The sequence below is a fragment of the Camelus dromedarius genome, chromosome 4 (genome assembly GCF_036321535.1).
Source record: "Camelus dromedarius isolate mCamDro1 chromosome 4, mCamDro1.pat, whole genome shotgun sequence".
Taxonomy (NCBI): domain Eukaryota; kingdom Metazoa; phylum Chordata; class Mammalia; order Artiodactyla; family Camelidae; genus Camelus; species Camelus dromedarius.
Window position 1 is genome coordinate 62373623 of NC_087439.1, and position 288358 is coordinate 62661980.

Here is a 288358-nt window from a genome sequence, read left to right on the forward strand (position 1 = left end):
GTTTAAATAATAAAAGTGAATTAATTATAATAAAGTTCTCATTCCTTGCAATAAAAAACTCTCCATCCAACTTGCAACATGGATTTACCAATAAAATGTTAATTCTTATATAGCTAAATGAGAGATGTGAACTGAGTGGAAAGGAGATAAATTAACAATTCTGGCAACTCCTGAAATATATTGCTCCTAGAGAATTCTACTGTAGAACAATCTTTTAAGTGAAAACATAAAGATTTAACAGGCTAGAATTCTGCATTACTATTAAGTGGTAGCATATACATGTGATTTTACTCTCAATTTAATGTCCAAAGTAATTTCTTCATTTTCACTCAAATGAAAATTGAGTTTGTCAATTTCACTGAGAAATGAAAATACTAGAATTACATAAAAGAAAAACAAATAAAAATAAAGATTAAAAATTAAAAGTTCACCATGTTCTCCTGCTTGAGTTAAAAGAAATTGAGAATAGGTAACAGGTGTTTCTGAAAGCTAGACTTTAATCCTAGTTTTAGTTCTGTGATCATACTGAAGTCATATACTATTTTAAGACATAAGCTCACTTTTTTAAAGTACATAATATGAATACAGTATTCTAAATGGACACCAATGTTTGAGGTGTACACTGATAACTGAAATAATATGATAATATAACTTCTAACAAAGAGGACTAAAAACACTTAAGAGACAGGCTTTTTATAAACACTGTAAAGATTCAGGAGAAACCAGAGATGTCTATTTAATAACTGCAAAGAGCAATGATAGCTTGATTCATTTAGCCAGGTTCAAAGGCCTAAAGTTTTTTAAAAGGCATAGATATTTGAAAATAGAAAAATAAAAAGGAAATTGCATTAAAAGGGCTTTTTAATGAATGAATGGCTAGGCAGCATTGGAATATTTTATAATATTTTATTGATGAAGGAGTCCATCTCTATGATTTTTTTTATTAACAAAGATAGTACCAAATGTGTGCAAATCACTGTACTGAAAAATAAGGATGTTAAAAAAAATGACCCAGTCTTTCTCTAAGATGACTCTAAAATAGTAAGGGAGATAAGATACACATGCGTGAAAAATTATATTTTCTTGTGAATTAAATAAAATTATTGATATAGACAGTAGATGCTAAGTTAACCTAAATGAAATTAAAAAACACGTATTTATAAGGTAGCAGCATAGATCAGGGGCACAAATACAAAGTGTGGTTTAATGATTCAGTAGAACTAAAACTGTTTATGAATAAAATGTGATAGATTATGTTGTCTTTCATATGGAAAGATTTTTTTGTCAACAGTTTTTTTGTAGCTTTAACTTCATTAAAAGTGTTTAAGTCAAAATTTTCCATTTTAAAGACTCCCAACAAGAGTAAAGAAACAACAACTGATAGTTTTTTCTCTTTGCGGGAGATACTTAAATTTGGAAATCGTCATAAACTTTGCATCCCTGACATAAGCATGGGTTAGTTTAGCTGTTTGTTGCTAGATGAGGTTTTTCTAGGCAATCACACACAGATGCTCTAATTTTTAGTTGGCTGAGGTCCATACTAAAAAAATCTGAATTTGACCTTATTTTATTCGGAGGATTACATTTTGAAGAGCAAGAATGAGATACGAGTATTCTGATCCACATGGCAGAGAATATGTTTATTTTTCTGATTCTTCTTTTACTAAAATGGAAAGAGATAAAAATGTTGGGAAGGAAATCAATAGAAACAAAGTATGGAGCAATGGTCAGCTTTTATGTCACTAAAATAATTTACTGTACTAGCTGCAATCACATTGATTTAAGGATGTCCTTTGCAAAACTATCATTCAGAATATTTGCCTGCTTTATTAAGAAACACAATACAACCTTTATCAGGAAGATGTTCTCAGCTTTGATTTGATCAGTTACTAATATTACCTCATCTAATCCTTATTTAAAAAATAAACTTATGAGTTAAGTTGTATTATTAACTATCCATTTTTTAACAGATAAGGAAACAGATTAAGAAACTTGTCCAATTGTTAAGTAACACAGTAAGTGTAGAGCTGGGATTTGACCTAGGCCTTCTGGATTGAAAGCTGTTGGTCATTGAACCACAAATGACAGACACTTTTGTCAGTATCACCTGGGTCAAATTCCTCTTGAGCCTTGAGCTGGGGAATTCTGTGCGTAGGTTTGGGTTGGTGATCTCACAGCTTCCTAGACAGTCAGAGCTATGTAACCTGTAGTGCATTTCCTCTTTTGCCTGGTTGTTAAGAGTTCAGAAGTAAACTGTGTTCAATTGCAGCTTTTTTGTAAACAGAATTTCTTGATGCTTTTTCTTTCCCCTTTGCTTTCTTTTTGTTATATATCATCTTATTGTTCTGTGATTTACTTGCATTTGAATTCTCTTAGGAGGTTGTCAGCCGAGGGAGTCTGAACAGGGATTCCAGGAGGTGAGCTGCCCAACTGGAAGAAGGCACGAGGAGCCAACATGGAGCAAAACAGCACTTTACTGCAGTACAAGCACGTGGCGTGCGCCTCAGGTGTACGCACTTGTTCCTTTATATCGCTAGTGGCGCATGCGTAGTGTTCATAATGCTGACTCATGCTACTAGCGCATGCGTACATTTACTTCTTAACACGTGCAAGTTATTATGGACTTTGGCCTGGGTCACATGGCCTACTCACTTAAGGCTGCTGACAGAGGTATCAATCAATAATCAATTTTTAACAGTATCCAGATATCTGTCTTTTTTTCTTTTTTAATGTCTATTTTCTCAGTTCTTATGTTCTTTTTTCTGGGGGGTAATTTGTTTTATTTATTTATTTTTAAAGGTGGTACCAGGGTGCTAACCCAGGACCTTGGACATGCTAAGCACATGCTCTATGACTTGAGCTATACCCTGACCCCCAAAGAAATCAGTCTTGAACAGAACTTCTGTTTTTCAATTTATAAATCAAAGAACTACAAGAAGACCAGATGTGGTTACTATCAATCATTTAAGATAAGGCATGGCTAAACTAAACTGAAAGTTCACCTGAAACCAGTGATCTTAACTTCTTTTAACATTTAATAATAAATACATACATGTTTAGTTAATTTTGTCCTTTTCAAAGCACTCATTCTTTCCTTCAGCAGCTCTGGAAGAACCACTGGTGACTAGGCCCACTTCACATGGTAAAGATGAGGTTAATAGTGATCTCCTGACTTTATCTTCCTATATAAAATGCCTCTTTTTATCTTTCATCAAAGGCAGAGTTAAATGGTAGAAAACGAAAGACTGATTCTAGATGACTTGTCTCTATCTAGCTATCTTGCTAGCTATCTTGCGTCTATCTAGAGTTCTACCACTAACTAGCTAGTTAACACTGAGAAATCAAATATTTAAGTTCTATGGGTTGAGTATTATATGATTAAAACACATCTTCATTGCATAATTCCACTTCTTCTTTTCCCTGGATACTTTGATCACTCACTGGAATTATCCTTTCATTTCATATATGAAGAAGCCAAGATCAGAGAAATGAGTGAATCAATCAGAGAAAAACAGTACAAAGGTCTCCTGAATTCTGGAATTTCGTTTATTAAAAAAATCAAACATTGCAGATACACTCCATGTTTCTCCCTCTCAACCCAGAGGTTATTGCTATTCTGAAAGTGATGTCTTTCTTTTCCTTTTTATTATACTTTTACTGCATATATTTATGTAAGTAAACTATACATAATATTGTTTCCAATGTTTTTAAGAACTAATGTAAGAATCCTTTTATAATTGGCTCATTTCACCCAACACATTTTGGATTTTATCCATGTTGATATATGTAGTAGTATATAAATGCTATATAATGTTTCAATGAAATGATACACCTCATTTTGATTTATTTTCTTGAACAGTAGCTTTCTCCCTTCTTTTGACTATGCAATCCACTGGGGGTAAAATACATTTTCAGTGGTGAGCCAGTAGATAAATATGTGTTATCTGTGTAATTAGCTAACCTTTTAATTAATCCCTGTTATATGTGATTTCTATTCATTTCCATTCTATTTCATTTTTTTAAATGCTGGTTATGATCCTCTAAATATATGGCCTGACATTTTAAAGAAACTTATAGGAAATATTTTTCAAATTGCTACAACACTTGCAATACTCTGATATTCCTCTAGGATGGCGTGGGAAGCTAAGGGGACAGGGTGAGCCCAACTTAGGATTTTCTCAGGCAATGAAAAGACGTTAACTAAAAAGGAATATATTAAACACGTGGATGGCTCGGAGATAGAAAACAAGTTTGTGAATCACAGTTTTAGGCAGTGAGGCTGACTTCTTATCATGAGGTAATTCAGAAAACTGTGTATAGATTTTTTAATCAATGATTCATATTTTAAATGGATGCTGCCAGCTTACTACTTTAAGGACTTCTATGGACAGTCTATTTGTAAATTGGAATGAATATTTTTAGAAAGTGAATTTAAAAAACACTCATTTTAAGTTACATATTTATGTATCATGATGACTGAAGAATGTCTATCGCTCAGGGAAATGGCTTTATCTATATTTCCATAAGCTATATCGACAAGCTTTATGCCTCAGTTGTATTACCATATATTATTTGCAGACTTAAATACAAATGACCTTACGGACTTAAAGGTCTCCTATGAAGATGTTGTCATGGGGATTTCTGTATTTAGTGAAAGTGGGACTGTTTCTTTCTTTTTTTTTCTTTTTAAAAGAATTTTCAGTTCCATTTTGGTTACATGTTACATTGGTCTTTGAAGGTGCATTTTAGCCTATGGCTGTGACTAGAGACATGAGAATATTTTGCTTTTAGCAAGGTTGTTAATTTCTGCTTGCTTTTTGGTGTTGTCGTCTGACTTAAGTCCTCTAATGCTTTCATCATCAGCTCTCAGTGTACAATGCTTGGCAAAATCTAGTGACTTCGATGAACAAACCAGCCTTCAAACGATCCAGAAGTCTTAAGCTGCCTTGTTTTCTTACCCTGATTTTGCAGGAAGTAATGGAGTTGAGTTGGCAGAGAGAAAGCTGAATCTGCCAAAGCTCCAGGGAAAGAACGCTCAAAACGTAAGTGCAAGTGTTAGGAGTTATCATCCCAATTAGGAGCCATTTTATGGCGATAATCTGCAGGAACTTGGATATTGTTAAATGTTTATAGAGGCCTTTTACTTGAAACTTTCACCTTGTAATATAGTAACTGCTACACTCTTTGACCACAAAATAAAGGTATAAATAATAACAGGCATATTTAACCTCTCAAGGTCTGGTTGTCCATCTGATTCCAGATTAAAGGTGTCAGAAAGTTGGTAAGATTGAAATAGAAAGGAGCTCCAGCTGAGGTCAGCTCATCTCTTTTGTACTTTCAATTCAAATACTACTCGGACTCCTCTCCTCTGATTCAATATCCCACTGCTCCATCCCCACCCGAACCTTTCTTACTGTGATCCTTGGAACTCTTCCCTCAAGCAAAACAACCAACCAACCAAACAAGCAAATCCATACAACATTTTCTCACATATTAAAAAAAAAAAAGATTTATTTCCTAAATGAAAGAGATTTCCCTTGGGGCCTGCTGCTCCCCTTTAAGCCAGGGTGAACATGTTACTTAACACAGACACTAGGGCACTTTTAAGAGTAAAAGATGGCACTGGTAATAATGGTGTCAGGACCACAGGTGTAAGTCAGGGTTGTTACTGGCAAACCAGATGATACGGTCACCCTAATTATAGTCCTCTCAAGTGAAGGCCATGCATTTTCCTACTATTCACCCAGCCCAGGATTAGAAAATCGGGTCAAAATCCACCATACAATCCAAAGCCATCTTTTCAGAATATTTACACTTCTGTATGAAACTCCAGGTCCTCTGATGCTCCTTTTTTTCCTGCTACTTTTCCACTACCCTTCCTCCTTGCTATAATTTATCAGCCACCTCTCAGGGACTCAGTCTTCAAAGACTTTGGCACCTTGCTCAGTGTCTGCCTCTATTCTCCAAGGCCCAAGATAATCTCCTGATCATTATCCTATCACTTTTCTGATAATCCAACTCCCAGGGGCCATAACTTCTCCACTTCTAGTCTGGATCCTGGTGCCTTGTTCTCCAGCAGAGATATCAATTTTTTATTCACAGACCTCTATACTTACATCTCTCACTCAGCATTCCCTCATATACAAGTTCTTCAATCTCACTGGGATCCAAGGTCTCTCTATCACTCTACTTTGTCCTGTTTGTCAAGTACCCGATCCGTCAGTATCCTTCCCAGTGTAGCTTATTCAATTATTCACTGATACAACTTCTTTCCTTAAATTAAACTCAATTTCTTTGATCCAGTGTCTTCCAGCTCCCCACCTGGTGAAATTTCTACACTGGATACACGTTGTGCTTCCTTTTTTTCCCTCCAAGATTATGCCTCCACTGGGAGCTCAGCTCTAGTTATCACATGGAGCATGTTGCTGGCTGATTTGTGGTCACCAACCTCAACTGGTTCCTCTATTCTGCCCATCAATTTTTTCCATACTTTTTAAGGTTATCCTCTCCCACATTTTTCATAGCAACTATTTCAAGCTTATTCACTCTTTTAAAACTTTGAATCCAGTCACTTTTCCCTTCACTCTCAGTAACACTGATATCTTCTTCAAACCCTCCCCAACTTCCCACCATGTCAACTAATGAACTTACCTGCATCTGCACCCATCGTTTCTTGCTTCTCTTAAGTACAAGAGGTTATCTCCTCCCTACCTGGAGCTAATTATTTCACTTGTGCTCTACATAATTTTTTCCTGTTCCCCCAGGGAACTCACTTCACCAGTTTTCTCTCTTCAGTCTCTAAATTGCTATTGACACCTTCTCATCAGCATTAAGGAATGCTGAAGTCTTACATACAAAACAAAACTTCCCTCAACTCCACGTACTCCTCCAGCTACTAGCCTCTGCCTTTCCTTTGATAGCCAAACTCACAGACATTTTTGCTCCACATGCATTGCCTCTACTGCCTTGCTTCTTATTCTCTCAACTCTGATCTGTTTTTTGCTGTCATCAGTATGGGCAGCATTTGTTGCTGTTAATCTCTTTCTCTTACTTTCTTAGATCTCCTGGTTTCCATCTCAGATCTCGGAATGGTTCCTTTTAGACAGCTTATCTCAAAAATGCTGCTGTCCCTCATGAACCTCCTTAGGCAGGCTGGCTTGACTCAGTCGGAATAATCCATTGAAGTCCTAAAGGGAGCAAAAGGCTGAGTCCATGATATTCCCAAGGGTGAGGAGAGCAGTCTGGCCAGAGGACGAGGGTCATGTGCAGGATCACATGACCTTCGTGAGCGTCACTGTTCAGGTCTGGCCTTCAGCCTTGTGAGGCTACAGAAATTTGACTTCATATGTGTACTATTGTTCTTTGAAAGAATAAATAAAAATGTTCAAACTTGTAAGACATGGCTGTACAAATCCCAGAAACATCATTTATTTTTAAAGAAAAATATAATTGCCAAGTCTATTTCCTCCACACAGGAAAATGACATGGAGAGTGAAAATATTACAAAGCTGCTAATGTTGGGTTTGGGATTGATCAAGGGGTTCTGTGTATGATAAACTGCCTAGTGGTTCCAAGTCTTACAGCCTGCAGTGTCCACCTCCACATCAGGAATGATCTCTGAAGGCAATATTCCCAAAGATTAGAGAGTTCTCTAATTCATGTTACATTGTGAAGAAAGATGATTCCTAAATATTTAACTAGTCTTCTGTTAAGCATTCATTCTCTAATATAAATATTAGGAAATTATTTTAAGAACATACTATGAACATACCAGACCCTTTGTTCATTTCATTTCTTGGCTATTTCATGACATTTTGGGAAGCTCTTCTGAATTAGAACAGGTTATTCAAAAATACCCTAAAGCAAATTTCCCCCAATAAAAGTATTTTTTCTTTTTTTTGGGGGGGGGAGGAGGGGGAAACTCTGCTATTGAGAGAATACATATGTCACTTGTATACTTATGCAAACAGGGATGGAAAATAACTAATTAAAATAATATAGCTTTATTCATCTACTTCAATATTCACTGTATTTGTAAATTAAAACTGAGATAAAAATTCTAATCTCACAGGCTTCACTTAATGGATCCTAGCAAATGTCCAAATTGACCTCTACTATAAACTGAGAACTGCTCTCCACTTAAGAAAAAAATGTTTCTTGATATCCAAAATGTCATTTAAGAACACCATAGCTATTTAAAATCACCATGTTCACCACAGAAAGTCAGTCATTCATTCTTTGCACACACAGGTGAAGTGAGTCTACAAAAGGGAGGAGTTTGATGCTATGTTTCTTGGAGCAATGAATCAGAAATGACCCCCTTTGAGAGAAAATGTACAAATATGCTTGGTGACCCAGAATTTAAAGTTAAGTTCTTGTTTATATCTCTTTACTCAATTCTTTATAGGGTAGTTAACTTTTAATCCACCCTCAGTGGTTCTCTCATCAGTCACTTGTTCAGAAGAGCTCAGGGTAGGTACAGATGAATATCTGATGTTAAAATATTAGATGTGAAATACAGCATGTTGCACACACAAATAGGCTCTGGATTTGGTAGAGTTCTATGCTGATACCACATTTGAGTAACCTCTTAAGAACACCGTGGACATTTAGTTTTCCTTTCAAGCGGCTCAGTGTTGGACACTATGTTACTCAAAGGGCTGGATTTAACTACATCAAGAGGTCTGTATGATTGATAACATATTTGGCTGTTTAAGAGACTGTGTAGCCTGATGGTTATTCCCATGGGCTTTCTAGAACTTAAAACATACCTTTGAGTCCAGCTCTGACAATGTGGGATGCTTGACCAGATAATAATGTCTCTAAGCTTTAATTTCTTCATATGAAAAATGGAGATAATATTACTTCTCTTGAAAATGACTGTGGGCTTAAATGAGATAATACATGTAATGTGCTTATCATGATGCCTGGCATAAAATAAATGCCTATGGGGATGATAATAATATATATGGCTTTCCTAGTCCCACTGCTACTCCAACTTCATTGAAATCAGTTGTATCATTAAAGTCTTATACATTCTGTCTGAGGATTTATTTCTCAAAAATAGTATACTTGCAAGACTATAGTCTTCCAATGAAGCAGTTTCTGGAATAGAGTTTATAGGAGTCCTGATGATATCCTTAGTCTACTAGGTGGGACTTTCCCTGGTGTCTGGTACCTCACCGTGACGTCAAGTTTTTAGTACCTTTTTGCAGCTTGAACATCGCTACTGGGGGAGAGATCCTGATGGTGTTATTCTCACCTTCCTATATCATGTCTCGGGACAGTTCAGAATGCCACACTAACCTCTATTTTAAGCTAACCTTTCTCTAAACCACAAGTCATGAAAATTGGGGGAGGTGACATATGACTTTACTACCTGTCAGTGACCTTTCTTTGATTCATTTCCCTCCCTCCATACCACATGCCCTCTTTCAGAGTCATCAAGCAGGAAATGGCTCCCCATTTCTATCCCTGTATGGCTTTTATTCCCTAGGTTGCCACCATCTGGCTATAAAAAGGAGAAAGGTTGAATCCCTGGATTCTTTCCTTCGCTTTCTGTTGTTAATGAGTTCTACTTTCTTTGGTCTATATAGGATGGTTTATCCATGTGATTAGACTTTGCTGGGCTGCGAAAGAATTTTGGTTTATAAAGAGTTGAGGCTTCTCACAAACACTGGGCATGTAATTCCATGAGTTTTTCACAGGATTAAAAAAAAAAAAAAAACAGGCTGATACTCCTTGGTTTAACTACCAAATATTTCCACTGATACAACCTGCCATCAGTCTACTTTAGGCTCTACTTCCAGCAGAATTCAACCATTGGGATTATAGATCTTAAGGCTAGTCAGCCATAAGATCACATCCCAATTCCAAAGTCAAATGATGATTTTTGGTTTTCCTTCTATTTTGAGAGGGTGTTTATTATTCTCTTATCTAAATTAGTGCTCACAAGACAATTTGCTCTCTTTTTACAGTTATCCTTTTATTTGTGAACTGTGTCTTCAAAAAGTTGAATCATATTTTTCTTTTCTCATCCTAACACTTTCCAATAACCTCATTATACTTTTTGTGTTTGATGATTTTAGAGTTTCTTAGAAGAATCTTCTCCATGCCTCTTAGAGTTTTTTTTTTTTTTTGAGCATCATATATCTGCGCGTGACCCAGCTCAACGTTCCTTCATTTTTGCATTAATGGAACTCCTTTTCTCAAATGTTGAACACATTTTTAAGCAACTATGGAAGATTTTACTGACATCTTTGAAAATGTGTGCTTTGATTTTTTTTTTTTTTTCAGAAACCTCTCCAGTCTTCACCACCTTGGTCTAAGTTAACTCCCACAATTTATAATTCTCATTTGGGATAAAGATAGCTTATCATCTGCTCCACATCTTTCTGGAAGAAATCTGATATTATTCTATCAAAGTGTGAATTTAAGTCATAATGTTACTTCTTCTAGGGACTTGGGTATTTGCACAAGAGCCTTATCTAATTGCAAAGTGACACTCTTAAGAACTGTTAAAAGACATTATTGTTCAAGGTGGATGGAATGAGAAGACCCTTACCATGTGGGACTCCCACGCCAGCTGGATAGACCCCACACTCTCAATGTAGTTACAGAGGCAAAGTTGGGAGGTATTACTACATCTTACTCTTGAAATGGATTTGGCATCTTGGGATGTTTTCTTTGAAACTATGGTTCCATTTATGGCTTCCCTGCTTCTCCATAGCGCCAATCTAGGTCGACAGGAGAAAGTGAGACCATTGTTCCATATCCTGCTTAAAAAGAAACACCACTTCAAAGGGAACACCACCACCTGACAAAAATAAAACCAGTAATTGGTTTTCAAACATTTTGCCTATGTGTGCTTGGTAAATTTAACTTTTTCAGAGATTCACGTTATTTTAGGGCATCTACTCTGGTTGATTATGTTCTATACCTAGCACAATACAGCCATCAAGATAAAAAAATCAATATGTAATTCATTTCCAAAAATTTCTTCGATATTAGGAAAATATTGCAATGTTTCAAACTGTCCCTTCCTACTCTCTGCTAAAAACAAACTTAAGAACATAAAGTTAATTCCTTGAATAAACAAAAGTGGACTTTTATTCAAATTCCTTTAAAGGATACAAGGGCTTTTAAATCTAAAATAGATAAAATAAAGCATCTGAAGAAAATAAAAGTAATACTTCATAATATACCTTTTAGCTACACTGCCTTTTAAAACTTTTTGTTAATTGCACTTGCTGGTTATAGAATTAACTCTGTTGCTTGCTTTGATAGTCAGCCTGGTTCATGAATTATCAGGTATTAACATGAAATAATTTGTTTATGAAACAGAGGGGTCACATAAATGTATTATACTCAAAATTATTTTAACCATCTTTACTACTTAACACTTGCAAAACTTAGACTTAAGACCTTACTTCACTTTCTTCACATGGGTCGTAAGACAGAACTGACCTGGTTAGGTTATTTGTAGCCAAGATTGACTAAATTCTTCTGAGAATTAGAGTGAATCTTTGATGTCCTACCCTTTTTGGCCTTTGAAATAGGAGTTTAGCACAGTGAGTGTGTGACTAGCTCTGTGTTCATCCATTCAGTAAATGTTTATTGAGAACCACCTTGGGCTGAATACTGTGTTAGTTCTGAGAAAATAATACTTAGCAGGACAGACATAATTCCTGCCCTTAAAAAGACGACCTTCCAGTGGCGGGGACAGATTTTCTTTTAAAAACTCCACAAATGAATAACATATTTACAAGCTGTCTGATGAAGGAAACGTACAAGTGCTAAGATACGGGTTGGTGCTGGGAAGGTGCAGTGTCTGTAGAATTGGGTCGGAAAGGAGGAGGAACCAGCTCTGTGATAAAAGATTAGGGTGGGATATGTTTTCATCCTACCTCCTCACCCCACCCCCAAAGTGAATATTTAACTATCCCTGGATACTGTAGCCAAAGAATATGCTACTGCACTTTCTGGGGATACATTTTTCTGCACGGTATAACTATGAATGTACTTTAAAAATGTGTACAGTTATGGCAAAGGCTGGAAATACAGATATACTCTAACTGCTATAAAAATACTGTTGAGAAAAACCGAGAACAAAGTGAATGACTACAGTTTATACAAAGGTTCCTTCCCAAAAGTGGACTTGTGAGTTTCAGAGCCAGGATAATTCGACTCCAGACGAGAACTAGAACCCCTAGTCTTAGTATGTAAACATAATCTTGACTTCTTTGGGGTCAGGTGGATACATCATGATCTGCAAATGAGAGAGGAACATATGATGTTAAGAGGGGAATGTTTGCCAAATTGTCTAATTCTGGCAAATGGTCATGAGATCTTTACCATTCTCAAATTTGGGAGACATTACCCCCTGCCCAAATCTCCCATTCTTGGGGAGTCAAGGCCACTAAATGCCAAGTGTCTGAATACTTAGCCACTAGAGGGAGAGAGTGTGCCTCTGGTGATTAGCGAGCCAATGAAAGTAACTCACCAGAAGGATAGGCTTTCAAGGGAGCTAAATTAAGCTCTAATGAGGCAAAGACTACATCTACTGTGGTAGCTTTGGGGAACTTGCGGATGATTCCTTAAGACTTCACAATGAATCCTCTTCTATTAGAGAATTAAATTCCTTGAACTATCCAGATATTTCATCTTAATTTTGAATATGTTGTAATTCATCTTTTCTAAGGACATTCATAAACTTGCAGACACTTAATAAAAACAGTTAATTTTTAAGAGGGCAGTTTATGGCAATTTAGAAAAGTTTTGTTACCCTTTGTATATGGGGAATTTATATACTATGAGTAACAATGCAATTTTCTGTGCTAATTTAAGATTAAAATCTCTGCTATCTATTGAGATGGTTAAAATGATTTGTGGAGTTCTATGTTTGTTGTTTCCCGAATATGATTTTAAGAAAATTACTTTTAGTTAGGTAATTGACAGATAGGTTAAAAAATATGCCGCTTTACAACATATAACTCACAGGTGTTCTTAAAATCATCATAAAGTTGTTGCCAGCCTGAACCCAAATGATTTGCTCTCCAATGAAAACTGGTTTTTAAATTTTGTTTGTGGCACGGCACCAAATATCATTTTCCATAATTAAAAAAAAAACGAGCCTATTGATACAACTGTTGTTTAATAAATACAAGATATAAAATAAACTTTTAAAACATAATTCATTAAAAAATTTAAATACAGCATGATACAAGTCAGATAGCATCCATTATTTAGTGGGTTCCTTCCCCAACCCAAAATCTAAAGAAAAGACGTTATCCCAAATTTCCCAGACGTACAGAGTTGTTCCTAAGAAATAGTTGATGATTTTATTTTCAGTGTATCATTTCTGTTTCCTCAGCAGAAAAAAAACCTCAGCAACGATTTCTGGGATTCTTGAAAGGAGTAGGAGTACACTGCCTGCTTCTACTCTTTCAGCAATGGTTTTCTTCACAATCTGCGATATGGTTTCTCAGAAATGACGTTTGGCAGTCCTGATAATTCCATGTGTTTTCAAACTTAAGCCACCCAGACTACACAGTTCAGTATTTTCAGCTCCTTTCATTTTCCTTTTCCCTTTAATTATACTAGTCTCTATTCCCTCTTTTTGCAAGTGTGGTCAACAAAGATGCTAAATGCTACTATCTGTCGAAAGAACATACATTTGTTTTTCTCATGACGATCCATGTAAGTTCTTCCCAAATACAAAAGCTGTGCTACCACTAACTGATGGGCAACACTTTACTCCTAACAACTTTTTGGACCCTCGCCCTTTCCTTTGACTTTGGTGTATGTGGCACATGCCTGGTGGAGAAAAAGCAAGTAAACACTCTAATTTTAAACTTGCACTGTAAAGCACTTTCAAAATAGTAATAGTTGAACTTCATCTCAGACCTGACTTTCCTTCTCGATCCATTCCCGAGGACCCCTCTATCCAGATTCGTGTCCTGGTCTACCGGGTGCCGTTTTCTGGAATCGCACCGCACAGTTTATTGCGAAGCTGAGTGGGTGGGTCCACGCGCACACCCAGACTCCGGCCAGGACGCCGATCCCGGAGCTCCGCGCCGCGCGCCTGGATCGCGGTCCCGCTCCCTTCGCCCGGCCTCACCACAAATCCCAGTTTGAAAGAAAACTTCACGAGGCCGAAATGAACCTCCCTTCGCCGTTGCAATTCTTCCTTCCGAGCCGGCAGAAAACGTGAGATTTACTGTGACTCGGGGGGGAGTGGATGGGGGCTGCGGAGGCGCTCTCGGAAGCGGGTTACCTGCTCCCTCTTTGGGGGCGGGCTCCGCCGTCCGGGGGCGCCGGGCCAGGGGCAACGCGGCGGGGCGCGCGGGTGGGCACGAGGGAGTGCGCGCGTCGCGGAGCCGCCGGGGCAGCACTTGTCCTGTAATCGATTGCCGAGCGCGCCGAGCGGCCCAGCGCGCAGACACGCGCACACGCGCCCTCGCCAGCCCGCGCGCACACACACACACACACGCACACGCACACACACACACACACACACTCACAGGCGCCCAGGCCCCGCACACACGCACACACGCGCGCGCGCGCACGTCCGCCCGCCCGCGCCCTGGGCCCGGCCGCCCGCCGCCGCCGCGGCCGCCGCCACCGCCAGCCCGCCCTCCGCCCGCGGGCGTCTGCGCGAGCCCGGCCGGCGGGGGAGATGTGCTCGGGCTCCGGCGGATCGGTTTCTCGGGGTTTGACCAGCTGTCCCGGGCTAACCCTGCTCCTCGCTGAAGATGGAGGAAGTAAAAACAGGATTACCCTTAGCTACAGCTCCACTGCCTTAGTTTCCACCACCAACTGCAGTGCACAAACACACGTTAGGCACAGGAAAGAAAGAAAGAGAGAGGACACACTAACAGTAAACACAAACAAAAGGGTGATGGGATTATTTTACTGCATGCACTGCTGAGGTAAATCTCCGCTTGGCTTTTGCGTGGTGAAGAACAGCTCTTGTTTTATTTGTCTTCTGATTCATAGATTATATATAAATATGTGTATCTGATTTGCAAAGGGGGGGAGTGTTTTCAAAGTTAAGTGTAATTATATATCATCTCGTTTTGCACTGTGATATGATCAAATGACTTGTTGCTGTTAACCAGTAATGATAATAATACTATAGATATTTTTCTCTGGGAGGGATGGGTTGTGGTTATGATTAGGATAATGATTTCTGTAAAGGACGCTTAGGGAATCTGGTTGAAGATGATGTCTTCTGTTTTAATTTATCGTCCCCTCCTTATAATCTTTTTCTGGGATGTTAATCGATTAATCAGTTCTCATTTCTATAGCTGTCATGGATTTGGGCTTGTTTTGCTTTGTTTTAACTTGAATTCCAAGAAAGATTGGGTAGACTGGAATAAATTGCAGCTGTCCAGACAGAAGGTAATATCCAGATCCTGTTGGAATTAAAAAAAAAAAAAACAACCAACAACAAAAATCTGGTATGACACGTAAAAAGGCAGCAGTTAAATCACTTTGACAGTTCTGGTATGGGAGAAAGATGAAATTAAGATTTAATTTTTTTCTTTCTTTCTTTTTTGGCCAAGGGCGAAAAACAGTCCTGTGAAGTTGGCCTAGGTTCTTTGCTGGGTTCTCCCTGACTGTCCCTCCCCACTCCCCCCCCTCCCCTTTTCTTTCAGTTTTCTTGTCTTAGCTTTTGGTCGATTCTTAAGGAACCGGTGGATCAAGTTTTTTCTGTTCTTGTTAATCGCATTGCTGTAGCACTGACTGACCTCTCTCTGTGTGTGTCTTTTTTTTACCCCTTCTTTCCTGAAAGTACGTGGTGCCATTCCTGAGTGACTTTTCCTACTAGACCATCCCAAAGGGACGAGGGGGAGGGGTGAGACGAGGAGGAGGAGAAGGGGGGTGTTCCTTCTCTCTCACTTCTTGGTTTTGTTTATCAGCCGATCTGTTTGCTGGATTTGGGCTCGGAATGACCCACCTGTAAAGTGGTTTTCCTTCCTCCTCGCCTTGAACTCTGCAGGGGGCTTGGCTTGGAGGGGGCAAGGGAGGGAAAGAGAGAAGGGGGAAACACAAAAAACTTCTTTCTTTCTCTCTCCGTTTATCTTCAGCCCGACATTGTCACCTCCTCTTTGAGGGGTTAGAAGAAGCTGAGATCTCCCGACAGAGCTGGAAATGGTGATGAATCTTTTTTAATCAAAGGACAATTTCTTTTGTATGTACATTTTGTTTCTCTTTCTCCTTTCCTTTCTTTCCTTCTCTGACGGTTAATAACCATTTCACTGATGGGGCAGACTTCTTTCGCTTCTCCCTGACGTTTCTTTTTTAATATGTGTTAAACGTGTACATTTTTAAAGAGATAAAACTCATTTGTAAAATATCCGAATGAAACTGCTCCTGCTCCCCTTTGAAACTTTACGGATGCCTTTCTTTAAAGCCTTATGTAATCATAATTTGAAAGAATTTGATAACAGTACAGCAGGTTGAAATTTAAGTGCTATGTAGTGACTGAGTTGGGAATTTGATCTGATTATTCCATAAAGAAAGAAAGAAAAGTTTTTTGGGGGGGTAGGGAGAGTGGTGGTGAAGGAGGGGAGGGGAGGGAGAAGGGAAGTGGTTTTGGAGACAAGAAGTGAAGCTGCCTGTTTTCCAGTAAGTAATGGAGAAATTCCAGGAGCCAGGGCTAAATATACTTGGCGATCAATACAGAAATGGCTCATTGTGAATAATTTAGCTGCTGGTGCAGTGAGAGTTTTGAAACTAAAGGCAAAAAGGACCAGGGCCAAAGGGAAAAAAGATAAGTAAAAATCTTCTCAGGACATGTCAATTCTTTAAACTTTCTTCTTCAAAGAATATGGTTAGCTTATCGATCTTTTCATTATGTGAAATCAAAGCTAGGGGGTGTCATCTCATACCACTTACTTTTGTTTCTGAGAATTAAGCTCTTGTTTTGTGTCATTGGTGCATGAAGATAATTCCCCAAACTTTAAAAAAGTGATGCCTTTCCCTGCAGCAAAAAAGTTTATGAATTTTTCAAAATCAGAATGCATTAAGTAGGCTCGGCATTAGTATCCAACCACGGTCTGGCAGGGAATTAAGGTTACATTGAACAGGTGCTTGCACAGAACTTGGGGTTGGCTAAAATGTCAATACAAGCCCAGGAGTTGGGTAACTGCTGCAGAAACCTTCGAGACATACTTGGGCACTAAGTGTTTTTGTTTTGTTTTGTTTTCTTATGTTTGTTTGTCCTCCCCCCATCCCTATTAGAACATGATGAACCAACTTGCAACAATTGTGAATAGAGCTATCTGTATACTCGGGAAGTCCTCAAACTGCAGCTTGATTGTGGGAAGTAGTGAATGGTAAAATACTCCAATCCCAGTTAAAGCTGGCACATTTGAGGTGTACCCCCTTCCTATTTTTTTCTTAAAAACCAAGTGAATTCTGATGAAAAGAGTCATTCCTTTTTTTGCCACAGCCCATCTCACAGCACCCTTATCTTTCCTATCCTATCTCCAGCAGGAATCAGATCATTTGCAGAAAGAGTTCAGTGACTTGCAAATGAGCACATACAGTTCACCGTAGTATGTTTCTTGGGCACACATTGCAGCGGCAGCAACATGGGCTAACTGCTTGGAGCTTCAAATAAGTTAAGCATTTAATGGCAGATTCTGAAAGGAATCATTGTGTTAAGGGTATAATCTTTTGTATTGCAGCGCTGCACTTTGACTATGGAAACAGAGGCTATCGATGGCTATATAACGTGTAAGTATTCATTTTCATGAGTCTGTTATTGGTAATAAAATTATGTTTGTGTTACCTGTATTTTAACTTCTGTATTTGAAGTTTTCATCAAGAATTGTGTACTCTTGTTTTTTATCTGTTCACAATTTCACCTTTTAAGTGAGTTGGAGAAAATAGCACAGAAGTGAAATAACAAGGAAATATAGGTATATACTTGCTCTGTTAAGGATATTATTTAAATCAGTAGTAGCTTAGCAGATCAGCACTTTCCTACTTGATTTTTTTTTTCGTTTACTTACTTTAAGTTTAGAACAGGTCAGATTACATATATGTCTACTAATGTGGAGTGTGCTAAATATTTACTACTCTGTAACCTAATTTTTCAGACACACAATGTGTAAGAGAATTCGCTTCCTTAAGTTGACATTTTTTTAGCCAACTCTCTTTTCAGACATCCAACTCTCTGATAGCCAGCATTGTGGAAATGCTCATTATAAATACTGTCTGCTTAATGATTAGATTAGATGTTAAAAGAAAACTTTTTTTCCCCAACTGAAACTACTTTAGAAATCAACTACTCTGCTCGCCTTTATTATACAGTTAAGATCATTGTGATAATGAAATTTTGTCATTTTTTTTTTTTTTATTGTGGGTTGGTTGTGGCTTCTCGTCATTTCATTCGTTCCCTATGTATTTCTAAATGATATTTCCTTGTAGTTTCTTTTCAGGGAACAATGTATTTCATTAAAATGTCTAGGCTAGGCATGCCTCTGTCTCTCTGATTACAAAGTTAGTAATTAGATTTGAGATGACAATGAGCAGAGACCAAAAGATTTTATTTTGTGAAAGCAGGTGACAATGAGCTTTCACCTGAAAGGGAGCACTCCAACATGGCTATTGACCTCACCTCAAGCACACCCAATGGACAGCATGCCTCACCAAGTCACATGACAAGCAGTAAGTCTTCATTTTATGATTTTTTTTCCCTATTTCTCTAGCGATAGACTTGAATTTGTGAGGTCTGTAGGGTCCTCTCACATTGTGGTGTAGCTGCTGCTATAGATTTTGTTAAAGAAAGAACCACACAGATTTATTCCTGTTCATTCTAGTGTCATAAAACATGAGTCTGCTTACTAGTCTGAACTACCCCAAGGTGGCATTTGGGAGCTGGTGCTTACCTGTATCAGGTAAGAAACGTGAGGCTTTGCTGGTGATTGTTTTGTCTTCAGGTTTATGACGATTTGTTTTTGTTGTTGGATAAAAAAATATGGAAACACGTCACTTCCAAAGGACTCTTCATAGTAAAAAAAAAAAAAGGAAGAAATAATTTTATATTGCCTTGGCAGAAAGCAGTGGTAGAATTGCAGTGTTACTTGCTTTTTTATTTACTTATTTTTTTAAACATGTGAAAGTTTCTTTTCCAAAGCATTGGAAGTAAAGTGTAATTGGTGGAGCTTGTTTATATCCATTTCTCTGACAAAGTGAAAGTGTTTTGTTTTAGACTGTCCAGAGAAAAACTGAGAAAATTTGGAAGGATGTTTTGAACTTGCAGGAACAGACAGTTTTGGCTGCTATTTTTGATAAAGGGTCATTCATTGATGTAGTAAACATTGCTTTTGAGTAATAAAACAGCAACTTACATGCTGTCAGTGACAGAGACAAAATATTAAAAATACGGTTTGTTTTCTCTTAATTATGTCTTAAAAGTTACAAGTGCAAATGTTCTGTTACTCTTACTTAAACATAATTTGAAATCTTGTGTTTTCCTTATACTTTGATATGTGTTATATTCTTATATAAAAAGGACATCTGACTTACATGTAAATATTAATACATTTATAATTTATATGTACATTATAAATAAATTTAATTTAGAAGTTTTCTATTTGGGTGATGTGTGAAAGAAAGGCATTTTCTTTCCTTTTTAAACAAAGATTTAATAACCAAAAAATCTGAATCATCTAGTGAATTATGAGCAAATTCTGATTATCCTGAGAGAACAAATTTTTCTTTCCACTTTCCTCTTATAATTTTCAGAACTGGACGTTCTTATAAAGCTACTGGCTTTGTGAGTAGTTAAGACTTCTGAATTACAAGCAAGAGTATATAGAGTACTAGTGAACACATTTTGCAGTTTATTAACTTTGAGTGATTCTATCTATTATCTTGAAATTTGGATTGAACTATGAATTTGCTTTCCTTACTCAAAAGTTTTTTTTTTTTTTTTTAATTTTTATTAATGGGCAGCACTTCCTAGGAAGATTTCATTCTAGAAGCAGTCTGAAATTCCTTGGTCATGGAGAAAGAAGAATGAATAGTTAGGGAATGTATATTAAATTATAGTGCTAATCTCTTGTAAGGGATCTTGTAGCATTAATTTATTTTTTGCTGGTTGGGTATTGCTTTGATGAAAGCTATACTACTCTTGCGACATAAGGAGTACAATTTTTATATTTTAACATTTAGTGTTACTAGGTCCTTAGTAGAATAGATTTTTATTTCTCAGATAATTTTCATTTAATTTCCTAGAGAGTTAAGATAGATTGATACGCAATTTCTGTTAGCTTACTATTTAGCTATTGGCTCTAGAAACATTGAGTATATGGGGTGGATAATAGTGGTTAATCAGACTTTGTCTTCCCCAGCCGCCACTTGAATATCAGCAGGAAAATGCTTGTTAATGGGTTAATTAGCTCCTTTATTTGTCAACTTGATTTTGGTTTTGCAAGTACTCCTTTCCAAAAGGCAGTTCACTCATTTATTTTAAATAAACATTGCAGAGTTGTAGGCATGATCAGCTTGAACCAATAAGAACTGTACTTTTGCCATCTGAGTTTTTCTCACCCAACAGCAGTAAAATTATGTTTGGTAAAGAGGATTTGTTTGTTTTGTTTTGCTTTTTAACTTACTAGCCTGCAGCAATTTCACGTTAGTATAGTTTTCGGCTAAGCTGCACGTGTTTTCATGTTCTTTCCCAAAGAGTTGCAGGTTAAATATTTTGGCTCTCACTTCAGAGCTGTCTGTTGTATCCTTTATGTAGCCTCTATTTACAGTATCTAGGTTACCCACTTAGGTGTTAGATGGAGAAGATACCCATTTTTCTTCTCTGTTAGATTTAGGAGCACACCAGCATTTTAGATGGCCAAAGCAAATAGTGCTGGAGAGGGACTCTTGTCTGTTAATTAGAACAAGAGACCTAGAATCGGTCACTCAGATGTTTTTTCTGTGACTTGGAATAATTTTTTGTGCGTGTGTGACTTGTCAAATCACTTGTGTCTGAGATCACGAGTTGTCCTAAATCCCTTTGTATGCATTGTTGACTTTATTATATGAAAAGAATTATGTATTTTCTACATTTGTTATATCTTCAAATAGTCTTCCTAAAGGGCTGTTACTTCCAAAAACAGAATTGCAATTTTGATTGAAAGTATTAGAGCCAAAGGTAAATATGAAAACCTTTATGATGGAAAAAGGTAGCCTTCGTAGCAGCAAGGAGAGGACAGGAACATATGTGTAAGAGGGAGAAAGTTATTTTGAAACAGTTTAGGAAAAATAAAAGAATTAAAACCTTTGATTTTTATAAGATAGCTATCATTCTAGCAGTGAAGTATCAGTGCATGGGATAGCCCACTTATTTTGGCTTTAAGAAAGTGGTCAGTTTTACTGTGAGGTCCTAGTCATTTGTTTAGGTTATTTGATGACTGTTCTAAGATGAAGAGCATCTGTACAACTTGCTGCCAGCCATTGTATGAAAAATAATGACAGCAGCTATCATTGTTTGACAGTGCTAGAAGGGAGCACTGGTGACTTGGGAGAGAACTAAAAATGTTACGATGCCTGACAGTTTTTGGTTTTAAAAAAAATTCGGCAGGTAAGATCATCTTCAAAAGAACTAAGAGGTATTAGTGATCTGAACATTTTGTAATGACTACTTCCTATGTTTCCGAGTGAATTCTCTTAGAGAACTTTAGACTGTTTCTTCTGGAATAAGGCTGTCTTTGATAAGAAGATGGGCATTTTTGCCTGAGATCATTAGTGTACATATTGAGTCTGCTGACAATCTTTGGTGTCAGGGATGACAGTATATGCCTTGATGGCTACTGGAAATACACAGTGTTAAGTGATTTTAAAAATAGAACCTGGAAGTTAAGAATCTGAGACAGACAACTCAGACAGGACAATATAAAAATAATCTGTATTGTATTTCAGCCCATCAGATGAGACTTATTTTGTGATTCCTTCGGTTTCTGGGTTAGCTTATTTCCAATTCTTGTATAGTTGCCTGAGTATCAGTTTCAAATTGTTCTGTACCTGCTGCTCACTCTTTTGAAAAATTTTTAAGTTTCAAAAAATTGTAATTAATCTTATTTTTCTTATTATCATCTACTTTTATGATGCCAGTAGGTAAATTTTCTTTGGAGATAGCTAATGATGTGAAAATACATTGTGACACAAATTTTGTTTCTATTACTTTAATACCTTTACATGGATCAACTTTGCAGTCAATACCATTTATCAGTCAGTTTGATGGCCAGGTGGCATGTATGGAATTAGACGAAGTAGTAATTCTAGTTTTACAAGACTCTGACCAATAATCAGGTCAGGGAATCTAGTTTATTCTTTTCAGAGTACTTCACATTCATTTTTTTTCCTTAGCTAGCTTCCATTTTTAGAACCTAGTGAAGCATAAGTATGTTATGATTTCTATATTTCTTGTGTGGAAATGGAGGCTTGAAGGAATCAGTTGACCTCTTAGGTACCTTAGCAGAGGGATAAAGTTGTCAGGATTGGAACATGAAACTTATATTACCTTGTGGGTGAATTAGATCACTTCACTAATATCTCTCTATGGCGTCATAATCCCAGGGTGCCCACCATGTCCAGTACTGACCCATGTTTTAGTGACAAAAACAGTATTACAGAAGTACAATAGGATTATTAAGAGGGTGGAGTGATAACAGATAATCTCGTTAAGCAGATGCTCTAATGCACTTTTAAAAATATAGCTTATGTTACGGGACTCACCAGCTTTCTGAGTTGTCGTCTGTAGCTTGGTTTGGCAGTCACCCTTGGTTGGATTTCCATGGGACACACCCTAATATAACACCAGATGGGCTTGATGTAAAAGCTCATTCTGTTTTGAACTGTAGTGCTTCAGTTTGTGTATATACCCCACATACCTTACATTTAGGTTTTACTTGTTAGGAAAATTCTTTAAAAAGTTTGATTTGATTTCTTTACTCCTATCAAAGGTAAGTGTCACGGCCATGTACCAAAAGAAAAGAAAAAAGGCACTGAAGGAAGTATGTGTGAGCAGGGAAGTAACAGCAAAATTGCTGTGTTTTTTCCTTTGTGCCTCATTCTGCACTGCCCCCCACACCCGCCCCCGCATCTTTTTAGGCTGCTTCGGAGAGTAAATGTCTGCCTGGGAAAAACAAAACAACTTACTGTAGAAGTGTTATTTTTATTGCCTCTATCTTTGTACAAATTTGTCTTCTCCACTGGAAATACATTAAAAACGGATGTAACATGATTTGTTAGGTTCTACTGGGAGTCTTCCTTCAAGCCGTAATGAATTGAGATCTCTGGGTCCCATGTTCTTCTCTCCTAACTTGGAATATGGATATATTTTGATTTTATAATGTTCTGAAAGATCAATAGCAGGGTCACAGTCGGACAATGAGGTAGACTGCTTGTTTTTCTTTGCTTTTTTCCCTTTATATCTGTTTATATAAAATATATTTATTGATTGGGTAGTATTTTCCTTTTGTGAATTAATCAAGACACAGAATATCTCTGCTTTGAAATCGGTAGTGTATTTTGGAACTATTTCCCTTATTATAAATGTTTAATCAGCACTGGAGTGAGAGAAAGAAGAGGGGCATAATTTATTGAGTATATAAAGGATGCCCAGCACTATGCTAGATGCATCCATATTATTTCACTCAGTCTCCTCCGCCACAGCTCTGTGAAGGAAGTAGTTACTCTGTTTTACAATACAGAAAACTCAGAAGCAGTAGATTGCAAGTGGTTAAAGATATGGGCTTTGGAGTTATGCAGGCATGTGTTAGTTCTTGCTTTGCCAGCAACTTGCTGTGTGACTTTAGGCATGTTACTTCACAGTGCTGAGCTCCAGTTTCCTTATCTGTAGAATGGGGATAAACAATACCCATCTCAGTGGACTGTTGTGAAGGTTAAATGAGGCAATACATGCAAAAAAAAAAAAAAAACAAAAACCAAAAAACTTAGCACAGTTCCTGACACATGCAATTATCCAGTAAATAATCACTGCTGCTATCACTCAGAGCAGTCAAGATGCTTTTACATCAACCCATGACTCATAAAAGTGTTTTTCCCCACCAAATCCATATCTGTTTGAAATTCAAGTCTCTTTGCTCTTTCCATTTTACTACATAGGTTCATGGAATGGAGAAAGGCATTTCTAATAATTTAGAGTAAAAGTTGAAGGAAAAAAACCCCTCTATTATTTGAAGCATCTATGAAGATTTTGGTTAAGAAAGAAGTAGAATTCATCTATATGCTAGAAATTTTTTGTATTGGGTTTCAGCCTTCCTGAGCCTAGTTTTATGTTTTTGGCTATATGCAGAGAAAATTACTTTTCATTGGTGCTCCAAAGGCACCAGTCATTAAGAATGAAAAAAGAAATAGTCCTCTTAATAGAGTAACCTATGCATATCTAGAATCAGTTCTTCTTTTTGAAAACCTCTGTCTAAAATTTCACCTTATTGGATGCTGCTAGTAGTACCATAAATTCTCATTTGATGATACCTAATCAAGTAGTAAGCCTGATTGTTGCTCATTGTGCATTTGGGAGGGTAATAGTTTAGGTGTTTTAAATTTGAAGTAAGCTTAAAATATAATTATTACTTTCAGGCATTTGACATGTTGCTGTATTGTTCTACTTGATTAATTCAACAAATATTTATGTGCCATCTTTTATGTGTCAGGCACTGTAAGGTGAATCCAGAGGTGAATAATACACTGTCCTTATCCTCCTGGAGCTCACGCTCTGGTTTGAAAGAGACGTCTAAACAGGGCATTATTGTATGATAAGCCCGGTGTTCTAATTATTATGGGGAGTGAGGGGCGCTACTAGTTTGGGAAGACTTCTTAGAGGGAGAGGCTGCTTAAGCTGAGACTTATTCAGTGAATAGGATTTAGGAGAGAAGGAGAAGGCTTGCTCACCAGATGCACCCACAATGGGAGCTGAGAAGTTACATGATATGTTTTGGGAAATACAAGCAGATTGGTATTTCTGGAGTGTAAAGTTGGAGTCTTGGAATTTGAGGCCAGAGATGACTCTGGAGAATTAACCAGGGCAAGATGGTAGAGTATCTTGTATACGAGGAAACCTGGATTTCATTTTCAGGGGAGCATAGAGTTTGAACAAAGCAGATGACTTCAGCCTTTTTATTGACATGGGATTGTGGATGGGGACCAATCTGGAGGCTTCTTTAACAGGCTGTGGTAATGACAGAGTGAGAAGTCATAACAGCTGGTGGTGGTGGAGATTATAAGGAAGAGAAGGATTTGGGTAATACTTAATAGTTTTAAGTGGACAGGACTTGGAGGATAATTAGGGTTAAGGAGAGGAAAAAGTTCATGACGATGATCCCTAGATGTCAGTAGGTTCCATCAAGGAAGATATAAAATACTGAAACAGGTTTCCAGGAAAAGATTTGGTTCAGTTGAAGTCTGTATACAGAGTTTGAAGCACCTGTGGAATTTGGGAGAGGATAACAATCAGGCAGGAGGATAGAGTAGACAGAAGTGTGAATTTTCCTAATTAGTGAAATCTAATATGTCGCTTGTGGTCTAGTTACTTTCCCTCCCGTATTACTTTAACAATAGTTTAGGATTTCCTAAAAAAATTCTTCCCTGAGTAGTTCTCAGCATTTGATCAGTGACCTTGTTTCCGCAATTGCCCCATTAAATCAAAATTCTGTCTTGAAATGTATGAGCACAGGTTTTAATGAACTGTCTTTGCTTAATGTTCTTTTATGCTCATCTCAGAAGTTGGATTAGTTGATTGATTGACTCACTGATTTTTATACATGCCAGCCCTTCTCTGTAAAATTTTGTGGTATATTTAATATCATAAGTTTTATGGTTATATTTTAAAAAAAAACACAAGGCTCATGTATATCATACAGACCCATGCCTCTACTGTAATGATTTGTCTTTATTCTATGACCTAATTCTTATAATATAAATATATAATTTAAAATATATGAAGAATAATTTATTCTCTAAGTATTATCCAGTTCTATTACATTAATAACCTAAGTATTTAATGATTTCATTCAAAGCCTTTTTGAAAACTTGGAGATAAATATACAATATGATATATATTATTTGAAAATTATTTGGCATGTACTCAGTTTATTTTAAAGTTTATAATATTGTGCCCCTAGGGACGAAAATAACCTAGAGGGAAAAGTGCTATAGAAAGCATCTTAGTTAACACATCTATTTCCTCAAAATATCTACTATAGAACTCCATTTTAGAAATGTAAGATCTGACACCCCAAGACACCATGAAATTCCGAATGAATGTTAATGATGGAAATGACTTTATCTGAGATTTCCTGTATGTGGAGATTCAGCACTCACTATAGAGAGATTTTTCATCTTTCAATTATTGAACCAGCAAACATTTATTAAGCACTTACTTTGTGTGATGCGTGGATAATGCTTGGGCACAAAAGTTATGTTAGGGTATTTCTTTTGGAGAGGATGTTATCTTTCAAGGTCCAAATGAATTCATAATTTATTTGAGATATTTAGAAGCAAAGAAGAATGATGTATTCACCATGATTTATAGCCATTGTAGATAAATGAACTGCTTCTCACCTTTTACCTATGAGAGTTCTTCAAAAGTGTATAATTTTGAAGGAGCACAATGAAACAGAGATGAAAATACGACTGATTCCTAAAATTGGTTTCCACAGGATAACGTTTTCCCAAGACATTCTTTTATGTGCAGGATTTGGCTCTCAGCCCTGTAAGTTCTGAAACTTGGTTAGCAGCACATTTAGAGTGGTTCCATATCTCAGGATTGACTCACACTGAACAAGCTTACAAAACTGATATTTAAAATTGGAATGCCAATTTATGTCTATACTTTGATTGAAAATAAAACAAACAAAGAAAATCCCAACCACCTAACACAGGATACGAATCGAGTTGACTTGACCACATTATTTTGTTCTTGTGAACTGACCTATATAAAGTAAAGTAGCAAAGGTCATTTGGTTAGCAGGGCATCTGAGCAGAGGGAGTTAGTTATATCATTCAGATGTGTGATGGCATCAGACTAAGCGAGCCTGATATGTTCAGCATCACAATAGAGATAGCATTGCCATTGGATCATTATGGTTGAAGTCTTTTGTTCAATTCCTTCTTCCCTGAAGGACACGGATTTAGATTCCCTAGATATAGGCTCGGCCAAAACACTTCTGAGAGTCACATTTTCCCCCCTTTGCCTTCTTTGGCTAAATCCCCTAGATTCAGTTTTTACCTCATACTAATATATATATAATGAGGTCATAACCAAGTCTTACCTGCCTAGGATCCATTCATTTTCTTCAATATAATTTTACACTTCTGCTTTAGATTTGTTAACTGTTGATTTTATAGCTTAATTCTATGACAGCAATCTTAAAATGCCTGCAAAGGATACCCCAACTTCTATTACCACAGATTCAAGCTTCCATTCACAGAAATGTTGATGGGTAATGTGGTCAGCAGTTTAAGGGGCCTTAATTTTGCTTTTTGGTGAAGATGGAAGACAGCACTGCCACCCGAGAAAGACACCTGACGTTAGCGGGGGGACCTGGAAGAGCTTCTAGTTTATAGGTCAGGAGGAACAAACATCACACCAGTTTCATGAAATCACTGGAGTAGTCTGAATACAGCAAATGAGATTTTATAGAAATTATAGTACTTTCGGTTAGTTAATAGGGACGGCTCTCTCATATTCTCTTAAATATGAATTTAAGAATATTTTTCAAAGCACCCAACTGTATTTTGCGGCCACACATTGATTACAAAGAAGTTGACTGGAGATTTTCCAGACGGGCATCTTGGAAGAAAATGATTATGCTTTAATTGTTTCTTCACCCCAGTATAGAATATCATACTGGGTCATTGTAGGACCGTAGTAATTGCTTGTTGGCTGAATTAAGGAACTACTTGTGATTAGTGTATTGCATATGTGTATTTATATAGTGTGCTTCTGGCCTATTTGAGGAAATTTGGAAAGTTGATTTCTTAGATGTTGAAATAATTCTGAAATCCCATTTTATTTGTGATTTTTCTTTGTTAGGATTATGTATTTATTTTTACCATGTCTCACTCTCGAAAGGACTTTGTAATCTTCAGATAAGCCCCCAAAAGATAATTGTCAAGCTTCTAAACAGCTCCTCAGTTTTCTGATTCTGTACAGTCACGTTCAGTGGAATCCAAGTTAATGTAACTGTTTCCATGAATATTTCATGGTCGTCATCATCATCTTTATTACTAATATCTTTATAAGGCACATTTAGAGTTTACAGATTTAACTTTACGTCCTTATAATTTTCAAATGAATTCTCTATCACTCATTTAAAACTGCTTTTAGTAGCATGTACAAAATGGAATGCTTCAATTAACTTTTCTTATGCTCTCCAGATATTTTAAGGAGCATGTAATTAATCAGTGTAAAGTCACGTTCTAATAAATTAACATTCTGGGTGTCTACACCTTTGACATTTTTGTCATTGCTCTCTTGTTATCCTGGAAGCTGTAGCTCTCCTTACAGCTGACAGTGTCAACTTTACCTACTACTTGCTAAAGCATCAGTATGCAGGGCTTGGCCATATTTTGAAATGCTGAGGAACTACATTGCTCTGTTTCTCTTGATTTCACTTTAAGAATTTCCAACTGAGTTCTAAGGAGGAATGATTTCTTCTACAACTATATAAAACATTTCCTGTTATTGTCATTTTCATGAAGAGCCTTATTTTGTTTTTGTTGTTTAAAACAAATATTTTAGCAAGTAATAGTTACATATGGAAATATATTTCTTTTATGAGACATGCCTTTCAAGTCTTTTAATCAGACTTAACTGATTTTTTATTTTTATTTTTATTATCCAGGTGGTCTGAGGTAGATGTCCTTATTTTCAATGTATGTGTTAACTTTTTGACTGAAAAGTAGCATTTATGTACCTTTTAGGGCTGAGGATTTATGTTTAAATCCTGATTGTAATAAGTTCACTAATTTTTAATGGAAATGATTATTTATGTTGTCCATGTATCATTTACAGCTTGGAAACTAAGCTGTTTAAGAATTTTTAGGTACTGAAAATAGGTTAGTTGGACCTAATCATTTTTAGGTACTGCTTTAAAGTTATAAACACTGTAAGAACACTAATGATAATATAGTATTTTGAAATGTAAAATTAATTATATTGCTGAGTGTTTGCAAAATGTTTGAAAGTGGTAATAGATTTTGTTTGACAGTAACTGAGAAGTAGAGAAAGAAATATGAGATATTTTCTGCGAGGCTGTTTTTAAACTCTCGAAATATGAATTGCACATTGCCGTCTGTCTGAACTATGACAAATTAACGACCTAATGATAGTTTTGGGATTCAGTCTTTTGGAAACAAAAACAAAAAAGAAACCCTTGTTTCCCAAGAAAACACAATTTAGAAGAAATTATTTTAAAATCAATTGTTCTTACGGTAAAGCTGTTTGCATGAAAATTTTTTGATGAATTTGAGTAGTTTTAGTTGGTCCCAAGGTTTGTGTACAATAACTAGTAACAAATTTGATGATATATATATATCTTAAGTAAATCAGAGAAATTATAGTTAACTGAACAATTGCTTTTGTACAACTATATGTGCAGGAGAGAGCCATTTGTGTTTGTGTGTGTATGTGTGTGTGCGTGTGTGCATGTGTGAATGCAAAGAAAAGGAAGGACAAGAAGGAAACATCAGACAATTGGTAGAGTTCACTTTGGGGTATGTGAGGGTAAACAAGGTCTTTTATCGTCTAAAGAGTTCTGCATTATTTGGGTCTTTTAGAAAAGATCTTTTACTTGTATAATTAAAAAAAAAAACCTAATTCAGTCAACCATCTTCTCAAAGAAAGTACAGAGCTATTTTGTAAGAGAACCAGTGATATCTCTGATTAGATACATGTAACCTTGAAATTTCTGTGATATTACGGACTATGGATTATTGCCATTGATAATAAATACTGAAGTCGGGGTAGTCGCATGTGTAAATGCTGTCTATAGACTTATGAATATTATTATAGATTTCATCTGAATATAAGGTATTTTCTTTTTTCTTTAAAAATTTTTATTTTTCTATTTTTTTAAAATTGAAGTATAATTGATTTACCATGTGTTAGTTTCTGGTGTACAACATAGTGATTCAGTTATATATGTATATTCTTTTTCATTATAGATAATTACAAGATATTGAATATAGTTATAGTTCCCTGTGTTATACAGTAGGGCCTTGTTTATCTATTTTATCTGTAGTAGTGTGTATCTGCTAATCCCAAATTCCTAATCCCCCCTCCCCCTTTGGTAACCATAAATTTATCTTCTATGTCTGTGAGTCTGTTTTGTAAATAAGTTATTCTGTATCATTTTTTTGGATTCCACATGTAAGTGATATTGTAGGATATTTGTCTTTCTCTGTGGCATTTTCTTAATTGCTTTAATACAGTGGAATTTCCAAGCAAAGTTGTATACTCTGATTGTTTTTAAGTAATATTAGATACTGCAAAGTAAATCATGTACATAAAAGTGTCCTTCTGGCAATGGTAAGGAGACATGTAGCATTTTGTTGCCAAAAGAAATCTGAGTGGAATAAGTTAAAACCTATCCTAAGATATTCTCTTCTACTTTGTATGTGATAATCAGGTTTACTTTTTAAAAAAGCCTTTAGTCTCTTTTTTGTGTTCATCAATTGAAAATTCCATTGAGTGTTGCTAACCGAAAGGAAAGAGCATGGTTGTGACGTATGGAGAATAGAGAAGAGAGCTAACTCGAGGAGAAAGAAAAAGAATGGCGAATCCAGAAGTGAGGGACCAGCCACGGCTTCCGCTCGAGTTAGGGGATTTGCTAAGAGAGGAATAGGGCAAATGAAATACGGGATCTTTCTCTCCCTTTTCACTTCTTTCAAAAAGCATAAATACAGAAAAAATCTGAATGTATAAAGTAGTTGAAGAAGCTACCTGCTTGAATGATGAGGAGTGTGGTAATATGGAGACTGGAGTGGTTTTTGTTAGAAGATAAATGATAAATATTGCTATTCATTAGAAACAAGTGAGCTTCTTCAGATATCGGAGAGCCAGGGAGTGAAAAATACGGTTGGACTAGTTAGAAGAACTGGAGTTCCAGGGGTTTCAGCCTAGAGAGATTGGGAGATTGAAACAGTGGAGAAGTTGGCGGTACCTAGGATAGATTGCTGGCTGTTGTAAACCAGTGGTGTGACTGATGGCCCCCTTAGGCTAATCTATTGCTTGTATCTTTTGCAAAAGTGACTGTAACATATACTGTGTCTGAAGATATCCTAACTGGTTATGTTCCTAAGTTATCCCTGAACCAGTAAACCTTGGTCTCATCTCTCAATTGCCTTTTTACTTCATTTCAGTGGGAAAGGTCACTGGGGAGTTAAGGAGACCATAAGCCTGCCAGAAACAATAAGGATTTTCTCTGCTTTTTTTTTTTTTCCCCTTTTTTTTCCCTCTTGTGAGGCGGCAATGAAGAAGGAACTTGATATTGAGCAGATGAGATGGGGTTTGCATCCAGTTTTTGTTCTCTGATCTCTTGTTTTTCCATTTTCCTCCTGAAGTATCTAAGACACAAGCACCGAGTGTTTCAAAAGAATTTCTTGAGATCATACCCTGTCAGAGAGTTAGAATTCTCAGGTTGGCTGTTACCCACTGGAATACTCCTCTGAAATTAACCTTGTGATAATACTGCAGTGAAATTTTATCAGACATGAGATGAAGTTTACACTGTATTATTGTTGAAGAAAAGGTTTGCTAAGCCCATAAATAATAAAAACAAGATCAGGGTTTATGTTTAATTTGCTTAAGAAGAAACAAACTGTGTTAAGCCTATTAAAAGTAACGTTTTACTTGTAAAATATTTTATACTTTTTGAAATGCTTTCACATCTAACATACACAATGTGCTCATTAAAACTTGAACTTAATGTTTATTTAAGCAGTCTCAGAGGAATCTACTCTTCCTGGCACTACTTAAGCATTTTATGTATTACTAGAAAATAATAAGCATATATTTTTAAAAATTACACAACTGAATGAATTTTTTGTCTTCCCCTCCCTCTGTAGTATAAAACAGTGAGCCCTAGTAGATAGATATCAGATGTGTGACTTCTAGACAGATGTTTTATCTTTTAGAGTCTCAGTTTGTAAAACGGGGTTATTAATAATCTCCCTTGTCAGAGGAGTGGCAAGCGTTAGATATAATATATGTCAAGTCTCCAGAATGGTGGTTGGCAGATGGTAAGTTAACCAGAAAGGTAGCTATTATTTTAGATAGAAAGAGTATGAGAAAAAACTTGAATCAAATAACCAAGAAAAAGATCCCACGTACATGTTACATCAGATCGCCTTCTAGGAAGGACGTGCTTTTAGTCTGCTTGTAATCAACGACTTAAAAAAAGTGGTCCAAAGCATTGCTGGTAAAACACAAGCTATCTGCATCACCGACTGGATATTTTTGCTCTTCATCTGTCTGAGTGCTGTCAGATCGTCCTTGTTTGAGAAGAAATGTGTGTGCAGATATGAGGCAATTATTAATGCTGTTGTATTCAAATCAATTACTAAAGAAATGAAACTAAAATTACCTAATTAAAGCGAATCACAAATAAACAGGCTCCGTTTGTAAGGGATGTAATTGGAATGGTAATTATGCGGTGGGAACGCACTTCGTTTGAGGATGGCAGTTCAGAAGATGTGTTTGGTGGCAGAATTTGACTGCACGGCGTACCTCCCTCCTGATCTGGCCCAGAGCGATGTGTTAGCAGGGTCTTGTTTACTTACTTACTAGGTATGTTGGTGAGTGAATTCCCAGTAAGGTCCTGAAATTTCATGAATTTCCATACTCATGGCGCTGTATGCCCTGCATCACAGTACATCTCTCTGTTGTATGTCTGGAATTCTCAGAACTATATATCAGACCCCGGTAGTGTCTATTTCCCCCCTCTTATCCTGTGAACAATCAAGGATAAAAGTGGATTTTCTTTTAAAAAGATTTTAGAGCTGGGTACAGATAAACAGACTACTCATAGATCATTCGGTTAAAGGATGCAGAAATCTTTGTAAGTCCTAATGAGATCATTTAAAGATACACATTTGCTTTTCATGAGGTTTAACTTTTCCTGAGTCTGGGTTACTGTAAGCATAGTGACAGTGCAAGCAGTTCTTAAAACCAAATGATCCTTTTTATCCAGGAGTAGTTTCCTTTCTAAAAACTAGGAAGCCTTTATCGCTTCCTATCTTGTTTTACCATTACTCCATTGCTTGTGTACATCTTATCTCCCCTGTAGGACTGGCATCTCCTTGAAGGCAGGGAAAATGACTAATCTCTGCAGCCTGAGGATAGCAGTCAGAGCCTGACTTTAGAGCTAATCAGACTTGGATTCATATCTTGGCTGTTCTAGGTATTAGTCTTCATTTCCTTGTTTGTCAAATAGGGAGAGTTAGTGCTTGTCTCTTGTTGCTGTTGTGACAATATTATAACTTTAGTAAAGCTTCTATCACAGTGCCTAATGCGTTTCAAGAAATAATTCAAGAAATATTAACTTCTCTTTTCCACAGAAGCTAGCTAAGCACAGTGCCTTATACATATTAGTCTCTCAGTTAAGAAGGTTGCCTATTAATTTTTAACTACATTAGGGGTTAATATGAATTGCTTATCTGACTGGACACATTAGAGGTGTAACTCAGTTATTCCTGTAAGTTATTGCTTGGATTAACCCCGCAGGTTTGGTCACTTCAGCCCTGCGTGTCTTGAGGATATCAGAGACCAAATCACCCAGCTGGTCTTTTTACCCACAAGGCAGTTTTAAAATAAATGGTCTAAAGTTAGCACTAGCTTAGACTCTTAACTCTCTTCTCAACACTCATTCAAGCAGAACACTGTGTGAGACTAAAAGCTTCAAGTGCTTAGAAACCTCACATGGCTTCATAAAAATGCATCTTTTTAGGCCAGTGTCGCTCTACAATAGAGATAGATTTTATAAAGACTCTAAAAGACCTGTAGAGAATCTTGATTTTATATATATATAATAAATGTATTATATGTGACTATATAAATATATTTATACATAAATATAAATTAACCCCAAGACATTTTAGTTATTTATTAAGTAGTATGAGGTAAGAGATAACTTTTCAGAATATTTATAGTTTTAACATTATTATTATTATTATTTTATCTAATGAAGGTTTCTAATGTCCATGATCCAAGATCTCTCAAATCATCACCTAGCCATTTAATAGACACATGTGAAAATGGGAGTAATACTGCTTTTGTTTTTAGTCAACTCTTACCAAGTAGCTAAATGAGACAGATTATTTAAAAACCCATGAATCAGATGGCTCTTCCTTGAAACTGTACATAGTTCTGTTTATGCTAGAATGTGAGGCCAGACCTCATTTTCCTTACAGTAAATGTGATTTTTATATGTGTTATAATTATTATAACAGTACCTAGGATCAGATGCACAACCTTTATGAAAGTTTTTTTTTTTCCAGCTTTTATCTGAATCCTTTTGTGAAATAATTGTTTAAATGTGTCCAAGCAATTTTAGATGAGCAATCAGTTGTTACACAATTTTACAAACATTTGTTTGTAATCATTCCTATAGCTACAAAAAAGCAGGCAGTGTATTTAATAGCTTGGAGAATACTAAGTCGTCTCATTGTTTACACTGTAACGTCATCTTCTTAAGAAATAATCATTTTATTGCTTCTCTACCTTTGATTTTTCTTTTTCTTTTCTTTTTTTATTGTTACAACAAAAGTGTCTGTTATTTGGAAGCTCATGAAATGTAGTTCACTTGGTATAATTTCTGTAAATTAAGCCGATAATATTTAACTGGCATATATAGGAAAGCAACATACTTAATCCTAATTAAACTGAAAGTACTTGTATCTGTGTGATAGCAATTTAAGGTAACAGGTCATCTGCATTTTCATGCTGAAAAGAACTCTTCGTGGTAATCAATCTGTAATTTTCTGTGTGCCATCTTTTTCTTTATGTAGGCTGTTGGAGTTGGATTACTGTAAAATACTTTTAGCTGCTAGCAAGGTTGTTTTTAATCAGTTAAAGTGCATTGTTACCTACTTGGGTGGCTTTTCATGATGGTGGGGAGCTTCACCCCATCACTCCCCCAAATGCTTGATTTTCAAGTGGGGAGTTCATGGACCTTTTGGGTACTAATCTATTTCCAGAGTCCTGTATCTGGATGGCCCAACTCTGGTGATTAATGCCTATTAGTTGTGTTTATCATTTTATAATAAAGCGTTTTATTGTTTTAAAATGCTCTCCTGCTTTGAATTTGGTGTTTTACTTCTTTGCTGCCTAAGAGAGACCCTGGGCTTGGTAATTAGTATTTATTTCCAAGTTTCTATTTTGACTATGTGTTTTGAGTTTTTAGGTTACTGGCTATTGAGAGAAAGAAAATGGTCCAGTTAGTTGAAATCAGAAAACTAGAAGCTTTTGATAGAAAAGTGAGAAGCCGCTACTGCCCAAGTCTGAGAGAAAGAAATAGAGAGGGAGTGACATCATTAGAAATGTCATCATCAGTGGTAGCCAGTTACTCAGAAAACATCTGGTCCCCACCTTCGTCTCTTAGCAGTCCTTATGTTTCCATCTGCAGGTCTTCTCTTTCTTAGTTTATTTCTAAAGATACCACCAATGCTTTGACTTTTAAATCCGTATCTAGTACTGTTCCTTTCCTCAAACTCTACAAGTCCATCAGAAACCCTATTGGCTCCACTTCTAAAATACACCTTGAATTTCCGTAATTCTCACCATGTTCACTCTTACAGCTTTAGTCTGAGCTACCATCACTTCCTAGTCCTCTACGCCTAAAACTTTGCAAAACTTTATAGCTGGTCTTTCTACCTCCACTCTTTTGCCTTTATGCCCCATAATCAACCCCACAGTCAGAACCACACTTTCTAAAGCCTAAATCAGTTTATAACAATTCATTGCTTTAAATGTAAAACTTTTCTATTGAAAATAGAATAAAGTTGAAGTTCCTTTCCAAAGTCTACAGGATCCTGCCTCTACCCCAGCTCCTAGCTCTACCCCGACTCTTCTTCCTCCATTCTCCTATTCACTGAACTCTCAAGGTACCTCCCCTCTCTCTTCTCCTTGGACGTGACAACTTCATTCCCGTTTGAGGGTTTGGAACATTCTTCCATTATTAACTTTGAGGAAGCCACCTTCTTTTCTGCTCTTAACTGTTGCCTTCATGGAGAGGCTTTTTCTGAGCACCTTGGATAAGTAAGCCCCTCTCAGGCATTCTGTGATATTACCCTATTGTATTTTGTTATACTTAATTGTATCTAGAATTCTCTAATTTATTTATTTCTCCATTCTCCCAACACATACTTGAGGAATGTTTGTCTTGGTCACTGATGTAAACCCAGCACTCAGCATTGGGCCAGGAACATAGTGGATGATAAACACAGGCTCATAGATGGACCAAATTCCTCGTTTTTCCCTTCCACAAATAGAATTTTGTGTGTGTGGGTGTGCGTGTGCATGTGTGTGCATGTGCGTGCACCTGTACAGGTAACACAGTATTTTATATTGTAACATCAATTCCAAAGCCTATATTTTAGAATCTGTGCAGTGAGGCTCAGGGTCCCATGGGGAGAGAGTAGTAGAACAGTGGTTTAAAACCTTGTGTCCTTGCTCTTGGTCTGGCGTTTCTTCCTTTACCTAATGTGCTCATTTCTTCTTTTTCATTCTTTGCCACTCACTCCCTTTACGATAAATGAAGGGTGTTTGCTCTGGGACGCAGCAGTCCCTGTGGGGGCTGCTGTTCTTAAGTTCGGGGATGGGGCCCCGTGGAAGTGGTTAAGACTGTCAGGTTACCTAGGCCTGGGGTCAAGTCCTGGCTTTGCTCCTTTTACTTTAAGGTTAAATTTTAGGGAATTGGTGATTTTCCGTTGTTTTTCAACTATATGATCTTGGGGATGTTGCTCGGATTTTCTACATTCAGTTTCCTCAGCTAGAAATAATAATATGTGTCATAAAGTTTTAAGAAATAAATGCAATAACTTACATAAAGCACTTCACTCTTTTTCTGGCCCAGTTCACTGTTGTGGTTTGTAGATTATAAATATTTGCGTGTGATTTTTATACTTATTAGATATGGTTCCTAAGATGTTACTTGAAATGTAAATAATAGCAATTCAGTCTAAAGTTATCTCTTGTCTTTTAGAGAATATGTTTATTTTTCTGACTTGTTATAATATTGAGAATAATCTTTTCCATTAAACAAACAAAAAGATAAATTTGCCATCTACAAATTTCACTGTTTCACAAATCCTTTGTGGTGCTCACAGATCCATTTTATTTTACTATGGTAACTTTATTTAGCTTTTCTATTTGATTTTATATTATACTTAATAGTATTTTAATTATTATGGTTGATTATCATGGTAATTTAATAGTTTCTTAGTACTTAGGAAAGGGAATCCTTTAATAAAAACAAAGAAATCTCATTTCTTTAATTCTTAGGATGTTTTGGAAATACATTTTTTTTTAAGTTAGTTAATTGGGTGGAAAAATTATATGTTATAATTTTTTAGAAAAGAAAATTGATACGTCTAACCCAAAATTCTGATGATACATTAGAATCTAAAAAGGAAATGACAAGTATACCATTGATTGCAAATTACTTTTATTTGGGTTGGACTAATTGTCTTCCTTCTATGACTCTGTACAGAATACAGGCCAATAAGGTGTTCAGAATGGGATTAACTATCTAGCAGGAAGTGGTGTTACGTAAACCCTACAGCTGGAAAAAAAGAAAATTAGAAACTTAATTGATTAATACTGGATCACATAGCAGCTATCCAGTGGTTGAAGACTGCTAGGTAGAACTGACATGACAGGGTTTTCTTTTCGGAAAATAATATTTTAATTGTCATGGTGTTCCACTTGGTGTTTAGTAGAAGTGTAATTCACTGAGAACAGACTCAGGGTTTAGAAAGAGTGAGAACACACTTAGGGTTTAGAAAAAGACCTAACCTCTGCCGCTTAATGGTTTGGCGCTTCAGATGCAGATTTGGGGAGAGGTTTGAAATTAGGATGTAAAATCAGAACAGCATGACTTCAGCTAATGTACTGTTTGCCCTTGACCCTCTTCTCCACAAACTGCCAGTAACGATAGGCCTTTGACAAGTATAACTGCCTTATGCCCGTTTTATTTACAGTTTTCATAACTAATGAATAAGAAAAATGTCCACCAGGACCTGATTGTTTACCTCTCTAATAGCAATTTACAGAGGGTGCACGTTGTGGCTGTTACAAGCCGTGTCCTATAATAGCATTTGATGTAAGTATCTGCTCACCATTCTGTATTGTGGTTGGAGCTAGAGAAATAGAAAATTGGTCATTTCCCGGCAGATAGCAGTAAGTTTCAATTCAGTCAGAATGCTGTATGTACTGTGATAGGTTTATAATTATTACCCAAAGATTGATGGTTTTTTTGGTGAGTGTAAATTTGTGCAGCAGTAATCCATTAAGAAATCAATAATCATTCCATTCTGGTGTGTAGTTCCTATTCACTGTTATAAATGTGTACCCGGAGCTGAAACCAATGCCTTTTTTTTTTTTTTTTTTTTTTGAAATTGTAGTTGACACTATTGGAAATGAGGGAATTATTGTAAGCTTTTTTTTTTTTCTTCAATCAGATTCCTTTTTCTTTGCTTGTGTTCTCTCTCCCCATATGGAATACCTAATGAAAGGCTGTGTATTTTCATACCGTTTAAAAATTTATTTAAATCTCTTTTAATGGTTCGGTCTCCTTTTCTCCATCTTTTACTTTGTTGTTTAACAATGGCAAATGATAACTTTAAAGTACCTCAGCATTTCTTCTGAAATGTGGAGGTGATTTATCACCAAATATACATGATCAGGGAAGTGGGGTAGATTCCTCCCTTTAAAATGAAATTTCAACCTCAAAGCTATCATCTCGTAAAAAGCAAATCTAAGGTTTATTTATTACACATACCTGTTAAGCACTGTACTGGACGCCCTTGTGCGAAGCAGGGATTAAAACAACATTGACCCGGCTTTCAGAAGAGCTTGTATTTTAGGGAAAGAGAGGCCCAAATCAGCACAAATAACATAAGGATGTGAAGAAAGAAGGAAAGTGGTGGGGGAAATGTCAGCTCTGAAACCATCCATTATGTAAGTTCCGAACTGGAACTTTGGTGTTATGATATGATAGTGCTGGGGTGATGGGGTGTGGGTAGTAAGCTTCATCCCACAGGGGATGTGGCCAGTGTTACAAAATTCTGCCATGGCCTGGGGCTGAGGAGTAGTCTAAATAAAGGTTCTAAATGAAAGTGACATGGGAGCAGCATACAAAGTTAAAACAGTAGAAAAAGTTAATAAAATGAGAAGTAAAAGCCCCACTACTCGGGTAATCGCAGCCCTCAGTTCTCGTGTTACCAATTTCTTAGTTATCCTTCCATAATTTTTTAGCATATTCTAGCAGGTTCAGTATAGTGCTAGTTCAGCTAGAATATAGATGATCACATCTGTGTGATTATTTTCTTTTCTTTTAAGACAAATGGGATTACACTGTGCATACTGGCTTATGGCTTGATTTTTTTCATTTAGGAATTTCTTTTTTCACATCACCACTTTGTTCTTGGCAGCATATGATTCTACTATACACTGAGGATACGCTGTGATTTACTTAGATAGTCCTTGACTGATGAGCATTTAGTCTGTTTCTAGGTGTTTGCTATTACATAAACAGTGTTACAGCCAATGGCCTGTCTGCTTACCTTTGCAGGCATCCTTAGGATAACGTGGGTGTAGATATACTATGTCATGAGGTCAGTGCAGTGACCATTCTGGTGGATAAAATAATGTCAGATTGCCCTTTGAAAAGGTTACTATCTTCACTGCAAGTAGTTTGCGAGTTCCTGTTTTGTCACCTTTGACAACACATTTTATTAATTTTGATTAATCTGATAAGGGGAAATAGGGGTATCTGATACTTCTTAATTATGGTTACTTAAACATAATTTCATGTTTGTTGGTAGAAATGTCTGTGTTTCATTCCTGTCCCTGAAGAGAATTTCTGCTTCAGTATCCTGGAGAAATTATAATTAAAAACTCTGTTAAGAGCTAGGAGCAAGGAAGGAAAAAGATTTTAATTGGGGTCCATGTTTTGAGGCAGATATAATAAGATACTAATCATTTGATGTTAAATAAAAACTTCCAGAAGTTAAATACTCTACAGTAGAAAATGTGACTTTTATTCCTGTACCTGCGTTAGTCTCACTGGTTCATTTTGGTAAATCACATAAGAAACTCTTCCAAGGTATTTAGTATAGCGTTTCAATAAAGTTCGAAGGTTAAGGAAATCTTAAGGATTATACGATGAATCCTGGCTGTCCATGTAGCAGCAGTTCTTTTAGGAGAAAAAAGTGCGTATGTAAAAAACAGTAGAAGTAGCAAGTAGAGAATAGAGAAAGAAAAATAGGGTGTCACTTAAAAATTATTTGATTAGTTATATTGAAGGTGCTAGCTTAGGAAGAAGAGGATGGATGCTTTATATCAGGTTACGTAAGGGGATCAGGAGCTGCCTGTGTAGGACCCGATTTCTCCTTCTTTCCTATTTCAAGACTGGTGGAGATCTCTGAGTCTGTCAGTTGATAAGCAAGTTGAATTGTCTGAAAACTCAGCCTACTCCTGAAAAAGACTTAAGTCTGGTATTTTTTGTTTCTTTGTTTCCTTGTACACTTTTCCAGAAAACTACTAGGTTTTTCTCACACAGGAAACTGAAATATGCTTGAGAGCAGAGAAAGTTCATTTCACGGCACCTATGTTTTTTATGAGCAATTATACATCCAGATGTGCTGTGTAGTTTTGTAGCTCCCAGTCTATCCCAAGGACCAGACCGATGGCAGCCTGTTAAAGAATATGCTCGAGGTCACCAAGGAGCTGGGCTTGTTCTTTGTCCCACAGGGAATCCTGACCTAGAACAGGCTTACACCCTTTCCCCTTTCTCCCTTCTGCAGAATGGTGGTTTGAGGATGTTGCTGATTCAACCTCTGCTTTTGGCCTGTAGAATCACATTTTAAAATATCAGGTTTCTAAGTTCTCTTCTGGGGCTGTGTGTGTGTATGTGTGTACACTCATGTTATTTATCTCACCACTGAAAATTACCTTCGTGAATCAAACACTTACTTGGAAGTGACCCCAGAGGTCACTTAGAACAACTTCCTGAACAAAGCAAGGATATCTTTGACAGCACGTGTGACAGGTGGTCTCTGGGACTGTGCTCGACTGCGTCTAGTGCCAGAGGAAGGAAGGTCACTGCTGCATTGTAGTCAGCTCTGATTCTTAGAAAGCCCTTCTTTATATTGAGCCCTCATTTACCACTCTGGAATGTCAGTGCTTTTGACTAATACACAAACTAAGTGTCTCCAGGGAATCTTAGATGCTTTGTTCTGTATTAGTGCTTGTCGAACTAGGTTTTCATGTTGGTTTTTAGAGTTTTGCGTTGGCCCTGTGTTTGAAAGAATATCATAATTTATTCTGAGGAATAATGCCATAGTTAGCATATACTTCCTGTCTCTTTCCATCTTCACCCAAACAGCTTCAAGTAACCTGTCTAAGTATGGTTAAGTAACAAACAAAAAGCAAAACAAAAACCCCTGACTGTATTTTCAGTAAGTTACATCTTAATAATTACTTATAGTTATTTTACCCTTAAATAAGTTTTAAGTCTTTTGACAGTCTGGATTAAATTATAGTGAAGCCAATATTTTGCCTAAAAACTGTGCATGTTTTGAAGACAGAAATTCACTATGTTTCCATTTCAAATGGAATGCAAACTTTTGACTTTGTGCTTAGATGTTTTAGCAGTTACTATTTACCCTAAAACTTGATGCTTTCAAAAGACTTAAAAGGGAGGAGGCATAGAGAGAGATGTTGCAAAATTCATATAAAGAAAATGGGATCATCTTTCAGAGATTCATTCAGTTTAGGCTGTGGAAACTTACCAAAATTTTCCAGTCGCAATTCCTTATGAAAGGTTCCTAGATGAAAAAGATAAGATCGAGCTTCCTGATGGGGTTTCTAGTGTCCACCTAGGTTCCTCCAAGGGCATTAGCCATATTTGAATTGGCTTATGACTTCGTGTTTCTTCCCTGCGTGAGTGGCAGTTTTACTGTGCCTTTATTGGATTTACTATTGTAATTGGATATGGAATTGTGCCGGGAAGCATATATTTCAATATGTGCACCTTAGCAATCTAAATTGTTAGGATGGTGACTCACTCACATTTAACAGGGAAATGAGTTGGCTTTGTCTGTGTGTGAACATTTGGGGAGGAGCTGACCATAGCTTTAGAGATCTACCAGTATTCCCGATCATTTGTGGCAAAGCCTAGCCCTATCGAGGGTGGGAATGTCTCTTGATTAGCCAGGCTAGGCTGTGTCAGACGGGTCTTTGCTTTATTTTGGAGTATTATCTAATTAGGGGATTCCCTGGCTGAGAAATGATTGGATATATGTTTAGGAAATATGTTAGCCCGTTTGATTATGTCACTGCAGATTTGGCACATAGTGCCCTTGGGTCTCCTGTCACGGCAAGGGACATTATGAAATTCTTGGGAAAGGATAATCCTCATACCCAAGTTATTTTAAAAATAGTTGTGTCACATAGCCTTGTTTCCCAAACTTGCTTGATCGTAAGAATCATCTAGGTTGCTGGTAAAAATAGCCCCACACCTCACTCCAGGTGTACTGACTCTGAATCGTCAAGAAGGGAACCTGCGACTCTGTAATTCTGATAAATCATGCAAGTTGAGGAAATACAATCAAACAATATATATGCAGGAAATTGGAAAGGATTGCTTCAGAAAGAAGACAGTGGTAGCTCCAAGGAGCTAGGGGATTACATACAGCGTGTGACTATCAAACACCAAAATGTCCCTTACTTCTCTGTGATGATACAAGAATATAACTGAACTGTATCCTTAGGGTTTTCAGGTGATGGGGAGAAGGTGCAGGTTGCCCTTTTTGAGAAAAAGCTAAACATATAAAGATATATAGTACATTGTTTTATTGCAGTAGGCAAAAGGTCTTTATTTTTGCTCTCTTGTTTTTTTCCTATTTTTTTTTAACCTGTCTCTGGTCATTTTGCTTTTTCTTGGCCTTCCAGGTTGTTTTGTTTGGGTCATTTAATAAAACCATGTGCAGCATTTTCACACTGCATTTTATGAGACTGACTGTTTTCTTTCTCCACTTCTCTGTCCGTTGTTTTCCTTCAGCCTGTTTACAAAAAACAGACATGTTCCTGTTTCAGCTAGGGTGCTTGTGCATCTGTTGACACTTCAGAAATAATCAGTTTAGATTTCAACAGCTGATTAGTGCTCAGTTCTGACCAAACTGAGCAGGAACTCTTAAGAATGCTTAACAGATATTATTATACTTAGTTGTCTGTACAAAAAAAATGTAATAAGGATTATTTGAAAGCAATCTTGTGGTTATAAAAGGCCTTTGCAACAGTTATATTTTGCTTTATTGTACCTCCATGGAGCTGACGGGTCTGCTTGGAACAGTTATTCCAAGAGTAATCACAAAAATTTCATTAGGGTTTTTTTACTTATAGCAACTCTGAATGTTAGAAAAAAATATTGGTGGAATTCCAGGAATATCCTATGTGGTCTGCTAAGCAGTTTCACAGAGACTCCAACTTTCACATTGAATTACTACTGAATGTAAGAAATATAGCTAATGGTATCAGCATGGCACCCAAGTACTGATTTGCCTAAGATAGGAAGCCATATCCCCAGGAGCTACGGCCAAAAGGAAAGAGGAGATGCATGCTTTAAATGTACTTGTGTGAACACTTACCTAGTTGACCTTATACATACAGACTGTTGGAGAATAGTCTGTAGAAATAGAATCAGAGAACATAAGAGATGAAAATATTGGAAAAGGTAAAAATAAAGTCAGGAAGGATAAAACTGATTTAGAGAACAGAGCCTATAGGATAATTATTTTGCATCTTAATCAATTAGTGAACATTCAATAAATTGAATACCTATTTTATGAAAAACACTGTGTATAGGACAGAGAAGAAGAATGCATTCTTCCTTTAAAAAGAATGGAATTTAGCAGATAGAAATCATGAAGAAACAAAAAAATTAAATATCAGTTGAGTATTTTAGCTGTGAGTTTGAGACATTCAGCAAACATAACAGTTTCCCAATTATATCCATGTAATTAAGGCAGAGGATACACTGATTTTTGGGGGAAGAATTGGCGGTCATCTGCCTTCTAGTTCAGTTCATAGATTTAATCTTTTTCTTTCTGTAGCCTTGTCACCTATTTCTGTAGTACATATCTGTTTATCATTCCCCTTCCTAAAAACCTTCAGGACTCCCCTTACCTAGGGGGTATTATAAAGAGTCCTATTTCCTATAAAGAACTAATAAGCTTTTCAGTATTTTATACAACATAATCTTTTTATCTTCATTTCCTGAAATTCCCTTTCACATAAACCATGATTCAAGCACAGACACTTGCCACGTCTGTCTTGAACATAAGAAGTTCTTTCAGATTGCCTTCTCTTTGCATAAGCCCTTCCCCTTTCCTTGAATTTCTGTCCCTTTTGTTGACCAGGCAAACCCCAGTCCTCAAAGAGCAAACGTCACTACTTCTTTAAAACTGTAGTCATTTCTCTGTGATCCTGCAGCACTGAGTATGAACATATCTCTGTCATAGTATTTACTGCCTTCTGTTGCTGTTGTTTTATGTCTGTCTCCCACATTAGCCTTTGAGATCCTCCAGCGCAGAGACTGTGTCTTGTTCATTTCTGTACCTGTAATCTTGCCGCTGTTGCAGGCACAGGGTCGTTGCACCCCTCTCCAGTGTTTTATGAACAAATGACTAATGGAGAGTGAGTGGGATTCCAGGATGTGGATGGAGTGGGGGCTGCCCTTAAGGGAAGACAGATGGAGTCCCCTTTAGCAGGGGATGGGGAGCAAGTAGTAAAGGCCAATTTTGATCTGACTTCACTTGTCACTATGTGATTAGGATGCCGTAGGAATCCATATACGATGGTGACTTGTGAACCTAGATCTGTAGGGATAGTCTTATGCTGAGCACTCAGGCCTGTTGAGTCCTTGCTTCCTGCTTACTCCTGGAATTTGGAGCTAGCCAGTATGGCTGCGTCTGTAGCTGGGCCTCACAGTACACTAGAGTATTAATAAGCAAAATTCCTATGGACTTCCTTCTATGTGTCATCTGTAACAGAATAATAACAGTGGTACACCCTTTCTTCTTTGTCCTTCTCATATTTCTTCTCTCCCACACTTGCCTCTCTCCTGCTTGTGCTGGCTCATGGTTTTAGACTTCTAATGAAACTTCCTCTGGCTAAACCTAGGGGAATTTGTTTTAGCTCAGGCATCTGCCCTTTGTCAAGCTGACCTATTTCATTAAAAAAAAAAAAAAAATTAGGTTGTGGTGGACCGAGGACTTAGAACGCAGGAAGGGGCATGCCACCCGCGCCCCAGCAAAGGTTGTGTAGATAAGACTAGCTTTAGTGAAGCAGATGAATTGTCTTTGGGCCTTTTGCTGTTCTTTCTTTTTTCTTAGCACTCCTTTTAGAAACCCACTTCCCTTGTGGTACTTTCTTGGTGCTTTGCTGTCCCACTCAGTCCTGGCTCCCTTTCAGGGTGGCATGATTCTGACATGTGTCTCACAGTCCCTCTTCATCCAAATCAAAACCTGTCTATGGCTGTAGGAATCCTTTTCTCAGCTTTCTGTTCTGTCACAGGACAATTCATTAAACTCACGCAAGCTGAGATTTTAGAGTCTGACGTGGTGAATGGATTACTCTTTGTCTTATAGTAGCATGGTATGCTTTAGTAGAGGTTTTTCTAGAAATGTGGTCTCAAGTCTTATAAGAAATTTTTAATAATGGGAATTTCAGGCACCAGATCATACTGGAGGATATAGAGGAGAAGTTTGGGGCCTATGGAGATTCTTCTTTTGTTTTCTATCAAATTAATGACATTAAACTTTTCCCGACCCAGAGGTGGAACTAGAGCGTGTGGGGACTTTTTTTCGTGAGTACAGAGCACCAGCGCTGAAGACTTTGTGGTTCGAAGAGTGTTCGAGATTATCAGGGTCTGCGAGGGACTCCTTGGCCATGCTTTGAGCCTGTGCCAAGTAATTTTTGAGGGTGGAAGTCTTGGGTGGTATCTGCTAAGCCCAATGAGAACTTGAGCTAATAAGGTTTGAAACTACCTTTCCCAGTTTGTTGGAGTTGGTGCTGTTTACTTTTGCTTTGTTTCAATATAAGGAACTTCTGGCTATAGTTTTATAAATACAGGACACATTTATAAGTGTCTTTGAATACTGCATAAATAGGCACTTGATAATCTTACACCAGGGACCTCTGCCTAGCCCTTCTCTGTGGATAAGCAGGGCTCTGTTATATGTAGTTTGGAAAAGGTGTACTTAATAATTTCCACATTTGTCAAAACACTGACATGGAAAAGAATTGCAACTGTTTTGGTAAAGCCTCCATAAAACCACAGCTCTTAAATCTCTGTAAAGATGAAAATGCCACAGGTATAAAAATACATTTTGCAAAAATATACTTAAGTTCTCTATTTTGGTATCCAATCCATTTTTCCTAGGAAAGAGGGAAAACCTAGTCAGTTAGTTTAGGAATGCCTTTAATTCTGTTTATAAACCATTTTTCTTTTTTATTAAGAATGTATTTTTGTTCCATATCCTGATTATGGTGGTGGTGATGTGAGTCAATACATATTGTAGAACTGGATACTAAAAGAAAAAAAAAAAAACCTCAATTTTTTTTTTGTTTGATAATTTAAAAACAAAATGATGGAATCAAAGTATGCACTTATCATTTGAAACCAAGGTAAAACGGTGTTAAATTTCCGGAATACCCAATGAAAAAGCTTAATGTGACATTTGTCTGATCATTAGTATTATGCAAACTAACTATTTATGAGGGAATACATTTCAACTCACAGATCAGAACTTGAGGAATACATTTCTCCCTGTGTAGTCAGGAATTCTGGCGGTAGTGGTGGAAAAAATGGGGTTATAGAGACTGCGGTGCTAGAGGGGCCCAGACTGAGAGCTGGAAGGGGATTGACTGAGAGTAATTATTCAAGACCCTGGCCTTAGCAGAGCAAGAGTATTGACTGCTGGGAAATCATCAGTTCTTTGGTGTGTAATATTTTGTACTTAGCAGATGCTCAGCTAGTGACTAGATGCTAGGGCTGAGGGTCTGCCTAGGTTGAAATCCTGTCTCCACTTATGAGCTGTGCAACCTTCGGTAAGTTACTTAACCTCTCTGTGCTTCATCGCCCTCTGTCCTAAAGAATGTGAAGAACACTTCTCTCATAAGGCTGTTGGAAGGATTAAATGAGATGAAGCATGAAGCTGTTAGCAGGGTTTGGGGCACCTAGTAACTGATGCCATGCATATGAAATGCAATTATTAAATAACTGTTGGATGAATGGCTGTGGCTCCTGTGGCTTTCTGTGTTGGGGAGGCAGTGTTGAGTGAAGATGGCTTGTTGATTAAGGTCAGGAGGTTTTGTGAAATTCATTTCTTTCATACTACAGCACAGAATACTCAGATGTCTAAAATTTTAATGTTTTTTTCTTCTCTTTCCTATGTACCTTTAATTCTGAACTTTTTTTCTTAATGAACTTTACTTTAAATGTCATTGAGTAAAAATTATTAGGTGTACTAGTTCTGTGAAGGATTTATAATATGGATTAGTTTTCCTGGATTGTGGTTATTAGACGTGAAAATCATGATTTTAATATAGGATATTTTAATGATATGTATTTTATTGGGAATATTTTAATAGAATGAATGAAGTTTACTTAGGGAGAAAAAGAAAGTATGCATAAGTAAAAAAAGGGGGTGGCGCACTCATAATCTCACAATCAGAACCAATTACTGTGCAAAGTAATAATAGCAGAAATTCTTATATAGCATTCACTGTGTATCAAGCACCATTCTAGGTGCTTTGCATGTAATTTATTTAACAACTCAAAGTGTATCTATCCAGGTCATTTTCTATGCCTGTGTAAATAGAAATGGCTGGGATCATATAATTAAAATTGTTTATTGTAAAATTGTTTTTCCCTCAACAGTATGCATTCTAAACACTGTTTCATGTTACTAAGCGTACGCACACACAGACACACACATAATGATCTTTAGCAGCTACTGAGTATTTCATTCTGCTGTGGTTATGAACCTACTGGTGCATCATTTTTGTGCTCCTATAACGAGGGGAGTTTACCACAAAAGATATTGATGAGATGACTTTGTTTTTCCTCCAATAAGTATTATTAACCAGCAAATCAATAAAGTATCATATGTTATTCTTAGTAAAAGAGGTTCAGGTAGTACTTTGGTGTATCTGAGAGTTTCACCCTGTTTTTTGTGTGCAAAGTAAGAAAGCTCTGATGTTACTGAGCTTTTTTTTTTTTTTTTTCTGCCATCCACCCAGTGTGATTCTGAGATAGCTATTTGTTTCTAAAATGTTTTAAATTTAAATAAGACCTAAGTATTTATTATGCCATGTAAGTAATTACACTTTCTGGGTTTACTGACTTTTGGCACATTTCTATTATCTTTTGGTTTTTATTGGAAAACTTGTTCTAATGCCTGTTATGACTATTCCATGATAGTAAATGGGACCTCTTTGTTGAGATCCACATGGTTGGAGTTACGCAGTGCCTTCACCTATCCCTTTAATTTATTTTTAAGGCAGGAGATGAGAGTGATGGATTGGTTTCAGGGTGTGAACACTAGTCTCTGATTGTAATTCGGGAGATATGTGGATCTGAAGTTGATGGGCAGGCTGCCTGGTTAGCCAGGGGAGCTTCCATTATCTCAAGAACTTGTACTGATTCGTCTGCTATCATTTTGAGAGACCTCACTATGAAAACAGACATTTTCCCAGGGTGGTGGAGAAATAAAAGGAAATATTCCATCTGAGTTTAATTCTTCCATTGTTTGAAGACCATAGAATTTCATCTGACTAGTAGGATAGCATGTATTTTCAGGAGGGTACTAATGTCTCTCTTTCCTCTCCTGTCACTGTTTCCCTTCCTCCTACCTCAAATTAAGACTAGTTCATCTGTAAGTCATACAAATGTACACTTTTATTTTTCTAGGCCAGTGCCTTGTGTAAACTGGAAGTTCAATATACTTATTGAATACTGAATGAAGGAAATCAGTTTAAGAGCTGTATAGCAATGTGAAATATGATTTATTATAATGTATATAACTATATATATATATTTATCCTCCAATTTTTTCGCAGCTACAGTGCCCTGGTATTACCTCATTTAGCTGTGATTTTAGTGCCCAATGGAATCTGCTGTTTTGCAGCTTTTAAGAGTTAATATGCATTTGCTTTAACTCTGGAAAGCTTTCCCTAAGAGGGCTTATGCTTTTGTTTTTTCAGAAATTTATACTTTGATCAAAGTCATATTAAATCAGATGCCATGGAGGATCAGATCCTTACACCTTTCAGGAGACTTTTTGAGGAATCTCTTACCTTGATTTTCACCTTGTTTTTCATATACTTTACTTTGTGAAGGTTCATACGTTTGATTCATAGGATGCACATCACATAGTCAGTTAATATGATCACTGATAATTACATCTCTGAAGTCCACCCAATCAAGGGGTAAAAGACGAAAGGCAAAAAACAAACAAACAAACAAACAAAAGTCCATCCTTACTTAATATTTTATTTAATTAAAATACTTTAAAAATTTTCTGTAGCAATTTACATTTGGGATCTATCAATTTAAAATGATCAGAGTACTTGTCAGAGAAAAAAAAAAAAACAAATCCCCTTTCCCTACAACACACACGCATACGTATACACTTTTATTTTATTTTACAGAAAGATTAAATTTTAGATTTCTCTGAAGATGGTAACATTGTTTCAAGAAACCCTGTTGTCATCATTAGCAAATATGAGCACTGAGAATATGTTGAAAAATTTCAGTCAGCTGTTATTTGAAGCTAAATGTTGGAGTTGAGTATTAATGTTAAAGGAATTCAGGAAGACATTTAAGGACAGAGAGCAAGGCTCCAGGAGATGTTTTGGGCAGGACTGATTGTTACAGGCATATTGGGAAGAGGGTGGTGCTGCATTTTCAGTAGGAGATAGGTGTTCTGCCAGCCTGCTAGCAATTGTCGTCCTTGTGATAAGTATAAAAATATCCATTTACCTTTATTTCTTTCAGACTTGGGTACCCCTTGCCCCTCCTTGCTGAATAGATGCCAAATTTAAGAACACAGTTCCAGGCAGATTTAAGGACATGCTAAGACTCAGTCAAACAAATGCTTCCCTTCACCCTTCCACCCAATTAGGAAAAAAATGTGTACAATTGGGAAAAAAGAGAATAGAAAAAAACAAAACTTTTCACTTTAGACGTTAACTTTCAAACATGACTTACTCTTTGTTTTGTTGAGGATTTAGAGAGTATAGTTAGAGGGTTTCTTGAGATTGTACTTGAAATTAATATAGTATATTTATCAGAAGTGGCCTATATATTAATATCATCCGATATGTATAATGGTCAAATTCCAGAAAGTTGATGGAAAAGTGAAATTCGGTCTGATAAATACTTATTTTCCATCGGCTTCAAAGTTCACTTTGGAGAGGTCCAGGAATGCTGGGAGTTGAGGAGGAAATAAAATGACTCTTCTAGGCTAGATTTAAGATGGTTTTACACTTAAATACTGTAAAGATCAGGGTATTCTTGGCCTACCATTTCAGACCTGGTTAGAGTTTCAGACCATCATATATCTATCTCCTGAATTGTCCCTTACTACAGCCTTGCTGAAAGCCAGCATGGGTGTGTATTAGTCTTGGTGGGTAAAATGGAAAGACTCATATTTTTCCATTATTGTGAGAATTACCACTGGATACCCACACCCTTTCATACAGATGCTTACTGTATCCGTATCTCCACTTCATTTTGAATCCCCTAAGTGGTAGCGTATAGATCTGGAGAAAGGAGGGGAATATTGATTCCTACCAACTCTCTTAGTGCCACCACTTTTTCCAGTATGAGTTTTGGGTAAGAGACATTGAACTCATGGATTTCAGGAACTCAGTCACCAAGTTCCTTACGACATGCCTGTAATTATGTTGAAGGTCCCCTTACCTCCTTTACTACTCAACCAGAAGTAGTAGTTAGGGGATAGGCAATAAACCAGAAAGTTCTTTTAAGTGTTTTTAACATAGCATAGAAGTCTTTCTTTATCAGGTCTATGGATTTGAAAAGACTGTGTCTACCAGAGATATTTATATGTTACTGAGACTTAATGCTTATTTAATACAACAAATATTTGTTGATTATCTCCAAGGCCTTGGAAGGGAAGATACAGTCTAGATGAGACATTTAGATCATATTGGCATGTTCATCATTATTTGTAATAGATCTTAGAAAGTCTGTATTTTTAATGATTTTTCCTCAGTTTCTACATTTTAGGGATGCTATTTTTCTTTTGGCAACTGTAGGGTTAAGGGAAATATTTATCACACCAGTCAGATGTATTATTGAAACATGCATTTAGAAGTATTAACTAATTTAATCTCTGTAAAACCCTATGAGGTAGATACTATTGCCCTTGTTTTAAAGGTTAGACATGCAGCTACAATTAAGTCATTAAGAGGCAGAACTGTGATTCATACCTAAGGTGTCTCACCCCAGAATCCATGTTCTTAGCTCGTATGACAATATTTCCAAAACTAAAGATTGCAGTTTATTAATAGGTAACAAAATCAATAAGTCTATTACAACTAGCAGTTTAATAAAAATGATATGGAATAAAAAAGAAAAGAATATAAGATACAATTGTGTGTAATAAAAGTACATTATGTGTAGTAAGTATAAACATTGTTGTATGAAACTATTTTTCATAATCATGTGCATATATATTTAGACACACAGCTATACGTATATATTGAGTTGCAATAAACAATGTATGTCTTATTGTGTATCTTTGTCAAAAACTGTTTACAAACCACTGAACCACACTATAGAGCCAGTCAGTGCCTTGAAAATAGTAGGTATTCAGTAAATCTTTATTAAGTTGAATTAATGTATTGTTACATTTTAAAAACTCAAATACAGTGTTCGGCTAAAAGGCTTCTGCTGACAGTATAATTTCCCTGAGGAGTAGGACTGAAAATGTTAGTCCCACAGTTCCTAACCAATGGACCTGCCCAATATAATCAGTTAGTTTATGTACAGTCCCAAATCTAAATTCAAGTCCTCCTCCCCAAATCTTTCCGGTTGGTATAGTTAGCTCTATAGACACGGAAAAGACATATGGCAAAGGTTAATAGCTAGCAACTATTCTTTATACTCAATAAAATAGGATTGAAAGGAGACTTCTTCAATATGATAAATATATTTATATCAGCCCCAAAGTCATGACGATTGATAGGAAACATATGAAGCATGCTTACTAATGTCAGAAGCAAGAAAAAATTTGGTCCACTCTCTTACTAGTATTTAATATTGTGTTGTAGGAAACTGCCAATGCAGTTAGAGAAAAGAAAGAAAATAGGGTATAAAAATTAGAAAGGAAAAGGTAATACAATAGCTATTTACAGATCATAAGATTTATACTCACAAACCTCAGAGAATCAGTCAAAAAATGATCACAAACAATAACTCTGTAATAGGGAAGTTCAAAATTAATATACATTTTATTTAATTGCATAATATTTATATTAAAGAACATGAAAAAGAATACTTAAAAGTGGGAAGAGCTACTTTATTCTTTGACAGGTACATCATCCAGTCCATATCTCATACTGAATATCAGGATAAGCACTGAATTGGAACAAAGATTTAAATGTGAACGATGAAACCATAAAAGTAGTGTAAGAAAATAAGAATTTCATGGTCTGGAGAAGACCTTTACAATAAGGTTCAAAAATCTAAAAGTCAATTAAAAATATATTTGAATTTATAAAAATTAAAAATTTATACATGGCAAAAAAATCAGCAAAACCATAAAAACAGGTTGGAGGTAAAATTACAACTCATTATAAATGAAGATCTAATATCCCTATTACACAGCAGCTCCTAATAATTGACAAAGAAGACCTAATGGAAATCTTGTCAAATCCTAACACATAGGTCAAAGGAAAATACCAGTGACTTTCATACATATAAAGAGGTTCTCAACTTCATTCAAAATAGAAGAAATCTAAAACTACACGACAGCATTTTTAATCCAGTACATTAGCAAAAATCCCAAAGTGTAACAGCATACTCTGTTGCCAAGTCTACTAGGAAATAAGGACTCTTACACATTTTTGGTGGGTGTGTAAGTTGGTGTGAATGTAAAGTAGAACAAATGCATATGAAGTTTGATTTAGTATTTCTATTTCTACAAATTAATCTTATGATATATTTATAAATGTAAAATGTACTAATTTATACATTACAGCGTTGTTTTTAATAGTGCAGATGGGAAACATTTTGCAAATAATGTCCATCAGTAGAGTACTGGTTAAATAAATTGGGTACATCAACAATGGGATACTATGTAAGTGTACAAAATGAGAAATTTTGTGAATATGGAAAGACGTCCAAAATATATTGCTAAGTTAAAAAAAAAGCAAGAGCAGAATAAAATAAGCTATATTTGTACACAAAAAAGAGAAATTGCTGGTTGTTATATAAAAATATTGGAAAAGATATATGAGAAGGCAAAAAAAAAGTGTTCCAAGGGCATTTTGGTAGATGATTGAAGGTTGAGAGCTGAACAGATAGAAGACTGGATTGGAGGCAAGACTCATCACTATATACTGGGCTAAAGCCAAACTTTTCATTTCGTACCTTAAAAAACTTTCTGAACCATGCAAATATGTGTGTGTGTGTGTGTGTGTGTGTGTGTGTGTGTGTGTATAAATATATTTTCAACAGAAGAAGAAAGAAAAGATAAAAACTAAAAATAACAAATAACCTCACCACTCAATGTTAGTTCCTTGAGAATGTAATTTTCCTCTGAAGTGGGACTGAAAATATCATCTTCAAGTTTCCATGCTTGTGGACCTGTAAGAGACTAACATAATTCATTAATTTGCTTTCCCTTCACCCAACTGATATGCAAGTTTCTCACACTCAGATCATTTGTTGATAGTTTTATTTCTTCTGTACATTAAATAATTTTAATTGTATTTTGTTTTGGTTTCTTAAACTTTAATACCATCAAGCAATTATCCAAAAATATGTGTAAGTAGTAGTTTAAAAAACTAATTAAACAAAAATCAAGGCTGGAATTCATCTTAAGAATTCCTGGACCTTGTTACACAACATGCAGCTCTGAAAATTACAATATTATTAGCAATCTCTGAATATATTTTATCTTGTTTATGCTTATCTCCTTGAAATATAACATTGTCACATTGCCATGTTGTCACATGATGGTAATAGTGTTAGTTTAAGAGTTTGTTTTCGTTAGTGTTAAAATAAAGTTAATAAATATGAATATAGAGGGCATAAATGTAAATGAGAGTATCAAACTTGTATTTAGTATGGGATTGAAAAGCTACATCTTAGGTTTTGGGAGGATTTGTTTATGAGCTGTGCGAATTATTTAACCTTTCAGAAAGTTGGTTTCTTAATTTGTCAAAAAGATACCAGTGTGTACTTACCTCATAGGGTTGTGGTCAAAATTAGAATGAATGTCTTTGAAAAAGAGTTAGCATAGTAGATCCTGAATGTAAGCATTTATTGGTTTTGTGGTTATGTTAATCATGTTGTGCAGCCCCAGAATTCCAGGGTGAATGTTAACAAGACATTATGCACAGTTTGCCCCTCCCTATAATATTTGACTTATTTGAATAAAAAAGGAGGGTTGATTACAAAAATTTTTACTGTTATAAATTTGTGTCTAATTGCATTTTTCATTTACTGAAAGTTTAATAGCGTCAACTATTAAAATCACTTAAAGTCATCTCAAAAAATATGAAAACGAGTATATGTATGACTGGGACACTCTGTACACCAGAAATTGACACATTGTAATTGACTGTACTTCAATTTAAAAAATCATCTCCTCAAATAGAGTATTTAATATGGAGAATTAGCTGTTCCACTTAAATTCTTTGAAATGTTTTAAATAATGGTTGATTGTTTAAAAAAACAGCATATCCACTGGATAGAAAAAGATGCAGCTGTTAAAAATCATGTGCTATAAAGATAATTATGGCATAGGAATAGGAACGTTTCAAAATACAGAAATTTAAAAGGCTGCATAAAGTTTGTTTAGTAGGCTCTCAAATTTGTAAATAAAAACCCACTTATATCTGAACGTATGTATGTTTTCTAGAGAAAAGATAGGAAGAATATACATCGAATGTTAATAGTGGTCATCTTTGAGTGCTGGAATTGTGGTATTTATTCTATATTCTTTTCTAGATTTCTAAATTTTCTACAATAAATAAGTATTATATATATATAATATTTAAAAAGCAGTGTGTTTTTATACCTACTTTGAGAACGGACTTCAGGATGAGTAGAATCCAAATATACATACCTCCTTAAGAAAAACAGCTTTATTAACTTTGTTAGTGGACTCTTATTCCAGAAGAGTAGAAGTTGGCAGCTGGAAGCTCTCTTGGCAGGTTTTCGTATTGAGGAGGGGTTTATTTTGGTAAAGTAACACTACCACTATAGCCTGATGGCTACTGAAGTGAGATCAGATCTCAGGTCATATCAGTTCAGTAGCTCAGCATGTAGCTCAGCTCTCTGCAATTGTGGGCCACAAGAAGGGTTTTTTAGAAGGTGATCCCTATGTTTTCATGTATCTAAATCAGCTTATGGAGACCAAATACAGATCATGGGACATTAAGGATGGTAAAAGTAATACCTTAAGCTAATGTAAGGAAAGTAGTTTTGTTCTGTGTGAATGCAGGTAATATTTAAAAGAAATATGTAAAGTTCTACCAGAATGCTGCTTAATTTAAACAAGTCCAATGAAATAATTCCACATCTTATAAAGTCTTCATTGTTTCATTTCTTACCAGCTATGAGGCATAACACTCATTTGGGAAATATTCAGTGAGCTCTAAATGAAAATATTGTCTTGTGGGTTTCTGTTTAGTAATTTCAATCATTTTTCTTCAATTTGTATTCACTCCATCCTTCTGACAATTCATTTTGGTGTCCCTGTTGTCTTTATGTTACCTTTTGCCTAATTTAGGATCATGTCTCTGAGTTTTTTCATTTCATTTAATCATAGATTTTGAGAGAGAGTCCAATCCTCTTCATTTTAAAGATTGTGCAAACTGAGACACAGAAAAGTTACTGAATTGTCCAAGGCTGCAGTTAGTAAATAGATAAACTTCACATCTTTTGATTTCTAATTCAGTGTGTATTATGCTCTACCATGTTCCAGTTATTTTCAAAACTTCTCAAAAATACTGTCAAGAAAAGCCTAGGATTTTTATGATATCTCTCCAAGGAGTCAGAAATATATATATGTGTGAAGTATGTTTAATTGTTTTTTCTTTCCCTAAGTATTCCTGAGAAAGATAGTGGTGTGTGTGTGTGTGTGTGTGTGTGTGTGTGTGTGTGTGTGTGTGTGTGTGTGTGTATCATGGCAAATTATCTAAATTATCACTGAAAACTCTGGCACATGAAAGTAGGAATATAGTTCTCGTAATAACTGAACTTGAGTCACAATTCACTTATGTTACCTATTGAGTTCTAGTCAGGTTCTCACTACAGGTGACCAAGTCTGCTCTTTCTATAGTGAGAGAAATCTTTAGAGACAATTCTACAGTTAAAATTTTGAGATTCTGTTGGAAATAGGAAAAATGACATACGTACTTGAAATGAAGCATGCTATTTGTCTGGGGTTCAAAGATTTCCCTCCCTCAAAAGCTACACTCTTGAAGCTCTGAGACCTTATAATTATCATCTCTCAAAATAAATGTAATAAATCTCACCCAAGTAAGAAGTAGTTTTTCATTTTTTTTTGCCTTGCTAAGTCTTAGAGTTCTCAAGGGCAAGGTATTACAAAGTTACCTTCAGAGGACTATTATTTCTGTTGTCTTTTATTAACAGTGTTTTGTGGTGGCCCTCTTTCCATATGTATCTGAGAGAACCCTAAGTATTTCTGAATCTTGGCAGGCTAATTTGGCCCTCCATCTGATATAATTAATTTCTGAATTCATGCTGTTTTTTCCCATTAATCGACAGCATAATAGATCTCTTCTTTATCATGTGATGACTTAATGGGTGCAATGATAGGGATATTTTGAATGAAAATTGTATTAAAATTAAAAAAGTCTTTTAGCTGAAAAGCATTTAAAAATTGGAGAGACAATTTTTAATACTGTTGTCCAAGTATATATTAATCACATATTAAGTACATGCATTATTTGATGTGTTCATCTTTGTACTAAATATGAACAAGATATGTGAGAGGAGACTTGAGATGCTTTACTTTTAGATTTTCCAAGTGGCAAAGGGCTTTTAGATATTAGGTATCAGAATGGAACACCTACTAAAAACAAATATTTATTTTAAGAGTAGTTAGACCATCTTTTCATTTAGAAAGAGTTTGGTTCCCTCTTTCTGTAATTATTTAGAAACCACAGAATTCATTTTTAAAATAGGATCAATGTAAAAATATTTAAATACTAATTATCTGATTCATTATTTTTAGTTGTTATAGTAGTATGCCTTTTTTAAAGAAGTACTCATTGATGGAGTTTAACAAGTTAAAGTAAGTTTAGGTAAATTTATATCTTTAAAAGGAAAAATTGAATCTCTTAATTCTTATCAGTGTATTTCTGCTTATGAAAATATATAGATTGGAGAAAATGTTCTCAAACCGATTATACATTTATCTTTTACCCTGGAGATGTTTTATTTCAAGTAGGCAAAAATTAAATATTGTAAAAGAAGTTGTTTCAAAACTCTGAAATCTTAATGCCAACATTATAATGAAATAAAAGATTTTCTGTTGAGAGTTTGGTTAAACCATAAACTACAGCAAGCATTCTTACAACAGAGATTTTTGAACGTGATGCCAATCTATCAATAGTTTTTGGTGAAGAAATTTTTTTTCTTTCTTTCCAAAATTCTGATTTTCAATGTTTGATAGGAGGTAAAAAGGATCTTTGTACTTCTGCCTTTTGATTTTGGTCACATTTTTATCACTTGAGAAGCTTTTCTGTAAATTGTGTCATTTTTGTTAGGGAAATACATAACACACACACATTGCACACACTGCACTTTTTAAATGTTTTAGATAAAATCATTTCGTCCAGTGATTTGGGAAAGTTTGAGTTTATCAGAGGTGATATGTTGTGTATAAACAAAACTTTCAGATAAGAGAAAAACCAGTTCAAGAATTAGAATATCATTCCTTCATCGTGTGTGTGTGTGTGTGTGTGTGTGTGTGTGTATGTGTTTTCCCTCTTTCAGTGGCATCCTCCCCTGTCCTTCCCAAAGCTCTTGTGTGTATTCATCCACTAATAGTGATGTCAGGTTCTTTAGGGAGCCGTTGGAAGGGAAAACAGCAGGGGAGAGGAGGATTGGATCTTTGGGGAGTGATTGGGAGGGAAGACCGTTGGGGACTCGGTTTCTATGGGTAGCTCATGAGAGAGAGCTCTGCACTAGGAGAGGAGTCAAATCTTTAGGGAGGTTCAGGGGAAGAAAGGGTCAGGAATTGGACACTTCAGGGAGTCCTTGGAATGGAAAGAAACAGCGATGAAGGAATTCTTTTGGATACTCCTCAAAGGAGAACAGTGAGGGAAAGCAGTGAGCTCCTCTGAGAAAATTCTGGGATGGAGAGCAGGGAGGGCAGAGGAATGAGTCTCTCCTCTACTTCTGTTGTTGGCTCCGCTCAGGTCCCTGGTGTGAGGGAGGATCTAGATAGTGGTGGTTGCAAATTGGTTGGCCCTGTAAATCTATTTGCTTTCCTGAATGTTGTTCTGATTTCCTCTTCTTATCTGAGTCTGGGAATGGCTGAAGGCTTTATTGCTATCTCTATGTCGCATGCAATGTGGATCTTTTAAGGCGTGACCTTATCAAAGTTGGCATCTAAATGCAAAGGAAAATGCAGGGCAAGCTTGTTCTAGTTGGGGTTCCTGTCCCCAGACCACGGCAGTGTGGAACAATGGATACATTCCTTGAATTCACTGGGTGCGAGCTGGGTCCCTGCTTCCATCCCTGTCCTTATCAGTGTTTAAAATAGTGCCCGGTACTATGAGTACTATCTATAAAGAGAACACCTCCTTCCCATTCTCTCTTGTTCCCTATCCTTTGTGCATATTTTAGGGGGGAAGGCTTTTGTTTGAGTAGTTAGAAAATGTGGAAAAACAAGATTACAAGGTCGGGGTGAAAGTAGTACAAGATTGGAAGAATGAAGCTCTTTTTCTTCACTCAGAGTAAAATGATACTCTTGGCCCCAGGCCAGAGAAACATAGGAGTTGGGATGGTGCAGACAGGACTGGCAACAAGTTTGTTAAGGCATGGGCTGAGGGAGCCTCATCCCTGCCCCGTGGTTTTACTGTTGTAGTTGAGTTTTAACTCTTTGGTTTTTGTCCGTTAGAAGCAGTGGTAGAGAGTTACCCTCAGGTTCAAAACCACAGCAAAACAAAGCTTTAAAACACTTTCGGGGGAGCCTAAGAGATAGGCTAACAGGTTCTGTTTTAACTGTGCTGATAATTTTTTTTCCCTGAGGGTTTTGCAGGGCATGGAATAGTTAACCCTCTTTTTCTCCTTCCCCTTTATCTATATTGCAAACAGAATCTTAAGTGTGTGAGCATTAAAATGAAGGAAACAACACAATTTCAGGCAGAAAATAGATTCATATTCTCAATGTGCCATTTATAGGACATAATTAGCATTCTTTTTTTCAGTACATTTCAAAATAGGCAATTTTTTTATAATTTTGACTTTTTCCTTATAAATCTGATCACTTTATTTATGATTAATGAAGAATTTTACAGTGTGTTTTTCTGTGTTAATTGTTCTCAGTTATAACAACATCTTTAGCAAATCTATATATACCTTAAAATAGTTCATTTTTAAGTTCCCTTCAAACATTGTATTAATTATCCAAAGTTTACAAAACAAACATTTATTAAAGATCAAGATGTAATTTGATTTAAAGAAGACATTTTCTTTCAAGGAATGAAGGTAGCAATAAGAAAGGTTGAAGAGAGTTCCTGTTCTTTCCTTTTAAAAAAAAAAGCCTGTTCATCTTTTGTCCCCTTGTACTCATTCCTTTATTCTTTTGTTCATTGCATGTTAAGTGCCCGCCAAACTTATATTAAGCCTCTCCTTTTCAGTCTGTTGATTTGCTAAATCAGGTTACCTTTTGTTAGCATTAGTAAGATCCCTTTATTAAGTTGTCAGTCCAGGCTCTGGAGACAGTCATAGGTTAAAATCCAAGTGCTTCTGTTAGCTGTGATAAACACGTATACATGTCTGTCACTAATCAGAGTCTGTCATCGTTTACCCCACTGAGTGAGCTTGTGTGAGTAAATCAGTATCTGAGTCTCAGTTGCTATACCTGTGTAAGAAGTAGTAATACTTAGATTTGTTGACATTGTCAGAATTAGATGAGGTGTGTATTATAGTCTTTGCAATAGCATAGGGCTCAGTTACTTGGTATTGTTATTGTTTATATTATCATTATAGGGACTACTCTGTGGACTTGAGCCTCCAATTATTTTAGTCCCTCCTTGCCATCATATGCTCTTATTTTTTCATTACTGCCTACTCCACAATATTCTAGAATAAAAAAGAACTGTTTTCAGCTGCCCTGTTGGTCTCTCTTGCTTCCATCTTGATGCCTTCATGGGAGCTGTTGTAGAGGAGCAGAGTGATGCTGAGGAAGCCCAGTTTTTTTTTTTCCCCCTTACTCTGGTACAGCTGGGAATGTGACAGAAAAAGTGACATATTTCATTATTAGTAAAATGAACTGTATATTTTTCTATAAACTCAATATAACCGAGACCTCCATCTTTTAAATATTATATATAGTCTTATCCAAATTCTTTTATGTATTTATTTCTTATTGAAGTATAGTTGATTTACAATGTCATGTTACTTTCTGTTGTACAGCATAGTGATTCATTTATACACACACATATATAAAGGACTATTATATATCTAGGACTACTATATATATGTATATGTATATATATAGTCCTTTCTATAATTTTCTTTATAGGCCATTACAAGGTATTGAATACAGTTCCCTGTGTTACACAGTAGGACCTTATTGTTTATGTGTTTTATATAGCAGTTAATATCTATAAATCCAGAACTCCCAATTTATCCTTCCCTATTCCCTCTCCCTGCTGGTAACCATAAGTTTGTTTTCTCTAGTCTTATCAAGACTCTTTTTGCTGTATGCTCTGGGTCTTTAAGCTTTCTTTTTGTTTGTTTCTGATAATGAGTTATTGGAATCTTAAGAGATCGACATCTTGTTTCTCTTTAAAATGTGGTTATTTCTTATACGTCGGTAACAAAGAAGAGGTGCCAAACAACCTCCAGACTTGTCTTGGTGAATTGTGAACTTCTCTGGTTTATTTTGGTTTGAACTGCATTTTATGGTCAAGTACTGTACTGCATTGTGCATTTTAATTCAGCATTGAAAATTCAACCTGCAAATTTTGTCTTTTTCCACTTTCTCTTTATGCTTCAAGAGCTTATTACCTTTGCTCCAGCTGGAGAAAAGTTGGGCAAACAGATACCTTGATGACTGTTAACAGTACCATGTCTTGGCTTTCCTGGGTACAGAAAATAGTTATTTCTGAGATTATCCCATCTGAAAGATGCCATATAAATTCCACTTAAAATATATCATAATTGAAAAAATGAAAATCACCACAACTTTAAAAATATGTGTTGTATGTGCCTCATTCTTGGTTTTACCAAAAACGTTAAAAATCTATGCAGCAGATTCAGGTTTATAGCCTGGAATTTACTTCCTGTTAGCTTACATGGTAACACTGTTCTTCTAAGTGCCAATTTTGAAGACTCGTAACTGGTTATGGATCAGTTATGTGAAATGGCAGGTTTATTTGTTAAAGGAGGAATGACTTTATTTCCTGTCCTTTAGACAGAGCTGAAGTGAGAATAAAGTGGTAAGAATGTTCCTTTGCACTTTAAGTGTGAATGTACTATCATTCGTGCTACTGATTTCATTGCCACAGCTACTATCATTAGCATCTTGGACCAAACATGGAACAAGCTGTCCTCTATTCCACATGTGATGGAATACGCAGACTGATTAGAAGTGCTCTGAAACAGGCACTGGAGTATTTTTCTGATAGCTGATTGTGGCTTTATACACGGGGGTCTTAAAGTTATTTTCACTTGTGGATATTAAACAGTTTTAATCATTGCTTTTTGAAATGGAATATAAATTTAATTTGGATCTAGGAAAGGCTTCTCTCCAATTCAAACTCTTGTTTTTGTAATCTCGGAATCATCTTCTTAGTAGGTAGTGTCAGTCAACAGAAAAACCTCCACGTGAAGAAAGCTAATATATCATGAGTCCTTTTCCTAGGGCATTCATCAGGCAGGTTGGATTGAAGGCATCTATTCCATTCCATCTCTGGTGCCTTTTCTGGACTACCTTATGTAAGGAAACTTTTAGTTTGACATCTGAAAGAGTTTTTGTTGAAATAATGAGTAATGCTGGTTTAGAGACTACTTCTTCCTTCCTTTCCAATCCCAATTACTATATAGTGTTTTAAATAACCAATGAAGGTGGCTCTGTTGTTAAATGGATAGAGCATTCGACTTCTAAATAACCAATGAAAACATTTCATGTTTTCTGAGTTTTTTCTTAGGTGAGCTTGAAAGCTATGAAGTGATTTACTGATAAACTAAACTTTATCATTAGATACAAGAATGTTTTTCACTCCATCTCATGTTGTTTAATTGTATTATTCTCTGCTTAGAAATAGAGGTATGAGAGATTTTGCTTATATATGTATATAAAGTATATAGGTACACACACACATGTATATATAAATAAAAGGTTAGCCCTAATAGAGTTCAACTGTATAGGTAGAGTCTGTATTATTAAGCTATTTGCATTAATGCTAAAACTGATAAAAGGTTGTGCTGAAACCATAAAGAAGAGAAAAGAAAATACATAATTAGCAGTGTATATTCTACAAGAAAAATTTAAACATTTTAGTGTATTATTGACTTTATTGGCTTTATACTATGGGGGTTTCTCCTTAACTCTGTATAGGTACATAGCACTTTTATTTTTTCAGTGCTATTTGGAGTAGCAACAAATTCTGTTAAAGTTGCCAAGTGTTCCAAAATATGTTGTAGTTACATTAGTGTGAGGAATGTCATTTAATAATTTACAAGGAAACTTGTGAGGTTACTCTTATTGGTTGCTTATCATATTTATTTAGTGATTATTCTACAGTATAGAAGTAATTATATACTGCTCTGTACTAAATCAATGTTAAGCTAAAATCCAGTTTTTCCATTCAACAGCCTTTTAAGATAGTAAAGTAAATATAGTTTTTTAATGAAGTGCTCAAAACGGTATTCTGGCTATTTTACCATATTTTTAATATCTAAATTCAATTATTGAGAGAGATCGATGTAAATGAAACATCAGTAATAAGAGGAGGATTTGTAGTTTTTAATTTTTGTTTTATTATATACAGTCCTTATCCATCATTAAAATATATAAATTTTAGAAATTTTATATACATTAAGTTTAAATGTGTAAATATAGAAATTAAGTGTTTAATACTTTTATTAACAGATTGATAGAAAAATAAAAGTTTGGAGCTTATATTTTATATTTTTCAAATTTTACTTTTATTGTATTAAACAAAGGTATTTGTCTGTGACAAACTGGAAATTTTTAAAAAATGTGGTCCTTCACAGATTTTTTGACAAGCACTGCTCTGGAGGGCATAAGGGCAGTCATCTATGTGCTCAGTGTCAGTCACCTTAAATGCTATACATTATAATATAAACATACCCTAACCCCAACTTAATATTGCTAACCTGCTTATGTAGATAACTACATAATTCTTTATAAATGAAACTAAAATGAAAATGAAAGCCAACTCTTCGTTGTATCTAAAGCAGCAGAGCCTTTACTGATAAATATCATTTATTAAGGGCTTACAATGTGCCAAGTTAGGGTTTCTTTTATGTCACTTAATGCTATACAGTCACAGTGGGGTGGGTTTCATCTTACCCTTATTTTAAAGATGAGGATTGGTGGGGAGGGTTGTTAAACACACACGTTTATAGGTTAGGAAAGGAGATAGATGATGTTTTCTAATTTATATCCCAGATTTTTAGGACATTCTTTTTTAGTAATGGAGGAAAGAAATTATGCTGTTTTAGTCGGTTGTAATATTTTTATGTATATTTTCGAAAGGCATCCCTACTTTTCATGTGGACACAGTTACTCAGCTCTCAGGAAGCATGTGTGTGATATTTGCATCTCATAAAGTAATACTTAAGATGTTTTGGAGGCAAATAGGGTAGGAGAGAAGGAAGGATGACTTTCATCATTTAGCGTCCTCGACCAAATAAGCCTTTGGATCTTCATCAGTGATGGGTAAACTCAGTTGGTTTTCTAGAAGCTTTTTGTCTCTAAAACTCTCCATAATCTAACTAGCTAGTATTACATTTTGTCTTCATTTGGTTCATTCTACTACTTATCATTCATGTGTCTATCTGCCTAACAATCTTTGGACAGTGTTTAAAGATTGAGGCTAAAACTCTCAAGGACAAGACTGGAAGGGGCGGCTGACCCCTGATTCTCTGCCGCCCTTAAAGTCACTGGATAATGAAGAGACAAGTGCCTGCATGTGTTGGATTTTGTCAGTTGGATCCAGCTCCAGCAAAGAGATGACCCAAGTCACGTCAGTGCCTTGGAAGGCTGGGAAGCTGGAAGTGGAACAGCTGAGCCAGTCCCTGACAAACAGGTTTTAACCAGGACGGAGAGTGCTTTGCTTTGGAGACTCTTTGCCCATCACCTGAGGCAGTGATTCTGTTCACGTTTTACTCTCTGTTCATTTTTGTGTAGAATAGATTAGTATGAAGACATTTTTTCTTACATAGCAAAAAGTAGTTGTTAATTTTTATGTTAGATTTTAAAGTTTTTTTTTTTTTTTCCTTTAAAGGGAAAGGGAATACTAGTTCTGTGATTAGGTAGTGTGATGGAAAGATCATTTATGGCGATAGTAAGAATGACTGGTGACCATAAGCATTTTGTGTAGGATTGAATGCAAATTAAATGTGGTCCCTGCCTCAATAATGTGTTTAAATATTTTCAGGTTATGTAATATCAGACACCCAAATCTCTTTTTGACTCTAGAGTGAGATTTTTCTTACAATTCCTAGAAATCTGAAAGATTTGGATTCTTAGGCTCAGCTTTTCAGTGGCTTTCTTTGCAGGTCACTTTACTCTTCTGTTAATTGAATGCCTTTTAAGTTGAGATCAGTGATTCTCAACTCTGGCCGAACATTAGAATCATCTGGGGCTGTTTAAAAAACACACATGCATTAGCCCCACCCCAGGCCAATTTAATCTATATATTCGGGGGCGGGCTCAGGCATCTGTAGTGATTCTTTAATTTCTTTGGGCAATTCTGATGCACAGTGAAGGTCTAGAAACACCGGTATAGAATGATATAGCTGACCTAACTTCTGGGATCTTCTGAAGTTAATTACTGTATATTAACTGTTTTAATCAGTATAATTCATAGTGTCTTTTGTTTTCCAATATTGAGTTAGAAAAGGATCCTTTGATATGATCCTGGCAGATTACACTCAGCATTAGTAGGGTATGAAGATATTTGGTGATGCAGTATGTAATTGTATCATATTTCATCACACATTTAATTACACATAAACAATTGATTTGTCAGCAGGTGTATACTGATAGATGGAAGGTGGGAGAGCAAGGAGTGAAGGGAAGGGATTAACATTTATTGAACATCTCTGTGCACCATGTGCCAAGCTCTGGAATACAGTACTGTCTAGTATAGGAATCACTATTTCCCCTTGTTCATGAATAAATCAGAAAGAATTTGTTAATTACATTTAATTATATCTTATTAAGTCATAGAATCTCATGGATATGATTGATCCTAAAAGTCACCTATGTAACTCATGCACTGCACAGAAAGGCTAAATGTGGAGGTTTCTGGGTACTTTAAAAGTATTAAACCAGCTATGAGCCTTGGGATTTAAAACGTCTGGGGACAAAAGTAAATATGACTTTTAAAGTCCTGACAGAGAGTTGGTATTATATTATACAAAATTTATAGTATAACTATTTGCTTAACTGTGCAGAGTTTTATTTTTTTCTCATCTATTTGGTAATTATAGCAGAGATGGGATTTTATTTCAGTTTTTTTTGATATGATTATTCATTAATGAAATGTTTTAAAATATTGCATATCAATTTATATTACAAGTCTGATTATTTCCAACTACTGAATATTTCTAGAACTCCCATATTTACCTTGAACATTTAAAATGATTCCACAGTTATATTAAATTAGCACAATAACCATCTTATTATAAAGTATACCATCATCTGTGATTTTACGCATATTCAGTGTATCATCTCAGTTTTAAATTATAAAGACAATAATACTTCAGTCTCTCAGTGGCTGATATTAAATTGGCACTTTTCAAAATATTTTTTAATCTCATGAGTTAATAGCTTGTATGACAAACATCCTTATAATGTTTTAAAAATAAGAAAAAGAAATATTTATCCCTATTTGCAAGCATGAAATACACATTAAAAATGAAATACCATGGTTCACCCATGATTTTAAAAAAAGATTAAAATTACTGAGGTTATTTGACATTGATAATGTTATGTTGGTTTTCTTGACAATATTATTGGTAACATTGATGTTTTCACACAGTACTCATACTCAGAGAAGAATAATTTAATGCCTCATTTTGAGAGGACATTTTGTAGTATAAATCAGGACCCTTATAATGTCCATTCTGGTTTTTGACCTGCTAGTGCCTCTGTTAATACTCTAATATTAAGAAAGTAATCAGAAATACAGATAGAAGTTTATGCATAAATATGGTCACTGAAGCATTATTATTGGAAATTGTTTTTGGAAACAATGGTTAAGTAAATTATGGTTTCTCCATAAAAGGAAGTATTATGTAAATTAGAAAATCATATTAAAGATTTTCTTAATGAGATGGGAAATGATTAGGCTATTTTAGAGGCATAAATGACATATAACACATATTATATATGTATATAATTTATTTATATGTAGTCTTGACTCCTTGAAAAGAATAATAATACATAATTTATCTGTTTATCCATTTGTAGTCTCAGCTCTCTTTGAAAAGAAACAACAGAGACATCCTGAAATATTGAAAGTAAGGTAGATTTATGAAAATTGGTTTATCTATCTATCTCTGTATATACTAATTTTATATAATAAGGACTTGTTGCTTTGTTAATCAATGAGGAAAAAACCCCAAAGTTTACATATAATTATCAGCAGCTTTATTTGGTGGGGGCAGGCTTGAGTCACAATTCTTAGGGACATTTTTAGATGTTCTTAGGCATTTTTAGGGTTGGTCTTTTAGCAATTAAGTTTGTGAAATTTGTATCAAGTTTAGAGTATAATGCTTTCTTTATCATGTATCTTATCCTCAGAGAATGGGTGCTGTTTTCTGAGATTTCAACTATACGTTCTTCTCCAGTGCCTTCTGTAGGCCATTCTGGGCAGGTTATTTCAGGTTATTTTCTCATAGCCTCCATGATATTCAGTAGTCATTGTAACGCAGGGATGGGTTACTTGTGAATATCAAGTGTTGTTAAGGAAACTGCAAATGGGACTCTTTTACTCCAAGTCATAGTGTTTACATTCTACTTCATAATTCTCTCATTAGTAAATGGAAACAGTATCCTTAGATGAGCTAGAAATACTAAATTCAGAACTTTTCCTGAGTTGTTTCTGCTGAAATACAGGCAATAACTTTATTTACTTTGATTTAGCGAGACAGCAAAGTGTACTTCTTAGCCCAAATGGAAATGTCAGCTTGTTCTTCAGACTTTCACAGACATTTCCGTCATAAGAAACTTCAGCAAAACTAGATAAAAAGCAATCTCAAGGATATATTAATTTTAAATAAAATATTTTTAAAGAGTTAATCTTTAAAATGTTTATTGTGGACCATTGAATCATTAAAGAGTTCACCGTATAGTAAAATGAGTAATATATGCATGATTTTTAATTTTTGACTCTTCAATATTTAAAACCTTTTTATTATCTAGATAAATCTTTATTATTGTATATCTCTTCACTGAAGAGTTTTTGTTTTTAAGGGGGGGTAGGTAATTAATTTTATTGATTTACTTATTTTTTAAGGAAGATACTGGGGATTGAACCCAAGACCTTGTGCATGCTAAGCATGCACTGTACCACTGAGTTATACTCTTCCCTCAAGAGTATTTTCTATTTTCTCAGCTTGTGATATTTTGCTTTATATATGTTCCCCCACAAGATCATTTTATGCAGTCATGCATATATATACTTTTTGCACTTTTTTTTTTTTTTGGTGCTTATTGAAACTTGCTTTGTGACTCTTTACATTGTGAATAGTTGATTTGTTTTTTTTTTTTTTTTACAAATGATCCAGTGTGCGTGGTAATTGGAAATATATAATCTAATTGTTATAGGTAGAGCATATAAAGTTTATTATCTCATTTAAATCTCCTATATCCTTACCTTCTTTGAGTTCTCTCTTTGAGAAGAACTTGTCAGTTTCTTTTTGTAATTCTGTTGGATTGTGCTGTATACATCTTGAGGCTACATTGCTAGGTACATAATGGTCAGGACTAGTTCAATGGTTTACCATTATGTAATGCTCTTTGTCATAAAACCTATTTCTAGGTTTATTTCTTTATAATATAGTTATACCAGTTTTTCCGTCAGTGCATCAGTCTTGTGTTTTTTTTAATGAAATTTTACACATATATACATACAGTTAAAAATGAATCACCCAATTCGAGAGGCAACTACTTTGATTCTCCTAGCTATTTCTTCTAGTTACCTCTGTGTTTCTCAATAATATCGTTATATTGTTATTTCTTAAGTTTTACTTGTTATTTATTTATTTTTTTCTTCTATGGGAGCTATTTACAAATTGATGAAACTTTGCTATGGTCTGTAACCAAAATACGTACAGAAAGATTTCCTATCACATTTGAAGCAGTGTACGGGAAGGCTTTGCCAAATTCCTCGTACTAGATAAAAGAAATTTAAAAGGAAAGAGAAGTCCATGTAACAGATTAATGTACTGATCAGCACCATCATTAAAGCAACTTTTGACGGTTTAATTTTCAGTGTTGTTTTCTTCCCAGTGCTATGTAAATAAAACAAAGATGCATCCTAGCAATAGTACTGTAGAGTCAGTGAATTATCTTTCACTGTTTTTCACAGTTAATGACTATTTACCATCATTTTAACCAATTTCTCTGTTTACCAGCCTTTCTGTATCCCATTTCTTCCTTTTGGGTTCACCTCCCTTCTTCCTGAAAGACATCCTTTAGTCTACTTCCTTCAGTGATGGAGTTCAAACGGTAAAAACTCTTAGTCATTATTAGTCTGGAAATTTCTTAATTTTGACTCTGCTCCTCAACAGTGATGGTGGTGGAATTGTAGGATAGCAAATTACCTTAGAACACTAAAAATATTAATCCAGCTGTCTTCTGGCATCTATTATTGCTGATGAGAAATCTACTGCCGGTCTCACTGGTGTTCCATTATAGGTTCCTATTAAAATCTTCACTTTGCCATTGGTGTCTTGATCTTTCATTGAGATGTGCATTGATATGATTTTCTTTTTTGAGAGAGGATTATGCTTCTAACACATAACGACTTATCTTTCACAACTGTGAAAAACACTGCCAACCGTCATCATTTTGAATACTCTCTCCCTTTCTTTCTAGTTTCTACTAGTAGAATGCCTATTAAAATATACGTTGTAATGTTTCATTTTACTGTCTCTGAAACTAAATTATCCTGTCATATTTTTCTTTTTAGCTCTGTGTAGTGTGTTCTGGATACTCTCCTCAGCTCTATCTTAGTTTGCTAATTCTTTCTTTAGTGCTATCAAATCTGCTATTTAACTCATCTGCTGAAATTTTCTTTTCAATGACTGTTCTTCATTTCTAGAAGTTCTCTTTCTTTTAAGCAGCATCTTGTTCTTTTCACAGATTTGATACCTTCACATATGTCTTTAATCATTTTAATATTTTAATTTTAGAATATCCATCAGATTGTACGATGGTCTAAAGTTCTTGGGAGCCTTGTTATGTTTGCTGATTCTAACTCATGGTGGATTTCATTACCATTGTTATAAAATTTTGAGTGGTGAGCACATCTTTGGTTGGGCTGTATCTTTGGGAATTCTGTGTAGAACAGGTTGATGCAGACCCTACAAGAAATATCACCATCATCCTGAGATCAATCTTTAAGTTGATTTCCAAACTTGTACATTCATACTTATAGGGGAGCATACAAATCAGACTTTCAACACTCTCAAAGCACTGGCCCAAGTTCCTTGCAGAGACAGTCTTCCTTATTGACCTCTTGAGGAAGCAAATACTAGTACTTTTTTTTTTTTCTCTAGTACTCCTTTCATTGAGGTACTTCTTAGTAATAGATATAATATTTAGAAACCCCCAGGGTTTATATATACTTCTCATTCATTTATATGTCTGTTCATTTAACAAAAATGTTAAAGAGTGTTTACTGTGTGCTGGATACTTTTTTCCACAGGTCACAGATCTTCCTAGTAAAATATTTCAGTTAAGTTAGTTGGGTGACTAAATTAGTTATAGTTATTTTTGCAGTCTTTGAATATTATTTAATTCAGTGGTTCTGATTTAATTGGCTAAGTATCAGTGTATTAGTCTGCTCAGGCTGCCATAACAAAATACTTTGGGCTGGGTGGCTTAAACAACAGAAATTTACTTTTTTGCATTTCTGGAGGCTGGAATTCTGAGATCAGGGTACTAGCATAGTTGGGTCTGGTGGTGAGGAAATCTTCCCAGCCTGCACATAGCATCCATTTCACTGTGCCATCACACGGCAGAGAGGTAGAGGTAGAGGTAGATGTAGAGGTAGAGAGAGAAAGAGAGAGAGAAAGAAAGGGGGAGAGAGAGAGAGGGAGAGAAAGGGAGAGAGAGGGAGAGAGATACAGAGAGAGAGCACCCTCTAGCGTCTCTTCTTAGAAGGGCACTAATCCCAATATGAGGGCCCCACCCTCATGACCTAATCTAAACAAAATAATTTTACAAAGGCCCCATTTCTAAATGCCTTCAAATTGAAGATTAGAATTTCAGTGTCTGAATTTTGTTGAGGGGTGGGGGTGGGATGTAATTTAGTCCATAGCAATCAGTTTATTTAAATGATTTACCTAAATGATTCTGGTATGCCTTCTGGATTAAAGATCACTGTTTTAAATGAATGTTGGGTTTATTGAATGACTTATTTAATGCTTGTGTAACACCCTAATTTTTATGTTTTTTGGTTGTTGTTAATGGAGGTACTAGTGATTGGACCCAGGATTGTGTGCATGCTAAGCATGAGCTCTACCACTGAGCTATATCCTCCCTAATTTTTAATTTAGTGGTATAGTTTGGTTGATTTTAATTTACTTTATTCTAAAAGCTGTCTATATGTCTCTCTATTAATCTTTCTTTTAATATTCAGTTACCTAAAGAGCTTATCTAGCTCTTAGTTTTTCTCAAAGTCTTAAATTTTAAGTTCAGGTCTGAATTTAAGATTAATATTTCTGGCTACATTTAGGATCTTTAGAAATAACTGTAAATAACATGTTAAGCTCAACATTCTAAAAACCCAGAGTTCTCATATAACACTTCAGTCAAATTCATTTTCTTTCCAAAATATCTTATCTCTATCATTAATATAACCTTCTATTCCATATGGTTCTTAAAGCTTGAAATATTGTAGTCATTGATTACTAAATGTTGTTTCTCATACCTAGCCTGTCCTCTGGTTTCTTATTTTTTTTCCTTTGAGATTTCTTTTGTTTGATTCTGACCTCTCTCATCCTACTGCTCCTTGTCTCAGTCTAAGCTTTCTTTACTTGGGGCTGATATTCATCCAGCACTCAGGTACAGTTAGGCTGGTTGCTAAAATATTGAAACACTTTTATACAGGTTTGACAAATAGCTTTTAGGCACAAGTCGCATGAATTTCTAAACTCTACCATGAAGACAGCTTCATGAGTACCCTGTTGGCTAGTATGCTATCAGCTAGCCAGCCAGCCTGTCTCAGCTTATGCATTGCAGCCTCTGTCTTCCTGTGAAACTCCTCTCCCAGGCCAGTGGGGACACAGACTGCCTCAAGAAAGATGGTACCCATGGTGGCAGTGCTGGTAAGCCAACCCCCACCCCCAGCAAATGCCAACTATCCATCTTGGCCCCTGAAGCTATGGTGGTCCCTTGCCGGCTTGCTCCTGTTAATGCTTGTGGGAACTGCAGCCTCCCTGCAGTGTACCAATGTGCATAATTGTTAGATATGTAGAGCATCACTCTGTTCTTTGCTTCATAATTATTACCATAGGTTAGTAGCCTCTTACTGCCCCTTTATCTTTTAGCTATTTTTCCCTTCAACATATTCATCACAGGAAGATGACTCTAATTTCATCACTCCTCTGACCAAGAGATGGAAATTAGAGCTCAGTTCAAACCCTTTATCAATTGACCTTATCATTTCTGCTCAACTTGTTATTTCATGCCTCTCTAAGAAGAAATCAGATTGATCTTCTCATACAAGATGTTCTCATTTCCCTTTTCTGTTTCCCTTTGTTCATTCTCCACCTCTGAAATTCGCTGTCTTGTGCCATTCCAAGTCAAACATTTCCTTTAAGTTCTGTGTCCTTTCTATCTCAGGTAATTCCTCTTTGAGCCTTCTACTCACTTCTTGATTTATAATGCCCTTCACGTCTTATAATCCATTTGGCCTGTATCTTCCATATATCTAGTTTTACGAAGCTTTAGTTCTAGAACTAGAAAGGGTTCATGTAGTTGACATTTCCTTTGAACTCAGCAATCCTTTCCGGAAAACCTTTGATGTCCAACAAAGATGTTTTCCAAGACTGCAAAGCTGGTGGTTCTGTTATTGGGTACCTCTAGTTATTATTCAATTACTTAATGAAATATTTCCTGCTGTTTACTATGTGCCAGGCACTGAACTTACTGTGTAGTAATGAGCAGAACAAACATGGCTGTGTCCTTACAGAACTTACACTCCAATATGGGAGAAGGCATTAAAAATGTAAGCTCACTCAGAAATGTCTAATAATGGTTTATGAGAGGTTCTGTGGAAAAAAAAAAAAAAAGGAGGCCAAGGGGGGGAAAAAAAGTAGGGCCTTAGTTTGTATTGAATAATTAGAAGAGGTGAAATTTTAGCTGAAAAGTAGGTAAGCAGGGGACACTCACAGAGCAGTAGAGTATGGGGGACTAGTGTATATATGTGTGCAAGGCCTAAGAAAGGAGAGAGTGCTTTTGTTCATCAAAGCAAAGAAAGAAGGCAGTTGGGCCTAATATTTGCAAGTGAGATAAAGAATGGGACCTTTTGTGGCTGGAGAGGTAAGAAGGAGCCATATGCCAAATACTTTCTTGAAGATTATGGGAGGAAGCTTGGATTTTTCTCCTCCTGCAAATGTGTGGCTATGGAAGATTTTGAACACTGAGTTGGCAGGATTAGAGTTATGGGTGTTTTTTTGGGGGGGGGGGTGGCAGGTTTTTAAATTTAGAAAGGCTGATTTTCTGTATTACACAAACGACTTTCTTAGTTAAACAAATGTAGAGCAAGAATGCAGCCATTGTCTTAGAGCAAAAAGCTTCCTATATTAATAAAAGGCTGCCACTCCCTGAGAATGCAGGTGTGTTCTGCTCTGTAAAGCTGGTTCCTGGGGAGGAGGATGTCAATTTACGTAAGATGCTCAGGGCTTTCTGGGAGAGAAAGAACTAATACCTGGTCTCTGTTAGGATAGAGCTCCGTGGCCCTGACCAGGACCTAGTCTCAGGAAAGGGCAATGAGAATGGTAAAATAAAATTACCTTGAGGAAAAATTTACTTGAGGACAGAAAGGAAGAACCTAGGCTGGGAAGCCACAGTCTGAAGAGCTTTTGAGCTCATGGAGCTGATGCTGGAAAGTTGTATAGATGTCATCAGGGTAGCTTGTGTGCTGAGGAAGAGCATCTGATAATGGTAAATGTAAATCACAGAGGTAGAGCCTCCACAACTGAGCTGGGCACGAAGGGAAACCAGATCATCAAGTCACTGTGACTTGAACAGGGAGCCCAGATGGGTACCATGACAGATGGGACCAGCAATAATAGTTAAGTAAAATATAATATTAATTAGAACTAGAGTAAAAGTGGTGGATGGAAGTGAAATATTCTTTCTCTTATTAAGATGTCAGCTTTTTTCCTGCAAGAACTTCATTGCTCCTATATCTTCCATATATCTAGTATTGAGCTTTCTTATCTTACCTTCCCTTATCCATTATCTCCTGGTTAAACATCCCTAATTCCTTCAGTGATTCCTCAGTTAGATGATTTCTGGAATCCAGACTCAGCCATTCAGAGGATCAGGAATTCTCCTGTCACGCACAAGTTTGACAAACGTGCAACTTTGCAAAAGTTTGACAACCAGATTCTTTTCAATCTGTTTAAAGTAGCCCTGTGGCATACAACTTGAGACTTCTCTTCAAGTTAATATCTTTTCATTAATCAACATTCTTTGGATGTGGTTGTTCAACTTGTTACGAACGTACCTAACTTATTATTTTCTGCATATTTCTCTACTTTGACCTCAAGAATATTGTGAGAGTTTTCTTCAAATGTGTATGTTGAATCAACAATAAACATGGTATTCTTATTGAACCCACATTGGAACCTTTTTAAAAGTTTATACACTAACATTTGGCTCCTAATTTTAATGGGTTCATCATAAGCTTACTTATCTGGTTTGCAGAATTCACATGCTTTGCCTTTAAAAGTTATAAAATTACCCCACCTGCGGTGCTTTGGCATTTTTCTTCTCCCCTACAGTCTTTCAAGAGGTTCTTGCAGAAGTTTCTTGATCACTTCTGCATCTCCGTGAAGTCCGTGAAATATACCTTGTCTGAGCTTGTATTAATTTCTTAAGGCTCCTGTAACAAAGTACCACACAGTGGGTGACCTAAACAATAGAAATTTATTCACAGTCTGCAGACCAGAAGTCAAAGTATATTAGCACTGCTGGTTCTTTCTGAGGTCTGCGACAGAAAAATTGGTTCCATGCCTCTCTTCTGGCTTCAGGTGGTTTGTGGACAATCTTCGGCTTTCCTTGGCTTGTATATACACCACCCTGGCCTTTGCCTTCATGTTCACGTGGAATTCTCCCTGTGTGTATGTCTGTTCAAAGTTCTTCTCTTTGTAATGATCCCAGTCATACTTTATCTTAACTAATTACATCTGTGCTTTAAAAAAAAACTTTAATTTTTTAATTGGTTTAATTTCTTGGTGAAAATGAAGTATGATATAAAATCATTTCATTGTATAATTCTCTCTGTGTATGGCCAGAGCATCAAATAAAAGTGAGAGTGCCAAAGAAAATGAGTCTGGACATAGGGACACGTTTGTTTAATCTCCACTAGAAAGCTTTAAAAATAAAAGAAAACAACTGTACTGTACCTACAGGCAGAGTCTAAATTTTACAGATATTACCAGATATGTGACTTCCACATAAAGACACATATACTGTAGTGAGCAGATTAAGGTGGCTTGGGATCCCCAGTGCCAGCCCCACTTGCCTGGTTCATGGCAGTTGGCCTTCTGCATAGTGTTCCTAGTTGCCAGTTACCTGTGGGTGTCCACTGTCGTTTCACAGATATGTGGAAATCATATTCTCAGCTGTCACTACCATAGACTTCCTGCCATTCCTCCTCTGATTCTCATATGTCCTCAAATGCCCACATCTACAACACAAGAAGTTCATTGACAAAGACCTATTGTTGTCACTACTGATAAGGAGAAAGCCATGTGTTTACATCAAGGATGCCATACATGGCTGGTGAGATTTTTTTGTAGGAGCCCTCTCCCCAGCTCTGTAACATACTGTGTCATCTGGGCCTTGAACAAAATCTGCTAGTATCCACAATCTCAGCAAGTGCCTCTTGATCAGTTTCTGGTCATAATCTCTTTTCCAAAATTTTATTTCTCATGAAACAGAATTCCACTAGTTTTGGCCCTTTTTCTTCTACTCTAAGCATTTAATCTCAGGCCAGGAGTCATATGGGGAACAAGTATTAGGCTGTACTTTGTCCTCTATACTTCTCTGTTACCAACCCTTAATTCAATTTCCTCCCTCTTCTGCTCTTTACAGAAGGAAGGTTTTCATGTACATGAATGGTTACAAACAAAATTGGGGCAGGAGAGTGGAGATTACTTTTTGGGCCCCAGATCTGTCAGGCAAAAATGTTCTACTACATAAAGCATTAGATTTACTGAATTAAGATGTGTTAGGGTTATTCTTGAGAATTATAAAACTTTGCATATTTAGTGTATTTGAGGAATAGCAAGACCAGTGTGGTTATAATGGTGTAAGTGAGGAGAAGAAAAGTAGGGGGGTCATACATATTTCAAAAAGGCCATTCTGGGTACTCTGTGGAGAGTGGACAAAGGAGTAGTAGTGCAAACAAGGTGATGTTAAGGAGGCCTGGGGGAAAGTGATTCCTGTGGAAGATGGTTGTGGACCTAGTTGGGCAGGAGCCATGGACGTGACGGGAAGTGGTCAGATGTATCTTGTACGTAGAAACTCGCAGACTTGCTGATGGATTGAAAGTGGCATATGAGGGGAAAAGAGGCATCAAGAATGACTACTAGCTTTAATCTAACTGACCTGTTGAATAGTAATACCATTTACTGATAGGGGAGGACGGGGAGAAGGATTGGATCTGGGGGCTAAATGAAGAGCTGCTTTGAATAGGTGAAGTTTGAGATTCGTTTCTATTAAGACATGAAGATAGAAGTCTTACTCTTGGACAAAGGGTCTTATCCAAAGGATTGGAGAGCCAGATTGTTCTTGCAAGTTGGTGCAATTATGAAACTCCTTACAGTGTAATCGAGGTCCAGAGCTGCCAGACATTGGAACGTCGTGTATGACTTTCCTGCCGACATATATGGTGGATCTTTTATGGGTAGTAGACCCTTACTGGTTTTCTATCTTTATATGTTTTTCTTCTTTCCATATCTTTGCTCTCCAAGATTTTGCTGCTTACTAATTATAAGATTTGCCTCAGGTTACTTAATTTTTTTAAGACTTGGTGTCCTCATCTGTAAATGGGGATAATATTACTTATCTGATTGGGTTGTTTTGATGATTACATGAGATAATGTTGATGAAGGTCTCACTACCATGCCTGGAATATAATTAGTAGACATAAATAGCTTCAGTTATTGTTTTGATTTTTGACAAAAGGAGTGTTTTTCAAGCTGATTTTAAATATTTTGGAATGAGATAGGGCATGAATGAATGAATAATGAGGGGTGTTTATTATACATATGTAGATAAAAGAAGTCTTTTCTTATTTACATTAGTTGCATTTTTGTATCTCTTAGAACTGCCAAATGCTAAAATCAGTGTTTTGAATTTTATAAGCACATGTGGGGTTTTTCTGAATTGGAAATATGGTCAGTGATGTGAGTTGGTATTTGTTGCGTCATAAGGTTTGGTATACCTTTATGCAAATCAAAATTCGCACAGAAATAATGAGTCAGATACAGCAGCAGGCTTAATATTTAGATCACTTTTTTTTTTTTTTTTGCTGCTCTTTTAGGGTTAATCTCACAGTAAGTTGTGGATCAAGACTTTTGATTTGCTCTAGGTTTTCCATTCATTTGATTTCCTCTAACCTTTGTTTTAAACTTAAGATTGCTGCTTTAAGTGTATTAGTATTATGGAAGTTTGTTGTTGTTGTTGTTTTTTCCACAACAGAGTAAATGTATTCTACATTAACAGAGAGATCTTTAAGGAGCAAAGGCTAGACCACTTAATAAAACCACAGTCTCTTCTTCGGCAATCGTGTTGAATCTAGAAGAAAGCCAGACGTGGCCAGGATAAGGTTAGATTCCATTCCATCAGCATAATAGTTAATAATAGTTGACTGACAGGGATGTGAAGGGTACCCTCTTTTCTTCCCCTCTCCACCCCCATTCCAGGCTAACCTCTCTAGGGAATATGCCATTCCTTTCCCCATTCCTAAAATTCTTTGCTCAAGCATAGCCAGGGGCTGCTGGGCTGGTGCCTGATCGCATAAGGGGTTGGGGTGTCTCTCTGAAAGAGTTGTTAAGTCCCTGTAGTTCTTGCTGAGGAAGTCCAGAAATCACCAAACATCTGTAGGGATCTGGAAGAAAGGTGAGCTACCCCTGCTGTGGCTAGTGTTTATGTGTGAAAAATAAGGCGACTCCTGTCACTCACCTGAACCAACTTAATACCACATCGAGATCACTTCTGCTTCTCTGCAACCACAGGTGACATTCTTGTCTCTGGAAAATTAGGCCTGTTTTAGTCTGTTTTTTTGTGAATTGTACTTCCTATCCTCTATTACTTTTCACCATTAAAACTATATTTTCAGGGAGTTTAGTAGTAGTAAATTAGTAACATTTGCTACTTTCTTCCAGCCTTTTTTTTTTTTTTTTTTTTTTTTTTTTTCTGTTTGGATACAGGTATTTGCAGGATAGTAACTATTCAAACAGTTACAGCATTCCAGAGATTCTTTCCCTGGATTCTACTTGCTTACATTCAGAGTTATACTTAAATACTGAGGAGTCCTGCTGAGTACTGCAGAATTGTAAGATGTATTAGGATAGTGTTTAGGTGAAACTTCTGAAGTTTTCTCTAAGGCCAGGTAATTCCTGTTCTTAATGGGGTTGTGATTCCTATCCTAAGCAGTCTTGAGATCTGTAATTCAGTGAAGTTAATATTTGGTGTTGCCTGCAGTTTGGGTTAGCAATTATTCTTCACTCTACATCTCACCACTACAGAGCCACTTGCTAGCTTTTAATCACCACCTTCTCAAGTTTAAGAGCTTGGCCAGAGTGATCCCGGAAAGTCTCAACATTTTCCAGTGAGTAAAGTCCATCTCTTTTGGAGATCTTGACACCTATCATTAACAAGGTGCAACCTCCTTAAGGCTAATTGAGAATAGAGCCCTGCTCTTATGCATGCATAGCAAACCATAAAGAGGCTGTGCATCAGGGTAAGATGGTTCTTAAACAGAGTGCATTGTATTGACCGGCAGGCCATCGTGTTGCCTCCTTCATTCTACAGATTATGTTGTGGGTTTCAAATGTTTTTCTCAGGTCAGTTTCCCTATCATTAATGCTGCAACACCTTTGCCGAGTAGATATCCACTCTCTCATTCTTTTATTACACCACAGTGAAACCAGCACACTAACTCTCATGGGTTAATGAATAAATTCCAGTTTTACTGGCTTTTGTCAATAAGCTGTAAAAATAGTTCCTAGAATCAGAATATGGCGAATAAAGTTCTTAATCAGATTTTTTAAATAAGCCTCATTTAAATCAAATCACACTGAAATATACTAATATTTGATATAAATATGTCAATATACATGCCGTTCATCCTCTAAGATGTCGATGGTGTCACCTTACTGGCAAATTTGGCTGGTAACATGCCTATGCGTCCAAAAGCCTTTCTATTTGGTAGTATACATAATCCAGAAAATATTTAGTAGTTTTTTTTTAGCACCTTTTAATAAAAGTAGGAGTTCAACTTCTTGTTTAAAAAAGGCTTACTAAAAATGGCTTTAATCATCTGTTTCTAAGTGTCTTTGTAACATCAGAAAGGGTTGGGAAAGGATTCAATTTGACTCAGTAAACATTTTCTGCATGTTAGAATGTGCCAGCCACCGTGTTAAGTGCCCGGAATGCAGAGGTGAATAAGATTGTTCTCAGGTCAGGGTTTAAAAGGAGAGACAGTTAAATCATATCACTCCCCTTGCAGTCAGGCTATAGATTCACGATTCTGATAGTGGACGTTAATTTTGCCAGAATTGGTCAGAAAGGGATATTCTCTCAGGAAATAACACTAGGGCTGTACCTGGAATGATGAAAGCAGGAAAATGAGGACAAACAAGGCCATCCAATGAAAAGGAGTATTACGTGAGCAAAGAGCGTTATACAACCAGTGTGTGGTGAGGAAACCAGGAAGAGCTGTGAAAGTTGCAAAATACGGCTTCCACAAAGGTTCATGTTATTGCTGTTTTTCAGATTAGGGAAGTCATAACAATATTTTTTCATGTACAAAATGTTCCAGTAATTCCCATCTCAACAAGATCTTAGGACTTTGCAGCAACTTAGAAAATACTTAAAGAAGATGACAGTTTGGGGACCTGTTTTTCTCAAATGCTATAAACTGCAGAGGTTTTCAAATGAGTAACAAAGAGAATTTACTGAGATTGAATCCCCTTAGTTTTTGATAGAAAAGAGAATTATTATGTCATTTACACGTTCATTTATCTGTTCATTTATGTGTACAACATTATTAACAGACTGTCTGCTACATATTTAAGAATTGTCCTTGGTGATGAGAACACATCGGGGGATTAAGATAAATGTGATACCTACCAGCATAGAACTTTCAGGTTAGGAGAAATCACAGTTTTTCTCTTTTCAAGTATATTCCTGTTTTAGAGTGACTGTTAACTTTTTATTCCTACCTTTTATCATTTTATGATTGTTTCAAGAATATTTCTGAATACTGTTACTTTTACAAGATCTCATATGTGTTCATTTTCATGTCCCAAACAATCATAAAGATAATCACTAAGCGCTTTTCTAACACAGACTATAGGAACCAAACGAATGTTGTGTGAGCAAGTAGTAGTTCAGAAGAATCATTTGGAGAAGGAGAGGAACAGGGAACTAGCATGTATCGAGTACCGCTGTGTGTGAGGCCCTGTGTGAGATGGTTTCATATACTTTGTAAAATTAAATCCTGAAAGTATCTCTGGGAAGTAGCTGTCCTTATCGCAATGTTTTAAATCAGGGAAGTATTCTAGGGGAGGGAAACAGGCCAACTAACTTGCTCTCTGATACACAGCTGGTAAAGTGACAGCTTTGGGATTTGGAATCAAGATGGTTCGAGTCCACAGCACGTGCTCAGTTTACTATGGCTTAGGCGGGGGTACTTGAGTAAGTGGTAAATGATGAGCAACATTTGCAGATTTAAACCGAGGCCTGACTGATTCCAAATTTTTTCTTTCCACTAGAGCTTATGCAGGTTACTTAAACATCAAACATTGTAAAAGCAGTGTTCTCATTACTTAATTTTAATATTTCTTGCTTTCTGTGCTATAGTTTTTGATACTGTTTCACTTAGATGAAAATTTATTATCTTGTATAAAAAGTATAAAATTACCATCAGATAAACTGCGAAATGAGTTTATAAGGAAGGAAAACAAGTATAAAATGCTTTTTGGGGACTTAAATGAATTGCTAATAACCCTGCAAAGCAAAACCCCTCCTTTGAAATTATATTTTGCAAACATATTTCAGAACGAAAAAGGAAAATTTGAACAAAGCTAGGGAAAATGTCCCCAGGTTTTATAAATATAGTAAGTTAATTTGTTAATCCCATCCGAAACAGTTGTCACTAAAATGTATGAGTCTTTTAAGTATTTGTATAAAGTTGAGAGGAAATATTTCTTATTCATTTAATCATCAAACTTTGAATAAGGACATTTTTATCTCTTGCTTCATAAGAGGTAAGTTTACGTGGTCTAAATACTCCTTCACATCCCGCATACTGAGGGCTTTGAGTAATTTGAATGATGTGGGATACTGACTGTGAATAGAAGATCCAAACCCTGTAGACTTGGTGTTTCATAACTGACTTGGTCAGAGGATTTGCTTCATTGCCATCACTAGCACTATTCCGTAACGGGCTTTTGCCACTTTTATCAGTTTACTTCCTGTTGTAAATCTCATCACTTCTGTCATGAACATCACAGGATAAACTAGAGAGAAAGTACATTGGTAAATAAAAGAAAGCACTTTGACACTTGTTGTACATTGTAGACTTGTTCGTATATTTAGGTAGCTGTTTTGTTTTCTTAATTTGGCTGTAAGATTCTTGAGTGTAAGGATTATTGTTTATTGTTACTTTTTATTCCCCAAACTTAGCACAATAATTTTTACATAGCAAACCTTCATTATATATTTATCGCTGCTGGAGTTCATGGCAAATTGTTTCAACATGTGGTGCACAACACTGAGTAGAACAGAACTAGAAAATGAATTTCCATCTCATGTTACCAAAAGTCTTAATTATTGGAGAACTTGTAGTCAGCTTCACTTACCTTTAACTTGATCTTTTCACTGCTTCTTTAGAGATCCTTATTAGGTCTGCAGTTTAATTCTAGTTTAGTTCTTATTAAAATATATTTAATTGCTCTGCCTGACTTTGCAGGCTGCCTTCTGACCTTAGCAGCTGAATATCCTTAACAGACTCAGATTCTGGACCCTAACCAGGAAGGACATTAGGGGCTGTGTGGTGGCTCACTAGCTGAGTGCAGAATTACATTTGATGTTAGTCTTGGTTTGACCTTGGTACCTCAGTTCCTTAGGTCCTGGGTTTGCTTCCAGGGTTTTGAGTTTTCTTGCCTTTAAACCCCTCTTTCCCCATGGCTAGTTTCAGACCACCAGTTGTTGGCAGTCCATTTTTTCATACTCTGCTGCATTCATACATGTTATATCCTGTGCCTGGATGTCCTCCCATACAGTTTGATTAGCAGACTTCATGTCTTAAGATGAAGTGTTGTCTTTTTCTTTGGGAAGCCTTCCTTACCCACCCAAACTTCTTTGGTCATCCCCTCCTTTACCCTTCCTTCTGTATGTATATCAGTCCGCTCATCTGTTTGCACTCATCACACCATATTTCATTTTTGTTGACTTTCTGTCTCTACTAGACTTTGAGCTCATTGTAGTTCAGTAAATATTTAAAAGAATGAATGACTTATGCTACTTCATTTTGGATCATTGCCAGTACCTCTCTTGCATCTGCTTCCAGAGTATTACAGATACTGGGGTGGAATTGAATCTAATAATGATATACTCATATATTTGTCCTTTTTCCTTTCTATTCTGGCTAATATCTTGGTTCAAGTGTACCTTTGGGCCATGTTCCAGTTTGCTGATTGCTAGGGTAACCACTGGCCAGCTCTCTGTGTTGTGAGTCTTCCTGAACTGCCCCTTATGCTCTTTCCAGATCTGATATGTCTGCCCTTGAGTTTCATGGGCAATTGTTCTGCCTTATTCATCTTTCTCGCCTCTGGGCTTATGACTTTTTATAAAAGTGATTTTTAATGATTACAGCTAATTTAAGAGTAGGTCAAGACTGTGCCAAACATTTAATCTCCTATTAAATTTAGGATTCTGGAGAGAACTTAGTAAGTAGCCTTATCCCTACCCCCACCCCCCCCCAATGTATGTTGCAATTATCAAGGTAATCAGAATTAGTTAGGACTGCAAGTCAGTAATATACATCATACAGTTTTTGTTAAATTATCATCAAACCATTTCTTACCATGGCTAATCTAGATAATTCATCTTAAATTTGTCATTATTTTGAAAATTAATGTTGGTCCTTTAGAAGTATTCATCAGGTCTATGAAAATGTACTAGATTTAAGAAATTCTTTGAAATTATTTTCTGAACATTGAGTTCCTCTCATTTATTTTACACATAGTTTTAATCATTTGCATTTTACCTAAATCTCTCTTGTCATACATTGTTAAATTTTTTTCCCTTTTTGATCACTTATTTTCTATTCTGACTATTTTTAAGGTTCTGAATAAAATTTTCTTGCTGTATTTTTGTAATTGTTGTCCCTGGATTGATTGATCAACTGATTGATTTCTCACCTATTTTCTCTTTACATTTCATAGATAGTCTTTTTTTAATTTAATTTTATTTTTTTTAGCTATATCACAGATTATCTTAAAACAAAACTTCAACTTCTTTGGAAGTTTAGAATAAAATGTTTGTAAATTACTGGGTAGGCAAAAAAGACTCTACCTGTTACCACATCAGAACTGAATATACCAGATATTTTTATATAGTTGTATATCAGAACTGAACATACCAGATATATCGATATTTTATATATACCTCAGGGTATACCTCAGGGTATAGCTCAGGCTTGGTGCTTTTCTTTCTCTTGAGTATCTTTATTCCTTTTGTTCCTTTGAACTTTCTAGTTATAAATTACAGGAAGTGGAATTGGGGTATAATTTTTTAAGCATTAATCAAGTTTTTTGCTATAAATAGTTCATCAGTTTATCAAGTTAGGTAATTTGTTTCTTCAAAGCTTTTGGCAGGCCTCCAGGGAGTGGAGGAAAGGATAGGTGAATTTTAATTGGGGAAGGTGATAGGAAAACATGTACAGAGTGTTGCTCATTTAGGATGTGTGTGGAAAGGACAAACTGGACATCAAAATGGAGGGCGGGTAAGTGTATGGGCACTAATTAGATGCCTTAAAGTCCCTAGTACTTTGGGAAAAATGGAAGTGACTGTCAAAGAAACTAAAACTTTGCCTATTTTATTCATATTTTACATAGTTTTATTTGGACTGGCCAGCATATCCTGCCCAATTGTGCTGGGACAATATGAACTTCCATTCCTGGTAATATGCAAGAAATTTATGATAGTAGTTTATGGATGGAGCCTATTGCTCATAGATATTCCTTTACCTCACCCCTGAAAATAAAATTAAAGAAAACAAAAAACAACAAATGCAATAATATTAGTTTTTTCCAATAGATTTAACCTCATGATGATGGACTAGTCCTTTTATATCAACCTGAAAAATCAGAAGTTAGAACTCACTGTCCAGATTTTGTCCTTCATAGATCTGGAAACAGAAAACTCTTAGAGAATACAGTTTGGCTATGAGGTTGACATGGGAGAGAAGGATGACCTTGGTTTAGCAGGAAATTACATTAAGAGTTCCATTTTGTTTGGAGGGTTTTCCATCTGGTCCATGCTTACGTCAACTTAAAAAAAATAAGATAGCTAGTTATCTCACCAGCAAAATGAGTTTATTCAGGAATAGCCATAGGAATTGCAGTTTGGGTAATGCAAGCTGTGGCAAGCTGTGGGCAAATTCAGAGAACAATTGACAAGAGCTTGCTTTCATAAGGAAGAGGTGAAGCTGGAAGGGCCTGTTCTAAATGCAAGTTCTTTGGAGAAAAGTAAGAGTTCACTGTGGTGATGGCTTCTCATTGGCTGAGCTGTGGCATTTTCTATTGGCTGGGCTTGTACTCAGACAAGGAGAAAATCTTCCTTCCTCCTGCTGGGGTAGTAAAGTAGAGGCCCTTTCCTGTTGGAGATGGAAGGTGCATCTCTTCCTGTTTGGGGTAACTGATGATGAGCTGTAGGGGATGAGAGCCCCTCCCCCCTGACAGTCTTCCTGACTCTGATTTTAGTTGAGGCTTTCTTTTAATTTCACATGCCCCACTTTTGATCAAGAACTTTTCTTGAAAGCATTGTTGGTCAAGTGTTGGGGTCTCCACGTCTAGTGGTTTGTCCCAGTGTGCCAGAAAGGACTTTTCCTGCTTGTCATGTCCCACATTGGAGGGGAAGTGTGTGGACTGGAAACTGCTTGAGGCCACATTTCAATAACAAGGAAAGGTAATAGGGAGAACTCTCAGGCATTTCTTATCCAAAGTCTATATTTTGTCAAGGTCATAAGTGTTGAAAATCATGTCAAAGTGCTAAACTGGCATCACTTTTTTAGGCATGTCATTTTTACAAAGGTTCATCAAACAGCAGGTACAGAACTTAACAAGTAAGCAGAACAGGATTAAAAACAAAATAACAAACCTAGTTTGTATGATGGTTCCAAATCAGGAGCCTTGATCTGAAGGTAACAAGCTAAATAGATCAAAAGACCTTGAGGTTTAATGGGATGGACCAGTGGGAGACTTCTATTTTGTTATGGAGAGAGAATGGAATAATAAATAGAGCAAGGGCACACTGTCGCTTTATCCTCCAGCTGTCAAGGCAACGAGTTGTCCAAGCATAAAGGCCGTTACCAAAACTTCCACATTTAAAGATGCAGCCAGAAGGTGTGTGTAAGTGACAGCATCTCTGGACCCATTCATTGGTATAGAGACACTAGCATCATTCAACCAAGACTCAGACATTATATTATTACACATCAAAAGGCTGCCTATATATATAGGTGTGTCACCAAGCTTGCAAATAGCCCAGTTCACATTGACTGTCCCACAGAGTTTTCTGTATAGTTATTTGAGAGATCTTATTTTTCCATCCCAGGTTTGAGTTAGTTTGAAGAAGGAAGGAATGAGGTTAGTGGGCTTATTACCCTCACTTTCTGAAATGGGCCTGGGGGACAATTCAAACATACAGTGGCATTTGGAATTCCAGGGAATTACTTATAGGGTCATTGCCGTCTTGGAGAGATCAAGGCTTTTGATGACAGATCCCACAATCAGAGAGTTTTCCCTTTTGCAGTAGGCTGAGAAATGCAAATAAGGGAATTATCTTGCAGGAGGTGGGGAGGGAGAGGGAAAGAGGGAAAGATGGGGGAAACAGAAGAGAGAGAAAGAAAGAGAAGCAAGAGCGAGCATATATAAAAATATGTGAAGGTCTGGGCCAGACACCTTAGGAAAGCTGTCTCTGCCAAGTGTCATCTGCTTCAGTTCCTGTAATTATTTCTTTTCTTTTCTTTTTTTTGTAATTATTTATTTTCAAGTCATCAGTTGATTGCAGGTTCAGTCGGGGTCTGGTGTTTACTTTAGGTGCAATATATAAATACAGGAGTCTACTCTCTGGAGTTTGGAGGCATGAGGTTTAGTCAGCAGTGCCTGACAGGGGCCCTCCCAGCAAGGCTGGAGGCTGTCATTTTGGAAGTGTCTTTTCCAGTCAACAAAATCTCCAGGTTGCAGAGTGTGGTGTTTGGGGTCTTCGTCTTCTGGAAGTACACTGTTAGCAGGATTGTTCCACTAAAGTGTGATTATTTTTAATGGAAGCAATTAGGCCTTTACAATGTTGAATTATATAGTACCTTTTATCAGCTGTGCATCGCAGGAAGCAGGCACTAGGTGCATTAGGCACCCTGTTACAGGGAGAAGAACAGACTCCCATCGAATCTACATGAATACATATTGTTGTGAAAAACAAGAACATTTAATAAGAGTTTCAGAACCTTTGAGGGATCATTTCAGGAGAAAAGGATTAATGTTTCAACCTTTGTTGCAAAGATACACTTTACCAAATTGCTGTAAGTTACAGATAGCTTAAGGAAGAGGAGAAAAGGGGGCCTTTTACATCTGGAAAATAAACCATTAAAACAGTTGGTTTTCCATTAGAGTTTAAGAAATTCTTACCCAGTTCAGTATTATGATCTTAAACTTAACAGAATCCTGTATTCGAGTGTACCTATCAAAGTCCTTTCCATGAATTTTTCTGAAGATGAAACCCATTTGCAGAAGCATCAAAGTAAAGCATAACTGTTTGTAAATGAAGACAGACTTAAAATACCCATTATTAAAGATCTGATGAGAGTTCATTATAATGGAATTGACAGTAGAATCTACATTTTAAAATTATGGCTGATAACACTTTTCAGGATGTCCTAGAATTTCAGAAATTTCATACAATTCTGAAACAGTTATATTAATATGTGCTAATACAGATAGAAAGTAAAATGTTTAGTATTTCTTCTTATTTGACAAGCTTCCCATGTAATTGAGCATATCAAATATGCTTGATTAGTTTAGAGTTTTACCAGGTGGGACAAATTCTTTGAGATTTTTCTGGGGCCCCCTGAAAGAGCCCAAAGTTAGTTGAAAGTCAGAAGGACTTCATTTAAAATTTGATTTGGGGGAAGTTTGTCAAAAATATCAAAAGATTTTGGACATTTGACAAAATAGTATCACAGATTATTATGAAATGATAAATATCTATGTCACCAAAGTAACAGTGAAAGATTTCAGAGACAGATGCAAAAGGTTATATAGTTGTAAGCAAAACTTAGCTCTTTCAATGTTGAGAAGATTCAAATTTCTTAAGTAATCAGAGACCTGATTAAGACATCATGAAGCATGGGGGATAATTTTGATAAAATACAAATCTTGTTTTCTAAACAGATTACTTAAAATTAATAAAGGAAGAACTATTCACAATGTCTTTCCTATCAGGAGCAGACAAAATTACTTACTTTTTCTCAACAAAATGCATTTCCATGTCTTATAATTTTTCTTACCAAAAAAACAAACAAACAAAAAAAAACAACCCTAAACAAAAAAAAAAAAACCACATCCCACTTTCCTTGCATACAGAATTGTTTCCCTAATTATTTCTAACTTTAAATAGTCATAAATGGTCTATTACTGGAAAATTTTATAAATACATTTCATAATTCCTAAAAGTATATTTTTCTCATAGTAAATTCTCTAATGGGGCACAAAATATATTTACCACAACAAACTATCTATACTTCATTTGAAAAGGGAGGCAAAAATGGATGAACCTATTTTCAGTAGTGTTTCAGAATTTAACTTATTTGGAAATGATTTAGATACTTAATAACTAACCATTATTTAATTTAACTTAACAAACCTGTAAGATTTCAGGTTACCAAAAAGATTTGGGGGGAAGCTCTTTAAAAGATTCATTTGGAAACTTTCATCTCCCTTAAGTCTCCTTAATTTATTTGCTTTCAACAAATATGTTTAGATTACTTATGAAAGTTTTATTATACCAACTTATTTTTCTTGCTGACAAATTTTGTAATGGAGACAACATGAATTCACTTGACCACTAAATTAAGGCAGAATGAAAGTTGAATGTCTGCATTATTTTCAGCATTGATAACTCTTAAAAGAAAAAAAAGCCTGTTTTATTAATTAAACCAACAACTTTAAGCTAGGTTTTACTTACTAAAATTTATCCCAGGTCATGTAAGCACAAAAAACATTTGGGCAAGTCTCTGTTACATTTTAGTTCATATAAGCACAGGTTCATTTTTATGCCAATTAAGTAGAATTATTTTACAAATTAATTCTAGCAGCACCATTTAGCAGTACCATTCAGGAAAGGGGAAGAAATACCACACATATACAACAAACACACACACACACACACACACATACACATGCATACATGCATACGTACATACATACACACACACGTGAAAATACAGACAAATGCAGACAGGGACCTTATAGTTTTGTTTTAAATTTTAACCATGTCTCAGGTACAAAACTCAGTGCAATTGTTGGATCCAAATTATGTTCCTGGCATATGGACCAAGTTAAGGATACTTGCTCAGATGTCCAAAGTGTTTTGTTTTGTTTTTTCCTTCACACTAAGGATCCCTTTAGAGCTGTTTTGGAGCCAATTTGTCTTTTAGAGACTTCTGCATGCAAATCAGAGAGTACATTCTATTGTCTTCGGGAGAGGTTTGGAAACCTCTCTTTAATGGTGCTCCTTAAGGTAGACTTTTCTAAAACAAGTGCTTCCTCCTTTTGAGCAGGTGAATGACTTATCAAGAAGCTTCAAAAATAGTAACAGGAAGCAAGTTTTCTCCTAGGAGTTTCAGAATATATTTGTCTATTATCAAAAATTTAGGGTAATGGCTATTTAAATTTTTCCTTCTAGTTGTTTACTTGCTCCAGTTAACTTAGAAACAATGATTAGGGATTTAGCACATGAAATCTCAGAAGGTCTGATTTTAAAGGGGGAGGTTTTTGCAGAAGAGAAGAGAGGAAGAAGACACCAGGGACAGGGCCTGAGCATAGATGGCTACCACCCACCCAGGGGCAAAGAAGATGGGGAAAAGGAAAAGGAAGGCTCAGGAGCTATTTTGTCTTCCCTCAATTTTTTGCCATGGTTAATTTAGAAATGGTATTTTGCAAAGAGGTTATTTTGGGGTCTTAGATACGTTTGGAATCTTTCAGGTAGCAATTAAAGTAGACAGTCCATTAGTTTGCTTTATTTTAGAGCTGTGGCTTTCTATTTAGTTCTAAGAAACTCGAGTTTGAGGAGGTTGAAAGTTCTTCATAATGGCCTATGGAGTTCTAGATTACTCTTGGTCAGGTTGCTCCATTTAGTTAAAAATGTGCACATGGAGGGCTTCTAGTTCTTAAACATAAATTTAGTCAGGGTCCCTGAAGGAAGGCTACCATTAGAGCATTTAGGTGATTGGGATCTCATTTCTCAAATTTTCTCAAAAACAAAAGAAAATTCCTAGCTCACTTGACTCCAAGAGGAACTGTGTCAAAGCACTACCATACTTTTGAAAGAAAATAATTGAGTACTCACCAAGGATAAAGCCTTGACACCAGGACAAAGCCTTTCACTATCCTGAATAAAGTTGGAGCACTCAAAGTGCACAGAGAGTAGAGCTTGGAATCAGAGAGGAAGAGTTACCAAACTGAGAGTAGGCAGTTACTCATGGAAACAATGAGCACAAATGGCTCAATGTGGATACTTTGCTCAATTCTAGGGTTTGTTGTTTCTGGTGGGGGAAGAAGGAGGGGCGTCTTCTTATCCCACTTCTGACACCAAGTAATGCCAACTGTAAGATAGCTAGTTATCTCACCAACAAAATGAGTTTATTCAGGAATAGCTAAGGAATTGCAATTTTGGAAATCCAAGCTATTGTGAACCAGAGGCAATCCAGAGAACAAAAGAGGGGAGCTTGCTTTCATAAGGAAAAGAGGGAGTAGGCAGGGGGTCTTCAAAATAAAGTTCAATGGAGGAAAGTAAGAGTTCAGGGTGGTGATGGCTTCTTATCAGCTGAGCTATGATATTTCTCATTGGTTGAGTTTATTACTGGACAAGAAGAAAATCTTCCTCCTGCTAGTAGTAAAGTAGAGGTCCCTTCCTGTTGGAGATGCAAGGTGCGTCTCTTCCTGTTTGGGGTAACTGATGTTGAGTGGTAGGGCATGAGAGCTCCCTCTACATGTCTTCCTGACTCTAATTTTAGTTGAGATTTCCTTTATTAATTTTCATACTTAAGAGGCAAATAGTTGACTTAATGGTCAAAATTAAGTAGCAACTCAATTTATTTCACCAAAATGTAAAATTTCCTTTCTGGCCTCACTTTTCAAAGGAAGAAAAAGCACAGTATTTTGATCAAAAACAAAGAAGCAAACAAAATATGAAAAACTAACAAAATCTAACCTCTGGCTCTTCAACTTAGTTTGTGATTTTACTCAAGTCAGTTGAGTTTTGTGGGATTCAATTTCCTTATGTGTGTATTGGAAATGCTTATACCTCATATTGTAGTCTGAAGATCTAAGGAGATGGCAGATTTGAAAATATTGTGTGAACTATATGGAATTATCTAAGTATGAGTTCCAATATAATGTAAATAGACAAAATAGTCTCATGATCTGTACAAGACAGATTGTGTTTGTGAAAAGAACATAATTCTTGATATGGACCAAAGACCTAATGTACATAAAGAAGGAAAATTCCCCCTCCTTTTCTTTTAAAGTGTGTTTTTCTTTAAACATTTTAAGCTTTAAACATCTACAGAAGGTAGAATATGACTATACATATTTTTAAATTTTCTTAACAATTTCAGTCCTGTTTCTACCCTAAAATTCACATAACTAAGCATAAATTCATGTGTTTATGAATTGTCTTTTTCCCAAAGGATACATGGGTAACCTGTTTACAGTCAAAGATTTGAGGATACAACAATATGGAGATTTATCAGTGGGATATATCATGGGATCATAAAGTGTTAAAGCTGGAAAGGAATATAAGATCTACAAATCTAACACACGGGTATTATAGATTTAAAAATGAAAACAAAATCTAGATTTCCAAGAGAAATAAAGATATAATTCCATCATTCAAACTACTGTGAACATGATTTTTTAAAATATAAATACACAGAATAAAGTCACAACTAGAAGCCTAAGGGTCAGTTAAAAAAAAAAAAAGCTGATAGACTAAAGATGTTAGACTGGTTTCCATTTTTGTCATTCATATTCATTTGCTATTTTCATTCATTTTGTCTGGTAGCATTCACTGTAGATAAGAAGTAGTTAATAGCAGTGATTTAATATAAATTCTTACAAAGAATTTAAATGTCAGAAGTTCTAGAAATTGACTTTCTGTGATGGGAAAAGACCAGCATTATTTTACTTTATTGATAGAATACTACAACTAAGCATATTAAACACTTGTGCTTTTCAAGAGTACATTTTAAGAACTACTAATATAAACAAATAACAAATTAGTGTATAGATTTGTCCTCCATTCTGATACTCACTTGCTGTTAGAATTCTGGAAATGGAGAATTAAATCACTAGGGAATTATTAAAATAAGCCTTCTCTTATACCAGATTTGGTGAATCTCACATAGTGTAAGATGTTATGTAGCCTGCATAGAGATGTTTGAGTTCTTTTGGTAAATTCCTGCTAATATATAACCATCTTTTATTGTAAGGTAACCAGGGTTTTCCTTGAAATGATTTTTATTTTAGTTATTTGTCTCCTGATTCAGAAAATTTATATGCTTGATTTTTTATAGTAAATTGTAGAATTTTGTTATAGAAGTGGTACCTATCCTCAGGCTTATCCTAATTTAAATAACATATAGACATTTTCCCGAACATTTGAAAATAAATAACCATTCCATACTATTGAGGAAAAGAAATGACAGTATTCCATTTATCCCTATTTATATATTAAATATTTAATTCCAAAAATGTCACAACTATAGTTAATATATTTATCTTTAGAGATAAAAGGCACTTCACATACATCCTCTCACTTGATTTAAAGACAGTACAAGTTCTGAATAGATCAGTAGATACTATACAACTAAATTGCAAACTATTATATTTAATTTTCATGTTAGCATTATGTACCTAATATACATTATTTATCTCCAAATAGTTCTGTCTTATTTGTATCTTATGTATATCTTGTATTTAGGAATTTTATTATTATCTTAGAAATGACATTACACAGTAGGAACCCTTTCCTGTTTCAGTGTTTTGGAACAAATGAAACATCTACACGCAGTTTTTTTTTATGTAAGTGAAGAACTCTTTGGTAATCCATAGACACTTTCATCCCTAGAAGAATTTTAAGTTTTGTAATGGGGTTTTATGATACTTAATTAATTTTTTTCTCCCAATTAATTTTTTTCTCCCAATTAATTTTTTTCTCCCTATTTACAAAAAAATCTAGTTTTAGTTTAAATGTTTTCATGTGTTGAAAAGGGTTGGGGAAAAATCTGTATCATTTTTTAGAAATAGCAAGTAAAAAAGTCATAGTTATTAGTGTGTCTGTGTGATTTAAAATATGTATTTAAATCGCCGTGATGCCACATCCACTGTGCCTTTTGCTGTGTGCCGTTAACCCAAATTTGGTAAACTCCAGTGCCTGGCTGGTGGTGTATTTTTAGTGTTTGCTTTTAATTATTTTATGCCCATGAGTCCTTTGACAATTTTCATCCCAGGTAAAGAAAGATCATAATTCTTTTTTCCACATTCCTTAGGTTGTATTTCAGTTCTTGAATTATACCAAGATAGAAGTCCTATGAAAATGTTTATCTGCATTTTTCACCTAAGAGAGGATAATTAAAATATGTTTAGTGTTTTTAATATAAACCACCTAGTGGGTAGTATGTTATAACTGTTGTATATCATACTATATATCAATTAGTGAAAAATTAGTCAAATATTTCCTTTGAGGATACTAGTTTCATTTTTAAAGAAGGTTTTTAATACTACCTGAGAAAGGCAATATTTGTACTAGAATTCTCAAGTGACAGTTGATAAATAATATGTATTTAGGTGAAATCCAGAGCAAATTGTGTCACATTAAAAAAAAATAATAAACTTCTACTGATGACATCATCATAGCATCTGCATTTGAATTCACACAGGGCATAAAATGCATATTTTCTATTGAGTGTAACCCAAAAGTACTTGGCCTTTTTATTTATTTCTTGGTTAATTTTAAATATTATTGCTGATATGCTAATTTTAAGTATTTAAATGACCATTTTGCTAATGAACATAAACACATACAGCAGGTACCAATAGATTGTTGAACTAATGCATGGTGTAACTTTTAGAAAACTTTTCCCAATGAGATTTACTATCTTATATTTAATGTTAAAGAATGGGAATGAAACATATTAAGATACTGATAAGGCTGTATTAAACCAGCAGAATAAAATAAAACTTTTAAAACTGAGCAGAATATGGCAGTATAGACTTCAGCATTTCTCTTTAGGTGAGACTATCTAAATCATGTTAATAATAGGGTATCAGTATGGAAGATGGCTGAGAAGCAATTGGGGTGCCATTTTAGAATTGTTTCCTAGAAAAGTACACACACAGTTCAAATCTGAAATCTCTGAAAGTTAGTTTCAAGAAAACACACTGCTGTTTTATGATAAGGATTCATGCCTGTTTCTCTGGCCTGAGTAAATAAGACTTAGATTTTGTGAACCTTTAAATAAAAGTGTAATAATAATTTTCTGTATTACTATATTACTATGCTAAAAAGCTTGATGATTGAAATTTTTATAGAATATATAAGGAAAGGGTTGCTCTGACTGGAGTAGTTTCAGAAAACTTGATATACTCCAGCAAAACTCAGTAAATATTGAAGTACAGTACCGAATCTAGATTTTAAGTGAAATTTAAACCATAACTGTTATACAGTATTTAATGCTATGTCAGTCTTAAAAAAAAAAAAAGTAACCATGACCAGGCAATTTAATTTAAGAGTTTTGTTGTGTTTTTGTAAATTCTAACGAATGTTCCATCTGGGTTTTAGTCTTTGACACAAGTATTTTTATATAGTATTTATAAACATGTCAGAATAATTATATTACTTTGTATTTAGCTTTATATTGGGTTACTGGTGAAGGGAAATAATGGGAAACAAATACTACTTATTTTGTTCATGTGTTTATTAGAGATGGATCTGTCTTACCAAAGTTCTTTTTTTTCTTACTTTTTGCTATTTTGTTAATGTTGTTAATTGATCTGGTATTTAGATAAATGCTCTGGATATTTGCAACAAAATAATGAAAATTATTGCTACTTTTTTAAGCTTGAGAAGATATTAATATACAATTAAAGGACTGGGGAAATATGATTATAGAAACTTGATCAAATAATTATGTTTCTGAACCTCAGGGATTAATAAGTGAAATTCAAGTTTACTTTTTCTCAACCTTTAGACTTTGTTTGTTTTAGACACAGTTCTTCACATCATTCTGAATTTCATTAACTTATGGTATTTATAAATTTGTACAGACCTCTGGCTCTTTAGAAGTTAATGTGGTTTTCACTCTCCTGATTTGAATTTTATGTATTTAATATGAGCTTTGCATTTTGGAAAGGTAAAAGTGTACACTGATTTTCTGCTGCTTTTCTTGTGGTATAAGCAGTACATCCTTCAGGCGTGTAGCATGCTCTGTATGAACTGCCCGTCAAGCATTGAATAATTCTCTTGTCATAAGTATAAACCATTTTTATGATTACGGGAAAACATTCATATAATACTTCCCTGGAAATGTCTTTCTGTTTGACTTTTGTGAGTTCTTCTCTGGGAAATAAGGAGTTAGTTAATTGCCATTTACTCATTGGGAAACTGAGATACAAATATTTACTTTCATTTTTACTCACTGAAGTCCATCACTAACAAGCAGTAAAATCCAGGCATCTTACTTCTAGTTCTGTGGTTGGTATATTGTATATCATTTCCTAGTCCCACATTAACTGTATTATTTTCATTTATTAACCTTTATTTATGATGTTTTTCAAGGAATGGAAAAAACAGTCATTTCCTTTTTTCCCCAAATCGTGAAGAGTATTGACTTATGACATTATTGTTTAAGTAGACATTGAGGTTTTTGAGGAAAATATTTATATCCGATCCTTTAAACCTTCTGCATTCTTGTACCCAGGACAGTACTGTACTTGTACTGGGTGACAACTATTTTACTAATTAATTAATTGAGTGTAATTGAGTTATAGTCAGTTTATAATGTGTCAATTTCTAGTGTACAGCACAATTTTTCAGTCATACATATATTACATTTTCATATTCTTTTTCACTGTGAGTTACTATAATATCTTGTATATATTTCCCTGTGCTATACAGTATTAACTATTTTAATGTTTGTTAAGTGTATACATTATTCAATGAATGAGTAAATGAAACATTGGACATCATTGGAGGATAGGGGACAATGTTAAGTAGAATAAAATGTATATATAGCATAGAACATAAATTCTGGGTCCAACTGATGGGGTTTAGTGCCCTAGACTTTATCAGTTTCATGTGTCATTTGAGTTGAATTTTCATATCATCTTTAGGCCATACTTACTTTTTATTGGGTTACCATGCTTAACACTTAAACCAAAGCTTAAAATAAGACCACTAGAATATATAAAGTCCAATGTGCCTAATATACTGGGCTTGAAAAGGTGCCCTGTAAACAGGGATAAAAAGATAAATAGGTATGACCCCTTTTCTTATCAGGCTTACTTTTAAGAGTGCTGGAATTCACTAAGGTTTATATAAATGTGTAATTAAAGTCAAGATAAGCAGACAGGTGTCTTTGCCTTCTCTATTTTAGAATGAGCTGCTTTGTGACATAGTCCACGACAGGACAGCTTCAATACCCAGTGAATGATAATGATAATGAAGCCTGCAGCTGGGCTAGAAGTAAATTCTAGACTATCTACTGTGTTATTCCTTACCGTTGTGTAGTACTACCTATTTTTGGCTAGTTTTACTCAATGTAGTTGTTGGTGACGGAGTAAGCTCGTTTGAAAAAGCAGCTGAGAGTAATATTTGACGAGTTCACTAGTGGAAACAGAAAAATAAAAAGCAAAGGAGGGGAATCTGAAAACTAATTTTTTTTTTTAACAGTTAGTGACATAAGTTTCTGAATTCCTCCTTCTTTTTTATTTCTCATTATTAGCCTATTTGATTAGGAAAAGCAATGAGGTTTTAATTTTACCCTTGTCATGCAGGGCCAAAATTCACTGCTTGAAAATAGAACTGACAAGTGAACTTCATTAAGACTGATAATATGGCAGCATAGTGAAAGCTCACAACTCTTATCAGCATGTCGAAATTTTAGCCCAGCTATTACTTTTTGACCAAATGTTCCGTTACTTGTCAGAGTGATCTTGTATCTAATGATGGTGAATATAATGGGTTGAAAAGGTTTTATTTTAGGTTTTCATTGAAACTTTGTGTGTATGTATGTTTTAGTTTTTTAGGATTTGCTCACATTGTGAGGCTACCTTCATGGTGGGAAAAGGCAGTTCGATAATTTGCATATGTATGTGATAAATGAACTCTAGGAATTATTAGTGAGAACTGCCAACTGATACTTAGGTGTATATTTTCAGTGGTAAGTGTTCTGCTTTGTTAGTTGTTTACATATTAAAACCAAAAATTCACATCATTAAAACAGTAATGGAGTGACATGATTTCTGATGAGAGGATATATGGTAGGGCTACAAGTCCTCAAGTCCTCAGTTCCAGGAATTTTAGTGAATTGCTCTGAGCCTTTTTCAAATTCTTTGCTTTTACACTAACACCCTTCCTCCATACAGACTCTTGAATGACTGTCACCCTCTGCCTCCACTTGATACAAGCGGAATATGAAGGCAAAAACTGTCTCTGATTTGTCACTCTATCTTTAGGGCTCTATCTTTTACAAAGTATCTGGTACAGAAGTTATACCCAGACATAGTTGTGAGGTGGATGAACACTCACACTTTTGCCACCTTAATATCAGGCATAAAGTCCAATTCTTAGACCCATTCATTGCATTCAGTTCCTCTCCCCTGCAAATTCTTTGCACTGTGATATTTGTTGCATTTTACTCATTTGCATGTTACTCAGTAAATGAGTTTGTGTTTTGCTTAATGTTGTATATCTTTATTCTGTACTCTTCTAAGATCAGTTACTAGCAAATATTTGTCTGTAGAGTACTTAGTAAACTACATCGTAAGATGACAACATCCATAGAGAATAAACTTTGAATTCCCTTATTTGAGGAAGTTGGTTTCTCCCCCCATTTGGTTCCCATATTTGTGGAAGTTGGGCTCCTTCCTCTTTGGTTCCTTTTGTATCCAGTGACATACATTATGAGTGTACATGACTGGTTTCAGAGACACAGTATTCTTCAGCCTTAGGATGTGGTCCTCATCTTCAACTTCCTTTTCTGTAAAATGGAGCTAGTACCTACCAGGAAGATTTGTTTGGGAATTAAATGGCTCATGTTGAAGGACAGCTAACAAAATGGGTCTTGATTAAATTTCAGAACTTCTCCTTATCTCTTCATCTACTCTTTCCATTGCTAGCCATTTCATACTGGTCCCACTGGTGCTTGATATAACCTTTGAGATCCTGTATCTTTCTTTTTTGGCGGTACTGTTTTGAGAGACCTGGACACCATCATTGGCCCTCTCGTCTTCTTTTTCCTCCTCTCAAACTCTGTATTTTGTCACTGAAGCCCATGTGCCCCTGGCTCTCTGTTCCTGTGAGAGTCTACTGTATAGACTGTGATCTGTAAATATGTATTGAATGAAAGAATGGATGTGCTTATTTGTCTGTTTATTTTTATGGGAAAGGGATGATGTGAAGGCAGTATCAGAATAGCCGGTGAATTCCCTGATCTTGGAGTACAAGCCAATGCCTTCCCAAACATACACTTTATATTAGATACAAGCAGTAACAAGATTTTTTAATGTCTTAAGAAAGTTTTCTGTGTGTAAAAGCTATTCATCAGGATCCTCTACCTTAACTTGTTTTTCCTTTGTATGTTTAAGACACACCATTTAAGCCTTGCTTGATCTCTGCACCTCTTTCTTAATAATGTACCTCCCTTTGCCAAAATTGAGCATAGTTAAAATTACAAGTCGTATGCTTTCTATATTATCTGAAAAACTACATCAAGATTTTATTGTATTCCCATTGACCTTGAAAATCAATAATTCTGGTGTCAGTTGGGAGTTTAAAGCATCATGATTTTTATAAGAAAGTTAGTTCAAATTTTGGAGAGGTATTTTTTTTTCTCTCTCTGAGTATGAAAGTTGAACCAGACATTTGAAAATAAATTTAATCCTGAAATGCATGAAAATAATGGACTATCCTGGGTATGTATTATTGCACAATTAGAGGAAGATTAACTTGCACTTAGGTAAATTCGTCATACAACAGGTTTAAATGGCCTAGAAATAGCACTAAAGGATGAAAAGAAAATTAATTCAAATGATGGTATTAGATCAAGGAGAGAAAAAAAAAATATATATAGCTTATGCTCGCCAGGCACGTATTGTTAACTTGGTTCAGGTGGCAGCTTTTGTGGTTTGTTTTAGTTTCAGCTTGTCCCAGAAGGTGTTGCTACACTGTGAGGGTGTTAGGCAGTGTAGTGATGGAACAGGAGATGAAACGGAAGGCTCAGAAATTGTCTTATCATGTGGGCCTTTCTGCAGAAACCTAGCTTGAATTTCTGAGTGGTCAGCTTGACATCTGAAAGCAGGGAGAAGTTGTGTCATTATTTCTGGGATGGTACAGTAGTTAGAGGGAAAAAGTCCTGAAGTTCACAGCGGTAATTGCTGGCACCTCCACGGAGTGAGGGGCTTTTGGTAGGCAAGTGCTGCTTTGGAAAAGGGCCACCTACTAAGGATGTGGAAATGGGCCCATGTGACAAAAATCATAAATTTGGATATTCTGGGGCCTCTGATATCATTTCACTCATTTTGCAGGTGGACAAGAAGTAAAATGCCTTTTCATGATTCACGTGTTTTTAATGGTTCAAGCAAAGAAGAGACTCCAGGCTTCTAAAACTAAAAACTTGTATTATTTTCAGAAACTTAACGTAGAAAACCTGGCGGCCGGTTGTCACAGGGAGAAGGTAGCTGGTGTCACGGGGCTTGTACCGTCCGTGGGAAGTGCTGAGGCGCTCCCCGTGGTGAGGCCTCCTCCTCCCTGGAAACCTGCAATTTGCCTCTTAGTCCCAGATGGGGAGGAAACTTGCAAAGGGCCGCAAGCCGTACATAATGGCAGGGTGCACAGCCTGACAGGGACAAAGAAAAAAGGAGAATTTCAAAAGAGTCTTCATAGCATTATTTGAGTCAAGGACTTTGTGCTTTTTGTGAAGGTTGTAGCACTCTTTTCTGTTTGTTTGTTTAAGGTTTGAATATGTTGTGTTTGCTTGTTTTTCCCTCCTGGATGCCAGCCAATAGTCCTCTGAAGAGAACACATGGGGATGGCACATTAATCACCTTGCACTGTCTTCTGCTTAAGTAGCTAACATCTATTGCTTCATAAAGAACATCCTGTACACATACCAACTAGGTTTTCAGAATTTGTACTAAGTTTATGTACAAATACATATATTCAGAGTTAAACATGCTCTTATCTGACCTTCAGAAATACATTAAGAGGTAGATTGAGGAATGCAAAAATTGAGGAATGCAATTTTAAAGCCAGAGGTTTTAAATATATGACCTAAAAGTTAGATTTTTGTCTGAACCCCCAAACCTAGGAACATATTTTGTACGAAGAAATTTATTTTTAAAAGCTTTCTGAATTTATTTTAGCTTTATTGAAGTATAATTGAAAATAAAACTGTAAGATGTTTAAAGTATACATTGTGATGAACTGCTATATGTATACATTGTGAAAGGATTTCTTTCATATAGTTATAAACACATCCATGCCTCACACACTTATCTTTGTGTGTGTGTGAGAACATTTAAGTTTTACACTCCACAAATTTCAATTAAAAAAAAAAAACAGTGTTAGCAACTGTAGTTACCATGTATACATTAGATCCTCAGATCTTATAGCTGAAAGTTTGTACCCTTTTACTAACCTCTCCCTATTTTCCCCTGCCCCAAGCCTGTGGCAATATACTTTTTTTACTCTCTGTTTCAGTAAGTTTGACTTATTTTAGATTCCACATATAAGTGATAACATGCAATATTTGTCTTTCTCTATCTGGCTTATTTCACTTAGCATAATGCCCTCATAGCCCATCCACGTTGTCAAAAGCATAGGATTTTCATCTTTCTTATACCTGAATAATATTCCATTGTACTTGTATTCTACATCTTCTTTATCCATTCAGTCATTGACAGACACCTTATGTTGTTTCCATATCTTGATTATTGTTCAAGAGAAAGAAATAAAAGGCATCCAGATCAGAAAGAAAGAAGTAAAATTGTCTCTATGTGCAGATGACATGATATTATGTATAGGACACCCTAAAAACTCCACCAAAACACTGTTAGAACTAATCAACAATTTCAGTAAAGTTGCAGGATACAAAATCAGTATACGAGAATCAGTTGCATTTGTATACACTAGCAGTGAACTGTTTTAGAATTTTTTTTCAAATCTCATTTATAATCACATCAAGAAAGATAAAATACTTAGGAGTAAATTTAACCAAGTAGGTAAAAGATCTGCACAATGACAACTATAAGACAGTGATGAAATAAATTGAAGAAGACACAAATAAATGGAAAGATATTTTGTGTTCATGGATTGGAAGAAAATAGTGTTAAAATGTTCATACTACCCAAAGCATTCTATACATTCAATGCAATCCCTATCAAAATTCCAATGGCATCTTTCATAGAAATAGAAAAAAAATCCTAAAACTTTGATCAAACCACAGAAGACCTTGAATAGCCAAAGCAATCTTGGAGAAAGAAGAACAAAGCTAGAGGCATAACATTTCCAGATTCCGAACTATATTACAAAGCTATGGTGATCGAAACAGTATAGTAGCATAAAAATAGACACATAGATGAAAAGAATAAAATAGCCCAGAAAAAAACCCCATGAATATATGGTCAATTAATATACAACAGTGGAGCCAAGTGTACTGATGGGTCAAGGATAGTCTTTTCAATAAACAGTACTGGGAAAACTGGACAGTCACATGCAAAACACTGAAACGGGACCACTGTCTAACACCCTGCACAAAAATGAATTCAAAATGGATTACAGACTTAAATTTAAGATCTGAAACCATAAAACTAATAAAAAGTAGGGGGTAAGTTCCCTGACATCCGTTTTGGCAGTGATTTTGTTTTATAAAGAAAATTATATTGAGATACTATGTAGTATAATCATTATTATTACTGATTACACTAGTTACTACTAATAATTATTACTGATTACACAAGTCATTCTTTACATAAAATTTCAAGCATAGTCTGCTTGTATCGTGAAATCACATACACCATAAACTGAAGGGACTTCAAGAATCTTGGCCTCAGGCAGGTAGGTTATTAATTATTTTACTTGCACAAATATGTAACATTGTCTAGGTTTCACAGATAAGGAAGTTAGTCTCTTGGAAGGTAATCCATCCAATTACAGGTGATGGAGATGCAATATAAGTTACAGAAGGAGAAATAAAGTTCAGTTTGTGTAAATTTTAGTCTACTTATATGGTTTTTTAAATGAGTAAGAAGCTCTTTGACATCTTATAAATATAGTAGCTTGATTTTACAAGCTAAAAAACCCTGTTTGTATGCCCTGTAACTATATCAGACATACCTGTTTAATTTGCTTTCTATGATCCATAGAAGTCCATCATCATTTTAAGTATGTTTCATACACTTTGGCTATGAGCTTTAGAAAGCCAGAGACGGACGACTCACTGAATAATCAAAACTTCGGTTCACAAATAGATGACATGCTTAAAGTAATGACTTACAATTCAGATGAAGCTATCTTTTTGAAATAATGATCTCATAAGAGTATTTCTTTTTTTAATTTATCTATTTTATTTATTTTTTAAATGGAATATCATAAGAGTATTTCTTGATGATGTATGCTCTGCATTTTGCCCTGAGATTTTATAGTAGTAGCATATTGGGGGGGGGCACTAATAAGTTGTTGTATTTCATATCACAGTATTTTACTGTGCATAGTTGCTCACGTATAGAAGCAAAAAATACATTTATCGATACATATATACACGTGCATGAATTTCACAGGTGCCATCAAAGCAGGGACCATATCTGTCTGATTCACTGCTGCATTGTGGTACCTGGCACAGGGCAGGTGCTCAGTGAGTAATTTTGAATGGATGAATGAATAAATTCTAAGGAGCTCCCTCTTTTATACCGCGGTTGTTGAAACATAGTCTGCTAATAAGTTGACAGCACTTGTCCGAAATTACTGCCTACAAGCATTAATTCCCTTATGGCTTTTATGCCTGACTCTATTTTAAACTCTTTGATTTTAGAATATTTTCTATTTATGTTACCAATTGAATATATACACATTCCAGAAAAATGGTGTCACTCAAAATCAATATATACTTACACATCTTTCCTTTCTTCATGCTCCCCCCCCCCCCATCTTCAGTGCCATCTGTCTTCTCTCTCTTTTATATAAAGCATATCCAACCTGTAAGGACTATCTGAAATGCACTTACCTCATGAGGTCTTCTCTGTCATCCTTGTCATCCATCTCAAACACCCAGTTATATTTGTTTCTTGTCCTACATTTTATGATATGCTTTCATATGGTAGCTCTATTCAGAGATAAAATAGCCCTGAGGGTGTTAGCTGTACAATTGTATTTAATACTCAGTCAGCCCTAAGAGGCAGGTATTATCATTATCTTGATTTTATAAATGAGACTTAGAGAGGTTTCTTGAGGTTTCTTAAGATCGTGTGGCTAATAAATAAAAGAGCCTGGCCTTAAACTCAAGGTACTGAATCTAAGCCATAGACTCTACTGTCTGCTCTAAGTGACTGTTCTATATCTTTTATGTAAAGGATATTACCCCCACTTTATGTAGTAAGGAACAGGGACATGTTAAGTGACTTCTTAATATTCACATATGTAAAGTACTTAAACAGAGGTATTCTAATCCAGCATTTCCATTATTCACCTGGTACCTCCTATGTTGCTTTGTAATCTTTTTTCACCTTTTAACAGATGCACTCTATGACTGGTTAAAGTGTCTGTTCATTAGCGGCAGGAAGCAGGTATGAACATTGTGAAAAAAAAAAAAAAACTGGGGGCTGCTGCTTCTGCACTGTAGAAAATAAGTATCTGACACCGATCTATGAAAGTTTGCTGGGTACTTGCCCGGGTGCATTTTCCTTAGTCGCCACTACAAATCTTCTCTTTTTTGTTATGACTTGATACGTTTTCTTGGTTATACACTTTTAACTGACCAATGCTGCATCTTGGGGCTAAATGGTGACTGTTCCACACAAAAAGTGAAGGGTTTATGCAAGAACACCAGGAAAAAACTTCTGTAGACTTGACGTATGTTCCAGATTTGGGCCGCCAGGGATATTTCAACCCACGATATGGAAGCTGTTGGGTTCCTCTGTCACTTCAGTTCAGAGACTCAGTAAAGCTGCTGAACTGCATCGCCTGGCTTTGCTTCTACCCTCTGTTGCCCTTGCCCCGTAACAGAAACCCTGCTCCATTTCTTATCTCTTTCTCTGTAGCGTGCCGGCAGCAGTGCCTTCTGACCTGGTTTCAGCGTCCTCAGTGACCTCTGGCAATCCAACGTTTGGGTCCCTTCGGGAATATGCCCACTCAGCTGGATTTAATAGTAGTGATTTTACTTACAGAAGTTTGGTTAAAAATTTTGTGTCCCCCTTATTAAAGAGGGAATTTCACAATGTGATTTGCTTCACAAACCTCCCACAGTTATGTTAAGCAGATGGTTGCCAAACACCAGTTCAAAGTAGATTGCTCTTATATGAAATAAAATCCATGCTCAGAAAATCTGGCGGTGTAAGCTGGTCTTCTTCCAAAACAGGCGCTCAGACAAATTTCTCTCCACTCCAAGCTGGCAAACCATCACACCTGCATTCGGCATGCAGTAAAGACAACGTCAGATGGCACACAGTGACTCAAAGTTACTCTGCTTTAACATACTGACATCCCTTTTTTCTTTACTGGTAACCAGTAATGCTTTGCTTTTGGTGACATAGGGGAAACAGCAAGAATTTGGTCATTGGTTCTCGGTTCTAGTCTCAGATCTGGCTCCAAGTAGATGTGTAACTCGGACATGTTACTTTACCCATTCTGAGCTTTATTTTCTCATCTGTGCAATGAGGATATTATATACTTCATGGAGTGGCTGTTATGATTAGATCAGGTGACATGTATAATGTGCCTGAAGTCTTTCCTGTTATACAGTGGTCCTTTAATTGATGTTGTGTTGTTGATGTTTTGTGTTTAAAACCTAACTCTGTATGGTTATAATAGTTACCTGTGGTTAATTTATGCCTGGTCTCTGTAACTTAAAGAAGTATGGTAGGAAAATCAGCAACAAGAATTCAACAAACTTTTATTGAGCGCCTAGTGTATGTAAGGGGAAGATGGTTTTACAATTGTGAATAAAGACAGCATTTCCTTTCAAAGACCTTACACCCTAGGGAGTGTAGAGTTAAGGCAAATATACTAATGAAATCACGGTAAGGTGTCCTTGTGCTCAGGAAACACTTCATGAAAAAAGGTGGAAGATAAGTGAGCCTTGAAAAGTATGCTGATATTGATAGAAATAGGGGAAGGAGTCCAGAAAATAATAATTAAGGCCAGGAAAAAAAAGTAAGTAGAGATGTACAGGATAAGTTCCAGGAAGAATGACTGGAAAATGCCTGGAAAAAGTATGAATAACTAAGGGACTAGTAAGACAAATGGCCAAGGGAGATGATGGAACTATGCTTTAGAAAAATTGGACGTCCTTCAAGTCCACACCAATACCTTTGTATTTAATTTGTAGGCAGTGAGCTGTCTTTGAAGACATGCAGAAGAGTGATATGATCTCTGCTTTAGGAAGATTAGCCTAAAAACTGAATATAAGATGAAGTAGGGGAGTGGAGTGTGGCAAAAAACTGAAGAAAAGAGACCAGCTATAAAGTTGTTGAAATTGTTCCAGGTGAGAGGACATGTGGAATCTTAAAATCTGTGTTGCCCATGAAAATGCACAAAAAGGAGTTGGATAAGCAAGACATGGCAGACACTGAACCTCTAGGACTTGGCAAAGGCAGTCATTCATTTAAAGGGCAGGAAAAGGGATAGACTGTTGTTTGCCTGTGGCATTTCTATTTAAGCTAAGCTTATTTCCTCCACGTTGTACATTATGAACTAGTTGTCTGCCAGAAAATAGAAACTTCATCCTTGGGCTCCAGTGGTGCCCCTGTGCTGGGCCATAAAGGTGTGTGGTCTGATGACAGGCATGCTTTATAAGGTACCATGCATTGTGGGAAACCAGCAGGGAGTCAGATGTCTTCGCTCTTTAGTTTTACTTTTTTTTTTTTTCCAAGGAGATAGAAAGGAAAGTTTTGGTATTTATTTTGTTGTGAAGAGATCTCTTTAAATGTAAAAGAAATGCTGCATGAGCTGCTCATAGGTACGATTTATCTTTATAACAAAAATTGACACAAGACTGTCAAAATGTGACCACAAAGGAAGTCCTAAAATGCCATCCTCCATAACTGTTGGTTTAGAGATTAAAGTTGATAATATTGACTTATTCTTCAAATGGCTGTCTTTACCTACCACTGATAAGTCATAGCATGACAGGAAATACAGAAAAAGTGGGGGTCAGGAAAAGGATTGAATATTGACAGATTCTTCAGGAACTAGTTGCACTGCATGGACCTACCCCTGTGTTAAGACCAAAGCAAGTCTAAAAATTAGAAGGAAGTGCTTTGAGTGAGTATATGCAACTTAGAATTGATAGAAAGTATTCTGTTGTTCAGTTTATGGAAACTTTAAAGTATATTTTATCTGACTGATGTAGACTTGAATTCCTGGTATCCTCTTCAACTGATCAACATAGCTTCATGGCATCTGAAAGATCTGTTTGCCCATGACTGATATTTGCCCCAAATATGATACTAATATTGGTTACTTGTTTAATTGGAGAGGCAGTGTCATGTCATAGAAAGATGGCAAAGCTGAAAGGCAGAAGATCTTGAATTGACACCAGGCTCACATTTACTACCTTTGTATCCTTGGGAAGGTTACTTAACAGCCATGCCTCCATTTATTTATCTGTGACTGCCCTACCTACAACCCACTGTTGTCTTGAGTATCAAATGAGACAGAATATGAATTTTTTTAAATCAAAGAATTTTAGTAAGTTGTTACTTTTCTATTATTATTATTAAAAGGATCATTAATCTATTGTGTACAGAGGCTGTTCTATCTAACCTGCTGTTTTTAGGAACATCAAGTGTTATTTTCCCCATATCTCAGGTGATGGAGGTGGCTGAGTCAAAATAAACATAATTTCCCAAGGTCCCACAACTAGTTAAGTGGTAGAAAAGGAGGTAAACACCCTGGTTTCCTGCATTCAACTGAAGAATAACTGTCCATTACACTATTTTTAGAATAATAACCATATTTCAGAAAGCAGTACTGTCTTGATCTAGTTGCTCTAGTAGGGTTAAGAAATACATAATCTAACTATATTGGGGAAAGGAGAGAGGTGGGAGGAAATGAAAATGAGGTGATGTGATGTGCAGACTTAGAAAGCTACCCACAAATGGCTCAGCTGCAGTGCAGTGACACCAGTGTCTAGACTTGTCCAACCATTTCTACAATGAATACTTCAGGATGTTATAAGGGAGTGGTTTTGCAAGACTTATTTATTTATGCAGTTAAAAGCAACAAAGATGTTATATTGTGTGAAATTTTGTTGAGGAATTTCTTCTAAAAATGATTGCACATACCGCAATATATTTTTGTTGTGATGATTTTAATTGTTTAGACTGTTGGTAAGGTTGTAAATAATTGTGCTTTACATCAGAGTTTTGAAGGCAGTTTGTTTTTTTAACACATTATTTAAGCAGCTGCTGGGCTGTTAACATGGATTTAGTTATGTTTGGTGTTTCTTTTTCGAAAGTTTAAATGAGAGAATTATATTAGCCCAGAAGCAACTTCAACAGAGTATTAGATAGACATATTGATTCAATTAGTGTGTATAACACCATTTCAAGTATCTGGCATAGCCCTGGAGAAACTGATGCTTGTAAGTAATAACAGCCCTTAAGTGTCCTCTTGAACGTTCACACAACATAAACCAAGCATATTAAAGTCCACTTACACATCACACCTGGAAGATGTTTTTTTCCCAATTTGATAAGAATAATATTTTCTTTATCTTTTATCATTAGCACTATGAAACATTTTTAACTCCCATAGTATTTGCTTCATTTAAAAATTAAAATTCGAAAAATATAATTTGGAAATTAAACAGAAAGAAATCACTAATTTGATGGTCATTAATCTAGAAAGCTTATTTTATGTTCCATAAGATCTATAAATATTATATCCTTTCAAATAGATCAAGTAAATCATAATCCTTTTGCATTGTTTTCCTGGTGAAGAAATTTGAACAGTTTGTTCATAGATTAGTAGAATCAACTTACACAACTAATAAAGTTGTAAGTTGTATAAAGTTTAATTTAGATTTAAAAAATATTTTTATTACGATATTTTAGGTCCTGGTTACTATGACTTTCCAAAACTTGCTATTTTAAAAATGATTAAGATTATCTGTGAAAACCTTATTCAGAGGATGAGGATAGAATTTATTCCCTCAATTTGATAATTCAGAATTCACAATACATTTTATCATGCAGATAAAAAAATGAACTTTCCCCCTAAGTTTTAAAAATTGAGAATTTTATATTATTTGAAGTCATCAGATGCCAGGCATTGCAAAATCATATGCCATCTTAAATAGGTGGATGATTTAAGTTATGGAGTGAAAAACAGTAAGTGTCCAATTTCTAAGAAAAAGTATCTTTATATTTATGAACAATTTAGGTCAATAAATTTAGTATGTAACCAAATTATATATGTTACTAAAATATGTCCTTTACTCTTACTCATGAACTCTGTTTATAGGGTTCAAAAGCCCATTTTCCACTCTAATTTAAATTATGTGTACCTGTCTAAAAACTTTGGACTCTTTTTCCCCCTCAACATTCTGAAATTAATGGGCTTTTTATGTTTTCTCTATTTTTTTATTTCAGTAATTTGGCCCCTTCTACCTTAAAGCTAAAATAATAATTTTGTGTATAATACCAACTTAAAGTACCTTATCTTATGTCACTTTTTTTCCCCTTCTAAAAATGACTTTGGTTGGAAAAAAAAAAACTTAAAAAAAAAAACTGTGATGCTTAACATCTTCACAAAATAACATAATTTTTCCCCATTGGTTTTCTATCATTTTTAAAAAACAGTGATCTGTATCTGTTTACCTGTGTAAATACCTTTATTCGGTTATCCCTTTATTTAATACCATGTTAGTGAATTTAAGGCAAGTCTGTTGTAACTTTATCCACTTAGTATTATGTATCTTGAAGCAATGATAATTATGAAGACTTTGAGTGTAGAGAGCCCAGTATGGTTACTGAAGAATCTTTTACAATTGAAATTTGTTTGGCCTGGGAGTCACTTATAATAAGAGCTCCTGTTTGAGTCCCTTTACTTCTTAGCATTGGGATGATTATTTGTAAATGTAGGTGATTAAACCATGTGTTTTTATAGCACTTATAACCTATATTCTAAAGTTCAAGAGTGGTATTTTGAAAGCATAAAGAAGAGGGGGGAAAGCTTTAATTTATAAATGTGTTTGTATTATGAAGCAATATTTGTATAAATATGTTTTATCCTGAAATATATTCAAAGCTTTGTCTATGTAAAATCGATTATTAAAGTCTTTTGTATTAACTATTGTTATCATCTAACTCTGTTCACAAACTTCCAAGTCTCAAAAAAAAAAAATCACTATAACAATTAACTTTCTCTTGATCATTAATGCTTTAAAATTTGACTTCGTTTTAAACTGTGAACTATATTGTCTCCTTTAAGTTAAAAAAAACCTATATTAAACATCTTTAATTTGTTCATTGAAAATACTCAAATATTTATATTTTATAGTTGTTTGTGACTATATTGAGTAACAGAACAAATTGATCAATTAAAATCTAATTTCACATCCTCTTTTCATTGCTAATCATTTGTTCTGACGAAATATTGTTTTTATTAAACTGTTGCTGTTTGTCAGTGTACAAAACTGTGTGTAAATTCCCACAGATACACTTGAATTTTACCTTCTTCATTTCATATCAAGGAAATAAATTTGAAAAATAATTGTTGGTGTTGAGACTTATAATAAGATTTCTTTTCACTCAGACTAACAAATTCTTATCTTCATAGAAATGAGCCATTTATGAAAATGCTTTTCTGTTAACCAAATTGTAAAAGAAGTATCTCATGATGAAGAGTTAAAATTTAATTTGAAAGATTTGATAATTTATGTACTATGATTATTATATAATGAGTAATAGCTTTATATATTATAGCTACAAATAATCATGATATAACACTTTTATTAATATATAAATTATAATTTAGAGTATAAATTTACCAAACATTTGAATTTAATCATTAAAGTGTAAAAATATTAGGTGCTCTGCATTAATTAGAAACATCCTAAACTGTAAAAATAAATCAAAGGAGAATTTCTTTTATGTTCTTTGAGGAGGGAATTTTTTTTCTGTTTAACAATTAAAATTCATATTACTTTAAGTAATTGCTTTTTTTTAAATTGAAGTATAGTTGACTTACAATGTTGTGTTAGTTTCAGGTGTACAGCAAAGTGATTCAGTTCTACACACACACACACACACACACACAGACATATATTCTTTTTCAGACTCTTTTCCATTACAGGCTATTACAAGATAGTGAATATAGTTCCCTGTGCTATATAGTACATCCTTGTTGTTTGTTTATTTTATATATAATAGTTCCAAACTCCTAATTTAGCCCTACCCCCACTCCTTTCCCCTTTGGTAACCAAAGTTTATTTTCCATGTCTGTGAGTCTATTTCTGGTTTGTCAGCTCTTTTGTGTGTGTGTGTGTGTATATATATAATATATATATATATATATATATATAATTAAAATATATATATATATTTTTTTTAGATTCCACATACAAATGGTATCATATGGTATGTCTTTCTCTGTATGACTTACTTCACTTAATATGATAATCTCTAGGTCCGTCCATATTGCTGTAAATGGCATTATTTCATTCATTTTTATGGTTGAAGTAATTGCTTTTTAATCCTAGAATTTCAACTTAATTTCAGTAAAATTGGCTAAAAATTAATTAGGATGGAATTTTGTACATGGGCCATCATATTTATACAAAACTTTACCTGTGCTATGTATGTATATTAAAATGTGTTGCATTTCATTGATTTACTGTATCAACAAATATAAATTACTGTAGTCACTATAGCAATAGTGTGTATATTCATACATGGCAAACATATAACTCCTTAGAGTATAATACTGTTAGAGACAAGATTACTGTAATTTACCATTCCTTCTGTATTTCAGTTCTAGCAAATGTATGCTTTTTTTGGATATTCATCTCAAGTGTACTCTTCTATGGATAAAAAGTTTTAGCTATAATTGTAATATCTGATAAATTTTAAATAACATTTTTACCCATGTTTGATACTAAGTTTTGATGTCTGTATTACAATATTCTCACTAGGGAAAGGGTGATGATTTACTATAACATGAAGTCATAGTCTTCATAATTTTGTACTATTTTGAAATTTAAGAGGCCAGAATAGTTTCAGAAACTATTCTTTTAGGTTTACTTTTTTTCATTTCTCGAAATGAAATGCTGGTAGACTTTACAATCATTAAAGGTAGCTTCTCAGATGTGACTAGTTCAGGAACATAAATGATGGCAGCGCTGTAAAGTTTGTGAACTTCAGTACATTACTTAAATATGTGGGAAAATTTGCTCACAGGTTGGTATATGAAGGTCGCGCTACATAAAGTCATACTTCTCATTTGTTTTTCTTCTTAATTTTTTCTTTAAATGACAATTGTAAATAAAATACGAAACTACATAGGATAACCAATAGTATTTTACATTGATTAGAAAAATCTTCCTTCTCAAAAAAATATTGTAGAGTTTCTTGGAATTTGGAAAAAGCTATTGAAGCAGCATACAGAATCTAGAAGCCATATTTGAAAACGTTAAAAATTTAAAAGGTAAAATTAGCATATATGTCAAAAAATACCCTAGAGTAAAAAGATAAACTAAAATTTTTGCAAAACATATCAAATACAGCGCTAAGTTCCTTAGTATATAAAGCATTTAAATTCAGTGAGAAAGGCTGACAACCTAGTAGAGAATGGGGAAAGAACTTTGATAGACAGTTCTAAAAAAAACAATTTAAACATAGAAAAGGATGCCCAATTTCATTCACAATAAAAAAAGGCAGATTAAAAATCTAAAGTAAAATAATTTTTATCAGATTAATAGTTCTGTGTGGTACTATACAATGTTTATTACAGCACTTAAACAAGAAGTAATCTTAAAAGCCTGAATGAATCAATTATCATGTTCTTGTAAAATAGATTTTATGCAAGGATTAGATAAGAACAGTGTAGATTTCTGCATGCTGATATGGAAAATATTGAACAGATATTGTTAAATAAAGAAAACGAAGTTAAGGTCAGGTGAATTATATAGTCCAATTTGTGTAAAAACAGAGTACATAAATACACATGTACACACATACATACACACACACAATTCTGCATTAAAACATGAGGATAATGGTTGTTTTTGAGACTAGGAACTGAGGAGTGTTGCCATTGGGTAGAGAAGGACTTAATTTTTCATTTTTTATCCTTTATGTTAATTAAGTTTACTGTGTTCATGGATTCTTTAAACAAGTTTAAAGAAAGAAAATTGTTTTTCAATTAAGTAGAATACCTCAGTGAATACTGCCTGAAACACCTCCTATATGCCACAGATTTCTTTATGATATCAGGGATATTAAGATGGATAAAATATTGTCCAGGCACTTCTCAAAAACCAGTAAAGCAGTACTGATTTGTAAATAGAATAAAACTCAAGGTAGTAGATACTCTATTAGAGATGAAGCAAGGAAGGCTATGTATATTTCCTTTTGTAGATCTTAGGGTAGTTAACATACTATAAGTTAACTGATCTGCACAAAAACCTTATGAAATAAAGAGAGCACTGTATGTCCAAAGAAAAATATTAGCCCCCTTTTTTTTGTATTTATGCATTTAATGCTTACATCTGCCCCAGGAGGTGGGTACCATTATTACCCCCATTTTATAGAGGACATAAAGAACATAAGGAATTTACAGAAGGTGACACTGCTTGTGCTTAGTGCCATTGCTGGGACCCTCACTCTTAATAGCTTCACTATTCTGCTTAAATTTATTCTGCAATCTGAATTTATCTCCACTTTGCAAATGAAAGACAAGATTCAGAGGTTAAATAACTAGCTCAAGATTATACTGCTAGTAAATGTCACAGCCAGTTCCAACTAAATCCAGTGATTCCTGCATTGTACCACACTGCCTCGAGTTCGCAGGAGAGTTCCAAGGAGGGAGGAGAGGAAGAGTCATTTTGATAGTAGGTACTACCTATCCTCAGTACTAACGACAAATCAAAGAAGGGGTGGTTTCTCTAAGAAAACAATTGCAGTAAAAAGAACTTACTTCCTTTTTATGAAAATATTTCCTCTATTCAAGTAATACCAAATAATTTGTTTTGCCTAGTAACTTTGATATGGTTTCTTGAGAAATTTTCAAGATCACTAGATAAAAAAACACTGGTATTCATTTAAAACTTGCTTCTGTTTTGTGAAAAGACTCTTGTCAGCAATCCAGAATGAGGGCTGTGCTAACGAAATTCCTACTTTTCTGTGGGATGATCCAAAAACAGCAAACAGAAGGCATTAAATTTCTTAACAGTCACAAGTGCATGCATGCACACTACGCCATTCCTGTCATTCACTGCTTTTTGGTGTGCATAGATTAAAGTTGGAATACTTTGATTTGCAGACTAATATGTTCTATAGAGAACTTTTTTCACGTAGAAAAGTTAAAAAGCAGAGTAGCTTAAGAGCATGTGAGGTGTGTGCACTCTGCTCTGCCTTTATACCACTCTCAGCTGAACGTATGTGTTTAGTCTGATTTTAGGATTTTTGCCTTGACAGTGTGCCTTCCTATGTGTTAGACATTTGCTGGATTAAGATCCCGAGTTGTTTCTCTTGCTCATTTCAGAAGTAGGTTTACACAAGTACCCTGCTGGGAAGCAGAGGCTGTGAGGTGTATAATGATTGTTCAGTTAGGAGGAGGTCTATAGCTCCATGGGTTAAGTAGTTGTCTAATCTTTTCTCTTCCGTAATTCTCCCTCAGTCTCAGTAGCCTTACTGATAAACTCCAAAGCCAATACGAGTTATTTAAAGACTTGCTTTAAGTGTATATAACTGAGTTAAAGAAATACACGTGTGCAAATATAAAGTGTCATTCTGTTTACCTCCAGCTTTCCTAAGCCATCTTCACTTTCATACCAAAGCTTCACTGAAATATCATAGCACACAGTCTATATTAACATTGTGGTGGACTGTATTCTCCTTAGTATAGCATGTCCAACCATGTTAATAGAATGGCAGCGGGTGGAAAAGAGATGTAGGTGATAACACATAACATGCATTTCACATGTCCTCCTTTCTTCTTTTTAAATTACAGCAAATTCAGTAAAGCTAGAAATGCAGAGTGATGAAGAGTGTGACAGGAAACCCCTGAGCCGTGAAGACGAGATCAGGGGCCATGATGAGGGTAGCAGCCTAGAAGAACCCCTAATTGAAAGCAGCGAGGTGGCTGACAACAGGAAAGTCCAGGAGCTCCAAGGCGAGGGAGGAATCCGGCTTCCGAATGGTAAACTGAAATGTGACGTCTGTGGCATGGTTTGCATTGGGCCCAATGTGCTTATGGTACATAAAAGGAGTCACACTGGTAAGCAGCTGAAAGAATAACCTGATGACTGCCTGTGACATCTGATGTTGATATTACCTGACATCTATTCTCTTTCCTTTTTATTCAGGGGTGGCAATGGTGAAACTACCTTTTCAGAATTCTGCTAGTATTGGATTGCTGAAAAGCAGAGAGTAGCCTGGGTCTTGACTTCCAGCCTTCAAATCTGAATAGCTTATCAAAAAGAAGTTTGGGATTCAGTTTCCACAGTTCTTAATATAGCAATAATATGATAAGGGTTCAAAAGGTAGAGAAGAATTTCATTGTGTAACTTGATCTTTTTGTATTCCTATCCATATTTTACCATACCCATGGGCAGGCAATACAGTTGGCTAGCTAAAAGTTTATACTCTAGCATGGTACTCATGCATTTATATAGGGGTGGTTCCTTTTCACCTTATCGAGTTAACTTCTTGGAATACAATTTCCTATCAATCTTTGCCTACCATGGATCTGCACAGTAGGCAGATACTTATTCTCCCTAGTTCCAGGATATTACCAGCTTCCTGTAATTTTTAACTATTAACTCCTGCAAGGAGATAAGTAGGACAGAATATAACCAAGGGTGGTGAGTATGCAGGTAGGAATGCGTAATAGACTCAGGTGAGGAAAGAGACCTCAGATTAATTTAATGTGTACTTTTAGATGTTTGAGTAATGTAAAAAACCAACTCAGTGAGAAGGCCTTATTTAAATTAACTCTTCAAATCCTTTGGTAAAATTTTTTAGAAATTTCTTTTTAATGTAAAACACCAGAAATGAGATTGTGGTAAAGCAGTCGGATGGTTGATTCTTAAAAGAAACAGTTTCAAATTCATATGAAATTTGATTTAAAGGTAATGATAGCTTTAACTGTAATGCAGAGTAGTATTCTAAAGCACAATAGTAATAACTCATAGACTCAGGGTTTTAAAATATGACACCCTTTTGTAAGAGAGCAAAATCACTGTAAAGAAATTGATTTAAAAGACTGACTTCTAAATAATAAATTTAATAAGTAGGTTCTTAAAATATAAGAGATACCAGGGACATTGACATCTTAGTCTGGATGTCTCATTTACACATGAAGAAACTGAAGCCCAAAACAGTCAAGGGACTTACTCGTTATCCCTTATGTAGTTTAAGGGCATTGTGAGGCTGAAACCAGTTTCCTGATGTCCAGAGTGGTTTTGTTCTAATATTCTGTACTTGGTATATCAGTATACCAACGTTTTATGATGAGGCATTACTTTAAGGCTGATATATTAATTATAGTGAGAACTTACACATTAAAATCAGTGTTATCTTAATCAGAATCATAAGCTTTAGGTCCTATACTCTTATCCAACCATATAGTCAGTTACATTATTACTTTTTGTTTTGTTTTGAATTTCCTGTTTAAGTAACATCATAGTTTTAAAATATTTTTTAATTTTATAGTAATATTTGTATTGCTAATGAAAATGTTTTCTCCATTAATTTTTAAAAATGTCTCTTGGAAAAATTAAAAGATCAAGCTTGGTACCATATTGGTAAGAAAAAGAAGGAAAAGACTAAAATAATGAGTCTACTTTTCTTCTCTGCTCATGAAGTAATTTTAACTGCAGTTCTAAGAGTCCCACAAAGTTATAATGTATTCATCATCCCAGAATGATTATATTGAGGGATATAACACTCTTTCAAATGTCTAACTTCTCCCATCTAGAAACACAGAAATTAAGCAAAATTAGTCTAAAGACTTTTCAATTGAATTGCATATAGGTTTCATTTTAAGGCTGAAAAATAAACTAACATTTTTCGTAAGTTTTTTTAATAAACCTTTTATGGTCTAAACTAAGAATATTTAAGAATCTGAGTATTTTCTGTTGAAAATTTAGGTTAATTGATGTTTCACTGTATCTGCAGTGATTTTTATGAGGATTGTCGGTTTGTAAACACAGTAACAATTACATACCTACTCTACTGTCCATGTGATATTTACTACTGTAGTGGAGTTGAAAACCATCTAATTAATGTAGAAAATGTTTCTAAATAGTTATACAGAATTCCACAAGTCCTAGGAATATGGGATTCACTTAGCTAGTAAAGGCAAGGAGAACGGACTAAACAGCCATTATAAAATTCTCTTGGAACTCTGAGAACTTTTGCTGTTAATAAGTGTTTATTATAGTATTTGGAAAAGTATTATACTTTCCTTAGATCTGGGAGGTTTTTGCTAAAGTTACTAGCTTGAGATACCTCCCACACATTAACTGTGATTTGTGATATGTCTTTAAGTTAGCCATTTTTATATGTATTTCTGATGACCCAGTTTATACATCTGAGTGGGTCATGACACTTCCAACTCCATTTTAGTACTGTGAGAATAGAAAGTCTATTTGTGTTTCTTTAGATTGGAAAAAATGTAATCAGAATATAGTCATTAACCAAATGGTTTCTCTTTAATTTGATGAACTGCTGTCTTCATTTTAGAACTTCCCTTTCTCACCAACTATTTACAGCTTTCCGGTATAAAAGGCACTGTCTTAAATCCTTAAAAGCCTTTGAGAAACATATGCTTGTATGTTTTTAGATCATAGAATATCTAATATAAAATTGATAGTTAAAAAATACACAACCAGCCAATTCATTAAAATGACATGGAGTATCAGATCTAATTCACTTCTTCTTCTTTCTCTTTCATACTCTACTAAAGTGCCAATTCCAGTGTCTTGTCATTGGCTTGGTGTTATTTCTCTGGTATTGCTACTTTAGTAGGTAATCAGGTAATATTGTCATCGGATACTCCAGGCACTCTTCACTGGGAATGTAGGGAGAAGAAAAGAAGTAGGGGTAGTAAATCAGTTCATGCATAAACAAGAATTGATATGAACATTATAAATATAGACTGTCCTTAATTTTGCCTCTCTTTAGGGTAGAGTACTCCCACCTTTGTTACTTTATTTTCAGCACCATATTTTGTCCATTACAGCTTTGTGGAACCATTCTCTTACTCCAAGGCTGTCTCTACAGGTGGTTGGGATTTTTCACATTTGTAAGTGGTTATTCTATCCAGATAGGCACACCCTCTATCTGAGTCACCAAAGCAAACTGATGCATGTATACTTGCATTTCAATTGAATAAACACATATCTAGAAATATGTGTTTATGAAAGTACATATAATATTGAAATATAATTTATTCCATAATAAGAATAATAGGTAGCTTCATCCAGTGAATAACTAAAAATGGTCCTGGAGTAGATTAGTAGATTGATTTAAAAAAAAAAAAAACAGATTCAGAATGGATATGAGGGATAGTATGGCTATGTGACTACATCTTAATTGTTCTCCTGGATCTAGAGTTGTTAATCAAGACTTTGGTGCCCACTCATGGGAGGAATAGTTATCACAGATACGGTAATAGCCTACTTGATGTTTTTGAATTGGACTTAGTCTATAACATCACTAATGTATTTAGTACATTTGTGGGGTTTTCCTGAAATTTGCTTTTATTTATGTCTGAAGAAGAACATGATTAATATATAAATTTTTAGACAAGGTCTAAATCCATTTGAAAAAGACCAATTGACTCAGGCTTTTTCTTAAAAGGAAAAACAAATTATTAAAAAAGAAATAATTGAGATATGTTGTTTCAAGTTACATAGACAATACAGGTAGTCAGCTGAACTTTTCAGTTCATTATCAGATCATTTTACAGGTATCTCTGTAACATGTAGGCCAGGAAAATCAGTATTTCTTAAAGCTTCATCTGATTGAAATCAAAGCGCATCATTATCATAGCCTCTTTCCTCTTATCAAAATTGGGCGCATGATTGGTTACCTTCATCATGCCTCTTTCTTCACTTCCCCTTGCCATGGGAACAGGATTAGCAAGTGCCTTCTCACTAAGACTTATAGGCTCAGCAAAACGGTGATGTCTCCCAACATAACTAGACCCCTCTGCATTTATCCTACCCCTTTAAGGATGATCATACGAATTCAGAAGTAATTCTTATTAAAAAAAATTTGAAATATTTTAGAAATGTAACAACTAAATTTTGCAGTCATTAGTCTCATAAAACTCAAGTGAATTAAAAAATCTTTTTTAAAAACTGATCCTTATTATTTTTAGATTAGTATTATTTTAAATGATGAATTTAATACCTTTAATTAGGAATTTTTAAATATTTCAACTCAAGGATTGTAGGAGGCTTAAAGAAAATCAGTTAGCTTTCTATAGGAGTATTTTCCAAAGGCAAATGTGATTTCAAATATTTTTGTCCACATTAATTTAAATTTGTTTTAAAGTTATTGCATACTAATTTGCCTGGAAACTACACATAGAGGAATACCAGAAGTAAAATCAAATGTTTGGAGTAAAATGTATAATTTAGTTTGATATTTTGTTATTCTCTAAAAAGTTAATTTCATAAAGAAAGTCTTCCTTCTTCCTTTTTATTACTAATTCTGTGACATAAATGGGAAATAGAAAATTCTGATTTTAAAGTTTCAGACTGTTACGACACTGAAAAAAGTCAAAGAATTAAGTTGTATATGTGTGTCAATGTGTAAGATTAAAAATTATTTACAGAAGTATTTCTTTTTAAAACTTTGGTTATTTTGTAAGACATCATATGAGAGGTTTTAGGTAAAATGTCTCTTTTATGCTGTATTTAATGTTGATTTGCTTGTTTTGCCAAATGAATTAAACAAGTTAAATTAGATTAAGTTAACTTTAACATGATGGATAAGTCTTTTTCAACCTAATACATCGATATAGGACTTTTTGTAAACTTACGTCATAAGATTTCCAAATTTCTTCAAAGAAATCCTTAACCCTTGCAACACATACACACACAGATGACTCTTTTTTGTTATATATTTTATTAAGTTCCAAAATAAGAAGTACTACAGAATTCAAAATATACCTGATATGTCAATTTTTCAATTTCTTTAGGCTTTATGATAAATCTGTACAATGTACAGGAGTAGCTGCCAGAAAGTGATCATAATTTATCTTATTTATACCTCCTAGCTTTCTTTAATAAAAAGAATCACTGAGTTTTGCATTATTTTAAAAGCCCAAAAGTATATTGTGGTTTCATTATTCAGTATTATTATGAATGTTTCAGTTAAAGATATGAAATATGATAATTCAGTGTAAATTTTTTTGAAAACTATTAAAATTATAACCATTATCTAACCCCAACTATAGAAATGGTCCAATTTAACCAAAAGGGAATTATTTTTTGTAACTTAATTTTTATTCTAACCTTGAGCTTTAATATATTTGTACTTTTTATAGATTAATTTATAATTTATGCCTATCTTTAGAGAGATACACATTTAAAACAATAGTATTTTTGTCACAGTTTGGTGATATATGGCCCTGCTTGCTAATTTTACTCACTCATCAAATTACATACATGTTTTTACCTTCAGTGACACTGTTGACAGCCAGCTGATGGCAACAGACAACTGATAATTCTGGCTTAAACAGTTTTAGAGCAATATTGGCAGTAGGAGAAAAGGGAGAAAAGGTTCCTATCAAACAAGTGATTTTCAAAAGAAAAAGAGAATATATGTACAGGAAATGTCTGGATGAATAATTTCTTCGGATTTTTCCCAATTACATCAGGAAATTTTGCCAAAGGTTTTACTGTTAGTGATTAGGAGAATTCAGAGACCTCGGCTTTATTTTGAGATTTTGTGGTAATGGGACTTGTAACCTAGTTCATTCATTGACTCTCTTTGGCCCCTTGGTAGGAAAATTATCAACTAAATTAGAGAGTAAGACTAAAGGTCCCTTTCAGCTCAAAGTTTCTGTGATTTTTTGAGATAACATGGTACAAGAAGGAGAGCGAGATTTTGTCGACAAATTGACCAGGAGTCCATTATCAGCCCATGTACTTATTAGCTCTGTGACTGTGATCAGACACTTCTGTATTTGAACTTTAGTTCCTTTATTTGTAAATTGAAATTATTAATAGTGAATAAGTAATGCTGTTATGAGGTTTGCAATATTGTAGGTAAAGCAACCAGGAAAGTCAGTAAAGTGATAGCACCTAATTGTTCAACCAGTGGTCAATGCTATTATTGTTACTCTTTGAAGTCAGTGATAGGAATCTTGTAAAATTTATATGAAGAGAGGAAACGGCCCTTGACTGAAAGTTTGGGACTTTGGTGTTAGCAAAGCAATTCTAGGCAAACAGGGTTTAGAAGGCTTCGGAGGGGAATGGGCATTCGCGGCACAGAGAACTGGCTCTAGCTAGCAGGCTATAGCACCTCGTCACTTGCACGTAACCTACTTGATCTTCCCCACCTCTTTCCCCTTCTGCAGGTGAACGTCCCTTCCACTGTAACCAGTGTGGAGCTTCTTTTACTCAGAAGGGCAACCTTCTGAGACACATAAAGTTACACTCTGGAGAGAAGCCGTTCAAATGTCCTTTCTGTAGCTATGCCTGTAGAAGAAGGGACGCCCTCACAGGACACCTCAGGACCCACTCTGGTAAGTGTCACCAACCCTTTGAGAAGAAAACTAAAACATGAGAATTCAGGAGAGTACTATAGAATAACACTCAGTAACTTGTAGCTGTGGTACATAGCTGAGAATGTGCTTGGTGATATTTTTATTGTGCACATTGAGTAACTGACCAATCTTCTAGGATACATATTGGCCCTTCATTTTGAGACTTCCAGACTTGGCAGAAAGGAGTGCTGTCAACTGAAAAGTCACTTATTTCAAGCCATTGAAAGAAATTAGCTGTTATATCAATTTTCTATGATTTTTAAATTTTACAATTATTAATACAGTAATTATAGTTAATCCAGGATAATGGGAAATCTAGCAAAATATCATAGTTATATTGCTGTTACTATAGAGGAGAAGAAAGCTGTGATTTTTTTTTTTTTTGATTGTTATGGTACCCAGGCTGGAACCTCAGTGGGAAGTCAAATATCACTATTTTCAAACTTGAAAATACTATGCTCGTTAGAAAATTGTCTGTAACAGTATATTTTATTTTAACTCTTCTAGATCCTTAAACTCTCAAACTATAGTCATTGGATGCTCTCCTCTGAAACCTTTCTCTGCTTCATAAATCATCATTAAAAAATCTGGAATATGTTTGATTTAAAAAAAAAAATGCCAGACTCTAGTACGTAAAACAAAAATGATTAGAAATCTGAATGAATTGCATTTGACTTTTAGCATGAATTGCCATTGCCAAGAAGTTAAAGGTTCAAAATTAATAGAGAATACTCTCAAGCCAGTTTCATAAGCTCCTTCTGTTCATAATGACATATTAAAATTTAATTTTAATATGAAGATATGATGGAAGTGATACTTTCATCTACATTGACAAATTGCTTAGAGAGTGCTGTGAGTTGTGAGGTAATGCTTGAATGCCTGCATTATCTTTCTTTACATTTTTCTGTTAATCTTTAAGGCTTTACCTAGTTATTTTACATAAATGTGAAATGCATAAAAGTATTCTAGATGTTAACTTTTAAATTTGGGGCAGTTACAGAAAAATGAAATTAATGCAAACATTAAAACAAAAATTTTTAAGGGTATATTTTACATTCCTAACTTAAAGCAGTTTACTTATTTCCAACTATGACATTTTATATTTTATTTAGAAATTATCCTATAAGAATTGTATCTTAAAGTGGTATTGTTTTATTGTAAAAATTATTCTTTACTGAAAGGTATTTTTAAGACATGACAGTTCCTTCCTTTAGCTAGCCATGCACTTGGCTTATTCAAGTTTTCAGTTGACCAAGGATTATGTAAAATATAGCTTTTCATGAGCATGAAGTTGAGGCAAAAATATAATCTTAAGGGTCTGTTTCACTCTTTACAAAATTTACAAAATTGTGTTGTTTTCAATATCATGGTTTAGTGTACACGTCACTCTACCTGGTGATTGCTCTCAGAAGGTTGAGCGCCTGGTGACACCTTTGGAAGGCATTTGGCATTTCAGTTACTGTTTCCTTGATTTCCTTTTTATTCTTTTAACAGACTTATCCCCATGGGTAGTGTCTAAGAAGTCAGGACACCTTGGTTTTTGTGTTAGACTGAATGGGGCGGCTACTGTTGGCTTCTTTATGCAGATTAGGAATGGCCCTCTAGGATCTCTTGGTTGGTAGCTAGTGGAGTGAGGGGAGGGAAAGATGTCACCCCAAAAGTAAGCCCCTCCCATTGGCTTTGGTAAGACCAGACACTTAGCATAACTTACATAATTCTGTGTAATTATAAAGGTTGTGTGCATAAAGCAAAACTGCTTAGGGGAAACTGTACATTTTGTAAAAGGTAAGTTGCTACTTTGAGTTTCAAAAAAAATAGTTTAGTTCCCTGCAACTGCCATTATGCTGATTTTGCAATTTGGTATACTAAGTCATGATTTTTGCAGTTGTGTAAACAGATACTCAAACTGGCTAATTAATGAGAGCTTAACAGAGGCCTGAGAGGGGGACGGGCTGTCATCCAGCTACTGCATCATCAAGGGGTGATACCAATTCAGACATACTTCCAACTGGAATTTGAAAGATTAGTCATCTCTAATGTTTCTCATAATAGAACATAAAACATAGCTGCCAAAGTCCATGCTTCTCTAGCTGGTCAGAAAGCTCCAGTTGATCATTACATCTTTCTTCTTCCACTGCCAATTCCATCTTCCCCTTACTCTCACCTTCTTTTTAAGCACCTGGGCTGGACAGGGTTCTTTGATAGCTGATCCAAACCTTAATGCCTACAGGTTTTGAGTACTTGGTGGCCCTGCCTTCCTTGGATTACTGCAGTTTTTCAATACCCAGGATAATTGGACAAATTTTTGTCAGAGATGCCCCAGGAAATCTCCTGAGTTTCAAACATGGTTGTCCTTGCCCCTCTTGTATAGCAACAACCCATAATCATCTTGGTAATCTGGAAAAATTACCTGCCAGTAGCCTGCTTCTCTCCTAGTTAATTCAGCAGCTTGAAATGCCCCAAATAGCCAGGGAATAGTAGTCTCAGCTTCCGATACAGCAGTATCAGAACTCTGATCATCCTTGGTGGAAACACTCTTCTTCTGGGCACTGAGAACCACCTATCCCAAGATTTCAGCACAGGAAGTGAAAATCCTTCAAATGGATTATTTGATGTATTTGTCTTGTGGCCACTGCTGCCTTAATCTCTTTGTTCTCAAACTTATGGATTCTGGCAAAGGAGGAGTTAGATGGCTTTAGGCATATATCATATCCTATAGAATACACCCAACTTGCAGACTTCCCCAACCCATCCTATAGACTTCTCTCAACTGGCAGCCATACTTGAACCACTCCACTAGTAGGCCACTTCACCACTCCATTTAGCCAAATGATTCCAGACGGTGTGGCATGGGGTATAGCTAGTGAAATTGATAGGTTTGAGCCCATGGCTTTATTTTCCTTGCCATCAAAAGAGTTTCTGGTTGAAGGCAATACTGTAAGGAATACCATGATAATTGTTAAGGCATTCTGTTAAATCCAGGCAGAGGAGCTTGCAAAAATATTGAAGGAAGGGGAGGTAAATCTATATCCTCAACGTCTGTCAATTCTGATGACGATACATTTCTTCCTCCTTCATGTTGGAAGGAGTCTATTGTAACCTGCCTGCCACTAACTGACTGGTTGACTCCCATGGAGAATGGTGCCATGTCAAGGTCTTAGCACTGGAAATTTGTGAACTCAGCAGTGATAGTTAACTCAGTCATGGAGACGGGGGAAATCTATGTTATTGAGTCCGTACATAGTTTCCATTCCTGATCCCATTGTCACTTTGTACATGAGCCACTTGAGAAAACACCAGGGGAGCTAGGTAAAGAATCTGACTGACCTCCATAAAATAGATTGTCTTATTGGTTTGTGTCACCCATCAGATAATCTTGTCCAGATTACAAAAAAGTCTTCTCTACAGGGGATGCCCTCTAGAGGGAATTTGCATAGGACACCATATCATCACATTTTGTACCAGTTCTGAGAGGTCCATCCACATAATTCTCCCCAAATCTTCTATCACTAATTTTCCAGTCTTGTTTTTCCAAGCCCTTGACCATATGGCCATACCATGTATGTACCTCAGCTATCCCTCCTTCCATGCAAACTGGACCAACTGAAATTCTGCTGGAGGGGAGGGGAGGGGAGGATATCTTTTCACTACCATATTTCAGGGGCAGCCTCCTTCATTGGGCCTGTAACACAGTAGATACAGGTAGTACCAAATACAATGCAGTCCATTTACAAACTAGGTCCACATGGTTTAATACTCCATTGACTCCACTGAGGACATCCCATGAGGCCACAGTTTTGAACTGAAGGAAAGATCATGAAGCAGTAGTAGCAGGGGTCAAAGACACATGAGTTACTTGCTCATGAAGTATGCTTGGGCATCCCCAAACCTGCATGGTCCAAGTTTCATTAAATAATGAAATGCTCTTGTGTACATCTTATTTTACATTACTTTGAATCAGATTAACACCTCATTCATTTTGTATAGTTTGGGCCACATAGTCATTTGGAGTCCCATGTCCTACTACTCAATCTTAACAAGAGTCCAGTAGCAGATTAGGAGCTGCTTTTCAAATGGCAAATCATTATTGGTAGATCACATATCTTTACTCCATTAAGGGATCTGCACTGTGATGTTTTAGTGGCAGATATGTCATACACCATCTTTGCCTGCCACAGGTATTTCCAAAAATCATTGCATGGCTGGATCTTGGAGCCAAAGGTATAAAGGGCAGCTTTCATTACAGCAGATCCATTTCTTGTCCAAGACCCCTCTCAACGCTGGCAGTCTTATGGGTTATCTAATACATGCATCAGAGCAGAATACCCAAACGTCGTGCAACTTGCTTCTAAAATCCAAAGAAGACACCACATTTTGTGCCTCCTTCTTCATGATGAAAGGTACAAGGTTCAGCAACTTACAATTTACTAGAGGCTCTGTTTCAACATGCCCATATCACTGGGCCCATAACATTTCACCAATGCTGCAAGTCTCTTAACTTTACATAGATACTGTCTCCTGTCCTCTAGTATATATCTAACTGAAGCATCTTAGTGTTTATTACTTCCTGCTCACCAGATCAATTAGTGTAATACCATGAATGTAGTTTTCCAGCTTGATGTTATGTGAGATGTCAAGATGAACAAGATTTCTTTGGACTATATTATGACAAAAAGGAGGAGAGTTGACCTAGCCTTAAGGTAAGATAGTGAAAGTATGTTGTCCCTGCATTGTGAAGGCAAACTGCTTCTGATTATCTTTGTTGATAAGGAATTACTTTTAAAAGAAATTAAGTCAGTAGTAGCTCCATAAGTGGTGTTAAGGGCTATGTTAATATGTTCCAGGAAAGATATTATAGCTAGAACTGCTGTAGTTGGCATTATGATGTAATTAAATCTTCATTCGTTCACAGAACCATCTTGGTCTTGCAAAGTCTAACAAACTGCTTAAATGGGTATGTGGTAGGAATCACCACCCCAGCATCTCCCATGAGTTATAGGGCTGTGAACTCCAATATGGTAGTCACTAGCCACATGTAGACTAAGAAGTGCCTACATATAGTTAATGACACACGTTGAAATATTTTTGATTATATTATGATTATATTGATTATATTATGAAAATTAATTCCACCTGTTTAAAATGTGGCCATTAGAAAATTTTCAATTATATATGTGATTCATATTTCCATTGGACAGCAATGTTCTTGGCTTTTTATAATAGCTCTCCTGCCATGGGTCAGGGAACCAAAGAAAGGATTCTTTCTATTCCTGAATGCATTTATTCCTATGATACTGTAAGATGGACTTGGGTGATCTCCATAAGCCCCCACTTTGGTGGGCCACAGTATTCTTTTGGGTTCCAGGGATTAAAGTCAATTCACAGCTAATATAATACAACTATCTAATAACTTGTGGAAGAATTTGGTATTTTCCTTTTCCCAGTTCACAGTCACCATCATAAATGGCCACAGGTGATTCTGGAATGGCTTAGAGGAAAATTCATAGCATACATTTGTGGCCAGGTTTCAGGGTCCTTCTGAAAGGGACTGGATTGCCACCTAAATTTATGTGACTCTGGATACGTGAATAGACTACACCTTCCTGAAATTAATTTCTACTGCATAGTCTTGGCCATCTCAGATCACATTAGATACATTTGAATTAGGGAGCCCAGATCTATTTGCAACATCTTCATTGTTCTCTTCAGCCCAGAGGAGACAGCTACCACGAAGCTTTCAAGCATTTCTTTCCTCACCAGTGTGATTCTTTGGTGAAGGGAGTGTCCCACAGGCCCTTCCAGGGGTATGGTTAGGGAAGAGCCGAACAGGGTGATTCATAATATATCCTTTCCAATATTCTTACTTGAGCTTTTGGGCTTGTACTTTGGTATGCCAGGAAAATTCTGCCATTTCAACTTTTTACTTTGTAAGCCATCATTGAATCAAGAATTCTTTCAGTATATAGGCTGTCACCTCCTGGATCTGGCCTTGGTTTTGGCTATGTTAGGATCTAACTTGTTACGAGCCTAGGGGCCATGAGTATTAATAGAAATGATGCCTGAAAAGACTTATCCATTCTCTGCTTGCGTTCCTGCCTCAGCTGAAGCTATTGGAAGTTGTGTTACAATTGGGAATGATGATTTATGGGAGTGTTTCCTTAAGTGGAAAGGTAGGGAGTGAGGACAACTGTGTCTTCTGGCAAGGATGGTTCGGAAGTATTTGGGGGTTTCACATTCTGAGCCTCTGTATTTGATCAGATCTTACCATCCCATGTTTCCTCCTTCCCCGTCATTACCCCATTATCAAGACCTAGTGGTGCTGGTTTTGCCCATTTTATTTAGTATGGCAGTTCCCATCAGACTCTGGAGTTGGTCTTCAGCCTTATTTGCCCTGAGCCTTAAGTAAATAAAGGCTCTTTTAAAGCTGACCAAAGACTTTGATATTTCACTTCTGTTCTGACTTGAGCATTCAAGGCCTTCAATTTGTCCTTTCTCTTTTGAATAATCCTCAGGGCCATCAGAAGTAGCCACATCACACTATAGACACCACCATTATCACTTTAGGAAGTAAAAGCCACAGCTGCTAAAGCTTCGCCTTGCATCTGCTCTGTTCTGTGCTACCATCAGTGATAATTTGCGTAATCATGTTGCAGCACCTGCCGAGAATTACCAGAATTTCACTAACTCTGATAAGGAGGCCATCCTGTTCTCTTGCAAACACCAGAAATTCACTGCCAGGATGGCATTTCGACCAGCTGAGGCCTTGGGCCACTCCTGCCACCAATAATGATCCATCAGGGCCCTGATAGGAAAGCAGTGTGACACTCAAATGGGGAAAATATAGACATTCATGAAAGCACTGATATTTCCAAGAGAATGGGTAGGCATAAAGGAAGCCAGCAAAGGATGGTTGAAGCACTCTGCGACTAGCAATAGCAGGAAGCCATTAGCAGCTCCATGTCTGAAGGGGCAGGAGGATTGAGAGGTCACTGGAATTAGGAGAGGTAGAAGACGGTTTTGAAACTGACCTGCAGTAGAGGAATGTACCCCTGCGAACCTGTAACTGAGGAGTAAACATTTCGACCTTCCTCTTTCTACCCTCTCCTCTCTTGCTGATGCCACGTATGAACTGAGCATGACCAGAAGCCAGAGGACAAAGGAGCCTATTGATGAAGCCAGTAGAAATTAGCTTCCTGCAGGAGCAGTGCAAAGGGTGAATAATGGAGGTGAAACTGAGACTATGCCACAGATTGATTACATTTAAGAACTAGTGCTTATATTGACTAGTATAGGATTTTAATGTAATGTAAATTTTAATTCTAATTTGTTTTTTTATGAATAGTAGTACAAAGTATTTTGCTTCCCCCTCCTCCAGCCCCATACCTACTTTGGGTTTTATTTTACTTTTTGGGGGGTGGTTTATTTTACCTACTTTTGGGTTTTACTGTTTTATTTAGCTAGCTGTTGTGTTCTAACATATTAATACTGCATCTTTGCATCCTAGATTTTAGATTTGATAGTTTTCCATCTAGTAGGCTGGTAACAGTGAGCCCAGCACCGATGTGCACATATTTCTGTGAAATTATATATATATATAAAAAATCAGTTTAAGAAGTGAGAAAACACTTAGAAAAATATCTGGAATATATTATATATTTAATAAATGCTAGCTCTTTTCTTTCTTTTCTTTACCTTGTAAGATCCCATACAAGCTGAAAGTTTCTATTTGGAACTCTCTTGCAAATTCTAGAGAGCAGGTAGTGTATTGACTTTGATATAGTCCTAATAGGTAGGTTGTTTACAGATAGTGTCTGGCAAACCTTGAACTCTCCTCCAGACACTGGGCACTGTACTAAACACTTCTTATTCCTTTAATTAAATCCCTTTTATCTGATGTGAGCAAAACCAGGTAGTTTACTGGTTAAAAACAGTAAGTCTAGTAATATGGGACATTCTTTTAATAAGAAAAGGTCCTTTTGTTTAAAAACTGTAAATATAAAATATATGTTTAATCACTTATTATTATTTTTTATATAAGGCCAGGCCCTTTCCTTTCCTTTCAATGAGGAATTTGGTTTTTGGAATTCCATGTCATTCTCTGGCCTAAACCATACTCCTAATGCATCATCTCTAATTCCATTTTTAGCTTATTTAAGAACTTAAAGACCTTGTGATGCCATCAAACTTCTATTAAATTTTTAAGATGTCTCTCACTAATTTTTATGATTACCTTTGCCACTTTCAATTCATTAGCTTTTTTTTTTTTTTTTTTAACTTGCCTTTATTGAATCTTTCCAGCGTGGTAAAATTAGTTTTTATAGAAACTTTCTTTTTGTATTTATTTTATTGGAATATGGATATCTGAATAATTAACTTACTTATAATAACAGGTACAGCTGGCATAAATAGTTCTGGCTAGAATCCTGACCCACTGTGACAGACTCTCCAGTTCAACTGTTAGAAGCATTTATGTGGGTATACCAAAGAGGGGCCTGTTAGTACCAGGAATTCAGTATGTTTTTCAGAGGGAGCAGAAAAACAGCTGGTCAGAAAGCTTCTCGCTATTATTATTCCTAGTTTGCAGATGAAGAGACTGAAGCACAGAGAGGTTGCATGGGCAGAGCATGGATTCAAACCAAGATAGTCAGCCTCCAAAAATGATACAGCCTCCTATGGTTATCCTATCCTCTGTCTTGGTGAACTCTATTAAACTAACTCAATGATAAGGCGAAAAAAGACTACTATCTGGAAGTAAAGATGTCAAGAAACCCGGGATTTTTTGTTTGTTTTTGTTTTGTTTTGATGGCCTGGGGCGGGGGGTTTAATTGGATTTATTTATATATTTATATTTGGAGGAGATACTGGGGATTGAACCCAGGACCTCCTACATGCTAAGTATGAGCTCTACCACTTGAGCTATACCCTCTCCCTATCCAGGTTTTAGAATGGGCTCGTTGCAAATTAGCTACGTGACTTTGTCAGATCACTTAATTTGATTTTTTCATCTTCCTATGCTGCTAGTATTATATGATGCTAATTACAATCTGTTATCTTTTCTCCTGAGATTTTGCTGCTCATCAGACCTGAAAGAGTAAAAGAGTAGTCCCCACACCCCCTCTTTATTTTTTTAGCTTGCTGTTGTTTAAGTTTCAAAATAGATTTGCATAAAATGGAAGAAGTGTCAGATGCTCTCCATAACACCATTACCTCTCTGCTGCTGTCTGCTCATGTAAATCTCAGAGGTAACCCTGATAGAGAGTTTCTGAGTTTGCACTTCTAGTTCCAGATACAGTTTGTTCACTTAAAATGCATTTAGTTTTAAGGCATATTTTTGAAAAGTCTCCCTCTGTCTTGCTAAATACCAGCAGAAGTGGAAAACAATGTTGAATTTTCCCTCCCTCACCTTTGCCAATTATTACCTGAATAATGTTTTTCACACTGGAATTGGAAATGGGTTTAAGTGTACAAAACCCTGATTACTTAATTTGATTGCATGTTTTAAATTTTGGTTACAGTCATTGATAACAATTTTTAATTTTGAAATAATTAATAAATCAGAGCTCCTTAAAGAGCAAAAATAGTTTGATAGTATTTACCAGTATTTGCCATGGAAAAGTTTCTTTTCTAACAATGATTTTTGAACAATCTAATTTTTTTTAATTTCTAGAAATAGATTAATATAATAATCTTTCTTCAGTAGCAGATAATTTCTGTCAACAACTCCTATATTGTATTCCCAAATTCTTAAGATAATATTGGGAGAAATCAGAAACTTTCTTACTTTTGTCATGGCAGTGCTATATCCTATTTCAGAAGTACTGTCTGTCCAGTTAGGGGAAAAAAGTGTAATAATACAATCTAAGTTTTGTTTGTATTGTACAACAATCATCAGTGTTTGATTTTTTTGTTTGTTTTTTAAAAATATTTTTACTTATTATGGGTTAGCTATTTTGTTGGTCTCAATGCTGGACATTTCATTAGAATTGCTTTATTTTACCTCAGTATGTTGGCTAAATTTAAATATGTAGCCATTGCAGCCCTTTTTCTACTTTTGTCTCTGTGCAACACTCAAAACAATGAATGGCTGAGGAAGGGGAAAAAAAAAGCTCTTTTTACATGTGAAATTTAAATGACAAGAAGGAAAGGAGAGAGAAATAAAGAATTGTATAAACAACAATATATCACCTAAAGATCACAAACTTTTAACTCAGTGAAAAAGTAAACTACACTTTTATAAACATGTATCAACCTTATACATTATTATATATATTTTATAAGGTTGTAGGAAAATAAAAGGTACTATTTATATTTTAAACTCTATCCATTAACCTTAGATTTACCACACAAATCATCTAATATGCTTTGCATAAATTTATAACATAACAGTATTTATGTGAGTTTTTGGTGATGAATCAGTGAATTAGTGCTCTTGCCACAAGTTTTTTTATTAGTTTTGTCTGTTAGATTTTTAATTTAACAAGTGATTATCATCCTTTCATTCATAGAAATTTGATTGGTGTGTTTCATATGTTATGTGTTGCTCCTTTTAATTGTCTTTATTTTACCCAATACATCTGGGAAATAGTGTTTCAATTAAGCCCTGGACCCCTATTAATCAACACAGTGCTTAACCTACTTATTCCTTAAATCTAGGAGGAACTGGTATTGCATATTTTTTCCTAATTAGCACTTCAAGTATATTTCTTACATACACTAATTCAGTGGCTAAATTAAATATTTAAAACAGAATAGAAGAGTATGTATTTTTAATATATGGAAACTTACATATATATGCATTATAAATTCCTTTGTATAAATTGTAAAGAAGAAAAGTAAGTAAGGATGCCTCTCACACAGTCTCAGATGTTTTTATGCCATATCTAAAATTCAGTTTTGGCCATGGAATTGTACTAGATTCAGGTTCTTAAAAAAAAATTTATTGCTTAAAAATGTAATCTTTTCATTTGAAAATGAAAAATCCTAATGTCCCAAGGAAACTTACTCAATATTGTTTCTTGTATTCTAAAAAAAGCCCAAATATTCCTTAATACTAGCATAATTTTAAGATGTTTGTTTCTTGTAACATTATTGTTCAGAGATATATAAACAAACTGTCCTGAGTAAGCAGAGAAGCATAGATATTTTCTGTTTTTTTTTAAATCTCAACTTAAGAAAATAAGAATTACCTTGTGTTTTCAATAAGACCTTCTATAAAATTCTAAGGAAAACCTTATTAGCTTTCAATTAAATCAATATATATTACATAATTATTTGCATATGTCTCCTAAAATAACACTTTATGAAATTAGTTTATGTGATATATCCGTATCATATAACCCTGGAGTAATTAATAGCTATTTGAGGAACCTTCCAATATCATAAAGTCTTTTGACTTATTCTGAGCAGATGTCTAGTTCATTTCCAAACACCTCAGTAATGTTGATTTTTACAACACTATTTTGTAACCTATTCAATGTTTGACAAATTTCAGCTTAAGAAGTTTGCTCTTTGTGTCTAATTGTCAGTTTAAAGCTATTTTGTCCTATAAAAAGCAGCTGGACCAGATGTACCATATAAATAACCATCTGTTAAAATAACAACTTCCACCTCATTGTACATTTTTAGTTCTTTTAGATAAGGACAGTCTTTTTATTTTTCAAGACTGTAATTCCATGGTTCTATATCCATAGAAGCTCAGAAGTATGGAATACTTGTATTAGTTCCTAATCTTAATTTTAAAAAAATGCATCAGTTAAATAGTATACTGCTGCAAATTCACTTTAAAAAGCTTGCCTTTTATTTTTAACTCTATTTTATATTTTGTTCAGTTATAGCCTTTAACTATTATGAGGATATGTCTCATTATGATTCACTCCGCATTTGAATATATTTGGATACTCACGTTTAGAGAAATATTAAACCAACCAACAGGCATTTTTAAGGTGCAAACTACATGCTCTTAGAGAAGCTGGTAAGAAAAGATAGTTTTCCCCTCATCTTCAAATTTCTTGAAAATAAAGTTCAAAACTAGTATCTGACTTGGTTTGAGATAGAGCTAACCTCTGACCATACTGGTAAAGAACAAGTTAATGGCAAATGGTGTAGTTTTAAGTCTTTTCATACAGGACAGTATGTTAATTTGTCATAAGGACGATATGCCCTCAAATATATTGTCATTTCTTACTGAGGGACTCACTACTACTGTCATATCATTTCCTTAACTTGCTGACTGATCAGGAATTCCATAAACTAAAAGATTGCAAAGCACATGTAGCATTTGTATTTTCTTTTCTAATACACCGTTTCCATCTTATTTCGTTTGTTATCTTCCCTTCTTGTCTGTCTTTCTGCCTTCTACTGTTTTTCTCATAGATTTTCCCCCCCAATCCTTCAAAGTTTGCTTCAATATTACTTCACTTCACTATTTTGAGGTGAAAAAGTACATAAATAAGTACCTTCAGTTTCTATTATATATGAAATGCTTTGTAAACAGGCAATTGCTGCAGGTTATAGACTTTGGATATGAATAGTTCTGATTCTTTTGTGAAATAAGAGTAAAAAATGTCTGAAAATTAGGTATGAGGCCAATAGATTATCATCATCAGTTATTTCCATACTGATACTATTTTAAAACCAGATCATCATGACTCTTCTACCAGATTTGCTAAAGAGATCTAGTTAAATGATACTAAGCCATGAACCAGAATAATGATAGACAAACTGGGTTAAATTATGCTGGTTCAGAAAAAGAATGTGCAGATCATTCATAGTAGTGATGGTTAAATGCAGTATAATCTGTCATGCAGACTTCCCATGAGAAGGAACTGTTTTCACCTGATTGTAGAACTGGCACCTGGCCCACTTTCTGGGTGATCTCCCAAGTGTGAACTTTCCTCATCCTCCACCCCTCCTTCCTTCCTGGAGGTGGTTGATAGAGGAGGATTACACTGGTAATTACACAAGCAGTGTCAATTGCACACATGATTTGCATAACTGTGCTGTGCTGATTTCGCCCATCAAGTCCTGACACTTAATGCCCTTGGTGCCTCTCTGTATGCTTTGCAATAAACACTGAAGACGGGATGGGATTAGTATCGTCATTCCTGACTCTTAAACACACATACTTAAGGCCCTGCCCATTGAAAGTTGACCAGGAGGGAAAAGCCACTTTGTCAGGCCAGATGCTATGACAATTCATATAATTTCTACCCAGTAGAACACCTTTATTTTTCCCCCAAATAATCATTATATACTCTAACTTCTGTGTTCCTTATAAAAAAAGTTAAAGTGTAATAGCATGTACAATCTCTTTTTCAAATAGCAGTAGTCATGCTTTCTTAAATTTCAGACACCTATTTCTAGAAGGAATAATGGAAAAGAAGTCTTTATTCTCTAACACATACTCATCTGCTGTAGCTCTCCACTTTGGCTCAAAGACCAAATCAGATTAGTTTACTGCTGGAACATTTTCTTCTTACTTTTTCCTGTTCTCAGGAGTTCTAAAGAAATAAACATTCAATCATGGACCTATTTCTCATTCTTCTCAAATTTCTGTAGACAGTGTCTCCATCCCCACGTTTCTAGCACAGTTTTGCATCCTGTTTGGCTGTCAGTGTGGACACTCTGAACTTGTGGTCGTTTTATGTCTTCCCTGCCACCGTGCTGAGTCTGCAGGCCTGGCATGTTTGGAACTCCACGGCAGAGGTGGAAGGGCAGCATGCCAACCTCATTACTCACTCAGTGTCCAAAAAGGCACATCACACTGTTTTCTGTTTTGTTTTGTTGAGGGTTTTTTTTTTAAATATATATATAAGCTAACCTCCACCCTCTCCTTTTATTTTTCCTACTTGATCCGTGCATGTGAGTCAAAGAAACCTGTTAATCCACAGCCTGTACTGTCTTGCCAAATCTTGTAAGAAAACTCCCAAATGGTAGAAAATCATACAAATGAGGTAAATAAAACTGAATATCATTCATTATAAGCATATAAAATGTATTTAGAATATAATTAAATTTTTATTTCATAAATTCTCAGCATGGCATCTCTTTAAATTGTACAAAAATACAATAATATGCATATAGATAAGAATGGGAGATTCTAAATTCAGCATCTTAAAAGGAAAGAACTTACTCTGTTTTCAATCTGCATCTCTTATATTGTATAGGTCGAATGAATGAAAGAATCTGTATCGATACTTTCAGCTGAACATTCTTGTAGTAACTAGAAAGTTAGTTTTTTAAGATAGTGGAGGTCAGTGGTCATTATATGTGTTTTCGAACAGATGATAAATGTCCGTCTATTATAAAACTAAAGTTAATGGCTAATATTTGATGGGCTCTTGTCTTGTGACAAGCATTATTTTAAGGGCCTTATTGTACAGAAAAGTAAAGTCAGATTTAAAGACAGAGGTGCTACCTACCATCTCAGCAATTTTAGTTTTGAATATTATGTATATGGTCCCTTATGTAAAGCTTTATCTTATTAAGGTTATTATACTTTTACCTTATTTTTTATTTATATTTTGCCAACAATGTGTTATTTGTATTAGATTTTAAATATGCATACACAGACACAAACAAAAGTGCTCAACATTATAAAACTACAGAATTGTATCATTCTTAAATAAACAAAAATGTTCCACAATGCTCGAGGACATATAAAAATTTAGAATAAAGTAAATAGACCTATAACTTATCTATGTCAGAGTGCTTTTCAAAAATTATGCTATGTTACAGTAAAAACTTTTACCATTATACCTGCCTATGCACATTTCAGACAGTTTCCAATATATTCAGGAAAAGCTGTGATATAAACTCTGCTTTGCCTGACTCCAGAGCACGTGCTCTCGCCTACCATACTCCTGATTTCCAGTGTACTCTTCATATAATAGCCAGAATGTTATTTAAAAACCCAGTTTATATCATGTTATGCCTCTACTTAAAATCCTTTCACAGTTTTCTGTTGCCCCTGTAATAAAATCAAACTGTTTATCATGGCCAGTGGAGGTTCTGCCCACCTCTCCTGTCTGAGCATATACACTCTGCCCTTCATGCTGAGTTCTTTGCCACCTGAGGTTCCTTTATTTTTCCTACCCTTGGGATCTTGCACTCATGATCATAGAAGCCTCTACCTTCAGCTCTTCTGCAGTTCTTGGCATGGTTTCTTCATTATCCTTCAGATGTTTGCTTCAGTGTCATCTCCTTGGAGATAATGGCCTTCCATAAGCACCCTATCTAAAGCATCCTTCTAGCTCCTGCCTTGCTGTCTCTATCTTAATGTCTTACAAAGCCTGAACCAGAATCTGTGGTTATCTTTAACACATGCTTGTTTATGCATGTGTTACCTGTCTCCCTGACTTGAATGTAAGTTTGTGAGACTGTGCACCCCTTCTCTCTTATTAATTAAGGTATTCTCATCTCCCTGACTGGTGCTTGGCACATAATAGGTAATCAAAAAATATTTGTTGATTAACTGAATGATGAGGGCCTTATGGTATAATGTACTTGTTCTAAAAAAATGTCCCATAAAAGGAAAGGGAAGAAAACACTGAACTATTCTAACTTCCATAGAGTCAGTAAATGCATATTTTCAAGTTTGTCAATTATATATATATATATATATAATTTAAAGTTTTGTGTGTGAGATTTGATGTATCTTAAGAGTGCTTTTTACTCCTTCCTGGATAATAAACGTTAACTGTCATGAATGATGGCCTCTTTCAGTTGAAAATCCTTGGTACCATATAAAGAAACTTTCAAAAGCTCTAATTATGGTCTAATAGTGAAACAACATTTATTCATTCAATACATATTTCTTATCTATGTGCCAGGCATTTTTCTAGGCACTTGAGTATAGGAATAAAGAAAAAAGATCTTGCCCTGTGGAGCTTAACATTTTAATAAAGAGAGTTGGGCAATCAACAGTGAACGTAATAAATAAGTAAATTGTATAATGTGTTAGAAGATGATGAATGTTACAGGCAGAAAAAAGTTTCCATTTATTGAGCATTTACTGTGTGTCAAAGACCTTGTTAAGTTTTCTATATGCTTATCTTTATGTTTCTCACAAAAATGCTGTGCATTAGGTACAACTTATTCCTTATTTAACTTAACCTAGGGTTCACACATAGCTGGTAAGTGTTAGGGCTCTTATTTGAAAACTAAGTATGAAACCATATTATAGGTATATGTGTATGTGTGTGTGTGTATATGTATATATAATTTTTTACCCTATGTTGAATACTCCATGAATTAGAGCAAGTTATCTACTTTCAATTTAATTGTACCTCTTTGATATCCAAATTCCTTTCTTACTTGAGTTATTATAGTATTTCAAAATTTTGCTTACTTCCCTGAGTTATTGTAATATTATAAAGTCAGATGAGAAAAGTAGTTGCAAGAGAGAATAGAAAAAAATATCAAAAAGGAAAATTTATGTGATTGGATTATTAATTTAGTTATTCTCTATGCCTAGAAAGTTCTTACTTGGCCTTTCACTTTTTATTCCCCATAATAAATGTTTGGCATGTTTGTAATAATGAAACAGTATCAAATATATCTGTTTGTCTTTGTCTTAGATGTCTGCCTCACCATCTCCTTGTTATATTACAGCTTCTTTTCTTTTTATAATTTAGGTGGCTCCATTTCTTATATTCATCAATCAGTCAGTTAAATAATTTTCATTACATTTGCTGTGAGAGAAGTGGGCATACCTCTGAGTTCAATAGTTTATGAATCTCATGTTTATTATGATGATTATACATACCACGCTTTAGGTGGATGGTAAATGTCTGTGGTATGAGTGAACAATTGACATGTATATGCTTTTTATAGCTGCAAAAATTCTGAGATTTGAACATCTGCCTTTTTTTAGGTAATTGACTTATCAGCAAATATAGAAATAATAAATAATTACATTTTATGTGATAAAGAGCCTGGAAAGCATAGCTATTAATGCTGCCAAAATATTTTACAATGTGTATTTTAATTCCATTGAGCTTCCCTATTTCAGGTGTTCAGTTAAAGAAATCTTGTGAAACCTGTTACTTAAACAGCGTGATAGAAAAGTAGATGTCAACAATTTCCACTTTTATGAAAGTAATCTTACATGAGACTTCTTTCTTTTATAACTGTGCCTATTTTTCTCCACAGTGAGCTAAAAATAAAAATTAGATTCTTTTGCTCTCAATTTTCTGGGATAGCTTTCATTTAAAAGACTCACCCACATTTATGTACTATTTTCCCTGGTGTGGGTGTCCTTATACTAAGTACTTAATCTGAAAATTAACCTTATTATATTCAAAAGCAATGGAAATATTGGAGTGGTTAAGTGACGTTGGCTCTGTGAACTCAAGGCTAATGTCTGTCTTGTTCAGGGTTGTATCCACAGCACTTGAAGACACTCAATAAATATATGTTAAATGAATGATAAAGGAATTATGTGTCCTTGCTCAACACTTGGCAAATCCTATAAAAGAACAAGTAGTAAAGTGTATTAGTGCTGGCAGTGTATGCCTATTTTATTATTAGAGTGCAGTGTCACTTAATGTACATTCACAGAAAAAATAGTTACTTGGGAAATTAATAGTTATTATAAAATACTTCTATATTTAAAATAATTTATGGAAAACATTGGGTAAAATACATTTTGTTTGCTTGTTTTGTTATTAAATCCAAACATCAAAAAGAACCTTAAATGCTCATGTACATTGTGAATCTCTATGAAATCCACCTAACTGTACTAGTTCACCAACATATTTAAACATTTAACATCCTCCTTCCTCCCCAACTGCCACTGATAAACTCTACCTAGAGAGAGAAAAGTTATTTTACTGCAATAATTTTTGACAGACACCTAATTATACTGAAATGATTTAGTATAACAGAGGTTCCCCTTTGAAAAATACCTCACTTTTCAAGTATGGATTTGTTTTCTTTCTAAAATATTCTCTTTGCCACTTAAATATTCTATCAAAAAAATCCAGAGTCATAAAGACTTAAAGATTTAGAAAAAAAAAATAAATGTGGCTATTTCTGAAAAATTCTGTATCAGGCAGAATTTTGAAAGTTAAATCACAGAGGAAAGTTACTAACAGTTTTAACCACAGAAAAGTTAAAAACATCTAATTATCCAAAAACCAATAACTAAGTATTTATAAGAAACAAGTCTTAGTAGATAGAGATTGAACCAATCGATGAGAAAGACAATAATAATGTAATCAATAAATAGGTAAAGGTGTCAAACAGATAATTTGAAAGGATGATGGCATAAAAATGTCTAATAATGTTTTTGTTGTTTAATGTTCAGTTTCACTAATGCAAATTAAAAAGAAGTTAGAATTATATTGAATTCTCTAGCACAGAGATTCCCGAACTTTCCTAGTTCACAGTACCCTTACTGTCTCAGTAAGTTTTTCCAGTGGCTTTAGAAACATACCTAAAAGAAATACACTTAAGAGTTTCATTTCATTTATTAAGTAGTCCAGTCCAAACGAGTTAATCATTTCTGTCCCAACCACTTTATAGCCATTTGAAATATATACCTAAATTGAAAGATAAAATGTTATTTCATTCTTAAACAGTTACTAATGGGATTGTACACCTTGTTGTGCACTCCACAGCTTCCCAAAATCAGGAATCAGATGGGACACCGTCACTCTCGCTTCCTGTTCCACCGTAATTTTCACACAGTACTCACTTTGTGTCTCAGCAACCGCTGAAACCTAGCTTCACAAAGATGACGTCACTGAAAGGAATGTAATGTGATGTAATGTTGAAACTGTGAGCAGGTAGTTCACGGGGTGCCAGAGGAATGTGGAATGCTACTATTTCCCTCAAAATTTAAAAATATCCTGTGCTTATCTTGCTTTAAAATACCCTGCCTAAGAGTGTGCTTCTGTGCCCCCAAAGTGCCTTGCTACAACTCAGGGGTCACAGGCCTAGCACATAGGCAGAGAATTTCTTATTTTAATGAGAGCATTCATTTTTGAGAGGATGGTGAAATAGCCCTCTCAAACACTACTAATGTGAATATGAATTGGCAAAACCTTTTTTGAGGCAGTGATGTAGCAATAGGGATCAAGAACATTAAAATTGTTTATATATTGGGTTCATACAATAAAACCAACCACTAATTCAGACAGAGTATAACTTATGGGCACTAAAAGCAGAAAAAAATAATGTCAACTGTGCCATATCTTAGAGCTAGTCTTTTTTCACTTTTTTATCTGCTCAAATTTACTGACATAAACTTGTTCATAATATTTCTGTATAAATCCTTCCAATGGCTATAGGAGTTTTAATGATAATCTCATTTTCATTTCCAACATTGCTAAATTGAGTGTTCTCTCTTTGTATTGGTTGATCTTGGATAGAGGTTTATCCATTTTATTGGTCTTTCATAGAATCAGCCTTTGATTTCATTGATTTTTCTCTATTTTTCTTTATTTGCTTTCATTATTATTTTCTTCTTTGACATACTCTAAATTTAATTTACTCCTCTTTTGTAATTTCCTAAGAAAGCCTTGATTGGTTTGAGACCTTTCTTCTTTTCTAATATAAGCACTTAATTCTATACATTGTCCTCCAAGTACCACTTCTATTCTCATCATGTTCCTGTTTTCCTTTATATTCTTGAACGTACAGAGCATATTTATAATAGTTAGAAATGTTCCCACAAAGAAAATGCCAGATGACTTGACTTATACATTCTGTCAAACATTTAAGAAATAATTTAAGGACATATAAGGAGAAAATTCTTTCAGAGAATAGGAGTTATACTTCCAAACAAATTATATGAGTTTAGCATTACCCCGATGGCAAAATCAAAGACATAATAACAGCAAACTATATACAGCAGTATCCCTCATGAAAATAAGTGCAAAAATCCTTAACCAAATTTCAGCAAGTAGAATCCAGAAATATATTAAAAAAAAGGATAACATATCACAACCAAGTGGGGTTTATCTTAGGAATTCAAAGTTGATTTAACACAGGAAAAATCAATTAATATAATTCTCCATATTGACAGATTAAAAAACTTCTAATCATCTTCATAGATGTAGAAAGAGCATTTGATATAATTTAGTACTTATTCATGATAAAAATTCTCAGCAATAGTATAGAAAAGAACTTTCACAACCAGATAAAAACCACCCTTGAAAGACTTCCAGCTAACATCATACTAATAATAAATGAATGAAAGTTTACCCTTAAAAGTAGGAACAAGGCAAGAATGCTCTCCACCACTTCCTTTCAATATTGTACTGGGAGTCTTGTGAATGCAGTATGTCAAGAGAAAGAATAAAAGATGTACAAATTTGAAATGAATAAGTAAAACTATATTTAGTTTTAGGTGATATGATCATCTATAGCATGGAAATTACCAAGCAATTTACCAAAAAAATGAAACTAATGAATGATTTCATTAAAGTTGTAACATGCAAAGTTAGTAAAAAGAAATAAAATATATTTCTGTATACTAGCAATGGAAAAAATATATGAAATACATAGAGATAAAGTTAATGTATTAAATACTTAGATTTATATAATTATGTGCAAGAAAAATTATAAAACATTGCCAAGAGATATTAAAGAAGACCTAAATAAACAGAGAAAATAGCGTGATCATAGTTTAAATAATTCAATATTGTTAAGATATTAGTTCTCCTGAAGTTGAGCATATCAGTTCAATATAATCCTAATCAGGATCTTAGCACTTTTTTTTTGTAGAAACTGACAAACTGATTCCAAAATTTCTTCAGAAATACAGAAGACGTAAAACAACTGAAATGATTTTGAAAAAGCGAAGTTGGGTAACTTAACTCTACCCAATTTGAATCCTAACTCTATTAGTAAGACCTCCTCTTTAGTTTAAGGATAGACATAGAGATTAACGGAATGGAATAGAGTGCAGAAATATACTCACAAATATGTGATCAGCTGATTCTCAACAAAGCTACTGAGAGAATTTAAATTGGAAAGGATAATATCTTCTGCAAGTAGAGCTAGAACAATTTGATATCCATATTCTAAAAAAGAATGGTATATGTTCTGTTTTGTTTTACTTTTAGATTCCACATGTAAGTGAGATCATATGGTATTTGTCTTTCTCTGTTTGACTTATTTCACTTAGCATAATACCTTCTAGATTCATTTACGTTGTCACAAGTGGCAAGATTTCATTCTTTTTAATGGGTAATATTCTGTTACACACACACACACACACACACACACACACACACACATCTTCTTAATCTTAATCCATTCATCTGTGATGTACACTTAGTTTGCTTCCATATCTTGGCTACTGTAAATAATGCTGTATAGATACAGAAAGCAAACCAGTGGTTGCCAGAGGGGAAAGGGTGGCGGCAAAATAGGTGAAGGGGATTAAGAGGAATAAACCTTCAGTTATAAAATAAATAAGCAACAGGGATGTAATATACAGCATAGGCACATAGTCAATAATATTGTAAAAGCTTTGCATGAGGCCAGATGGTTCCTAGACTTAACATGGTCATCATTTTATTTGCAAATGTTAAGTCACTATGTAATATACCTGAAACCACCATAATATTGTACATCAACCATATTTTAATTTTTAAAAAAATGGAATAGGCTTTACCTTATACCATATGCAAAAATTGAATGTTAGAGCTAAAATACAATATGTAGAAGAAAACACAACATAAGATTATTGTGACATTTGATAAGTCAGAGATCTCTTGGATGGAAAACAGAATACAGATCATAGAAGAACATATTTATAAATTGTAGTTGATCAAAATTTAAAACTTTGCTCTTCAAAAGAAACTAAAAAATAATAAAAAAGGCAAGCCACACAAAGAAAATATTTGCAAAGCATGTATCTGATTTAAAAAATTGTGTGTCTGGAATACGTAAAGAACTATTGCAACTCAATAATAAAATCACAGACAGCACAATTATGTAAAGCCAAAAGATGTGAACAGAATTCTTCACCAAAGAAAATATGTGAATGGCAAATAGACACATGAAAAGATCAGTCTCATGAGACATTAGGAAACACAAATTAAACATCATGAGATATCACTACATCCCTATGAGAATGGGTAAAATGAAAAAAAGACAGTTGGCATGGATGTGGAGCAGTTACAGCACTGATATGTTGCTAGTGGCAATACACAGTGGTACAGCTATTTGGGGAAACTGTTAAACTGTTTCTTATGAAGTTAGATGCTTATCATATGACCCAGGAACCCTACTTACAGGTTTTAGACAAGAGAAATGAAAATATATGTCTGCACAAAGACTTGCCTGCAAATGTTTGTAGAAACTTTATTCCTAGTAACCATAAGCTAGAAACCACCCAAACTAGTAAATGGATAAACAAACTGTGGTATATCCATACAATGAAATAAAAGGCAATAAAAAGTAATAACCTACCAATACATGCAATAGCATTGATGAATCTCAAAATCTTTATGCTGAGTTAAAGAAACTAAAAACAAAAGACTACATACTGCATGATTCAATTTATATGAAATCCTAAAAAAGGCGAAATTCTAGTGACAGAAGCAGATCAGTGGTTGCTGAGGGCCAAGTGTGGGGAAGGAATTGATGCAAAAGAGCAAGAGGGAATTTTTTAGGGTGATGGAAATTAAAATACTTTAATTGTGGTGGTGGTTACACAACCATTTACACTTTCAGACTCCTTGAATTGTATACTTAAAGTGAGTGGATTTTATTTTATATAAATCATATCATTAAAGCTGATTTAATAAAATAAAAATCTGCATGTTATTATACCTCAGATTTCAGGGGCAACAAGTGTTTGTGAGGAGGATGGTTGGAAGTACCAATGTCAAACTATGATCATGTGATTGAGCCCTACTTCACTTGGTCAAGTCAGGAAAGTGGCAACTCTAAAACTTGTTTTCTCTTTCCGACCTCTCTTTTTATTTATCTTTCCTCCAAGAGTTTTTGAAATCATAGTTGGAAAAAAATTACTTAGTGGCTTTAGCTGTGTTCTGACAACATAGTCCAGTTGGCACTTAATAGTGGTGTTGTGGGAAGTGGGAAAGATAGACTCCCACAGTCAACACCCTGGCAAACTATTTATCTTTTGCTAGTGGAGATGATTAATTTCCATTCTGTTCCTTCTAATGTGAAATAACACTATATACCCCTCTAAAAAGACTGAGGCAGCACAACTAGCAATCAAAGAGAAACTGGTCAGGGTAACTTTTCCACTGATTTTTAAAATTTAGACACATAGGTCAGTTTGAAGTAGAATTGATGTAAAGTTTAAACAGATCACTGTCCTTAAAATATGTCATTAACGTACTGTAGTAAAGTCCCATACCAAATAAGTAGTTCTTTTTTGTATTATTACTAGTAATAAATAAAATACTTTGTCCAAAGGTTTTTCAAATGTTAATCTCAAAATTTCTTATAAAGCAAAGTTAATTTTAACTTCTTTTTTAATACAATGATGACATTTTGGTAGGGTTTAAAAAGAAATTTTAACTCGATTCCAGACTTAGAGAACCTGATGATTTATGAGTGTCTGTAGGCCATTGTTTCTCAACTTCAGAGTATAAGCAACTTCCCAGGAGTGTTGTTAAACACGGGGACCTCAGAGTACCACCCCTGGAAATTCTAGGTCTAGCATGGTGCCCAAGAATCTGCATTTTAACAGACACTCCAGGGAGTTCTAACATAAGGTAGCATGCAGTTCACATTTTGAGAACCATTGCAAGTGGTTAAGCTAAAATATGTTTGAATATAGGTAGGGAATTTTGTGTTATAACAGTTAAATAAATAGCAGATTAGAATAGATAAGATGGGATATTTAGCTTTACATTTCCACAAATTCCCTTGTCTTACAAATATGTGATTACTTTTTTGATGGGTAAGCTTTGCTGATAACTCATGCCCCTATCATAATAGAGGGTTAGGGTACATCCTTACAGAGCCATAACATACTGACATTAAAAGTGATATTGTATATTGCTGTCTAAAATGATGAAATGAAAAGCTACATCTGTCTCTACTCTTCAAAACTCCACTAAAATCATAGTAGACATTTATAGAAGTATAAACCCATAAGATCAAAGACAATGGGAAAGGACAGAATTGCAGCCAAGAGGAAGATGGAAAGAAGACAGAGGGAGGAGTGGTAACAGACTTAGTAAAACAGAAGACTCTGGAACTTTTAGTGATTAAAGAAGGGAATAAAGGATGAGCAGCAAAGCCAGTTGGCACTGGAGAATCCTGAAATGTCTCCGGACTTGGAAGCAACAGGACTGTCCAAGGTAGGGATGAAACTCTGGATTAAATATAAAAGGGTTTCAAAATCTGAATACAAAACAGACCACGGAGACAGTCTCTCTCACCACAGCCAACCAACTAATCCTCCGCCTCCCCCTTACAGGAATATAAACATTTATTCTTTGCAGATATTGAATTGGAAAGGCTCTAGCTTAGGGACTCCAGGAAAAGTAGAGGGTAGAGGGGAAACAAAGGACTTAAGGCAAAGAGTTTATGTAAAAGACTGCAATAGAATATTTAGATTCCTGGTCCCATATCTTGCCTTACTTCCAGAATACTACCATTTTGCTTCCTATCCTACATGGGGCTGGAAATTGGAGGCATCTTCTCGAAGGGAATTAAAAGGTCTTAGAGAAAAGACATGGTGGATACTAAGTTTTGGGGGTCCGATAATAAAGAGGTTGCTTCATTACCTGGTCACTCCACAATAGTTCACTAGTAATTTACAAACCTCACTTAGGTTTCCTGAACTTCCAGTTAGCTTTTTAGAGCCTCACTGTTAAATATGAACAGACAATAAACATTCAGGCACTAGACATTTAAGAAAAGCCTCCAATACAGACACCAGTATAAAAAGAAAAAAAGCCAGAGAAAACAGAGAACAGTATCAAGAGAGAAGAACTTTTTTAAAAAGAAAAAAATTATGCTCAGAAAAATATTATTGTACCCATGATAAAACAGAATACTATTTTTAAGAAAACAGGCAAGAAGAAGAAGAAATTAAAATTTATGTTAGCCAGAAAATATTTTACAAAAAAATTCAAAGGAAAAGGAGGAATTTTTCTAAAAGTAAAAAGTGTAAAAGGATAGTTAATCAAATTAATAGAAATTCCAAACAGAGAGGACGGAGAAATATAGATCATGATTTCTTGGGGGTGGGGGTCGGGGTGGGGAAGACTATATAGTCTATTAAGTGCTTTTTAAGGCTACTTGACTTTTTCAAAAATGGGCATAGTAACTGGTAAAAAGAAAAATTGTTGAAGTAAACAAGATAAGGACTAAGAACTCTAAGACAAACTAAATCAACATATCATAATTCTAAAGCCTGGGGAAAAAAATGTTACCTAATAGCAGCAACAAAGATACTACTTTATTACACGGGGAAATGTTCAAGATATATTATTTAGTAAAATAAGCAGATTATAAAATACAATGTGTAAAATGACCCAGTTTCATGACAAAATATGTATTTGCATACATAGAAAAAATACAATAGGATGATATAAAACTGTTACAGATAACTTATCTCTAAATGATATAATCATGAATAATTTTCTGGTGAATTTTCACATTTTATATATGGATGCATTGCTTTTAAATTAGAAACAAATCCAAGGAAAACCAATGAGAGAAAAATATTTAGTCAGGAAATTATGCCTTTCATGGAAACTCCACTTGTTAGTTCTTGCTGTGAACACATCACCACATTAAACTCTTTGGAGGATACAAAGATATATAAGACATTATTTTATTTTCTCAAGAACATTCTAACATGGGAGATCAAAGTGAATGTATAAATACAGTTGACTTTTGAACAACACGGAGGTTGGGGGGGCACCAACCCTCTCCCCCTTGCAGTGGAAAATCTACATATAACTTTACAGTCAGACCTCCATATCCACAGCTCCACATCTGTGGATTTAACCAACTGCATACTGCACAGTGCTGTAGTATGTATTTATTGAAATAATTCATATGTTGTTGTTCATGAGTCAACTGCAACCACAAGTAATACAAGACAGAATGTTATGTTTCGTGAGTGTGAGGGCTGATACAGTTATGGTTCTTCAGTAGGAAAGATCGCTTTGGGATGGGACATGGTTAGGAAGTTTGGGAGTAGAAGGGTGAGTAGGATTTCAAGAGGCAGAAATTGTGTGAAGCCATTCCAGAAAGAACCAAGACTCAGAAATGTAAAAGCACAAGGTAGTTTTGGCTGAATCCTGGGGTAGAAGATGGGATGTATCCTTTGGGACCAGACAGTATAGGATGCTGAATGCCACATGCAGGGATTTGGACTTTGTTCAATAGAAGTTCAAAGTCATTGAAGGTTCTTGATGAGGGGAATAACATAATTACATAAGGGAAGAGAACACGTGCTTTAAAGTCTATTATGCTAGCCCAGGTTACTGATAATGAAAACTTGAACTAGGGTATTGGTTGTGGGAATGAGAAGGCAGGATAAACTTGAGAAACACTAAGAAATTGAGTATATAGAATTTAGCAATTATTTGGATATGGGAAAAGAGGTAGGAGGCAGCAAAAGTGACTGCCTTGTCGTGAATCTAACTTATTAAAACAGTGGTAACACTAGCACAAAAGAACACTCAGGATAAAGAAGTAGTTTTGTAGAGGAAGATGATTTTGGATTTTTTTTTTTTTAAGATTTTAGAGGAATATGCACGAGGCAGTACTCAAAAGGCAATTGGAAGTGTGAGTCTGAAGTGCAGTCATTCAGCAAATACATACCGAGTACTTCCTGCGTTTAATAACTATGATAAGCTCTATCAATTCAAAACTGAGTAAAACATGACCTCTGTCCTCATGATAGAGCTCATTTGGACAAGGGAAACCGATATCAAATGGATAATTACAATGCAGTTACCATAAGTGATGCATCAACAGAGTATGTCCAGAGTACGGTGAGAGCACAGAGGAGGAAACTATGTCCTTGGGTTCACCTTGATCATTTTTAAAATGCCTGTGACAAGTAGGAGCTTACAAACATGGGAAATTATTCTGGGCACGACATGGACGTTTTATATAGAAATAATGGCTTAATCTACAGGGAAAAAGAAGAGACTACTGTACTGAGAACAAAACCTGGAGGAACATACACATTTGCCAGGTAGGAAAAGGTTGAGAAGCCAGTAAGGGAGGATGCAGAATCTAATCCCAGAAGCTAAAACAGGAGATTCAAGACTCCTGAAAGTATGATAGTGACAAGAAATTAGCAAGACTGAGGATTAAAGTCTACTGGATTTACTGTTTCAGAGGCTATTGATGACTTTTTTCAAATGTTTCAGTCATAGCTGAATGAAGGCATTTCAGATAGTGTGACTGTGTAATAACATCTATAAAAAAGTAGCAAAATACTAGTCCTCTTCTCTGAATTATATATATAATTATAGAATTATATATAAAGAAACAATATATACAGTATAATAAATATAAACAATATTTTCATGAACTTGATTTTTAAGAAATGTGGATGTTCCCTGAACTTATGGCAATCATTTCATGACATATGTAAGTCAGATCATTATGTTGTTCCCTTTAAACTTACACAGTGCTGTATGTCAGTTATATCTCAATAAAGCTGGAAGAAAAAAAGGAAGTATCAAAGGAACTGACAGGAAGTGGTCTTAAGGGGATAGTAGAGCCCTTGGATTTGGCAGGGACTGTTGATGATGTTTGAAAATAATTTTCAAAAGAGTATTGAGGGTGTGATCCAAACTTTCAAAGAGCTAAGTACACAAAAGCCAATGGATAGATTTGACAGCAGTTCTCGGAAACACTGCCTCTCCTCCACCTCACCCTCCCTGCGCTCCACATTATCTGACTAACTTCTACTTTTTCTTCAGTTATCAGCCCATGTGTTCATACCTCAGGCCAACCTTCCTGTCCAAACTTCTCAAACTAAATTGGCTTCCTCATGTTATACTAGCTTACAATGCTTTAGCTCTGTAGAATCTACCACAATTTGTAGTATATTGCTTTCCATTTGTTAAATATCTGTCTTTCTCACCAGACTGTCGGTTGCATGAGGATAGGCACCATGAAAATTTGCTTTCCACTCCACGTTTCAGCCTCGTCCCAGTGTGGGTACATAGTAGGCTTCTAATAAATATGTATGAAATGAGAGAAGTAGAAGGATACGCTGGAGCATTTCCAGAGCACATTTCTTGGATATAGAATAGTTTACAAGAGATGTCAAAATCCAGCATGTCGCCCAGTTTGTGGATTGCTGGAATGGAAGCAGGCAAAGGTTGGGGGAAATTGAAGTTATACTTTTAGAACAATTTACTCAAATCCCTATTGTACTCACCGAGAACAAGGATGGGATGAAGAGGAAAGAGTGATGTTTTTAAACAAATAGATGTCAAAATGGGAGAAGCTGAAGTAGAGCAGATGGCACAGACTTCTACAATGAGAGGAGTAAAAAGTAGACTTTTCTTTCTTATCTGGTGAGTTGCGAGTTTATAGGGATTTGTAAGCCAAGGGGAGTGGCAGGGAACTATCTTTTAATTAAGTTGAGAAGGCATCAGATTTCTTAGAGAAATAAGGGGAAGAAAGTGTAGAAGATATGTTCACTGTGAAACGTAAGTATCATAAGACATGATGCAATAGGACTTATAAAGGTGAAGGCAGAGATGATGGAACTAGTTTATAGTGGGCTATTGACTACCATGTACATGCTTAATAAGTATCAATTGCTTAATAGACTTGTTCAAACTCAACAAAGGCTTTTTATGTCATATGTAATATGTTCAGATCAAACTCATCAAAGGCTCTTTGTAATGTGTAGCCCCATGTCTTGGAATGCAATCACATGTCAATATATTTATATTATTTACATTAACGTTTTTGACTAAAAATATTTTCTTGTATTTTTTAATGCTCTCACACAGTGAGTCTTCACAATATACAGAACTGCCTCATTTTTACTTCCCAGAAATAAATAGAAGTTACCTAGTTTTTTAGAAGTGACTAATCCTGCCTTACTTTTGTTTTTTAAGATGGTTTATAAAAAAAAGTGATTATGAAATAACTGATTTGAGTTTACATGCAAATACAATCTAAAGGCTAGTTTCGTTATTTTTAAATCAGTGTAGTGAAATTTTTATGCAGCCATGAATACCTTACCTTATTAAAGTCTTTCAGTTCTGGTTATGACCAGTGTCATAGCATGAGTTAGTTAGGGGGCGAGAGTGAGGGATGCTATCTTTGACCATGTGAGTTGTCTATTGGTCCTCTGGGCAAAACGGAATGATTCCTAAGGGAGTCAAATGAGAACAGCTGATCTGATTTACACTGTGCTTTACTGAGGGCTCTGGCAACCGACCACCCGGTGTTTTATGGTTTTCTGTATCCATTCAAAGCCAAGAATCAAAGTGCTCTGTGATAGCCTTGTGAATAGTCATACACTAAAACACACCTCTTTCCCTAAATGTGTTTTTTTCCTTCTTAATTTTTTTAAGTGTTTTTTTTTTTTAATATGAGCATTGAAGTATTTTACAAGGTTTACTGAAATATGGCTCTCTGGCTAGTAGAAAATAATTCATTTCCTGAATGTGAAATATGTAGTTATCCCTGTCATTGTATAACTAAATATGTTAGGGCTTCAGCGGTTATTGTCAATAATCCTGACTCAAAGCACCTAGTAGGTTAATTCTCGGTAATATAAGAACAGTGCTGATGTGGGAGAATAGACTTAACTGCTGCAAAGTTTTGCATGTGTGAATAGTTATTACCAAGGTGGAAAGAAAAGAGAAACTCACTGCTTTTATCTGTACTTTTTCTCATCACTTGAATTCTGTTTAGTCTTCCTGGTACCCATGAATAATCTTTTCATTAAACAATGACATTTTGAGTTGTTGCATCTTAGTCTCCTTCAGTAAAATTCTGCATTCCCACCCCCCTGAATAAATAAAAATAATTCTCATCATGGTTTGTCTTTTGAATGAGTCAAAGCTGAGAGAATTGTGTAAGAGTAAGTGTTAGTGTGAAGAGTCAGATAATTCGAAGATTGATCATCAGCCTCTCATGGTCTAGGATACAGTCAGAGCATGCTTTTGATTCAGTATTTCCCCTGTCACCAAAGGTATAGTCTGCCTTTTCTTGCTGTTTTTTAATCTTGGTAGAAATTTATTATCTTTAGTCACCTAAATTGGAGTGTGGAGGAGGAAGAGATTTAATTCTGAAAAGCATATAAATGCGTCCTCCAGACTAGCAAAAGTTAGCTCTGAATTTGGCTTTGGAGGAGAGCTGCCAGCACACTGATCTTGAGTTCTCTTCACAGTGGGGAAACCTCACAAGTGCAACTACTGTGGACGAAGCTACAAGCAGCGCAGTTCACTGGAGGAGCACAAGGAACGCTGCCACAACTATCTCCAGAATGTCAGCATGGAGGCTGCTGGGCAGGTCATGAGTCACCATGGTGGGTAACAACGGCATTCACCATCGCCATTCTCCCCTCTACTGCTTTCGTAGTTTTGTATGGGTTAAAGAGTTCTCTCTGCCTGTCAGCATGAAGGTAAAATCTTACTCTGTTTTAAAACAATTTTAGATCACATTCATTTTGTTTGGGATTTTCTTAAGCACTTGAAACCAGTTGAGCTTTGGGACACTGCAAACAAGCTCTATTGAGTTTTGGGATCCACCCAAATTATTTCTGATAGTCTGTGTTTGAATTAACATAATGCTGGCAGCCGGCCTTGAATACACCAAAAGGTACTATTTACTCTTTTTCTTATTGCCTGCACCAAATAGTTTGAGATGGTTTCACATAAGTCTATAGGTTTTCTAAAAGAAGTAATTGGTTGTGTATTTTCATTTCCCTTAGGTAAGTGATCAGTGGCATAACTGAAAATGCCTCCAATCTGTCTTGGGATTTATCTTGGAAATTTTGCTTTTTACAAGTGTAAGGAACAGTCTAGACTAAAATTAGGCACCACTTCCCTCCACAAAAATCAAAACCCAAACAAAACATCCTGACCTCCACAATACACGATAGCAGGTAGAAAAACTCTCTAAGGTTTATCAATTAACAATTCTCTGTAACTGAAAAGTTAATGTTAGTCAACCAGCCTTACAAAAGAGAATTATGGATTTTAATTCTTTAGATCTGCAGCATCTGTTTGTCCTATTTTTTTTTACTGATTGATTTTATTATGAATATAAGTATATACAAAAATATTAACTGAGTGATATGTTCATATTTTTTACTTGAAAAACATTTGGCCAGCATTAAATAGTACAGTTGGGAGATCCTACAGTCACTTTTAAACTATAAATATCTATTTTGTATTTATAGACAGCTTACAGGTTACTTGCAGGGTTCTTATTTATTTTATATCGAATGTACTTATGGAAATGTGTCTGTTGGACAGCTAGTGAATACTTGTTGAATTGGGAACTTTTTAAGTTTAAATTCTTTTGTTATCCTGAATGACTGAAGCATTTCTTTGTATTGAGGATGGTTTATGTAATTTAAAGAACCAGATTTAATTCTGTCATTGTTAGGAGAGAGTTTTTTGTTTTTATATTATTATCATTAAGTAACATTTTTTTAAAAACCTGTCTGTGTTTTAAGTCTTTGTAAATTTGGTACTGCAAGCTTGCATTACTGGAGCTTATAACGTAGCATGGGATGCAGAGCATCGAGGTTAAAATGGTAGACTTAGGAGTTCAACAACCTTGGTCTGGCTAGGTGGTGTCTGAGTCTGTCACTCACAGACTTGGTGTGAGAATTAAATGTGATTGTATGGACAATAAAAACCCAATGAATAGTTTGTTTTACTATTTCAGGGCATTAAATATTAAGAAATAGTAAAGTTTTATGTTACTTATCAACATTAACTTAGGCATTTGAGGTTTCATATACTTACTGAGCACCATTCTGTTCAAATGGTTACTTTTAGAGGTGGCTTGAGGTAGGGTAGCTGGTGGAGGCTTGGGGAATGCCAAATTTTCCAGAGACACCTTATGGCACTCCTACTAGGTTTTCCACATAATGTTCTCTCATTGCAGTTTTGACATTTGATTAGATTATTAATTTTATTAACTAATTTTTCCAGTCACAGTTATTCAGGAAACTGTGTTGCAAACACGTGAATAAGAAATAGAATCTCTCCTAAAAGACTTTATATTGTTATAGGGAGGTAAGGTGTCCATAAATAATTATAGTCAGTATATAATACTATTGATAGATTAACCAGCTATAGAATAAGTGGTGACAGAAATTTTAAACAGGTATATTTTGGGAGAAAAAGACCTCTAAACAACTGTAGCGTCAGCATCAATCCCCATGCGCCTTGCCAGGAAGTAGGTTTTGATATCATATATAGACCCAAATATTTGTTCTTTAATATTGGATGGAGTTTTAACCACATGAGTTTAATGCTACTCCATGGTGTACTTTTTCTAGGGGTGTTGTAATAATAATTTGAGATTACCCTGCATCTCTGTTTCCTTTTGTTAACATGCTTAATGAGAATTGGCTGTAAGAGGTAAGGGTAGATAAGTGCCGTAAGAGAGGCAATATGGAGAAGATGCCACTAGAGCTCATCATTAATCTTGTTTCACATGTAAAGCTTGGCATGTGTCTCGTTTTTGACAGAGCCACGGGGAAATTTATATTTATACCCTTCCCTCTCTTATTGTTCTGTTACATCTTGTCTCTTTTTTGTCTTTTCTATTAGTGGTAGGTATAGGGGTTGCCATCATTGTGGTTACTCATTAGCTCTTTGAAATTACAATTTTTTTTCATATCTGACATTGTTGTATTTCCTATCCTCTCTTTTTCAAAACATGTCCTTCCCCATGTTGACTATTCTAGTGAGGAAGTATCTGAATTCAAAGAAGCTTTCTTTCACTTCACTCAGGAAACATTTACTGAGGGCTTGCTATGTACCAAGCTCTATAGAATGTTCTGGGAATATAAAGACAAAGGAGCATAATTTTGTTCTTATATGTATTGTCTGGTAGGAAGTACATAATAGACAAATACAAGGAAGCAAATGCTCTAATAAAGGTATATATACATGTCTCCAGAAGCACAGATGTAGAAGTGACCTGACTGTCTGCAGAAGTCAAGGAATGTTTTGTACACGAAGTAATTACGCTATACATAATGATGAGAAAAACTGCATAAATCAGACAGATCACAGAGAGTATACATTCCGGGCAGAGAAGTTGCCATAGGCTAAGACTTGGGGTTATAAAAGAACACTAGCAAGTTCCTGGATGTTGAACACAGTAGAGTTAAAGCAAGGATAGGAAATAAGACTGAAATAGTGGGTTGTGATACAAAGAAAGAGCCCTTTACGCTAATCCAATGTTTGAATTTCTCTGGGGTAATCAGATATGTGTCTTCTAATGAAAAAAAGGCACCCATGGAGAATATAGGATAGATGCCTGACTGGAGTGTGAGGAGAGACTAGAAGTGAGGATTTGCAGGAGAAACTGAAAAAGAGGCAGCAGGAGAAGAAACAGATGAAACACTGAAGACATACTTAGGAGTTAGAACCATAAGTCCTCGAGTTTGATGGAAAGGGAGGAAATTAATGACTTGTAGTTTTGGAAAGAAAGATAATAATGAATTGGGTTTTATGGCAGATTATCTTATTTGAAAGTTATTTTATGCTCATTGTTCAAGTCTTCTTAGCTTGAGAAAAAAGCAAAGTATGTAATTATCATTTCCTCCTTGCCTGAAGACAAAAATGGAAGTGTGAACCAGAAAGATAGCCAACTTTAACATGAGAATATATAGACTTAGGCTTATGTGTTGAATTATTTGATAAAGGGAATTTCTTTATTGCAAGGATGGAGACAAATCTGGGAACATCTAAACTTCTAGTAAGCTTCTTCAACCTATTTCCAATGGGTGACAACATTTCCTTCATTAAGACATTTAGTAAACACCCATTGAACATTATATTTGTCTCACATCATAAAAGGTACTAAACACACAAAGTCAGAAAAAATGCAGTCCCTACCCCAAAGTCACTTACCAACTATTGGAAGAAATAGACCAGTAAATCTAACCAATAGTTAGGACACTGAGTGATAAACATTGTGGGGGCACAGAGGGCAGGTAACTAAATCACAGTAGTTGTCCAAGAGGAATTTCTAGGGAAAGTTATGTTTGAGTGGAGTTCTGAAAAGCAGGATAGCCAGCTAAATAAATGGAAAAAGGTATTTCATGTGGAGAGATCAGCATGTGTGAAGAAACAGAAGTCCCAAGAGCATGGTGGATTAAGGATCTACAAGTAGTTATGTACAATTAGAGCCCAGTTGGTAAAGGCAAGAGAAATTGGAAGGTGTTAAGGCCTAGAGATATAGGCCATGAACAGGGCATCAAGGGCCTATTGTGCTAAGCAAAGAATTTTGTACTTTATCCTAAAAAATATTATTATGTTTACATTTTATTGCTAGAAATGTTGAAGATAGATCAGAAGAGTCAAGGTAGAGCCAAGTAGACCATTGCAACAGTTTCCTGATTGAGTTGGGCTTGGTAGCCAGGAATATGCAGAAAAGTTAAGATAATTGAGAGCAACTATAGATACTGTATCTGAAACACTTGGTACCTTCATGCATATATATCTCTAAGGAGAGGTGATAGGGAGGAGGAGGGGCAGGAGACTGGGTGAAAAGAGAAGAATCTAGGATTTGCCAGAAGTGTCTAACATTGATGACCACATAGATAGTAGTGCCATTCACTGAGGTGGAAATTAGGAAAACAAGAGGAAGTCTGGGGAGGGAAGCAGAGATTTCAGTTTTTGAACACATTATCTTTTAGGCACCTGTGAGAGACAGCCAAGTGAAACTGTCTAGGAGGAAGCTGAATATGTAGATCTCGAGCTCTTGAAAGAAGTCTGGGTAGGAAAAAAAGATATGGGAGCCATCATTATATAGGTCATAGCCTGAAGTAATAGGTTTTACAAGGTTATGTGGGTAAGTATAGAGTGAGACATCTAGAAGGCCAAGAACACACCAGAAAGGGGGGTGGGAAGAGCAATGAAGCTGAGTAAGACCAGAGGATGGGAAAGTGGAGAGAGTGATTTCACAGAAGCCAAAGCAAGTATCAGTATTGTCCAGTGTTATCAAGAATATAATTAAGAAAAATGAAAAGTTTCTTTTCAGTTCTGCAACTGGAGAAAATTTGTGACAAAATAGAAGACATCTGTTGTTTTTCCGTACATACCTTCCTCCTCCTTTAGTTAGTAAGACTTCCATTTTCCTTTAGAGAACTGTCTCCCATTGCAAGAAGCCATGGTGGGATGTCAGTCTAGGTGCCCTGCCCTCTTCTGGCCAGTGGATGGACAGTGACCTAATCTAGGTTCCTCAGACTGTCTTTCTTAGAATTTGAAATTTGAGTGAATTGTTTGGCAAAACGGCTATGTTGGGAATGCTTGTATGGATCTTTATGATTTATCAATGTGATGAGATAATGGAATAATGCAAGGATAAATATATTTTATTCTGGTTATAACTTTAAAAGTAAAGTCAAGAAAGACACCTGGTTAATCAAGTTTGTTTTAACAAGTGCAGTTTACATATTAGTATCTTCTTAGCCTAGTTGAATGTATCACTGTGCGATTAACGCTTTATAGAGTTAAGTAGAGAATTTGTTTTGTGTTTCAAGCAACCAATATCCAGAAACACTTTGATGAGTTGCACTCAGATCCATGAAGGCAAATAATTCAGATTAGTTGCATAATATATAAAATATATCAGATAATTTCTCAATGGCAGACCTTAAAAATATTTCAAACTTGTTTATACAAAGTCAGCACTCAAAGTATGTCTACCAAGAATGATACAGCATAGTGACTAAGAGCCCAGGCTCTGGAGGCAGACCACCTAGGTAGGTTCTACTCATATATTCCCAACCAACTGGATATAAACACTGAGATAATTACTTTACATCTCTGGGTCTTTGTTTATCCATCGTAAAATGGAGCTGGTAATTGTACCCATCTCAGGGGGTTGTTGAAAGTATTAAATAAATTATCAAATGGAAAGCCTTAAACTAGTACTTAGCACATAGGGTGAGTCTGTTGTTGTTATTATTGCCAATATGGTAGAAACAAGACTAATATTTAATATGTAAAGGACTGTGGTGAAGTAGAAGTTAGACCAGAGCTCTGCCAAAGTCATTGTTTTCAGTTCACATGAGCTTCATTGAACTTGGGACAAATCATCTGAATTGAGGTGGATGTGGTGTGGGACAGTTCCCACACCCAGGTTTCGTTTTGAGTGTTAAATGTGTGCAAATATGAAAATTCAAGGTGAGACTTAGAGCAAAACTGCCAAGTTTTAGAATACTCATTTCAAAACTAATTAGTATATTCAATTTTGGGGCAAACCCTGTTAACCAGTTTTGCTGTTTTTTAGCAAAATTCACAACAACAAACTTTTTTTTTTTCTTTCCTTCTTTCATTTTGGATCTTGGTTCATGACATATTTTCATCTTTGGTCCATTCATGGCCTGTTTTCCAGTTATATAGTTATTTTTTTTTAATAATGTAGTAAGAGCCGGTGAATTCACTACCTAAAACAAAAGCTAACATTTTGGCAATAATCTGTATCTAATTACATGGCTCCCCACCACATCACCACTGCCATTCCATCCTCCTGGCCTCCCGTATTTGAATTCTATGGTCATTCTTTCTTTGCTTTTTTTTTTTAAAGTATTTTTTTCTTATTTTCCTTGTTGCTAAGAGAGGACATAATGTTCTATGTAATACCTGAGGACATGATTTTTGCATTTGATATCATGAATTATATCAGTATAGAAAATGACCTGTGTTTCCTTGTTTCTAAGTCTAATCGTGTATTTTTTTTTCAAATTAACATCCAATAATTGCAGAACCCCTTGCTATTCATAACCAGAGGACCTCTTATAAAACAGACATTGAAGATTAAATGTTTCTAGCCTATCCACCAGGTTATACTAAATTAACCCAAAACTTAGAATGAATGTTTATTTCTTTAAACATGTATGAATTAGGAAAACATTTTCCTGACGCCATTTTTCATTTCTTCAAAATCAGCAGCTGTGTTGGTTATTAAATAGGTCACCTGAATTGTGCACTGGATTTTCTTGACTTTCATCTCTTGCTTTCTCACTTTTAGTGTCTACCCTTATAAAGGATAATGCTTTGTGTTGTGCACAGTGAGGCCATTCCTTTACAAATGAAAGGAGCAGAATAAATCATTTTACAGTGCATGATGAACAATTAAAGATATCCTAAGATATGAAACCTTTAGGTTTCCAAACAGTGCTGGCACAGGTACAATTGTAGAAATCAACAGTAATCAAGAAATAATAAGTTAGGGTCTTTTCTGTGAATGTTAGTTTTAATCAGCTGACCTCATCTGTCTCCAATGTTACTCTGTCTTCAGTTAAATGTCTTTTGACAGTATTTTTATTCAAAAACAATTCTTATACGTTCTAGAATGTCTACACCATAAATGTCAATATCTAATGTCAATAGCTATGAGCGAATATATTAGCCTATAGCAACTTAGACAAATGGGATGAAGAGGGAGCAGCACTGGAGAGTTTATGTCAAATGAATTAGAGCAGTAGTTTAGTGAGCAAATATGCCAATTTGGAAATGGATTCTTTTATCTTGCTGAAGGGCTCTTTTTAAAATAAATTGCAATCATAAAGCTGTCACCGTTTACTATGCATGGACATGTTCAGAATTGGATCTCCTTCATGAAGGCTGCTTTGTGCAGGTATGTAGCTACTGCCAGTACTCACTCAGCTCATCAAATAGAAAATCTGCTACAGGAAAATACATGGGTGAAAAAAAAGATTAAATATTGTGCTGTTATTCTATGTGTCTGTTTAAACTTTCCTCCAAAACAAGTTGACTTAGTTAAATTGTTTTAGAAAAATCAACTCCAAAAGCCTTGAGAATAATGCAGTTTTAAAGTAGTATTGATTTTAATCAATGTTAAAAAAGCTTTCAGAGGAATGAGATGAGAAACAAGAAGAACATGTTGGCCACCAATAGTGGCAACAGTTTATGTCATTGATCCGAGAGAGACTCGGATAAAAACAAATCCTCTGTGTGTGTGAGTAAAATTAGAGAGCGTACTGATTTTAACACTAGAGGTTATTCATTCTGCTTGCTTTTATTCAAGCATACTGGCTCATAGGAGTTTGTATAACACACATTGAGATGGCCATTCCAGCTTTGTATCTTTTTAAAATGTTGAAGACATTATCAGATTACATTTTTTGTATGGTTTTATATAGTACCTCCTATGGAAGATTGTAAGGAACAAGAGCCTATTATGGACAACAATATTTCTCTGGTGCCTTTTGAGAGACCTGCTGTCATAGAGAAGCTCACGGGGAATATGGGAAAACGTAAAAGCTCCACTCCACAAAAGTTTGTGGGTAAGCATCCCAAAGACTTTGATTTCTGTAAAAGCTGATTTTAGTGAGCAAAGGCAAGTTCCCATGTGCTAGAAATATATATGGTGTATTTAAGTTCATGAAATGAAGGCCCATCTCTTTTCTCGATTGTCCTTTTCTACTTTATGCCACTCTGTGTACACAAACACACACACACACACACATATACACACCCCTGGGTATATGGGCCTAAGAAGGAGAAATGAAGGAAAGATTGATAGTAGTGAGTTGCTATCTCAAAATGAAATAATATATAAAGTGAAACAAATAATAATGCTTAAGGGAAATGGTATAGCCCTTTAGCCAGTTTTGTAATCTTTTAAAAATTTGCATTACCACCACATTTTTAAACTGTTTTCTTTACACAGTGTTAATGCTTTTAGTATTTCATCTAGAATGAAGAGAAATCTTTTATTTCAAATTCTGCAGTAAAAAAATAACACAGCTGTCTACATTCAGGGTATTTCATATTTAGATCTATATTTCATATTTGATCCTTGTTTTCATCCAGTCTATGATTTTGAACTGAAAAGATTAAATATGATGCATTAGACTTTCCTTTTCCATTTCCAAGCCCTCAGATAATCTTTATTTGATACACTGAGAATTGTCATCATTCTGCATGCTCTAAGTCAGAGTATCTCTGAGGATACAAAAGCATCTAAATTTTTAAAAGACTGAATGAATAACACATTCAATATAAAGCATTTTCATTAATTATCAATGTAATATATATTCTTATAGACTTTATATAGGGTAAAAATTAGAAAAGATAAAAATAGAGTCTCATATTCTAGTGTCAAAACACATTGTAGAATATCCTTATGAGGGTTGAGTAGTGACTGGGAGAAAATCTTATTTTTAGGTTATTTCAGGGAGGAAAGGGTGATAAAATTCTCCAACAAACACTTAGAGAAGATTTCTTTTCAATCTAAAATTGAAGAACTAAAAATCACCAAAATACCATTTTAAGACAAGCTGGAGAGATTAACTGACAGAATTCATTGAAAGGAGGCTTAAGGGTAGACCTAACAATTATACTTTATACTAGGTTAGTTTACAACTAGCCCCTGAGAGTACACCCAAATGTCTGCCTTGGGCCTAGGTTACTTTTATTTCTATCTTTCTTCGTTTTTATAAGTAACTCTTTAAAAATGCCAGTTCATCTATTTTTAAAATTGATTAATTTGATGGATGTCCATTTAAATGTCTGTATCTCAACTAGTTGGGAAAATATGAAATTTATTACTGTTCTATTTTCTGAATTTATTTCATTCTGCTCTTTGTAACATTTTCATCTTTCCTATGAACTAGAGACACTACTCTCAATTTGATTTGACTATATTTCTTAGAAAAGAGGGATAGATATTTTAATTACATTTGATTCTAAAATAATGACATTATATTTTTATAAGAATTTGATGCTATTTTTTATTTGGATTTTGTCCTAGTAGTAATGTACAGTTGACCCTTGAACAGCACAGGGTTTAGGGGCAATGAGCCTTGTGCAGTAGAAAATTTGCATATAACTTACAGTTGGCCCACCATACACAGTTCCTCCATACCCACCATTCTGCATTCAAACAACTGTGGACCAGGTAATACTACAGTATTTACTGTGGACCAGGTAATACTACCCTATTTGCTATTGAAAAAAATCTGCCTATAAGTGGACCCATGCAGTTCAAACCAATGTTATTCAAGGATCAGCTGTATAACAAAACATCTCATAGTAACTGTTTTTATAATGTCTTTCAAAATGAGAAATTTCATAATTCCACAGTTACTGTAAATTCCTCTCTATCATATCTCTCAGTTAAATACTGCTCTTTGATTTTATCAAGCCCTCCAGGCCAGTGATCCCTGAACTTTCCAAATATCTCTTTCCTCCTCTCTTTTCTTATCCAGTTTAGATTCCATGACTCTCTTGCCTCATTGTCTTTCTGTCACCTTCTCCAAGTGAAACCCCACTCCCTAGTGAAGCTGATTGAGCTTCTTTCCCATATCTACGTAGCTGCTACTACTTTCAGAGAAAATCCCACAGCCTTATAAATTGGTTTCACTATAAATAAATGGACACCTGATCTCAAATATCAATTGTCCCATCCATACTAAGTGTCAGCCCTCCTCTCATTCACCCCTGAGTAGTCTTCTCTCCTTCTCACCACTATGGTCACTTCAGCATTTCTCTACTCTCCACAAACATGGTATCTCACTCCTTGGTGATATTACATCTAGATTCATAGGAAATAAATTTGTTGAAATGATTTCAGTATACTACTAATCCTATAGGATTATGTGCATCCACATGAATACTTTCTTATTTTCTTTTTGTTTCAGTGGAAGAAGCATCCTTCTTTCTGAATAAAGTTAATTCCTCTTCATGTGCTCCGGAAGTCTCCTATCCTAGCCCCCAAAATATCTTCCACTATTATTTTTCCCCTCTCTCACATGTATTTTCAACACTCCCCCTTCTATTGGCATTTTTCTTTTGGTATTCAATGTGATACACTCTCATTATTAAAAAATCTTCCCTCAAACCCAAGTCTCCTTCTAGCTACTACCTATTTCCTCTTTCTCTTCAAAGATGGAATTAGCAAGGAGTTCTCTTTGCTTGCTTTCTTTAATTTCTTTCTTTCTACTCATTCCCCAGCCTATGAAACCTGGCTTTCTTCTTCATGCTCTACTGAAATTATTCTCATTGAGGGTAGCTCTAGCTTCCACAGTGCCAAGTCCATGGACCCTTTTTAGACCATCTTACACAACTGCTGGAGAGCATTTGCCACTCCTGAATAGTTAATTCCCTTTGAAACACTCTCTTCCCTTGGTTTCTCTCTTGCATTTCTTCCGGCTTCTTTGACTGTTCTTTCTCAGTCTTCTTTATGGATTTACCCCAACAGCTAAGCAAATGGTGCAGTAGAACTAGTGGAGACCTCAATTCACATGCTTAAGTATTTTAATATTATAAATCAGGCTTAAAAACTATTGTGTTCTAACCTCCTAATCTGGAAGACTGAGTTCAAATAAATATAAACTTCTCGGATTCCCTGGAGTTCTACCCCAGACTGTGGCCACATGAACGGAACCACCACCCCCTGGCCTACAGCCAAGTCCTTCTTTTAGACCCACTCCTGATTCTGTCCAATACCAAAAGGGGCCTCATTCACACATATGTAGACAGCTTAGCCTGCACATCCAAGTTCTTTTCACCTTGTACCGTGCACACAGACAATAAAGAGTAGTGTCTTGACTATTCTTCAGGCTTAAGAGTGTACATACCAGCAGCACAGTTGGCACTTAGGAGGATGGAACGCTATGAAGAGGACTGTGTGACCTTGGCTGCAAGCTCTGAGCCATTTCGGCAAGGAATTCTGGGGTCCTGGGTACCCAGAGTATGGTCTAGGGTGTAAGCCCCAGAGATGCATATTCCCTTAGTCCTAGATATTCCTTATTCCATGAGGAGCAAAGCCCAGGGCTCTCAAACAATGGGGCTCAGTGCAGGAATCCCACTTGCCCTGGTCTATGGGCAGCCGTAAAAACCTTGGTGTTCTTCCAAGTTCTATTTTTGACCTACTCTTTTTCACACTTTACCTATGCCTGGGTGATACCATCTATTCCCATGGCTTCAGAAGTTTCTATCAACTGGTGACTCTCATATCTATATCGCAAGCCCAGACCTCTCTCCTGAGTTTGAGAGTCTATCTCAGTACTTATTAGATATGACTGCATTACTCATAGCATTCCCCAATCTTACTTCATCATCTTTTCTATCCCATTGTCACCCTGAGTTTCCCAGGCCAGAAACCTGGGCTTCATACTTAACCTCTTTTTTTATTTTTCATTCTCTGTGTCTAGATAATCACCAAGTTCTAGTAATATTTTATTTTGCTATTTACAGTATTACATTTCTCTCCATTTGATTGAATTTTCTCCATTTCCACTGCCACTATGCTAGTTGAAGTAACCATGATCTCTACATCTCTAGAGTAACAACTTCCTAAACCAGCTTGCTAAATAAATATCTAGTCACTTCCCTGTTTAGCCCTTTCAATTCTTACTGCTCTCAGGATAAAGTTCAAATCTCTTAGCCGTTGAGTGAGCCCTATATTATCTGATGCCATCTTTCTCATCTGTTTCCACTCTCAGCCATAGTCGGAGTAGAAGTCATCCCTAGAACAAGCCATGCCCTCTTGCCTCTGAGCCTTCCTACCGGCTGCTCCACCGCAATCATTCTTTCACTTGGCTAATACTATCGTCACAGTCTTATCTCTGATGTCACTTTCTTCAAGAAGCTTTCTTTTACTATGAGTTATAGGTATTCTACTTACTTGACCCATACCCCATATCACACTGTATTATAAATGATCCCTGAATTGTTGTCACTCCCTCTAAATTGTAAGCTCTTTGCAAACATAGATTGGGTTTTTCTAGCTTAACTTTTAACTCTTGGCATGGCAGTATCTCAATTGGATGCTGTGAGAAAACTACTTACTATGTTTTTTCTTTCATTTTCATTACTTTGATCACTACCCTCTTCTCATTTTGGGGACCTTTCTTCAAACCTGAAATAATGCTAGCTAAGTGAGTGTTTTTCCAGAATACAGTTCTATGGATCAACATTACATGTTAGGTATCTGTAGCAACATACGAAACATTTATACAAAATTCACATATATTTTAAAAAAGCATATATCTATAAGATTTACCTGTCAAAGTAACTAAGAAATTAGTAGGAGAATGCATCGGTTTAGTAACAGAATTTTTAAAAGATAAACTGTTCTATCCAAAGTGAGCAGTACATAAAAGAGAAAAATTAGAACTACTCATTATTATACACCAAACTCTCTTACAGTTAATCTTAAATATTATGGTGAAGTAAAATAGTAGAGTAAAATTCATTTAGTTGAAGTAAATATTAAAGGGAAAGCTACAAATGTCCTTCAATCAAGAAAAAGTATGGAAAACTAACAGTGGGTGTGCATACCAGCACCATTGCATACATGTCTGAATAAGAAAAGGGGGATGCAAAAATGAAGAATTATCCATTTCTAGAAGCAAAACAATGAAATGTAGTATTTTCCAAGTTTATGAGTAAGTGCTTTTGGAAATATCCTACTTTTATATAACCCTAAATTTTATTCAGTTTATCAGACAATACAACTTTTAACAGTATTTTAATAGTGACATTTTTTAGTTTTTCAGAATGACATATATTGGGTCTATAATCTTTCTCTAATATAGCATCTAAATCAGCCAAATTAACGCTACACAGCAGTAAGATAACAGGTGTTACAACCCGATCACTCTCACTTTTATGACCTTTGAGGCTTGGTCACTGATGTTGAAAATATGCAAAAACAAGTATAATCTCTGACTTATTTTCACCTGGTATTTCTTCTTTTTTCCTGTAATTGCTGAGCTCTAGACAAGCGGAAATTTTAATAGAGAATGAAAATAAGATAACACACACTCAATCATACCCTTCAGGCTAGGTGCACTTTCACAGTGACGTTAGAACAAGTGCAGATGGCTTGTGAAGTTTTTATTACTAATCCTCTTTGTAGGTTAAGATTATTTGTGAGTTGCAGCAGAATTAAAAAGCCTGAATACTTGATCTAAAGAATATGATTATACTATATTATGGAAAATGGAAGTGATTAGTTAACTTTGCACTTCTAAATTTTTAATCCAACCACTAATTTTATGGGTTTTTTTTTTTTTTCTTTTTCTTTTTTCACTTTTCTCCCCCTCTCCCTTTCAGGGGAAAAGCTCATGCGATTCAGCTACCCAGACATTCACTTTGATATGAACTTAACATATGAGAAGGAGGCTGAGCTGATGCAGTCTCATATGATGGACCAAGCCATCAACAATGCAATCACCTACCTTGGAGCTGAGGCCCTTCACCCTCTGATGCAGCACCCGCCAAGCACAATTGCTGAGGTGGCCCCAGTTATAAGCTCAGCTTATTCTCAGGTCTATCATCCAAATAGGATAGAAAGACCCATTAGCAGGGAAACCTCCGACAGTCATGAAAACAACATGGATGGCCCTATCTCTCTCATCAGACCAAAGAGTCGACCCCAGGAAAGAGAGGCCTCTCCCAGCAATAGCTGCCTAGATTCTACTGACTCAGAAAGCAGCCACGATGACCACCAGTCCTACCAAGGAAACCCTGCCTTAAATCCCAAGAGGAAGCAAAGCCCAGCTTACATGAAGGAGGATGTCAAGGCTTTGGATACCAAGGCTCCTAAGGGCTCGCTGAAGGACATCTACAAGGTCTTCAATGGAGAAGGAGAACAGATTAGGGCCTTCAAGTGTGAGCACTGCCGAGTCCTTTTCCTAGACCATGTCATGTACACCATTCACATGGGTTGCCATGGCTACCGGGACCCACTGGAATGCAACATCTGTGGCTACAGAAGCCAGGACCGTTACGAGTTTTCATCACACATTGTTCGAGGGGAGCACACATTCCACTAGGCCTTTTCATTCCAAAGGGGACCCCTATGAAGTAGTGAACTGCACATGAAGAAATACTGCACTTACAATCCCACCTTCCTCAGATGTTGACATACCTTTTTTTTTCTTTCTAATATTATTACTGTCTTTAATTCTTATTTTGTGGACACAGTGTCATTTGCTCTGCCTAATTACAATAAGGAAGAAACAGAAGAGAGAAGGGACAGGGGATATTGTTTCTTGACAACTTGGCTTGATCATTTTGTGGTAGTTTAAGAGCAGTTCATTTCTGCCATGCATAGATATAAGTAAGGTATCTTATGCTTTGAAAAAAAATCACTCAATTCATATAGATTCACTTAGGATTCTAATTTGCCACTGATGTTCAGGATTATGATTGAAGGCAGGAAAGAGTGTTTTCTGGGTGGGACTTTCGCAGTTTAAAATGGGATATGTAATTTTACTGTTCAAAGAAGAAGTTGTTTCAAAATGTAAACTTTTTTTTTTTTCTCCTCTAGAGATCATGGAACACAAACACATTATTTTCAATGGTAACTCCTTGGATGAGTTGTTGTGGGTTCTATGTTTACTTCCCCTATGGAATTTAAAATACGGTATGTTGTACACTGTACCAGATAGCAACACTTTTGAACTACAGGTAGTTAAGGATACCTACAGTACATCTGAGGTCTTAGGATCTTATTTTTCTAAACTTAAGCACTGTTTTTCCATAGTTTTGATGACTGGCATTTTATAGACACCCTGGCAGCCTTACTTTTAACACCTTTAATGAATAGTATTTTTATCTAGTTTTCAGAATAACATATGGTCTAAGAGTGGCTAAGAGGCAGTCAGTAGTTTCCAGAGGGACCTCTACTTTTCTTAAATTTGGGAAGTTTTAAAGTTTTAATGTAACAGCAGCATAGGATACATATTGGTTTCTAAAAGTGTGCTTACAATTGTCACTTTGTCAGCATTTAATCAGTGTTAACCAGTCAGCAGAAAAATATAATTAGGCTAACAGTAGGGGGAAAAAAACCCACTCAGAAATCCCTTTTCTGGTATTTCTCTTTTCACTGATTTTTTTTTCAAGCTGTGACCACCCAGTGTTTTGTCCATAATCCATTCATCTTTTACTCTTCTAATGGAAGGTCTTAAAAATTTTGCTAGAGGCTGTTTCTTTGAAAATCTCCTCAGAGCAATTGCTAACTTGACCTGAATGTGGTAACTTGAACCCCATAAGGTTGTGGAACTAGGGCTATTTATTCTAGTATTTCTTCAATAATATTTACCAGTTTTGGTACAAGGGTAAGGGAACTTCTTTGTAACCGGTACATTAACAATAGATAAAACAAACCAAAACAAAGTTTATTTTGATCCTTCTTGGAGTCTAGAATGTGACTGAACCTCCAAGCTAAAATGTCCACGTTCTGCACATTTTTCTGTCCCGAAAACATGCAACTATTTATAAATTCTTGTCAGAAATGAATCTCAATCCCTGACTACAGGACTTTCTTCTTTTAATTCATGCATAGGTTGCCATATTTCATGTACAGAATTTAATGTCATGGGTGCCCTGTTTTTTCTTTGCAGTCGCACAGCGTTAGAGGGGGAAAAACTGAATGAAACGGGTTCAGATCACTTTGAGGGACACCCTGGGAGGGAGAACTCACTGCTTGTTTTTAGGGAGGACAGGCCTGACCGTGACTGGATTATCTGACAACCATTTATGAATACTGAAATTCTGTTAAGCAGGAACTGATAACTGCTCTAAAAAAAAAATCTTAAATGGGCTGCTGAAACTGTGTTTCTTAATACAGAATTATGTGAGAAGTAGCAAGACTAGACAACTATGGACAGTTGAGCAAATCTGGCCCCCATACTGTTCTTCACTCATTTTCTAGTTTACCATCTGCTTATGTAAGCAACTTCTAAGCACTAACACAGCTAGAGCTAGGCAAAAATGGTTACAACTCTCTTTTACTAGCCCCTGTGGTGATTATTTTTGGAGAAATGTCCAAACTGTTCCTTTAAATCTAAGAGAATGCACTAAAACAGAGGAATGAAATGTTTTAAATAGAATATCAACTGTCATTTTTTCTATTTCTCTGCATGCTTTGGTACATTACTACGTTGTGAACATACAGTGTATTCAAAGGTAAAGCGTGTCTTTGAGACTCCCACACCTCACCTACCCTAACCACTCATAAATCATTGGAATTTCTTTTTTATTTTTTTTTCCTTTTGGAGGAAGATAAGTAATTTAAGGTTAGTGATTTTGTGTTTTAGTACAATTTCAGGAAACATTTGGATGAGAGTCAATATGTTCATAACTTTGGCTGTGTGTGAATTTCTGCTGGCATCATCTAGAATTTTTTTCCTGCTTACTATTATTTTTTCCAGTATAATATTTTTTTCCAGTTTTTTCCAGAACAATCATGTTCCTACCTGCCCTGGGGTGAAATTGAATTTAGGTGAACCTAGAGAGTTGTATAGTGCCCCCATGAAGACAGTACTAGTGCACTCTCCTTTTCTGACTTCATCTTTTTGAAAATCTTTTTTATTGAAGGGACTTAATACTTTTGAGAGTGTATTTGCTACGGTTGTATACTTGTACTTTCTTAGCTTCATGGTCTGGGGAACAAATAGAGGTAAAGATGGTTCAGGGTGTGGCAGGGACAAATGAGGACAAAGTCAACTCAGATGTGTAGGTGAAACAGAATTTTTGTGGACACAGTGCTTTCTGGGAACCTCTGGATGGCTATATTTGCATGCCTCTTCTTCACAAAAGAAAACGTGCAAGGTTGTAGCACCTAAAAATAAATACGAGGGTCAGACACCAAATAAATCAAGTTTTACATAACAATGATATGCCCCGTTTAGGTGAGATTTCACATTAGAGTATTTGAGGGGCATAAAAATGGGTTAGCCCTCTCTATTTTCCAGTTTGGCAAAAATCCAGAAATTCATCACACTGCTTTGCCCTAATTTTGCCCAAAATTTTATCTCCAGCTCCTGTTAGAGAAATGTGTTGCCTCTCTCTTTTAAAAAGCCATTCTAATCTGGCTTTTGAAAACAGCGAAAGTGACCAATAAACAGATTGGAAGAGATTTCGAGTTATTGAAACATTCCATTGAGACTCTTCTGGAGGGACAAAATGGGAGAATGAGACTAGCGTTCAGGATTGCTTCCAAAGTAGAGGTTGTCTCTCCTGCATACATACAAACAGTTGTATGCATACATCGTAGTACGTACACGTACACACACACACACACACACACACACACACACACACGTCTTTAGGCCTATTTGCAACTATTAAACTTAAACCTTGAAAACCTTGAGTCTTTACTATCTACTTCCAGAACAAAACAATCAAAAAAGAGAGAGAGAGGCAAAGTGAAAAAAACCAAAAAAACAAAAATTGCTTTTGAATAGGAAAATACAGAAAAAGAAGAAAATACAGAAAAGAAACTTTTACTTGTTGGCAAGTGGAGAAAGACAAGAATGTTTTCATGGGCTTGGTATTATTTATATTTATGGTTTTTGTGTCTCAGTTGTACCCCTTAAAAAACCATGGAGTTTTTATGATACTTTATAAATGTTTGACAAAATTTACATCAGTGAAGGCATTTAGATGGAAATTATGTTTTACCTATTTCCCAAATGTTATTGTTAAAGTGATTCCTTCTGGTGGAAAAAAAGAACAGAAAAGGCTGCAAAAATACAAAAACCTGTATGCCCCTGGCTTCAAGACAGAACTTAGATTATAAGAGGTACTGGCTACATTATTTTTTTAACTTTGAACTGTTCATTTTACAAAAAAAAGGGATACCTTACATTTATGGTCACCTTTAGTTATATTTTGTATATTATTTTAGTAAGTAATGTCTGTATGAAAATTATTCTAAATCAGAAAATCCCCCAGATACAAAAGAGAAAAAGAGTTGGGGTGAAATTGAAGTTTGTATATATGAAAGTTATCTTAGAAATGTTTTAAACCTCCAGTTTCTGCAAAATAATTAAAATATACAGTAACTGGTCTTAAGATCCTGAATTTAATGTATTAAATACTTATAAAATTTATTTATATTGGTGCCTTTTTAAAATGCATTGAAAGAGTGTTGGTTAGCTGCTGTAGCTCTGCAACACTTTTATTATGTGTTTTTAAAAATCACTTAAAATTGATAACTATATAACTCATCTTAGTGTCCTTAGGTCAAAACTGTTAGAGGAATTTCCAATACAGAGACTTCCATTTCAGCGCATCTGCTTAAAGTAAAAGGAAACTCTGAAACCAGATTTTAGTATCTTTTTAGTTTGAGAGTATTTCTGAACACCATTACAAGATTATGCAGACAAAGTATGAGGTAGAGGGAAATTTTAGCTGTGGATTGCATGATGGTGTGTGGTTTTGTTTTGTTTTTAAGGAAGAATAAGGCCTAGCATTGTACAAGGCTTTATTAGTGGAATTTTTTGGTCAATAAAATACAGTATTGTTTAGGAATTCCATCTATAGACTAGTGGTCTGCTAGCCTTAGACCTCTGTCTTCTAATCTGTTCATGTTTTATGAAACAATGTTTAAAAAAGCAGTTAATTAATTCTCCTTGAACAAAACAAAACTGAACAGTCTCATCACATTGCCATTCTCCAGAGAATAATCTCAGATGGTTTCCTGCCATGGTTGTGTATTACCTGCAATGGACGTGTTAGGATATGACAGCTTTAAAAAAAAAAAAAAAAAAAAAAGCTGTTTGTTATACAAAGCAAATGTCACATGACCAAGAAGCTGTGATATGCTAGTGCTTCTTTTTATCATAGTGTACTGCTAGGCCAAATAATGACACCTTGAATATTTTTACATTTATTGCAGAAACCTAAAATTTTGGAATTTCCATAAGGTTTTTATGTATATTTCTAGCCTTTTAGTTTTCTCTTGCTGTACTGTTTGTGGATATTTTTCACACGCACTCTTAGAAGTAAGTTCCCAATTCTGTTTATGGGTTTTTCTCCCATAACATTGCATTTGTGTATTTTCTGTGTAGATCTGTTGTGAATTAATCTTTATCCCATACAGAGAGTGGTACGTGAATGACTACTTTTCTAAGATGTCCTTTTTATTGTGAATAAAATATAAAATGTAGAGGCCCTCTGCTAAGTCACGTAAAGTACAGCATAAAATTTCATATAGGTACAGATAAGCCAGTTTGCAGTTAATCGGGCCCTTCAAATTACCTCAAGTGACACAGTAAAAAAAAAGCTTCTTGAACGGGTGGAGGTCACTGAATCCCTGACTATGCATTTATCAGGATTCTACTTAATTTACTGGAAATGGATTTTTTTTTTTTTTAATGAATACACTGTAACAAGGGAAGGACTCTGGGTTTTGTTTTTTGTTGTTTTATTCTTTTGTGTTGGCTTTTTTTAAAGTAGTTCAATTTCTGAAACTGTGATAAAACATTTTGACTGTCAAGCACTCTCAGATTTTGAACATAAATCACTTCCCCTTCTGTGTAACAAAGTTCTTTGTGATCTCTTAGATTTTGTCTACTCCTCCCCACCTTTTTTCTTCTTTCTGTCTATGTCCCTTCAATCACTGTCTCTGGACGTCTCTGTCTCTTTCCCCCTACTAGTTTGAAGATTAGGTCAACTCTTATTTCCAGTTCATAGATCTCTTAAGTCTTAATTTTGTGTGTGTGTGATTTTCGTTGGCTGTATAATCTCCTGACATATTTTTATACTCAAGTGTAGTTTTATATTTTTAAAAAAGTAGTTGGATTAAAACTAGTAAGGTATATAACTCTTGTGTTACTTTCACTTTCAAATATTGGGTATCTAAAATATGACTTCAGAGATTACGTAATCATAATAATATGGTGTGTTTGCTTTCCCTTCTTTTGCTGGATTTTGTGTTCTGATTTGGTTTTCCTCCTAAAATGTGTATTATGAGAGATTAAACAATTTTTTGCAAGAAGCTAGAAAGATGTTAAAAATCTAAAGCAAAAAGTCTTAACTATCTCCCAGTTGGGGGAAGATGCTTTAACATTACTATAATAATATTCCAGGTTCAGAGGGGGCTGCCCAGGCTCCACATTTGCTCTTAATAGTGGAACCTTTTAGACCATGTGTTATTTGCAATCCCGGAATGATTGCTTCTGCTGTTTAGTTTAGAAGATGCTTTTCTTTCCTTTCTGTACAAGTGCAATACTTTCCTTGAAGTCTTAAAAACTATGGTTATTTTTCTTATTCTTTCTTTAAAGACGAAAAGAAACCCTTGAAAATCATGGTATGTTAAGGACACACCAAGCAAAGAGAAAAACACTCCACAGTCAAAAAGATTAGAGAATGTGGAAACCACCAGTCTAATCTCATGGTATCTTTATTTAGGCTAAGTTTTCATTGAAATTGGTAATCTTTTGCCTGAGAAATGTGTCCTAAAGTTAAAGTTCTTAACTACTGAATTTCCTCTTAGACCCTTGCCCAATGTTTTAAATTAAGGACCTAATTTTTTTTTATTTCACTTTTCTTCTTTTGGAAATGAACATAAAAATAAAAGCAAAGCACTTAGCTCAATTTTAAACACTTACCTATCACCTATTGGAGAAAATTTTTAAGAAATATTTGGAACACTCCTGTTTTCATACAAACTTAAGTAAGAGGTATTTTTCGTATCATACATATTTATATGTTGTATGCTGATTTTTTTTATACCTGTGTCCCTGTAGTAAAACTGCTGTAATGTAAATACATGTTTTGTTAAAAGATAACATTTATTTGGCATTTCTTTTAAAGGCAGTTACTGCATTTGTATAGTATGTGTCTTGGCCATTTTAGATTTCTTTTTTCTTTAACAATACCAAAGGTAATTAGACTACTTTAAAAACTAATTGCTTGACAGTTTCTAGGATATTTTGAGTTTTAGAAGCAAAAAAAAAAAAAAAAATAGGTCAAACCAGTAAACCTCATTTTTTTCAAACTAATAATTTGGGAAAATAAAAACTATTGTTTAAAAAAAGAAATATATATATAAATATATATGTAAATTTAAAATTCCAGACCTTGTATGTCAGGTTTGCTCAGTGTAATGCAGTTTTTTAAGGCTCAAATTCCATACCTCAGAAAATGAGGTTTACTATGGAAATACTGAAACAGTCTTTGCAGCTAAGTGACAAGTCACTCTGCTATATACCAATTTGAGACCTCCGCTAACAGTTTTATCGTTGCAGACTAAAATGTGGGACTTGTATTTTCTTTGTTTTTAATGCACACACATACATGTTCCGTGCATGTATGTGGGTATTGTGTATACGTGTATGAGTGTTGTATATGCATGTGTGAGTGTGTGTCTGTATGTGTGTACAACTAAAGAAGCTGCAGAAACTTTGTAATACTTTGTGAAAAGGATTATATTATAAAGGTTTGTACTGTCTGAGTGCACAGCTACTGGAATAAATTTAGGGAATCTCAGGAACAAGCATATAATTTGTCCAAGATTTATTTCTTCTCAGAAGTGTAAGTGCAGTTTTTAATTCTGTATATTATTTAATATTTTACCAATAAAATAAACTTCTGACATAAAAAGTTTGCTATAAAAACTTTCTGGTGAAAATTCTGTACACAAACACATCTTTCAAACCCAGAAAACTGTGGAAACACATCAAGCTTAAGTTCTCATGGCCACTGTGTATACGTGTCACACTCCCTGACCCAGAGATTTGGATACGTGTGAGATCAGAAAACTTCACCATTACTATGTAGTCCGCCAGAGTAGAGAACAAAGTATTCTCTGATTCATTAAGGATGAGATCTCTTTTCTCTTCAGGCAGTTTTCATACCTATCTTATTTTACCCTTAAATCTGAAAAGGTATGTATGTCAGAGCCTATCCCCTGTTTATATGAGAAAAAAAGACCTGTGGGAAGAAAGTTGTGACTTGCTCCAAAGTACGTTGTGAATTACACAAGCAGTCCAAGTAATGATCAATAACCATCTTAGAAACTAGCATCTCTTAGGAGTCAGACGAAGATTAAACTAAGGATCAAATCATAGAGATTGGTCAGTGACATTGGCAAAAATGGGTTGTCTGTTCTGCCTCATGTATCTCAGCACTATGTGAGTTATAATCTTCTCAGAATTTACAAATAGATTTCTTTATATGAGAAGTTTGTTCTGTTACAAATACCTTCATAACTATAAATGTAAAAGGGCACATATGACTTGCAGACTCATATTATTTAGCTTTACCTATTATTCATCCCCCACACCAAGTCCATCATATTTGAGATAGCTATTAAAAATTTTCTTCATCAAAAAGTATTTATAGAATTTTATGGCTATTTATCACATTCCTCAGTAATTTCACTTCCCTACACAACACAGAATGAAAAATGCTGCAAATTCCAGTGAAATTTTACTTGTTGCCCATCTTTTAATTAACCTAACTTATGGAGGAAAAGTGCAAACAAATGAAGTAGCAAGGTTAAAAACAAAAAGGGATGAACTTAACAAATTACTCTTTAATGTTAAGTTTATGAAGTTCCCCTTCATGATCAGCAAGAAACATCAAGTTCTCCTGGTTTATAGTATTGATGAAAGGAAAATGAAGATTTTTTTAAACATGCCGTATATTCTTGATTTTTCCATTTCAGCAGGGTCAGAGAAATGATAAATAATTGAAAACTTGTTATGCTTGTAAGACTTTTTATCAACATGCTCAAGCCAAGGGGCTGTCCCTGGGGTGTGAGCCACCTGGCGAAGGGAGTTCATTTAGCATTTTAGCAACTCTGCCTCTTGCTATTAGGGGTACAAAGATGGACCCATTAAACTTTCAACAAAACCTCATGTTTTGTTAATAGCCCTACTAACAGTTCCCCATGTGATTTTTTTAACTTCTCACTAGAGATAACAAGTATAACAACTCATGAAATTGAATTTTGCTGTTTTTCTCTGGTTTGACACAAAACTTGAGAGAGATGCTTCCACAAACTAGCCTAACTAGCAGATGCGGGGAATTGATAAAGAGGATAAAGTGCCCATAACCCCATATAAAAATGGGGAAGAGTAGAGGGAGATCCCAGAAAATATATGCTCAGTTTGAAAAAGGAATATTACTTTTTCTTTTTGTCCTTACTGCTGCTTTATAATCCCAGAATATGTCTTACATATGACCAAGTGCTTCTAACCGGAACTTTTGTCAAGCACAGGACAAATCCCTCAAAACAGTAAAAATAGTGACTGCCCATGTCGGTGTTGAGTTGTTTGTTCTAGAAACCCTTAAAAGAGCTGTATGAACCTGATCATCTGACCAACTGGAACATATGCCAAGAAGCAAGATTTTTAAATGCACAGGAAGAACCAAAGGTAAAAAGGAAGTAAGGTAGGGGTGTGCATCTGGGGCTCTACTGGGCCTTAGGTAAGTAAGCCTATGACTAAAGAGGCAGGAGTCACTCAGTGTTGTCATTTTATCTCACATGGTGGAGGCTGGGATCAGAATCAGCTGTCTCCTCTGGGAGTGTTTTGTGAAATCCCTTGATGGGGATGCAGGAGAATTTAACTATGAGGGAACAGGAATGAAGTCTGTATTGTATTAGTTTCCTGGGCCCACATACTGGTTCTTGTTTGATGGATATAAAAGCTTAAAAGGGCCCATACAGCTTTTGCAAATGTTGGGGGAAGTTCTAACTCTGACATTCTCCATTCAAAATAGGGATGGGGGGGTACGTAGGTCATTTGGCTGTTAGAGCAGTAGAGGTGGATGTGTAGCTTGGAAGCAGAATATCCCAGTTCAGGCCTTCTTTTCTTGCCTATTTTCCCCCTCCTTTCCCTGTCTTTTCTCATTCTGTCATGTCATTCATCTACATCTCTTTCCAGCTCTTTTCTCATCTCCCTCGTCTGTGTCCACACCAACCTTTTTTTTTCCTTTCCTCTCTTGATAACCTTTTGTACCACTTGCTCTCTGTTCTTCCCTTTATCACAATCTGATTCACTAATCTGAAATATAATCTCTTTGAATATAAGTAATTTAATGCAACTAGAATATATGAGATTTAACAATGCCCTTTTTACAAATACTTTACAAATTAGCATTGTTGTTAGTGGACTTAATTGACTTTCAAAATTCTCATGGAAAGTGCAGGGTACCTGATACTGTATTAATAAGGAAATAACGTCAGGTTGGTTGTGATTTTGCTCATAAACACCCCCGATAATTGAAAAGGCTAAAACTAGAGTCTTATTCTTGGTGTACTTAGTCCAGTGTTTTATCTTCACAAGAAGTTGATTCAGCATTTGCTTGGTAAGCCTCATTGATAAAGGGGAATAGGAAATCTATAGTCTGAATGTTTGTGGTTCCCCCCTTTCCAAATTCATATGTTGAAATCCTAATGCCAATTTGATGGTCTTAGGAGGTGGTGTCTTTGGGATGTGATTAGGTCATGAGAGTGGAGCCCTTGTGAATGGGATTAATGCCCTTGCAGAAGAGACCTCACAGAGCTCCCTAGTCCCATCCACTGTGTGAGGACACTGCGAGAAGACACCAGCTGTGAACCGCGAAGAGGGCCTTCACCAGAATGGACCATACTGGTGCCTTGATCTTGGACTTCCAGCCTCCAGACATGTGAGAAATAAATTTCTGTTGTTTATAGGCTACCCAATCTGTGGTATTTTGTTATATCAGTCTGAACAGACAAGACAGCAAATATTACAAAAGTGATAACAAAAAATAATGTCTCAACAGACATACCTTCTAAGTAATGTTTTGCTTACTGTGATTTTTAAACAGAATGATTCCAAGTAAACTCACTGACACAATCAGAAAGGCTGAGAAAGACAGCATTAAGTAGCAGGGCAAAAATAATCTGGAATTAAACTTTTCTGTGGAAAATTTCAAAGTGGATAAATTATCTTAAACATGGTCTTCTAAAGACTACTTTTATACTTAATTTAAATAAATGTGGGCCTTTGACTATTTACCAAGTTTCCTCTGTAATTAATGGTTCTTTGCCCATTTCTAAATCATTCTATCCATATCCTCATGCTCATTTGCTTTCTTTATTGCAGAACATAACTTCCAATATTTGCACTTTGTTTCCCAACTCCTTTCTATTTAAAAACCTTGAGCTGACTGAGTAATACAAAGTTATCAGTACTGGAAGCCCTGGCCATGATATCCAAGTGTCTGCAGTGATAAGTTGTCAGTGTCTTATGTCTTCCAAATTCAGTGAGTGGCCTGGACACTGTGCTTATTATTCTTCTTAGGTGCTAAAACCTATCTACTAATTTACCATTTTATTGTTAATTCTGTAGTGTAAGGGAGTTTCCAAGATTTACCCCCATTTGCAACTCTAGCCATTGTGAAGTGAGCGATGTATTTATGATAAAATCTGACTTCATGTTGTCTACCCTCAGGAATGAGACATGCACAACCAACTGGAATTTTTTGGCCTTGATCTGACAAGTTTCCCCAGTCTTCAGGGATGGCTGCTGTAGTTCCGCCTACCATCATGTTCTCCTTGTCTTACTTCTACAATGTAAGTGAGTAACTGATATGTTGGCCTTCAAACAGTCTATCCTTTGTCTTTCCACTCGACCTCACCCACCCTTCGTGTCTTATTTATTTATTTGCATCAGATTGTAACATGCATGTGTATTAACTATCATTTGATAACACTCAAGGGAGGAAAAACTGGGGCAGCAAATGACTCATGTTTTTCCAAACTCTTGGCCAAATCACTTTGTAGTCATCCTAACAAATGGTAGCTTGGCTATCCCAACGTATAACATTAATATATTTTCCAAGCTAGAAGTAAAAGCCTAGCGTCTTCTGCTTTCTTCTTTAATGTTTTGACAAGTCTGATTACAGCTAAAAATGTGATCACTTGATCGCAAAATAAGCATGAGAAAAACTGCTTCAGGCACAGGTAAAGGGACAACAGGCACTTTATTTGCCAAGAGGAATTTAAGTAGCTTTCTTGGGTCTTTTAGATGTGAAGTGAGTTGTTGCCTAATTCTTTTGAATTAGCACTATGTTAGTGTACCCCTTACACTGTTCTTGTTTTTAATTGAAACTCTAAAATGGACACATGATGGTATCTATTTAAACTATAGTATGCTAAAAAAAAAAAATAAAATCCTGTGCCTTAGTTATAAAAATGTTTTTTGACCTTTTAAAAATTAATCATCATCTTGAGATACCTGCCACTATATTCAATATGACATTTTTCAGCATTATTAATATGTCCATTTGTGCTATATTTTAACCCTTCTTAGAGTCCTTTATCCTGGTTCATATTTTCTAACCTATAGGAAACAACACTAAAGAAGAGTGTGGTGAGTTTGAGGCTATGTAAAAATTTGCTATCATTCTATCAATATAGGTTATCTTAATGTTGTAGTTTTTTTAAGATGAAGTATGTTAGATATGCTTGGGTGAGTTATGTTATACTCTTGTATATGACTCAGAAAACATAGCACAATTATCCCAGTTAAAAAAAAAAAGTCTCCAGAAATGACCAAGATAATGGAAGCTATGTGTTTTCTTTTCTGTGATCATGTGGCTTATATTAGTGTCAGTATGCCCTGCCAGCCACATTTCCAATGTGTGTATAACCCAACTTCAATCGTTAGTCACCACACAGGGGTTTACAAGTTGCTTTGGGCAATGCTAGTGTCCCATGGTAACCCAGCATGTCCACGCATCAGTTATGGTCATCTCTCAGTCAGCTGCTGGTGGACAGCGAGTGTTACCTACAATAATATAGCAGCACAGGCTTAAGGTACAACTAGTATACTGTGTTCACTTTTTACATTTTAAATCTGTAAACTCTCTGGTTCCTATTTATCTGCTGTTCCTTAGTGCTTTGGAAGCTGAGCTATAAATAACCCTTGTATTTCTCAGAAGCAAAGACTTTTTCTACTTTTCTTATTTTTAAGTAAGACTTATTTTCACTCTTGAGCCCTTGTAAATTACAAATGCAATAGTCAGGGAAAGGAAAAGAGCTTTCGCTTCTAAATCTGTTTTGGTCTGTGAGATCTAAATTCATCCCATTTGTCCAGCTATTATGGCAGAACTCCATGATAAAACTAATTTGGAGAAACAAGGACAGCTACATCACTGGCCATCTGAATGACAGTAAGAGTGAATGACCTGTCTCACTCCATCTATCACTGTAGAAAACAGGCCTGATTTATATGTAGTAATCCCTAATTCATGGCACAGAAGGCCTTTTGATATTTCACTATAAGCTAAGTTAGCCTACATATAGGTCTCAGTGTCACAAATATCTTTGATCATTTTATTAATATCAAATATCTTTGATCATTTTATTAATATCAAACAGAATAATTAGAAGTTATAGTTATGAAAGAATGTATACATTTTAAAACCTAGATTTAAACCTGATTCTGTCAAGGTGAAGGGAGTAAATTATCATCATTTGAAGACGTTAAGGGTTTTTTGGGGTTTTTTTGTTTGTTTGTTTTTTTCTTTTGAGAACCCTGAAGAAATTACTTGGTAAATAGTTCTAGAAGAACAAGAAACAAGTGTGAAGCAACATAGTCCCATTTTCATTCTAGGATTCTGGCCCTGTGAACATTCCTTATTCTGGGATTCTTGGAAAGGTCACTTTGTGTCCTTGGAGAAGTTTAAGCAAATGTCTACAGAATTAGCCTGTAGGATGAGGCTTTAAGAGAACAGAATGTGCCAATGATTTTGTTTTGAGCATTACATTTGAGTCTACTTGGAAGGTTTGAGGAGGCCATAAGCTCTGTCCCTGTCCTTTCTATACTATCTCCTCCTTTTGTGTCTGTTTGGTTCCTATTACAGTCAGATCATCAGTTCATTAGTCAGATCATCAAAAACTTGAGGGATTAGAATGCCTGCTGCAGGCAGGCCACTTTACTACATACTATAGGGAGCTCATTCATTTATTCAGTACTTCCCATATGTCAGATTGGGTGCTCAGGACATCATATTGAAGAGGACACTGTCTGTGGACTCAAGGAAATTATCTTACAGTGAAGAAGGAAACAAATAGGAGTAAAACATGATAGCATTTTACTTTTACATTTATAATTAACAACTATGAAAATAAATAGAAGGGGAACTAATGCAGCACTAGAGTGAGACAAAGCATCCTGGTGACATCTAAGCTAAGTTCAAAATGATAAATCGAAGTAAATTTGATGACTGTGGAAGAGTGGGAAGGTAAGATGGAAAGCGTGCCGTCAGCAGAGAGAAGACCTCTACAAACTCCTGGAGAGGAGGGTGGAGAGAAACTGACAGACGGACAGGAGAGAGAGGACAACAAAATCAGAGAAAGGTGACAGAGACAATAAATATGAACGGTCACCTTCAGGAAACTGCAGGTTCAATATGGCTGGAGTACAGGATGAGAATAGGGACGCAGCAAGAGAAAACTGGAGAGATGACTTGAGTCAGATATTAGGGCTTTGTTTTTTTAATTAAAGGAATTTGAATTTATATCAAGGAAAACCAGATCCAATGAAGGTCCTATTGGAGAGTGACATGGCTAGATCTGCAAAACTGTTCAGGTTTTAATATGAGATTAGGTTGGAGGGGGAGCCAGACTGGAAGTAGGAGCTGCTGCGGTAAATCCTGGGAAAAGACAGTGGTGGCTGATACTATGGGAGTGTTCTGGAAATGGACAGATGTGCTTAGACTCCAAACATACGTAAAAGGTCGAAGTGCTGCACTGGTAACTGTATGCAGGTAGTGAAGAAGAGGGATAAATTAAGAATGGTACCCTAGTTTCTGAGTCAGGAAAGTAGGTACATGGTAGTACTCTTTACCGACATTAACATCACCAGGGGAGAAACAGATTTGAAGAGTAGAAAGATGGGGAATATAACTGAACATGCTGAGTGTGAAATACCAGTGTAACAGCCAAGTGGAGATGTGTAGTAGGAAGTTAAAGATACTGAGTTAGTATCAGGAGAGAGATTTGAGCTTACGTTTCTATAAACCCCACATGGATATCATACTGGTATTTCACACAATATGACGTGTATGTGGTAATATGAAACCACAGAGTGGAGGTCACCTAGGAGACTGCTCAGTAAAAAAAAAAGCAAACTTTAAAGTCAAACTCAAGGGGTTAAAGTGTAAGAAGAGTTTTGTCAAGGAATGCATAAAACAGTAGAAGGAATGAGATCTACACAAGTGACTATAAAGAAAAGTTGCGATCAAGAGTCAAAACACAGGTCCCGGGAGAAGGGCCAGGAATAGTCTCACAGAAAAGGTGGTATTTAAGAGAGATTTTGAAAATTCTGTTGGGAGGTTCTCAGAAAGATAACTAAAAAGTTAGGTGGAAATCATGTTACAGAAGAATTTTAAGGGAAATCTACCTCAGTTTTAAGTTCCTCTGAATTTGAATGTGTCTAAGAGAAACAAAGAGCAGAACCAGAGACTTCAAACAGACACAAACACAGAACACCGCTTGGCCAGAGAGTGAGTCACCCTATAGCTCAGCCGGGATGGCGGGGGAGGGGGTCTAGCCATGTGTGTCTCCTTCTCTCATGAAGGTTTCAACAGTTTCTTGTTCCTCTTTGTGATGTAGGCAGTAGTCTAATATCGAAAAAATGTTCTCTTATAAATGTGGCATGTATGTGTAAAAATATAGGTGTACATGTGCACTTATTTGAATGTGCCATGTGGCAGCATCTTATTTTGAGCCAGAGGTTTCATCTCAGCTTACAGAGACAGAAACAGAGGCCTTCATCATGAGGCTTTTGGTGAACTTATTTATTCAAGCCTTTTTTCTCCACAACTAGCTAATCACATGACTGGGGGCGGGGGTTTCATCATAGTTAGATGATGTTCAAGGTCACACCAAGGCAGGATGTACAGTTATAGAACAACCCTATATCCCGACACAGCTTTTAGATGCTCTCTTTTACTTACATAGGCTTCTCTGGGACCACTTTTTAACCACAATCTATTACTGATCTTCTGGTAACCTACATGCCTTGTAGTAAAATTAACGAAGTTTTCCCATTTATTATCGTACAAATCTTCAGCTATGCACACAGCTATAAATTAACTGGATACATAAAATATATGATGCCCAGTATTACTACTTTCACAGGCAATGTAGAAGGACATTTAACAAATACAATACAGAAAGAATTTCACGTTGTAATATATTGATAGATTATTCATCCCCTAAGAGAGAACATCATCTATTATACTTTATAAAAGATTTCAAAATATTTAACATATGTCTATGTTATAAGAATTAATAAAGTTCATTGTGAATGACAACGTTTCACCTGAAATAGAAATTTTATGGCAGGAATTTTAGGTAAAACTAAACCCATTCATGAGTTTGTGATTATTATCCATCACAATGCTGAGCGACAGAAACGTAATGTACCACAAATACAAGCTATATATGTGATTTAAATTTTTTCTAGTAGCTACTTTTAAAAGTGAAACTAATTTTAATGTATTTTACTGAACCCAATATATCTAATATTACCATTTCAACATGACAGCATATAAAAACTTAGGAGATGTTTTACCATATTAGTTTTTCATAGTCTTTAGAATCCAGTTTGTATTTCACATTTATAATCCACCTGAATTTGGACTAGCCACATTTCATAAGCCACATTTCAAGGGCTCAGCAGCAAGTCTTGGCTCTATCCTAATAATGAAACTCAACTGTATAAATAATCCTGTGTTATAACAACCACCACAGCTACCTTTTATTAAGTTATGTGAGAGTCACGGTGGTGATTTCCATGTTTTTCGTATTTCATCCTCAAAACAGTCACATTATGTAGATACTATTGTCCACCCCATTTTCTAGATGGGGTAACAAGAGACTTAAAAGGATTTAACGGCTTGCCTAAATCTACAGAGTTAATAAGTGATGATCCAGGGATAAAATATGTAGATAAAATATACTGAGATGATCTTTATAATGACATTATGTTATTAGATAATTTTGCATTTTTAATTTTCAGTGAAGATAGACAATTTGATTTTAGGAAAAGCAAATTTGTGGTAAAGTGACTGAAGTGAATTGATAGTTGGGAAGTGAGAGAAAACTGACCCAGCTTGCTTGTGGATTAAGAATTTATGGTAAATATCACTACTATGAAAGAAATGCAGATCAAAACTACAAAGAGGTATCACCTCACACCAGTCAGAATGACCATCATTAAAAAGTCCACAAACAATAAATGCTAGAGAGGTTGTGGAGAAAAGGGAACCATTCTACACTACTGGTGGGAATGTACTTTGGTGCAGCCATTATGGAAAACAGTATGGAGATTCCTCAAAAAACTAAAAATAGACTTACCATATGATCCAGCAACCCTACTCCTGGGCATATATCTGGAGGAAACTCTAATTCAAAAAGATACATGCACCCCAATGTTCACAGCAACACTGTTTACAATAGCCAAGACATGGAAACAACCTAAGTGTCCATCAACAGATAATTAGATAAAGAAGATGTGGGGGATACACACACACACACACACACACACACACACACCGTGGAATACTATTCAGCCATTAAAAGAATAAAATAATGCCATTTGCAGCAATGTGGATGGACCTAGAGATTGTCATACTAAGTGAAGTAAGCTAGAAAGAGAAAGAAAAATACCATATGATATCACTTATATGTGAAATCTTAAAAAAAATGAGACAAAATGAGACAATTTGCCAAACAGAAACAGATTCACAGATATAGGAAACAAACTTGTGGTTACCAGAGGGGGAAAGGAGGGTGGAGGGATAAATTGGGAGTTGGGGATTTGCAGATATTAACTACTATATATAAAATAGATAAACAGCAAGGTCCTACTGTATAGCACAAGGAACTATATTCAATACCTGGTAAAAGCCTATAATGAAAAAATATGAAAAAGTATGTAAATATGTATAACTGAATTTCTATGCTATATACCAGAAACTAACACAACACTGTAAACCAACTATACTTCAATTTTAAAAAGACCAAAAGTTTTTAATTGAGAAATAATTTATAAATAGTAAAGAAAAATAAAAGTGATGATGTTTCAGAGATAATGATATTGAATTAAGTGACCACAGGGATGCATATCTTTGCTGAATAAAACTAAAAGCAAGTAGCAGTAGGAAAGATAGTATTATGTCCTGGATGTGTTTTAATCAAAGTATATGAAAGAATTTGTGGTGAAACACAAAAGGCTGTTGAACCACTACACGATTAAGTATACTGAAAGAAAACCGGTGATATACGTGTTTAGGAAACTGAAGAATTGATTTCAGGTCTAAATTTTCTAAGATACGAAGCCAAGAGTTTGAGAACTAAGATTTTACATAAGTTATAATGTCTGTAGAACTAGGATGAGTATCAGGCAAGTCTGATTTGGACAAAATCAAAGATGAATGCAAAAGTCAGTGGTGTGGAGTTGGAGGTCCAGGAAAATCCTTAATAGAAAGATGTTCTGTCTTTCTTCCCTTGATTCTGCGGAGATTTATCTACTGCTTACAGCATTGCAATGGCTTTTTCTTCCCTCTGTTCATCATCCAGGTTTGCCTTTTTTTTTTTTTAATCTGTGTCAGTTCCTTCAATAACACTGGGCCTTTCAGACTGCAAATTAGTTCTCTTTTTCCAAACACTAAGCCTTATTTTTTTCCTATCATTCAAGATACCACTTGGGATCAATCTACTCTAGAAAACCTTCCCAAACCACATATGGGAAAGACAATATCCCCTGTGGAGAGAAACCTTGGCATGGATAATTTATACACATGTTCTCATTCCATGGGTTAAGTAATGCTGTAGGGTAAATCTTTACCCTTGGGTCTAGTTTGCTTTATATAATCTCTTTCCCTCCTCAACTTCCACATTCCTCTAATTCAGAACACATACTCTACCTCATTGCTCAGGTTTGTATGATTTTTCCTAAGCATTCTTCACCTGCCCTTTCTCCTTGCAGTTCACCTGTGAGTCTATTAAAAAAAAATCAAGCAAAGAGAATATTAATATTCACAACTAGCTGGCAAGTAAAAGGAATTGATCGAGGCCAGGAAATGCTTTACTTCTATTCCTAGAAGAGGTTTTAACTTCCTAGGTGATTGAAGGACACAGAGTTGAAAGAGAACATGAGCTTTGGGGTCCATGGACTAAGGAGACCCCAAGATTTATTTGCTTTGTAATGTTACTTAAGCTCTTTAATCTTTCTGGCTCTGTTCCTTCACCTAAAGTGGTGACAAGAATACGTACACGGCTGAGCTATTTATTCATTTATTTAATTATTTTTTCTTGGAAATACCGCATGTGCCACTTATATTTTAAACATAAGGTATAAAAATATAAACCATTCCCTACCTTCCAGTAATAGATTGAAGGAAAACAGAAATAAAATGAAATGTTAGGAGGAGTATTTTAAAGTAGTACGTTGGGAGTAGATGTAGAGTACAGTGGAAGCAGAAAAAAGAAAAATCAGACATTTCACTTTGGAGGATGGAGAGCAGTCAGGGAAGTCAGGCTGTATGAAGATGCTGACGCTTGAACTATAGTACAGTGGGGAAGGACAGGCTGTGAGGAGTAGATGTTTTACCTATTTATGAATATATTCACTCCTTCAGCAAATATTTATTGTGTGCCCAGCACATGGTGGTAAACAGTGGTAAATAAAAAGAGATGGTTTCTAAGACATGCAGCATATACACTCACATGTGGAAGAGAGACACCTCTGTTAACAGAGCGTTCTGAACAGACCTCCACTTAACTGACTTGGCAAATTAACTAATACTATCAATTGCCTTGGCAAAACAAACTGATTAATATTCAGGGCTCAGTGAAAGCTCACAGTCAGTAGGCTACGCTCCAGTAAGCCTACACACTTCTCTCATTGGTTGAGTTGCGTGCTTGCCAAGAATTAGTTGTGTTTATGCCCAAACTATTTATGACAGTTGACTTATTATTGTAACCATGTAACATAATTAAACATTTCTTACATAATTCGATGAAATAGAGTGTGAAATGAAAGAGTAGTTTCTCTGAAAATTAAGTTGAATATTTTGGAAAGAGTCAGTAAAGAGGAATCATTAAAAACATTTCTATCAAAATTAGGTAAAGGATAGACAACCAGAAAAGACTCAGGAAAAAAATCTTAATAATCTGTTCAATTTTACGTTCAGATTGGTTGGCAAATGTATTTAACTTCTCACTCTATTTTAAGTTATCACTGCACTTTAAATAAAGTGAAACTAAAACTTACACATGGCGCACTAGGATAAAGAAAGACAACAAGTATTCAGTCAAACTACCCATCTCCAACTTAGAAGCCATAACCCTACATCAAAAAACTGGTGAATGATTGTGCATTTAAACTATTGGGCTAAGTGGGGGTGTATAGCTTAGTGGTAGAGTGCATGCTTAGCATGCACAAGGTCCTGGGTTCAATCCCAGTACCTTCATTAAAAATAATAATAATAAACAAACAAAACTAATTCCCTCCCCACCAAAAAATTTAAATGAAGTATTAGGCCAGGAAAAAAGTTTAAAGTATGTTGATAACATTTTTATTGTTCCCCAATTTGAATCTATTTTAGTTATTAGAAGTCATATGCGATGAAAACTTCTAGTAAAGAAATGTGATGTAATGATATGGAAAGTACTGGGACTTTAGACATCTTCAGTGGAGAGACACAATCAACCCTGGAGAATAGGAGCTCTGAAGTAGAAGTGAGCCAGGCGAAGGAAGGGAGTAGGGAAGGAGAGCATCCTATGCAGACAAAAAAAGACATGAGGAACTGAAAAAAGCTCAACATAGCTGGACTATGCAGTGTGAGAGTAAACAAGGCAAGTCATCTGGGCTGGTGGGAGGGGCCAGATCCAAGTCTTGGAAAGCCTTATCAATCATGTTAAATCTTTGAACTTTATCTTGAAGGGTTTTAAATTATGAGGGTTATATTATCAGATTTGAGTTGAGGTAAAATAACTGGTCGAGTATGGAGGATGGTGGATTAGTGAGCAGCAAAGTTGGAGGAAGAAGATAAATTAATCTAAGTAAGAGATGATAGCAGCCTGGATTAAGGTGTTGCCATGGATTTGGAGATATGTGGCAGGATCTGAGAGATATTAGTGAGGCATAATCAAGACAGGATAACTGATTGAAATGTAGGGCTCAAAGAGGAGTGGTAGAGGTCAAATGTAGATTCTCCTAGATGTCTGGCTTAGAAGTTGTGTGGATGGTGTCAGTGCAACTTTATGAGAAAAAGGTTGATTTGGGACAGTGGGGGGATTATGAAGTCCCTTCTGGAAAAACTGTGCGTAATTATGTCACTTACTAGACCATCAAATGGGGAAGTCCTACAGGCAATTGGGTATGTAGTGTTCAGGAAAGAGGTAAGGCTTAGGGGGGAAATAAAAAGGATCTGTTGGCCTCTGCCTACTGGTGGTAATTGAAACCATAAAGTGTAAAAGGGATCTCCCAAAGATAGTAGAATATAAAGAAAGAACATAGAAACAGAGAAGAAAAGAAAACTGCATAGGAAAGTGTTCTGGAGGCAGAATATTGAAGTATGGCTGGAAAAAAAAGCCAAAAATACAATTTATGAAGGGGCAGCCAAAGAATCAGGAGGAAGGGGAATGTTCAAAGTGTCCGTAGTACTGAGTGCAAATACCTGGTGGACTTGGTAGTACTTAGGTCACGTGTGTTCAGGATGAAGGGCACATTCAGGGGAGCATCCGGAGTCTAAGGCAGACTACAGTGAGATGAGGAGTGGGGATGGGAGGGATGCCATTATCTTGCTGTTTCAAGAATCACATGCAAGGTGGGGTAGAGAGAGAGGTAAGCCTGAGGAGGCTGTAAAGGGCCAGGTCTGGAGGGCCTTGTGTGCCGGCCCAAAGGGAGCTGCATTTTATCCCACAGGAAATGCAGGACACGTAGGAAAGTCTACGCAGTAGAAGGAGCTCAGTCTGCCGACAGCGAGGAGGGTGGGACTAGCGTGCGGTGAGACAACTGGTGAAGGAAGCTGGTTCACACGATGCTTTCAGCCGGGATGGAGCTGCGCACAGATGTGCTGCCAGCAGTTTGCTACTAAAAGTACAGTACTCGGATTGGCCCCAGAGTAAAATACACTGGAGCAGAGTCAAGTTAACCTCTTTAACAGTGTCACTCTTACTTTTATTCCAGTGGCATTGGGAAGAAAGAAGTGGAGTTACAGCCTAAGTTTCTAGAATTCTCCTTCACATTGGCTGTGGCTGATGGATGAACCACACACGTGAACATCACCCATCCTATGGGCTGATGTCAGGGAAAAAAAGGTGGAGGGCCACTGAATTAGAAAAAATTGCAATCACTGAGGTAGAGGTGACTCGGTCCAAGTAGGCATTATCGGCAGGGATGGTAAAGAGAGAAAGGATTGTTGGAGTGAAGTTACAGAGTTCGCAACAACAGGATTTAGAAACCGATGGGATGTGTGAGGTAAGACATCCTCCCCCAAATAGCAATATTCTTTATTAAATGTTTTAGTGTATCAGGAACTTCAGTAAGAACAGACGTAACATATACCATTCTATTTCATCTTCTCAATAGCCTTGCAGAGTAGGTATTTTTATCCTCATTTTACAGAAAATAAGACTGGAGTTTAGAGAGTTTAAGCAACTTTTTCAGTCATCCAGATTTCAAGTCGCATAGGTAAGGTTCAAATCCAGATTTACCTGATTTAAAATCAGTGCTAGTCATCCTTACCCTCTACTGCAGTGTGAGTCTAGAATGAGCCTCACATTGGATGTTGGTTGTGTGACGGTAAAGTTGACTTTAGATGGTAAATACACATGAGGAACAGGTTTAGGGGAAAATGTTGAGGTCAATTTTAAATATATTCTGTTTTTTAAAGACTGGAGAATATCCCTGGCGAAGATGTCTGACACGTGTAAGTCTAGAATTTAGGGGAGATGTCTGGAAAGAGAGAATGATTTGTGAGGCATCAGCATTTAAATTGTCATTAAAGTCATGGATGAGATAAAGGAATGGATGAGATTTCCCACGGAGGCTGCAACATGAGAAGAGAATCAAGTGGAGAGCTAAGAAACACTAAAATTAAAAAGGAGGGCAGAGACAAGTGTCAGCAAAGGAGACGGAGAAGGAATGTTAACACAAGTTAGAGGGGATCGCAGAGGGTGATATCACACCAAAGCGGGGAGAGTTGCAGGAGGGAGTGATGGAATATTATCAAACGCTACAGAGTGCTCCAAAAGGACTGGAAAAAGTCCACTAGATTAAGAGCATTGTAAATGAGAAATCCAAGTTAAAAGAGCAGGAGATTTCATTTTAAATTATAACACAGTGTTATCTAAGTTCTGGAATGTACAGCTTGTGGGTAAGAAAAGTATCAACTCTTTGAAGGTCAACTGCCAATGCGTTTGAAAAACCAGCATTCTCGTTCTAGGGATTTCCTAAGGAAAACTAAGAGATGAGGAAAGTCATGGCAGCATTATTTATGATAGCAGCCAGATCACAGTAGTTAAGAGCACTCACTCTAGAGCCAGACAAGCTGAGTTGAAATCTGCCACTCAGTAGCTCTGTGACCTTAGGCAAGTTACTTAACCTTTCTGTGCCTCAGTTTCCTTATCTATGAAATAGTAAAAGGATAACCATTATCAGTAAGATTGTTACAGCCTAATTGCGTTTTACAAGAATTAAGTGAACAAATATTATATTTGTACTGCATGTTTGTTAAATTAACATAGTTAAAAGTTATCAAAATATTCAATGGTAAGATTGATTAAAAAACACATCCATACTTTCTGATAACATGCAACCATGAAAAATTATGTGGTTAACTATCTAACATTATGGAAAGATATTAATGGATGATTATTAGAAAAAACTTACAAACCAAACAAATACAATGAATCCACTTGTGAATAAACAATGTGTACATATGTATTGGATGTGCATCACAATTTTTTAAAAGCTATATATCAAAATGCTTCTATCTGGGTGGTTGTATTATGCATTTTATTTCACTTTTAAATTTTTACACATTTCTAAATTACATATATATGTGTATATACATACAAATACATTATTTTTACAAGGAAAAATATTAAAAGCATCTGGAAGTCAGGATATAAAATAGTACAAATTATTTTTTGGCAAATCTTGCCTGTGAAAGGAAATAGAGTCAGGCCTAGTGGCTAGAGTGTATTTATAACCAGTGGAGAAACAACATATATAAAGTGTTTTACAGAGCCCTGTCATTTGGAAAGTTTCCTATAAATGCAGGAAGCTATTATTTTTATTTTTAATTATTATTACTCACTATCATTATGATTTCGTCTGGCCTCACTTTCAGTCCTACCTAGCACAACTCTACTGAGTAGCTAAAGATAAGAAGTAAAAGAAGAAAAATTAAAAATAGAGGGCATTTTAGAAAGAGTTTTCTTCGTAGGGTGTTCTGGACGCTGTTCTTGGTGGTCAGGGTGGTGTCCAGCGCTAATTACAGGGACAGCCTCAGGACCAGAGAAGAAAAGACCCAAGTTGCCAGACAATTTTGTAAAGTAAGGAAGTAAGTAAAGATAAGGAAGAATATATTGTTTTAAGATCTTTCTTCCCACCTTCCCATTTATACAAACTTACTTGAGTATCTAACCATTTGGGCTACAAATGTTCTGCTTTCTCTCTCAGACAGTATAGATTATAAACCCCAACAAATATGTGGGTCGTATCCATCTTATGGTGCTTCCTCCTCTACTTACCATCTGACATATTCAATAAACTCCACTGGAGAAATTAATGCTATGAACAGTAAACTCACCACATTATAATTTTTCAATTAGCCACTAAAATAATATTAAAGGCCTATTAAAAATATAACTCATTTCACTCTGAACTTCCGATCTCTTGGTTCTATGAGAGACTGAGATATTAACAGTAATAGCAAATAAAATTCCAGGAAAACCTGCAACCATGTCTCTTCTCCAAGAACCCCCAAAACAAAATTTGTTGACCTTAGAACTTTCCGATTTGAATAATTATATTTTAAAAAAACCACTTCTGAAGCAGTTATATCATGAGATTAAAGCAGTATGAAAACAGAAGCTCCTATAATTTTAATCTGTTGTGTTTTTTTTTAAATAGGATTTGAAGTGGTACGAAGATAGAACTTTAAAAGGTAATTCAGAGTATATTGTGACTCTGCTTTAAAATTAAGATAAACATACCATTTAAAGAGGAGTTAAATTCAATGTCATTTCTTTCAAGTTTTGTGTCAGTGACTTAACCAGTTAGCCATTGTCTTAAAATTGCAGACTAGGATAATAAGCCTGTTCAGGTCACTTAAACTTTCTAGATATTTAAGTCTGCATATTTGAAAGAAACACAGCCATGTTATCTAAACAGACAAGTCTAGCAATTTCAAAGTTCAGGTAGACGTGTAACACAAAAGAGGGACTTATCACCACATTAGTGGTCTGCCTCAACTCCATAACTGAGCCCCTGACTTCCCTGTCCCCATTCTTCAGCCCTGCCACCCCATCCTCGTCTACAGACAAACAAGCTCTCCGATCTAATTCTTATCAAGATGGAAACAAGGCCAGACCTGCTCTTCTAGATAAAATGCTTTGGCTTCTAACTGCCTGACTGCTTATCTTTCATCTTGCAGTGTTAACCATAACCCCTTTCCTGACCTGCTCTACTTCTTGTTTTCAGATGAGCAGTAAGGACTGGGGGAAAAACAAGCTTAAATGGATAGTTCACTCTCTTACATCCCTCTCCATTCCTTTTCAAGTCTGTTCATAAACCTCTTTATGTTTCGATTCTCTTTCTATAATTCTCAGAAATCACATTCCATGTACAACGTGGAATTTCTACGTCTCTCTTTTCCAAGTGTTACTCCACTTACTCGACATCATGACATACACCTTTTTGAAAAACTTAAAAATTTCCTGTTGATTTTTTTTGGGGAGGGGAGGATGAGAGGGGATTGGGTTTTCTGAGGAGTAAGAATTTCCCTCCCCCTTTTCCTTTTTTCCCCGTTTGCCTGCTACAATCCTAATAAGCTGAATCATCTCCTTGGCTAAGCTGTTTGGTTTGGCTTACCTGAATTCTTGTGTTTTCATCCAAACAAAGCATGGCACTTTCCTGCTCTTTCCTGAGCAGGTGAAAGTTAACGCAACTTAGACCTTGAGTCCAGTCAGGAAGTGTTTGAGCTAGCTTGCTATAGAGGGTTAACAGTGGCACGACCCTTCCTTGACTCCTTCCTCATACATGAAGTGGGAAGATAAAAAATAAGTTAGTCTTCTACCCATGAGAATTCTAGGAAACTCAAATCTCCTAGACTTTGAAGCACCTGTGAAGCTGAACTGTGTGAGACTGTACAGGCCCCCCAGTGTTGTAAACACCATGTTCTGGTTAGGACACCTTTACCCCACACAAATACACAATGTACCTGAACCTGCACGTCCTTGAAAACAGGTGTCTTTCCAAAAGAACTTGCACTCCTCGGGGAAAAAAAAAAAATCATACTACCAATACAGTGTGCTGTTTTTTTCCCCTCCTTAATTTTTACTGTTTAGCAGCATTTATAAATAAATCTGCATTACATATCAGAAAATTATCTCATAGGTGCTCTGTTCTGATTCATGTCTTCCATTTTATTTTCTTAGCTTAGAAAAAAATTGAAGCTGGAAATACTGCTTCTTTTCATTTTTTATTTTCTTCCTGCAAATAGGAATAGAATCAACCCTTTGAAGCCAGTTGTTTAACTGTGTCATTTTTATTGATATTGGGGAAACTGTATTACTGAATTCAACCTTTAAATACATAGATATATGCTTACTATGTATAAGGCATTTTGTTAGGTGCTAATGGGAAAAAGATAAATACCTGCCTTTAGAGAATTAATAATTTTATGCCCGAGTAACCAGCCATGATATTTTCCCTAACTCTGGCATTTTCATAGTATTAACGATTCCATTTTTAGGATACCGAATTCCTAAAACTAGGAGAAGGTACATTTCCTAGTTCATGCCCCTCTGTATCCACAAGGTTCTAATGTTTCTTTTATTCTCAAAATAATTAATCTTCAAATATTACTTCCCTTGAACAATTATACGTATTAGAAAATGTTTTATTTCTTATCTCTTCTACAAAATAGCATAAGGAAGTAAACCTTTAAAGTTTGTTTCAATTTGGACAAATTTTACTTTCCCATGACTTTCAATTAGGGGTAGGAAGTCTGAAGAGTAACTGGGCGTTTACCTAAGTTGAACTTAGCAATAGTTGTTGAACTTTTAATTGAAGAAAGGGGCTATTTAGTAACCCGTCACTTTTGAAAATTCTCCTTTAATTGCCTGTAGTCACAGGAATTTTTCTTCTTCACTGTAGAATACCAGTCCAATTAGTCTACTTCTTATCTTAGACACATGAGAGAACTTTCACTAGACCTTATTTTGGGTTTGGGTATTCTTTTAACCTGTAGTAGGCTCTTATATGAATGTAGGGCAAGGGATAAGTTTAAATAAAATTATTCAGTGTCAAATGATTGGATGTCATTCAGTTCTCAGAAAACTCCAAAATTATAGATTAAATCGAGTAGTAGGACTGGGAACCAAATTCTGTCATGGTTCCTGGATTTCACAGCCTTTCTACAACATCTTTAAATAAATGTTGTGTAAAATCCCGTTCTACTTAGAAAATACCTGTTTAAAAACTAACTGGTTTCATGTCTAAACGAAAGTAAAAAACCAGCTGGACTGGAACACACTGGAAGAGAGTTAGAGGGAAGCAGAGCTAGAAAGGAAAATTTCTGGGTAGGGGTTTGCCTTGAGAACAAATTTGCTTTAGAAAGATAAGTCTGAGAAAATGGCCTGAGGCAGGGAGAGTCTGGCAGTGGGATGGGCCAGTAGGCTTTCAGTCAGTCATTCAGGAAGGAGAATAATGGGAAAATATGAATTAAGAATGAGAATAGAGAATAAACCGTATATGGAAAATCTGTTGAATGAAAAAAAAAAATGGCCAGAGTATGGTGATTTATTGGATTAGGCGAAGTAGGACAGAGCTGAGTCCTAGATGATGTTTCAGGTCTGAGGGACAGAGAGAAGAACAGTGGCAGGGCTGACAGAGTGAAGTGGCAGGGGGACCTCACGGGGAGGGTCAGATGAGGATTTCAGAGAGGTTCAGAGCATGAAGAAATGAGATTTTCAAGTATAGTTATAGTCATCTGTATATTGACAGAGCTATTGGCTTGGAAAAGGAGAAGCTGGAGCTAGTGGTTCTGCTTTTTGTTTGTTTTATTTCGATTTAAGAGACTTTAGCAAAAAGTATCTATGGGGATTGTGAGAAAGTTTCCAGAATTCGCAAACGCCAGTCATGTTTAGACAGAAAAGCTCAAGTCAACAACAGTACCAACAAGTGTAGCCATAGTTTGGGTAATTTAAAAAGGAAGATGAAGAAGAAATTCGTATTTTATACTAAAGCTACAGTAATGAAGACAATGTGATTTTGTTGTAATAATAAACAAATAAGCCAATGGAATGAAATAGAAAGAAATCCACACACATACAGACAACTGGTTTTTGACATAATTGCAAGGGTAGTTAAGCAAAAGGATAGCCTTTTTGACAAATGATGCTAGAACATTTGGATATCTATAAGCCATAAAGTGAATGTTGATTCATACCTTACACCATACATAAAAACTGAAAAATGAATCATAGACCAAAATGTAGAACTCAAAACTAAAATTTCTAAAGTGAAACAAAGTTTTTGTGATCTTGGGTTAAGGAAAGATTTCTTAGATACAATACCAAAAACATGATCCATCAAAGAAAAAAGTAACAAATTGGATTTCATCCAAACGTTAAAGTTTTTTGAAAAACACTGTTAAGAAGAAAATCACAGACTGGGAGAAAAATATTTGAAAGTCATATATCTGATAGAAGACTTGTATCTGGAATAAATAGTTCTCAAACTCAACATAAGGGGAAAAAAAAAACAACCCAGTGGGGGGAAAAAAGCTGGCAAAAGGTTGGAAAAGATACGTCACTGAAGAAAATGTACAGATGTCATATACATGAAAAGATGTTCAACATCATTAGTCATTAGAGAAATGCAAATTAAAACCACAATGAGCTACTACTACTACACATCTATTAGAATAGCTAAAATTAAAATATTGGCCATACTGAATGGTAGGAAGGATTTACAGGAAATGAAAATCTCACGTACTTCTGGTGGGAATGTAAACTGTACAGCACTTTGGAGATTAGTTTACCAGCTTTTTAAAAGGTAAATATACTACCTATGATTGATGCGTTTGACTCCAAGTTATTTACCCAATAGAACTGAAAAGTATATGTTCAGAGGAAAGCCTGCACACAAATGTTCATGTAAGCTTTACATGTCATAACCCCAAACTGAAAATAATCCGGATGTCTGTCAAAGAGTAGTTAGACTTGAAATGAATGGACCCATTCTCGCAAACTATTTATACAATGAATTCAAGGTCAACAATAAAAAAGGAATGAACTATAACAGTACATGCAGCAGTAATTCAAAATTATTACGCTGAGTGAAAAAAAGCCAGACCAAACAAGAGTGAGTACTGTATCACACCACTTATAAAAATTCTAGAAGATGAAAAACTAATCTGTAGTGGCAAAAACCAGATTAGTGGTTGCTTAGGGATGAAGTTGGGGGTGGTGTGTAGTCAGAAGAAAAAGAGGAGAGAGTGATTACAAAGAGTCACGAAGAAACTTGGAGGTGATGGAAAAATTCATTATCTTGATTTTGCTGATGGTTTCATGGGTATATAAATATATCAAATCATACATAAAGTTGTACATTTTAAATATGTTCAGTTTACTATATGTTCATTGTATCTCAATAAAGCTGCTAAAGATTAATAAAAAGATTGAGTCATATGACATAGAAACCCTAAAATAGAAAAAAAAATAATAAAAATACAAAAGGAAAAACAAGGGGGGAAAGCTACTGAAATTTGTAGAAAAAGACAAAAGGAAACCAAGAATGAAGCCAGTGTTTCAAGGAGGAGTGAGCAGCTCAAATAAGGTGACACAGAGATACCAAGAAGAAAAGACTGTGCAATGTATTTGGCAAAGAAAAAACACTGCACATCCTTGGAAGGGTAGTGGGGTGGGTGCCAGAATGTCAGAGGCTGGAGAGAGGCTGGATGAGACAAAGATGACGAGACCACTTGTTTAAAAGGCTCAGCAATGAAAATGAGAGAAATAAGATGGTAGCTGGAGGGGACAGCAGAGTAAACAAAAAGGTTTTTGGTGAAGTGTGAAGGCAGAAGGAAATAAAAGTGGAATGAAGCAGAAACTGAAGATTCTAGACATGAAGGCAGGACATGCGGTAACAGGTTTCTTTAGGAATTTGGAAGGGACAGGATCTAAGGCACAGGTGCCAGAGTGAGCCTTGGAAGAGAGAAATCTGTAATTGTTAACTCCTGACAGTCCTCCTGAAACGAAGGGTGACAGAACACCTTACGTGGATTATTTTAAACTTTGAGAGAAAAAAAAAATCACCAGCAGATTTCTTAGGAAACTTGGATGACTAGACATGCTGACATTTCTGAAAACTAATCTTGATAAAAGAAGATATCATATGAATCATCACCTCTGACCCCCAAATGTGACTTTTCCAGGCTGTCATCCACTGACCACAGCCCAGAGGTCATTGTCCCAAGTGACATAATAGTACTTGTGCTCATTAGTCTCAGTGCCTTGCTGCTTTGGGAAGATTACTCTGAGTCAGATGTTTTAGAAGGAACAGAAAGCAGGAGAAGAGTCAGGGATAAGCTGTGGGTTTATGTGTACAAGGTAATGGGGAAATCTCCATGGAGAATGAAAACAACCGTAACTGGAAAGCTGCAAGGCATTGCGAAGGCTTACAGAAGAGTGGGAAGGATGAGCTTTAGAACTAGGCAGACGTGGTCTCAAATCCAGGCTCTTCCTCATGCATGTGCTAAATTCTTCTATTTCCGTTCATCTGGTTGCCTCAGCCACATAGTGGGTGTATGCTTTAACCTCACATGGTCCAACAAAGAATTAAAATCCTGATGGATTTAGGTATGTAGTAGAAAATAGGCAAGCTATACAGGGAGCTATATACTTCCTGTATTACTGTATAGGAAGTGTTCTTAACCCATAAAAAAAATTCCCCCAAGTTGTCTATTTCCATCATTTGTTTAGCACAGATGGTCAATTAATGCCTGTTGACATGTAAGTGATCTATTTAGCAGCCCTCTCTGTATAACGGTGGCAAACTGTCTAAAGGTCGGATAACATATCAGCAGGCAAGGGTGATGTGAAAATGCAAACTACTGGCTTTTCTCCATGTCACCATGTTGCTTTCTCTCTTCTGTATCCTGGGACTTAAAACAACCATTCTCCCCTCTTACCACAGGTGAAAGCCGACAGTGAGGAGACAGTAACTCTGAGGGGTCTTGTGACCCTAGGGGATGAATCCCCAAGGAGGCGTGGACTCCCTCAAGTTCTTGTATTTTGTAAGGCCATGAAATATGCTCCCACTTTTGAATTTCTGAGTGTAGATCTTTATCCAGAATTGAGGCAAAGTAACTCAACTATTCACGGGGATCAAAGGAACATCTCTTTAAAGTAAATTAATCCTTTAAATGCATACCACATAGTACCTTGAACCTACTTTAATTATAGCATTAGGCCCACCGCTGAATTATGGCTTTTTGATATAATTAAACTGAACCTTTTTAGAACAACTTGTGGTATATTTCAGGCATCATCTGCCTGGCAATTTAAAGGATCTAGAGTTTGTCAACTACATCCATTCTCCATGTATCAAGGCAAAAGAAATAGTTTTATGATAAATCCTTGGAATGAATGCATAAACGCAGTAATAAAGTACCTAAATCATTACTGGAAATGCAAATCTGTAGTGCTAACACATCATAATAACCTGGATCACTGGAGTTTGAGGGTAGGTCAGCTTGTCTCCAGTTTTACTCTACAATTAAGAATTAGTTCAAGTGCAAAAATGGAATGTGGTCCTAGTGACCAGGATACATTTGCTAAAGATAGTACACGCCTTGCGCATCTGATCCCCTGGTGGCATTTCCCTGCATACTGAGTTCTATGACTTAAGAGCTATAAAGGGTCTGGCATGAACTTTTCCCTGCTCTATATCCTGGCTGGAATTAGTTGATAACTCAGTCCTGGGCTTTGGTTGGGCCCTAAACACTACTAAATGAAGTCATATTACTTTGAGAGGATCTACCATGATACTTTTATTTTTCCTCATTTCCTGGGTCTCAGGAGACCAATGATAGGGCAAAATAGCATTGAAACAGAATATTTTCTTTGAATTAAAGGGGAAGAACATCTTACATGAGTCAAAACCTACAAAAACTGCCCAAACTTGAACCGAGCTTATCATGTAAAGTCAACATCGCGAAGCTAGTATTGTAAAGTTAGTAAGACACGTGTTAAATGATACACATTATTGTCCTCCATGGTAATTAGGCATAAATGGTAAGCAATTAATATATATGGCTGAAATTAGTAGTTTTACACCGCCGAACCAAGTTTGAACCGATCTTTTTCTTCTTGCTTCATTAATTTTCCATTTTCTATAAAAGTATCAGTAACAACGGCTCCTCTGACACCTTGCCTTAGGAATCTCAGGAGACTATTACTGTGCTGTTTTAAAAATGCGCTGCTCTAAATCACTCATTCATTAAGGGTTTGTGCTGTTCAACCAACCCATGCTGACTACATTAATACTTATGACAAGGTTTTAAAAGGATGCTGAACAACGTTGTCCCTGGATCTCTGCTCTGCTGTCTGCGCTGCCCTGCAGCCTGGGTGGCTGAATAGTGTGGACCCCACTGGTGAGTCTCCTGGCTCTCTAACCTCCAGGCAGGCACAGGAGAGGACGGAGCTCCCAGACTGAGGGGGACTGGATACTCCAGGCCCCAGCTCCGTGGGGTTGCAAAGGTTTCAGTTCTGCCCAGCTGCCTCTTAACAAGCATCCTTTCTGTCTGCAGGTGCGTCACCCACCCTCTTCCTCACTGTTCCTTCAGGTGGAGGGCTGTCAGGAACCCTGCTGTCACACAGCTACTGCACTGGCCCTGGAGTTTCCTTCCACCTAGCTCATGAAAGGGACATCATATTTCTCCCAAACTTTCTTAATTTGAATGCACCATCTGTTTCCTGCTTAAATCCTACTGATTCAAGAGGTATGATTTTCCTTATATGCATCTATTTTGTCATGGTTAACAAAAAACAAGGTTCTCATAACATCCAAATATCTGTCTTAATTCTATTGTAATTTTATCAGCCCTGGTGCATGGAATGTAGTAGGCACTGAATATTGTTGATTGAATGAATGAATCTGTGTAATATACAATATTTTCTGAATTACAGTTTCTAACATCAGTATTATTCCAGTAAGACAATTCAAGGTCAAATTGTAGGTTGTATATAGAGTGGTGTAGATAAAGGGTTATTATTTTTGGCATGGTTGCTAAGAGAGCAATGGACAAAAACATGCTCTAGTTTGGAGTCATCCTTATGAATTTAGAAAGGACCTGAATACATTGTATGAAAATCTTTTTTTTTTTAAGTTGGTTTCCTACCCTTTAAATTGCCAAAGTTTTCCCTTTCACTTACAGCACAACCTTGATATAACTGCTCAAATCACCAAGGGTAGTTTTTTCCTTGCACAAAATATATGCGTAATAAATTCAGTTAAACAACTGATTATTGAGCGCCGAATGTAGGTAAGATCATGCAGGTAGTCATGTGAAGAATGGATTGGACAGGAGAGATTAGAGGCAAAAAGATTAGTTAGGAATCTATCACAATACTCAGGACAAGCTAAATATTTACTGAGCTTTGTTATGGCTTTGCTTTGGCCGTTTCAGTCCTGCTTAGTTTTGGGGTGGGGCTTGTAGAGCAAAGCTGGTATTTGAGTTGTTCTGGCAAATTCTTCTGAATTACAGTGTTTACTTTCTTTTGCTGTATTACCTTTCTTTTTCTTTTTCTTTTCTTTTTTTTTTTTTTGGTCAACCGATTTAAAAAAAAAAAAAAAGGCATCTTCCAGGAACTTCGAATTACTTAAAATCTAGTTGGGAAACAAAATATGAAGGGAAAAGTAATAACAAAATACTAAAGCAGCAGAGGAGTTAACAGAGTGTGGCTTGGGATTAATATCCAAAATAATGGAATGACAGTAAGTCCTAGAAGTTTATGTGACTAAGAGGTGGCTATGGGCTGGTATCTTGGGAAATTTTCATGAAAAGCTTGGCCTTGAATGATAGGCAGAGAGCTAGGAAGCGAAAGGAAGACATTCATGGAAAGAGAAATTCTAAGAAAGGCAGGGTTGCAAGAAAGTCTTAATTTTCTTATCTTTTCCTTTTATCCCACTGCTCTTGAAAGCACAGAGCTGTCTGAGTTACGAGCTGAGTGGGGAGGTGTTATCTCTGAGTCGGGGAGCCTATTCCACTTCCTTTTTTCCCCATTTCTCAAGGCTCAGCCAGACCTGAAATGCTTGTCCAACATGTTGAGTTACGTGTTTTCAAGTCTGGCCAAAGTTCACATTAAAGATCCACTTAAATTTCAAACAAGAACTAAAATTGAATATATTTTCATTTTAAAATTCCTAGGGATGCTACTTTTCCCAGAAACGTGTAAATGGAAGCTTTCTCTATATTATTTAAATTATTTTGAAAGTCATGGGGAAAAATTAAAATCCCTCACATGAAAGGGGAGTTTTGGAAAGAAGTTTGTAACTGAGTGCAGATCAGTTACAAATACTGATTTGAGTGGCTGATGTGTGTGAGAAGATTTATTTATTCCTTGTAACAGCCTTATGAAGTGGTACTACAAAACCATCCCAATTCTGTAGACGGAAAGCTACGATAAAGTTACATACCTCATGTCCCTCAAGTGAAACATGATGGAGCCAGTCATCAAACTGAAGGAGCCTGACTCCCACCACATGCCTTGAGAAGTTATGTAACTGATCTGGTTCCTTGTCTGTAAAATCTGGGAGGCTGAATTAGATAATCTTGACATTTGCCCTGATGTTAAAAATCAAGTGTTGCCTTCACATCCTCAGTTCCTGCTCCCCTCACATGACTCAAGTTTGAAGCTCTCTGTCCTCGCTTCCAAAGGAATTAATTCTCCCTTCATAGAAATGTTGGCATGAATTGTTCTGGGTTTTGAAGGACTTAAAGAGGATTAGATTCCAGGTCACTGATGAGCAACTTCCGGCTCAGATTTGCAACCTTCTGGAATTTTCCAAGTGATAGAGGACCTGCAGTTTAGAAAATTGCCCTGTATGATGACAATCCTGATCATGCTAGTAGATAAGATGTGGCTTCAGTTTTTTTCCACCGACATTTAATGGGTCATCCAAGTTAAGCAGATCTATCTACCTTCACAAAAGACCAAATGAAGCTACTCTTGTGTTGAAATTTTTTTTAAGTAGGCTGTAAACAGTTTTTCCTAAATTGTTCTAAATAAAACAGAAAATTCTGCCATGCACTGGCTCATGACCTGTGTATTACCAGCCTTGTAGGGACACATGTGTCCTTGCATCTTCCCCAGCTGCTTCAGGATCTGGGGAATGATGGGCACCATGACAAGGAGAGAAGCAGAATGACACGCTGCTTGTTCACCAGAGGTTTCATGTCTGGGTTTTGACGAGAAGAATTTCAAGTCAGCTCTGAGTTCCATTATTATCTACACCTCCTGGAAATGGATGTGCAGCAGCTGCCGTTGGAGCAGCCTCCTGCACCTGTCTCCGGTGCCAACAAGAGCCTGGGATGAGGGCAAAAATCACTCACAACCACCACCTCCTCCATCTTAAACTTGACAAGAGAAGTCAACGTTCAGAGCCTGTCTCTTAGGTAAAACCATAGTGCAATAACTAAAGTATCTTCGGTACAAAGTTTTCCATTCCAGAATCGGATGCAAATCCCTCTGAAGTAAGTAGCACACTGACAGTTCACTCACAGGAGAGTGGAAATGAGAGAGAGGGGCAGAGAGGTTTCTAGTTGAGATTCCCAAAGGGGGAAAGGCAGAATTGGAGTGGAGATCTAAAGACAAATTTTTGTCTACTTAATAATTTTTGTTTGGTAAACTAAAAGATTCAAATTCCATGCATTTAGTATTTTCTTTCCTAAATAACAATAAAGAGGCAGCCAAAGGAGCCAAGATCGAATCTGTCTGAAGCCAAGGGATTAGTCTTTACTTCATTGTCCAGGTTCCCCCTCCCCCAATAAATGTGAAACTTCTAAATTTAGAGGAAAAAAAAAAAAAAGACCCAGTGTGTACTCCCTTTTACGACATACAATAAATCATAGGAAAACATAGGAAAGAAAACCTGAGATGGAGGTAGGTGTTTGGGGATAGGAAGTTCTATTTTAGGATTTAGCCTCTCATTTTGTTCAAACAACCGTGCTGACAACACATAGGGATGAGAGAGGAGAATGGTCAGAACGTGGCCTTGGAATTCAGGGATGCACCGTCGATGTGGGACGGGTGGACCAAGAAGCAGGCCTGTCTCCCCCAGAGTGTGGTAAAATGGGATGTTGATGAAGCCCTGAAGTTAAAAGCTTCAGAATATCTGATACTGTCTTTCTCTGCCCTTTGCCTGACTTTCTTCCTGTTTCCCTTTTATTTCTTTTCCCCCAGAAATCTACAAAAATCTGAAACCATTTCTGCCATCTTTATACTTCTGTTTCTCTTATGTATATGATTTAGCCTTCAGTATTTAAATGCACCTAAAGGTAGTTCCTCTCTTCCATTATATTAGTTCTGAGAAAGATTTTTTTTTTTTTTTTTTACGCCCCACACTTTGGTTTAGTTAAATACCAATCTGGACTGAAGCCCTTTACCATGGGATGGTGCCCATGGGTCTGCTAGGAGAAATGCTGCTTGCAGCTGTCTTTTTTTTTTTTTTTGGAAAATCTGGTAGTTTGATAAACTGATAGTTATTAAATAGAGTTTTTCTGGGAGACTTCCAGGCAGTAGATGAACCTCTTATATTTTAAAGCAGTTTTTGACTCACCAAAAGGCCTAGGAGCAAAGTATGAATATACTGGTGAAATATAATTTAGCACTAAATACTCCATACAGGGCTAGGATGGTGGTTATGTAGGTCTTTAATAAATAAAGAAAGGGGAAGGGAGCAAAGAAATATTTACATTTGGTTTTTTTTTTTTTAAAGGTAAAAGCTAGAGGAGAACTTAAGTTCTAATACGATTTATTCACAAAGATTGGATTTTGTTCTCATACCTATGTATATCATTCTAAGTATTTTTAGCTGCAGCCAGACGACTAAAGACCTTTAAGGAGGTAAATCCAAAATAAAAATATACTTGAGTCTCCCGTGCACATTTGGTCTGTTAGCTAATGTTGCATAATGAGCGTCTTCCTGTCTACCTATTAGCATAACACGAGGATTCCACTGTGGTCCTTCCTCCAGACACTTACCTTCTAAGGATAAAATATAAATAGATGTCATACTTGCTTTATTTTGCTTTTTTTGTTGTCATTGTCTTTTCCAATAGAGGACACATTTCCAGTTTTTAAAAATTTCTAATAGTTTCATCTTAGCTAAAAGTCTGCATTTTAGTCCCCAGAGATCTACATGGATAATTGAAGAAGAGTTTCCACTGCAGTGAAATAAAGAGACCACTGGAGAGTCCACTCTGCCTCCTCTTCTAAGATTGAGAAAGTGTAGGGTCTCAACATGCTGCTTTTTGAGCAGGAAGAAACATATTCTCAATAGTAACATAAACCACATAGAAATTTAGTTCTGTTGATTTGTGTCACATGGATTACAGCAAACGCATGGGAGTCTAAGGGCAATTCCAGGTTCTTCTATGGCAAAGACATCTACCCTATTCTTGAAGTTGTAGTCAATCTACATAGTATGGTACTGACACAAATCAACTCTTTCTAAATCTGGAGTGATGAGGGAAATGTACATGTTGGGTGGAGCTCGGAAATAAACAGCAGATACATAGCAGGTTCAGGCATGATTTAAACTGGTATCAGTTAATATGAACTTTGAGGGAGGAGGAGACGTATTTGTAAACAATTTGCAAAATTACTTGCCAATAATTTGCAAGCAAAGCAGAATGAAATATGTATTAAGTATATGAGTAAGCTGTGTAAGAATTAGCATTGTTGTTGTTCAACATAAAAGCAAGCAGAACTGCTTGGTCTCTCATGACTTCACAACTCTCCCTTGTCTCAAGAGTAGTTCAAGTTATCTATCTACCCCAGAATTTTGTATACTAAGGGTGGAGTGTGGGCTTTGTGCTTTGCTAGTCCTCTACTGGGCTTTCTTGACACGATATTTTGACTCACTACATGAATTCTGACTAATTACTTGGTACTTTCAGGCCCCTGGTTTCCCCCAGCAACACAGTAAGTGCTTACCTGCAAAAATGTTCAGGTATGAAAATTTGTGTGAAAGACCCACTTTAGAATAATTCGGAAGGCAAAAAAAAAAATACTTATAATTCTAAAATATTTTTTAGAAATACACTTAAATACACTTCAGTTTTCACATGGACTGTTAGAAGTGACTTCATGCCACCCAGACTGTTTCCTCCTCTTCTTCCTAGGGATTAATGTTATGATAATTCCATGTAGCAATGCATTCAGGATTTGAATAGATTTCTGCAAACTCTCTACTCAGGATAGGATAAGCTCACTTTCACTTTTATAGCACTATGATGTTCCCATGGATGTGTTTGGTGATTCCAGATTTATTACCCTAATTATGAGCTAATGAGCAAAGAGCTTTGCAAGGAAATTTGCATTACTTGTTTAAGTAGGACAAATGATCAGCTTAACCAAGATAAAGCATCTCTTGTTGTTTGAGACCCTTAAGCTCACCAACAGAGCTGCCTATCTTCTAGCCAAGTTAAATCAGCTTTCAGAGAAGGGCACTGACTGCTACCTTAAAAACAACAACTATCCTGCAACTTTAAGGAGTTTGCTTGGCAGAGTCCAAATGTCTTTAGAATCCCTTTTAATTAGTGTTCTCTTTTAACCATTTGTACAGCCATCTCTTCCTATTTCTAAGACAGAAGAATGTGAAGGAAGCTCTGATTAGTCTCCTTACAACTAAAAGAGGAGACTGGGAATAATATAACAGAAATATAGCACAAGTATAGACTTTTCTTCTCTTAACGCAGTACAAATATTCTTTTTTTTTCTCTCTCTCTCTCTTGGAGCCAGGAAAAATAGAGGTGTGCATTTTACTTTCATTTCTCTTTCCCACATGTTCTCTCACACAGAAAAACAACTTCGGAGTCGATGTTTGAAGTTTGCCTTATTAAACTCACTTTATTAAATAAGTTAAAGACCTCATTTATAGCATTTACTTCCTCTTTCTAATATTAAGTATCACTCTAAGAATTCTGAGAAATAATACAAAGTATAAGGTAGGGGGACCACCAAGGTGTCCTTAAGAGATTAAGCAGAAAAGGTAAGCAAATTAGTCAGCTAAATTAACTAGTCCTTTTAGAGGACGGGACATCTTCAGTGCCATCACGTTATGCCTCATTAGCTCCATTAGTTGCCTGACGTTGCCATTATTCTACCCACTTCTTTCTGTGCAGTTTCACCATGTCAGCTTTGATTTCCCCTGTACTGATTTTTTTCCCCCAACTTAAAGCTATTATATCACCTTCCAGGAGCATTGATTTTTAGTCAGGTGTCACAAATTTCCCACTCATCATTTCCTTGCAAGCATAAAACTGACTGTTAATGACTACCGCGGCACCCTTTCATTATTTCAGAATTAATCACTAATTCCTGTTGGCCAGTTCTAGCCTCCTCCTTCCCTATTATAAAACTCAAATGTTTAATCTTTAAATGTTTTAATTGACAAACAATGAAATAACTTCCTGGGTGCTTTGGCAGAAATAAAATCAGTAAGAGGGCAAGGAAGAGACAGATGATACCAGCATTTGTTTAAAACAACTGGACATTTGCAGAGCATCTATTATTTATCCAGAATTGTAATAGTTAATGTTGGAGGGGTGACAAAAATATAAAATGTCACCATCCCTAACCCTTAAAGTGCAGGTGCCCCTCAGGAGCTAGCACAGGAGAGTGGTTCCAGAACCCCCTTCTCGGATATCAAAATCTGAGAATTCTCAAGTCCTTTACATAAAATGACACAGTATTTGCTTATAACCTATGTACACCCTCCCATATACTTTATAATGCCTAAAACAATGTAAGTGTTTTGTAAATAGTTGCTGGAGTGCACCAAACTCAAGTTTTGCTTTTTGGAACTTCCTGGAATCATCTTTTCCAAATCTTTTTGACCCATGGTTGGTTGAATCTGTTTCAGAACCCACAGACATAAAGAGCTGACTATACTTAAGATCTTGCTGTGTGAAGTGATTTTGAAAAGAGGTTTAAAACCTCAGCTATAAAGTTTGTTTTACGTTTAACTTAGTTTTAGCTTACCTAGATGGCTTTAAAATTTTAGAAAAATTCAGTAAGTCAACAGGTGGAAGAGGGTTTTGTTTGTTTGTTTTTTGTTTTTAATATTGTAAGAGGTAATAATTTTTAGAACTTCAAACAATGAATTGATGTTTTAGAAACAGAAATAACAAGTGGTGCCAACTGAAATTTTTAGTCTTTCACCAGAGCTGACATACTCACACCCAAAATACAACATATTTCTTAAAAATTGGTAAGATACCAATTTTTAGATTAAATTTTGTTTAATAAACAAGTCATTTTTTTCTCTAGAGAAATAAACACTGAAATGACCTTTAGCAAAATTTCCTAGAAAAGAATAAATAGTATGTCTTAACTAGCATAAAGATCATCACTTAAAAAAAAAAAAGATGGTACATATTCCCATGAAACAGCCACATAGAAATATTGTCGATGTATGCCATGACTTCTAAAAAGGACATAGGAGATATCACAAATGCAGTCACTTCATTTTGTCAAATGTTATACACCTCCAGGTTGGAGGTGGTAAAAATTGTGTTTTTAGGGGAAAAGAGTGAGGATAGGGGTCAGTAGGAATTTGCATCCTGATCCATCGCAATCCAGATATTTTTAAGCTTCTTTCTGAGATATGTGGTAAAGAATACTTTTAAAAGCATGTAATACACATAAAAAATACTGTAAGAGGAAATGTTATTTCTCCAAAGTGTGAGCCAGGGGTTTGATTACAAATGCTGATCAAAACATTCTGAAGGACTGTAAAACTACATGACCTTCATCTGTCAAGCCACTTGTCTATCTCACTTTTTAAAATGATTTCCTCTTTCAGGGTCATGTCGTTAAACCCATCCTGTTTCTATTCCTGAAAGGCAGCAAGCTTTATTGGAAAGAACATCAAGGCGATAGAGGTGTCTGGATAGGAATTCCATATTACTCTCCTTGGGCAGGTAGCAAACTCATTTTCTACAGTAAAATGTGAATAATTCCAAAGGCCAAATCTACCCATATCTCAGGAACATTGTTAAAATAAAACAAGGTAGTGGATTTGACAGTACACCAAGGAAAAACATTTCTCAAATGCCAGTGATATTCTATTCTCTCCACAATTTGGGAGCTTCTGCTTGTCTACATTTCTAAATCATGAATTATATGCTTATATATGGTATATTTAAGCTCAAACTTAAAAGCTCTAAGAATGTGTGTGTGTGTGTGTATGTATGTGTATGTGTGACTGGGACATTATGCTGTACACCAGAAATTGACACATTATAACTGATTATACTTCAATTTAAAAAAGCACTGTGGGAAATATCACTGAAAGGGTAGTAAGATGCACTGTAGTAAAGAAAAACGTTAAGGACTTTGCGTCCAATTGCTAAGCAGTAATAATGCTTGATCGGATTTTTCAGAAGTTTTCTAGATAGCCATTCCTGTTTCAGATGCCATTTGTAGTCTGAGTATCCTCAGTTTAGGTTGTTATTTTTGACTGAGTTATATTGGTTGTCGTAAATATGGCCTGTAATTCTCAACATGGTATATAATTTAATGTTACCAGAAATAACTACAAAGTTTCCTTATATTTTTGTCCCATTGATTCTGATACACATTGTAGAGTACTTTGGTAAACTCTTATCCCTCTGAAGCCTTCCCTTAGGGGAATGTCCTGCTTACCCACCTATTACTATATTATTTATTCTGTTATTTAAAATGGGTGGCATATAAAACCTGCCCTACAAATAATAATACAATACCAGAATATCATATAGCTAGAGTAGATGATTCGCCCCCTTTTTCTGTAATCACTCTTAGCAATTTTAGAACTTCCAATTCAGTTTACTCTTTTACTTAAGACAGAATCAAATGTAATATTTGGCAGAAATTGATACATTCAGTGTTTTGGGTTTTTTTGTCAACTGCAAAACCTGACAGTGCTTGGCAAGTGTGATTCTATTATTTGAAAGACAGCAAACATTTCTTACTTGTTTGATGTGACTTGAAATTACCATTTTATCGAATCCTGTGTACTACATAGAGACATCCCACAAAAAGAACAGAGTAATTAATACATTGGCATTTCTCCTCTGGAGTAACTCTCTTCAGTCTTAATGGGAAGCATCTTAGAGAAAATGCATCTTTATTGCTTTCAACTTGATGCTCTTTTGGGAATGCACATAGTGACCTATACATCTATTTCCTTAACATGTGTTTGTGGATTCAAAATAAAATTCCTTTATAACTAATGAATCTTCTGGTCAAGATATCTTAAGATAAAAGCCTAGCTTTTCCAGTTATGCACAGAAATACGAGTCTTGCTTAAGATTATCATGCATCAATGCTAATATTGCTCAAGATGGCAAATCATCCACAAAATTTGCTCATCAGCCCCACGGAAACAGGAGTAGATTAAAATTATTGCAATGCTGCCTCAGAACTACAGCAAGTAATTCAAAATATTAGCTTTCTGTTATAATATTTCTCCTAAAATCCAACCACACATCTACAGAATTTTCTGGTTCTACCAGTATAAAGCTATGAAGCTCTTCCTTCTCCAAACCCTTTTCTTTTCTTTTCTTAAGTAAAATGCTATCTTGCTATCTACCTGTATATTTTAATATTAAACTTATCTATAAAACCCTAAATTCCTTAACTATATTTAAGACCTCCATTGTCACATAGCTGCTGCTTCATACTGGTTTTTGTCAGAAATCATCCCTTCCTTCAAACAATGAAGCTAATGAACAATATTACATATAACATGCAGTAAAGTTTTTTATTTAAAACAGAGAAAAGAGAAAGAGATGAACTGGAATAACTCTAGAGAAAACAACTGAATATACAGGAAAACCTGGAAAGTCCCTTGCATCATCCCCAACATGGAAGATACCCTGTAACTGTTAAACATTCTTCTTTCTGAACTCTCCCCACTCATCCCTGTCAACATTTTAAGTAATAAAATCAAGGCATTATAAGAAATTGATGTTCTTTTTGAATCAGACAAAATAAGATTCTATTCCACATAATTTAATTTTTATGTTATGCCTTATGTCAAGTCAGAATAAAATCCATTTCCAAAGGTGTAGGGGAGAAGAGGGAAAAGAAGGGGAGAACATTTCTTTTACTTAACTGTAGACAGAGCCAGCCTTTGAAATCTAGCAGCAGTCTTCCTATTCCCAGAAAATTAAGGGTATCCAGTCCCAGCAAATTCTATTCCCTAATAATATCAGAGTTTACTGTGCTATATTTTTATTATATTTTATATTATCATTATATTTTGCTATTATGTATGGTTTTCATTGCATTTTTCATCTGGATTCTGGTTCCATTGTCTTAGCTACCGTTTCTTGCTTCACCATTCATATTGAAGACCCTCTTCACTGAGGATATGTTCATCTAAATGCTGCTAACTGGTTTCCACTGCTGGGATTGCAAAATTCTTTTCTGAAAATCCCTGAAGTGCCTGAATTGGGTTTTGAGGTCATCGGTCAACATTTCCATGGTTATACCTAGCTATTGCTCTACTTCTGTTTCTCTTTGTTTCTCCCACCTGCTTCTTCATGACCTGGCTGTAAACCCTTAGCCACACTCTTATCTACATTCATGTCTCAACTTCAATACTCAGCTCAAAATCCACTCTACTCATAAAACTTTTCTCATTTTAGTAAAGGTAAATGAAGGCCACTTTCAGAGAGTACATTGCACACTTGGTTCCAACTTGAATGGTGAAAGCTTTTCCCTACCTAAAACGAGTTTAGAGATATGTTATGTACAAACATGTCAATAATGATCACATGTATTTGCCTCTTCTTTCATCAGATGATCTCAAATGTAGCGACTGCTTTTTAACACATCCTAGGCTCCTCCCCACAACTCAAATGCATGGATATGAGCAAAGAACACTCAAACATTTTCAGTGATTCATAAATAAAATATATATTGATCTATAACCAGGGGCATAGATCCATGGTTGAAATCACAAATGCTAGTCTTCTCTTATTTGTCTACAGCTCTCTCATCACCTCTACAACGCCTATTCATTCTGTCTCCTAGCTTTCTAAAGGACCGGCAAGGGCTACCAGATGTGTAGGACTGTGACACTTCCCATTGGCAAGTAGGGCAGTGAAAACACAGTCTTTGGGAGAATTGTCTTTCTCTGTTCTTTTGTAGCCTTTTCAATTACTGTTTCTGTACTAGGTGTTTATCATTTACAGTGTTTGGTTTACTTTTTCCTCAGTCTTCCCAATCTTTGGTAACAAAGTCACATCTACTTGATCACCAGTTTATTAGTTTAGTGAAAGACATCTTGGCACCAGAGCCCAACTTAGGATAAAACCACAAGTCTAAAGTCTTAATAGAAAATGTTACTTGATTCACAGAGAGGCATGTTAGTCACAAGCTACTAAATAGAGATGCCGTCTTGCCATCAATTTGTCTTTGCGCACAAGGCAGCCTCTATATCCTCTGCACTCCACACGACAAGTGCTTTGGATCACTGGTAAATTAGTCTAGGTGGGGAGTAACTTCAGATAAGGTCAACTCAAATGTTGAAATAAACAACCAACCCAGATGATTGTGAAATTGGGAAATAGGATGCTGAAGTGAAGTAACTTTAGGTGGTATGAAGACCCTGGATAAGATCAAAGAAAGTTCCCTTTTCAGCTGCTACCACTTCTGGGGTGTGGAATGGCATCTTGCTGTGGTCAGTATTCATGGTCTGCACCAGCCTGAGACAAGTCTAATCTCGGATTCCACAGAGTGAAAGCCTCTGAAACAGACGTGGGTTACCCAAGAGAGTCCGGGGGCAGAGCAGATGGCAGAGGACGGTGGCTGCTCTGCCACTCGGGTAGTTCTAGTGAGGGGTATCTCAGGATATATATTTCAGGATGTACAGAGAGCATTAATCTGTAGTAGGCAAGTTGGTTCTGGCTCATGCTCCTGATTTGGGAAATTGTTTCTAATATTCTCTTTCTAATTATATGTTCAGAGAAAGATTTGTTTGATTTTTTTTTTAAAATAAAACTGGGATCTGACGGCTTAGCAGAAGTCCCAAGTCACCTTCTCACCAAATATTGCTCAAAACTTCATGTATACGAACTCATTCCTTCCTTTACTCAGTTGCAGTTCTTAAAAATATAATTCCCTTCCTTTGGAGATTTTACATGCACTGTCTTCACTAAAAGCCCCTTCCTCCTCCTCATCTCCACCACAGGTCCATTTTGTGCTTTGCAAACTTCCCATATAACTCACTTCAAGATTTCTTTCCTATTCTCCTTTCTTTATTTTTTTACAAATAGACACTGTGGAAACAAATAGACACTGAAGATGACAAAGTACCTCTCAGCTGTAAAGATAAAGAACTTTAGGCAAGAAATAGGAGACAGATTTAGAATTCGTGGAAAGAGAAGATAACACTCTCCTTAAAAATAGACACTCAATGTGATGTTAATCAAAAGTCCACAGAACAACATCAACAACAAATGCAGATGATGTGTATGTCCCTGGGTTAGATTTCATAGAAACCCAGCGTCTCTTTAATTTCAGAGCTAGAAGGGACCTTCAGGTATCCAGCCAACCAATTTCTTCACCTTACCAATGAAAGAACTGAGGCTCAGAAATACTGAGGGATTATCCCCAGGCTACACAGCTAGTGAGATCTGCCTCCTCATCCTGCTCTCAACTTCAGTTCTTCTAAACAACCACAAAGACGCCCATAGAATAGTAAAAGAATGAAAAGAAACAGTTATGTTGCAAAGGTATGTTTACATATAAGGTGGCCATGTGGGAATGAAAGAGATGAGAATAGAAAACTGTAAAAGAAAAAATTGGAGGTCTATTCAATAACCCAAACTAGACTCTAATTATCCCAATCCTATCACTTTTAAAAAGAGTATTAGAGAATGTTTTTAAGTAAAACAGGTCCCGTTATTGTGGCTTACCACAATCATATACAATCAGTTAATAATCATAGGAAGGAATTAGAGATTCAAAACTACTTAGCCAGTTTTCGAGTAGAATTCTTTTTCTCACAAAGTACTGTCCCCAAATGATTATTTTTCAGTGCTTATAACCGACTTAAGTTTTAGGCCATTTGAAACTTAGGGCTTCCTTTTCTTTGAACATAATCCTTTTCTTTGAACATTTTCCAACATAATCTGTGTTGGGAATCAAGATAGGGTTCTTAGGAAATTGATGTACCCCACAGAAATTTTTTTGCATGGTGTCTGAGAAGGAGGTCACTAACTACTTTCTTAAGATGTGAAATCACCTGGGAATTTCCTAATATCACTTAACAAGTGACATATGACTGGGGCAAGGAAGACTATTGCATTCCTCATTAACCAACCAGGGCCATTTGGTAACTGGGATATCATCTGGAAGGGACAGATATCCAGGATGCCTGAAATGTAAAGTATATTCAGGCTTGCTTGCCTGGACAAATCCCCAGTAGAAGAAAATGTATAGTGCAGCTACTTGGATGCCATGTAAGGAGTTACTAGCCAGCTGAGCAGAGTGAGTGACATTTGGTTGGGGTGGGGTGTGGGCACAGTTCTCCAGGCAATCTGGCTTTCCTCTTCTCTAGGATTTATTTGGCAAACTCAGCCATCGTTCCTCACTACTCCCCCTCATATCTGAATCAGTCATCTTGGGGTGAGATGATTTATTATAGATTTTACATAGTATTACTTAAAGAGCTTTCCACTGGGAACAGAGCCTTTTGGGAAACACGGCCAGGTCAAAGAAGAATGGATGGCAGCTCCAACTTTGACTTGGCCTGATTGACCTCAACCAGTTCTGGCTCCCTTGTGTTCCTGAGACAACTCTTTGTACTTTCTGATGAGCCCTAATCAAATTGCAACCTCTTTAGATAGGAGAGAGAGAACACATCATGAGACAGATGCTCCATTTTCCTCAATAGGCTGAGGAGGTATGAGGGCTGGAAGGAAGAAAGGCCTTCAGTCAACTTCTTTGTTAACGGCTTCTGTTTAGGGGAAGGTCAGGGTTTCCTTGTCTTGATAAAGGGTGGTAAGGAGACTGCCTGTTCCCAGATGACTCCTTGGATTTTAGTTTGCTTTGTTCCTTCTGTGTCTGACCTGCTTTATTCGAGTCAAAGTTAGGGAATCAGCTGTAGGAATTCTCCAGCCCAAGAGAGTTCAGGGGAGGAAAGACATGCACACACACACACACACACAGAAGTGGGGGCTGTTTTGCTCCCCCAGTGTCATAGTCAGCCTTTTGATTTCCTTTGTGATTTAATCAGGACTCTAAGTAGGGCATGTGACTAGGACAAGGAGGTTACCGTTTGAAGGTGGTAATGGAATGGGTTACATTTGTTCCATTTCCTATGCTCTTTACATTCACGAGATCATTATCATGCAAACGGATTTGTGCTGTGCCATTTCCTGTTCTTGTTACAATCTTTATCATGACAAGAAGGTACCAGGTTTTAACGCCTGCTGTTATATTTAACTGTTTTCAATAACTGCTGTGTAGTGTGACTTTTCTACCCATATCTTCTTGTCTGCCCCAGAAGTAAAGGTAGTGCTGTCTGGGTATTTGAATGATGGAATACTGAGTTGTCTGGAGGCTCTAAATTATCAGGGTAGGGGCCCACACTTTCTTCTATATCCCAGCCTACCCAACGGGAGAACTTTCACAAGAGACTCTGACTTGCTGCTGTACCTTCCAGAGACTTCCGATGCCCCCTTTTCTTATCCTCGGTTCTTTAAAGCCCAAATGACACTCCTAGTGACAGTCGGATTGTATAACTTAAGGGGCAAGGCAGTGCAGTTTCCAATTATCATCAAAGAATTCCCTCAGCATTACCATGCTGAGACTTCGGGCTGTTGATATGGATTAGATCAAAAATAGAACATGGTATAATAAGAACCTTTGCTTCCTGGCATGGACTAGAATCAGAATAGCTAATGGTACAACACTTTCAAGCTCTCCTTTTTTTTTTTTTTTTTTTGTAAAGTAGGTTTAGTTCTTGTGAAAGCTGCTGAATTGACAGCTCAGGATACCATGGATAGAAAAGTGATAAGCTTTCCTTCTTCGGTAGTATACCCTCGGCCTGCCCTGGAGGGAACGTCTCAAGAAGAGAAAGGTTAGTTCTTTCTCCGGATACTTTTAATCTTTGAATTCTTATTATCCAAGCTGCTTATTACGAAGAATGGATCGAGATGTGGCTATTTTCCCTAAGGTCAAAGCTAAAACTGAAGGATCATTTCATACAGGCAACTGCAAAATCACCCAGCTAGAGCCAGTTTTGAAATCATGTGTATCTTCTCACAAGTGATACCCTGAGTCCCCCAAGTGAGTTTTGTATTACACTGTTTGTGGTTGAAGTTTTAAGAACTCAACATTTAGAGGATGGTAGGGTAGAGCATTTGCTTCATAACCAGCACTCGTGAAGAATCCAATCATTGCCAATGGTGACCCACCTGCGTTTCTTGATGGCCATGCTCAGAGCAGTGGGGCTGATTAGGAAGACCCAAAAACTTCAGCCTTAGGTCAAGGGATGCTGGGGGATTCAAAAACTTGGTAGAAGTTAAAAAAAAAAAAAAACACCAAAACTTCCACATCTTTCTTATACAGGACTCGCCTGACATTCATAAACTTCGGGGTAAGGATTCATTGATGCATGTTGGGAGGCTTCTGAAATTCTTGAGATACTACATGAATTTTTGTGAGCAAATAAACTTTTTTTCCTACGAGAAGTGTACCTTCCTAGTTTCCATCCAGTTTTCAAGGAGATCTGTGACATCCCACACTTTAAGAGCCACTGCTTTAGACTATCATGTCTCATCCTCACTTTTTCCAGTTCTTGGACCAGTTGTCACCAGTCCCACTCAGAAAATACTTAGTGATCCACTGTCTTTTTTCTCTAACAATACAATAGTGTCTTCTTAAAAGTAAACTATTAGAGTACAGCTACAATAATGTCCATGCTCATCTGCCAGCACCACTCACTATAAGAAAAAAAAAAAAGGATTCTCTGAATGAACACTATCGTTTTAAGAAAGGGAAACCAAGAAAAACACTGTCCAATTTATAAAGGATGGAAGCCCACAATCACATAGACTAATTCTCTGAGAAATAATCTGTGAGTGCCAATACAAACATAACCATATAGCCTGCTCAGATTTTAAAAAGGAGAGAAAAAGAAAGAAGCTGAAGAGAACAGCTCCTCCTTCGCCACCTAATATTGTTCTGAGGAGTTCATAAGGTCAGGAACTTGACACTGGTTTCGAGGGGAAGCCAGTCAAGCAGGATTTCTTTGCCCTCTGGACAAGTGGTTGGCCTACTTCAGGAATTCTGAATAATTATTGCCGTTCTCTTCAGCCAGGAGAAGTTTACCCTTCACAAAAGAGAAGGGCTTGTGGCATTAACTTAATCCCATTGCCTGAGTGCACAAAATCAGTTTTGCTCTGCAGAGTTATTGTTCTTAATTTACGAGTCTGAGACCTATTTTAGCTCACTCCTTGGGACCTCGTGAAAAGGAAGCACTCGTGGTGTTCCTTGGAGCTGACATAATGCCCAGTCTCCTGCTCTTCCCCGAGAGGAAATCCTCTCACAAATACCTGGTGGTAGAGGGGGCGTACTGTCGTTCCTGCCGTGTGCTGTGTGCAAGCCAGTTTTCTCTCAGGAGGGTAGAGGCAGCAATCTTGTGCCTGCAACCCTGACAGTCAAGAGCTTTACATTCTTTCTCTCTTTCCACAAAAACTTACAGCAATTTCCATGCAGATAGCCTTGTAGCAGCTGAACCATCTGTGGCACCACGAGAGAAAGAAGTCAGTTGTCTGTACTGAGCTCATGACTATGTTAGTTGAGTGAATTAGATTCTTCCATAGTCAGTCCTTGAACAAAACTAGCATCCAAGCTGGTTTGAAGAGGGCATAGCATTGGCAACCACTGGCCAAAATTGCCAGCAGCTTTATTTTCCTCAGAAAGGCCTGGTTCCCTTCATTTTTAACTCCCTCTTATTATTCCTTGGTGATTTTTATTGTTTTGGAGTCACTCTCTACCACACATAATGAGTACTGTTAACCATATGGGATTAGCCACCTAAATTCCCAGGGAACAGAGAGTGGGTGTGAATATTTTTGTACGCCTGCTGTATTACTGCCTTCATGCTGCCTCAGATTATTAGAGTAATTTCACCAAGAATCCCCAAGCTACTGATATCTCAGGAATTACTCTACTTCTAATAGGAAGCTCATTAACTCTGAGGAAAAATACATTAAAGTATTATTTCACGAGTGCTGTATTGACTTAAAATGTACATATATATACACACACACATATATACACACATACATACATACACACGTACACACTTTGATCTAGTACAGAAAAACCTTAATCTGGTTTTTGATAATCTGTGAGGGTTTTAAAATCTTGGTGTGTTCCCTAACATCACTCAAAGCATTTGGTCTCCCAGTCCAGTGAAAACATACACAGCGTGAATTCCTAACTTTTTTGCTATCTATGCAGTTGACCTTGTATCCAATTAAGAAGGCAACAAGACTAGTGTTTTGCACAAAGTTAGTTTCCTAATACTTTTGATTTGTTTGTTGACTGCTTTGTCATTTCAGTTCCCAAAAAGGGTTTCTAGATTTTTAAAAACAAAATTTTCAGATCACTGAACTAGTAACCTTTTACACAGTTCACCTTGGTACCTTATCACTCAAGTTTTCCAGTTGTATCTTTAGATTACCATTTCACAGACATAGTAAGGAAAAGGTTTTAATGACATTTATTTACCAAGTGTTTTGAGCTCCTCAGGTAAAATTAAATACCTCATCAAGTGAGTGATTATGTGATTTGGCCAAACTTTTGAGACATGACAGTTACATTTGCAGGCATGCTCTGCTTCACCATTTTGTTCCTCATAACCTTGTGGATTCACCTAGCCCTGTGTTAGGCCCTGCAAATTTAGGTAGCCCCAGACTGAGAAACCCTGATTTGTTTGCTTAAGAGTATCCAGATTTTTTTTTAATATACTTTTTAAAAACCTGTGGTAAGAACACTTAACACGAGATCTATACTCTTAGATTTTTAGATACATAATACAGTACTGTTGACTATAGGTATAGATCTTGAGAACATATTTGTCTTGTGTAACTGACACATACCCACTGAATAATAACTCTATTTCCCTCTCTGTCCAGCCTCTGGCAACCACCATTCTACTCCCTGCTTCTATGAGTTTGACTATTTCAGATTCCTCATGTAAGCAGAATTATAAAGTCTTTGTCCTTCCATGACTGCCTTATATCACTGACCATCTCGTCCTTAGAGTTCATCTGTGCTGTCCCATATGGTAGGATTCCCTTCAAGGCTGAACAATTTTCCTTTGCATGCACACATCACATTTTTTTAATCCACTTATCTGTTAATAGACCTTCAGTTTGTTTCCACAGCTCTACTATTGTGAATAATGCTGCAGTGAACATCAGATTGCAAATATCTCTTAGGATCCTTACTTCAATTATTTTGACTAAATACCCAGAGTGGGATTGCTGGATCAGAGTAGTTCTAGTTTTAATTTTTTGAGAAGCCTCCATATCATTTTCCATAGCACATCCACCATTTTTACATTCCCACCAACAGTAGACAAGGGTTCCCATTTCTCTACATCCTCATCAACACTTACTACCTTTTCTTTTTTGATAGTAGCCCCCCTAACAAGTATGAGGAGATATCTCATTGTGGTTCTGACTTGCATGTCCTTGGTGGTTAGTGAGGTTGAACTTATTTTTCTATACCTACTGGCCATTTATGTCTTCTTTGGAGAAATGTCAAGTCCTTCGCCTATTTCTTAAAATGAGTTTTTTATTCTATTGGATTGTAGGAGTTGAAGGTCCAGACTTCATATTCAATGAGCTAAGTTCCTGGGATAACGTTTTTTATATACTTAATACTCTGTTGGTGCCATTTAAGTGAACACCAGGGAATTTTTTTTTCCCCAAAATATTGGTGTTAGGGGCAAAGTTAAGTCCTGTGTTAGTTTTTGTAAATTTTAAGTAATTGTATTATCTGTTATACCTTGATTCTCATTAGCATATAAAGTCAATATACAAAACCCTCCCGGGATGGCCGTGGAGGTTTCCCACTCAGATTTGCCTTAAATACAGACCTTGTTGCTCAGTTTTGAGGAGTGCAGTTCATTGAGAGCCTCCAGCTGCAGCACCTTTGGGAGCCACTGTAGCATTTAAGCCAAGGCAAGGCTTTCCTTAGACAGCCCTGGCCCATGACTGACCACAGCAAGTCCCCCAAATCCTGGCCATTCTGCCTCATGAAGGACTCCTCTATGGGCAGGGTGTCTTTATGACAGAGCTCCCTGACTCAGCAGCTGAAACTTTCTCAGAGCTACCCAGTAGTCTCCTCTGACCTAATCCTCCTCCCCTTCCCCCTCTCCTTTCACAGGTTTCAAACCTCTGTCATTATCAAGTCTTTCCCCACCGACTCCTGCTCCCTCTCCATTATCGTGCAAAGGTATTATTCCAATAAATCTCTGTACTTCTTCCTCCATCTTATGGTCTGCTTCCCAGATGACTTAACCAGCACACCTCCCTTGAGTCCCAAATCCCTCTTTAGCTGTGGCCCCATTTCTCTGTTCCGCTCTGCAGGAGAACTTCGCACAAGAGCCACCTCACACTGTGGTTTCTACTTCCTACTTCCTGCTTACTGATAAACCCCCATCTGTCTGTCTTCTATTACCAATGTTCCACTTGAAAAATTTTCTCCATAGAGAAAAGACAGCAACCTATCTGCATGTTACAAATCCAATGGATACTTTCCTGTCATCTTATTTTGTCTCTCAGGGACATTTGGTATTTTTAAGGGGATGGAAACTACTTTTCATTTGCAAATCAGAGAGCCAGTATCAGATCCTAATTAAGAATATGGCCTTGGGAATTAGATAGCTTTGAGTTGAGTCCTAGACCTGCCACTTTAGGAGCTGTGTGAACTTAGGCAAAATGGTTAACTCACTGTGTCTTGGTTTCTGTCCCTGTAAAATGGGGGTAATAATAGCACAGACCTCTCGAAATTCTGAGGATTAAGTTGGTTTAAGGCAATTAAAACAGCATTTGGCATAAGAATTGCTGGCAATCATAGATAGTATTCAATGACACATTCTTTTGGTTTTTCTTCTACTTTTGAGTGTTCTACCTCCATTCTTCTTTGCAAGTTCCTTCTTATGAGACCTCTAAATGTTGGAATGCTACAGAACTTGCTCAGGTGCCCACTTTTCTAGCTATCCTTTCTCCTAGCCCAGTGGATTTATATACCACCTAGATACCAGCAGATCCTAAATATCCATGACCAACAACATCTGACATTTCTACTTGGATATTATAAATATGTCAAGTTTAACATATCAAAAACAGAACTCCTGATAACTCCCCAGTTTGTCAAAACCTGTGCTAGGTTTCTCCTCCTCCAGCAATTTGCCTTGTTTATTCAAGCTTAAAATCTAGGTGTCTGATTTCTCCTTTTCTCCTTCTCTCTACTACCACCAGTTTGGTCTTAACCTCTCTCGTGGATTGTGGAAACTGCCACCAGCCTGGGCTCCTAGTTTTCACTTTTGTTACCCTCTGCAGCAATTCAGCACATAATTGCCAAGTTTATCATTTTAATATGTAGTCAAATTATGCCACTCTGTTTCTTAAAATCCTTCTTTGGCTTCTGACTGAATTTGGAATAAAATCTAAACATTTTCCTTTGGGCCACATAGCACTATATATTCTGGTTCCTGCCTACTTTATGTATCATCTCCTCCAAGGTTTATTTGTTGGGCTCCCAACCATACTGGTCTACCCACTGGTGTTTAAAGATGCTAAATTCTTATGTCCCTTGGGGGCCTTGGGTTTGCTCTCCCCTCTCAATACAATGCTCTTTGTTGGCTTTTTACCTGGCTGGTTCCTTCAGTTCAAATGTCAGGTTTCAGCTCAGATGGCACTGCCTCTGAGAAGCCTCCCCTGACGAGCTTTTTAAAGGAACATCTTCTACCCTTGCTCATTATTCTTCAGCCCTTTCTAGAACTCTTAAAAATCAGATTATCTTGGCTGTTTATTATCAGAATTTATTTTGCTTCAGGAGACAGGCCTTATTGGTCTTATTCACCTCGATATACCCACATCTAGAGCCATGCTTAATACACAGCAGGTGCTTAATAAATATTTGCTCAATTAATAAATGAATCTGGCAGACAGTGAACATTTCAGCAAAAGAATGACATAACAACGATTAACAATGATTAACAGTTTAAAGGATCACACTAGACAAAAGACTGTAGGTACTTACAGCTCTTATTGTCTGCACTAGAAATTGTAGAAGTCAGGTAGATGAATAAAATATTGAAAATGTTTTAAATAGAAAGTATTTAAAAAACTAAAAAATTAAAATGCTAACATTTTTGTCATGGACTTCTATATAAATTTTGGGTTAAAGTCTATGTAGGTATTGGGGTGAAGGGGAGTTAACATTTCTTAAATACATACTATATGCCTAGAACTCCAAGTAAATAAAATACATATATATATGTATTTGTCTGAATACATTTACTTTCTACCTTCATATTAGATTGATTAAAAATAAGCTATAGTATTTAAGTATAAAATCTTTGCAATACTTTATTTCCTTTTATGTTTGTAAAATATTACATAGGGAATTTATTAAGTATTATGAAAACTGGCACCTTAAACTACGAGCTTAAGAACCTATAAGGCCATTTTCCTTTGAAGGGGAGAGATAATGCATTTTACATTTTAATACATAAGTCAGAAAAAAATTATGCCAGATTTCACTGTAAGTAGACTACTTCTTTGAATATTTTTAGTGGTTACAAAAGTTAAAGGGAGGCATTTAAAATACAAAAATGACAGCTACCATCTAAACATTTGCTCTACAGAGATGATTTGCTACATACTCTACCAGTAGGACTTCAGTGAGATAGCTGACTGTCCATTTTACAGATTTTAAAAAGGCTTAGGAAAGTTGAGTAACTTGCCTAAATGTACTCACTAATGATCTCAACCAAGATTTGAATCCAGGTCACTCTGACTTCAAAGCTCTTCACCACTGTTTTGGGCTGAATGTCATATATTGAAATCCTAACCCCCAATATGATGGTATTTGGAGGTAAGGCCTTTGGGAGGTAATTAGGTTTAAATTTGGTCATGGGTGTGGGACCCTTATGATGAAATTAGTGCCCTTCTAAGAAGAGAAAGACTGATCTGTCTCTCTCTCTCTCTTCAGGAGCACACTCAGAGGAAAGGCCACCTTAGTACACAGCCAGAAGGTGGCTACTTATAAGCCAGAATCAGGCTCTCCCCAGGAACCAAATCTGTGAGTGCCTTGATCTTGTACTGCCCAGCCTCTAGAACTGTGAGAAATAAATTTCTCCTGTTTAAAACACCGAGTCTTTGGTATTGTCTTATGGTAGCCAAACAGACTAAGACTAGCACATTGCTAAGCTGGCTCTACAGCAGGAAAAGAAAAGTCATCTTGATGAGAAAAAGCTGAGTTCTTTACCACTCGAGCTCAAACAGTAAAACCCACAAGGGACTTTTCTCTTGGTTCAAATAACATTTTATTAGAAATTAAGTTATAAAAGTATACGATGAGCTTAGTCATTAGAGAGACCCAGATCTCTCTCTGCAGAGTTGTGGTTGAAGCTCTGTGGGGATCCTTCAGTATATTGGACTACAGCAAACTCTCTGGGGTGCCTTGCTTTCATGAGCACTAAAAATCTGCACAAGTATTCAAGGGAAGACTTGAAAGATCCTCTGAGCTAACCCAGAGTCTGAATGTTCCTTGACTCTGCTTCCTACTAGGAGATTTTGGCTTGATCAAGTGCAGATTTTTGCTCATAGCTGGCAGCAACTGTACCTGCTGCACAGGCAGTTCTTTAAGTTCCTGGAGGGATGAAATGCCTCATCACTCAGCAGCCACTTTGGCAGACTAAAGGGTGACACTGATTGGCTCTGAACAAGTGAGTAAGAGAAACAGTGTCCAAATCTCGGGAGGAAAATATGAGAGTGAAAAAAAAAACAAAAACAAAACTCCTTTTAACCCAACTATAATCTTTCAAAGACCCTTAAAATAAATGCAAATCCATTTGTAGTGGGAAATCCAATCACTCCAATGAGGGTCCCAACAAAGCCATCCTCAGAAAAGTGACACATTATTTTATTCATTTATTCAATGTTTATCAAGCCCCTATTATGTACTGTTCTAGGCCCTTGGGATACAGCCTCAACAAAAAAGACAAATAGGTAGTGTATCAGCTGGTGATAAGGGCAAGGAAGAACAGTAACATGAAGAATATACGATGAAGAGGGAATCGGATGCTGTTTCTGCATGGCAGTCAGGGAAGGAAGGCCTATTTGATAGGAGACCTGAAAGAAATAAAGGGGCAAGCCATCTTGGATATTTGTGGAAAGAGGCTTGCAAGAGCAGGATGCTTCATAAGCCACTGGATGAAACCACAGTGGTTGGAGCAGAGAGAAGAGGGGAAAAAGGTGATGCCAGGGATAGTGAAGCCAGATAAGGTACCACCTGAAAAGCTGTGTTAGGACTTCAGCTTTACTCTGAGGGAGATGGAAAATGATGATTGGAGGATTTTCAGCAAAGGAGGAACATGATAATGGGTCACAATTTAAAGAGACCACTCTGATAAAACATAGGAAGCAAGGTAGAAGGAAGCTGAGAAGTCAGTTGGAAGCTCCTCCAGTGGATCATTTGAACCAGAATAAATGCAGTGGAGGTGGTGAGAAGTGGTCAAACCTGGATACATCTTGAAGGTTGAACTGACATGCTTTGCCAAAAGCCTGGATGGTATGACAGACCAAGAGGGTGGTTTTAAAAAGTTGGAGGAGACAACTTAATTAAGGTAAAAACTCCAAGAGTTCTCTTGTAGACCTGTTAATTTGGAGATACCCTTAGATATCCAAATGGAGTAAACAGATATAGACACCTGGAGTTCAGAAGAAAGGCTAATGCTGAAGATGTAATTTTGGGAATTGTCCCAAATAAAGAGTATAATTAAACACATGAGCCCAGAAGAGACCATCAAGGAAGCGAGGCTCAATGGTTAACAGCTAATAGTGGGGAGTGATCAGAATGTGCCATGCATTAGTCTAGGTGCTTTACTTAAATTCACTTAATCCACATAATGCTATGAGGTAGATACCATTATTCACCACTTGAGGAAACCGAGGCATAGAGAGGTTTAAGTCAACTGTCAGATCACACAGATGGATAAGTGGAAGAGGCAAGAGTCAAACACAGACCTTCTTTCTGCTTCAGTTCCCAGTGAGGGTCAGAACAAAGAACAGAAAAGAAAAGTTCAGAGTTTTGCACCATTTAAATTCTAAACTCTTATTTATCAACACCAGAATATGGAAGACTCAAACGAGTTCTGAAAAACAAAGCACGCACATACACGCATGAATATCAAACAAACCCTCCCTTAAAAGAAAGGCAAACAACCTCAGGAAAGAGATGAAGATGCTTTTTATATTTTATTCAATTTACCCAATTCCACCTATAGATTGTAAGATGCTTTTCAGTTTTAGAGATCCAAAAGGAGAAAAAAATATGTGTCTTAGGATTGATGAAATACAGTGTTTTAACTTTTAACAGCAGTCTGGTTTGTTTTGTTGACTGAGTTCTAAGCATTTTTTTGCCAGAAATACATTGTTCTTAACGTACTCTCCATCACATTGAAACACAATGCCTCCTCTTTCATAGGAATGACTTTCTTCCTTACAAATATTTATTGGGAGCATCAGTAAAACCTACATTTTTAACCCTTGAGTTATCTTATACCCTTAGTTATCTATTGTATGTAATATTTCAGAGCGATGTTCATCATGATGGCTGATGAGGAGCCTAAGAAGCAATTTTCACATTGTTTTTTACTGAGCACGGGATCTTTATCTCATTCTCTTGATACCTCTAATACAGCAGGGGCCTGGTAAACTTTGCTAATCTAGTGATAAAAATTTAAGTTTGATACTCATTCCTAGTGTCAAAATATTGCCACGCACATATGCAGAATGCATATATAAAGCTCGCCTTTTGTCACTTTGAATTTTGCTGATCTGCTCAAGTGCCCATGTTTATGAAAGCAAACATTACCCTGGCTTGGTAAATCTGCATATTAAGTTTCTCTATCTCAGGTGTCCCTGGACATGATCATACCAAGCATCTTACCCTAGAGAAGTCGTTGCCACCATCCAATGGCAGCAAAGAGAGCTAAACTCACTTAGCTTAATCAAAATAGTAAGGCAGACTTGGAAGACAAGCCTGACACAAAAGGACAAATACTGTGTGATTCCACTTACATGTGGTGCCAAGAATAGTCTAACTCATAGAGACAAGCAGGGTGGGAGGAATGGAGAGCTACTGTTAAGTAGGTATGGAGATCCAGTTGGGGAAGATAAAGTCCTAGAGAGGTAGCGGTGATGGTTATACAACAGTGTGAATATACTTAATGCTACTGACTTACAAAGTTAAATTTACCTTTTTAACCATTTTTATGGTTCTTCCAAGGGACATCTCTTACCTTGAGTTTCTAGAGCTCTTCCACTGAAGTACAACTAAAGGTAACTCTTGTAATCCTTTTTATAAATAGCCATTATATCAGATAAGGTTCAATCAAGGAGACAGAACACTATGAATAAGGGATTAATATGGATATGAGAGTTTACACAATTGTGAGAGAAGCTGAGGAAATAAAGGTCTGACTATGAACAATTGGAGGATTAGAGAAAAGTCAATAACAAGGTACGTTAAAGGAAGCTGTGGAAGGCTGTTGCCTCTGCACCTGACAGTGAGCCTGAAGTCACTGTAGTTGCATATGTTTTTTACAGCAAACATGTACAAGCAAAAAGTTAGGGTATTACAATGGTACATTTCTGCATTATTGGTTAAGTGGTTTTCTAAAGGCAGGCAGCAAAAGAGGTGTCTGCATCCACTTACAGATAAATGCATGTGAGAACACATTTACCACCAGGTCATGCCTCTTTTCTCCAAATGATTCTCTCACCTCCTCCAAACCTATCATCCATCCAAAATTTTAGTTTTCAGTTTATTTCAAATATGCAATTTGCCAATTGACTTGAGGATCTCTCTGAACTCAGTTAGTCACTGAACCCTGAACCTAAGGCCTGAATTTCCTTCGGCCTGGCATAGGGAAGGGCTCTTTTGGACTCATTAGGCTATTTGCCCCTGGGCAGTTTACCTGAAACGTTACCACCTGCTGGGAGAATCTGAGCAGATGCTTGAGAAAATCTCAAACAAAATGCCCCAGGGTTAGGGTGGGGGATTCAAATACAGGAAAACACAGTTTAACATCTTTTTCTCCTAGTAGTGCAACCAAAGGAAAGGGCACATAGCTTTGCTGGCCAGAGGACTTGGGCCCAGTCCCTGGCCCTGCCTTGAATACCCATGTAGTTTTATGCGAGTTATTTCTCTGATCTTAGCCTCCTTATCTATAAAATCGGGAACATCATTATCTATTTTTTTTAGTCACTGTGAATGTAGATACTAAAAAAATCCTAAGTTTCTTTCCCTTCCCTTGCATGACCAGCAAGAGTTTGGATCTTGAGACTGGACAAGACAGTCTATATGGAGATGGCTTTGCCTGTGATCCTCTGGCAGGAAGTGTGACATCTGTGGTACTGAGGACCATGTAGTATCATGGAGAAAAAGCAAGTGGTTATTTAAAACCCAACTATAGCTACTTTGGCTATATGGAGTGACAAAACTCTTAACAGTAGAAATCAATCAATGCAGTTCCCGTCCCTGAAGAGTCTCTCATGGAGGAGCAGAATAAAAGGAAGTCTAGCATCTCAATGGTGCTGATAAAAGGGAAAAGCAGGAGTAAAGAGCCCACTGTTTAGGCTAGCAGGTTGATGTGTTTTTGGTTATTCGATGGTGGAGAGTGTAACTGCTTTGCATAATCAAGTGAAGGAAGAGAAATTTGAGGAAAGCGTTGAAGAAGAGGCACTCTAAGGCTAACTACATAAATCCCCTTGTTATTCTCAAACCTTTAATAAAGTGTTCTACTCATTCGTATAACTAGTATGGTGTTTCAGGGAAGAAATCAAGGAAGAAGTATTGTATTTTGCCTCAGGGTGATGTGGTACGGTACAGACATAGCCCTTGGGGGGAACATCACAGTCCATCACAAATTTAGAAGAAGCAGGTCAGAGTCAGTGTCCACTAGGAAAAGCACGCACCATCCTTACGCTCTCCCCCTTTCCCCTGTAAGAATTGCTACAGAAACCGGGAAAAGTGGAGTTCCCATCACTTTCGGGATAAGGTTCAAATCCATTGCATTTAAATTGAAAAAGATGATGAACCTCAACTGATTCCTGGGGTACCGCAGTGGTCAAGGGCTGGGATATAGGTAGGAAGGGGCCCCATGCAAGCTCTGATACCATCATCTCTGATGGCATCTTTTGTCGTCCTCAGGGATGGCAAAACAAGGCTATCAGTCTGCAGTCCACTTCTCACAGAGGAAGGATCAAGCCACCTCTGGAGAAAAGAGCTCTTCCTGTCAAGTTTTTGTTATGTACTTACACATAAAGCATAATTCTGGTTTCTTAAAGGGAACTGAGTTCACAAGAGAAAATTCATCAAAATTTCCTTTGGAAATATTTGTCAGCTGCCAAGATGCATATTTTAGACATGAGCTCCCAGTTTGGATAGAGACAGAGAGATTCATAACTTCATTAAAGATCCTGTCTTATTTCATGGAGACAAAGGAAAAGGTGTGTAAGGAGACAGGCTTGTTTTTAGACATAGTTTCAATGTAAAGGTAGATAAATTACCCTATTCATTACATTCCCTTTCATGGTTTGCTTTTTTTTTTTTTTCTTTTAAACTGCCTAGAAGCTTGTTCCTTCAATTTGCTACAATTTAATCACTGACTTAATTATTTAAAACTTACAGACCCTCAGATGAATATCTAAGTTAGATGGCATTTTTGTTTCAGGACTCATTTTTAAAAAATAGGTTACTATTTTGATATTAGTCAAGCAAATTCAGGTGTACTTGAGTTATTTCCCCTACAGAATTACAGTAACTTATCTTCCAGCTTTCCAGTTAGCTATTTGAAAGGAAAATAGCTGTGCTAAGGGTAACTCTTAGAAGAGAATTGGTTCTCAGTAAATAAATTGAAGACTGAATAAACCAACAAATGAATCAATGAATAAATGAACTTAAGAACATATCAAGAATTGGCCTACTTCAAAGGAATAAGCCAAATGCTCCCAGCTTATATAGGTTAACAGTCCATTCTCTACCGACCTTTTGAACCACCTCCTCCCCATGGACAACATCCCCACCACCAACAGCATGAGTGTACACACGCCCCCTTCCCCACTCCACACGCCAGTGTGTTTGTATAAATGTTTGTCCAGGTAAGAGGGTACTTAAAAATTTTAGGTCAGTTGTCTTAGATTTACAGCTTGAAGTCTGAGAAAGGACAGGGAGACTCTCCCCACCCCGTTCAACTGCTTCCTTGTTTACGAAGCATGATGGAATGAAAGAATAAGTGAATACTCAACTCAGGCTACCCCTCTCTTCCATCTGACCTCTCTTGACTATGCCAAAGGATTTCTGTTAATTAGTATAAAAGAGAGACTTTGAGTTTTAATAAGACATGCACCCTTAACTATATCATTATTTTTTTTTCACAAAAGGGATGTTGAAGATTACATTTATGCAACTTTAATAGAGATCAAATAAAAGTCCTCTTTCCTCCCTACCTTCGTTCAACAAATTTTCTTTGTGGAAACGTGTTTGTGACTGAAGAACTACAGCACACCGCCCAGATCTAGAATGAACCCTGTGCTGTGAACTTGTGATATTTCTTTATTCTTGTGACTATCAAAAGATACTATATGTAGACTAATGGAATTGTAAAGGTTAATGTTCATTTTGTTACCTGAATAAGATGTTAAAGTTGCTAATACCTGAAAATTATTGAGCCTCTATTAAGGTTTACATATTCAATCTTGAGTGGCTTTGCAGTTTTCTTTCAATCTATTGGTACAGTGGATATATATGCAGTCAGACCACTTACCATCAAGGTTACGGAACAGCAGAGGAGTGCAGGGGCTGCAGCTGTCATGGGTACGTGAGCAGAAGACCAAAGACTCCTATAATGTTTAAGACTAAAGTGTATACAAGAATATAGCTGGAAGTTGGTCATTTCAATAACAAAATTAAACAAAAATCCTAAATATTTGTGATAATTTAAAAAGACTCCATCTACTTAAGATCAAAGGATTAGTGCAGATTAATATAAAAGAACAAAAGAAAAAGGTGTTGACATTTGCAGGTTGGCCCAAGTTAAGTTCCAAGTCCCAGTGTCTGAAGGTGAACTCTGATTCTTTCCTGGTTTCTCTGCATTGTTTGGAATCAGAATTGCCTAAATACCATGAGTAATATGGAAGTTCTCTGAAGGGTAAGTTAGTGCCCTGATTAACACTTTCTGATAACTCAACTGGAAACACTGAGAAACTTTGCTAGGGCAGTTTCTCAGAGACGGGAGGGATATGCAGAGTCACTCTGCTTGGAACTTCATCAGTTTATTCCTAAATCCTGGCAGAATGAATTCAGCACTTGCTTGGTCATTGCTCTTGCCTTTTCATGCTTAAGAAACCAGGCCTCATCCCTAAATAGCCACTGTGATCCTCCTTAACACCACAATGCACCTTCTTCATTATGCTCCCCATTTCAAACTCTACAGAATATTCTACTCACAATATTTCTAAAAGATGACTGAGAGTATGCTATGCTCTTCTTGGAAAATACTCTTGCACTTTTGTGGTTATGGCTTATGAAGATTCCATTGATATTTCTGTATGTTCCCTCTCTTACGAGGCTGGTGTTTGGATAAGGTTTTATCGCATGGGCTCTGGTGATTACCAGTAATACAAATTGTATTAGTGCAGCATGTGCTATTTATCATATTCCTATGTAGAGTAGCTCAAAGCATTTTAGACATTCCCTTCTTCAGGTCAAAATGCCTTCATGTATTACCACTGGCTTATTTTTATCTAGTTTATTTTCATTATTGAAATACCTACATAGTTGTAACATTTAAATAATTTCTTATAAAAAGAAAATGGTGAAAATAAAAAGGCCAGGGTTCACACGTTCTCTTTGGAGTCACTTAATAGAGTGCTTAACCTTGGGGCCCCAGTCAATTCTATCCTGGCCTTGCATCACCATTATTAGATGGCCAAATAAATTATGTTTTAAACCAAGGCTAAGAAAAAATAATTGTAAATGAACAACTGAAACTACAAATTAGTGAAAAGAGCACCAAATTATAACTATGTATTAGCTTGATTTCAAACTAATGTTACGGTTCTTTAGCTTTTTCTTGAGTTAGGATCCATATTTTTTTAAAGTACATCTTAATTACCCTTCTGTACCTAGAGCACCAAAAACAAGTCACAGAGAAGGAGTTCTACTACAACACATTTCAAGAAAATGACATCTGGGATAATTTAAAGTGAATTTTGGGTGTGTAGAACAGAGACGTTTTGGTCCCCTGGAAAGGTCAATTTTTTCTGATTCAGTAATAAGAATTAAAATTAATAAATTCCAGTAGATGAAGTTCTTTAATAAACTGCAGAAGACCTCCTAGAAGTCCTTCCCTTACTTTTGTGTGAGATTATAGATCTTTGGAAAAGGTTCTACTAGAGTTTTAAAACACTATTAATAAAGTCAAGGTGTCCTTTCTTTTTTACTGCAGGTTTTTAGACCTTCAGCTCCTTAAATAAAGTTCATGTGAATATTAGAGTCTAATAATGCTGCCTCGCTTAAAATTTGTTCTCAATTTATAGCTAGAAATAATTAGAAGTCTTCATTTTAAATCATTCACAAATGGACAGATATGGACAAATCCTTGAATGACATTTTCTAAGAACTTTCTATTTAAATAAGAGGAACAGTGTAGATCACGTCATTTGCTTGACATTTGTAGTGGTAACATCCCTTTGCTGTAAACTATGGCTTTTGGTTTTCTGCAGACAGAGTTGCAGAGTGATTAGAATGTGCTTGTTTAAAAATAAGAACCCTGACCCAAGAAGTTAAAGAACTAAAGTGCTAAAATTCATTCTAAATCATGCTAATGCCTGGTTAAACTGGATGCCTTCAACTTCTTCAGCTGTTAATCTATGTTTGGTTTTCTGTCGTAGTACCTCTTGCGTCCATTCTCCATTTCCTGGGTCTCTGAACTAGTCCTCAGGGGCTCTGGAGCATATTAGGTTTGCCACTAACTATAGGACCTTGGGGAAGTCCTATAGTGATACGGATGCTCTGTGAATGCCCTCAGATGGAGAATGTGAGAGCGAAGGGGGAATAAACTATACCTAACAAGCCTGTCCTCGAGAATGTCATTCCACTACCATTCCAGCTCAGTCCCCTCTTGTCCCGGCTGATCTGTCTACCTCCAATCTGACCTCTAGCATTTAAAGTTGTTTCTAGAAATTCAATCACTTTTGACTCGGGGGAAATCTTTATCTTCATTTACTGTTTAAAGTCAAAACTGTCTCTTGACTTTTTTTTTTTTCACCCTACAGATATTTCCACCTGTTTCCAAACTTGAGTAAAACCACTGTGAAAGTTGGAGCTATTCTTACACTTCTTGGCAGAAGTCTATGCAGGCAACTGGTCTTGTTGGCCAGAGATTCCTTAGTTACAGCCATAGGTAATCCATTTCCTTCTTGGCTGTTAGGGAAGGGCTTGGTTAGCCAATCTAACAAATTCCACGCCCCACCCCCTGCTTGCCTGGGTTAGTCCTCCTGCCTGAGGCTTCTTGCCAGGTTGTACTGAAAGCGATCAAGTTACTTTGGCAGTGGCAAGGGCACAATGCTGTTTATCTGCTATCCACTCCACAAGTGGGTTTTCTTTTCTACATCAAAAGTTCTGCTTCCCTTGACTCTTACTCGCTCTTTCCACTGCCCCCTACCCCAAGAAATCTACCACTTCTCCCATCTGTTTATAATGAATTGATGAATGTTACAATTTTCATCAATTTTACCTCCCTGTTCCCAGTAACACATCACTGAATTTCACATAAATTGGTAAGACAACTTCAGCAGCAAATGCAATAAGCTTAAAAAAAACCAAAAACCTTAAACATTAGAGCAATAGGAATGGAAATACTTTGGAAAAGTTAGACATTTACAATTTTCACAAATATTGAAACAATGCATTTCATTTTAGTCATAGAGTTTCACTTAAAAATTGATGCCTTCTTATGATTATCTTTGCTGGGATTAGTATATGAAAAGAACCTGTGAAGAAGTAAAATCTAAGCTATGTCAAGGTACATTTGGCCACAAGAATGATTCATCTTCATGAATTCTGTGTGTATTAAAGAGTTCAGTTGGGTGGCCAGGTGATTGGTAGGAGTGGGGCATTTACCTGGGAGGACCTGGAAAGCTTTTTACAGTGTCAACAGGCTTGTTGTTAAGCAGCAAGTTGGCAAACATAGGAAGGTTGTCATTAAACAATGTTGGGATTCAGAACTGTTGACGTTTATTTGCTTTTCGACTCTTCAACAGCTCGTGGAACTATCCAAGCTATCTAAAAAGAAAACGCACATGCATCATTGCACTCTTTCTCTCTCTCTTCTTAAAGCTCTTGGCAACCCTAAAACAGGGTGAAACAATCCTTTAGGGCAAGGGCTTTTTCACATGGGTATTCATAAGTGGGCTTTCAAGAGTTCATGAACTCCTGCAAATATATGTGGCATTTGCTGTATAATTATGTGTATATATAGAGTCTCCTGTTTGGGTGGAGTGGGAGGGTCACACATCTTTTATTAGATTTTTTAAAGGTGTCTGTGAAACAATACAGTTTACAAACCGTGGCTCTGGGGTCTAAACGGAACAGCTTTAATAATGTAGGTGAGGAAGCAGAGAGAACACTGGCGCAGTGCCTGCTCTTCCCCTACACAATTTTTAAAAGCATGGCCACCTAGGTAGTCATGGATGTAAGAGATGGAAAACCCTGGTCACTGCTGCAAAGTAAAACTAGTAGTTTGGGAGCAACTGAGTGGAGAGAGAGAGAGAAAATTAATATAGCCCCTCGGAAAAAAGGCATCAGGATGCCCTCATCTTATTCATTTAGGCAGGAGTATCTAGCTTCTGGTATTCATTGGAAAACTGCTTTCTAAGGGTCTCTCGCACCAACTCCACTCAGGTGCTAATGGGTTCAGGATCTATTTGCTGCGTGCTTGGCTCATTGCGCAGCTGTGAGAATTTTATGCAGGAACCTTTACACAGCCCTCTATTTGCTGAGTTAAGACAAACTGATGGATCAGGAATTGTGCTGCTCCACCCCCAAATCCAGATACTTTCCTCAAATCCCGTTATGGTAGCAGACTTCAGAAATGGCAACCTAACATCTAGGATTCTATTATCTTATTTCTGCTTATTTCACAGCAAGGGAACAGAAGAGATGCTTCTTTCCAAACTGGATCGCCACTGTTGACTGTTCCTTCCTCATTCACCGGGTGGCTCCACACCCGTCCACCATGTGAAAACAATGAGCTTTACCCCGGCTTCCCTCCAAGACAGGCCTCTTCATTACAGAATTTTTGTTTACTTCATGGTTTCTTAGGTCAGAGAAAAATTGGTGAAAAACCTGTACGCTGCTGTGGGTTTATGGCTCCTTTGTAGGACTGTGCTTCATTTACCTGGTTTCCTAAAGACTTTGTCCTGCTGGTGCCTTATCAGCTTCACTCCCCAGAATCTATCAGCCAGTGACTGTTGGGCTGTTCCCCTTCCGCACAAACCCTGGCCCCTCGCCTGCTTTTTTTTTTTTTTTTTTTTTTTTGAGGTGGGAACTCAAAATCAACCTCCTTTGAAGCTTAAGATAGCATTCTTAAAATGGGTTATTTTGCTTCCTAGTATCCTTCCAGATAACTACACGCACACACCCAAACTCCATTTCTCCAGAATGTGAAATTTTGTCATCAAAAAGTCGTTATCATAGTTAATTGGCAACCTCCCTGCCTCAGCAGTGCTGAATGTGTTAGTATTTTAAATATGTATTTCTATACTGATGCTATCATATTTTTTCCTTAAGTCTAAAAATCATCCTTTAGCCTAAAAAAAGTGTTATTGAAACACAAGTACCTTGGGTATAAAATCTGGACAGTTATTTGCATATAATTGTGACAAGTAACAGTATGTGGTGAAACATAATCATATAGTCTCTAATTTTGTGGACTTCAGAGAAAATTTCTCCCACAAAAGTTGAACAGGTTTTTAACTTTTACTTTGTAAATATATCAGTTTCCTATCATTGCTACAACAAATTAGTGGTTTAAAACAGCATAAATGTATTTTCTTACAGTTCTGGAGGTCTGAAGTCCAAAATGTCATCCACTGGGCTAAAGTCAATGGGCCAGTAGGGCTGCATTCGTTCTCGGGGTGAATTCATTCCTTTGCTTTTTCCAGCGTGCAGAGACATATTCCTTGGCTCCAGAGCCCCATTCCATCTTCAAAGACAGCAGCACAACATCGAATCTCTCTGACCTACTCCTCTCCCTCTTATAGGAATTCTTGTGACTACATTGAGCCCACCTGGGTAATTCAGAAACTCTCCCCGTCACAAAAGCTTTAACTTAGTCACACCTGCAAAGTCTCTTTTGCCATGTGACATCACATATTCACAGGTTCTGGAGATGAGGATGTGGACATCCTTGGGGGCTATGATTAAGCCTACAACAATAAATTGATGGGTGTCTACACAATATAATGCTTACTCTAAAGAAGATACTTACTCTTTAGAATTTCATTAGAAATCAGTATGGTTACTTTCATGAGACAAATTAACCGCAACCAGGTCAGAACTGTTAACTGTCAAAGAAATTCAAATGTTCCAATTCAATTCCACAAATGTGTTTTTGGAGTGAGTGTAGACTAGAACATTGAGAAAATACAACAACTCTGGGTAAAAGAAGTTGTCAAGGTAATTTCTTTCTGGGCTGTGGTTTTCTCCACAGATGTTGTGAATAAATCAGAACAAGGCTGGGGTAATGGCACCTGTGTTTCGTATTCTCCAAACTGTGCTGTAAGCTGACAAACTGTAAAAACTCTTTTCCATCCCTGTTCCCAGGAAAGGAGTTATGTAGCTAGTTTGCCCTGCGGTTCTGCCTTTTCCAACTTTTGCAACTTTATGCCTTCAGACGTATAAAACAACCGAGGCGGCCGTGCCCAGTTCTTCAGGTGGCTGATGACCCTCCCCTCCGTGTTCCCTCTCAGTGACCCCCTCCCCGCCGATGATGAGTGACGTGAGGCAAAGGTGGAGCAGGTGTGCAGTGTCTGCCCTTGGCGTGTTGAAGCCTGACTTGAAGGAGGAAACTCGACTTTTTAAATGTCTTACTGGAGAGGTGAACCAAAGGATGACAGATTCCCATAGGAAGTGCACACACACCTGTTTTTGGGGATCTGATGCTCTAGGCAGTTCTAGAAAACAAGCCCCAGAGTAAGACCATCAACAGGAGAATGCCTTTGTGCTGTTCAAAATTATTCTCAAAAGCTAAGTAGCATTTTCTGACCAGGTGCAAGAGAACTATTTTTCCCCCTTCTTCCTAAACACAAAACTAATTTTTACTACCTTCCTGGGCAGTAAATTATTCTTCTAAAATCACATTCGGATAAAATAATCTGAGAGATAATCCTGACAATTTTTAAATACTGATATTTCTCATTCATAACCTTGGAAAACAGAATCTAAAGTATTCTGGGGATAAATATATGAAATAAGGTTTAGATACAAGTATGTAAGTTATGGTTGTGTGGGTAATAAATGTGTAGCCTACTCAGACGTTGGCATTATTAAGAAGAGAGCTACTTATCTGATATTTGTGCCCACTTTGGGCCGAGGTAGGGTTGTGTGCCGGTAAATTTATAACAACAGGCCCTCCAGGAGAAGACAGCTGTGATTTGTTAGTGTTTGTGGATTTGTTTGGTCTTAAAAAACATTCCCACCAATGCCAATTTCAAGAAATCAACCTGAAGTCACTGAAGGCAGGGATGGGATGAGAGGGCAAAATTGATTCTCCTGAGCTGGTATAGGAGAGGCTCTCCTAGGCTGGGGCAGGTATCTATAAATAGTCTGACTTAGAGGATTCATACAGATAACAACAGGGTATATTCAGAGTGATTGGACCCTGACTCTGAGGGGAGAACTACGTTTTGCTATTCCCTGAACCACAAGGATCTATCATAGGATCTGTAAGCAAGAACATAATTTCTGACCTCGGATGGTTGGGATTCTTCTTTTCCATTAATCTTTTTCTCTGTGTCCTATCCTGGTTGTCCTGAGAGTCTGCATCTTGCTTCAGGGGCCTTAGTAAAAATCACAGGCAGGCCTGAATTCCCACTTATGCAGTTGACACCAAGCACACCTTTTATGTATGGAGTTTCTCCCAATTGATCTCTCTGAAGGACTTGAGTTCTTTTCAATATCAGCCGAAAATACCAGATGACTGTGTGGAAACTTCCCTAGAGTACAGCTTTTAACTCTCTGACCTGAGTAGTTTGTGTGTGAGTTTTCCACTGGCTTGTATTCTCTGCATTTTCTCTGCTGTGCAGTTGTAAAATTTTTGTACTGATGTACAAGTGCCCTGCCTGCCTCTCACCCCAACCCCCAGTACTGCCCTTAGACCTGGGGAAGAGAAGCCCCTGCTCTGGGCTCCTACATCAGAGATTTGACTCCAGCCATCTGCTGTCTGTGCCCCTTTCCACTGAGTCTGTGACCCCACTTCTAAGACCGCTCTCTGGATTCCAGAATCTCCAGAGTTCCCCACCCAACAGACACTGAGCCTATTGGATCTGCACTGGCATCTTTGTCTTGTCCATCCTCCAAAGGGTAGATAGACTGTACCAGCACCTAAGATTGTGATTAAGGCTGGCTGCTGTTGTCGTGGACAGAACCGTACCTAAGGGCTACAATGCAAATTTGAACCTAGCTTTCTATGTCAAGGATGTAGGTTGGAACACATTTCATGTACACATTTGTTGGCTTAAACTTTAAAGTATTTAGACATACAGTACATGGACCTCCATTTGTACTCTTGATCCAGACCCATGGATATCGGGGCAGGCCTCCCCAAAACACAAGGTAAACAGAAAAGTGTTCTCTTTTCTCTTTTAAGTGTAGACAATCTAGGGGTAAATAAGGATGCTGTTTTGTAAGAGGGAAATATTCTAGGAAAAGAGGCATGGGGATGGGAAGTAGTTTATCAAAGTATAGAGAGCTAATGCCCCGCTGTCATTGGCAGAAAGAATGTGGCCAGCCTTGTCCTGGGAGCTGCTGTGAAGACATACATCGCTACCCATTCCAGCAGGGAGACGAATCAATGGCAGCAGTCAGTCTTCGGGACAGAGCCCCAGGTGTTCCGCCTCACTGACCTCCTGACTCTCCCTCCACGTGCCCGTCACTCTCCTCCAGGTGTGCTCAGGGGAGCTAATGACTGCCCCAGGGGAGGCATTATCAGCTCGTCAGAGTCATAGACTTTGGCGTCACCCTAATCTCATCTCTTCTACTGTGGTCAGTCTGTGGTTTGCTGAAGTGAATGGACATTTTAAACTTCCTTGGGTGGGAGGAATCACGTTCTCTGTGGACTCTAGGCTGAAAATAAACATTCTCATTGTGCAGCACCATGGTCTTTTCTGTGTCCTGTCATTAACCTTCTCCTCCCAACAGCCCAGCAACAGGAGCTCCAGGTCATTGCAATAGAATTGCTGCCAACTCCGTATCAGGTAGGTGACATCTATGAACAAGGCTTTTTCAGCCAAAAAACATGGTGGGGTAGGAATCCAAGTAAAGACAAACTCTACATTGGTGTCTGTCATTTTGTGTCCTCAATAAACGGTACTTACTATAAAAATTGAGCATCGTGGCTATCTCCAAGAAGGTCCCAGTTAGTGCACATGTAATAACAGTGCTGATTTCAGTGGCAAATACTTCTTGTAGAAAGGATAGTCTAGTATCTTTTCATTAGTATAAAAGTACTAAGATAAAATATTTTATGAATTTCACTTGCAGAATTAAAAAAAAATCAATTAGCCAAAGTTCGAGGAGCATTGAGTATAGTGAGGTTTGCAGTGAAAATATGACAGGATTCCTGCCCTTATGATACTATTAGTTAGGTAGAGACAAGTTTAATACACCAAAAACAAGAATAGAAAAGGTAAGGTAGTAAATCACTCTGGGCTAGTACATGGTATTGACTCTCTGAGTGTGATATGTAGTTGAGACAAGGAAGAAATCAATGAAGGGAAGTTAGGAAAACCTCCTTGGAAAACATAGGCATGAGCTGTGACTTGAAAGATGTATAGTGGAAGGGAGAGGATTCCAAGGGATAAGAACATGATAAGCGTGATAGTTAATTTTATGTGTCAACTTGACTGGGTCATGAGGTGGCCAGATATTTGGTCAAATATTTTCTGGGTGTTACTATAAGGGTGTTTTTTGGATGAGATTAACATTTAAATCAGTAGACTGAGTGTAGAAGTTTGCCTTCCCCAATGTGGGTGGGGCTTGCCCAACCAGTCGAAGGCCTACCTAGAACAAAAAGGCTGACTCTCCCCCAAGAGAGAACTCTTTCACTTGACGGCTCTCAAACTGAGTCATAGGTTTTTTTTTTTTTTTGCCCTCAAACTTGAACTGAAACATTAGCTCTTCCTGAGTCTTGAGGCTGCCAGCCTTTAGACTGGAATTTAGGCCATCTTCTCCCCTGGTTCTCAGGCCTTCAGATTCAGACTGAAAAACCATCAGCTTTCCAGGGTCTCCAGTATGCTGACTCACCCTGCCAATTTTGGTAGACTTGCCAGCCTCTGAAATTGCATGAGCCAGTTCCTTACAATAAATCCCTTTAGATAGATAGATAGATAGATAAATAGATAGATAGATAGATAGATAGATAGATAGATAGATAGATAGATAGATAGATAGATAGATGGATATTCTCCATCCTTTTGGTCTGTTTCCCTGGAGAATCCTGACTAAGAGAATAAGTACAGACACACAACATTTGCAGAACAATGTAAAGTTTGTCCTGACTGAATTAGAAACATATATTGGGGGGAAATTCAAGATAAAGTTTATTTAATAGAGTAGGAGAAGATGAAGAAGAGTTAGGAAGGGCTTGGAATACCAATGCAATTAAGGTAGCCCACTCCTAAGGTGATCACCATCTTGCTTGTCAATTCCCTGACTCTTTTCCATTGAGCCCACATTTGAGTGAGGACTTCATCTCAATACTGTATCCCTAAATACTCACTACCAATCATTTAGAGCAGGCACACTTGAGTTAACCTTTAAAAAATATCCTGAGCATCTGGTTAAAATTCATGTTCTGATTCAGCAGGCTCAGGGTGGAGCCAGAGTTCTGCATTTCCAGGTGGTGCAGATGCTGCTTGGAGGACCACACTTTGAGTAGGGAACATCCTTATGTAGTTAATGCTGCTTGAATCAAGGAACCACTGAAGAAATACTACCTAGACTCTGAAGAAATAAAGCCTGGCTTGGGAAATAGAGTACGTCCCGGAATTGTTTTTGAATTGTTTCGTGGATATGATCTTCTAAATATTGTCATGGGAATGGTTTGTCAAGAGTTTGCCAAATCATAGAACAAAAATTAAGAGGAAATCAATATTTATCCAGAATGACTCATTTAAGATAAGCATCATGACTTTGTCCGAGACAATTTGAACAGCCATTTTGCTGATATTAAAAGAGATGGCATTTTAAAATTGAAACTCTGAGAAGCATTTGATGTAATTATTTATAAAATGCTTATATTAGGTAATTGTCCTGTGTAAAAGCTTGATAGGAAGACATCAAAGGATTTAGGTAATTCAACCAGAACTGTTCAACTAGGATTCCTCTGGGGAGAGGTAGCGTGGAGGTGGGAATTCCAAGGAAACCAAGTGGCAAGCCTTTTGAAATCAAGAGCTGTGGTTTTCCTGTCAAGACACTGGGTAGAAAAGAATAAACAACAAGTGAGTAATACATCCAGGAAAGATAGTCTATTTGGAAATAAGCAAAAGGAATAAACAATTTGTCATCTGCCCATGTGATTTGTGGAGAGAAGATAAGACACAAAGTGCAAATTAAATAGAAAGAAATGAAAAATGAGGCTAAAATCCAACGTATGCTCACACTGAAACAGTCAGAACATCGTAACAAAAAAGAAGAAATAGACATCCTGTGATGATAAAAAGAAGTGGAGGCCAAAACGAAGCTCAGTGATGAGCAGGAGTTTCCCACAAATAACACAAACACATTCCTGCACACACATGTGCTCATCTCATGCCCTCTGTCCATACCGTCATGTATTTTGTTGTGGTTTTTCAATGTTGAGTTATAGGAACTAAGGGACAATGAAGTGTGACATTGTGCAGGTGCTGTTGTTTGGAGCGATGGGTTTAGTGGAAAGAATTAACAGGTTGTTAACTTGAATTTCAGTGTTACCTCTTACTAGATTGGAGCCATTCTACCTCCATTTAGTTAAAATACACTCAACTACAAACTTGCAAACATCTAAAATATACCAATACTGCACAAGTTGCTACAGACATAACATAACAAGGAGACCTAGTCCCCATGGACGTAATTATTTAAGAGCTCTGACTTGGAATTCAGACTGTCTTGGGTTTATCTGTAGGATCTATCACATACCTGCTGTCTGACCAGGAGGAACTTACTTAATCTTCCTAATTTTGATAAAATGAGACTAATAGTAATAACATAGTAAAATTACAGAGATTAGGTGGGAAATTTGACAAATCTTTAGCACAGCGGCCAGGATTTATAAATTGCTTAATAATTGTTAATCTATTTCTCTTGACCTTAAAAGAGGAGTTTATAAGCCTCTTCCAAGAAGCATCCCCAAGTCTATGTTTGTTCTACTCCAATAGATGACTTTTGAAGTTTTGTTGCCAGCTTTACTGATATAGTCTCATACTCTTTTACAGACACATGGTTTGGCTTCATACTTGGAATAAAATGGTTATGCTTTGAAATTACAAATGATGTCTTTTATTCCTGGCATCATTCCACTATCACACACAACATATAGAGTACATAGTGGATTTTAAGTATTCATTAAGTTTAAGTCATCCAGCCCTCATATCTTTATGTCACAATTTCCTTTTTTAAGTCCCCTGTGTCCATATTCTACCTCTTCCAAAGACTTGTTTATGAGGACAAACATAGTAGATGTGAAACTTCCTTGAAAAGAAGTACAAATTCAAGATAATTTATTATGTGATAATTATGATTTTTTCCATAAATAAAGAGTTTATGTATTCATCTCCTAAAACTCAATAGTTGTTCCCTTGTTCTTTGTAATCTGTGAAAAAGTGACTTGATTCAAAAACCCTAAGCTCTATCCTGCTATAGTGAAATCACTAGTTAGCAAGTGTATGCTTTGTTTTTTGGTTTTGTTTTGTTTTGTTTTTTAGATAAAATTAAGTGTAAATAATTCTTTCATGCTGGGTAAGCCCCTTGCAAGGGATAAAGGGGAAATACTGATATGTAGGAAAAACTCCTCTGGGACTGAGTGGGTTCCTCTGGTGAAGCTGTGGCAGTAAGTTTCTCATTCATTCTTCTGTTAGTCCCATTCTCTCATGCCCATCTCATGAAGTCTTTAGAGCAGGGTTTCTTTACCTTCTTGTTGTCACAAACCAATCTGGAGAAGTTTACAGATCCCTTTTCAACAATACTTTTCAACTTTTAAACTCATAAAACAAAATATATACAATAACAAAGGAAATCAATTATAGAAAAATAGAAATGTTTTAAAAACACTCTCAGGAAAGGTTTGATCTCATTTAGGATGTTAAAAAGGAGTTAAAGTGTTTATTTACATTTTCAGGGAGAAAAAAGAAAGGACATGTACTATACCAGTTAATGCAAACAACAGAAACTGACTAACTTACGAGTGGAATTTAGTGGAAGAAAGTATAGTAGCTCCCAGTATCTAAGAAATGGAAGCACAATCAGACCTCTAGATGGAAGCAAGACAGTGGCAGGGTTCTGGGTGAAGAAACAGGGACAATCTCTTTGGGGAGTTGTAATCAAAAGACTCAGCTCCAACCATGTTCTGCCCTGGGGCCAGATTCCTAGGACTTCTATCTGCTTGGTCTTGGAAAGTGAGAGTAGGGATAGAGAGAAGTTCCAACCCACCCCTTTGCACTTTGATCCATAGTTTAATGGTCCCACCAAGATGGTATGTGATGGGGATGGGTAGATCTCCCAGGAAATCAGAGAGACATTATCAAGCCAAAGAAAAGGGATGCTGGACTGGCAAGAAAAAAACAAGTGCATGTATCTTTTCGAATTGAAGTTCCCTCAGGTTATATGCCCAGGAGTGGGATTGCTGGATCATATGGTATGTTCATTATTAGTTTTTTGAGGAATCTCCATACTGTTTTCCATAATGGCTGTACCAAACTATATTCCCGCCAACAGTGTAGGAGGGTTCCCTTTTCTCCACACCCTCTCTAGCATTTATGCCCAATTTACACAGCAGCACTATTTGCAACAGCCAAGACATGGAAATAATGTAAATGTCCATCGACAGATAACTGGATAAAGAAGTTGTGGTATATTTATATAATGGAATACTACCCAGTCATAAAAATAATAAAATAATGCCATTTACAGCAACATGAATGGACCTGCAGAATTTCATTATAAGTGAAGTAAGCCAGAAAGAAAAAGAAAAATAACATACGATATCACTTATATGTGGAATCTTAAAAAAAAAAAAAAGACAAATAAACTTTCTTACTTACAAAACAGAAACAGACTCACAGACATAGAAAACAAACTTGTGGTTACCAGTGAGGGAAGCGGGTGGGAAGGAATAAGTTAGGAGTTTGAGATTTGCAGATACTAACTACTATATATAAAATAGATAAACAACCAGTTCATACTGAATAGCACAGAGAACTATATTCAATATCTTGTGGTAACTTATGGTAAAAAAGAATATGAAAACAAATATATATATGTTCATTTATGATTGAAGCATTATGCTGTATACCAGAAATTGATACAACATTGCAAACTGACTATACTCCAATAAAATATATATATTTACAAATAATATATATATTATATAAATACAAATTATTTATTGTTATAAATTATACATATACATATATTTTGTATATATATATTATATATACAAAAAAACCTCAAAAAACCAACCAGTGGTCACCACAGGTATTTCTGTTTTATCAAGGGGGAAAAAGTTTCTCTCTAAGTTAGTCTATCTGATCCAGAATTGCTGACATCTTTGGGCACATTAGAAGTTCAAATACTAATCACTGTCAATTAAAGGCAGGGCGCACTTTATTATACAAACATTAGTGACAATTTTAGAAGCCTTAGCTGTTTATCATAAATCATTTTGCACAAGGACTTAAAAAGGTGGCTAATTTTAGGCAGATTCTTTCTTGCTGACCATTTCATTCCTTAGAATAATCACATTAAATTTTTTTTGTATGTAAAAGCATACAATTTGTATTATGTAACTTGTGGACAAAATTAACATCAAACATTAAGAAAAGGTACTTAATGTTACTTTTTTACCTTACCTTATGAAATATAAGATTGTTTTTTCTTTTACTTAATGAGATATTGAAGTTATTCAATTTTCATTTTAAATCACTAACAATCAATTATTATTTTAACCTTAATCTGGGTTTGGCTTATTTTCTCCTTGGTATTCAGTGATGTGGATAAGGGGTAAAGAAGATGTCAGATGTTAAATATAATTAATGTTAGAAACAGATCTGATGAATCAGGGTGTTATTTCTAAAGAGAATGACTCAACAAAGGCTTGCCGGTCACAATTACTAAAAATTAGTCATTCTGTGAGCTCTTTGCTGATACTAATAGATGAAAACACCTTTGAGGGAAACCCTTTTGAAAGTACTGAAACATGACCTCAGAGAAATATGTCTTTCCAGACACAAAACTAGTTATCAATTCATCCAGGAGGACGTAAGCAAAGTTTTCTTAGAATTTAAGTATCACTGAAAAGGACATTTTGAACAGACCTCTTTCCCCAGCTAGGTTCTGAATAAATCATTTTTGCTTTGTGCTTTGCATTTACTCCATAAAGTTACTTAGAACTAAGGACTTAACCTCTGTAAACCTCAGCTTCTCAATCTGTATAATGGGGACAATATTGGTGCTTACTTTTTCATGATAGGATATCAACTGAAGTAAAGCATGTAAAATACTTAGCACAGTATGGGACACACAACAGATGTTTAGTAACTTTTAGTTAATATAATTATTATGAAATAGTTTTGCAATTATCTGAAAGTTCCACTAATTTTTCCAGCACATTTGGGAAGTCTCTTTGATTTTATCACACCAGGGAGTTTCATGTGCTTCCCAATTTATGTTGCAATTTCTCTTCCCTAAAATTGTCAAGTCCCTTCTCCAAGTCATCTTTAGTGAGCAATTAGCTGCATTCTTCCCTCTCTGCTTTCATGAGGCAATGAACTGGCCCAGCCTCTTCATCTTCAGGCCTCAGGATGCCAAGAAGACAGACCAATTCCCTTGACAGTTCTCCCTGTTCCTCAGACTTCTGCTTTCCCTTTCTGCCTCATCACCTTTAGAAAAATCTTCTTTTGTTCTCACAATTGCCAACTAATACTGTTCTCACAGTTTGCCAGATGTACTGGCATGCCCAGGGATGATGGGCTCCTAAGAAAGGACTAGGAGTCCTTGAAAAGCAAATTTATGCTGCTCTGGGCAGGGTAATGAGATGAAAGATAGCCTGTTTGGGAACTAAATTGCAGAGAATCCTGACTCCTTAGCATATGGCATATCTCACATGCAAGAACGCCACGAGATAGTCCTGAGGACATTTTTTCCACATTACTTGACGATGTCATGTTTTTATACTGTTTATTTCCTTAAGATCTTAGAAATATCCCTAGATTTGCAGGGAAACATTCTTGTCTGAAAGGAAATGTGCGTAAATTAACATATTTTTGCTAGATGTGTCAGTTGTCATAACTTAACCCTCACCTTGTACTCAGTAGAGCCTAAGAGGTCAAGGGGGGTGAGGCTTGATTGATTAGTTTTCAGATCTAAGGGACAGTTTTTATACTCAGAAAGAAAGAAAGAAAAAGTCCATAAATATTTTTAGCTGGTATTTGTAGCGTTCTTGTACCTTATTAAATACAGTTGAACGTTCTTATGTTTAAATCTTAAAAAAAAAAAAAGAAAATGTATGAATTAGGTATTAATTTAATCTCCCATTTTACAGAATAGGAAACTAAGATTTAAAGAGTGTAGATCACTGGCTCAGAGTCACAGGCTACTAGTGGCAGGAACAGGAAATGAATCAAATTCTTATTTAATCCTCATTCAGTGTGCTTAATTCCCATGCTATGCCATAACACCTCTTCTCCATGAAAGCTAATTCCTCTTTCAACATAGACCCTACAAGTGGTTCTACGAATTTTGCTTGTGAACTTTTGTTTTGTTTCATCTTCCTTTCACAATTTGCCATGAATCAGCACTCTCATAACGTGCATGATTTAGCTTCAGATTATTCTTCTCCAGATAAAGGGAGTGGACAAAACCCAAGCTAAGGGCAGGGTTGCAATGTCAAAGTCTCAGCTCCTTAAGGGTCCAGAGAAACCTCCCTCCCCAAAATGCCATTGGCCTCTGGGCTTCTTTCCAGGCTCAGCCTGCCCGCAAGACTTGATTGCTCCATCTTGCCGGATCTCAATGGAGAACTCTTTGTTTTGGACCCTGTTCTTGTATTCTGCTCAGTGGACTTGAAAATTGGAGATTTCCTTGCTTCCTGGTCCTTCCTGTGCCTGGGAAACAGACATGGAATTCTTCTTTTCTTCTCTTTATTCAGCAAAAGCACAGCCCTACCAGTTACCATCCCTTGTTTCAGCTCTTGGAACCCAGCCTGGGCCAACAGTTAGGCCCCTTGAGAAAAGAAGTTTAACTTCCTTGGCCTATTTCCTTCCTCAGTAGATTGAAGCACTGAAGAGAGAAAATCTTCTCAACATATACTATGTAATACTGAAATTTACTTAAAAAAAGACTTAACCCCTGCATTACCATCAACTGGAGACGATTTATATCAGCTAATATTATCTCTTGTATTATCCCAAAAGAAAATAAACCATTTCTCTCTTTTTCCCTCACCCCTACTGAGATTAAGCATAAATTGATGCTTGGGTAGAATGAATTCTTGTTTGCAGGTGTGAATGCTGTGACAACCCCAAAGGCCATGACCGCTGGTTTATACAGTATCTTATTTTGCTGAGGCAGAAATTTGTATAGTGCATGTGTGGCAAAGACTGTAAGCTGTTCACCAAGATCCCTTCTACTTTTCCTGAGCACACGGCTGAAGTATATTTCCCGGTCTCCCTGGCAGTCAGGTGTGGCCAGGAGCTAGAGTTCTTGCCTTGATGTGCTCTTATGTGCCTTTCTACCATCTGGCTCCCTGATATGGAGGTGACAACAGCCACCCTGAAAGGATGATAGAGCTTTGTCTTACTGGTCCACCTACTGACTGCCACTGATCTGCAACTCTCACCGTGGTCTGTTACCTGAAAGAGAGATAAATGTCTTGTTCCCTGAGACACTGAATTTGGAGATCTCTTTGTTATCACAGAATAGCCTATCCTAACTGAAACAGCACACCTGTTGTCCTGAGTACAAGACTATCAGATAGTGAGAGGATGTAGAGGAAGATGAGTGCCTGTTCATCATGACTTGTCTCCACCTCACCTTAGTGTAAGCAATAATTTGACAAGTGGCATACATTTTGAATACTAATGGAACATGACAACGCAAAGGAACCACAAAACGTTAGTAGGAGAAGTAAAATGAAATTCAGCGTGTCGAGGAAGGCAACAGTTCTTAGATAAAACGTGAATGTTGTTTATAATAGTAAAATGCCAAATTCATATCAGCAATGTGAATAATTCCACCATATGCTTTATATACAGAAAGAACAAAACACTTCTTAATTCTTAAATTATTTCAGCAAATACTTCAACCAAGATTTAAGAAAAATAGCTGCATAGGGAATGATGCTCCTGAGTTCATAATATCAATAATATATGTAGGGATCATTTACATTTTTTATTTATACGTTGCCACATTTCAGGTAGGAAATTATATGGTGATGTATTTAAAAATGTGATTCAGACACATGCACAAAAAAGGTGATCACTTTATGATATATTCCTTATAAATATCATTTGGTTGGTTTAAGTCTAGGATAAATTCATCCTTCTTGATTCTGTAAGACTGTTTTTAGACCACTTTTTTTGGTATCTTAAACTGTAGGATTTCAGAGTATAGCAGAAGAAGGAAAAGAAATAAATGACACTTATTTGTGACTAGTAAATTTGTGAGATAGGCTAAAAATAAAATGATTTCCCAAAGATATCAGGTCCTAATCTCTAGAGTTTGTAGATGTTACCTTAAGTAGAAAAATGGTCTTTGTAGGTGTGATTAAGTTAAGAATTTTGAGATGAGGAGATAATCCCAGATTATCAGAGTGAGTCCTAAATGCAGTCACATATATCCTTTTAAGAGGGACGCAGAGGGAGATGTGACACACAAAGAAGAGGACAAGGCAGTGTGATTACAGGGGCAGACTGGAGGGATGCAGTCAGAAGCCGGGGAATCCCAGACAACCACCAGCAGCCGAAAGAGCCAAGCAGCCAGTGCTCACTTAGCGCAGCCAGAGGCAGCATGGCTCTGCTGACCCCCTGACTGAGGCCCAGTGAACTGATTTTGGAATTCTGTCCTCTAGGACTGTGAGAGGATAAATTTCTTTAAAGTCCCTGAATTTGTGGTGATTTATTACAGCAGAGACAGGTGAAGAAACCAAACCCATTTTGTAATGGCTGAGTTTAACTTTGCTGAGTTCGTATCTATGGTATTTCATTTCAAGCCTCTGGAGATCTAGGTTTGTCCTTATTTCCTTTAGACTAGAAAAGGCCAGTGTAACTCCCTGGTCACGTGGGTTGTTGGGGTCTGTAGGCGGCTCAGGACTAGGGGCACCTCTCTTCCCCAGATGTGTCTGAACTGTTGCAAAATAAGATAGTGAGATAGATGGAAAATGTTATCAATTTTCTCACTGATAAAGCTGGTTTTGGAGAATGAGTTTACTAATATTGAACCTCAGATTTAGAGACACCTGCCCTATTCCCAGCATTGGAAAACATAGTCCTCCTTTAAAAGGTGGAGTCTGAAATAGGAGAGTGGAATGCATGCTTTCTGTGAGCACTTAGCTCCCAGGAAAACAAGGAGATAAAGGGGCTCAAGAAAATTAAATGAGTCCTTCTTCCCCTGAGGGCGGAGATGTCAGCACTGCTGTGCTAATGGAGATCCCTCCACAGGGAAGGAAATATTAGGAGTGGGGATAAGGCACTTCTGATGGCCCCAGTCTAAGATTACTAGCTATCCATGGGCTGGAAAGGTAGCATTCTAGCCTTTGGAAGCTAATTGGAAGACAGCTTAAAGACAGCCGGTAAAGTCATAGCTGTTCTCAGTTCAAATTCACATATGCATTAATATTTCTTTTAATAAATTAAAAATTATATATATATATATATTATATATATATATATATATATATATATATATATATATATATATATATATAATATATATATTGAATTTTGGGCTGTTTATAAGATCCTAAATGAATCTGCTGAAGTCTGGTGAAGTCCTGCATATTTCCTGAGTTCACACATGGACCTTTTGTTACATATCCCCTTTTTCTTTCCAATCCGCTAAAGGAGGCTTCTGCTTAATACAGTCTTGCAATAGAAACTGTTTTTTATAAATATATTTGTTAATAGGCACCTAGGTGTGTCACTCTTTCATAAATAGGTATTATCAGGTTGCCAACTTTTCTTCCCCAGAATGATTCTTCCTTTAAAGGTTGAAAAAACACATTGTTTTCAGTGTTAAAAGCCTACAATCTTAACATGAGGTCTCAATAATCCAGCTGGTATCTAGTTGTCTTTGTAGATTCCTTTATTCACTCTTTCCCAAGGATATTTTAGCAACTTACGTTATTTGTAATAGAAGTTGCTTTTGTTTCCACATTGGGCTAGAAAGAATTGAGTAATAACATTAACAAATACCATGAACTCACATAGCACTTTTCACCCCACACTCTTCTCAGTTACTAATTTATTGTCTCCTCAACATCCCAATGACTCAGTGACAACAGTATTATTCCCATTTTCAGAGGGAAAAGGGAAAACAAAAAATTCAGAGCACATCTCTCTATCTAGAAACAGAGCCTTTGACATTATGATCATGCCTTTTTTCTTTGTCTTTTAAGACAAGTTGTTGTTTGTTGAGTATCTCTCCTGGTTATCTTGAGTGGTGTTGCTGAATGTAGCCGCATACTGCAGTGAGGTAAGCATTAGCTGGATTCTTGTGGCTGGATAGTAATTTTCAATTATTAAAGTATGATATAAATAAACAGTGAAGTGCCTACTATGTGCAGGGCACAGTGCAAGTCTGCTCTTAATCTTCGCAAGTCCCTCAAACCTTGAGGTTTGAATGAGGGCCAGAGTGGTGTCATTAACTTCCTTCCTCTCTTACCCTTGCAAGTTTGCTCAGTAAAGCAGTATTTTAAGACTCAGAAAATAAGATCCTGTCTTTTCAGGTTAATTCAGGACTCTGGGTCCAGCACCAAGGTATGCCGGTCATCTCCAAAGAGTTCTGGATATATCTGACTATTTTCAGATGTCCATGAAATGCTTTCTGTCCTCCTGTGGGTGAGGGGTGTTCCTAAAACTGAGATCTTCTCTTCCTGGTAATACCAAAAAATAAGAGGCTTTTTATTTTTTTCAAGAGCAATTGATATAAACTGGAGGAACTGTCAACCAGCAATACCAATCAGCAACACACATTGATTTGATGATGCACAAAATCATAACATATTAAACTTCAAACAGTGTTAAAAGTTCTGTCTTAATTCCATAGTTCTAACATACTGGAGTTTCTTAAAAGGAAGACATCTTTACTGACTTTCTCATTTGTAAACAATTCTTGTCATAATATTGAGCAGGAAATGTGTTGTGATTATTTCAAAGTTATTCATGCATTCTTTTAAAATTTACTTTAGTGGACAGGTAAGAACCATTGATGATCTAGTAACATAACAGTATCATTTGATTGTATTTCCCTTGTTTTCACAGGCAACATACTTTACAGATGCATCTTCTCATAATGACTTCCAAAGCTAGGTAATTTTGGTTTTTTTAGAAAAAAGGAAAACTTTGTTTTCCTAATTAAAATGTTGTCACTCATTGCACATGAGAAAAGAACATACTGGGGAAAAAATTAAAAATAAAAAAGCAGGAACATACTGGAGATCCAAACCTCATAATGGCCTAAAAAGTCAGGAACTAATCACCTACATCTCAGGGACTGATGGGCCTGCACTCTTGCTTGCTAATTTGCTGTAGAATGCATCTTCTTATGCAATATTCATTACATCAATATTATTTTGGAAGAATCTTCTGTGTGTCAAGTGCCATCCTAAAAGCCATTAAATTTGTGAAAAGCAAGCTCCTAACATTAGGGAGCAAGAAATAAAATTGGGAAATTAGGAAACAAAAAAAAAAAAAATGAGAAAACAGTAAAGGAATGGAGAAACTAGACCTCAGAATTAAGTGCTACAGGACATCCCTTGAAGATTTCTAACATTTGTGAGAAATGATAACTTCGGCAAATATAGCTGAAAAAAAAATCAGTAGTTTCTCAGAATTCACTTCTTGTATCTGGCACGAATAAAAACTTCAGTTTATTTAAAAAGATTTTACTTCATTAATTTAAAAAAATTATGTCATAAATGCATGGGCATTGTAGCACCTTTGACTCTACAGAAAAGCATGAGGAAAAAAATAAAACCACTTAGAGATGCCTAATTGAAAATTTCCTTATTTCTGTTTTTTTTCCCTCTGCATAAGTATGTATGCAGATATTTATGTAATTAGAATCATACAATATATGCAGTACACTACATATTTTTAACAATTAAATTTATAAAAATCACCTCTTTCTACTGATTAAGCCAGTTTCTCCTGGGAGAGAATATCTTAACCAGTTCTCTGCCAGTCTGTAAAATTTCCCTTAACAATTAAGCATTCTACTTAATCCATGTGCTCCTTTCCTATCAGAACAGGGAGAGGTAAATAGGGCAGGAACAGGAAACTCTTACCTTTCTCATCAGGCTCATGCCTGAAGTCGTGTAACCAGCTTTATGGAGAAATGGAAATTGGAGACTATACATTTGTTTGTTTGTCTACTATGACTTATTTAGTGATGGCACAGTATGTGCCAGGCATGTTGCTAGGCTATGTCGAGATAGAGAACAAGACACACACAATCCAGTTGTTAATGAACTCAGTGTAAGGGGACACACACCTGATTAGGAAATTCTAGAACAGCATGGTAAGTACTAAGACAGAAAAAATGCAGGAAGTTATGATAACTCATAATCTAGGCTGGTTCCAGAAGTCTACTATAAACACTGAATGTAGCAGTGACTAAACGAAGCTGAGAGGTGTTGAGGAGTTAGCTGTAGGTCAAAGAGGGAAACACAAGTTTCAGGCTAGAGGAATGACTTTTCTCTAAGCATGATACAACCGTCACGACAAAGCTCTCAGCATGGTTGAGGCAGAGGCCAATGAAAGGTGTGGGGACCGGTGTCATGACTAGACAGGTCAGGGTCAGAGCAGGAAGGATACTGTAAGCTATATGAAGAAGATGGGAATTTTCAGAACAAGAGGGGCTCATTAAAATTTTAAAGTAGAAAGCAACTTGATCAGAATATATGTTCACTCAAAAATCCTATCAAAGATAGTTATTTTCTTAATTTCGGCAATAACTAGTTTATTTAATGTCATAATGATACTAAACACTTCACTTACATTAAATTATTGATTATTCACCATAACCCTGCAAAAATTAATGCTGTTATTCTAGTTATGTAGAAGGGAAGCCAAACTCAGAGAGGATACGTAATTTGCCCAAAGTCACCTAGCTAATCAATAGTAGAGAACTCATAGGAAGATCTATTTTGCTACAAAGCCTGTGTTCTTTCCAGCAGAACAGACTGTCTTCTAGTTATGTTCAGTACTAGCTGTTAGATGAGGGTGGCAAACTTTATTTGAAACCAAAGAGGTGGAAGAGCCTCAAAGAAGGGTAAAAGGATGCAACAAGTGTAGGAGGAGGGTGAAAGAGTTGAGTGAATCAATTCCTTTTAGCAATAGACTACTCTACATAGGTCTTCTTAAGTGAGCTCTTGTGTTCAGGAACCTGTCAGACAACTGATATAATCTTTTCAGAACATGCAAGTTTTCTTTTACCAAGGGGAATTCAATTACATTGGCAACTTCAAGTAGTCCCAATTTCTTTGTTAGATTTTTCTGCATTCATCTTCAAGAAGGAAATAAAAGTTCCACTGGCAATAAATGATGATTGTGACCTTTTGTACAGGTAGTTGGTAAGTCATATGTGAACTTCTAAAAGATAAATAGCCATTAAGAAAGTTCTAGTAAGGGAGACAGGCAACATGGGAACGTCACCAAAAGTTTTGGTGTCTGTCTTTCATTACCTATATACTATTGGTGTTCAAAGTCCTTTATTCCTGTATTCTGTCTACAAGTCAAGGATAGGTTCTTAAAGCAGCTTCAGTGAAATATAAGTAATACTGTTCAATTGCTTTTGTTCACAGTGACTAAGTATATAGTATACATTTATGATTAAAGATTAAGGAATATCCCAAAAATTTTCAGAGCAAGAATTATTCTTAGAGATAATTTAGCCCAGTCTGCTAGTTCACAGGTTAGGGAACTGAGAGTCAGATTGGCTTAGAATCTATTCAGCCTATTCAGCCTGATTTCCTAAACGGCTGTTTTTCCCGGAAGGTCTTTGGTTGATAATGCTTGTTAAACCAATCTGATTTAAAACAAACAAATAAACAAAACCCTAAAAGCTCATTTTTGTCACCTTGTTATTAGATCAAGGTGCAAATCTCTAACTCATTCAAGTATAAATAGTGTCCTGTGAATTATCTCTTCTATAGACAACATAAAATATCATTCTATTTCTTTGTCATTTCCTTTTTTGCAGGTGTTTTGACTACCTCCATCCTCCTATAATTGGCAGCAGCAAAGAATGCTCCAGTCAGGGAGTAAGAAGTGTCAAGAAAGTGTTTGGTAGAAATGTATTAGCTTCATGGAGAAGCATATCCAGTTATTTCAACTCACCTGGTTTGACTGAAGAGTCTTACTTTACAGTGGGGCAGTGGAGCATTTAACGTCTGGCTCACCTTGTTCGTGACCCCTTCATACCACACCTCTGTTGGGAGACAAAAACAAACACCGCAGAGCTGAGAATTCCCAAGGGTTGAGGGCCAGATAATCCTTTTAGAACTGCTCTACCCTGATACTCCCTGACTAATGTGGGACTTTGTTAGTTTTAGAGAAAACTAAAATCTTCCTTTCTTTTCTTCTTTGTTCTCCCTATTACTTTTGCCTAAAATAACCATCTCTCAATCCCAAATATTTTACAGTCATCCCTCAGTATCTGCAGGGGTTCCAGGACCCCCCTCCCAAATACCAAAACCCACAGATACTCAACTCCCTATATTATAAACGGTGCAGTTTTTTGCCTAGAAGCTATGCACATCCTCCTGTACATATTAAATCATCTCTAGATTACTTATAATACCTAATACAATGTAAATGTTATGTAAATAGTTGTAAATCCAGTGCAAATGCCCGTAAATAGTTGCTGGATTGAAGCAAATACAAGTTTTGATTTTGGAACGCTCTGGAATTTTTTTCCCAAATATTTTTGATCCATGGTTGGTTGAGGCTGAGGATGGGGAACCCATGGGTGCAGACAGCCAACTGTATGTGCTTTTATGATAATTTCCTTACCTAAATTCTTTTGAGAATTACTCTCTTAGAAAGAAAAACAAGTGACCAACAAAGATTTTGTAATGGGACAGAATTGCTGCTCTGGGAATAATCAAATGACTTTAAGGTAAAATGACTGCCTTACATTCACAAGGAAGCATCCAACTGAAAACCTCAAAGCACCTTAACAATCACAGCAATATTTTCTTATTTCCCCACAAAAGGGGACATGGGAAATGAGACTTAGGTATGATGTCTCAAAATCTAGGTTATGAATGAGGTCTCTTGGTAGAGTCCAAAACCATCTGGGCCCTCCTACCTGGAGAAGACCATGTAGACATCAGCTCACTTTCCTTTTGTTGAGGACAAAAGGTACTCCAGGCCTCAGCAGAGTCCCCAGCTCTCAGCACTTAAATAGGAGGATTTTGTGACTCTGGATTTTATAGAGTTGTCATGGAAAGCCCAATATTTTTGTCCCTGGTTTCCAAGAATTCTCAGTTGGATGTTAAGAAGGTTTAACTTCCAATTTTTCTGAATTTGTTCAGTGAGTGGCTTTTTGGAGGTCTCCGTAAGTAGTCAGATATCTCCATGGTCTTTGGGGAGAGAAGAGTCTCTTTCATATTCTCTTTAAAATTCTAATAAAAAAAACTCATGCTCAGTGAACCCAGCCAGGAAATGTTGGCATCAACATTTAGGATAATAGCCATGAATACCAAGGTGCCCTGGTATGTACTAGGGACAGATATTAGCCCGCATTGTGGTACCTCAGACCCTAGAACGTGACCAAATGCACTTGAACTCTTGCTCCACCACTTACGAACTATATAACCTTGGGTCAGTTACATTTCAGGCTGCAGTTTCCTCATTTGTAAAGTGGGCATAAGAGTACCTATCTCATGGATTTTTTTTTTGTAAAAATCAAATGACTTAATATGCATAAACTTGGATTATACTGGACACAGAGTAAGTACTCAAAAAATATTGTTTTTCATTTTAAATCAATCACCCCATGTAAACACTAAGACAGCAAAATGAATGAACCATTTGTGACCATAAAGCAAGTCACTTAAAATTTTACACACCAAAGGTGTTCTTCAAGGTCACATTTTGAACAATTGCAGGGGACATTTCATATGTTTTATGTAAATGGTGCTCCTGGAATTGTGCAACTTGATGGCCTTGGTATGCTTTGAAAATTTCTCTCTCTGGTTTCCCAGCATCATGGTTTGTGTGTGTGTGTGTGTGTGTGTGTGTGTGTGTGTGTGTGTGTGTGTGTGTGTGTTTCCCTTCTGTCTTCTTCACAAATAATGAATATTTTTACTATTATGGTCTGTATTGATTCTTCTGGCACCAGTGAGTAGAATGCAATTTATCTTAGGCCACTTGAAAATGAGAACAAGTATATTCTTTTCTCACTGGTTAGTCTCAGATCTAAGACTCCTGTGTGGTTAGAAGGGCAGCAAATTAACATAGGCACCCAAGTGATTAAGTCCCTTTAGAATTGCATGGAAAACTTATCTAAATTGCTGTTGTCACTGCTGCTGCTAAACCTGTGTGGAAGTTGCCAGTCCTTTAAAATGATCTTTCAGTGTTTTGTTTTTTTTTAAGATGAAAATCAAACCAACTGGTAATTACTGACCATGTACTGTGTGCAAGGCATTCTATGGATATGAGATTATAAGACAGGCATTCTTTAGAGAGACAGTGAACAAGCCCTATGCTAAGCATATGCAATTCATTCTTTTTTATTTTTTCCCTGAGAGATTTTTAAGTGCACTTTGTTTAGGAAATGTAAGAATATTTCATGCAGGGAACAGAAATCCATTACAGTGGAAACGGGTCTACTTCTGTGAAAATACCCAGATTTTCACATAAAATAAAGCCTTATCGGGGGGGGGGGGGGGAAGAGCCCAGATAAATGTGAAATACTGGGGCCAGAGAGACACCTAGCTCTTCTTTAGCATTTCAACCTATAAAAGTTTACGGCCAAAAGTCTGCCAAAAGGACTACCTCCTGAGTGGAGTTTTCCAAACTCTTACAATAGCAACATCAACCACCTCTTCTGCCTCCTGTGGGGAAAACATCTGCCAAACGAGCTCTGTTGCCACCGTCTATCTGCACTCTGCCCAGCCCTTCCCTAACCTTTGTCATCTGGCCAAGTTAGAACAAAACTAGCTCCCATTTACTGGTGTCAAGCATTTTTCAAAATGTTCCATAGCTATTAACTCATTTCACCTGTACAACACGGACGGTGCTACTACTCTACAGGTGAGGAAACTGAGGTACCCAGACATGAAGAACTGAGCCAGAATTCAGACTTGGGCTTCTGGTCTCTTACCCCACCACAGTCATGCTGCTACAAGGCAGGGAATGGTCTCAGTGGGGATGACAGACTCACTGGAGGGGGAGGAGGGGCAAGTTTTCATATCCTGATTTTTTCATCTGATTCAATAAAGTTTCAAATTTTTCAGGAGGATAGAGAAAGACTCACTCTAATCAAGCACCTGGATTTGATAAATCGCTTTTCACAAAGTTGGTCTCTAAGCGGCAATGCAGCCCTGAGAAGTCCTGGGCAAAATTGTGACATGGGTGAGATTGTATCTGTAAAGAGGTGGCCCTAGAATCCCACTCTTTAGGGAAAACCCATTATCAGCTGCTTGGGATAGAAAGTGAGACCCTGGGGGCCTGGGCATCTGAGAGAGGGGTCTCCCTCTTCACTTGAGGAACTGGAAAGTAGTTGCTACTGCTTATGAGGAGAGGGCAGGTAGTGGGATGAGACTGGCACCAACAAGGGAAACAGTGACATCTGAAGTGTCCGGGAACTACCTGGTGGAAAGGACAAGTGAAAATGTCCCCATGACTTCTGAGGCAGGGTAGGGTGCAGGCGAGGAGACTGTGCACAGTAAAGGATATTTAAGTATTTAAGTTGGGTCTTCTTAAAGTCTGATTTGGAAGTGTCTGTGCTGCTTTGTAAACCCTATTAAACCATTCCCCAGCCCCACCCATACACTGGGTCCCATCCATGCAGGAAGGGAGGAGGTGTTTGGTAGGAATCTGGGAAGGGTTGACTATCATCTCTGCTCACACTATCATCTCTGGGGCCACAGTAGGAATGCAGGGGCCCAGAAGCAGAGGTGCTCCTTGGAGCTTTCACCTCAAGGGAATTTGTGAAAATCACAGGAGCAGCTAGGGATATACACAAACCTTAGAACTGGGGGAGTTGGCACAAACATCATCTAAATTCTAAGGAGCTGTCGTCAAGATAATGTGCTTCCTAATCTGGGTGTACTCCCTCTCCCTCAGCACCTGGAGTTCTCATGAAGCCACTCATTCAACACACTCCAAATTTAGCTTTAACATTCTCTTGACTGAATGGAGAGTTAATTCACTGTCTATTTTTGATTTTCCATATTCCCTTGACCCTTCATCATGATTGTTCTTTTTCTTCATCACCAAAAAACAAAAAACTCATTTTCATTGGTGAGATGCTCCTTAGAATCTTTCCTTTTCTCCACAAATGACCTGGGGCTCCTTGTACACAAACACCGAAACCAAAAATCACATCATCACTGTGTTCCTAACCCTAGAGACTCCTAGCATGGGTGTGGGTTTACATAACAGGGAAACTAGCATTGACCTGGTACAAATGCTAATTAAATGGTTTTTAAAAATTCAAGGATAATGCAGCAGTGATGTAAAAGGGTGTGTGTGTGCGTGTGTATGTGCGCATACCTAAAACATCTAAATGTATTTGACAGTGGATACAAAGTTCAGAGCAAAAACAGAAAGAAAAAAAAAAAAAAAAGAAGTCTGCCTGAATGGATAGAGAAAATAGTTTTCTCTTCCAGGGAAGTTGGTGACTCACTGTGTGACAATGCATAAATCACCTAATCTCCATGTTCTGTCCTCCACCTTTAAAACTGGGATACTTAAGAATGTTGCTACTTCACAAAAGATAAATTCGAGATATGTGAGACTCATGTCATAAAGTGCATGCCTCATTGGAAAGAAGGATTTGAGTTTAGGAGACTCTGTGGTTCTATGATGCGATCTGAAAAAGTGAAAGCAAAATCATGTTTAACAGCAAAACTAAGAGAGAAATTCAAGTTATAATGAAAAAGGAAGAGAGTAAGTGGAATAGGGGAAGAGATGGGAGGAGAAAAGAAAAAAGCTAGTATTTATCAAGGAAAGTATGTATGAACTTTACGTACTTCCCTCTCTCTCTCTCCCTCTTTTTCTCCCCCCCCACCCCACCCCAGGAGAAAGGCTAGAGCACATTCCAGTGTCTAAATTCACTGTTAATTCACATCTCCAGAGACACCTGTGTGGTTGGGACAGTTCAGCATTTGAAGCACAAAGACCCACAAATAAAAATGATTAACACTTAAAATGCCTGTCTTTGTCTTTTTTTGTCTTGGCAGGTGCTCTTTCAAAAGAATATGCAAAAGTGAAGGAAAAAAAAAAATCTCACCCACTTTTTTTTTTCTGTCTTTAGGAATAATTTTTATTATACGAAATAGAAGTTTCTGGTGTTAGTATCCTCTGATTCAATTAAACAAATCCTTTTTGTTGCTCACCATCAAAATGAGGAAGCTGCTTGCCCACAAATTCTCTAAAGGAAGATTCAGAAGAAAAAGGAATTGTAGTTAATCCTTTCCCAGGTCACACCTAAAATAGGTCTCTGCTAATAGGGAAGTTCTTCATATTTAAAATATAAATATACATTTAAGAATATGTTGAAGGAATCATTGATGAAAGAGTAGAGTCAAAAGTTGAATCCCACAGCAAAACGATTGAAAAATAAAGTGTAGAATATTATTTTCCAAACTCTGTCAGAGGGTCTGAGAGCTTCTATTATAATTCCCACAAAAATTAAAATATAAAAGGGGTTCCTTGGTTAAATCATTTTGAGTTACAGAAAGTTTCCGCCTTTGGCGTATTTAGTAGGCTAATATATATTATGAAATTCCAAGAGAGGGATGTACGTGGTAAGCAGCAATTCTCAAACATAAAACTTTTTGGTAGTATTAAATAGCTCACACATTTCAAGGAAAGCAGGTTAGAAAATAATGGCATAGAATAAAATTGCACTTGAACTTTGGTCTAAGTTTTCTGGGTAGGTCATATCATGTTATCAAATATAAATATCTTGATAGTGTGCCCAATACACACTGGTTGTCCATTTTATTTACTTCTAGTTATGTGTGGGTTTGGTATTTATGTTCAGACTCCATACTTCTTGATACATAAATACAAACATTAACGACCCTACTCTGATGTGCAGTGGTGGGCAGTTAAGTCAAAGAAAAAAATCCAAGTTTAGTTTTGGAGAAGAGGTCAGTCACTGAGCACTGAAAGCAATGGCATTAAATCACAGTTCAACACAAAGTTAGAAAATGTTCTTTTGTGTTTACAATGGGAACGTGGTGTTTAAGAAAAGTCACGTTATTTTTTTCCCCTCTCAAAGTGTTTACATTTGGGGAAAAAAATCTGCCTTCATGATGTAAAATCTTAATTATTTTCCAAACAGCCTTGTTTCTCACCCCTCCTTCTCAGTTTGGAGCCCTGTTTTTGTCCAATTGTGTGTGACAATCTCATTGGCTTTTTTGATGTCAGTCCTGTGCCTATTCTGTGACAGAACCAGGGCCAGGGTAGAATCACGTGGTTTGATAACAGCCTGCCGTTACCTCGTTGCAGTAATAACATTTTGCCCCTGTGTAGTTAAGATATATTGTAACTTGTCACTTAAAAATAAAGCTCCATATCAGCAATAGGTGATTTAGGAGAAAGCCTTGACACAGAGACTTTAGTTTAATGCACTGTAATTGTTCATTCAATGAACAGTTTAATGAGAATCATGGGGTGAGATACAGACAAAGTAAAGCAACAGATACTGGAGATCTTGAGTTAACCTTTGTAAATAACTATTCTTCAAAAACAAAACAAAACAAAGCAGATAAGGAGGGGAGGAAGATAATAAGCAAAGGACCAGAGAGGACATATACATGTCTTTCCCAAACTGTGGTATTCAGAATAGGAGGGAAACAGAACAGTTGGACACTGTAGCAGGAAGACTGCAAATGAAATTGGCTCATTCATAATTTTAGTCATATTTCCCAGAATCAAAATTCAAGGAGAAAGTTTCTCCCCACCGTATGGATCTTTTTCCTTCTGTTGCGTGTTGCCTTCCTTGACAACCATGCAGAAAGCGCTCTGGCACAGGCGGGTGATACAGGCTGCATGTTGTGCCTCATCAGTCATGTTGAGCACACCCCGCGGTGATTACCATTCTGATTCAGGGCAGGATAAAAAGAGTTCAGTGCACAATGTGGTGTTTAGGGAGGTGATCTGGAAGCATTAACCACACAACTTTGGCAGAAACTGTTTTGTGAATGTGTCAGTGATATCTCAAGTACACGAAAAACCAGCTTTACTGTCCCTTGATATGAGATTAATTTTATTTTTGTATTTCTTGAGCATTTACCCATTGTAAGGTGGACAAATATTATCCTTGTTTTTCAGCTGTAGAAACTGGAATGCTGCAAGGTGAAGCAATGCTCACGAAGTTACATCGTGAGTCATTTTCTGAATCAGGAAATAAATTGATGGGTATGATCCCCTCTTCCCTGATTCTACCAGCCAGCAGGAGTCATATAATACTATTTACAGAGTGTTTTTCTTTATTGTCTTTCAGTGGACACTGAACCGATTTTCTCAGACTTAAAAATTACAAAATGCGACATATTCTAGGGAGCAGTCGAATTCAACTAACAACATTAATTCAGGCAACAAATATTATCAGCACTGATTGTGTACAGGAGACAAAAGTTTTCAGTCCTAATCTAAACTCGATCTATGATTTAGAAATATGCCTATAATGTCTCTTTGCCTCTGGTAAAATCGAGGTAATTATCTCTACCACAGATTTCACTAAAAAGTTAAATGATTTTGTTATATGATATATTTTGAGCTGAATGGATGGAATTACTGAATAAAATTTTTGAATGATTATATCACCGTCCCCTTTTCTAATAGAACTCTGGTAAGTTCCTTACGAAAAAGTTTTAAAAATATCTAATTTTAGCATGTGTTTATATGTGTCAGAATACTTCAGAAGTTATGCCGTATTATTGTACTAAATACTTTTACACATGTTGTCATATTTGGTCCTTGTGACAACCACTTTGCTACTTTTCCTAGTAGGGCATTACGCCTAACCAAATAAGTCAACTCTGCCCTGGAAGGTTTTTTGGGTGTTGCTCAATTAAGATTGCTGTCCTCCACACTATGTTTACCCTCCATCCCCAGTTATACTCTTTTGAAGTGATAGCTAATACATGGCCATAAATACTAAATTGGGTTCATTAGTAAAATGATTTTTGTTTTCTAAGCTGCTGCTTTTAAAGGGACTTAACTAAATAATAAGGAAAAAAAGAAAAGACACAAACACACAAAAAACAGAAAAAGCATAACAGAAGCCTGGTTTACACACTGTAGATTTCTGATTCAGCTTCTGCGAACTAGAACACAGCCCTCATAAGATTCCAAGTGCCACTTTAAATAATCTATAGCAGAGGCCTCACCTGCTTACCCAGAACTCTTATATCCCTTGAGAGTTGGTGAAGTCTCTTGGACACCATAACCGCCTTCAGATCAGTTAAAGAGAACAGCAAGCCTGGGAGGGTGCCTCCTGATGCTAGCAGTCGCAGGAAAATCCAGACAACCTCATAGGAAGATAAAACAGGGAAATACCAGAGCTACTTGGTTCCTCACCCATCTTGACACCAAGCTGCTTCTCCCACGGCTGTGGGTTTCTAAATTTGGTTTCAGTGAAGTAAAAGGTTTCTTTGTCAGTTGTATTATTATCTTCATTTTACAGAGGAAGAGGAAAAGAGAAACTCAGAAAGGTAAAGAACTCCTTCGAGGTTGTATAGCATGCATTGGTAAAGCTTGAATTTGGATCCATCCAATGCTCTCTTGTCTGTGGTGTGTCCCTGTGCTCCTCACAGAAGTGATGTGGGACTGTCAGAGAAGCCCCGCTGCCTGGCTGTGTGGGCACGACCACCAGCTAACTTCCAGGGAACTCTGCTGAGCTCTAGATTAGGGAATATCTTCAGTGACATACATCCTAGCAATAGTAAGAAAAAGTTAGCTAAGAGCAAGATTTTTTAAAAAGGAATTTAAAATCCTAATGAAAAAGGGATATGATGGGCATGAGACATATGGTAAAACACAATATCTCACTGAAGAATAAAAAACCTCTACATATTCATATCTTCCTCTAAACTCTCCAACTGACCCTTTCTGAAGACAATGAAAATGCCATAGTCAATTTTCCTTATCTGCAGTATTTCTGTTCTATAAAATTGCCTCTCGAAGACTAAACCACTACTCCTAGAGGAAATACAGGGTTAGGTTCCTACAAGCATCATCACATTTTCATCAACTGATTAATACATGATCTTGTTTTCTGTATACTTCTATTTAAAGGCACCTTATTTACTATTATTGTTGAGTCACTGACATTAACTCACAGATAACAGCACTATGACTCTTGCTTGAATGGACTTTATCTAACACATATATTTTCTTTAGAAGGCACAACACAGTTTCTTGCATTTGGGAACAATAGACAGCACTTCATCACTGTGCTTGGGGTTCTTACAAACACCAAATCACAGCAAAAAGCACAAAAATGCAAAAATGTCACACTAAATAGACCAGGAAAAAGTCACTTATTTGCAGTATGAGAACTGATCTAAGAAGACAGAGCATCACTTGGTTCTTTCTCAGTTGGGGATATGCTTGTTGGGTGATACCAGTTTGTCACTGCTCTGGGCATGTCTATGAATGACCACAAAGCCCTATGACCTGGGGGTTACAAATAAATTTTACCGCCTACGCAAACTCACTAGTGTAGAATCTGAGAACAAAGAAATTTGACTGTAAATGCGAGCAAAGAACAAAAATCCAGCTTTTATCCTGTGGCTACTTCTCTTTTCATCCACAATGAGAAATCAGAGGACTTAATCTTTATACTGGGAGTTTGGTGACTGATTATTAGCATAATGATCAACCTTGCTTCAGTCTGTACCTTTTCAAATCCCATAATGCATTTTCTACTAAAGTTTTAAGGATAAACCAATTGAAATATAATTAATTTTATTGTGTCTCAAAATTAAATCACTCAGAGGGATAACAAAGCAAATGTTCGTAATAATATATGATAATAGGGCCAAAATTGGAGATGGGAAAGAATTGGAAGATGGTTTTGCATGCATGCCAGACTTTCATTTCAACATAACTGTTGCTATAATGTCCTCCCACCAGCTTTTTCATACCATGTGCTCTAATCCCACACAGTCCACATGATGCTCAATGCTATTAAGTGAAGTGACAGAAAAATAAGTACTAGAACAGCAGGGTTATACCTCCCCATGACTGGGATTCAGACTTAGAAAACAAGTAGTGAAAAATTATATAATGCAGAAGTTTGGTGCGTGGAAAGCATGGGTGAGTTGATAAACGATGGCCTTTCCAGTATCATTTTCTCATTAAATGGGCTTGGTTTTTTCCATCAAAAGTCCATGCAAAATGAACATTGCCACGAATCACATATTTCGGCTCTCTTTGATTTTCTATGGATTGTAGATGGCTTGATCTATTTTGCAGAGGTTTAGTAGCATTTTTAAAGGGTAATATGAATGTGTGTTAAGGGCCGGGGGAGAGCAGTGATTAATATAGTGTATAGATAAAAACTGATTGCCACGTAAGCTAAAAATACTTGAAATAATTCAGACGAGCCTTGGCATTGTGGTCCACTCTGACTTCCTTGAGGTCTAACAGGAATCTGTCTACCTTGAAGCCCACGAAATCTGAAGTACAAGAAAACTGAATCCATGTACAGCAAAACCATTTTTCTCACAATTTTTTAACCAATGAATATTGTGTGGGAAATTGATTCCATATGTTTTCAAGTCATTTATGCAACTTGAATAATTAAAATGTTCATTGGTAAGAGCTGCCTGATGTCTTTAAAGTCAGGAAATTATCTTATGCCAAAAGTACACAAACTCAAACACCAAAAGGTCAAGCTAAGTTTGAAATTTTGCAACATCCAAAAATGTAATTATTCTAAGAACATTTAAATGTTTGCTAATCCCTCCTGTTTATTATCACATGGTAGAAAAATAAGGAATTCCTTTATTCCTTCACATTTTTGTTCCTTTTTATTTTTGAAAAATGTTTGCCTGTGTGTCTTTCTAAAGTTACCACTAAGTTATGCTGGATAAGAGCCTAGTCTATTAATGGCATTTGCGATAAAATTCTGTCAGCTTTTTTTAAAAAATTAAATTAGTAAATGCTTATGATTCATTTCTAATTAAAAACAAAGCATAATGAGGATGATACATTTTGCTTCAATCATATTTGATTAATAGTAAGAGTTGCAATTATTATTCCCATTTAATAGGTTTAGAAATCAAGGCTCAGACAGATTAAGTAGGCTGTGAAAGCATATCTTAACTGAATAAGTTAAACTTTGCCTGAAATACTTTAGAAATACTTGGTGAGAAGCAGGTGAAAAGGAGATGGCTGGTAAATTTATCCCTAATGAAATACTAATCCAAGGTTAACCTACTTTTGTGTATGGTACTGAGAGAATGGGACTTGGGGAAAAACAGGAAAATGAGGAATATTGAGAATTTTACAGTAGAATAGAGATGACTAAATTTGGAGCCGGAAGTCTTAAACTCAAATTCTGACTCTTCCACTTATTTTTAGCTCTATGACTTACAGAGGTCATTACAATGCACATGTAATATAGTAATGGCAATTACAATAATGCAGAAACAATGAGGAAATCCTTACTGTAATGAAACTGAAAATCATTGAATTTGAACACATTATTTGTCTATTGTACTTGTTTAATATTAGAGTTTAATTTTCCTCATTTTCATTGTGAAATTAAAATTTACCAAGACAAGATGTGAATTATTTCAAAAAGTTATTTTTGAAAAGTATAACTTTTTTACTTATTTCTCCAACTTTGCATCATTTTAGAGCTTGCTTTTCCTTGCTTGCTCTAAACCTAAAATTTTTTTTTAATACCTTAGAAAAGGAATTAATTTAACAAGATGGACGATGGCCTTTCAAATAAGATGTTCCTTCAGGAAAAAAAAAAAAAGGGTGGGAAGAAGAAAGGAAGAAAATAAGTCATTCAGTTGGAAACAAGCTAATACCTGCCAAAAAAATCCATGGAAATCACTCTATTGCTGTGAGTATTGTGTTTATGCTATAATTAAAAACGGATTAAAAAGAACTAGAGCATAGCACCTCTGATTGCTGTTCGCATTAACACTCAAGAACAAGAAAGATATGGTGTTAAATTTAGCCAGGGGCACTCAAGTAAGCCCAAGCTGTCTAGCCTCGCCTGTGGACAGTTAGTTTCCTTCTCTGAGATGATCCCCCAAAAAAAGAGGTGGGAAAAAAGTTGACTTTTTTTTTTAAGACCAGAAATGCCATGCATACTAAGGAATTTGAGACCTTCTACCCTTCCTCTTTTCTCGATGTGAGGGCTTGAGCTTTAGAATTGGTAATTCTGAATATATTGGGTCCTTTTAGTGCCGTGTTGAGGTTTCAGATACGATGTTTTCGTTCTTTCCCCCAGCCGATGAAGTGCTAGCTACCTACCATTTTCCATGAATAGGAAGGCTGCTTCTCTGTTCTTTGTCCTTTCCCCTCCTCCTTTCAAACTGAGTCTCATTGTGTTTACCCAGAAATGGGGCTTTGTGGCAATTAAAAGATTCCAAAGTGGCAGAGGCTAACGCACCAGTAGAGCAAGATTCCAGCTTTCCATGGTTACACCCAGCTTCCCTTCTCGAACCACCTCCTTCCAGTCCACCCAGACAATTCTAATCCTACCTCTGAGGTTACTCTGAAAGGCATCCCGTTTGGTTATCAGAAAGAATCTTTCTTAAACAAATATTTACCAATGTCTGTTTCACTCTTTGGGGGAGTGAGCAAAGGAGGGGCTTGAGTCTCTTAATCCTTTTGGATCGCACATTGTGTAGATGGTGATAGAATGTAGTCAGGGCCACTGGCACTGGAGCCCAACCTGGGCAGAGACTGACATTTTATTGCCTTGACGATCACAAACCTTAAGTGGCTTGATTGGCTCTTCATCACCTGGGTGACTATTACTTCTTCTTGCCATCCACTGCAAGTCACTTCCTCTGCATGGTAGAAATCCAGGAACATTCCACGAGGGTTACAACGTTTTCCTTTTACAATAATGGGCCTTATCTTTCTCTTGGTTCCATGAACTCTTTAAATGTCAAAGTGAATCACATGGGAGGCACTGATCCTACACTTCTCATTGAAAAGCTCAAAGATATAAGATCATTTCTCTCATGAAATGGTGCGATGCTTATCTTTTTGGTAATAATGCACTTCATGCTTATCATCACATTTTCAGTCTGCAGGTAGCCAAGCAGTCTATCGGATAAAAGGCCCTTGGAATGTATAATATTTGGAGAAAAGTATTTTCTATGGCCCTTGCTCTTTCTACTTCAGGAGCGCCTGAACTGTTGTGAAGGATATCTCAAAAAAGAGTTAATTCTCCATATCCTTCTATTGTAGGGTATTTCTTTCACTATGTCTTAATTTGAGGAGGGGTTGCAGTAGTATCTTCCCCATAAAGAGTCATGGGTGAAAGTTAATTCCTTTGAGATGCTCATTTTCCCCACATGAATTCTGAACTACATTTTAAATTACCCCTTCTACAAGTGAACAAGTCAGAATATATACCTATATCTATCTGTCTATCTATCTATCTATCTGTGTGTGGAAAAACAGTGACATTAAGATTTTGAGAAAGAATATACTGAGCATTTTAAAATTCATTCACAACTATTTATTGAGGCCCTTTTCTGCTATCACTACCTGGTCTCCAAGCAGGAGCCAGTTTCCCCACTTAGGACCTAGATCCTATCTGCTCTCAGTTACTGAGGGATATCATCCCAAGAGTCTTTTCTCTCTTGCTTTCATCATCAATCTTCCCCTTTCTCCTGGATCTTCCTCATCTACATACAACTATGCTGTTACCCTTCCACAGTAAGAAGCTCTGTAGGGTCCTGATGTACCCTAGCTAAAACCCTATTTCTCTCCTTCCTTTTAAGTCAAAGTCCTTGAAGTGTTGAGTCCATTTGCAGCCTCTAACTTTTCCTACTCTCTCTTACTCCAACCAGTCTTTTGCCCCTCACCACTTCAAGGAAATGACTACTCTTGTCAAAGGCACTGATGATCCTCATGTTGCTAAATCCAAAGGTCAATTCTCAATCTTCAGTTTACTTAATCTGTTAGTAGCATTTAACACTACTTGATCTAAAATTTATCTGAGTTGAAATTACGATGCACTATTTCTAGGATCCTCAGTTTCAACTACCTCTTATTGGCTGGTGGTCCCCAAATCTATGTACCTAATCCAGACCTGATATTTGTTGGAGTCATGGGTGGATGAATGAATGAATTTCTTTTTCTACACTTTATCTTATGTGTTATACCAATAATATTATTAAATGTAATGAAAAAGTAGAGCACGTGGTTATATCTTTGCTCACTTAAATACCTTCAGAAGTATTTCCTTCTTACTAATTTGTTGATAAGATTTTGAAATGTAATTTCCTTTTTCCAAGTGAAGTTACTTTATTGGCAATAATAACACACTACAATTTTATCCTTATGCCTCATAAAAAGTGAAAGTTGTACCTGTATAGATAAATAATGTGCCATGCCAATTCTGTACCTTTTTAATCTATGGAAATAATTAACTCTGATGTCAATCATCACCAATACTTTTCCAGCCCATGCCAAAAAATGTTTAATTAATTTGAATTATTGATCTAGATTGTTTCATATGCAGTGGTCAAAATTTATCTGGTTTATGACCTCCTTGTATCTGTAGCCTCATGAAAGAATCACAAATAAAATATTTTTTTCCTGCATTAGTTTTCCAGCTTGGCTCCTACCTCTTCAACCCACTCTTCCTGCTCTGGCCTCAGCTCTGAGCACCTGCAATTGGCCTGTATTCTTACAACCAGGAAGCACAATGCCCAGCAGTTTCCCAGCCTGTCTGATCTTGCCCCAAAGCTTGGTGACTGAGTCTTTCTTTAATGATTGTGGTCTACTTCACTCCATGCTTCCTGGTTCCTGATCCTGGCTACAAACTGGTTTTTGAAAAATTCCTGATAAACTTTTGCTCTAAGAAGTGAACTTTCTGTAATAAGATAACCCGAACGGTAAGATTTTAATCTCCTTATTAATGCAGAAATGAAACTATCAACCAGAGTTGTTATGGATTCTTCCTACGGCAACGGACATATATATCAGGAAAACAGACAGTATCCTATGCCTTTTATCATAATAATCCCCACTTTACCATGTGGAATTTACACTGGTTTCGAGTGACTTAGATTGACGCTGATAATCCCTGCCATAGGGGAAAATTATTACCTGTGTTGTAATGCGCTTTCTTCTTGGTTAAGAATGAGAGAACAGCAGGAAGAGTCTGAGTAGGAATGTGTGGGAAGGAATCCATATTACCATGTACAGAGTAATTTATAATAATGCAGTGGTTTGATATGACCACCACTTTATAGAAATGCAGTGAGATTCCCTGTCTCAATAAGCATTAGGACCAAAAAGAGGAAGGAGGAAGAGAAGGAGAAAAGGAAGGAAGGAAGGGAGAGCTGGAGGGAGAGTGAGAGGGATGGAGGAAAGAGGAGATGGAGAGAGAGAAAGACAGAAATTATTCTCTTCTCATGGACCCACTAATCAAATATTTCAGATAAATTCCCAAATGTATATAATTTAGTATTCGCCCTGTAGAGATTGTTTAATTCCATGGGTCCTAATGCAGTATTAGTGAAAAACTAATTGTATTTGTTGCAGTCTATAAAGAGGCTTAAACTGGGAGAAATTGATTAAGCTCCTGAGAACTTGTACTATGATAAAGAAATCACATCAGGCCTTGAGTTCAAGTCCTTTTTATAATTGTTTTCAAAAGGGTGTGATTTATTGTGGTCAGTTCAAAATAACAGGGTAGGCAATTGTTTTCTTACTGGTTCTGCTTGCTGATAAACCATATGACCTTAAGCTGTTACTTACACTTATGAAAACCAGAAATCCTATGATTTATTAAAACTTGGAGTACTTCTAAAGCACCACATTTTTGCTAATCTTTAATATTAATGGCAAAAAAACCCCCAGGAAATTTGCTGATTTAAAGAAAAAAATTCAGTATTTTTTATTAGCCTCTCCTGGCAAGATCTGCACATAGCAAAAGGTATCATCACACAGAGTACTCACTGATGCCCATATATCAAAATGCTCAGAAAAGAAGCCAACATTTGACTCAGCAGAAAGGTTGATCCTTATTGCTGGATCCTCCCATTTGGAATATTGTTCCAGACAGTTTGTACCTACCACTCCCTATGCTGAATAAATACATAAATTCTGTTTTAATTATGTCAACCTTTCCTTAATGTGAAATTCCCAGATTTGTGGGATACAAGGCCTTTGAGAATCATTTTAGAGGAATCAAAGATTAGTCCCTAGAGCTAATTCATATAAAGCCACTCTTGTACCTAATATTTCAAATGGATGACCCAACATGGTCCCTGTAATGGACAGCTAATGGTGTAAAAGAAAGTTAGACCAAAGAAGTACTTGCCCCAAACAGCCCTAAACTATAGTACTTATTCCAGGCTTCAAGCATCTGCTTGTCTGGGGATAGGGAGGAAATACTGGTGGGGTTAAGTAAAATGATCATTTCCAGTACCATAAAATATGAAAAGATCAATGATCAATAAATTTTTTTTGTTATTGAGTGCTGGCATGTGCCTGTGCATTTGTGTGCATGTGACCATATAAACCTGTTGATAACATTTGAATCTGAATCAGCAGGCTTTTTGTGTCAATAAATATGCAAAATGTTATATTCTGTGAGTTACATTTATATTAATTCTCCCTCCTCAGTCTTGAATAATTCTTCATATTTAATACCCAATTAAGAAACACTTTCAACACTGTAAATCAAAAACTAAAAATAAGAGAGAAATTTTTTTAAAATAAGATAAATAAATGATAAGGATATGTTGTACCACACTGAGAATATAGCCAATATTTTATAACTATAAATGGAGTATAATGTTTAAAAATTGCGAAGCATTATGTTACACACCTTAAACTTATATAATATTGTACATCAACTATACCTCAATAAATTTTTTAAAAATCTTAAAAAGAAAAGTATACCTAGAATCTTCACAGTGATGTAATCGCTTCTTGGTTGCTCTGGAATGTCTTTATAGACTCAAACATGCACTACATGGGTTTTCATATCTCTATTGTCTTTCATGGTGTTTTTGGATCCCCTACTAAAAAGAATGCTTCTAAAACAGAGCTTCCGCAATCATATGCCTGGATTAATCTGTCATCACAGCATCAACGCTCTTCACAGAAAAAAATTCAGAAACTTGGTTTTCCTGGCTTCTGAACAACCCTTTGGCTACAGGAAAGAAAGGCAGACAACGTAGGCCCCTAGGTCACATATTTCTCAGAAAAAAAAAAAAAATCAAGTTTATCAGATAAACGAAAATCAGAGAAAGTTAAAAATATTTTGAAAAAAATACATCTTGGAAAGTTTCTGTAAGAATAACACAGAGCTCTGTCATCAGCAAGGTGTAAGTCATTCATAATTAGGATTCTGTGAGAGATGACTCATGTCTCTTGGATAAATGAACATAAAAGCAATTAGCAGGATGTGAGTTATTTGGTTTCTAAATGGCCTGACAGTTATGACAACCAAATTTAGATATTTATCTGCCTAACGCTGGTTCAGTGTATTCAACATTAAATTAACTCTTCTTTCTTAGAGTCAGTGGGAAACTATCTTTTAAAATGCAAAAAAAAAAAAAAAAACCCTTATGATTACATTTCCTGTTTAAGGAAAGAGAATATGACAAAACGATGTGATTCCCATAAGAAGCCACCAAATTAGATGTGTCATCCCAGTGAACATGTCCAATATGATGCAGAATTTCAAGTCTCATGATGGACAGCCAAGCACTTGCTCAGCGTACACCATGCACATGATAAACCGAGAGAGCTGGTAAGCGTAATTGATCTGAATTCTGTAGAGGACGCTCCACATACTCAAGGCTGTATCATTTCCTTGCTCAAGTGAAGCTTATAACCTAAGATGTACATATTGACATCAGCATAGAGAACTGAAGACCATGAAGGGATAAGAAATTAATCATATCCCAGTGATTTATTCCTTAGATTTATCTGAATGTTTATACAATAACACGGGAAGCAGATAGGCTACTGCTTAAACGCAAAATCTTGGGAATATGACTGAATAGGATCCAAACACTGGCCCTGTCGATTTCTAGTTGGATAACCTCAGGCAGTTTAATTTAGTACTTTCTCCCATGCCTCAGTTACTTACCTTATTGGGCTATGGTGAAGATTAAACACAAGGGTGCTCATTAGGTTATAAACTTCTTAAAAAGTGTGTTTATGTTCAGCAGTCCTGTTCACTGTTGAATCTTTTGTACCCAGTATAGTGTCTAACACGTAGCAGATGCTCAATGAATGTTAGGTGAATAATTATGTAAAATGTTTATCTTAGTCCCTGGCACAAATTAAGTGAATAAGATGATAGTGATAATGATCACACTTAGGAACTTTAGGAACCTCTTCAATGATTTCCCAATGCACTTAGAATAACACAAATTCTTATAAGACCCTACATGATTTGACTCATGTCTATCTTTCCAACCTCACCTTGAATTAATCTTCTTTTCTTTTCTTCTACCTCCAGCACCCTGCTCTTCCTATCTTAAGTAAACCAAACTATTTCCGATCTCAGGACCTTTGCACATACTTCTTTCACTGCATTCTTATCTTTTCCCATTCTGCATCCAGTTCTCCTTTTCAACTCCTGGCACTTCTGATCAAGAGTTATGCTAGACCCATCACCAGACACTCTGCTGTGAAATCACAGAAGCAAAAATCAAAAAGAACCACAAACTTCCCATAGATTCTACACTAGTCTACTTCATAGTCTACACCAGCAAGTGGCCATGTTCAGCTTCCTGAAAACTCAATTATTTCACTCATGTGAGGGCTGGTTAATGACCATTTTCTGATTTTTTTTTTCATATTTTTACTTCCTTAGCTTCTTCCACAACTGTGTAAGATGTAATTACTATAATAAATTCTTTATTTTACAGCATCATAATTGTTCTGCTTCCCTGATTAATTGTGAAGTCATTGCTAATAAAATTTTTAAGGTTCCAGAGCAACAGAAATTTAAAGATGAGTATCTGGTATCAGTTCTCTGATCTTACTGGACTTAAAGGCATCAGTGTTACTGCGGCCAATGGTTAAAGGGATGCCAGTAGTCCACGAACAAACAATTATTTAAATGTTCACTTTTGACATCTATAATCAAACGCCTATAATAAGAGACAAGGCTTAGGATGATCAAGTTTCTGCTATGGAACATTCTTGTGAAAGTAAGGTGCAAAATGGGGTAGATTGCTTGCAGTGGAAAAGCTGGGAAAAGAAAATGATGTGGTTTAAGTTTTCAATTCCCAGATACACAAATTGGATGAAGGTGGGAGAAAATAATGTTGGATCAAGTTGAATTTGTTAAGGGTGCACTACATATGAATTCTGCACTCACGGCAACACTTTGAGCAGCAAAGAAAGTCTAACAACTATGCTGATTGGTTGACTGAAATCTAGGCCCAAATTTAACTTACATTAAATAAAATTGTAGTGCTAGAGTTTCTTTGTGTATTGTAAAGTACCCAAAGGCTTAGGAAGATTGGAATGCTAAAGTGAAATTATAAGACCTGCTCACACACTCCTTAGCCTTGAGAAGGTCCAGAGGACATTCCCTCTTCTTAGGCTGTCCATGGCTGTAAGAAATACATAAGAGGAGAGCTCTGGCATTCTTGAAGAGCTGTATGGTGGCTGTTCTCTATGGGCCAGGAATGATAGGGAATTCTTGCCATGAAACTGAACTCCTGGGATTCAGTGGGACTTCCTAGATGGCAACAGATAAGTAGTAGCCCATAATCACCAAAGACAATGTGTATCTGATGATCATAATGGGCAGCTGAGCCAAGATAGTAGTTAGGGTAACATAACCAACAGTAATCTTTGGCACTGGCTAGATGATAATGATATCCCTAGCACTGAAATCAATTGGCAGCCTACTAAAGTCTTACTTAATATCGTGGAAAAGCTCTGGATCTTGCAAACAGAAGTCTGACTGGAGTTACCACAACAGAGAGCTATGAGCAATCCTTCAGCCAATTCCCAGATTGGAGCCAGCTAGGAGACTCAGAGTACCCTGAACAAAGGGGAGAAAAGATCCCCTTGAGGAAGAACCCTGCAATATAGTCAAAAAATGATAGGATAATTTCCCTCCTAGTCTTCCCCAAGGGGAACTGAGGACAATTACCAGCATGAATATTCACTGGGGAAGGGGAAATAATCAGATTATTCAGGGATTACTAGACACTGTCTCTGGAATAACATTAGTTCCTTGGAACTCAAACTCCATGATGGTCCACCACTCAGAATAGGGGTTTGGGAGGTCAAGTAATTGATAGTGTATTGGATTAGGCCCAGACTGTCCCCAATTGCAATGAGCTCAGCATGTCCGCAAAGGCTCCCAGTGAAGTTTTCTCCCCATTTCAGAATATACAGTTGGAATGGATGTACTGAGCAATTTTTTGGAATCATCATATTGGCTATTAAGGCAGAAAGGTCAGGTGGAAACCACTAGTTTGGGCTCTCTGTACTTACAGAGATAGTAAATCAAAAGCACTACAGCATTCTTGGAGGGATTACGGAGATTAGTGACACCAGCTGTTTGAAAGACACAGAGATGGTGATTCCTACCAAACTCTCATTCAACTTGTCTATTTGTCCTGTGCATAAGGCAGGTGACTGTTGAAGACTGACAGTGGATTATAATAAATTTAATTAGCTGGTGACTCCAATTGCAGCTGCTGTTCCAGAAATGATTTTTGTTGCTGGAGTAAATGTACACATGCCTTGCACTTACACATACAGGTATCAACCTGACTCTTTTTTCAGATTCTTTCCCATTATATGTTATTACAAGAAACTGAATAAATCTGCAAAGAAACTATACGTTTTATATGTATAACTGAATCACTTTGCTCTACATCTGAAACTAACATTGTAAATCAACCACATTTCAATAAAAAATAACTTTAAAAAAGATATCAACCTGACAAATGCTATTCATAGATGTCATCAGCCTCTTTATCCAGTCACCCCCGTCCTTGCCCAGTGGGCTCATGACCAAAGTGACCACAGCAGCAGGATGAATGCTATGTATGGAGTGAGCAACATGAACTTCCACTCACTAAGGCTGATTTGACTATGTCCACTGCTAAATGTCCAACCAGCCAAAAGCAGAAACCAACATTGAGCCCCGATACAGCATCATTCCCCAGGGGAACCATCTAGCCACAAGGCGGCAGGTAAATTACACTAGATTACTTCCATCATAGAGGGGAAAGCGCTTCGTTTTCAGTGTCATATACGCTTACTCTGGATTTACCTTCCTGCCCTCAGTGCTTCAGCCGAAACATTGGGTAGAACTGGGAACAGCTCCTCTTACTCTAACTTCTAATGATCCACTAGGAGAATTTTTGCTCCATCTCCACAATTTTAGCCTTTTTTTGGTCTAGAGAGCTTTGTTCCCAAGGGAGAAATGCTTGCACCAGCAAACAGAATGATGGTTTCATTAAACTAGGAGTTGAAAATGCCACTTCTCCATCTTGGGCTTCTCCTGCCAGTGGGAAAAAAAAATGCAAAACATAGGGTTAGTCTATACTAGCTGGAGTGATTGATCATGACACTCAAGGGAAGCTGGGCTGCCACTGCCCAAGGCAGGTGAGAAGCATGTCCGGATCCCTTGGCGAGCCTCTTATACTTCCATCCTATAATAAAAATTAATGAAAAAAATACAACAACCTCATACGACAAAGATGACTTATAGCCCAGACTCCCACCCCAGCTATTTCCCTACTAAATAAGGCGTGCTAATTGTAGCTAATTTTGTATATCAGTTTATCAACTTAAATTGTAAGAAATCAACAGGTGACTCAGAAGAGGAATGCACATTATGTAAATATGGGCAAAGTGGTTCCATATTCTCTTCTGGAAGGAAGTTTAGCAAGTTTTTGGTTGTATAAGTGATGGTTGCCTCATGTTATATCAAAGCATGATTTTGCTATTATTTTTACGTAAGAATTAAATATGGTAAAAAGAGGCATGTATATGTGCTACACTGACCAAGAGTAGATCATGGTGTGCTTATACTGTCAATTTAGCTAAACTGAAAGTATATTTCTATATGTTTCAGAAAAGGATTGGGCACAAGAGACATTTCAAGTGAAATCTGGGAGGCAGAAGTGAAGCAGCTATACACTCTGCAGGCCATTGCTTAAAGGTGATAAAGAACAGATGCAGAGGTGCCAGGAGATTCCAGTTTGTCCTTATCTTGCCCCACTCTGAGTCTCTTTTATTCTTCCCAGTGACTATTCTGTTTGTAGGCACAGACTTACGAATAGGGTAAGCTCCTTGAGTGTAAGATCTAGGTGTTATTCACTGTTTAATCACAGGGCCAAGCAGTCAATAAATCCTTCTTAATTTTCTTTTAAAATAGTTATCTTTGTGGGAAGGAGATCAAGATGGCAGAGTAAAAGGATGTGGCACTCACTGCTTCCCATGAATGTCTCTAAAATACAGCTACATGTGAAGCAATTCTCCCTGAAAACTAATTGGAAACTGGCAGAAGGACTCCTGTACAACCAAGGCTGTGAGAAAGATACACACATGATCAGGTAGGATAGGAAGAAAAGCAACCAGATCAGGACCTGTGCCCCTGGGAGCAGACTCAGAGGAAAAGGGAGCTTGCACAGGCAGGGCCCGCCCTGGAGAGTAAGCAGATAGAGTCACAGATAGGGCGTCCCAGTCCTGGAATTCTACATGTAGAAGACATGCCTCCTTGGCTGGTTGGAGAACTGCTGGGACAAACAGAAAGGATGAAGGCTGGGCTCCATCTGTGAGTGTGTGGGTGCTAGCCTGTCCCCAGGGAGGGTGGAGAGAGGTCTGCCCTACTGGCTGCCAAGTTTCCCATGACCACCTCCCTATGTTCTCCATTATGATCTGAACGAACGCCCCAGCCCTTCTTACACTATGCCACAGCACGGCATTAGATCTAGGGCAGCCATGACCTGGGAAAAGACTTGACCTTGGCATGCAGTGATGACCCAGTCCTGGGGCGGAGCCCAGGTGATGTGGTGGTGGCCATTATTAGCATTTACTCAAGAGGTGCCCCAGAAGTGACCCAGACTTCTGATGGCAGTTTGACTGCCTGGTTTCCCATGACTGCCTTGATACGTGCCCCAGCCCAAGCCAACTGAAGGCTCTGGCCCCACTTACTACACAACACAGCACAGCACTAGATCTGGGTGACCACAACCAGGGAAAAGATGCAACCATGGGATGCATCTGATTGGAGCCACAAATGCCTTCATAGGCAGAGCATTAGACCTCTAGGCTCATAAGCCCCATTTGCTTCAGCACTTCCCTCCTTTACAGCAAAAGCCCCAATGTGGGGAGAAGGAAATACCAACACTCAAAGGGAACAGAGTCAGCTCGAGCCTAACCCTCAGGGCTTCCACTCCAGCAACTTGGGAGCAGACCCACACCTGATAGGGCGGTGACAGCCACTGAGCAGAGATGAAGTCCTGACTCATACATAGCCTGTGTAGGCTCTAGCTCCTCCATCTCCAGCCCCACCCCCTACCAAGGTGATAGCTGCCAGCACACTCTGAGGAAAGACGTGACTGACATTCACACCAAATCCAGTTCTCTCACCAAAGGCACTGGGCACACACAGTCTGTATAGGGATGCTTCCACATAAGAACACTCATTCAAGACCACAACAGGCAACAGTTTCGTCTAAATTCATAGAGGCAGAGAAAGTTAAGTAAATTAAAAAGGCAGAGAACCTACTCTCAATTGAAAGAGCAAGTGAGAACCCGTGAAAAAATAAGTAGTGAAACAGAAATAAACAATTAACCAGATAAAGAATCCAAATCATTAGTAATTAAAATGCTAACTGAATTAAGGAAGAAATTAGTCTAAACACATATCACTTTAACAAGGAACTAGAGAAAAGACCCAATAAAAATAGATAATTCACTATCTGAAATTAAAAAAAAAAACCACTCTTAAAGCAATGAATAGCAGACTAAGTGACACAGAAGAACTCATAAGTGATTTGGAAGATAGAATAATGGAAATCACCCAGTGAGAATAGAAGAAAGAAAGAGAAATGAAAAAAGAAAAGCAACATATGAGATCTCTCAGATAACGTTCAATATTCCAACATTCACATTATAACTTCTCCAGGAGGAGAAAAGAGAGAAACAGGGATCAAAAATATATTTGAAGAAATTATGGTTGAAAACTTCCTAAACCTGAAGAAGGAAACAAATATCCAGATACAGGAACCACAGAGGGTCCCAAACAAGATGAACCCAAACAAATCACAACAAGACATATCATAACGAAAATGGTAAAAGTTAAAGATAAAGAGAGGATGCTGAAGGCAACAAGAGGAAATATAGTCATATACAAGGGAATCTCCAAAAGGCTAATAGCTGATTTCTCTGCAGAAAATTTGCAAGCCAGAAGGGAGTGGCATGATATATGCAGAGTCCTAAAAGGGAAAAACATGCAAGCTAGGATAATCCACTCAGCAAGGTTATAATTTAGTATAGGAGGAAAGATAAAGAACTTCTAAGACAAGCAAAAATTAAAAGAATTAATCAATACTAAACTTATCCTAAAAGAAATGTTGAAGGGTTTTTCTAAATGGAAAGGAAGTAAGAATCTAAAGGAAAGGGAAAATCCCTGCAGGAAAGGCAGATATATAGTAAGGGTTGAAATCTCTTAAACAAGTCAGTATATAGACTAAAAGACAAAAAATTGTAGAAGGAATTACAACTACAACAAATAGTTAAGGGGTAAGCATGAAGATGTAAAAAATAACATCAAAAACAAATATGGAGGAGGGGAGTAAAAAAATGTAAATCTTTTAGAATGTGTTTGAACTTAAATGACTATCAGTTTAAAACAAGTAGGTATAATTGTGGATCAACATGTATGAGCCCCATGGTAACCACAAATCAAAACCTACAATACACAAAAACCAAAGAGAAAGGAATCCAAACATATCACTAAAGAAAATCATCAAACCGCACAGGAGAAATGAAGAAATGCACAGATAAGAAATACAAAAACAACTGGAAAGCAAGTAATGAAATGGTAATAAAAACATATCTATCAATAATTACTTTAAATATTAATGAACCAAATGCTCCAATCAAAAGACACTGGATAGCTGATTGGATAAAAACATTTTACTTCTAGATACCTCTTGAGCAGTAATGCTTATGTATGTGCACAAAAATATGAACAAAAATACTTGTTGCAGTATTGTTTAAAATACCAAGAAATTGTAAAGTAAATTAAAATATAAAACAAACTTCTGAAATAATCTACACCAAACAGTGTTTATCTGTGGTGAAGGTAGTAGGGCAGGTGAGATAGTCATGTTTTTCTTACATCCTTTTCCATTGTTTCAATTTGTTATAAAAAATCAGATATATATTTATTATTTTATAACATATACACATAAAAAGGAGAAAATAAATTGCCTGTTCCTAGCCCAAAATTGATGCAACAAAATTTTTCAATTTTACTTGTAATAGTTAATGTTTATCCATTTGGGGAAAAGAAAAGAGCAGAAAAACTCAAAAGGAGGTATTACTTACTAAAGTGTTAGTCATGAGGCTTTAAAAAAATTTTAAAGTAGGGAGAATTTTTTTTAACCCAAACTGCCATTATTTTTAGATTGAAAAGAGCTGGGTAACTCTATGCAAGTGGCTTAAATATAAAAACCTCAGTTAAGAAGAAATATAAAAACTTACGTTTATAGTGTATATCTTTCTATGTATTATTGGATTCAGTTTGCTAATATTTTGTTGAGAATTTTTGCATCTACGTTCATCAAAGTTATTGGCCTGCAATTTTCTTCTATGGTAGTATCTTTGTCTGGTATTGATATCAGGGTGATGTTAGCTCCACAGAATGAGTTTGGGAGTGTTCCCTCCTCTATGATCATTTGGAAGAGTTTGAGATGAATAGGTGTAAGTTCTTCTTTGTATGTTTCATCCTGGACTTTTGTTTGTAGAAATTTTTTTTAAATTAATGATTCTATTTCACTTCTAGTGATTTGTCTGTTCAAATTATCTGTTTCTTCTTGATTCAGTTTTGATGGACTCTATGCTTCTAGAAACATCCATTTATTCTAGGTTGTCCAATCTTTTGCCATACAGTTGTTCATAGTAATCTCATGAGTGTTTTTTATTTCTGTGGTGTTGATTGTAATTTCTCCTTTTTCATTTCTTATTTTGTTTATTTGTGTCCTCCCTCTTTTCTTCTTGGTGAGCCTGGCCAAAACTTTTGTTTTGTTTTGTTTTGTTATTTTTGTATAAGGCTTGTTAATTTCATTTACTCTTCCAAAAAACCAAGTTTTGGTTTGATTGATTTTTTTCTATTGTTTTTTAAATATCTATTTTATTTATTTCCTCTCTGATCTTTAGTATTTCTTTCTTTCTGCTACTTTAGGCTTTTGTTTGTTCATCCTTTTCTAATTCTTTTAGGTGGTAGGTTAGGTTATACTCTATGATCAAGTTGGATTCATTCCAGGGACACAAAGGTGGTTCACAATACACAAATCAATCAACATGATACACTATATTAACATAAGAAAAGAAGAAAATTACATGATCATCTCAATAGATGTGGAAAAAATTATTCGATAAAATTCAAATTCCTCATCCATTTATGATTTAAAAAACTCTTACCAAAATGGGTATGGAATGAATACATCTCAACATAATAAAAGCTATTTATGATAAACTCAGAGCCAACATAATATTCAACACTGAAAACTTGAAAGCCTTCCTGCTAAAATCTGGAACAACATAAGACTGTCCACTCTCCCAACTTCTATTCAACATAGTATTGAAAGTCCTAGCCATAGCAATCAGACAAGAAAAAGAAATGAAGATATTCAAATTGGAAGAGAAAAGGCAAAATAGTCAGTATATGCCAATGACATGATACTATATATTGAAAACCCTAGAGATGCCATACAAAAACTACTAGAGCTGATTAATGAATTCAGCAAAGTAGCAAGATACAAGATTAACATACAGAAATCTGTTGCATTTCTTTATACTAATAATGAAATATCAGAAAAGGAAAGTGAAAAAAAAATCCCTATTAAATTGCATCAAAAAAATAAAATACTTAGGAATAAACCTGACAAAGGAGGTGAAAGACTTTTACTTGGAGAACTACAAAACACTGATTAAGGAAATTAAAGATGACTTAAAGAAATGGAAACATATCCCATACTCTTGGATTAGAAGAATTAATATTATTAAAATGGTCATACTACCCAAAATAATTTACAGATCTAATGCAATCTCTATCAAATTACCCAGGAGGTTTTTCACAGAACTAGAACAAATAATCCTAAAATTTATATGGAATCACAAAAGACCCAGAATCGCCAAAGCAATACTGAAGAAAAAGAATGAAGTTTAAGGAATAACCCTCCCAGACTTCAGACAACACAACAGAGCTACAGTAATTAAAACAGCATGGATTGGCACAAACAGACATATGAATCAATGGATCAGAATAGAGAGCTCAGAAACAAATCCACACACCTATGGTCAATTCACCTCTGACAAAGGAGGCAGGAATATACAATGGGGAAAAGACAGCCTATTTGGCAAGTGGTGTTGGAAAAGTTGGACAGCCATATGTAAATCAATAAAATTAGAACACTCCCTCACACCATAAACAAAAATAAACTCAAAAGGCTTAAGGACTTAAACACAAGGCAAGACACTATAAACCTCCTAGAAAACGTAGGCAAAATATTATCTGACATAAATCTTAGCAACGTTCTAGGGCAGTCTACCAAGGCAATAGAAATAAAAGTAAAAAGAAACAAATGAGATCTAATTAAACTTATAAGATTTTGCACAGCAAAGGAAACCTATAAACAAAATGAAAATACAACCTACAGAATGGGCAAAAATATTTGCAAATGATGTAACTGACAAGGACTTAATTTCCAGAATATACAAACAGCTCATACAACAACAACAACAACAAAAAAAAAATCAAAAATGGGCAGAAGACCTAAACAAATATATCTCCAATGAAGACATACAAATGGCCAATTGGCACATGAAAAATGCTCAATGTTGCTAATTATCAGAGAAATGCAAATCAAAACTACAATGAAGTATCACCTCACACCAGTCAGAATGACCATCATTAAAATGTCCACACAATAAATGCTAGAGAGGGTGTGGAGAAAAGGAACCCTCCTACACTGTTGGTGAGAGTATAGTTTGGTGCAGCTATTATGGAAAACAGTATGGTGATTCCTCAAAAAACTAAAAATAGACTTACTATATGATGCAGCAATCTGACTCCTGGGAATATATCTAGAGGAAACTCTAATTCAAGAAGATACATGCACCCCAATGTTCATAGCAGCAGTAATTACAATAGCCAAAACATGGAAGCAAACTAAATGTCCATCGACAGATGATTGGATAAAGAAGGTATACACACACACAAACACAACGGAATACTATTCAGCCATTAAAAAGAATAAAACAATGCCATTTGCAGCAACATGGATGGACCTGGAGATCATCATTCCAAGTGAAGTAAGCCAGAAAGAGAAAGAAAAATATCATATGATATCACTTATATGTGGAATCTAAAAAAATGAGACAAATGAACTTATTTACAAAACAGAAACAGACTCACAGATATAGAAAACAAACTTGTGATTGCCAGCAGGGAAATGGGGTGGGAAGGGATAAATTGGGCATTTGGGATTTGCAGATACTAACTACTATATGTAAAATAGATAAACAGCAAGGTCCTACTGTATAGCACAGGGAACTATATTCAATATCTTGTAATAGCCTACAATGAAAAAGAATATGAAAAGGAATATAATCAAAAATTCATACAACATTGTGAATCGACTATACTTAAATATATTATAATACAAAAATTATATTAAAAAACTTATGTTCAGCTGTTTCTCTGCAAAGGACTATTGTACGGGACAACCAACAAAACTGACAACTTCCTCGAATGTTTTATTTTAAAAAATGGCTGCATTAAAAACGATAAGCAGTGTGATATGAGGAAAAAGAGTATTGAAAAAAAAGCCCTGAGCCCTACTCATGGCCTTGTGTTGTTCCACTAGCTGTGACCTTACAGAATACACTTAGCCTCAGAACCTCCAAGTTCCTAATCTGTGCAATGACATTAATAACCCCTCTGCCTTCCACAAGGTTGTCCTTTAGGCTTAATGAGATTTCACATATGAAGGCATTTTATAAACTATATAAAAATGAAAGATATTACCACATCAGGTCCATATATAGTTTATATACTTTCTTCTCATCCAGTACTTTTCCTTCTTAGACCTTAAACCAAAGTAGAAATAATGAATTGGGTGATATTTGTGCAATGTTTAATGTTTGCTTCGATCTCTGGGTTATAGACTCTATGATAGCAGAGTTCATGTTTGCCCTTTTTTTTTTATTAATTAGTTTTCTCTTACCTAGCAAAGTACCTGGCACTTATTATCTGTTCAATAAATAGTTGAATAAGTGAGTGAATGAATGAGTGAATAAAATCAGGTTACTTTACCTCTGTGTTCCCCCATGCTTTTCTGCTTTTATGCTCAAGGAATTCTATTAGGGCAGCAAGACCATAATCCACCAAAGCCACCATAACTCTGCTGTGCAGTAAAACACTTAAACAGTTTTAGCTCAGTCCTATAGCCTAATGGATTTCTGGAGAGCATCTCCTTCAGAATTTTTTAAAATTTAAGGTCAGCCAGAGAATTTAGAAAAGTTATTGACTTTAAAGGCATAGAACACCAAACAAAGAGTCTCTTTTGAAGCACAGGCTTCATTGCTCTTTTATTACAACGACAGACACTTCAATACCAATAATATAGTGGAACAATTTGCATTAGCAAACCAAACCAAACCAAACGAAATCAAAACTGGAAAGTTTTTTCTTGCCCAGGCTTCATGTAGATGGAAAGGAGTTTGAGGCGAATTGATCTATAAGCTACTCATAACTGCACTTTGGCAACTTTGCAAAGTAGTTTGATCCTAGTTGATTATTTCTGCAATATCCTTTCATTACATCTCTATGACTTTATAAGCATCTTTCTCTGTACTTCACATTAAAGGGTAGATATGAAATTCCAAAATTGATTAATAAAAAGTCCATCAGCCAAGTTCTAGTTCCAGATGATAAAGTCTTAAAAATACTGGATTTTTTTTTTAACAAAGGTCAAGTAATGACTTTTTGAGTGCTAAGAGACAGTGAAGACATTTTGGGAAATGTTCCAAGCTTAAAGACTCACTCAAAATGCATTTACTTCTCTTGCAAAAGGTAAACAAACCTGATTTTTCTTCACTTGTATATTCCATAAGTCTAGTGTTAGGGAGAAAATTAATTTGGAAGGCAGTTGTTAGAATTAAATGTGGGAGAGTGCCAGAGAGAGAAACATGGGCGAATGTAACCGACTTTACTTTGATTCCCTACTTCCTCCTCCCCCATCTTTGGGTATGTAATTCATGCAGATTTAATCAGCCCTATTTGTGGTTTTTATTCATTCTGTCACCAGATGATGCCCCACTGTATGATAGTTCTGTACATAGCCCTCTTCTCCTGGCAATCAAAGAGCTGTGGTCTTACTAGAACTAACAGTTAAGAGCATGACAGAGCTACTAAGTAGAAGGTGGGTTTTTACTTCCCATCAGCCTGTCTATATTAATGCCTCTCTTTGAAGTATAGTGTGGTTTTTTCTCAGTCTTTTAAGGCAGTTTTCTTTTATTTTGTCCCAATGTATTATTAAGTATTACTTTGTGATAAAAAAATAGTTTAACATTTTTTTCAAATTGCCATGTCTTCTCTAATTTTTACATCCTGCTAAGATATGGTTTAATAGGCTAAGATATGGTTTAATGCCAATAGATGCCTTATTGGGTAAGTCATGGGAATTCTGACAAACTCTTCCTTCATATTTATTAGGGACAAATATTTTAAAATGAAATTTGCATAAGATAATGTCATATCAGAGTTTATTAGGAATGTCAAAACTTTTTAAAGGAGTCATTATAGCAATAATTTTGGTTGATATCATTAAATATAGGGTACTCATTAGCAGGAATGTAACTATAAAATACTTTAAATAAAATTAAACAAAACAAACTAAAATGTATTTTATAAAGCAAGTTGCAAAGAGAATATGACAAATCAAATAAATTATTGAATTTTGATGTAAGACCTCTCTTACTGCACGTAAGAAAAAATACTATATAAATGAGCACTTTGGTCTCTGACTATTGCAGTCTAATATTTTGATTCTTTTGTCAAAGCTATACATCATAAGTAGTGACTACAGGTCCCAGATGTTCTAGGTCAATTCTTATTTCAGATATTATGCCCCATAGTCTTTTAAGCATATACACTTGTAATCAGTAAATCACGTTTCCCTTTTTTATTTTTCATACAAAAGCCTCTTGACAAGCCCCTTTTATTTTATTGTTTTAACATCTTCTCTTGTTCTTTTTCTTTTTTCAACAAGGATCCTGTATACCTGCTAAAGCACAGCTCTTACATTCCTACTTAATGATTTTTCTGACTATACAGTTTTCTTTTCCCTTTGTCTTTCATGGTTATAAATAATTTTAAGAAAAAAATTTATAGCAATAGAACTTCCTTTCTCAATAAAGATTAAAATACATCAAGGGCTACTACAGGAATCATTAAACCTTCAGAGTATTCTGATGCTCCATAGTCATTGCCTGTCTTTCTTCCTACATTTCAGCAGCTGGACCCTCAAGCCTCAGTAGAATCTCCCTGTGAAAACCTTGATCCAGTGGCTGCATTTAGATATTACACTTTTTAGCAGTAATCCAAATTTCAGTGACTTCTGACTTCGCAAAATAGAGGAAGTATGAGCTTGGTCACTTCTTTTTGTGAAAACTTTTACAAAACTGGGACCATACAGAGAAAAAGGATACAATGCAAGAAACAGTAACTTCTCCTTAATTTTCCTCCTTTGGAAGGAAGGTGGTTCCTGTGAGCAAGCATTACCTTTGAAGGTCACAAAGAATTCTAAGATAGCCTGTTCAGCAATGGTTTATGTAGTGTAAGAACTTCCCCTCCTTAATATAGATTAAGCTACATCAATGGGTAGTGAAGGAATCATCAGACCTTGAGTGTACTTTGAAATATACTGGATGATGATTATAATACCAAAGTCTCATTCAGGGGTATGGTAAAAATGAACAATAAGTTAAAAAACCTCTTTTGGAGTACATGATTTTAATCTTTCTCACTTGAATAAAAGGGAAAGAGGAAACTTGATGAAACTGCCTATGAATTAACTTAAAAATAACAAGAGTGAATGTGTTTGGTAGTATTAAATAATGCACAAGTATCACTCATATGGGAAATAATCATAACAAATCATCTAGCTAAGCTTAAAGTATTAGACAATTTTATAGGCATTAATGACCTAAGTAACCTGTTGTTGATTGAGGCAAACCAAAAAGATACAAAGCACATAAATAGTTATGAGTTGCTATCATTTTGACATATTATTCCAAGGATCTGTGCTTGTGTGCATGCATGCGTGGGTGTGCAAGTGTGTCTAGGGTGTCGTCCTGACAGAGGAAAGAATCTTGAGAACCCAAGTGTCATCAAATAGTAGCATCCCTCAGGGGCTCCCAAATGAAGGCCAGCGTAGGCCAGTAAAGAGGTCACTTGAGATGACACTATGGGGTGAGGCACAGAAGGGTTAAATAAATCCAAGTAACCTATCTATTCCCAAACTGTCACTTGTAACTTGGATAAACAGTGAACAGGGCCCTACAAGAAGTATGAATTAAATTAGCACTCTGAACAAATGGTAGACTCTAACCTCAGTAAATTTTATCAAATGGATTATTGGGAAAATGGGGAGGGGTGAATTGAGACTGCTGCTGCCAGTATGGTTTAAAATCTAGTTTTAGGATTAACTTGCCACTCAGCAGACTTCATCTCATTTGGTGAATACTAAAAAAAAAAAAAAAAAAAAGCTAGATGCTCACTGATCTAATTTCTATGTGATCATTTTATTTTCCAAAATATGTTTCTCTTCCTGACTTTAAGGTATATCACGAGAATGTGATTTTTTCCATGCAAAGATCAGATTTCCCTGGTACGTTTTTAGGTATGACTACTGCTTTCATAGATATATGAAAATTTGTTACCAGTAAAATATATATGCTAGAAGAGATTTTATATATGCATATACATTTTAAAAGTCCAATAATATTACTGAATTTATAATAAAAAACAGCAGAACATTGACCCACCCAGTCTCTTTCCATTTTCTTGTACCCCAAGGTACCTTTCAGCTATATATTCTAGTATTTAACTACACATTTCCAAGTAACATGCTTTATTACTATTTCTTGATTCTTTAATTTTGGACATTAACTATGAACTTCCCATAATGAAAGATGAGAGTTTAACTCTGTACATCTCTGCCCTGTCACCCCTGCAGCATTCCCTCTGACACACACTTACACACTGTTCAGTTTTTCTCATTCTGCTAATAGAGATATTTCACCATTTGGAGTTAAATAAATATTTAGAGTTTTTAGTATTAATATAATTATATAAATATTATTTAGAGATGATCAATATTGTGATAATTGCATGTTGCCTCTTATAGAACTTTTTGTTTTTCCTGAAGTTTGTATTTGTCTTTGCTTTGGTTTAGTTTCCTATATGTCAACTGCTAATCTGCCTCCTAACTTTGTGACAGAGTAACATTCTCCACTTGATATATCTTAAAAATCAATGATCATTTTGTTCTTGAGCTATGCCTTTTGGAGCCTTGTTTTACTTAGTTACAATCTAGACATTTTACCTCTAGGCCTTCAATGCCACTGTCATCCAGAGGCTTCCCTTAATTTATATTGTAAGATTTTCCTACACCTTTTTCTTGGTTTTCTTCCTCATTTTGGTGGGAGATATCATTCAATAACTTCCTGAGAAATATTCATAAGAGATAAATACCTTCAATCTATGCTTGAAAAATGCTTCTATTCTGTTCTCACCCTTGATTAGTAGTTAATCTATATGGACTTACAAGTTGGAAATAATTTTTTTCAAAAGTTGGAAGGCATAGTGCCATCACTTACTAGCTTCTAGTGTTGCTGTTAAGAAGTTTTGTGTTCATATGTTCTGATTTTTTTTCTTCTGTCTCTGAAAGCTTTTAGGATTTTCTCTTTACCCGTGGTGTTCTGATATTTCAGAGGGATTCCCTGAGTATAAGTTTTATTTAAATCATTGTATGGGCTCTTGAGAGTCATTTCAATCTGGGAATTCACACTACAGGCATGCCTTGGAGATACTGTAACCCTGGTTCCAGACCATTACAATAAAGCAAAAATCACAATAAAGCAAGTCCCATGATTTTTTTTGTTTCCCAGTACATATAAAAGTTATGTTCACACAATACTGTAGACTGTTAAGTGTGCAATAGCATTATGCCTAAAAAATAATGTACACACCTTCATTAAAAAATAATACTTTTAGGCAAATGTCACCAATAGACTTGCTTAATGCAAGGTTGCCAGAAACCTTCAATTTATAAAAAAATGCAATATCTGAAAAGGGCAACAAAGCGAAGTGCAATAAAATGAGATACGTCTGTATTTAGTTCTGGGAAATTTTCTACAGTTTTAATTTATTCTTTCTCATCAAAATTCCAATCTTTGAAAGTTATATCTCCTAGACTTTTTATCCAATTTTCTTACTTTTATTTACCTAAATTTATTTTCATAACTTTTAATTTCTGCTATCACATTTTTCATTTTCAGTATTTCTCTCATGATGTCTGGTTGTTGCCTGTAGAACTATAGGGTCTTGTTCTCACTTCATGGAAATAATGCTAATAATTTTTTGTATGTTTTCTTTTGATCGTATTCTA

At 36.3% G+C, this 288358-nt stretch overlaps 1 protein-coding gene across 13 annotated transcripts; it reads left to right on the top strand.

Annotated features, from left to right (window-relative positions):
• The first annotated feature begins 14082 nt into the window (after positions 1-14082).
• Positions 14083-174128, top strand: IKZF2 (IKAROS family zinc finger 2). Of its 13 annotated transcripts, none has more exons than XM_031451827.2 (9): positions 14725-14930; positions 16092-16195; positions 17697-17745; positions 18574-18681; positions 114844-115110; positions 121429-121596; positions 151949-152086; positions 159923-160066; positions 165846-174128. In XM_031451827.2, exons 3-9 carry the CDS (start codon positions 17712-17714, stop codon positions 166565-166567), a joined length of 1581 nt encoding a protein of 526 aa, XP_031307687.1. In that variant the 5' UTR covers positions 14725-14930; positions 16092-16195; positions 17697-17711; the 3' UTR covers positions 166568-174128. The 13 variants fall into 13 exon arrangements, with proteins under 13 accessions (XP_031307689.1, XP_031307691.1, XP_031307687.1 ...); XM_010992479.3 differs by having other exon boundaries at positions 18577-18681; XM_064484990.1 differs by having other exon boundaries at positions 16092-16158.
• The last annotated feature ends 114230 nt before the right edge of the window (positions 174129-288358 follow it).

What these genes read in the sequence shown, in the direction of transcription:
- IKZF2 (XM_064484990.1), top strand. An exon ending in ACCAAGTCACATGACAAGCA is followed by an intron (nt 18,682 to 114,843) that starts GTAAGTCTTCAT and finishes TTTAAATTACAG; the next exon opens with CAAATTCAGTAAAGCTAGAA. An exon ending in CACTCCACAAAAGTTTGTGG is followed by an intron (nt 160,067 to 165,845) that starts GTAAGCATCCCA and finishes TCTCCCTTTCAG; the next exon opens with GGGAAAAGCTCATGCGATTC.